The sequence below is a fragment of the Diadema antillarum genome, unplaced genomic scaffold (assembly GCF_040938485.1).
Source record: "Diadema antillarum isolate AM-2024a unplaced genomic scaffold, OU_Dant_1.0 seq00000894_RagTag, whole genome shotgun sequence".
In the NCBI taxonomy this organism is placed as follows: Eukaryota; Metazoa; Echinodermata; class Echinoidea; order Diadematoida; family Diadematidae; genus Diadema; species Diadema antillarum.
In genome coordinates, this window is record NW_027271757.1 from 4,712 (window position 1) to 293,069 (window position 288,358).

The 288,358-nt window shown below is 39.5% G+C and overlaps 2 protein-coding genes across 3 annotated transcripts; both read left to right on the forward strand.

Annotated features, from left to right (window-relative positions):
* The first annotated feature begins 17,249 nt into the window (after nucleotides 1–17,249).
* On the forward strand, nucleotides 17,250–158,339 carry LOC139740987 (uncharacterized). 2 transcript variants are annotated; one of them, XM_071651571.1, is made up of 8 exons: nucleotides 17,250–17,352; nucleotides 71,324–71,493; nucleotides 126,177–126,319; nucleotides 139,121–139,385; nucleotides 152,279–152,515; nucleotides 153,150–153,278; nucleotides 154,826–155,024; nucleotides 156,832–158,339. In XM_071651571.1, exons 1-8 carry the CDS (start codon nucleotides 17,300–17,302, stop codon nucleotides 156,959–156,961), a joined length of 1,326 nt encoding a protein of 441 aa, XP_071507672.1. In that variant the 5' UTR covers nucleotides 17,250–17,299; the 3' UTR covers nucleotides 156,962–158,339. The 2 variants fall into 2 exon arrangements, with proteins under 2 accessions (XP_071507672.1, XP_071507673.1); XM_071651572.1 differs by having other exon boundaries at nucleotides 154,832–155,024.
* Nucleotides 20,867–25,768, forward strand: LOC139740986 (uncharacterized). Its single transcript, XM_071651570.1, has one exon. The coding sequence runs from the start codon at nucleotides 21,026–21,028 to the stop codon at nucleotides 22,403–22,405; it is 1,380 nt and encodes a 459-aa protein (XP_071507671.1). The 5' UTR covers nucleotides 20,867–21,025; the 3' UTR covers nucleotides 22,406–25,768.
* Nucleotides 158,340–288,358: the final 130,019 nt, after the last annotated feature.

Genomic DNA, 288,358 nt, shown 5'->3' on the forward strand with positions numbered 1-288,358 from the left:
TATAATATAAGAACAAGACAGAAACAAAACAGATACAGCTTGGGAAGAATTCACAGTATATTAGCAGTATCACTGATTACCATGTGCTCTATAGGCACTACGGTACCATGCACAGGTGCATGTGGAGATGAATGAATGAATGACTTTTCCATCGTCAGCAGGGCTGAATTCATCAATGAGTAATGACTGTTTCCTCGTTTAGAAATGAATAGCCTGGCCGAGCTGACTTGTTTCATACATATAATCATTACTTTGTTGTTGTTGTTGTCATTAAAGGCATAATTTACCATTTGCAGATGAAACAAAAACCCAGCACTAGTGCCTAAAACAGTTCTAAAATGTGAGTTAGGGATCTATAGAAACAACCACTGTAAAAATTTGACTTGGTAAAATCGATGTTAAGTATAATTAAATATACAAAATGTGACCAATAAAAATGTTTTCAGACTAAACCATACAGTTACGGTTTATTGAGAAAAATACAGATGTACTGATATCTACTTATATTTTAGGCTTTGATCGCGAAAATTCTATATGATTGGATGTTTTGTGGTACAACAGACCTACACAAGTGCATTAAATATCATAATCTTGAAAAATTTTTAAATCACTGTTCCCAAAAGTAAACAGGACCTTTGAGGAAAATAATGAAGACATGTATCAAGATGCATTAAATCAATGTCACATCTGAGTTTTGTGTGCTCTTGCCAGTAAACTTTCATTATGATTATCTTCTAGGCAGTGCTTCTCAACTCTTTTCAACCCAAGGCTCACTTTGCCTTAGTACAAATTTTTTAAAGGCCCAGTAAGCTCAAGTATTTATGTTTTTTATTTTATTTTTGGCCGACATCGCGGCCCACCCGAGAGAGCTTTGCGGCCCACCGGTTGAGAAGGGGAGCTCTAGGCAATCAGTGACTGTCATCAGAATAGTTTCTATAGGTTTCACAACTCATAACTGAAAACCTGATCAAGTCATTTTAAAACATTTCTTGATGATCTCTAGTTTGTCTCAAAATTTATTTCCAAAGACTGACAATGACAAATAAACAGGCCACTAATGTCCTTCAGTTTTCATGCAGCTTTACATCTTTTAAAGAGCAGATGCAGTCAGACCTGCAAGAGATTCTGAAAGGCATAAAATGAGCTAGACACAATGGATGGATTTGATATGCCATTGCCACATACAATGTAATTCCCTTTTGCACAGTTTGCACAAAGCATTCTTACTTGTAACTTGTTTCTTAGAATCATCAATTTCATGCTAGTCGGACAATAAATGCTGTAAACCAGTGCTTCTCAACCAGTGGGCTGTGATGTTGGCCAAAAAGTCATATTTGAGCTAACCTACTATGGTTCCCCCCCAAAAAAAATTTGTAGGAGCCAAAGTGGGCCTCGGATTGAAAAAGGTTGAGAAGCACGGTTGTAAATGATATGACTGAAAATATTCTGAAAAAAAATAGATATCATTTTTTTTCTAAGTGTAATTCTCCAACACTTCAAGAGAGATCATTTACAATTTTCACTCAAGAACAATGTGTATGGTTGTATGCTGAATACTGCACACACATATTGTAGTATGTTTTTTTTTTATTCGTACCTAAATGTCTAATATTGTACCAGGATGTAAAAAGTGAAGCTATCACATGTGGCAGATAGATTCTGTGTACAATCGATGACCCATCGTAAAATGGCAATATGAAATGTAGATTGAGGATACAGATTTTCTGTGATTTTTAAATATAAGATATGAAGAAAAATATGCATTTCTTGAATGGTAATATCGTATTTAACTGTTTTGGTGTCCTGCATAGGCAGGTATAAACGTCATTGGGTATGTCTTAGCACAGTAATGCAAAATTGAGGCAAAACTGTGGGGAAAAAAACCAAGATGCTTCCTAGATGATTTACACAGGATATCATGGCTCCTGAGCAGTGTATGCATTATGTCTTAGATGTCGTATTTATAAACTAGGCACAGAAGATTTGAATAAAGATTGCTCAATACTACTTCAGTTAACAGTTGTACTACAGAGGTCAATTGAGAAACAGACAGGAAAAAAAATTTTTGATTATTCTTGTTCCCTGTATCCAGCGTGTCCTTGGTGTCTTGTCAGATAGGCATCCTTACACAGATCTCTCTGCCTTTCAATGTACGACGTGTATCTTCTTCTCAGAGCTTCCTATCCATTTTTTCTTCTTCTCCCGCACGCCTTTCCAATTCTTTCCCTCCCTCTCTCACTCCATTCTCCGTCTTGCATCCTGCCGTTTCCCACTTCCGAACTTCAAGCACAAGCATCGCGTTTGCGCATTAATGCTCTCGGCCTGCTCACAGAGCCATGCAAAATGAATGAATATGACTGGAGTATTTATTGATCCGCCGGTTGATGGAAGGAGCCACGTAGGAGGAGATATATCCATTTCGGTTTCGGGGGGATCCCGAACGGGGAAGAAGAGCTGGATGGCTGCACTGTGTGTACATGAGTGTACACTCTGTGTTCGTTATTGAAGAGCAAGCATAGCAAGCAGGCAGACTACATTAGAAAAAGCACTCTCATGTGTGAAGTTTACATACAGTACATGTACCTCTACTTTTGTACATCGATGTCGGGTGTGATGTATTTGTACCAAACATCCATTGCGCATCTCTTTCGCCAGAGGTTGGACGAATTCCTCCCCCACAACCTTTGCATTAATAGCTTTTTCTCCACTGGCTTCACAATCGACAGCCGATAATCAATTGTATCTTCAAATTGCTCTCAAGTACTGTAAGTCATAAAACAGACAAACCCTTTCCTAGAACAGCTTGATTGCTGAACTTTTAAAGGACAGGTTCACCTTCACAGACATGTGGATTGAATGAATGCAGTAATATCAATAGAACACATCAGCAAGAGTTTGAGGAAAATCGGACAATCTGTTAAAAGGTTATGAATTTTTGAAGTTTCTGCTCAGTCACTGCTGGGTGAGAAGACTACGACAGCTTGTGATGTCACATGTGTACAACAATATAAAGAAAATTCAGCATATTTTCACTTTTCTTGCATAATAAAAGAACACTTGACTTCTCTCTTTCAGAAGGCAGGGGGAATAATATTACCCGTAACATACGTCAGTGAAGAGTCGAGGAAATGTGCATTTTTTTCAAAAAGTAAATTTTCTGAAATTCTCTTTATAATTTTCCTTAATACAGTGTTGTACGCATGTTACATCATACACTGTAGTAGTCTTCTCATCCTGCAGTGACTGTGCAGATACTTTTAAAATTCATAACTTTTGAACGGATTGTCTGATTTTTCCCAAACTTTCACTGATGTGTTCTACTAATATTGCTGCATTCACTCAATCCACATGTATATGAAGATGGATTGTCCTTTAAACATACCCAGGAGGTATCTGAGTATGTGAAGAAATGACCTCAAACTCAATTATCATGTACTTGTGGTCAACATGAGGCAGTTGATAAGACTCTGGCAGTTGCCACATCCAAAGATGCATCTTTATCCATCTGAAAATCTGTATCTTTTTCAACTCCTGTTACAAGAATCTGAAGACACATCTTCTTACAAATTTAATAAACATGGCACCTGGATACTGATATTGTTTTATGTTTCTGAATCTTCTTAGCATTTCAATATTTGAAAGAGCAAAAAACAAACAACCCTTTAATTGTTTTTAGGCGGATATAAAGGCTACAAAATTCTTTTTATACAAATTATATGTACAGGTATATAGAATACTTGGTAGAAACTGTGAATGTATTCCTTCTGTACTCCTTAAACATACTGTAAAGCTAGAAATATTTGGGGCATGAAACTTGCGCTAAATTGAGCTGATGACCATTTTCGCAACATGTAACTTTTGTGAATTGCCACTTGCATCCAATGCATTGTGTAGACAAACACTTTAATGTGCGTTTTGCTTTCGCAAATCTTGACTCCTCACAAAAGTTTCTTAATGCAACTAGATTTCTGGTTTTACTGTTTCTTGAGGACTATCAGAACATTAGCAAATGTCATTAGTAAATGAACATTAGCAATTAAGTACTGGAACCTATTATATTGTCAAGATCTGTTTCAGCTAAATTATGGCAGACAGATCAATATTGGCTAGTCTTTCAGCAAAGGGTTTTCTTTCAAGATGAACTCACCTATTTGAAGGATTCTTGCACGTTATGAAGCAAATAATCTCACCCAAAGTGGTCTCTAATTGGAAAAAAAATAACCTGGTTTAACATCCCAGAGATATTCTCACTTTATTTCTTGTCATGTTATTCCCTACAAATCCATGCTACTTTAATACGGTGCACAGTGCAATAAACATAAAGAGACGTTCCATGCCCGGTACTTTTATGTTTAATACAACATTGCAACTTAGCGCACAATCAATATACTTGTCATTTATTGACAGAGGGACGACACCACTGCAAGCGAGTTTTTATAGTTATTAGCAAATAATTTGTTTGGCATGAATGTGCATGTAACCTGTTACAACTTTTGCATACAACTCATCATATTACGTGGTTCATGAGTAGTTTGAATGAACTGAATATGCCATATATTTAGGGAGTCTAAATTTTCTCGATTTGGGACTTCTCGACGATTTCATGAGTGGTTAAATTTGCGACCGTCGAGTACAATACTCAATGGAGAATATATGCGTGCGTGTGTCGTCACATTCTTGCAGGGATCAGAGTCAATAATCATTTTCGTGTGTCTTTGAATTTGCGAATAGCATCTGACTGGCAAAATTCGCAAAAATAAAAACCTCGCAAAATATTTGGCGTATACAGTAATTCAGATCTGTGAGGAAATATATGTTTTAGAGTTCTCATGGATACAATGTTTGGTAAAAGCAAATGTAAAAATTGTCAAAAAAGTCCCACTAAGAGTATGATCTGCCATTGATGGTATCATTTTTTTCATCTTTATTATGTTCCTCTCTGGTAATCTCTTGATTATCCCCCCATTTTTTTTTTGCTTGAAATGCAGAGTGACTGCAGTGACACAGTACAGAGCGATGACGTTCTCTGGCAGTCCAACATGACAGGTGCGGTTGTGGATGTCGTGTGGGGATACGAGGCCAAGGTAAGGTTGAGACAGCCAGGTTTTGGACTTCTTGCTCCTGAGCCACTAGTTAACCCGTTGAGGACGGGCTGATTTTGCTGCAACACGCATTTCCCATCTATAGACATCTGCCCGATTATACTCAGGACTCATCCTCAACGGGTTAAAAACAGTCCAAAGATGTAAATTTTCCTGTGATCCTGCTGGTAATATTTGATGCCAGTATTGCTGATAATTTAATTAGATAAGTGATATACCCTTAATGCACCGTTACGGTTGCATCACTGAACTTGCCACTCTCTCTTATCATTCAGTAATCCATCCAGACTTGACCTAGTTGTAATGTTAGCAAGCCCACTCAGGTGTAGTAATGTGACTCAGTCCAACAGGAAGGCCATGGTGGCACAATAGGGATTAGGTAATCTCTATTCATTGACAGTGAGTTTCTAGACATATGTGCCATTTTGTGAATAAAGCACAGTACAGTATGTCCCCCCCCAAAAAAAAAAAAAGAAAAAAGAAAAAAAAAGAAGAAGATACGATCAGATTTTTGTATTGATAACTTCCAATATGATCAAATTGTCTGAATGCTATTTCAGGGTCTAAAAATATAACATCTTTAATACCTATATTTTGCAGAAAACCCCATTCAATTTGGTTTAAAAGTGGTCACAGAGAAATGTGAATCGTTGTGAAGCATGTCATGGATGTGATTCTTCCAAGTCTAGCACTTGGATGCTCTTGGAATGTCATATTAATGTGTGAACACAATGGACAGAACTTTGAGGGAAGGGATTCCTGACATGCTCTACAAAAATCCTCATTTCTCTTTGACCACTGAAGCAATTTGGATGGAGTTTTCTGCAAGACGTGGGTAATAATTTATAGTTTCATACCCTGAAATTGTATTTGGATTGATTCACTATTTTTAAAGTTATCATTGCGGAGGGTCCTGTTATAATTTTTTTAAAGGACAAACAGTATAAGGGTTAAGCACATTTTGTAATCTCCATGGATAAGGGTATAATGTCAAGCAGGGCTAGAAAATAGTAAAGTGGCTTTTGTCCAAGTGCAGACAATCAAAAAAGTTAGAGACCTTTCTATCTCAGATTTCGATCCATTAATTACTATTTGTCTGCCATTGACAAGCAGCCAAATGTTATTAAATGCCAGGTTACTCATCATATCATGTCAGCAATCTGCAAATAGTATTGTTTGCATGAATACATACAAAGAAAGTAATTTTTGGAAATCCAATGGTCATTTCTTTCAACATTATATGATTGCAAAAAAAAAAAAGAGAAAAGAAAAAAAAACGAAAAAAAAAACCCAAATTATTTATGCATATGAGCTAAAATAAGCCAGGCACCAGACTCAATTGGGTTCATAATTTTGTTTCCTACCTACTCATATTTCTATGACTGCATCTCTTTGTTGTTTTAGATATGTTATTACCAATGTATAGATTTTATACATGTATAAAGTATATATACAATAGATAGCATAGATCCGATACATGAAGACACATATGTGTATTTATATTATTATTATTTTTTTTTACTGAAGTCAGTGAGTGTATGTTGCCATGAGATGAAGTACAGTCATCATTCATACATTAATCTAATGTAGCTGACATTTTCATTTGCAAACAATCACCAGGGATTATTCATAATTGATAAAACACATGAACATGTGTTTGCTTTTTATGCAAGTATTAATCAAGCCACAAGACAAAGCAAAAAATGGACTTCCCTATCAGGAGGATTACATGATTGATCTTTGATGATGCTTTGTGTTAAGACAATTCATCTGCTTAATTTGATTAAATGGTTTTAGCCCATTTATAACATTGTAAGATACCTTAGTAAGGATGTAGGGAATGTAAAGTCTGATTTTATGAGTTTCAGATTCAGTGTAAGATATAGGAAAGTCAAAGAAATGCACTTTAATTAATACATTATATACTTTGATTGAATTTACTTGCTTTGTTTCACATACAATCTCTACTATTAGTACAACGTGTAAGTGCTTCCTTTTATTTTGGGTGATCACACTACATCAAGCTCTGCTTACAGTGACCTCCCATGCAACATACCAGTAGCACATTGAACTGTGCATTGATGATTATGGTTAATTCTTTTCTTCTGCAATTTCTTTTCTCTCATAATTTCCTTATTTTCTTTCTGCTTTGAAAATGAATCTATGCTAAATAACATATACTAATGAATCTATGAATCCATCATATCTATTTGTAATTTGTTCATTTGTCACAGAAATTATGTAATCGTTTTTTATTTTTTTTGAAAAAAAATATCGTTGCGATTAAATCAAAATCAAAATTGAAAACATGAGATAGACTTCACCCATTCTTTACAGCCACCTGTTGGTAATCCATTCAAAATAGAAAGTGGGGGAATGAAAATTCCAGGCACAATACAAACATTTTGTATGCACATACTAATAGGTCTGTGACACGATTCCATGGTACCTATATGAGAACGGTAATTATTATCATTATTATTATTACCCAGGTGGGTGTGTGCATGCTGCAGTCGCCACACTGTGTGGTTGCAGTGGGAGGTGTTTGTGAGAGGCTTACATTTGGATTAAACTTCTGATTGTGAAATGCTGATGGCATAGTGATGTCCATTTTGTTTAAGCCAGCTTACGGATATGGAGATTCCAATTCAATCTTTTTAGATGGATTATGTGGGCTGCTATTAAATCCTTGTGGGATTTTTTTGAGTGAGGTAAAGATTAAGATTAAGAACTCAGAACTGTGTTATGCATATATATTAAAAAAGACTAAAGAAGTAAATATCTTGCTTAGTCATTGAAGCACAATGATATCTCTCATAATTTTTACAATTTGTGCACAAATAGTCAAAAGGTCTGTTGTTATACTCAAACTTTTTTTATGCTTTGTGCTATTCATCGTTATTGAATATTTTTTTCTTTACCTCAGAAGCCCTTTTTACACTTGTGTTTCTTAACCCCGGACTTTCTCTGACCCAGGACTATCATTAGTCCCGTACCAATTTTTTCAGCTTTTTACACTGGCCAATTAGTCCCGTACTATCTCTTGTCCGGGGCTAAGGAGAAAACTGACCTTTTTACACTCGTATTTCTTAGCCCCGGACTTTCCAAACCACATGAATATTCATGATTACGCTGTGCACTGTACACGTACATGCACGCACCGGCAGCACTTGATTACCTCGTTTCTGATTGGTCAGTGGGGGTCGGACTTCGTCTCCGTCGCTTAGCCCCGGATTATTTTTTCGTTCTGTTTACACTCACTTGCTTGGCACCGCAATTGCGTTGCTAACCCTGCTATTTTGCAGGGCCAGATAGTACGGGATTATCGGTGGGGCTAGCCCACTTTGGCAAAAACGAGTGTAAACAGAAAGTGGGCTAAGGATAGTCCCGTACCAACGGTGGGGCTAAGGCCCCCCCTTAGCCCCACCGTTGGTACGGGACTAAGCAAAAATTTACTTGTGTAAAAAGCCCTTTAGAGAAGCTACGGTAGTCCTCATGTCACATGTGAAGAGAAGCTTGGTTATTTCGCTGGCTGTCTTTCTTTACGTCAAGCGGCTGCAACATCTGACCGCGAGGTTTCATGTTTCATCACACACGTTATCAACATTCTTTTACAACAAACCACCTGTTATTGGTTTCAGGGACCGCTATCAACAGCCAATAACATGTCATTTAGCCACAGGCCGTGTAATGTCTCAAATGACGCAGGTAAACGGGGTAGAGAGAGAGAAAATCAAATGTTGTGGTCGTCAAGAGCTGAGTATCTCCAGCTATCGAGAGTTGTAAACAAGTATATCAATAGTGTCAGTATCTTCATCTGAAAGTACTTGAGGGAAATTTGGAGGTTTTGGAGCTGATGAACTGCACAAAACATGCCATTTAAGCAGTTACTTAGGAGGGAAACACATACATACAATATTGCCTGCCCAGGAGTTATGGATGAGTCCCCAGACGGATTTATCTGCTTATTATGTAACTGTTAGAACTGTGGGACTGTCAAATTGATTGTGATTGTAATTTTGTGACAGTGTTGACTGGCCACACACTCATTAAAGGACAAGTTCACCTTCATAAACATAAGGATTGAGAGAATGCAGCTATATTAGTAGAACGCATCAGTGAAAGTTTGAGGAAAATTGGACAATCAATGCAAAAGTTATGAATTCTTAAAATTTTTGTGTTGGAATCGCTGGATGAGGAGACTACTACAGCTTGTGAGTATGCGTACAACAGTATAAAGAAAATGTAAAGAAAATTCAACATATTTTCACTTTTTTCGCATAATAAAAGAGCACTTGACTTGCCTCTTTCTAAAGGCAGGGGGAATAATATTACCCATAACATATGTCGGTAACGAGTCAAGGGAATGTGTACTTTTTTCAAAAGATGAAATTTTGTGAAATTCTCTTTATATTTTCCTTATATTGTTGTATGCATGTGACATCTAAGTTATTCATACACTGCAGTAGTCTTCTCATCCAGCGGTTACTGCACAAAAACTTCAAAAATTCATAACTTTGGAACGGATTGTCCGATTTTCCTCAAACTTTCAATGATGTGTTATACTGATATTGCTACATTCTCTCAATCCTTATGTTTATGAAGGTGAACTTGTCCTTTAATGTTTAGTCTCTGAAGATCCTAACATCAGGATGATATAGACAAGACAGAATTGGTTTAAGTACTGATTGGTGTTTTACTAGAATTTATGTGATTATTTCCGTGTATTAGCAACTTCAGTGGACATGAAAGATACCACGGTAGAAATAAAAGGGATAGGATTGTATAGTTCTTAGTAATTTGTACAAATAATGTCAACAGGCCATCCACCAAATGATATCTCGGATGACATGTTTTCATATTAAGTAAACAGGATGTAAATCAACATTGGACTGGGTTTGTTCCTCTTTTTTGTCTTCTTCTTCTTCATCTTGTTGTTCTTGTTCTTCTTCTTTATCATGAAAGAGAAGTACAAAGTCTCCTCTTTAACATCTCAGAACAATATAAAGTATGTATTATTCTTTTTGGAGACTGAAATAGCCACAGTTCCAGGTTTCCATCGTATAATGTATAGGTTGTCAAAGGAAGATAATTACTGTCAGGGATCAGCCTTCCCTATGGAAGCCATCGATCAAGTGTCTGCGCTAATCATGATTGTTACACACTGATTACACCGCATAGATTTCTTGGCACCAGAAAGCTGTGTTGATGTTACAGTTTCTCGAAGATTACCCTGCATTGAATCTTGGGATAGTATCAAACTATGAAAGACTGTTTGATTTGTGATGTTTTGTTTAGAGCTCATTCATCATGATTGATAATTCTCGTACGGAATGAATAAATACATTTTATGTATTTTCTATCAGTTCATCTTGGCAGCATCATTGGGATAAAAAAAAAATGCAATCAGCTCAAAGCTTGCAATGTCATCCCCCCCCCCCCCCCACACACACACTGAAGCTCAGTATGCATGAGCAACTGTATGATATACTGAACAGTAGATGTGTGTGTTTTGGCTATGTCCACTTTGTTGTAAATGCCAAAGAAGCAGGGTGACCTAGATGTTGAATCACATTTGAAATGAAAGAGGAAAAAGTGACAATTTATGTTCGTGCATGCTCAGCGCACCCTATGAATAACATGATGCAGTCACCGATCCGACCAAATTTCGGGCAAGTTATGCACGGACTACTGTACCAGCCTGGGGGATAGAGACTGTGCAGCCACACCGTGGCATGCAACCAACCCCCCCTCCCCCCCCCCCCCCCCACAGGGGAACAGCAAGAATGAAGTCCATATTAAATGCAGACGACACTGAGACGTCCCTTGAAAATTTGTAGCTCTGAGACTAGCTCCACAGGTCACTGCTTTTGACAGCATCGCAAGAAGTAAGTACATTGTCGAAAGTGATCTAGATAATTTCCTCGTGCTGTGCTGTACAATGTAATCAGTGACTTGTACCCCATCACAAACATGTCCCCCAATTATTGGCATAAAAGTAATGCACTGGCAATTGAATGAAGCTTGTGTTCACAAAACTCGGAATATCGTCCATTTTTTGTTAGTTTTTAATGTGTTAATTAGCTAGTCTTTTTGACTGCTATGTGAAGTGACAACACAGGGATATCAGGGCCCCGTTTCATAAAACTTGTTATCAGTGACAAGTTGTCATAGTTGTTTTAAGCTACGGAAATCCTTGCATCTGATTTGCTAAGAGCAAATTTGTCACAGAAATGTGGCAGTTGTCACTGATAACAAGTTGTATGAAACAGGACCCTGAAATAAGAAATAATAATGAATGATAGTGGACTCTTAAAAAGCACTTATGCTATCTAGCAAAGATGCTCATGGGAGTGGAAGTGACCAAGTTATAGCTACAGATGTCACCACTTTAACAGAAAAGATTTAAATATATTCAGGTGACTTCACGACTTAAAACAATTCTGTAAAAAGTTATGAGAATTATCTTTTTCTGCAATAGTTATAAGATATAATTGGTGCTCCAAACCTGCATGCGGCTCAGCATTACCATTTACACTCAAAGACCAAGAGGGACTGTGCATGCTACACGAGATATCACACAATGTTGACAGCGTAATTCATAGGCTCTCGCAAGAGATGTTGGTGAGCTGTTACTCGTCTGACAGTGTGAAAGCATCATTTACTGTATACGCTATAATTTTCGCGTACATAAATTTTCGCGAATTGCCGCTGTCACACATTTTCGCGAGTGGTTAAATTTGCGATTGGGGGACCAGAGAAAATATGAAGTGGCAAAGAAAGTGTGAATTTTCAACTTACTAGCAAATAAGAATGATACTAGTTATACACTGCATGAAAAAAACTTACCAAACTCTGCTAACTAGTAAGTTAGAATTCAACATTTTTTAAGTGGTTAAGTTCATCGCGCTAGATTTCTGACGAGTGGTCCCCTTGCGATAATGGATTGGCTCTCTACAGTATTCGTAAAGTAGATGTGGACGTGCTATATGTACGTAAACAAACTTAGCCAGTACAGTACTATAGTATATGGTCTGTTCGGTAAGCCATGACATGGTATACTACTAGTACTGAAATTTTCGTATCATCAAGGCAAGGGATTCATTTTGGAAGGTAATATTTTCGCGTGTTGTTAAATTTGCGAATAGCTCCCGACTCGCGAAATTCGCGAAAATAAAACCCCCGCGAAATATGTAGCATATACAGTAGATGATGATGCTTTTTAGAATGCAAGTGGAAAAAAAAGTCAGCCACTGGGATTGTGTGTGTGAGGGAAAAATGTTATCTGAACATCGCTGCAGTCTTACATTGATCTCTCAAGTGAAGTTTTCTTGTTATCTTGTGAAACACTTGGAAGAAACTGTTCATCTCGTCGCAGTCCCCTCCCTCCTCCTCCTCCCCCCCCCCTGCAAAGATGGCATCATTAATGGCATCTTCAGATGGGGAGTGGAGGAACTGTCAGAAACAATTGAAGTTATACATGAATTCATGTGGCCTGGAGAGTAGATTGACGGTAATGAGTGTAATTATGATGTCTTTCCCAGCTCGTTGCTTCATGCACCATCGTCCTGAATTGTTTCATCTCGAATATCGTGTGTGCCTTCCCTGTTTTTCAGCCTGCTTTTTCAATACCCCACCTTTTATACAAGTATGTTCTTATTCATTTATACATTTTTACAAAATCCCTGTTAGCTTCCCAAGTGTATCATGTTATTGAGTACAAATTTACCGCCCCACCCCACTTTGTTACCTCCCTTGGGCCGAGAGGACATAGGTAACGGCACAAAAACAGATTTTAACCAGTGAAGAAAGCGCAGAAGAAAGAGATCCTGAGGCAAATCTAACACACGGTGGATTCTCACCAACTCACCGTCTTCAATTGATTTGGCCTGAATCCATTGGGCATACAGAGGCACATCAATCATAGCCTACTTTTCGATTTTGTCCGAGATGCAAGTGATACTCTAGGCTCACAGACTAGTATGCATTTTTATTCTGTGCCATTTGGAGGCACATGATTTCATGTTGACTGTGCACACCAAATATTCTTTGGTATTACCTTTTGTGTTTCAGTCTCCTTTATAAATGCCTTCATGCCCATTATCACACATGAACACAAGATGTCTAGATGTTTTTATCCTTTCAGAATACAGTCCGACCTCTCCTATCCGGCCTCCCTTTATTCGGATCTCTCTATTCTCTGGATGCGATCTCGGCGTGTTTTTTTTTTTCTTTCAATCTAATAATTACGGGAAAAAGGGGGATTTCAAACTCAAATGAAATTCCTACACAAACTCATAAGAATTACATCTTATACCCAACATAATTAACATGATACGTTCACATCTAATTTCATCTAAATAACATGCATTCACACATTCACTACCCCCAAATCACCGCAGTGTACGCTACCTGCAATAGGTAACATATAATTACCATTGGGTAGGCAGCTGTGTGTATTAAACATTGATCGAGTCTCCCATATCCAGTTAAATTCCTTATCCGGATGTGCGCTGGTCCCGACATGTTTGGATAGGAGAGATCGTACTGTAATAGAGCATCTCAATTGTGATTAGTTTCTAAGATTAGTTGACACAAAGCTATGGAGTAAAGCATTTCACTGTGATATGATTAATAACATGCTTCTGTTACACTATTGAAGGGTATTTTTACCTCCACCAAGGAAGGACGAAAGTGGTCATCAGTGTTAGTTTTTCTATTTACAAAATAACTTAAAAAGTTGTGAACGCATTTGAACGAAACCTGCAGGGAAAGTTGATAATGACACAAGGAAGAGATGATTCAATTTTGGTAGTGATCCAGGAATTTTTGTGGATCTTTGAAGGATTTTTTTTGTCATTTTGCAAATAGGGTCATTTAATGAACGTAGGACTTCAAGCTGCGCGTATTTGAGGTTTGCATATATATATACACATTAAAGTGCGCACTCTGCTCTGGCGAGGTGCCGCGTAGCTGGAAGCTGATGACGTAAACAAAAGGCTTTTATATTGAGAAATCATGCTATTTTCAGCATGCATGTATAATGATTGGTGGAAATGAGCTGCGTGGCAGAGGTCTGCAGAGGTCTGCGGAGGTCCGCACTCTACAAGTGCTTTTCTAGTTTTTTAACATGCATTCACGGTAATGTTGGCAACCGCCTTTGAATCTCATCATGAATATAAAAAATATGAATTTTATGAATGTCTTTATCTCACTGTCTTGAGTTGTGAGCGTAAATGAGCATATCTTTAATGGAGACCTTAACTGCATCTCCCCTGGCCTGTGCTCAAATCAGTAAAATATCTACCAAGGAAGTACTATCTACTTTCAGTTTCATGGAAATTCTTCTCTTCTTGCCCTCCTTCATGTCATTGCATCATACAACTTTTACCACATGGACACTGAATCTTACATGTACATTGCATATAATTGCCAATATTTGCTGTATGGAAATGTCAAAGGTTTTGTTTCCTGAACCCATTTCACAAAGATGCTCCTACACACATACAAACAAAGTAGGGGAAAACCCCATTTAACATTTGTGAAGAATACTAGAAAATCTATCTTTGATAGTTAAGGTACAAACTGACACCCCCCCCCAAAAAAAAAAAAAAAAAAAAAAATCACTAACTTGCTGTAATACACTGCACCAAGATTCCCTAGAACTTACATTGATCTATTAAAGTTGGGAAGGAGGCATACGATGTTCAATGGACTGTGCCTACTTGCACTTGAATAAATGAGCATCCAACCATTTGAATTCGTAAAAACCCGTGAGATTAAATTGAGTGTCCTCTCAAAGTGTTGGTATTGCGTTGGTTAGGCACCGACAGATGTAAACCAGAGGCGTGATGTGAAGACGTACTTCTTTCTTCTTCTTTTTTTTGTGTGTGTAAGTGGCTGTTGGCTCTAAATCACCGCCGTCCGTAATTACGACGCAAGGAGGCTCCTTCGCGACCAGTGCTCCTCGTGAGGCTTATTTTGCTTAACTGCTCTGGGAAAACAAGAGTCCCGCGAGAGATTTTGATTGGCCCTTGTTAGGGGGGCTTCAAGTTGTCACTGCACTGCTCTAGGGCTCTATGGGCTTCCTCTCATCGTATTCCCAAGATGCTTTTACACCGAGGGGCGATTGCACAAACAAACTGTTGCTTCAAGTTTGTCGACGAAACTCTTCCTCTTGCCATGCTGTTGTCTAGTACAAACATTTCATCTGGCATTGGAAAATGAATTCAGCAATAGTTGTAATTATTTTCATCATCTGCTATTCCCCAAGCAGTGTTGTGCATGTGAATTATTAAATGTTTTTTCTTTTCAATTTTGTGTAGTATTTTTCTCCTGCCAACATTTCCAAGGTAGCAGATGGAACTTAATCCTTGCTTCATTATGATAAACTTTATATTCTTACTGATGCACTATTTAAAGTAGAATATTGCTACATCATCCTCCAAAGCTTTCATTGTAACTTCGCAATGGCCTAAAGAAATAGATTACATTGTAATTCAACTTTGTACGGAAACGAGTGGAAAAGTTGAGAATTTGATGAAATTCATGAAGAGAATTTCTGTATACAATACACATGTATGACAAATATCTTACGATTCCCCCCCCCCCCCTTTATTACAGTGCAAATGAATCAGAATGTCCCGAATGACGTCCTCATACATTTGACATGCCTTTTAGGCTTATAATCTGTAAAGAGTTCTACAGTTTCTTTCTTTGTATTTATGACTTGATTTCCTTGCCTCTGCAGGATATTTTGATTTTCATCCACTGCGCACTTGATATTGAAAAAAAATATATGCATAATTGGACAGAACTACATACAAACCCCCAAATTGTAGCATAATTTTTTTTTTCTCGATAGAGTGGTACTGTTACAATGTATTCATGGTGCTGTCAGAGAATTTGGGTCTACATGTCACAAGTGGAAACATGTCCGCCGGGAAGGGGGGGGGGGGGGATGGGTGGGGAAGTGGATGGGGGGTTGAATGCTTGTTGAGTGGATGAAGATTTGCATCAGGAGCATATACTCGACGTTCTCAAGGTGCAGATTAAGCTTGTCCGACTTGTTGGCGGACCCGAGCCCCGCAGCGGTGGACGTACACGTACTTAGCGGCAAACAGTATGATTGATGGCATTTACTTTGTCGTTGACTAATAAGCGAGCTTGAGAGTTAATAGATTGCCGCCATGCCGCAAGGTGAGAATGATCCATCTTCATGTTAACACCGACTCAAGATATAATTCAAGATAGATTGCGAGCACAATGTACCACATACCTATTTTATCCTTTATTTTTATTTCTTTTTTTTTTGTAAACCTTTCCGAGTTTTCTCACTCCTTGTACACAAAGCTTACAATGATTGGTGTGGGAAACAAGCAATTTTCGGCAAATTCGCCACAAGTACATTGTTGCCTTGCATTCTCTTTGTGAGTGTCTGGAAGATGGTCCATGAGGATTTACAGATGCTTAAATGGACCCATTTTTTAAAAATAGCTCTTTCATTTGCATGAATTCCATTTCAGGTTATTCAGTCAATACCAACAACTATGTTTTTGTTGGAAATCAGAGAGTCCGTTCTGAGAGGAATCCACTGAACATTTTGTTTTTGTTTCTCGAAATGTAATTTGCAATTGTGTTTCACTGTGCCCCAAATCTCTTAATATTGGGAGGGCTTGTTAAAGAGAGCTAATTTTTTTGTAGTCATTGTGTTTCACATTGTCCATGTCATGCCAGGGGGTCATGAATGCATAATTGAGTGTCTGCAATGGTGTTCATTTTTCCCCCAATCAATGCCAACAACTACATTTTTGTTGGAAATCAGAAAGTTTGCTCAAAAAACAATGCACTGAACATTTTTTTTTCTCTCTCTAAACAAAATTTGCAATTTTGTGTTTTACTGTGTGCCCCAAATGTTTGAGTGTTACGAGGGCTTGCAAAAGAGAGCTACTTTTGTAGTCATGTGTTTCACATTGTCCATGTCATGCCAGTGGATTGTGAATGCATAATAAAGTGTATGGAGTTCAATTTTTTTCTTGTTTTTGGTGAGACCAACACTTTCAAGTTTTATACCATTATGGATAACTCAAATATGTCTTTTTCACCATCTTCATCCTTTCTCTCTCATCCCCCTGACCCCTCAGGATAACTGTCACACTGCGTTCCAATGCTTTGGGATCAATGACACCGAAGACCAAATGGTGGACATCCAGCTCAGGCCAGTCCAGATCCAGGAAGGGGTCAAGATCAGGTACTTACTAGTTTGAATCTTTTTAATTGCATTGGACACAACAACACAGCTAAACAAGCAAGCAAACAAGCAAACAAACAAACAAACAAACAAACAAACAAACAAACAAACAAACAAACAAACAAAAAACCCAACTCAAAACAAAGAAATGAACAGAAAAGTAAACTTATCACCAAGAAACAACATGTATCAAACAACACACAACATAGTTGGCTGAGAACCATAAGGTACGTGCTATCGCAATTTCGCGGGGTGTTGAGTTACAATGTTTATTGTATGTGTATTACATTGTAGAGCTTGATCTCTGTCACATCATTGTGTCAATTTTACGTTATTTTCATTTTGATTAAGATATTATAAATAAAAACCATAAGGGCACTATTTTACTTGATATTTGGATCAATGCTTATAAATCTACCCACTTTTGATTAAGTATACTTTTTATCTCATGAAAATTGATTGTTTTGTTTTATTTATGCTCAAATATAAGCATGCAGTAGCGCCCTCCTGGTTCTAAAGCTGACGACATGTATCTTGTATGCAGAGCAGTATGTGATGTCCGTGCCACGTAGAAGTGTTTGATGTCAAGGACATTTTGAATAGGTTGTTGAACAAGGATTAATCTTGTAAACATTTGTGACAATGCACCTCAAAACAAACAAAAAGTCGCCAAACATGAATTTTTAGTTAAGACCATATTCTGAAAGAGCAGACTTTAAGCTTTTAAATGATGTATAACTCAAATCAAATGGACTCTCCTAACCTATCTAAATATTGGAAAGAAAGCACAAACTCAGGAAGTGTGCGAACTGAGAAAAGAGGCTCTGAAGTATAGTGTCTATTCAAGCGCTTAATCTTTACCAAACCGTGCTGGCTGTGCGATGAATGGGACAAAAAACAGGAAGTAAACCACCAGAGTAACAACAATGAAGGAATTATCAGATTAAACTGAAATTTAGCATGCCTCATTAACACATTTTGTTCATAGTCAATGCTAACTTTCAAAGCAGTAGCACTATCCTTTCAAAAGTTATTAGAGTTGAAAGTGAAGAGTGTGGACAAAGTTTTTCAGAAATGAAAAAAAGGATTCTAAAGACACACCTAATCACACTATTCTACCAAAAATGTTCGAGATAAACTGCTAAAAAAACACACTTTCCTGTCCGTTTTATGATACCAAATTTTAGCATAATGTAAAAGAAGACCCGCTCTCTTAGAAAATATGAAAAAATCAAGTTCGGCTAGGTTGACCCATTTCACCTATTTTCAGTCCTCATGCAAAATCAGTGTGTGCGACTTTATGTTCGTTTTGAGGTGCTGGGTCACATTTAACCTGTTGAGGATGTACAGATTTTGCTACAACACACATTTCCCATAGACACCTGCCCAAGTATACTCGGGACTCTTCCTCAACGGGTTAAGGTTACAAGCTGTGCAAATGTCCCAACCATCCACTTAAGTTGAACATTTGAGTTATGCATGGTGTTGAATATTGCATTTGGTCTAACACCCCTTTCACGCTCAGCTAATTTTACCCGGGTGCACCCAAGTGAACACAGAATTCTCGTAGTATGAAAGATCTCGCCGGTGAAATCCTGGGTGAAATGTCGGGTGACTTTTCAGAGATTTTACCCTCGAAACATCCCTGTTAGACTCTGGAGTGTCCCTGGGAACTCCCGGGTGACGCTGTAGTGTGAAAGGCATTGTGGGTACACTCTCCAGTGAAAAGCAAAGACCAGTATGCAAGAAATGCCTTGCGGGACGTTTTATGCTTGTGCCATAACACACACTTTCCTTGTAGAAGAGCGGACAAGAGAAATTCGACCAGGAGCTCATTTACTATAAACTTGAAGGATTTTTTTTTTAGGTGTTCCACTTTTGATTCCATGTTGAATCTCCGGTGTGATCCCCCAAGTGACTTTGTAAAAGTGGTATTACGCTTTCCTGTAATTCTGAGGGTTTGTAAGACATTAATTTCAACACATTTTCTCTTCTTGAGGACGATGGAAAATCTACAACATGTTTAAATGAGCTTTGTACATTGTTGTATGTGTATCAAACTTATATCTAGCCTGGCATTATAGGAAGATATGTTCTTACCTTTGTTATTACTTCCTGTATTGAAAAATAAAAATAAACATATTGCATGCTTTGGCCTTCTTCAGGTTTGGCATAGTTGCTGATATCATGGGAATAAGAATTTTGAGTTGAGTTGAAAATGAATTTATATATGATAGAGATAATTTAGACAGATTTAAAGTTTCCAGGTTTGACTTTAATTCCTTAAAGTTCTTAAAAACTGTGCATCTTACTGCCTTTCCAAGTGTCAATAAAAAAGTTGGCAGAGGCACATTTTGATTTTTTTTTAATGGCTGTTTTGATTGATTAGTTTCCAACTTGACATCTTTCATACACAGTGCCTATAATGTGAGATTCCATATACTGTAAAAGTGGTTTCTTTCGCGGTGGTTTTATTTTCGCGCTTTTCGTGCTTTGAGGTTGAACCGCGAATTTAACATCACGCGAAAATGTTTTGAACTCGCTGCTTGTTACAACGCTATAATGTAGGTACAGGCATGTTATAAAGTACTCAAGAGACGGGATTTCAGGTAAGCCTGCCTTTAATTTTAATTTCTATTTAAGAAATAAAAGAATAATTGGATTATAGTTTGGGCTTTCATGTGCAAAATAAAACAGTTTTTGCCGACTGTGAATTCACAGATTTTCCCGACCGCAAATCTAAACGCACACGAAAAAGTCGGCACCGAATGATGGAAACCGCGAAAGTATCTGTATGTGAAAGAAACTACTTTTACAGTATCTAGATTAGAACTGCTATCTTCATTAGATATGAAAGTAATAGTAGCTGGTATTTTAAGATGACATGTTTGAAAAACTTTGGTATTTCATTCATTATGAGGTGTAGGAAACTGGCATTTTACCAACTTCAAAGACATGACCATGCTACTTTCCAAACTTATATCATCATATGATTTCTAAACACAAATATTCTTTCACTTTATTTCATTTATTAGAATTCATATCAATTAAAATACTCCATCCTCCTCTTCGTGGCTACAAGCTTGTGGGAACATGTAAAGCATTTTAGAACTTCAGTACATGTTGTGACAGAAACTTTCATAGTTTGCACATATACTCAGTACTGTACACACATAAACACACACACACACACACAAACACACACACACATACACACACATATGTATGTATATATAGATGCAGCGTTAATTTGCTGCTGGAGAAGAGAAGTAATTTTCTGTGAATATTTTGAGGGATTTTTTTTTTTTGTCTTCACTGCATGGCTTGATATTGATTGCAAATGCTTGTTCCATTTGCCGACCCATTTGTTCCAATTTGGACTCAGGTGGAGATATTTTCATTCAGGGCTCTACTGGAAGAGAATAAAGACCAATCCTTCTGCATTCATACTTTTCTGTTTGTCTGTTTTAAATTTTCTTGTTGTTTAGAGGAGATATTTTATTACGTAAGTCTCCGATCGAGACTACATGTCTCATCGGGTGTAATATGAGATCCCGCTGGTCACGTGTGTGGCAATTCGTTGGCGCGTTTTGTGTGTGTGAAAAGGATTTTTCACAACCCTCGAATATTCAAGAATTTCGCGGAAATTCTTCCTTTCGGACTTATCAGAATAATGAAAGAACAGAAGGATAGAAGATCCGCTGGCGTGGCCGCGGAAAAAGAAAACAAAGAGAAGAAAACTGACCGCGCAGCGGCAGAATCTTCGGGCGAAAACAGAGCAGCAATGGAGTCACAACAGGCGGTGAGTGCTAGCCAAGCTGACCGCGCAGCGGCAGCGAAAGGTACGGCTGCCAACACGGGCCGTGGACGGGGAGTACCGGCGGTGATGGAGGCTGGCGACCGCGCGGCGGTAGCGGCGACTCGGCCTCGGATTGCTACGAAATCCAACTCGTCAAAGTTGACAAATGATAACTTTGGGACCGTAAACAGTCGTCTTGATAGACTCGAAGGCTTGCTCTGTCAGTTCATGGAGGCTCTTCCCAGTAAAAGGGAAGGGGTGGCAGGCATGGGACATGCACAGCCAGACCGACATCTTGATCGCAGTGGAAGTGATTCAGCCTCTGCTTCAACTTCTAGCGTTAGTGCAGATTATGACTTGGCACATACAGAAGAAATGGATGTTGAGGATGATGACATGGTGCATGCCTTGAGTGCAGGGCATAGCTCAGAGCTGGAGTCGTGCGTGGATAGGGCAGAAGCACAGACAGTACCAGCTTTTGCTGCTAAATTTGCGGTGGCATCAGATATTGGACAGCCTCTTGATGAGGAGCTAGCAAGCTCTGTCAACTACTTGATGAGCCATCATCTGGAAGAGAAAGTGCTCGATGAGACAAGTAGCAAATACCCAGTGCCGTCGAACTGTCGAGGGATCGACACCCCGAAAGTGAATCAGACGATCTGGGACAACCTCTCTGCCCCTGTTCGTACGAAGGATGTGAAACTTCAGAGGGTCCAAAAATCCCTAACAAGAGGTATCTCGGCTTACGTCAGCCTGCTCGATCCAAGCAACATATCTCCCGAACAGCAAGACGTTCTAGCTTTGTTGTGTAACGCAAACTTTGAGATGAATGCTCTTCGTAAAGAATTGATCAAGCCGGATCTGAACGCGAAATTTACTCATCTCTGCAAACCAACAAACCCTGTAACCAAGTATCTCTTTGGGGATGACTTGGGCAAGCAAGTAAAGGACTTGCAAGACCAGCACAAAGCGGCGGCCGGAGTGATGAGAGGCGGGTTTAAAAGACCCAAGCCGGCCTATCACCCCTACCCAAGCCAAGGGTCTCAACGCAGATACAAGGAAGCTGGTTGGGTGTCGCGGACATCCTACGCGGATTCGTCAGGGAGCACATCTAGGCCTTTTTTAGGCCAACGAAACCAGTGGAGGAAGAGGACCCCACAAGCTCCCCATACGTTTACCCCGACAGCGTCTCGAGAGGGACGCCAAGCCCCACAGTACCGGAAGCTCGGCCAAGGGCAGGGCAGGATGAAATAGAGCAACTCCCAAACAGTGATGAGGTAAGGGAGACAATAACATCTAATGTCAATGATATTGCAGTCGGAGGTCGACTGAAGCTACATATGCACAACTGGGGAGAGCTTACATCTGATACATATATTTTGCAAGCTGTACAGGGCTACAAGCTTGAATTTGACCCAGCTAAATATCCCCCTTGTAGGGAAAAACCCCTTCATGAATTCAAAAGAAATTCTGAGGAAATGGCCTCGATTCAGGAAGAAATCAACAAGCTGGTTGAGAAAAATGTCATAGAAGCATGTGAACATGTAGAAGGGGAATTCATATCAAATATTTTCACAAGGCCAAAGAAGAATGGCGGCCTCAGGGTCATCTTGGATTTGACAGAATTAAACAAGAGTATTTTGTATCAGCATTTTAAGATGGATAATATCAAGACAGCTCTACCGCTTATTTCTCCGGGAGATTATTTAGCTTCAGTCGACCTCCGAGACGCATACTTCACGGTTCCTATCCACCCAGATTCTCGAAAATTCCTGAGATTTACATGGCAGGGAAGGTTATGGCAATTTCAAGCACTTCCCAATGGGCTTAGTTCAGCACCAAGGCTCTTTACAAAACTGCTAAAGCCTGTTTTGGCAACGCTCAGGGAGCAGGGCCACATTGTAATTGCATATCTAGATGATACACTTATCATTGCAAAAACTGCCGAGGAAATGCAGGCAGCAGTGAGCGCAACTACTAAGTTGCTATCAAATTTGGGGTTTATTGTTCACCCTGAAAAATCAGTTTTAGAGCCTACTCATGAGATTACCTTTCTGGGTTTCAATCTGAACACTCTGGATATGAGTGTTAGGCTTCCAAAAGAAAAACAGGAGAACATAAAGCAGTCTTGTAAAGAACTGTTGGCTACTGAGAAACCTGTTATCAGAACAGTTGCAAAGGTTATTGGACAACTAGTGGCATCATTCCCAGCAGTACAATATGGCCCTCTCTATTATAGAGCCTTAGAGAAAGACAAGATTCTTGCCCTTGCAAGGAACAAGGGACATTTCGATAGGCATATGACCTTGTCAAGAGAAAGCATCCATGAAATTCAGTGGTGGATATGGAACCTTGAGTCACAGTTTAGCCCAATGCAGAGGGCAAAACCAGATGTGGAAATCCACACAGATGCCAGTGGTAAAGGCTGGGGGGCAACAAATCTGTGCACTTCAACAGGTGGCAGATGGAATAGTGATGAGTTGAAAGAGGCAAATCAGAATAAAATTAACCTGCTAGAAATGGTAGCAGTTAGTCATGGGCTAAAAGCCTTTTGCTCAGAGAAAAGGAGCAATCATGTACTTGTTAGAGCAGATAACATAACGGCTGTCGCATATCTGAACAATATGGGTGGCACAAAATCTCCTGAATGTAATCAAATGGCCATTGATATTTGGGAATGGTGTATTAGTAAGGACATCTGGCTTACAGCTGCTCACCTACCTGGGCGATTGAATATTGAAGCAGATCGCATGTCTCGAAAATTCTCGGACAGCACAGAATGGATGTTGAATAAGAGCATATTTCAACGAATAATCAGGAGATTTGGTGTGCCTGAAATTGACATGTTTGCCTCCCGCCTAAATAAACAGGTAGACCGATATATATCTTGGAGGCCTGAACCAGAGGCCTGGGCAGTAGATGCCTTCACAGTTGATTGGAGTCAGTGGGAGTTTTATGCCTTTCCCCCATTCAATCTTGTGCCAATGTGCTTGCAGAAAATTCAGAAGGATGAGGCATGTGGGATTTTAGTGGTGCCCAATTGGCCAACACAGGTTTGGTACCCTATCCTTAAGAGTATGCTGGTTGAGGAACCCATGTTAATTCGAAAGAGTAAGACATTATTATGTCAACCAGTTTCAGGCACCCCACATCCTTTGAATAATCACTTGTCTCTATTATGTTGCAGGCTTGGAAGGGACTTTACGCAGAGCAGGGCCTCACACAAAGGACAATAGACATCATAGCTGCGTCGTGGAAAGGATCCACTAAAGCACAGTACCAGGTGTACATCAGAAAATGGAAAAGATTTTGTGCAGAGAGACACATTAATTATTTGAATGTCCAAGTTTGTGATGTCCTTGCATTTCTTACAAATATGTTAGACAAAGAAAAAGTTGGATACAGTAGCCTGAATACAGCCAGGAGTGCCCTTTCCACGTTTCTCATAGTTGATGGTGGACGACAGCCTCTTGGGTCGCACCCACTTGTAAATAGGTTTATGAAAGGAGTTTTTCATTTAAAGCCGCCTGCTCCTCGCTACTCTTCTATCTGGGATGTTAAAGTCGTATTGGACTACCTCAGAAAGCTGTCTCCATCCAAGGCACTTAATCTGAAGCAACTTACTCAGAAATTGACTATGCTGATAGCACTTGTTTCTGCACAAAGGGTGCAGTCTCTTCATGTTATCCACCTGGACAGGATGAGGTGGAAAAAATCATCTGTTGAGATTTCTTTTGAGAACACACTGAAACAAAACAAGCCTGGAAATACGGGATTCAGTGTCACACTAAATGCGTACCCTCCAGATAGGAGATTGTGCATAGTGAATTATATGAAAGAGTATGTGCAGCGGACACAGAATCTAAGAGGGATGGAGAGACATTTGTTAGTAGCTTATAAGAAGCCTCACCGTCGTGCATCAAAGCAAACAATTGCACGTTGGATTAAGACTGTCCTACATGACGCTGGTGTTGATACACAGATCTTCAGTGCTCACTCCACAAGGGCGGCCTCTACGTCAGCAGCACAAAGGAGTGAGGTGCCTGTGTCAGAAATCCTCTCAAGGGCTGGATGGGTGGCTGAGAAGACATTCCGCAAGTTTTATTGCAAGCCCTTACAAGATACTAACCAATTTGCCCAGGCTTTACTGAAAATGTGACTTGGCAACTTCAGTCTGCATATGGAATGGCAGTCTGCACAGAGTGCACAGGTATGTCTGTCTGTAGTGATGCCGTTGATGGCTTACAGATGTATTGTTCTGTACGTGACTACAGGGCTTTGAAATCTCATATTACACCCGATGAGACATGTAGTCTCGATCGGAGACTTACGTAATAAAATAGGAAGATTAAATGAGAACTTACCTGTTTGAAATTTAATCTTGATTTTATAAGTAAGTCGTAGAGAAGAGACTACATCCCTCCTCTTCCCACCCTGCGACTTACGTAGCCTTATGCAGGTAAAGTTCTCAACATCTTCATCTTCCTATCAATATATCCTGTAGTCTCGTACAGCTTTAAAAAATTGCCACACACGTGACCAGCGGGATCTCATATTACACCCGATGAGACATGTAGTCTCTTCTCTACGACTTACTTATAAAATCAAGATTAAATTTCAAACAGGTAAGTTCTCATTTAATCTTCCTATTAAAGGATAGTGAAGCTGTCTGCTATCAATTGGAAGTGATAAGCAAGCCATGCTGTGAGTGGTCTTCACACTCAAATGCTGAAAACTTTTTTTAGTTTGTTTGTTTGTTTGTTCTAAGATTTGAATCACAGTTCTCACTACACACCACATTGACTATTGACATTATATACATATCTTAGGGGTGGGGCAGCAGTTAGAATAGTACATGTAACCTTATGTGCCAAGAGTTCTAGTTTTCATGTCATATGTTGCATAAGTTGTGCAATAGTGCCATGCACGTTCTGATCGCCTACTGTGAAACAAAGAACGTTCGCGTTCATTTTAATTTTGCAAGAGCCAAAATTCGCAAAATTAAAATGCACCAGAAAGTTCTTGTCTGCACATTACGCATTGAATGTTGGAGGCAACTCGTGAAAAGTTCATGCTGCGAAAAAGGCCGTCGGCTCCAATTCGCAAAAATTCCATGCCGCAAAAATACTGTGTTTTACAGTCTTTTTTTCCCCTCCAAATTGTAGCTATATAAAACAGAGTCTGCATAATATCCCTAGCAGGTTTACTGGCTGCTGAAATTCAAGAAAACATGGTGCTTTATTTGTTGTTATAGAATGGCTCCCCCTCCTCCATTTTTTTAATTTTTAAGTTTGCAAAGATCATGCGAGCATAAAAACCTCAAGCATGAAAGCAGATGATATTCACAATTTCATCATTACTTGGAGGAATTGTTGAGGAGGAAGCAATGAACAAATTGATAGCAGCTATGACGTTTTGCTTTTAATGTGCATGAGAATGATCATGAAGCCAAACTGCTGCTGAGCAGTATGAAAGGATCTGTCGTGTTGGTTCGAAAGACGATTCCATTATGGCTTCTAATTTTAGCATGATGCTGTTTTGCTCCAGCATTTCCCGCCTTCATTTTGTTTTTTTATTTTCCTATGAGAATGGAACCTAGCCACCTTTTTGCCAGCAGAAGAGGAGATAAATGGTTTTCCCTTGGGGCTCGGCGAGTTTTAGCCGGGGAAGAGATGATGATAAGTAGAAAGACGAGAGTAATCACAAAATCTTTGATTTAGCAGACATGCTTGTGGAGTAATTGGATGAATTCAGCAGTCTGACTTCTTTCATATGCCTGACAGAAGTAAGTACTGTGTTGCTGATTTGTGCTGCAAATGACCCAAAGGAATTCTGCATGTTTGCCATGAATAGCATTTATCACATCAAATCATAATTTCCATGTAGCAGTAAAATTCTCCCCTTACCAGACAATACCTACTATAGTGCTTTTTTTTTTTTTTTACCTCTGCCGAAGTTATGATTTTGTCGATGTTGGGTTGTTTATTTGTCTCTCTGCAAAATAGCTCAAGAAGTTGTGAAGGGATGTGGATAAAACTTACTGGAAAAGTTCATAATGACACAAGGGACAGATGATTAAATTTTGGTAGTGATCCTGGAATTTTTATGAGTATTTGAAGGATTTTTATCTTTTGGCAAATGGTTGGGAGTTCAAGTTGTGCGTATTTGAGATTTATATGGGCGCACCAGAAGGCATGCTCTGCCTTGAGTCGCCATGCAGCAAAAAGTTAATGAGGGTATTAGTAAACACAAGGGCTTCTTTATCATTGGGAAATTCGGCAATTTTCAGCATGCATATATGGGTGGAAATGAGCTGCTTGGTGGAGGTCTGTGCTCTTCAAGAGCTTTTCTAGTTTAGGACATATTGTACAGTTGTGTGTCATGTATTAAAGTACTAGCCCAACATGACTTGAATAGTAAATGCATTTCACTTTGTTTGTCTTTCAAGTTGTCGTGGTATATAGTCCACAATATTTCGTAGTCAGTCAAAAATGCTACATCGCTGCCCTGTGATGTAACCTTGATATAGAAAAAAACATGGATCCCACATCGTTTCACCAATTTGAAAACTGATTGATTCATTCTATTTTCAGCAATTTGCTACAGTGTATGTTTACTTTTGCTATTTGTAGTTGCATATCAGGGAAGAACCATTTAAACTGTGTGATTTCTTTTAGAGATTTGTTTTTCTACGAAAATTATTTGTGTGTGTATGTAATTAGAATACTAATACTGAGACGATAGAAACACTTTTGAAATATATGCTGGAGGTTTCTGCTTTGGTGTTTTTGAGATTTGCTGAGCATTTTCCAGATTTATCAAGGGCATATCTTATTCTTGACAAGTCTGCATTTCATGTGTACATGTGCAAAACTGTAATACTTTTTGCATCTGGGCCATCATTTTTAGCTACATGTACTTTAATATAGTCAACAAACAATGACTCACAGGTTTGGGTATAGATATTACCTGATTGTAGGTTTGTCAATGGGATGTTTCATTCTTAATGTGTGAAATTGCAGCTGAAAAGACAGCTTTATGATAAATGTACCTTTTTTGTGAGTGTGGGAGAACGGAAGAGATTCTGTTTCTGGATGTGATAGACATGCTCCTTACCTGCAGGTGTATGAAGCCAATTAGGTTAGCGCGTTCGTTCGATTTTTTTTTCCATGATGATTACGGTTGCCTGTTGCAGTGTAGAATGTTAGTGAGTGTGCATCTGTGTACGTTTGTGTGTGTGTGTGTGTGTGTGTGTGTGTGTGTGGGTGGGTGGATGTGTGTTCTGTTTTGTCCTGTTTCATGTTATTTTGTAATTGGTTCTGAGTATGGCTCAGACCTCCTAGCCAGCCCGTGATGAATCAATAGAGGCGAAAGACAAGACTGCTAATCGATGGCAATCAGAAGCCGAGATATCTCCCGAGCAAATCCCGGAGGTGTCATTGAATATCTGTCTGGCATAACAGGTACAGGGAGTTGATTTTTTTACTCAGGACTCTTATTTAAAACTTTCACAGCCTTCATTTTCCCTTTTTTTTAAATGCATCATGTCTTTTTTACATTGAGATGAGTTTTTGTACTTAAAGATAAGATAGGAAAGACCAGAATATAACTTCTTTTTTTTTTATAGAAGGATTAATATTTTATGAGCAATTTTTGATGATGAAGTTGGCTGTAACTTATCATGTCGAAAGACATCCATTACTGAATGCATGCTGACATAGGCAAAATGTATTAGTTGTGCCTGTTTCATGCATGTTTAGGTCCATGGACTAAATTTAAAGCATAAATTTGAAGTAAAAAGTACCTTTCTGAATTTGGGTCATTGTTTTCCAATGGCAGCAGATTCAGTGTCCATGACTAGCATCATTTTCATATTCTCTGTGAGCCCTGTGAAATTTTGAAATCACCCTTCTCTTAAAACTTTACTTTTGTTTTCATCGATGTTTTTGATCTGCACTGGTGATACATCTAGCTGTTTAAGAAGCATTCATGAAATGTCACTGTGTGTGTGTGTGTTTGTGTGTGTGCCATTATTGCATTCAAGTTTAGGAAGATTATATTATAAAATTTTGTGACTCGATAGACTTAATAATAATTGGCTTAATAATAATTAATAATAATAGGCTGTGTTCTTGCAGAGGCAGCAAACGATTATACATTATAGCTGCAGCTTAGTGATCATTTTGCATTTTCTGATTTATGCAAAAAAAAAAACAACCCAAACACCAAAACAATCAAATCATGCTGTTTTTTTGAAGATGTGTGAAAATAAATATTACAAAAGAATGTATCCTACATCATGTGCTAGAGGCAGCCAAAGCACCGGGATTGATTTGATCCATAGGTACCCAACCCCAGAAGGTCCACAGGAAGTTTGGTGCGTTCTCATTTTAGTGATTAGGTGTTACAATCACTCTACTCCTCTAAAGGAAGTCGCTGCCAACCCTTCCCCGAGTTTGCGCATTGATTCACCTCGCCTAATGCCGCGCACACAGAGGAACTGTATCGCACGAAAGTGGGTCCGCTGGTGTTGGGTCAACACAATTGTGCGCTTGATTTCTCCACAGGCTTGAACTATAAACAGCAAAGTTGCCAAATTCGCGCCTTTGCAATTCAAAGTAATGAATTTACATCTCTTCATTTGCTCAGCTGTCCCAGTGGAATGCAAGCCGCGTGACGGTAGCGTGACGAAGTGCAATGTTTGATTTCTGCTTTCTCCCCCTTCCCCCCCCCTTCCCCTCCCCTCACTGTCCATCCCGTTGCCTGTTCCCCGTTTCCACCTTTTTTGTGATACACGTAATTTTATGCACGGTCATGTGCCCAGGCTGTGTTCTTGCAGAGGCAGCAAACGATTATACAAAATCGTGTTACAGCACTAATGTTTTAATGCATGAAGTGGCAGTTCCCGCCACGCATCTGGAGTTGAGTTTCGCCCCGAACACAACGCATGTACTTTCTGATGGTACTCCAGGGATAACACTGTTCCGCTGTCGTTTTGCAATCCCGCCAGTGTTACAATATAACTATGCATCCTTTCAAACTCCCCTTGCTAGCCTCTCACACTGCAATACCCTCTTTTATACTAGACAGGAAAGAACATCAAGTTTTCCTGCAGTCTGTCACTGCACGAAAAACGCAAAATTAAGAGCAGTCTGGTGTGTTTGTTATGCTTCTTGTTTTTTCAATTGAATCAATCTGCTTTTTATCAAATTCCTTTCAGTTGGCAAGTATTAGAAGAGTCAGCGATTCTTGCCATTTACGGAAGTTTGATACACAATACAAACAAATAACAAGCAAGCAAGTAATCAAAGAAGCACATACACTATTTAACAAACAAACATACAAAATAACAAACAAACAAACAAACAAGGCATTAAAGAGTTACTGCTGGAGATATGTTTTTGATGCCAAATGTATATAGATTCAATTCAATTTGATTTCATTGTCCATTTGTAGAGACTTGTCTTGTTTGCATTCGTACATACAAGTAAAACTCATCAGTACATATACATGGAATGCATATGTACAAGACACAGGTACATGTATAACATAGATGCAGAGAAATACAAAGGATATACAATCAATATAATGTAAAAATTCAGAAATACATAACTATGGAAGAAATATTAAACTCTAATAAAAATTGAAGAAACAGTGGAATAATGCTACTAATTATCCAACTTTTGAAAAAGCTGGTGTTTCTTGATCCAATGAGTTGACATCATTAAATTATGACAGAAAATTTAATTTTCTTCAAATCTCATGTCCATAATATGTAAAAGATGTACAAGTATGATTTAGTGTTTTCTTTTTAAACAGTCTTTTATTCTGCTTTAATAGAACAAGGGTCTGCATTTCCAAAGAAGAATTTTTGAGGTAGGAATAATCAGGATATAATTTTACCATCAAGGGAGAGGGAGCAGATATCAGTGCCTGGTAACTGCTGTTATAGTTTTTGTTTAAATTGTAGAAGTAAATGAGATATTTTGTAGATCTTGCAAGAAAAGAGGATGCATATATCATAGACCTCGCAAGAAATGGCCTGTGGCCCATTGCATTATGATCCATAATCCATAAATCCTATTTGAGATCCAGTTGAATCTTCTCCTCCAGCCAATCTGGAATTATCATTCGAGACATACAGTTGGCTTTTGTGTTTATTAGCAACTCTGAACAAATTTTTCTAAACAATTTGGGGTCGTAGTTACATGTGTGATACAGAGAGAGGGTAGTCTCCTCATGTTTTTTACTTTTGGGTACTTCAGCCAAAGAAGAAGAAGAAGAAGAAGATTTTTTTTTTCTACTTTTGAATTTGTTTTCCATCTAAAGGATTTCCACTTCACCAACACTTGGATGCGCATGCTCTCTACAGCGAAATAAGCGAGCCAGTTCAAAGTGTTTCGTTGATCATGTGTGTTTTTATTAAGAGCTATGTACTCTGTGTGCGCCTAAAGCCATCTACAGCAAAAGCAAAGGACACTGATGCAGTTTTGTATCCCTGCCTATGCTCTTGCTTTCGAGTAAAGTTTAGAGTTTAGATTTAGGATTAGGGTTAGAGCTTAGAGTTTATGGTGTAGGTTTTAGCTTAGGTTTAGGTTTAAGGGTTAAATTTAGCCCAAAGTTAAGGGTTGCTGAGAATGCAACTTACTGAGCATGTGTAATCTAATAAGGGTCAATGTCTAAGAGTGAAGCTGCTATTAATGCCTCGAGGTACTGCATGTGGTTCAAATATTACTGGGTGATGTATGATGTGTTATTCTATATACATTCTACAAAATTTGAAGAAAAGCGGTCAGGCTTAATGTGAAATATGAGCATTTGAGTAAGAAATTGCATTGGGGCTTGAGCAAAGGCCTACAGTAAGAATCATCAAAACAATACCTCGAGCCTGTCGGCTGTGGGCAAAAGCCATATGACAGAAAACCCTCTTTCCCAATCTAGACGATTTCCATTATTTTCACTAAAGCAGGAATTACAGAGGAGCTGAAAATGCATCAAGACTATCCCTCACTGTCAGCGAAAATATGTTTCAGTGAATTCATAAGAGCAAAAAAAAAAAATTAATTGTGGCCATCAATAAGAAAATGATATGCAGCCTTGAAGAAGTTGCTAATGAAAGTGCTTCCTGTGTACGCCGTTGGCGATCTTCATGTATCTCACATGCACCTACGAATAAAAACCAAAAAACAGGCGCAACCTATGAAGATTAAAAAACATCGCTCAATGCCATGCAGTGGCATGTCATCTTTCCCCTCCATGACAAATGACCTTCGCATCTCAAGGCAATAGCCATGCCTGTTTGTGCTCGCGGTTCGTCCAGTGCAGTGTGAAATTCGTTCCGCAGTTCCCGAAGAAAAATAGTCCCTATCAGAAGCTATGAAATGTTCATCAGGGGATAATGTCCCCCCATCTCTTCTCACTCATATGCACTCAAACATTTTAGAAGGGTGAAAGAATATGTGGGGGGGGGGGGGGGGGGGACCTTGTGTATAGTGCCGAGAAACTCGATTAGCACTTGTCATGTTGGAAGTAAGGTCTAAGCTTGAGTTGTATGGTGAGGTAACTGATAGGCCTTCCTTTGTAATAGTAAGGCAGACACTCTATCACTCTTTCTTGTTATCTGTCTTTTTTTTCTTGTTTCATTCTTTCTTTTACCTAGTTTTTTCTCTCTTAACCGAGAAGTGAAGGAAGGGATTTATACGTAACCCATGAGGATCACAGCACTTGAAAAGTGAAATGCAGTGGTGCTAGAATGTGCCACTGATGCAGTGGTCTTCTATCACAATTCAAAGATGCTGTAATGAGGATTCAAAACCCCTCCCTCACTCCCACCCCTGAGTGCTCATTGTTGCACCTTCTGCAACAGCTGAAAAGTTAATTTGGGAGGAAAAAATAGACCAAAAAAAAAAAAAAAAAACCCAACATACTCCTAAGTCTCCTCCACTTTTGCACTCTGAATCACAAAAAATTTCATTTTTCATTTATCCTTGGATGAAATAGGGCAGGAATGGAAGGGGGGCATGGTCACTACCATTGTGTGGGTTTATCATTTTCGTCGAGGCAAAAGCTGCTTCTTCCCGCCCCCACCCCTCATCCTTTTTGGCTTTGGTGTCATCGGTCTGAAGTGAGTCAGAACTAGGACAGCTGGGCACCGATTGGGAGCAAGTCTGCTTAATCTTTGCCGGGTAAATGTTTGCTGAGGATCGGATGTGCAGCTGGGAGATATACTCCTCTTCATCTTCTCTTTTTTTTTTGTGTGTGTGTGTGCTTGTTTTATTTTTTTTTCTGTCTGTTTTTGTTGCTTTTGTTTTTTGGGTTTCTCCATTTACGGGCATGTTTGTTTGTTCTCACTCGCCGTGCACTCTTTTCAAACTGGGCACACGTTCCTTTATAAGATCACTTGAAGTGGTGCGTAAGCTGCAGTCTCAAAAATACAAGAGGATGATGCGAAATCGTGAGAAAAGAAATATTGACACCCTTGCTGTCTGAAGGGGGGGGGGGGGTGGGGCCAAAGGAGGGGAAAAATGTTGACCTGAAATGGGGATTACCAAGTGACTTCAGATTTCGGGCATGGCTGTGAATAGAGATAGGGGTAAATGAAGGGCCTACCGGGGTGGTAAGTTGGTTGGGGGGTATGGCAAATAGGATGCCTTTGCTTGAGACACCACAACTTCTCTCTTCTTGTGTTTATGCATGGCTACAGAATTGGATCGCAGTGACATTTCAAACTTTGATGAGATCACTTCACTTGGGAAGTGTTGGAGTTTCCGTAATGTTTGAATTTATGCCCAACCACACCTGTCTCAGATTCAGATTTTTATTTCACTTTGTCCAGCATTTGGAGAGTATCTAAAGATTCATTTTATATTCTTTTGTAGATCCTCACATATCATACATTCTTAACATCAGATTTGAAGTAGGAGGGTGCATGGACGCTCTGACTTCTCTCTGGTGTTATGAAATCTTGTGAGCTTCGTGGATAATATGCATTAGATGCCTGGCATGTTGGTATCTCTCTGGCAGTTAGTGGTGAGAAGGTCAGGAAAATTGCTTCATCTGGCACTAGTAATTGTGTGATCAGGAGTGTATCAATTTCATTTTTTAAGATATATTCTAACAAGTGATTTTTTTTCTCTCAGTGCAATGGGCAATATTATAGTGTCATCAGTCCGATAGCCATTCAAAAAGTTGTTACCTTTGTAACGGATGAAAGACTTTGTAGACGTCAGTTGTATGATTAAGTGACTGACCCTTATTTATTATGAGTTTTTTTTGCCTCATTTTTCTTATTCCCTATTTGAACACTGAAGGCATTTTATTCATATTTGGGTACTGTATTTCTGTATACATGGTTTATTCACAAATTTTACCAGTCAGCTGATATCCATGAACTTAACAAGCAGAAAATATTGACTCCATTAATGCACACGTGCTATCTTTGTCTTCACGTTTGGAAAACACCCCATACTCTTCTCCCAAATAGGGATAATGCTTAATTTCACTTTTATCACTGTGCTTCTTGATTAATTTCAGCTACTCACAAAATTGTCTTGCAAAGTCCCAATTTGCAAACAATACTTGCAACTACACCCCTCCTTGTCATCTAGGGTATCTAAATGTAAATCATGACACAGTTACAATTTGTATGCTGCTACAGCACTGTGCCTCACTCTCTGCTCTTCTTGGATATCATGATTATCTTGTGCAAACTGTCGAGTTGTTGGGCATAAATATCTGCCTGTGAATTTATTCAGGACTGCAAACCGTCTTCCGTGGAGACGGGGTATGCTGAAAGAGTAACTGCACGGGTAGAAACACTGACCAAGGTAAACCCAAAATAAAGCCAACGAACTGAGATGATCCATTTTATCACAATGTTTATATCAATTAACAAAGTCTGTATTAGCATTACAATCAGTGATAATAGTATCATTGTACTTGACATAATTTTGATATATTATTATTGTTAATATTATCATCATGGCTCATTATCATAAGGGGTATCATCATCACTGTCATATTATTATCATTATAAGAGTACTAATGAAAATAATCATTATTACTATTATAGTGATTATCATTATCAATATCAATTCATTGTATATATACATGCTTCAGCCATGCCTGAGCATAGCTACTTATCACACTCCTGTATGACAAGCCCACTTATCACGAACCAGCAGTGCTCTTTGTAATGGAGGAAATGGAGAGGAAAAGTGGCATCCTTGTGAATTTAATCACTTCAGCTCCCTGCAAGTGAGTTACGTGGGTTGCATTCCAGTAGTAGCATCCCCTTATCTTATTTTCATGCCGAATATGATGATTGCCCGATGTGACATTGAAATCGCGCACCCGTGCTCGCCTTCCAGTGAGCGGGGCTCGTATTTCTCCCGAGCCGTGGAGACCATCCCCCTATTCTGCCCCCTCTCTCTGATCAAATCCGACCCCCATCAATCAGTGCAGTTCCTAATAATATAGCCAGATGAGGCATTGAGACAAGCAATGCATCCCATTTATGAAAAAGGGGGGAAAATTCCAGGTTCCACGTTGAATAGTAACATGTGTAATTTCCTCTCTTTTTTTCCCCTTTGCTTTTGGGGATATAGATTGAAGAAGCTAGAAAGATACTGAAACATGTATTATTTGCCACGTTGGGTAAAGACAAAGTGTAGGATGTAAAGTATTCTACTTAGTAAAAGGCTTAACCCATTGAGGACGGGGTGGTTTTGCTATAACATGCACTTCCCATAAACACCTGCCCGAGTATACTTGGGACTCGTCTTCAACGGGTTGATACTTCATCAAGCTACTATCAGAGCAGTTGGGAAAAAATCAGGCAATGTTATAGAGATATACTTGGAGAGATAAGTATGACTCAATGATACCATCGCGACAAAATATGATATGTATTGCTCAAGCAATATTGGGGTCACATGGCCTACATAGCTACTCACTCAGATAACCTAAAACAGTCATATTCAATACTTTGCTAGCATTCAGATGGTCGTTACAGAATTGCATACATTCATCCAAACTCTGTGGAATTGTCATCAATCTATCAAATTTTTTAGGGTGCCTTGAGTCAAAATTGGAATTCATCTCAGAAGGTTGTCTGCTATAAGATCTGCATTTCTTCACCACAAATATCTTTCCAGTGATCCACTTCCATAATGGTGCCTTAAAGATTCCACAGCACTGCTGTCACATCGTAGAGCACAGAGGGGATGTTATCCAGGTTTCTCATGCCCCAGTTAGGCAGTTTTGCCGGCACGTCTCCTGGAATTCTCGTCACGCGTACACCAACCATAACATGTTTATGCGCTAAATTTGCTCGTCCGGCAAAAGCGTCTTTCAAGAAAATTGCCTGCACATCATCCTGTGTCTCCTGCTCTGTTGTCAAATCAACTTAAAGAATGAGACAAATGAAATAAAAGCATCTATGGACATGATGCATGAGACATTTCTGATAGACAATACACATATCGCTGTTGGCCGGTGACAAAACCTCGTATCTCAAAAATGTCAAATGTCCAGGAAACTGAAAAACATGACAGCCAAAGCACTGTAGCAAATAGGATCACCTTTCCTTTTACCATGGTGGCTTCATCTTTTTTAGGTAAGACAACTAGGATTTCAACAGGATATCTCTTAACTGATTATGTGATAATTTATCCAAAAAAGTGATTTTCACCAAAATTTGAGATACAAGATCTTGACACCCCAACAATGATATGTGGTGTATGTTCAAGAGTTCCTCATAGATGAATTTCATATCCAAATTCTTAAATCAAGCTGAAACATTTTGGTGAGAGTAAGTAATTTGAACTAGGTGAGGCCAAGCACATGGAAGGCAGACTGCACAATATACCTGTGTGTACTTCCGGGTGGATAAAAGAGAGAATAAAAGAGGTATGCAGGGAAATTCTTGCTGGACAGGGTTTGTGTCTTGCTATGGGCCAAACCAATATCAAAATGTCCAATACTCAAAGCTTTACCCATTGAAGATGAGTCCCGAGAATACACAGGCAGGTGTCTATGGGAAATGCATGTTGTAGCAAAATCAGTCCATCTTCAGCGTGTTAAAGAAACATGCCAGGAGATACTGCTTTTTCCTGAAAAAGAGGTAGATCGTTGCCACAGATATAATGAAGGAAAACACGGCTGGGATTCGTTAAACAACTATTATGGGTGAATGATGCGTTCCAATGACCAGAAGTGGTACACAGTTGTCACACCCTATCACTGATATACTTTTTTGATATGATAATCAGTCATAGATTAGGTTGAGAATGCATTGTTGGTCATTAACCCCATTGACGATGGGCTGATTTTGCTATAATACGCATTTCCCATAGACACTTTTCCAAGTACACTTTGGACTAGTTGTCAAGGGGTTAAAGAGATTTGGTATATGATATCCGTTTTAGAGGAAGAATTTGTATTTCTGAGATTTGGTAGATTTACTGCTTTAATTTTTGTTTAGGGGGACAATTTAGTGAATGGGTATCACAGCACCATTTCCTCTGAGATGATCCTGTTTTCCCATTGTTTAGATGGAGCGGTGCCACCACAAACGATCGGCGGTAATCTCAGATCCTATTAGGCCGCAAATGCCAATTAAGGATTGACGAGGCTTTAATCAGTTTAGAAGTGGGCCCCGTGTCCTAATGCACTTACTCATGATGACGTGCGTGTCCCGCCGCAAGTCCGGGACAGTCCTCGTGTGCATTGCCTGCAGTCAAGATAAGTGACCACGAGGACGCGGGAAGGGGTATCCATACCAAGAATGCAGTCTTGATAGCTTTTAACAGTCTGCGCTGAGTGACGACGGCTTGCCGAATAGGGGTGCATTTGTTTGCAGTTGCGGCCAATGGATTGTGCCAGAAATGTCCATGCTCATTTTTCCCTCGGCCTGTTTTCAAAAGACCAAAATTGCAATAAATCCCACAGAGTCTTATGAATGGAAAAGATGGTGGCATTTTGAATTAAATTTGTTGTAGTTTGTTTCTTCTTCCTACCATTAATTGTTTGTCTTTTAAATGTGACACACTTTCATATTGGTGTTTATGCCTGCACACACATACTTGAAAGGCCCCCCCCCCCCCCACCTCCTGACAAAACACCCAAAATTGATATGATGTATACTTGGGGTCTCATGCATGTATGCCAATAAACATATGTGACAGTTGCTCTTAGCCAAGAATATTGAGGAGCATTAACTTTGTTTGGGGATACAGTCAAACCTGTCTTAGTGGTTACCCATTGAAAACTCGTCCCTAGTATACTCGGGCGGGTGTCTATGAGAAAAGCATGTTTAAGCAAAGTCAACCTATCCTCAGAGGGCTAGTTTATCTGTTTATCTGTGTCTTCATGTTCTGGAAGGAACAGCTCCTAATTAGAAAAGTTCATACCGTTTTGTGGGCAAAATTTCTCACAATGTGCCCCTATCCTCACTCTGCTCTTCCACCTACTGTGTAGCCGCGCTCTGTCCAGCAGTTCAATTACCATTCTATGTTTTAGACTCCCTCCCCCTGCACACACACAGTCCGGTACATTACTCATCACTGCTTGATTTGTAATGTGCAGTAGAGGCCACAGATTTCAGCAATATAACATTGGGGCAATTAGATTTGTAAAAAAAAAAGTCAGGACGATATAGCTTGGTCAGTTGTCTGTTGTTGACTGTTGTTAGCCATAAAATCAGCCATAAAATCGGCCATTTATTTGTTGTTGGTAGGTATCAAGAAAATCTAGGTAGGGTGAGACAATTTCTGTTTGGTTTCTGTGCAAGGCAGACAGGATAAATAAATGGTCACTTAGAAAATTAAATTTGGCTGTTTTTTTTTTAATCCTCCTGAGCAGTGAGTGCAGGCAAGGTTGATTGCTTGTACATTGTAAAAGATTGTAATAGCCGTGATACCATCAATCTTTATTGAAATGGTTTGTGTACTCTGTACTCCTTTACTGTTTCCCACTTGTTCCACTTCTACCCTTGTCCTCATTGTGTTCAGTTGAAGTTGTATTTACCTGTTATGATATTGCTTTAATCACATTTATACCTAAATGTATTTATTTATTCATCATATATGATAGAAGTATGTAATTGGTCAATTGTGCAGCAGAAAAAGGAACAGGGTGTGTTTCTGGTAACAGAAATTCTGGTCAGTTTGGAAGCAGAAAGGCACAGGAAAGCTTTGTAGAATGTAAAGCCTTTCTAGTTCTCAAGGGATTATGCAGGTTGACTGTGAATGCAAACTATGCATTCATATCAATATAATGGTTTGTGCATGAGTGTGAATGTTTGTCCAACAATTTTGCTGAGATAAACAAGCGTAGCTCTTGGAAAGTCATTGTGCCTACTGGGAAGAATTTGGGGAGCATTTTCTTTGGTCTTGGTATTTGAATTGTATGTGTTCAAGCCATGGTTCTCAACCTTTTTTTTTTTTAACCAGAAGCCCACTTTGGCTCTTTTGAATTTTTCAAGGCCCAGCTAGATCAAATACATATTTGTCATTCCTTTTTTTTTGGCCGACATCGTGACCCACTGGTTGAGAAGCATGGTGTTGAAGGAAAGAAGTTAGGACAGATTATTGTGGGCTATTTCCTATTGAAATATGTTTGAGATGTCTATCGTCACACAGTGGTGTATTTTTATATGCTTGGACAGAATTTATATGTAGGTCTCTATTGTCACATACAGCTGATGTAGTGGTATATTTTCATATTCTTTTACAGGATGTACAATATCACTACAATGTTTATAATACATGCAGTTATGTTACTATATAATTACACGTATGACTAATGATTGAGTGAAAGTGAACCCTACTTTTCAATAAACCACCTGCAGTGCTACTGTTGTGTTCTTGTGTGGTTGTAGTGAGTGTGTGAAGAACATGCATGTCTTTGCTGCCGGGTTGGTGAGATCAGCAGCATTATATCACCATTTTCTCCAGCTTAACGTCCATGCAATACATGATCAATTTGCCACTACCCATGTGATATTGTCTGAAATTCATTGCTTTGTCATGAAGTAGAGAGCTGACCTGGCAAGAAACCTTTCGGCGCTGAAATTTTGACAAGAGAAAGGTTTGGCTCGGGGGTCTTGTTGACTTTAAAAGCATCAGGTTGCTAGCTGTCAAACGAACATGATCAACATCTTTTCGCCTGACAATGCGACGAGTTTGACAATCGTCTGATGATTAAGAGGCGGAAACAATTTCAGCAGGCCTGTTTTTTTCGGCCGCAGACAGACAGAACTCCTGCATTTGCGCTCCTGGCAAAAACAGATTGTAATCAAGTAGAGATGATGAAGACGGCTAAAGTTGATCGACCTAACGATTGTGAAACAAAGATGAGGTTGAAGAAATGTGAGATAATGTAATACAGCATGGTGTGAACGACAGATATGGCGTACCCTCAACAGGGTTACTCCAAGGTGACACGTGTTTTGCTGGCCGCAATCATCTCAAAATCGTGTTATCGCCCATTCACTTGTCAGAACAGCAGACGTAGCCACCGGCCATAATCTCTCGGCTGTCAGCGGTGTCAGATACAGGGGAGTAGGCATTGACTTTTCGCAATGCTGCATCCATTTTCTATTGTTCCTTCTTCCACGTTGTTACTCAAGTGTTTTTCTTGTTTTCTTTCTGTATTGTCTCCGCTAGAGAAAGTTAGAAAGATTCACTAGGTCAGAGCACTCTGAAAGCTGTGAGATGAACGCACTTGCGTCTACAAGGCTGCGAGTGAAGATTTGCATATTAGAGCCGGTAATACTCCATCATGCCTTGACGGGGTGTGCTTTTTTTTTTTTTTTGGTCGTTGTTGCTCATAGAGGTAATGACACATATTCCACTGCAAAAATGATACAAATATAGTCAAGGACCTTTATTTCCTACCCCTCCCTGGATCGGAATGCAAAGAAAACTTGCTCATTTTATGACTCCATGTGCATCTTACTGGGGCCTTGTTCCGCAAATATTTTGTGCAGTTGTAAATTGCAGTCAATTATAGATATAGCAACTATTGAAATGCAATGGACTGATTGGTTCTTTCCTGTCTGCTGCCATAGTAACTGTGATTACACGGCAGGCCAGCCATTGCACAATGTACACTTCAACAAGCCATCCAAAGCTAATGAAACTAGATACTGCAAAGCAGCCGGTTTATGCCAGGGCATGTAGTTTACCATGCTGAAAGTCTTGTAAGTATTCCACGGGCAAAATCAAGAGAGATTTAAGTCACAGGGCAGCCTTGGTGTATGAGATATCCCCCTCTGACAGATATGGCTTGAGTAGTGATAATAATGATAATAATAATAATAATAATAATGATGATGATGATGATGATGATGATGATGATGACGATAATAATCATAATAATAATAATAATAATAATAATAATAATAATAATAATAATAATAATAATAATAATAATAATAATGATAATAATCATAATAACAATAAATAAATCAGAAATTGACATGCAGGCATGATATAAAGTACATCCACATCAGCTGAAGATAGCAAAAACATGAATTTGCAATTTGAATGCAATTTTTAGCATGGATTGGGTACTGTGCTATAAAGCTGTTGTTCGTATGTACAATTGTTTTTGCAAATTAGGCAGTCACAGATGTTTTTGCAATATGTTATTTTCGTGATTTGACGCGCAAGGCTATAGTGAGTGTCTATGTTCTGTTGAATTCGCGGTCCAAGAGCAATTCGCAAAATTCATGAAATTCAAACCCTTGCAAACACCCCCCAGCTTTTACTATACTTTATGTTTAGAGTGCAATTTAATTCTAGAGCTTGATGACCATATTCATCAGTTGGAAACAAACAAACGAACAAACAAACATACCATTTTCTTAAGGGGGAAGCTTTTGACACGTTTCAAAATTTGTATGAAGTTACTATTCACTGACACAAAATAAGTACATTCTTTTAAAAAAATTCACAATTACTTCTCTCGCACCATGATGGGTGAATGTTCATCCTTTTGATCACTGAAGCTGGTTGTACTTGATTACCTGATTACTTTCCATAATGCTCGTAAACAAAGTGCATTCGGGATAAAACATCAGTTCAATCAAATATTTGCATGTGCGAGCCATTAAAAGACAAATAGGCATAATACAGGAAACAAATACTGATGGTTCTGGGTGGAGATGTTACGCACAACTGTATTCCCCCTCTTTGTGTCTATCACAGGGTAGGGCACTTAGTGTATTTGCAGTTCAAATTTTGATGGAAACATATTGTTGTTTTTAGAAAGCTAATAGCTCCATATCCATTAGTCTGAGCTGATGGAGTGTGGGTTGTTTAAGAGATTATTCCGCGTCAGGGGGCTCCGCTCTCTGCCCTGAGTCATATATTAGACATGCACAACATGTTAGCTATCCATGAAATGAACGGGGAAGAATATAAAGCACCAAGGATGCCGGCGAAGATGGCAGATTTTATTAACCAAAGAAGCGTTTGAGTGTTCTGCAGTGCAGGATCAAGGCTATCTCGTTTTTTTTTTTTTTTTTAACCAGTAGGATGACGTGGTAAGCAGTGATTTATATTTTGTGTTCCGTCTCTCAAGTGAGCATTTGTCAGATAATCATTTTTTTCTTTAATATTAAAGTTTGTCTGCTATTATTGAAGCGGCGCTTTGTTTAGATAATAGGAATGACTCAGACGTTTAGGAACTAAATATAATTCATTCTTCCTTGGACAGTTATGTTCCACTAAGAAAAAGAAATGTTTTTGGCTTTTGCATCCCCTTTGCTGAAATATATCTCTCACTGGCTTCTTATAGATCATCCACCGATTGAAAACACTGCATACACTTTCATTCTAAATGCAGGAGCTGTGTCCAGATAGAATTGAAATTGCTTCAGGCCACCATGAAGTTTTGAAGTATTGCATTTCTGATTACAGTTGTATTTAGTGTCTCTTGGCATGCTTCTTAAGTACATAGGGTTTTTTATCCTCAACAGTTTAAAGAAAATGGGACTTGAATTAGAACAAATGGCCAGAGGATATGGCATTTTCTTTTGTCTTGTCACAGTCACTGCTATACATATATGGAAACTGAAACGGTGTTCCATCAGCAATTGCTTTCCATGCATTTAAGTGATCTGTATTTATTTTCAAAAATAAAAAAACCAATTCAGAAGTAACTTGAGACAGGTTGTTTGAACAGTTTGTCAGTCTGTCACTCTTTACCTTTGGCCTCTTTCTTGAAATTTTCACATCATGTAGACTAGTTTCAGGAAAAGGAGTGAAAATAGAAAAGTGAATGTTTAAGTAAAAGTCCATTTTTTAAATGTCATTATACGGTCAGATATGTGTGATTCTTTGTATTGTTTGTGTACACATTTCTCTCTCAGATAGCAAATTAGTCCACCTTTCATTTTGGAAAATTGGGCAAGTGAAATTCATTCAATAAAACAATGAAATATAATACAGGATAGTCAGATCATTGAGGATTTGTAGTAATGAACATTGCTCACCGTGGAAGGAGTTAAGATAGCTCTTTGGAGTTTGGCCAGTTTTATTGCTGCAAGTATCTGCAATATTACACCAAACTGGCTGTAGTTAATCACATGCATTACTCATTGAATTGGTAGGAACTCTACCAAGACTTCGGCACAGAGGTGTTAAAAAACACGCAGTGGATCGCTGCGAGCTCTTCTCATCTCTCTAACCCCTTCCATCGGTTCTCCTGCAATATCATGGGGTGGTTGCCATGGCAACGTGCGCACAATAGACCTTGAGCAGGAAATTAGGGCCAGAAGGGATAGTTTGTAGTTCGAAGATGGTGCGGTAGACACCGAAAAAATGCACAAGGAGAAGCACGGGGAGGGGCATTTTCTGTAGGGTAGGTAATTAGTGAGACGGGAAGAAATATTCCAGAGTTTTAGTAATGGTACCGACTTGTCCTTTGGCAGAGTTTACGCTCATTCTCACTTCGGAATGTGCACAGGCCTGAAGTATTGGTGCACCAAATTTCACTCCTAATGCATTGTTTGTGGATGCAAGCGAGTGTTTTCTGAAGAAAAGGAGCTGTGTGATAAAAAAAGAAAAAAAAAAAGAAGAAGAAAAGTGCGCTGCAGAATCTGTACAGATTATTTGTCTCCTGACAAATGTAAAAAAGTAAAGTGTTGATATAAAAATGAAATTGTGTTGTTTCTGTCTTCTTCTAACTCTCTGAGATTACATTTTTAGATGAGATGATAATTATGGTCAACAGTGTTTGTTTTGCCTGTGTTGGCATTTTGTTTGCAAGTTTTCTTCATCTGACCACAGCTAAGGAAGCAATGATGAATGCTGATGGTGTAGAAAATAATCAGCAATAGTCAAGTCGCATAATTTTGATTTTGAATTTTTTTTTTCACTGAAAGGTGAGACTACATCCTGCGGCCAGCCGCCCGACAACCATGTTCTGTCTTTTCCGAGGTGTGGGATTTGCATGGCAGTATAGATGCCGGATGTGGTATTGACGGTGCAAAATTGCATCCCCGGCAAACAAAGGCATCATCGACCGAGCTTTTAGCGTACACAGTGCGGACGCTGTGCGAGGGATAGATGCACTCTCGCCCGCCCACGAGGGGGCTCTAAATTGGGATGGATGCATGTTGTGGTCAGTAGCCTCAAAACATGGTGTCACATCCAGTCTGTGTTCATTTTGTGTTGATTACGACTCAAGAGGAGGGATAATCAAAGCTCTGCCGTGTTGCCAGCGCTAAATATCTTCCGTGCCACTCACTTTCTTTCCTTCCTTCTTTCTATTGCCTTTATATGAAAAATAAACCAACTCTTTCTCACCATATTTGTCATTGTGATTTGTTTGTGCTTTATTCACCTGCAGCAAATTTATTATCATCTTCCCTCTTCCAGTATCAGAGAAAAAAGGTGGATATGAATGTCCTCGTAGCATTTGATTAGAAAATCTTGTGCCTACAGCTGTAGTTCGTTTTGTTGATGTAAGAGATGTTAGTTTTTATATCAAGAGTATAAGTCATCATAATGTTGCCAAAACTTGGCATGAAGGAGGCATTAACAGTCAAATGTTCTACCTACAACTTAGCCCTGGGTGAGTGAATATGACTAGTCTGAAACATGACAAAGAATAACAGTGAACTTTTCCACAAAACCTGGCAGCATCGACTTGGATGGCTAGATTAACATTCTGATAGCATCACCAGGTGAAGCTGACACCCAAGGCACCTACATTTTGTACATTTTCAGGGGATCACACAGTATTTTAGCTGGCCTGGGCAATGCAAAATTGCAAAGTCACACATTGTCTTTAATAAAAAGTAGTCCTTTGTTTCATAAACCATAGAAATGCTGCCAGATGTACTTAACCCGTTGGGGACGGTTTGATTTTGCTGCAACATGCATTTCCCATAGACGCTTGCCCGAGTATACTCGGGACTCGTCCACGGGTTAACAGGGTTCTTGTTAAAATGATCCACTTGGAAAGCAAGCAAGCAAGTACAGGTTTTGTTTAGAATCTTTTGTTCTCGAGATGTATTTTGGTGTCTGTACCGTTTGATACTCTTGTCCATCCTTCCATTCAGTATCTTTCTTGATATATGGATGCACAATTTGATGGAGCAGTTTGGTTGACGATTTCTCTGCTTTTTATTTTTATCAATTCCGTTTGTGTGTGTCTCTCTCTCTTGCTATATGTGTGTGAGTAGAAGGTGTGTCTATTTGCATGTTTGCCTGTGTTGTGTGTGTGTGCTTTCAGTGATAGGCAAAGCCAATGGACAGTGTCTGCCATGGATGTTGCAACTCGTGCAACTCTGACTGTGAATGGGGAGCCGAGGGAAGCTATTCACCGGCACCGGGCTCTGACGGAAGGGGGGTGTAAAGTGATAGGCCACCGCTCAGGATTCGGCGCTGTCGTTCCCCTTTAAGAAAAAGGAAAAGTGCAGGCGTACCGGTGGTCGGGTCATCTGGATACAATGATGGTGACAGCAGCAGTGTGCGTGACGTTCAGAAATCAGTGGGATCAGAAAGAGACGAGACAGATAAAGACAGAAAGACAGAACGAGAGAGAGAGAAGGATGAGAGAGAAAAGAAATAAAACGGATTGATTACCGCGTGCCGGAGCCGTCTTTTCTCCCAGATGTGCGGATGCCATCGCATCACCCCATTGAGGGAATGAATTGCAAACAGAGCGATGTTATTGTGAGCAGCATGAAGTGGTCTTATTACCCAGCTGATGTGTCTGGCTTTGATGTTATTGCTTTGATGTGAGATTTTTCATGTTTCTGTCTTTTTCCTTGTTTTTTTTTAATGTAAAGGCTACTACAAAGCAAACCTCATACATCGAGCTGTGTGTACTTGGTATTGAGGATGGAGCTAGATTTACAATTTGCAGTATAATAATACATGTTGGCAGTTAACTCGTTGAGGACGAGTGCAAGTGTCAACGGGTTAAGTATAGAAAGAGAACAAAGTGGGGATTCACGCACACACATGCATGCACACACACAGATACAGACACAATTGTGGAAAATATAGTTGAATGAAGATTAAAAGTAGACAACAACCACCCCTGAAAAATTAATCAGGTGAGGCCTATTTAATTGTCCCACGTACATTTGTTAGAACTCTTGTCATATTTCATTCCAGGAGATACTGGATTTTACAGCAGTATTAGTTCAAATCAAATCTGAAACTTCTCCCCTCCCCCCCCCCCCAAAAAAAAAGAATTAGAAACGAAATGCTGTCAACTTACATTCTTTACAGCTGCCAAATTAATAAAGTATCTGACATGTTTAGGACACCATTTTGCCATTCCGGTGCCCAGGAATTCCGGCTATCAGCAAAATAATAAGGAGCAGTGGCAGTCTCGTATTGCCATGCCATTTTTCATTACGGCAAATGAAATTGACTGATGTCGATTTTGCAGGAAATGCGATATATCAGCATCAGACAGTGAACTCAAATGAACGCATCCAGATGGAGACTGATGTAACGGCGATGCAAAGTGGTCGAGCCAACCACAGGGAAGCCCAGTTGAACTTTAAAAGCCCCAGTAAAAGGCTGCTGTAATGAAAATGTGTATTGAGAGAAGAAACGGTCTTAAATTTCTTGTTGAATGATGGGTTTAGCAGTAAATAACATGTACACAAATAGAGTAAGATTCCCGGACTGTCAAAAAAGATCTGAACAAAATAAAGAGTGACAAACAAGGACAAGTTTTCGAAAACTGCTAATATGGGTACGAGAAATATGTGAATAACACATGGATGTATTTCTATGTCGTCCTCAGACAATGTTTCAATTCTGTGGTTACAGCTGTCTGTCATAGTATTTGTCTCCCTCTAAAAGTTTGCATATATTTTATACATTGTCTTTATATTATACAATGTCGTCCTCAAGATTCTTCTGTTTTTTCTTCATAGGTAAAAAAAAGGATAATTTTCTTACATCTTTTAAGAATTTTTCCATAAGTATGCTGAAATGTCACCGTCCTGAGGGCATGAATTTCTGGAAAAGATGTTGATTTGCAGGTTCTCTGATATAAATCCATTTTCTAAAAAAGAAAAGTGTTTTGACGTCTCATGGGGGAAGAGTAAAATTGAAATGGTTGGGGGGGGGGGGGGTAGGAGGTTTTAGACCCCTTGTCTTTTCCAGTTATCTGATTGCTCCATGTTGCCACTAATGCATGTCTTTTCGTGAATTACCATACCTCCAGCTGCTGATTACAGGCAAGAGATTCTGCATTTCCCAAGAAGAATTTTTTTTTCAATGTCTCCAAGGAGAGTCCTTGCCTAGTGGTATTTTATGTCTTTGTTGTGAGAATGTGAGCAAAAAGCAAAGGGTCTTTTTAAACGTCATGTTCTGGTGGTATTCCTAACACCTAGACGATTTGCTGGATATGAAATTGATGAAACATCGTCTCTGCAGTCATCTAAATGTTTGCGAGAGCATCATATTTTTTTTTTTCCAAACAAACCATGGACGATTTCTCTCTCTTGCTCTCTAGGTAATGGCTGTGTTCCTTTTCTTTCATTTTATTTACTCCCCTTGCAAGCACAAACAAGATTACTGTATTCATTTCATATAAAGAATGATTAACATCAGCTTACCCCCATCCTCATAAAGCTTTAGAGCAATTACACTTTTCCATGAAGCTGCTTGCACCAGTCTTCAATCACTATCCCCTCCCCCCCGCGAGTCATTTGAATATTACAAATTAGATAACTTCTCGTACATCTATCCTTTATTTTTTTCAAGCCTCCCTTTCTTTCATAGTTTTTCATACGTTTGTTTATACGTGCTCAAAAGGCGCTATTGAATGTAAATACTTTGAAGAGAAACCTCAATCTCATTTACCAGTACTAGCAAAGCTTAGTCGCTATAGCGACCAAAATCTACCCCCACTAATGTCGCTCTATGTGTTCTAACATGCCATGATGCCATATCTGGAATGGACACACCAATAGTCATTTGCAGTATTGACTCAACTGAATTTTTCTTTTCTCTCTCTCTTTCTTCTCAACTAAATGAGTGCATGCTTGTATTTGCAGAGCAGCAGAAATGACATGTGATTCTATTTAAGGCTAAATGGGGGGAATATTGGCCGGTTCATCTGACCAATCAACCCTGATCAATTGATCCTGTGACATCCTGGGGTATTTCTCGAATTGATCGATTGTAGAGGACGTTTGCAAATCTCATTGAACTGATTATGCTAAGCGAGGATTTAATGAAGTATGTGATCATTCTCTTTTATTAGAAATTTCCGTATGAAAAAGCGATGAATAAGTGACAAGGACATGGTCTACTCATCTTTAGCCTTGCTTCCAGGCCTTTTGTATTTTTCTCCAACAATGTGATTTTTGCTCTATGTAATGTATTAATGCTATGTGTGAGAATGTGTGTTTTTGTGTGTGTGTGATATTATGCATGTATGTTTGCATCTGTATCTGTGAAAATGAATTGAGAGTCTTGTGTCCACTTTCGCTTTAGTATACACACCTGCACTCACACACCGCACACTTCTTTTTTTGGGTCTTTTTCGCATGTTTTCTTGTGGGAATGGGAAGTACAGTGGAGTTTATTTAAATGAAATGCATTTTGGTATAAAAGTAAAAAAGATAAGAAAGAGAGATGCATTCAATAAACCACCAAAGACCCAGAAATATGCAACCCTAGGATTTGTTTTTATAATAGAAGATTTTAAGATTTTTGTTGCCTGCACCTTGACAAGTTCATCTTCCGTGCTTAGCAATTTCTGTCCTTTTTTTTTTGGGCCAATTTTCACGTCGTTGTGAAAGGCTCATGAATAACCTGCAAATGGATACTGCCAATGACTGACCGTGTTATTCATATCGAAGCAGCAGGGCGCTAATGCAAGTAATTTGAGTCAGCGAGGATTCTAACCTAAAAAGCGTGCTCAGAAGCAACATTTTCCTTCACCTGCTGTGTTTTAATGTGCTCACACCATCAAAATGCCATGGTTGCTCTTTGTGGAGAATTGCGTTCACTGCTATGGAGCAGTCTTGGGCATTAAAGGACAAGTTCACCTTCATAAACATAAGGATTGAGAGAATGCAACAATATTAGTAGAACACATCAGTGAAAGTTTGAGGAAAATTGGACAATCGATTCAAAAGTTATGAATTTTTAAAATTTTTGTGTTGGAACCGCTGGATGAGGAGACTACTACAGCTTGTGAGTCATATGCGTACAACAGTGTAAAGAAAATGTAAAAGAAAATTCAACATATTTTCACTTTTTTCGCATAATAAAAGAGCTCTTGACTTGCCTCTTTCTAAAGGCAGGGGGAATAATATTGCCCATAACATTTGTTGGTAACGAGTCGGGGGAATGTGTACTTTTTTCAAAAGATGGAATTTTGTGAAATTCTCTTTATATTTTCCTTATATTGTTGTACGCAAGTTATTCATACACTGCAGTAGTCTTCTCATCCAGCGGTTGCTGCACAAAAATTTTAAAAATTCATAACTTTTGAAAGGATTGTCTGATTTTCCTCAAACTTTCAATGATGTGTTCTACTAATATTGCTACATTCTCTCAATCCTTATGTTTATAAAGGTCAACTTGTCCTTTAAACCAAACTGACAAACGCCAACTGGGGGTGCCTTTGCAATGAGATGCGAACGAGTAATCCTCGGCATAAGCCTCATGGACAAGATAGGGCATGAGGAAATTAGGCACAGGCTTCACCCATTCCAAACCCACAAGAGGTGCGTTCACACTGGAATTACTGTGGTAATAGACACCACGATAATTCATTGTCACTGTTCTCATTGGCAAAATACCACGATAATACTGTAAAAGTGGTTATTTTCGTGCGAGTAATTTTTCACGCTCAGCTGGGTGAGATGAATTTCGTGTGGTTTTAATTCTGCGAAATCAAGACATTTATTAGTGGAACATATGACGTGCAAAAATATTCATGTGCTTTAATTTTCGCGCAGGTTTCTGGTCGCACGAAATGCACGAAAATATCCACACTGGGAAAATTTCCCCTTTACGGTAGATATTGCGGTATTTCAGTTGGTACCATTTATGTTTATGAAATACCATGGTATTTCTAGCCAGAATGTACACCTCTCTGAGGCAGCTGAGGTATGCACAGTGTATACTCATATCTCCTAATGGAAGAAGACAGGCAGTGTGTCGGGTCATGTGAGAAATACAAGGCCGTATGAAGGGTGGTATTTCGTGATGGGATCCACACTCAAATGTCGCATGCGTAATTTGTGCAAACTATGAATTTCCACCCTGAATACCGCAGTATTTTAGGAAGTATTTCAGGATGTATTGACATTCACGTTAAGAAATACTGTGTAAAATATGGCAGTAATTGCTCCATATGTGAATGGTCCGTCTATTGATTTTGCCAAAAGAATACAGCAATATAATTCCTATGTAGTTCTTTGAGACAAATAGAATTAGTATTCTATGTAGAAGAAAAAATGGTGCTGTGAAATCGGACATATATAGGGCAGAGCATGATGGATTCTGCCACTATTTCTATTCATGTGAAAAAAGGCAATAATTTTCTCTGTCAAAAGCAAAAATAATTCTTCAGAGAAAACTTTGGGAAAAAGGCGTGATGAAATTGTACATAGAGGCATAACATGATGGATTTCCCCCACTTTTTAATCAGTTTAAACTCTACAAGGTATGAGTCGAGTTTCACAAGAGGCCATTGTCTAGAAAAGAAACAAGAGTCAAAAACTGATAGAGTACTATTCCCCGCCCCTTCTTATTGCTCTTCAGCTTCTCATAACTCTAGGATATCTTTTCAGCAGCAATGAATTGTGACCATGTTCAGGGAAAGAAAATATTTTGTGGATTTACGTTTGATCCTGAGATCCCCAAATGTTCCTCTCTTAATAGTTTAGTATGTATGCATACATCAGGAATATAGAAGTTCTCGCTGGTGATGCGTTGAAGGACTTTGGCAAGGCGCCAGCTAGTTGTAGGTTTCATTGATGACTCATGTGTCAAATGTGCATGAACATTCATACGTGACAATGATTACGCGGCATCGATTTCAGAGATTCAATGAATTACTCTTCGAGAAGGACCACATAATCTTTCTGTTTTGTTTTTGTTTTTGTTTTCTCTATGGAGCACAAAGTTTGGAGATTTTTTTTTCTCCCTCTGTATAAAACTCATTGTCAGTTTAAGGTAACTATACTGTATATCAGATGGCATGTTGATGATGATGATGAAACAACATTTATGATAGCACCATTTATCTGTAGAAACATTCAAAGGCTCCCAGCTGACATTAAGTATCACCTCTAAACAATGTTTGCAAGGAATTGGCATGATTCAGTATCCAAATGTGTTGCTACCACCTGTAAGTAGGCAGCAACAAGAATAGAAGATGCAGATGAAGCGACTTGTCTCGAGTCCCCATTGCAACATTTGGTATAGTCATCATGAGGAGGTGTAAATGAAAGAGGAGAAAAAGGGCGAGAGTGTGAATACAACCAAGCAAATAGCTATCTACAAGCAAATAGATCGGTGTAGTAGAAATAGATAGTGAGAGATAGAGAGATAGAGATAGAGATAGAGATAGAGATAGAGATAGAGATAGAGATAGAGAGAGAGAGAGAGATAGAGATAGAGATAGAGATAGAGATAGAGATAGAGATAGAGATAGAGATAGAGATAGAGATAGAGATAGAGATAGAGATAGAGATAGAGATAGAGATAGAGATAGAGATAGAGATAGAGATAGAGATAGAGATAGAGATAGAGATAGAGATAGAGACAGGCAGACAGAGAATTATAGAAGCTGTCATTATGTCTGTGTCACAGTTTTCTGCTGGATTCTGAGTAAACACTTATATATAGCTATTGTGAGTGTAGCTGCAATATATAAATTTGAGATAATTGGTCTGGTGCCACTGAAATCTCAATCCGGGTATAAGATGACAGAGCGATTGAGAAAGAGAGAGAGAGAGAGAAAATAAGTGAGAGATAGGGAGAGGAGGAGGAGGAGAGAGATAGAATGAAAGATAATTGATGTGGCATAGCTCTTTTTTTTTACAATATTGTGAGTGTATTTTCTCACCAAATCAGCTCCATTTAATCCATGCACTTGCAATGAAAGCTCAATAAACATTTTCTGTATTTGTTGCATGAATATATATAATAACTGTGCATTGCTATTAGAAAATTTTGAAAAAAAATGCAAAGTTTCATTTTTTTTTGTGCTGAAAACCAAAAGGTACCTCTTTCAGTGCAGCAAGTTGGCTATATTCAAAAAAAAAATAATGAACAGTGTTTATTTATCTTTGAAGTATATACAATGTATTTCAAACATTGAGTTTGCTGACAAGCAAAGATAACCAAAACCCTGCAGGTGTATCTTACCAATCTCCCTAATCAAACAATCGGACAAGAGGTACAGTGTATTCTTTTCCTGCTAGCAACAGCACATTACTTGGTATAACTGTGCCTCGTATCATATGGTCATTAATGTCCCAACCTACTAATTGCCTAGTATTTGCAAGAGAGTAGCTGTCTCAAAGTAGGTGCAGAAAACCTCTTCATGTTAACCCCCCCTTCAACCCCCCCCCCCCCAAAAAAAAAAAAATTCTTTAACCCGTTGAGGAGGGGCTGATTTTGCTACTACATGCATTTTCCATAGACCCCTGCCCGAGTATACTCGGGAGTTGTCCTCAATGGGTTAACTACCTGGGAATAGTAATTTGATGCAATAGCAATCTCCCCCCCCCCCCCCACACTCTACACAACACCTCACTTCCATTTCTAGTAGAGAAAAGCAAAGGTGACATTTTGAGTCGTCATGTGAAGTGGTTCCTTATTCTAAATGTGCATGTATATCTTCAGGAAAGTGTAGCTGTTCACAAGAATGCATTTACTGCTGGCTAGATCATTCTCTCTGATCGAGTCACATTTGTAAGGGATGAAAGCTTAAATCATCCAGAAAGCTCCGCAGAATTTCTGTCAGAATGCCAGGATCATTTAGCTCCCGGATATGTCTCATCAGTAAATTGCCTATAAAACAGATGTGAGTGATTGCAGATGTAGGAGAGAATATATCATTATATTCTTCTCTCTCTCACTTCCTTTCAGCCCTGATGCTATATGTAGATAGAGGCCATCTGACTCAGGGTGTGTTCTATTTGCTCAGTAAAGAACTTGAATTTTGCGAATGATGACAGTCCTGTGTTTATTGTGTGCCTGTCTTGATTACCCGCAGTGTTTGTACAGGAATCATTATCGACAAAATCTCAGAAACTGTGTTTCTGTCTCCCGCAGGCTGACACGCCATGTGTGTGTGTGTGTGTGTGTGTGTGTGTGTGTGTGTGTGTGTGCGTTCGTTCATTCGTTCATGTGTGTTTACAGTCATTATCTTTAACCCTTGTGTACCAGGCACATAGCTGTAACTTTGCCACGTTTGTTCATTACCATTCAGTGAATTCCCAAAACAAACTAACAAACAAACAATCAAACAAACAAACAATCAAACAAACAAACAAACAAACAAACTTGATGGTGTCATAAATGAGACAGCCTGCTCAAGTGTGCCAATGACTTGTTTCAACAAGAAAGCCAAGGTATAGCAAAGTTGGATCAGAAAGATCAAGTAATGTCTATTCATGGACAGTAAGTTTCAAGATATCTGTGTCAATCGCAGTTTAAAGCAAGCACCCCAACCGATATGCCAGTTGACGAACAGTAGCGCTTGAACATGGTGTACTTAATTTGATCAGGCATCTATGCATCCATGATCCATGTTTATTAAAGACATTGAAATAGTTTTTCTTCTCTTTTCCAGCAGACAATAGCTAAAATCATGACATTCATATTACGACCAATTAAGAAAGCTGACAATGAATCATCACATTTAAGTTCTTCCTATTGCATATAAATGTAAACATTTTGTCGCTAGCGGTCAGAGCGTACGCTTGCTGAGACCATAACAAGTGGGGTCACACTTTCGTGTCAATTTGTGTACTTGTGCTAGTGTGGAGTTACTGTGCAGCAGGCACAAGCAGAGAGAATGTATGTAATAATATGCAGCAATCAAATCTGATTTTTCTCTTTTTATCATGAAAAAAACATTGTCACTTCACAGTAGAGATGCATTTTCAGAGCTTATAACTTCATACTTCCATGTTGCTTTTCCCAACATGTAGCAATTACTAAGAAAATCTAGAAAATTGTGGTAGTTCGTTGATAGAGATGTAGTGCTCCATTGTCACGGAAATTGAATAGTGCCACTGCTGTTTAAGTTTTTACATTTATATGCGACAGGGAGAATTGAATTGAAGAGAACCCCCTTTTCCCTTCCCTTACAAAACTGAGAGTTTGCCAGAAAGCAAATTATCAGAAAGTTTACTCGTGTCCATCCGCATCACTCCAGACACACAACACAGGAAAGGAATCAATAAAGAGGAACTATAAAAACGACAACAACAACAGCAACAACAACAAGAAAAAAAAAACAGTGTAAGATGTGCGGAACGGGAGAGAGTGGATTCTCGCCCTACCATTCCCTTCATGTGCAATTTTCGTCAAGTGTGCGTAGGTTTTGCGGGGAGGAAAATCGTGAGTGGTGCTTATCCAAGATTTGTGGTTACTCCAAGGATGCGAGGATGGAAGATGGCTTGGACCGGGCGGGGTAACGTTCATCAAAAGATTGGGGCGATGGAGAGTTTATTGCCTACCTTCCTTCTTTTACTGTCTTTATTTCTTTCTGTATTTTGTTAGGCCAAGGAGACAGATCATGAAGATAGATTAGAATGCATGATTGCGTATGCTGTCCCGGATGGGGAAACAGAAAGTGAACTAGACTGCTGTTCATTAGGGAAGGCAGGTTGTTGTGTACAGAATTGACAAGTGATTATAAAGGTAGGGATACTAAATGTGTCTTAAAAGGTACATGAATTACCTATTACTGTACAAATAATGTACTCAAGATTTAGATTAACCCCCCCCCCCCCCCAAAAAAAAAAGTAAAGAGAAAAGATATGGAATACAAATTATTTTTGCCCTGTTTGGCATAATGTGCAATAACACAATGATTCTTGTCTTAGCGTTGAAAATTGTTCTTATGCAAACAATATAAAATCGACAAAACCTTTCAGTTCGGAAATATATACGTATCTTGCATGTGAAAATGTTTATACTGTCAAACCTGCCTTAGCGGCCACCTGCCTGTAGCAACCACCTGCTGTATGCCACCAATTTAAAAATCCCCCACCCCAGGTGAAAAAAAAAAAACATGCTGAAGACCCTGTACATACTGCTACCTGTCTGAAGCAGTCAGCGTCCACTAATTTTGTATCCCGCTGTATAGTTTGAACTGTATAGAGCAGCCACAGACCCATACAGAGCCGCAGCCAAGCCAATAATTAAACGTGTTTTGTTGTTGTTGTTGTTGTTTTGTATCTTTGCAGGTCATGTATGCCGAATAGTTTAGTGATAACCACCTCTGCATTCACCTGCCTGTCAGTTATGGTAATGCTGTTGTGAAAATCTAGCTTGGACATGTTCAATAATGGCATTGGTCAATATATAAAACACAGGAATACATGTACACATACATGTACGTGTATGTATGTGATACACACAAAATGTTGGGTAACCTCTCTATAGCGGCTACCTGTCTATTACTGCCACTCTTTCCATCTCCCTTGGGTGGCCGCTGTAGACAGGTTTGACTTCACAATACATGGTCATGGTCTTTTGAACAAGACAGCTTATATTGGCTTCACCGAGACATGGCACCATTCTTCTGGGTGCATCACCAGCATTTAAGCCATTTACAAATTTCTCGATGGTTATCTGACGTCACTGAGTCTTGTCCTTCAAATTTTAAGACATCTTCATGTTGGTGGTAATTTGTTTCTTAATTGGCAGACAGAACAAGTACCCACACACACACAAAAATAATTGTGTCTGTGTGTTTGTGTGTGGATGTGGGAGGAGGTCAATCAATTCAATTGAAGCATACATCTGTGACCCTCCATTTGACTTCTGGACCTCATTTTGTGCAGCTACTTGAATATTTCACAGGCTGCGGAGACCTTCGCGGTGTAAGTGGAGCCGTGGGACCGGGTACCTCCGATTTTGGAGAGTGCAGAGATGGGTCAAGATGGTTCTATATGCAGTTGTGCCTCATATCAATTTGTTCTGACACACTGTTCCCAATGGGAGGCCAGAAAGTCTGTGCAGATGAGATGGAGTTTTAGGAGATGCTGGCTCCATGATAATGAAGAAGAATTGTTAAAAAGAGGAGAATCTGTTGTCTTGTTTGCGACCCTGTACATGTATGTGAAGTCTTGACTGTGCCTTCTTTCTAATTGTTTTATACAGCAAATCTGTCTGATCTAGAAAAGTTTTACAAAGTTTGAAAGTTTACATACCTATACATCAAAGGTTTTGTTGTTATTGTTGTTGAAAAGGCTGAGCATTTGCGCAGGTACCACATATTTGTTTAAGATGTTGTGCCTTTCTTGTTTCCTAGTTTTGACCACAGAAAGAAGTAGGGCGCTCTTTTATCACAGACACTTTACCCTTCAAATGTGCTCCTGATCTACATACATCAACCCGAGTTTTGGTGTTATCTCTTCTTAAAGGGGAAATCAACCCCAAAGACAAAAACAAAAATAGAAAAGAACAGGGAAGAAAGAAATGTAAAATTGCATCAGTGAAAACAAGGCAACAGATCAGCAATGGTACTTCAACCTGGAGTAGGATAGTATGCTGTAAACATCTGTGAACAACTGCGTGAACATGACATCATCGTTGGCAAACCATGGAGTAGTTTTCATTATCATGTGATCATGATGTTGCTGGTGAAGAAAGCTCCATATGATGTAGATGATAATTGCCGTGTAATACATGAGAAGAAATAGATCATGAGTTTCATGGAATTTACAACGAAGAGTAGTGTTGTTTTTTCTTTTCTCTGAGGAAGTCCAGTAGCATGATGACACGCGTGTAGAGTCATGTGGATACCATACCTTCTTAATACCTTCTTAGAAAGTGTGAAACTCATTACATCTGGTGTATAGAATACCCCAATAATATGATCATTCAAATTATACACTTAGTTGGGTGACCAAGGTAATATTGTTGGAAGAAAGTTGCTGCTCACCCAATGAGGTAACTTACTGACCATCAAGTTGTATCTATCTATTTTTTTACATCGGATTGATGGAAGAAATCTAGGTAGCCTGCTTATTATCAGGGAGACAAAACCATAAAACCAACTGAAACCAGTTACACGTGTTTGAGGCTAGAGAATTAGAACAACTCACAGAAACTCAAGCCCACAAACTGTATTGCAAGCCAAAAGTATACATACTTGACCTAAATGTTGACCCAAACAACACATACTTAACCTAGTTAGTCGCATTTTGATATCTCATCTCTCAGGCCTCATGCGAAATGGCCGCTCATTTGCCCTGTACCCAACAATGCATTCCTGGCCTTCTGCCCTAATGGAGGTTGTTTTCATTGTTGGGTTGGACAGAATTACAGCACTATGATGCTGTAGTTATTAGCTGCTAAATAAACCACTACACATCAATTGCTGACTTGATTATGCTCCTGTAAGCTTTGGATTTTGAAACCCTAAAAACTAGCGAGTTATCAAGGGCTTTTGTCTGCAGCAAAACTGCGACAACAACAAACTGAAACAAATTAAGATAGTGTTAAGTATCATGGAAAGGTGAAGGTGGGAGGGGGAGCAAAGTGGGTTTGGAAGGGATGACATAAATGGTATGGCGTATGTGCTTTGGGAAAAAAAAATTCTCTAGAATAGGTTTGAATAAGAATTCTCATTAGAGAACCATAATTACCCTGCAAGGACTTTTTATACTTTTCTTTTTACATCTCTGTGACAAGTTTTTCGCCTGCTCAACTAAGATGGTCATTACTTATAATTCCACCTTGGATGCTCCCACAAGTATTGGTCCAGCATGATGACTGATACAGTGAATGATGTCGTGACCAGCAAATTCAGAGATGCCTTGCACAAAAATGATAACAATTGCAACAACCATGTCAGCAACATTTCATCTGACTGGATTTTTGCTTACCATGATGCATATTTCATATTCTTGTGGTGCAGTATTCATCATCATCAACAACACACCGTCAATATTGAGAATGTAATGTGAGGTCTTCAGTACAAGGTAGTCACATCATTGGTTTCACTATTATTTTCATCAATATTTAAACTCAACCTATTGTAAGAGTATTTATTTTCATATTTCATTTATTCATTAAAAATGTTTTATTTTCAACAAAGAATATAAGTGTAATAAAACATATGCTTAAAAGCAATATACATATTCTGAATACATCAAAATATTGTATAATGAAAGAAATATTGTATAATTACACATTATGCAATTATCTCCCTTTGATTTTCAAGTCATGGTTTATCGATAAACATTTTGGACATTGTCATGAAAGTAGAGGTAATTGACCTATACTTCATCTCATAATCTTGTAAATCTCTTGAAACACTCTTGACACCTCATTTTTCTGACAGGTAATCCTGATATGCAATTGAAAATGAGTGTTTGGAGAAGGTAGTAAATGATGCGCTGGAACTGAAGCCCAACGGTCGGAAGCCATGCGCCTTGTATTTGTGTGTTCATGCTTAAAATGTGAACCCCAGAGAATGTTGACAAGGTGGGATAAAATCCTTTAGGGGGGTGCCCCAGAGAGGGCAGTTGCTGCACTTTGCGGAAAGAAAAGGATTCTCACGGAATCCAAGAGATGCGTTTGATTGAACGAAGAAATGTGTTTGCTTGACAGCGCATTGGACATAAAACCAAGCGCAGAATCCATTGTATTCTAAAGCGACTTTATACTGTATACAGTAAATGGACAGCATCTTTCTTTTTTATTATCTGCATGATACAACTTGGAGTTCATCATCCTTTCTTTCTTTTATGCATGAAAGTAGAATATTCATGCGTCAAAAGAAAGTCCGACAGTGGAACTTACTTTGAAACTTGTGACAGAAAGTCCATCCTGATCAGTCATTACGGCTGCAAGAAGACAATCCACCGTCTGCCGCTGATCAGTCGACCGCGTGGAGGCGTGAGGGAAAGATTGCATGTTGCTGTGCCTGCTGTGTGGATTTCCATCATGCCGCAGGGCAATCTCCCGTTGTGGCCATTAAAAAAAAAAATCCCCCAATTCATGAAATATGGATCGGTGGTGGAGGCGATGCTCATTAGACGCTAAGTAAGTGATCAGTTCAGACAAATATACTCTCTCCAACTCACTCTCTCTTTTTCCTTTTTTTTTTGTGTCTCTGCATTCCTTTATGCATCTCATTGTCTTTCTTCAATATATCCCCACATGTTGCAGCATGCGTTTCCTGAACTGTACTGCAAGAAAGCAAGGGAACTCGAGTAATGTTGTCACATTCTCATGATTTTTTTTTTTGCACCCAGGGTAGGCTCAGTGACTCCTGATAGCCTTTTAATACAGGACAGCAAAGAAAGGAAAGTCTGGAGAAAAATCACAGAGATTATCATTATTGGTGCATTTTCACTCTTTTGTAAGTCATTACTGTCCATTTTCTTTATGTGCGCAAGACAAGTGAACATTGCTATCAATCTTCTTCTACAAATCCCAACATGTGAACAATGATAACATTAGGAGACCGAGCGTTTGTCTTTGCAGCTCCCAAACTGTGAAATAACTTACCATTAGAAATCAGGAAAATCGCCAACTATAGCACTATTGAAATCAAGACTTCAAACACATTTTTTTTTTGAATTTAACTGTTTACCATTGTTATAAGCACATCAGGAGCTGTTGCAGCACAGGAAGATATATGTATATAGTTCTGCACTTTATGAATTGATATATTATAGTTATTATCATTTTAAATGCTGAATTCCAAATCTTGTTGCCTTAGTAACTATTTTCATATAAGCGGCTTATTATTTTTTCCAAATTTTTTGTAATATGCAGTGCCTCCAAACAGTAATTCATACTCACAAATAATCCCCAAAATTTGCTTTGCGCTCTCAGCATCAGATATACAAGGGGGAGAGATGAAGATGTAGATAAGGATGGTCATATGAACATCCACACTGTACTGTATGCCAAATAGTCTGCCATTGGTCAAAAGCCTGTCGTCCCTGGGGTGACAAGACCTAGTGTCTCAAAATCACGAAGAAAAAAGCCCCTCCTTTTTTTTTTTGCAACATCTTTGCAAAATGTTGAAGCCAAGTAGTATAGAAATACTGTTTGAATTACATTGATAATTGTTCTGTTTTAAAACTCAAAGCAGTATTTTGATATTCTAAATTGAGTTAGGAGATTCTATGAAATATGCCAGTTGAGATACCAGATCTTATCACCCCAAGAATGATCTATCAGTGGCGCCTAGTTTGGGGACAGAAAGAATGAATATTTGATGTACCAAAACGTTCTCACTCCTAGCAGTTGTGAGGAGGGCGTCAATCTTCCTCCAGTCCAGTACATCTTGCGACACCTTGAGACAGACAGACAGACAGACAGACAGACAGACAGACAGACAGACAGACAGACAGACAGACAGACAGACAGGAACTGAGGGAGATGGAAACACAGACAGACAAGACAACAATGACAGCCACATTATTATTATTTTTTTAAAGTTATTATTATCATTATTTTTTTTTAGTAGGCTTTACTTGATGCAGAAAGTTGCCCTGGTGTACAAGAGTGATATCTCATATGAAGATCAGTTAACACTTTAGTGAAATAAGAAACTTGTAATGTATTACTTGTGGCACAGTTGTAGTACTGTATCGGTCTCCGTGAAAAGAAGTTTCTATTGACCTGCATTTGGTGTATATACTTAGAGTAATACATTTTTCCATGTCCTCCTTAACGGATGAGTTATACCTGTGCCAAAATATATAAGAAAAATGAAAATTTGTCAAATTTTGTGTTTTTGTACAGAACAAATGGAGAACTGCTGAACACCTGCATTACACTGAGTTTTCTTACTCTCTAAATTTTTACAATTCATTACATTTTTCACGTATCCAACTTTTTGCTCAAATTTTTGCCAATTTACTTCTCTTTTTTTTTCTACGTATAAACAAAGCAACATGATATCTGGATGAAATTTCCTGTAAAAGTGCCTGATGTTTGCATCCTGTCCAGGTGAATGCAGACGCAAACCTAGAAAGCGAGCGGTAACAGATGCTAGTCCAACAGCATTCACAGACTGTCGAGGATAAATATTTGCGTGTATACATCGGAACATCTGGCAGTTGAAGAATCCATTATTGGAAAGGGGAAAAAATAGCGTCAAACAGTTGCCACTTTGTCATCTATAGACTTTTCTGATGATTCATACCTGTACTTCACTCTGAAGACATTCTGAGTCTATATGCCAAGAGTGAAAAAGACAAAACTTCTAAGGATAGAAAGATCATGGTAGCATCATGATTGGACTTGTATGAATGTTGTTGTTGTTCTTTTAAAGGACAAGTTCACCTTCATAAACATAAGGATTGAGAGAATGTAGCAATATTAGTAGAACACATCATTGAAAGTTTGAGGAAAATCGGACAATCCGTTCAAAAGTTATGAATTTTTGAAGTTTTTGTGCAGTAACCGCTGGATGAGAAGACTACTGCAGTGTGTGAATAACTTAGATGTCAAATGCGTACAACAATATAAGGAAAATGTAAAGAGAATTTCACAAAATTTCATCTTTTGAAAAAAGTACACATTCCCCCGACTCGTTACCGACAAATGTTATGGGTAATATTATTCCCCCTGCCTTTAGAAAGAGGCAATTCAAGTGCTCTATTATTATGCGAAAAAAGTGAAAATATGTTGAATTTTCTTTACATTTTCTTTATACTGTTGTACGCATATGACTCACAAGCTGTAGTAGTCTCCTCAACCAGCGGTTCCAACACAAAAATTTTAAAAATTCATAACTTTTGCATCGATTGCCCAATTTTCCTAAAACTTTCATTGATGTGTTCTACTAATATTGTTGCATTCTCTCAATCCTTATGTTTATGAAGGTGAACTTGTCCTTTAACTTTATGGAGCTCTCTGCCAGATGGGCAATTTACTCCAAAAAATATATTGAATTCAAATATTTATCTAAATACATTTATAAAAATCTACACCACTTTTAATTATCTACAAAATCTAAAATTTATTTCAATATCTACAAATGAGAATATTTACAGAGAAAGAAGGGGACAGGTTTTAGGAAAAGATGTCGCCTCTAGTGACTTATCAGCCTAGGTGTATGAAGTTGTGATTGAAAGCAATAAAACTCCCCATCCACCCCCCCCCCCAAAACCCACAAACCAAAATCAATGACTTACAAATGCAAAGAATTATTATTTATGTTTCTCACATTCATGGTTTCATCTAAAAGAACAAGCCCGTTCACATCTATTCCATTTTGTCCTTAGTCAGAATCGCACATATCGTTCAAAGACACTGCATGAGTGACTTCTGCACTGTTCTCTACAGTAAACAATGCATTTGTGTGAAATGGAAGGCAATATTTTCGCAAGTTATTACTTTCGCAAATTAATACTAGTCGAAATTCAAAATTCCCCCAAATAAAAATACCGAGAAACGTACTGCATGTGCCGTAATTTAGAAGGTCTGATGCATGTAAATGTGTATCAAACATAGACACATGGATGTGAGCATTGCACATGTTCTGCATTTTTCAGACATTGTGACAAAGACTCACGATGCACTATCTATAACCATCTTGACAATTTGCCTATAGCTTGCTTTCTGTACTGTTCTTTGTCTACACTTTGATATCCTAAACATACTTTGAAAAGGTTTGTGAGAGGCAGCTGAACCCGAATTGCCAGAAAATTTCCCCAAATCTGCCCACTAACTGCTGACCCCGTTCTAGCCTCCCAGCACCTTTGCCAGAAATGCTTAATTCGGCCGAAGAGGGTAATGGTATCTTCGAAATTTCATTATCGGATGGCGGGGAACGTGATTATCAGTCATCTAGAGTAAAAAGAAAAAAAGAAGAAGGGAAAAAAAAAGAGAATATCCCAAGCTTCTTTCGTGACAACCTGCTCTCATGTCAAATGGAAACGTGAACTTTACACTGGTTCTAATCTCTTGTGATTTTCCTCTAAACTGCTGTATCAGTAGCGATGATATGCAAGACACGTGTCTCTCTCTCTCCCTATGAAACATTGGAACAAATTGCTTCTACTTTGGCCTGATGAGGATATATTTCTCAAAGCTAGGATGTCCTTTTTATTGCTTTGTTTAAGCACTTGAAGGGTATAGTTATGATAATGGTTCAGTGGAAATGGGGTGTGGGGGAAGGGAGGGAAGGGCTCCAGGAAAGATGCATTTTTTTTTTTGTGCGAGTCACATGCACTTCACATGTGTGCTAAGTTTTTAACTTTATGTAACCCCTTGAGGACGAGCTCGGGGAAGGTGTCTATGGGAAATGCATGTTGTAGGAAAATCAGCCCGTCCTCAATGGTTTCAGTTGTAAGTAATTGCCTCAGACATGCAAGATATGACAGAATATCAACCTCTTCCAGGGCTAGCAGGTTTTACCCCTAGATTCTCACTGTCATAATTACCCCGGCATAGCCAGGTATCCATCTATATACACCTGGGTCAAGAAGGATATGGTAAATAACAACAAGTTGTCTTTATAAGCCTTAAGGAGGCTCAATGCATCCCAAATGTGAACCCAGGTATATAAAAGCTTTTACCATACCACAATGCCACTGTACATCAACAGTAATGCATATAATGTTGAATGCTGTTCATTTCACTTGTCCTAGCATTGTAGTGAAGTACACTATATCCAGCTATTAGTTCCCATGTGTGCAGTTTGAAGTATGGCAAGAGGATAAGGTGCTTGTGATCCATATGTATCAGTCTTGAAACCAGATTTTCATGGTGATATTGCTCATAAAGATGGTTTTAGGGCAATTACCCCCTAGACAATTACCCAGACCCTTCCCCTGACCCTAACCCTAATTCTACTCCTGAACCTAATCCTAACCCTAACCCAAATTCTAACCCTAAACCTAATCCTAACCCTAATTTTTGCTCTAACCTTATCACTAACCAGTATTTAACCAGGGGGTAATTGTCTGGGGGAGGGGTATGGGGATAATTGCCCTGATACGCATAAAAAGATATGGGCAGGATGAAGAAAGAAAAGTGAAGAAAATATGGCTTCTTGGCAGAATTAAAACACCAGGTAATGATGGAAGATTCTCTGGCTTGATGTACATACTGACATGTTGTGTAGCACCTGTGTATACAACAGGCAATATCTACAGTATATGGGGAAACAAAACCTGTGCTGCATTTCATGAAAGTATTATGAGAGACTTATCTCTCATATGACACACTTATTAGAGACTTCATGAAACGGATTTGAAAGTCTCGTATAGCTACATATAAGCGACTTTGGCCATTCTGAGATTTTATGCAAAGACTTTTATGTGATGACTTCATGAAACGGACCCCTGGAAGAATCCAGGGAAAAGTCGTTCACAGAGCGAACGGGAGTACGGCGAAACAATTAAATGTGATCGGGGGATTATGGAGAATGGATGGTGCAATGTGGGGGTACGACTGTAAATTTCCTTCCTGTCCTTGTCAAGAGAGAAAAAAGCTGGGTGTTTGAAAAAAAACGGGAGAAGAGAAAAAAAAGAGAGAGAAAAAGGAGAACATGACTGCAAGCTATGTGGCTGCGCTGGATAGCAGGCTTAGCCGCATTAATGGCTCCATCATTCTTACATGGCGCAACATTACGAGGGGATCCAGCGGGATAATGATCGGCGGGAGGGCGTCCCCTTAGGCTCCGTGTCTCTGTTATCGTAGCTACGCTCATGTATGGATGCGGCCGCATCTGAGTCAATAATCGTGTGCATATTTTGCCTGTCTGCCAGTCCGAATAGGGTAAATTTCACCATAAAAAATAGGCGGAGACAAGTGGCTTGGAAATGATGATTGGTTAAATGTAGTTATTACCGTGATGAAGACTCAGGAAAAATAGCAACTTGGCAAGCATTTGTCAATGAAAGACTAACTTGAGAATTGAGGAATAGAGCAGAAGCAACACTGAGGAGGGGATGGGGCATAGGGGATATTTGTTTTCTTCGTAATCAGTATCCCCGGCATATTTAGCGGAAATGTTTATTATAGTAGCTTTGTATTATAAATGCCCTTTATTATCATTATTATGATTTGATTTAATATTGGTGTTCGTGGTAGATCCATCAATCAGACATATTACTCCTGGTAATGCAACATATTTGCTCAATGCAAATGTCACTTAACTGCATTTTTCTTTTCTAAAGAGATGTCCTATGGCACCCAAAGAATTCAGTAGAAAGTGTAACTTAATCTACTGGCAGGATATTTCTTGTGGAGTAAGAGACAAATAAACAGACAAACAAACAGACCTTGTTTTGATAAATTACTTTGTGAATATTGAACCTTCAATGGGAGAGTCTTATAAAGTTTACCTAGAAAGATAATAAAGTGTTATGGAAAAATGGTGCCCCAATGTTTATCGGTACATGTATATTTGTTGATGATATCATCCCATTTTAGTCTGCTCCATGGTTCTAAATGCAAATAGCTGCAACTAAATCAGACAAAGGGTAGGTACTGCAATCATCTTGTCTTTTGTGAGACGGAACATTACATAATGAACTAATTTTTTTTTTTTTCAGACTTGATACTTGCAGCTGGCCAGGAATTTTCAATAAATGCAGTGACTATTGAAGAATTCTCTCACACACTGATGACATCCAAAACAAAAAATTTATACAAATGTGATTTAGCCAGTATTTGTGGCAGTTTCACTATCATTCTTTTTTACTAAACAATTCTGTCAAAGCTGTGACAGAATGAGAGGACAAGACAAATGGGTGTTAAAAGTTTCATGTATGGAGCGTGGCCTCCTCGTTCGACTCGGCAGGGTAGGGCCAAACACTTATTCAATTAGACTATAGACATCCATTTATTTCCAGAGATATTATCTTTCTATCTATATCTGTCTGTCTCTTTTCACTCATTGGCAGCTTCGTGGGTTGCGAGCTACTCTCATCCGAGTGATCGATGGCTATGCTAGTGGGAGCAAATTTAAAACCCCTTACGAGCCGCGATAGAGCTTCAGTTCGGGGCAACCGAGTTCTGTCCGGAGCAAAGCAATTTCGTGGCTATGAGGCCAGAGTTAATTCCGCAGTTCTACCTCCTTCCAATGTACAATGTAAATGGTCGTCTGGCTACAGGCTGTCTTATTAGATTTGACATCATGTTGTCTCAGCGGCTGGCGATATTAATTTTTCATACTGCTATTTTTTAAAGAGGTTGATCACCGGTCGCGCTCCACATGTTTGGTTTACAAGTAGCACCACACAACAAAGTGCTGTTTTAGATTGTCTTTTGTTTTAGGGATTTGAGGTTTTCCCCATCAGTATAAAGGATAAGTTAAAAAGTTCTGTACATCGTATGCTACCTTAACCCATTGAGGACGGACTGATTTTGCTGCAACACACATTTTCCATACGCACTTGCCAGTGTATACTCGGGACTCATCCTCAATGGGTTAATACAATGTATATATATTCAAAGCCAGGTAATGATATGCTAATATGCTACAATAGAAAGGAGAAACAAAAATTAATTTAACCAAGTTGATAGTTTACCTTGCAGTTTCTTCTCTGATTAACCATCAGAAAAAAGAATTAAATGGAATCAAAATTTTCCAATAATTCACCAGATTGATCTCGTTCTTCCTTCAGCTTTCTTTCTTTCTAAGTAGCTTACATTGATCTGAGGTAATGTTGAATTGGCTTGGAAATATTTTTTTTTGCCTTGAGTAAATTGTCACTTAAGTTTGTTACGATTGTAATGGGGTATGACACATCACATAAACATAGCAGCAAACAGATCATTCAATTGGCAATGAATGCAAAAAGTTAAATGATATATATGATATATATGCCAGTTCTACTTTTATTGGAATGATTTTTTTTCCAAATCTTCTTAAATTGTTATTTAACCCCTTCATATCCAGGGCAATTTGAAATGAGACTCGAATATTCCTTGACTCCTTTCCAGAGCTTGGTTAGATCCATGTCGTTGAAAGCATGTCTAACTTCCACCAAATGACATTAAGATGAGTTTTTTTTCCTGCAATTTCAGCTTCCTTTTGCCCGAATTGTACAAGCTACATATCCTGCCAACGGTAATCCGTCTCCCTATCCTATCAAAGTTTGTGTTCTAGCAGCCAAGAGGAAGAAACATTTGCCATTCATACAATTTGTAAAAGATCGATCGTTTTGCAAAGATAGGGAAGGAGGAATCAAATTTTCCACTGTGTGTAATGGATGCAGCATAATGGTGATTCACTCAGGTGCAATTGTTCAAATCAAGTCGTTATATTAGTTTACTTTGTTTGATTTTCTTCACTTTATCTACATACCTTCTGGAAACTTCATAGCAGATTTGATTTCTGCACCCAGATGGCTTAGATGTAGATATTGATAATTTCCTGTCTCTGTAAACACTGTTTCTCCAGATAAATCATCCCTGTTCTCAGCCCTGTTAAATTGTGGATGAAGGAAGTGTATTCCAGTCACTCTTTTGCTTTTTTAACTCTATAATCTTACTAATTCATTTCATCCAGCATGGGTTCACCTCTAGAGGGGAAAAAGAAAGTTGGAAGGGGGCGAAAATAAAAAGCTCCACAAAAGTGGAAGTGAGGAAAAGAAGAAGAGAAAAAACAACAAGGAAAATGCACCAACCTCAATTTACTTGCATCCTTGGTTAACCAACCACCTGTTGTCATTATTTCTTATAAAACATACATGACTTGCATTGGAAATGAGAGACCTTGTGTTCTTGTCTTTCAAGTCTGATACGGAGCTGCTGCCGCGGGGTGTGATGTCATAGAGAGGTGTACCAATGTGTGATGGGGGGGGGCTTGCTATTTGCATTTTGTAAGAGTCAAACCAACAATATAAAAAATGGATTCTGTCTCGTTCATATTTTCATAGCTTTTCGCAGTCTGATGTTTGTACCTGTTGGTTATATAGATAGAGATCTACAGCATGATATCCTTTGGCACCAATTAGCACATGTGTGATAAAAAGCTGTTCCATTTTAGAAAGCAGAAATTTATCAAAATTGCAACAATCTATGGTATTGACGAGGGTAACCATTTATTGCACAATATCCCAGGGCACCAGTGAGCCCATGTCTAATAAAATGGTGTTGCATTTTGTAAAAGCGGAAATACTAAAACTACACTATCTATTCTGTATCTGCAATCATTTCATCCTTAAACATCATGTTTATATAGAAATATCAATTTGATCATTTTACCCAGGGTCATGAATATGACTTTCTGCTATTATTCAATTGAGTGAAAGTGCTCCATTCATGAAGACGTATGTTAAACAGTGAATGACCGCTGCATTTCCCCACTATCATTCTGTTCAGTGCAGGCTGTTTAAACCCACCGATGATCATTTGAGTTGATTTCAATGCACATTTTCCCATGTACATGTCAGTGCGGGTATGCCACCGAACTGGCAGTGAATGTGTTAACCGGCTCTTCTCCATGAAAGCGCGGATGGTTATAAGAACGTCGGTGCCTCTTTGAGGGGCTTACAGTACTACTGATGAAGGACGTCTGGTCTGTGCACACCGTGCTCACAGCTCTTTACTTTTGTCCAGATTGACGCAATTCAGTCATGATAAAGGAGGCAAAAATGTGGTTCATGAAAGCCTTTTCACGTCAGTGGTGAATGTCTTTGGACGCACTTGACTATAAAGTGAGCCGTGCTCGAGCGGAAGATTGAATTTAGTGGCTCAAATGGATGTGTCATTCGAAGTGTAAATTGGATTCATGGAAAAACAAGGAGCCACAGGCCAAGCAATGGAAAGTCTAAATGTTCCATCACCATTCATTTTGTGTGTGTGTGTGTGTTTTTTTTTTTGGTTTGCCTAATGTGTTCCTCCTTTGAGGTTATTCTTTGAACGTTTGTTTTCTCCCCCTCCCCCCCCCCCTCTCACTCTCTTCATACATTTCTTCTTTGGAGTGTAGGAAATCAGTGAATCTGGTGTGTGTATTTTGTTGTCCTTGTTATAAAAAGCTATACAAGGCAAAGCTATTGTTATCCAATATTATATATTATCATCTATATAGGACGTTTAAGCGGTGCATTAAAAACGCGTATTGTAGTGCGCTCATTTTTTACCGTTCAATATCAGAGCTTATTGAACGAAACGCATAGACCAACGTATTAATTCCCCATAGGCTACCATGGTTACTTGCCGTTCAAGATCACACCATATTCAATTCTGTCTCGTCTGTTGCGCGAGCGCTTGCTGAATGCGCAAACGCTACTAGTGCGCATCATTTTGTTACAATTCACAAGCGCGCAAACATCTTGCTAGTTGCTTGTTTCATACGCAGTTTTAGGGGCTTCCCCTTTTCAGCGCTGGGACGTGACTGCCGCGAGTCAACTTCAAAGACAAGAAGAAGCCCGGTAATTTAGAGCAGCTTATGCTTGCTCTACTTGATAGTATAGATGATAATAATTATATTGGATGGCCTTGATTCATGGGATACCAGGGGATATTGCACTCGTTAGGGTTAATATTGCACACATCTTCGATTCGTGCAATATTGGCCCTAACTCGTGCAATATTCCCTGGTATCCCATTCATAGCCATCCAATATCATATAATTGCAGTCAAAGGAATTCCTTCTTGAATCAAACTAATTGAATGTGTCAGATTCATCTAAGCTTCCATCAAAACAATGTTTGGTGAACATCAAATATGCTTACACACACACACACACACACACACACGCACACACACACATGCACACACATATGAACATGTGCAAATATGCATACATATAATGTATTTACATGTATGTATGAATATAACTATATGTAATGTGTGTTTTTTGTTTGCAGATTGATTTCTCTGCATTTATTTCAGCAGCAGTATGATGTAAACGACAAAGTACTCGATTATAAGTCATCAAGTGACAAGTAAACACTGCAGTGTACATGTTTTTTTAAACAAAACCCCATTTGATATTATAGGTAAATACAATCTTGATTTAGGCAGACGATGAGAGTATCATAAGCAATTCCTAGAAGCAATAGGAGCCCCCAAAATGCATACATATAGGTATGTTAGATTCAGAAAATAAGTGTCACAATAATAATTTGCCAGTTAGTACTATTTCAAAGGAAATTGCATGTTATGCTTGTGCTGTTTACTTGTGCAGTGTGCATATTGTTAAGAATTTTGACTCTGCAGAGTAATATTGCCATTTCTCACAGAGAATTGTTGTTGTTGTTGTGGGGATTAAAAAAAAAAGTATATGGATGTGTTTGTGTATGTATGTATGTATGTATGTATGTATGTTTGTATATCATGTATTGGTCTCTACCTTTGCAGCATCCAGCTATGTGGTTGCATCATACAGGGTCAGTAAAGACTGGGAAAAAAAAATATTTCTGGCAGACAAAGTCAAGTAAACAGTTCCTTTGTGATAAGAGTAAACACATGTTAAGAATTAGATTTTGTTTACCAGTTGATTAATAGCTCCCTCTTCTCCCCTTCCCTTCCCTTTCTTCCTTGACAGATTTCTCGTAGGAAATCTGGAGGCACTGCATATCCAGCCCTACCGTGTATCTCAGGTGGGCTTTGACTCGTGCGACACGCTGGGCGGTGAACCGGTGATCGACTCGCCGACCGATCAGCCCTTTATTGTGCCGGACGGGTACCTGCAGGCAGGATCGAATTTCTTCATCGGTAAGACGCCTCCAGAAAACTGGATCTAGGGTTTCCTTCCTCTTTCTTTTTCTTCTTCCTCTTTTTTAAAGGGTCGGGGGGGGGGGGGAGCTTGTATTTTATTCATCCTCTGATTATTTCTGCTTTCATCTAATCTCACTGCTAGGGGCAACTTTGCAGGTTGGAAGGGTTGAAGGTAATCAGAAGTATTTGTATTGGAACCAAGGTTGTGCATCACAGGTAAAAGACCTTATTGCAAATCTGGAGCGCTTACGAAAATGAAGAGAAAGATTGAAAGAGTAATCAGTTTCTTCAGAGTTTGAAACATGTTTCATACTTTGGATGTGGTGATGACGAAATCACTGGTGTGAAATCCAATCCACCATTGTGTTATAAAATTTATGTAGTAGAAACAAGGCCATACGAGCATTTCCACATCTAACACAGAGTTGAAAGCTTAGCCTCAAGAATTTAATCTCACCTGTTATCAATTTTTGGTAGATGTAAGCCACCTGGTAGAATATGAATCAAATTTTGGCAAGTAAGCATGAAGATTTTGCCCCCCCCCCCCAAAAAAAAAAAAAGAAAAGAAAAGAAAAGAAAAGAAAGGGAAAACAGCCTGTGTGATGAGATGATCACCAACTGCACTCATGACCTTTTGAAAGACGGTTTGTGTGTGTGTGTGTGTCCCCAGGAGATATTCACCAGATGATACATTAATTTCAAAGATACGATCTTAGATTCATGTTCAGATGTCTCTGTGAGTGATGAAACTCCTGGAAGGTAAATATGCTAATGATCACATGTCAGTGGAGTTTGAAGACAGGAAGGATGAAAGGATGTGAAAATTGACAATGAATGAAAGAGGGATGGATAGATGGATTGGGGGGGGGGGGGGAGAGAATGATGGCTAAAGGAGAAAGGGTGGAGAGGATTTATGTATAGCCTGAGACCAGCCTGTTCTTTTTTTTTCAGTCCTGGGGCTATAACAGAACACTATCAGTATCAGCGAGTGGTGGCTTGGAATGACACATATCCATCAACCCTGAAGTGTTTCAGTCCCTAGATCTGTTCAAGGATCTGAGCAATTTATTGGGAATGGGGTGGGGGGGGGGGGGGGGGAAGAGAGGACATAAAGCAGATATACTGAATAGATTCAACTCGATGCCTTTTTGTCTTCATGCATAATGTGAATTTCATATCTAAAGGAGATAGCGATGTATTGATACATAGATTAGGAGAGGAAAAAGAGAAACAAACGAAGGAATTTGTGGATTTAGAATCATGAACATATGTGATGAATTTAGTTTTATACATGCATACAAGTAATATACACACAAACATACATACATTTATACACTTTTGTACATACATACATATTGTATATATGTGTGTATGTGTGTTGTGTGTGTTGTGTGTGTGTGTGTGTGTGTTGTGTGCTGGGCTAGTTTTATATTGAGTGAGGTAAAATGGGGATATAGTAAGTGGAGAAAGTAATAAAGGAATGAAGAAATACAAGAAATAGAGAAAAAAAAATGTGCAAGGGAAAAAGGTGAGAGAATGGAGGGAGGAAGAGGACAAGATACTGTAAAAGTGGAAATTTTCGCGTGTTCAAATTTTCGCGCATTTCGCGCAACCAGAAACTAGCGCGAAAATAAAAGCACGCGAATATTTTTGCTTGCCATATGTGCCTGTGCGTGATGTCTTGATTCCGCGGAATTAAAAACTCGCGAAACTCTTCCGACCCGGCCAAGCGCGAAAAATTAGTCACGCGAAAATATCCACTTTTACAGTAGACAGATAGATAGATGGAGGGAGAGAGTGAGTGAAAGGAGAAGAAGAAGAAGAAGAAGAAGAAGAAGAAGAAGAAGAAGAAGAGGAAACTGCAGGAGATCAATCAAAGCTGAGAAAGTGCTAAGGATTTCCACGGAGAGCATCGTATGCAGAGTCTGGTCGGCTTGCCAGGAAGGAAGTGAAGTAGCCCAGACATTAATAGACAGCAGGCTTTGGGTTTCAGGAAGCAGCTCTGTCTATGGGGGCAATTGGGGGTCCTGACTTTTATGATCATTATGTAAAGTAGAATTTTACCGTACATATTACTACTTGTTTACTTTTTGAAAAATGTTTTTATTGTGTAATCTTTATTTTATGGGGGATCTTTACTCAATTATTATGTAGACTGAAAAAAAAAGTGGTTAAGGACTTTTTACATTCTCCTCATTGATGGCAGTTGAAAACAAGATGTAATTGGTGCTGTTTCAAAAGTTCTTCGTGCAATGTTAAGATTTAGTTAGTGTAGCATGCTTTTGCTTTTAGTCTAATGAATCACAGACGAGGACTCATTCACGTCGGCAGTACATTAGCATCTACATTGTATTTTGTTCCATTGCGAGGAAAGCTATGGCTGTTTCACACAATTCATGGATGCATATTTCCCATAGTCTGTCCTAATCTGTTGAAGTTATGTTCAAGTAGTTTTATTTTTCTTTTTACATCATTGTTTCTTTTCAAAGTTGCCACATAATGGCATTGAATTTGCTCTATGCAGAGGTCTGATGAAGTTTTTGAATTGGCACAACACAGTGGTAAAAGTCATTTTCTGTGTTTCCTTTCATCCAGTATACAACCCCCAACCCCCCCCCCCCCCCCAACAAAAAAAGAGAGAAAAATCTACGAGTTTTTGTGGCATTTACCGAACCATTCAAAAATATAATACATTTTTGTTTTTTATCTATAGTTATTTTATAGTGTTGATTCTTATGACTTCTTTCTTTGCATCATTCTCATGGAGCCAGCATTCGGTTACAATCTATAGACATCTCTTAGTTTCTCTTGGGAGAAATTTTATGGGACGATACTGAAGTTTTGTTTTGTTTTGTTTCTTGTATAGAGCGTGGCTTATCCTTTCCAAATCCCTTCTGACCCAGTCGGGACTTAATTGGAATCTTCAGAGAATTAAGGCCAATATGTCATGGAATTAATTGAACATTACATTGATTTTTTCCTTCAATAGTGTAATCACTGGGTTCAATTAAAGCAAAGTTTTTTTTTTCTGGAATGATATTGATGAGCTCTAGAAGCTACTTCTTGATATATTTGAAAATCATTTGTATGGAAGGGGAAAATTGGTTTCCTTTTGGAAAAATATCAACAATGGAAAGTGTGTATTTGTATTTGATTGTCGAAATGTTCTGATTTCAGCAGTTTATTGGGTTAAATGTGTCTGTATGTGTAGTATTAGTTCTTATGTGCATTTATTTAATGATGTAAATTGATTTGTAATAGTGCATAAACAAGTTTGGTTGTTATATTTTCTTTGAGATCATGTATAGGCCAGGCACAACAAATCATAGCAAAGGTCATGTAATGCACCAGAATGAGCAGTTGACATAAAACATTGTTCCACTGCTTCTAAATGTCTCGAAGGCATTAACAAGACCTGTTTTTTTTTTTTTTTTTTTTTTTTACTTTTGTAATGAAAATAGTATTGAAATGACATATGGTTACTGCTGCCATCTCTACTATCACCAGTGTATTATTTTTTTTTCTAAAGAATTTCCTTTAAATGGATTGGCATTGTCATCTTCCCATTGGCAATATTCAAGTGTTTCCGTTCATGGAAACGTTCGCTTCAGCGCTCGTGCCTCAGATGATTATTCCATTTGATTTATTCCAATTTCCGTATTCTTCCACCCCAACTTCATCAAAAGGTGACAATTTCAGACACTCTGAATTGACACACTTTCTCCTCTGTTAAATGAATCAAACTGGGGTGAACATGTTGTTATTTATAAAGAAAGCACTATCTTCCAGGCAATTCTCCTTTTTTTTTTAACATTATAGGGGATGTAATCTAATGTCGCCATGGTTACCGTTTCCACTCATCCAAAAGTTGCCCTCCTTTCTCTGTCTGCCTCATCCGTTCAAAAAAAAAAATGTAGATATCAGGCCTCACATGCAATTGTCAGGTTTCTCAAAGGAAATGTCAGAAGTCAAGCCGTATCAGTGGAGCGTGTGTGTGTGAGTGTGTGTGGGTATGTTTGTGTGTATGTATGTATAAAAGAGAAAGAGACAGATAGACAGACATAAAGAGAGATAGAGAAAGAGAGGAAAGTAGGGAGAGCAAGGTGCTGGAATACGATTGGGTGACATCCTGGTTGAAGTAAGCCCAGGCTAAATATGACACAGTCATCTACAGATCGAAGGGAACAGATTGATGATGGCGATATCATACCCATTTGGGGATATCGAGTGGAAATTTGAGCGGGTCCTCTGCGCGAGAGGGAGCGGTCGCGCGGCCCGAAGCTCCGAAAAGCGTTAGAGACACCAACAAGCTATGACGTATCACCCCGGCCAGGGTTGTGCCGCCGAGATGTTTTTCGGCCGGAGACTTTGAAGTGTTAGAGCCTCTTTTTTCCAGCTTATTCTCTGACATTTCAGCCAAGTTTCAAGGCAGCTGACAACAAGCTGCGATGTCGAGTTTTTCACCCAAAGTCTTTCCTCTTTTACAGCCATGTGGTGCTGAAATGTTCCTCTGGGTTTGGGTTTGAGGTTCAGTTACTTTTCATGCTAAAAGCACCAGCAGTTGTTATTTTCTCACACGCTAATATCATTGAGTCTGCTACTTTAAAAAAGTGTCGGCCATCTTGCGCAATCTAGTTGCAAGTGACAAGTGATACAGTCTAGAAGTTACCATAATAATGTAATTTTGTCATAAGCTTCACCTCACTATTGCCTCAATGAAAAAAAGTGCTGAGCTTCATCAATATCTATTCAGCTTACATATCGTACATGTGTGTTTTGCCATTGAGAGCATGCTGCTTTCATAATCTACTATGAAGAAATAGAGAAGAGAAAAAAAAATACAGACCTATGAATTGGAGGCAGATTTGCACATAACATCGCTTACAAGTACATCTAACATTTACTTCCTTCTGTGCCTTGGTGTGCACCTGTCTGGCCAGTTGTAGTCAATATAAGGGATGTGCATTATAAAGCATACATGGTTGGCAACAGCACATTTACACATGGGGCAATATGCAAGCAGCTGAGAGATAAAGGCTGGACATGGTGCAGCAATATTTGTGTGTGTATTTTTCAGAGTTTGTATTGTATGTGTGTGTGTGTGTGTGAGTGCTTATGTGTGAAAAAGACAGGGGAGGATTGTGAGAGATCCCCTTGAGAGAAGACTACTATAACAATATGCAACAAACAAAATCTGAATAGTTTGATGGCAAAAGGGGTTTAGTGCCATTTTTAAACATTGTAATTGCAACTGATTGACAAATTGCCCTACATTGCTGTAAATTGATCAGTATTTTAGTGGTAGCCATGACCAAAAAAAAAAAAAAAAAAAAAAAAAATCATGGGCATACGTACTCGAGCAGGATTCAAACCTATGACCTGATCTCTGGACAGGTGTCTTACCCACTAGACCACTGTGCTTCCGCCCGACAGCCAGTGTTGGTTCTAACCCTTATATTATGCAGCGGGTACTGCGTGATTATTTGTAATTTATGAAATTCTTCTGTCGAGTTTTGATTTCTTTTGTCATGGCCACTACTTTGTACAACACTGATCAATTCAGTGCTTCTTTACATTGATGAAGGGCAATTTGTCAATCTAGTTTAACAGAAATAACTCGACAGAAGAATTTTGTGAATTTGAATTGTAAAGTAAGTCCATCATCAGATAGAGCAAAATAAGACTTTTCCAGTAATACCCCACTTGTTACATAATATGGAAATTATTGAAGATATGAGAAAAAAATATCTCATATCTTCTCTATATTTTCTATGTTTTCAGCAGCTTTAGTCACAAATACCTGGTATCTCACATTGTCAAGACTGGAGTTAACTTGTTTTGTGAGTAGACTCATTGTATCTAGAGTCGATAATAATGAATTCACAGGAACATGTATTTTTATAGGAATTGTTAGAAAAAGTAGAGATACTTCAAGAACATTTCTTTCAGCAAGAGCTTTACTCAGTAACTCTAAAAGTTTTCATGGTATCTTGAGCAAAAAAGAAGAAGAAGAAAGAGATAAAATGTTCACTGTTTCTTTGCAGAATCATGTTCCCATCTTGGGTTGGTTTTCAAGAGTTGCTGCATTATACATGATATCAATAAAAGCATTTGAAACACTGGGCAGGATCTCATCTCCGGAATTCTTTATGATGCATCAATTCAGTGACTCACACGCCAAGTAGGCACATGAATTTGATCTCAGGAATAACCCTTATGAATGTGCACCAAGGTCGATATCAATGCAGGATGTTCTAAAATAGGAACCCTTTGATATGTCTTCCCCCCGTCCTCGGCATCTAACATGCCACAACGAATTCCGTTCTTATTCGAAGGCAATTTATCATGTGGAACACCAGCCGAACACATCTATTTGCCATTTTATTGGTGTGGAACCCTACAAATTGATTGCCAGAGATTTACTTTTAAAAGCTGGGAGACTTGTGGGGGGGGGGGGTGGATGGGGAGGGAAGGAATTATTTTGAGGGAGACGTACACCCCAGCAAGCGAAATTGAAGACATGGTGCCAATTTGGTGTAAGCGAGGAGAGTTTGTCGTGTGCATCCCGAGTTTCTTAGTTATAGCCCTGGTGGAGCTGTTTCTTTTCTGCGTGGATTTAAGTCGTGCCTCCGCAATAAAACATTGATGTGGCTGGCAGGCTGCAACATGCAGGTTTGAGGAGGAGAGGGGGATTTGGATTCTTCTAGCTGGGGGGTCCTCCAATACGGATTTTCACTGCCTCAGTGAACGGGGATGGGTGGATGGGGTGGCATGGGATGGAATTGGTCGGAGGAGGAGGAGGATTTTGGTTTCTCTTGATTTGCAGTCGGGTCCAGTTCCATCACTTTCTGATTTCATCAGAGGAGAGCTTGATGATGCAAAGGCGGGTTTAGCGGTGACTGGAGGAAAACCGGTGCGGCAAGACGTTTGCAGCATCAATCAATGATGCGGAGGGGATGAGGCTTAAAGGAAATCGTAGCGATTGTGTGCGAAGTAAGAGTCGGAGGTTCGGGGTGTATAAAACAAATAACACACACACTCACACAGACGCACACAAATGAGCGTGCACGAACACAGCAAGCTGTGTAGAATTTGTGTCATCTGTCATTGTTTCCTTCCTTCATTTCCTCCTGCAAATGGAAGTGATGGAAAGAAAGACTGCATTCCAATAGAACTTAATGAAATCTCTAAAGCCTCAGTATATTTCAGCAAGGATAACGAACAAGTGAAATGGCATTTCCAACTACAGGTATAAATCTGTGGCTACAAATAAGTTGCCGGGTAGGTTTGTGGAAGCATTTGATAACAGAAGACATATCTCAAAGTTTAGATAATGAAACAAAACCAAATAGAACTTTTTTAAATGCTCTTTTTTTTTTGAGCATGACTAGTGACATACACTGGTGCCATTTAAATACTTTTATTGGCTCTCCAACTTTCAAAGCCCCCCCGGTACTACCTTGAGTGCAGTTACAAAATGTTATGTTGTAACATTTATTCTATAAAGATGGGCACATTGAATGGGGGAAGGGGGGGGGGGAGATTTTTATAGAATGCACAGATATTTGAGTTACATGACAATGTGTTTAAATGGTAGGATGATGTGCGCTAATCTTAACTGGTCTTATGTTTTATGTGTGTGAGATTCTGGCTGGTGGAACACATACACGTACATGCTCAATATAATTCTGTGTGTTTTCTCATGTTGCAAGAGAAACAATGTTTTGTAGCAACCTGTGAACTCTCTTCTGTGACATAGTCAAACATCTTGAGCAGAAAATAGAGGGAAAAGAGACTTTGATGGTAGGGGAGGGGATGGGGGAGGGATGGCTGAACGTATGGACAACAGTGAAAACAGCTGCACCAATCATCTGCCTGCCGCGAGAATTTCGCGCTCCAGTAGTCGCCCTTACGAGGTCTGTCGTCGCCGCTCACGATGATACTGTTTTTACAGGCTCGGCTGCTGCGTGGTTACATCGAGTGTCCTCACCAATCCGGCAGATTATAGCCCTCCTCTCCCCCTTTGCATCCTCGCATTTTCTCCTGTGCTGTGAAGGGTTTCATTAGACTCTTGGGGTCTACACAGGGAGAGACCGCTGCCTTGCGTTTACCTGCGAGGGGGGACACATATTGATCTGGCCAATTCGTGGTCTATTTATAAATGTGTGCTTGTGCCGTTTTGGCAGTTGGCAACACAGTGTCTTGTATTTAGAACATACCAGGAAGCACATTCTTCAAAGGGAGTGAATGCACGAGTCTAACAGGTCTCCCTCAAGTTTGAGACACAGTATTTTCAGGTGTGGGAGGGGGGGGGGGGGGAGGGAAAGGGAGGGCCTTTAGATCTCCATGTCATGTTCTTTTTGAGAATTTGCAACTGTCGGTACACGTAAATCACATGACATATTAAATGAAAACAGCCAATAGTTTTGCGCTTTGAGTATTTAAACATATGCTTGGCCATATAATGGCAACAAACAGGCTTTTTGCCTTTAAATACTCTCATTCCTTTCACCAAATGAGTTGGAATGGTGGATTTTTTTCAAAAATTTGGAATGTGCCATTCACACACCAACTTACGTCAACAGAGAAAATGTCACGAACTTAGGTACCACGGCTTCTATCTTCAACCTGATAGTTATGGGACTTGTGGAGAGAAGCCCCCCACCCCCATAAAAAAGGGGAAATGGTAACCTCTTGCAGCCCCAGTTTACTCCAGTTGCTTCTGCTTCCTTTCAAACATACAGAGCTTTCAAAGCATAGAAAGCTGCAAAACTATTCCTGTAGAGGCATATCCCAGGCAGAAGAACATTTGCATGATATTTGTATGCACTACTTATTACCCACCACAAAAACAAAATACAGGTATTGATATACATTAGCTCTTTGTAAAAATTGGGGCACCGTATTCCTGTGAATTAACACTTACTTTATGCACACGATGATGTGATGCCTTGAGAATTCATTCCTTGGTCCCGGCAGATACATTGAATTTCTCCTTAAGTGTGTTGGGAAATATATACCACAAATATTAAGTGCACTTTTGAATTTTGAATGATATCAAACTTGTCATGCTCTTGTGGGGGAATATCAACTGATCAAATCCTTGCACCGTCTCACGTTTGCACGTAACCCCTGTCCACTCTTACAAATCCTGGGAATGTGACCGTGGCATTACTATGTGCAATACCTGAATGTATTATGAGATTATGTGGATACCTCCTTTCTCCCCACCCTCACCCCCCACCCCAACCCCCTGGCTTTCCTACCCCTCCTCCCCCCCCCCCCCTCAAAAAAAAAAAAAAAAACGGCCAAGGTTATTCCTGCGGGGGAAATGAGAATTCTTGTCAAAAAAAGGGGGCTCATCAAAAATGCCAAAAGTCAAGCATGCCACAGTTACTTTTCGTCATGATGTGCACATACCATACAGGAGGGAAATTGGCATGCAAACACTACAGATTGGAGTCACAGAGTGAACATGTGTGAAAGGGAAAAGGTGTGTGTGTGTGGTGGAGGGGGGTGAGTTAGCTGTTGACTTAGGCTGAGGCGAATCAATATTTCGATAGCGAGAGAGGGAGAGAGTTTACCTACGTTCCGCAAGTCCAAATAATAAATAGTCCAAGTTAATTTGCTGACATGGTTATTTTCGGTTGTGTCCCTGCGCCCAGGGGAAACGGGCGAGTGACGGTTGACTGGCAAGGGCCGGGAAAGTGCAGGAAAATGGCCGCCGCGATCGTGTTACTCTTTGTTTCAGGCGGGATTTGCTCGGTCAAGCTTGAAAGCGGAGCACGCAGTATTGGCTGTGATTTAAAGGTGGCAGTCTTTCCTTGGATGAACTGAGCAAATCCACTTACGGCATACCTGGCTGAAGGGGGCATAGATTTTCAGTATCTTACAAGTTCTTTCGCAGCTCAAACTCGACAATAACTTATTAAACTGATTGGAAGGAAGGTAATACAAAGTATGTAATTCATAACCTGTCTTCTTGAACCCATAAATGGATCTTCTTGTTGCCTCAAGATAGCAAAATCTCATTAATCAGTGAAGTAATGCACTGTGTCTTCTGGAGGATCATGGAACATATTAAAGGAAGCTTCCTTAAAAGATAAACAATGTTTCCCTGTGCATTGCACCATTGCCTGTTAGAATATGTACTACTTTGATGTGAAACAAAGGCTTCACTACAGATGCATAAAGGTAGAAATTTCAATAATCTATTAATCATGTTTCATTTGTAAAAGAAAAAAAGAAAAGAATTTTCATTCAAAATATGTATTCCCATAGTTTTATATTGTTGTGATCTGCAGATATAGTGATTCAGCTCTAATCCATCAAATCATATGCTGCAAATGATCTTTTGTTCATAACCAGTAATGTTTCATACGTTTTTTCCTGGAAACATATTTTATGACAAAACACAGCTTTGGCTTTAAACTGCAATAAGACCATCTATTATGGGGAACAATCCTCTCACCCACCCATACCCAATTTCCTGTGGTGTTCTGCATGGTGAAGATTGTTGCAGTTAAAGGTAAACTCTGGTATATGACAACACCCACATGCTGTTTTTCTCTTCAAAGTGAAGGTGTGTTTTCTTAATTCAAATAGATGTATAAGGTGCAATGTTGAACTGACTTTCATGTACATAGACATTACAGATAGGCAAACTTTCCAATTTACATCTAGTGCACTCTATTCTAGTCCAATTCACAGTCTTTCATGTCTTTCAGTCCCTGGACTCATATACTGTTGATTTAAAATGATTGTTCACAGGAAGGAAAATCAGAATAAAAAAGAAAAGAAGAAACCCTCATGCCAAACTCAACATTTAACCCACAAAAGAACAAACACTTAACACTGATTTTCACTTTATTAAGTCCTGGTAAATATCAAAAGCACTAGCATGTTGGGAAGATATCTCAGCATACAGATTGTATGGATATTACCAAAATATTTTTACCCCCTGCACTAATCAATCTTGAAGTGAAAGATTGTGTTGATGGAGGATGGTATTAAGCCAAATACCCATGGCCCATGGGGTTCATATAATGCACAACTATGGCTACTGATATTAGAACCAGGCTAGACATATGTGATAACATGAATATCATTTCCTTAGAAAATCAGTATAAGAGTCCAGGTAATAGAGGTGTTAATGGTAATATGTCTTGGGATGGTATATCAAACAGCAGAATGAATTTCCTTGTGTGTTTCTCAAAAGCAATTCGTCCATATCTACCTTAGATAAGTCTTCTTAAATTCATCCCACGCACATGCACACTGGCTGAGTACGTATATAATGCGTATATGATATGATTATATATTTCATCTGTAGGAGAAGAAGTGTGTTGAAACTTTATTTTTGCCTTTTACATCAAATGGTAACAACACAGTTGAAGGAGAATTTTAGCCTGTGCTTGGTTTTAAGAGATCCTTGACCTGTATATATCTGTTTTCCTCTGACTGCAACATCTCCCTTGCAAAATTTGTGTGCGTTTTTTTAATCTCTGCCAAACTGAGAGACTATTTCAGGAGATATATTTCTCCGGCAGAGTGAAGTCATTTGAAATGTCTTGTCAGTTGACAGTGAATATATAGTGCTAGAGTAATGATTTCTAGAGTGCTTTTAGTGTTTATCTCTTTATATCTTTCTCTTTTAATCAGGTTGTCTATCTCTTGGCTCTTCTGTATATCTCTCCATCAATTGTTTCTGGTTTGCACTCTGCTCAGGTTTTTTTTTTGACAATCATATCTAATGATAGGGAACAGACACATATTGAGATACACACACACACTGAAACATACACACACACCCACCCACACACACACACACACACACACACACTGAGACACATGCCTATGCCTTCTTGAAAACAAATAAACAGATACTAAAACAAACAAAGAAAGAAACACAGACAGGTCAGTGCAATCAAATGATGATTATCAAGTCAGCGCCCGGTCTGACCTCGGCGCGGTCTCGGTTGGCGGAGCTACCCAAATCCCCCCGACGGGTCAAGATCTCGCGCCAAATGCACCTCGGGAGCGTATCATCCCCTGTTTGTGTTGCCATCTCTTGGGCCAACATTTGCGCTCTTTTTGAAATTAAAATCGGTCATGCGCATGATGCGAGCGTGTGCCAGCGGAAGCGGTCGCAATGCCACGCATTGGGTGTGCTGGCTCTTCCCCTTCGTGAGAATTTGATTATTTCCATCTTATTTGTTGTTGTTGTTGTCATTATACATAAGGTAGGAAAAGAAAATGCAAATGCATCGTGGGAATACAGCTTTCACTTTCTGTGAGTAGACTGCAGGTGGTGAAAAGTAAAGCACCATCATCTGCTCTACAAATAGAAGTCACCTATACAAGAAATAGAAATTTTATCTGCACCGCTTCTTCTGAGATGCATTAAGAGATCAGCTTCAGTGTGCTATAATTTCATATACACTGTATATGTAGTACAGAGGAGACCAGTAAGGAATGGAGCCATCAAAATAGTTCTTAACCCGTTGAAGACTGGTCCTGAGTATGCATAGGCAGGTTTCTATTGGAAATGTGTGTTATAGCAAAATCAGCTTGTCCTCAGTTGGTAAAGTTAAGGATATACACGTAAGTTTCAGTGATATCTGCATGCTCTGGACGATGGCCAGCAGCATTCTTTCTACTGGGTATAAATGTGGGGGAAGGGATTGCAGTTTTGGTTTATTTCAGCACAAATTTGATCGAGTTAAAGTACAGATATTGCTTTTTAAATGTCATAAGATACCCTGTGAAGCCCACATACATGAATCTTTAAAGTCATGATTTGTCAAATTGATTTCATTGTATTTGGACCAGTGACTGAAAATAAATTGACATTTATTGACTCAGAATCATACCCCTCAATCATGAAGAGAAGATAATAATGCTGGAGAGTGCATCTCCAGTGTATCATGGGGTAGGTATGAACATCATCATTCAGGTCATTACAACTCTATTCCACTGAGTGTACCCTCCATGATACTTTTGACAAAGTTGTGCCATCTTTTGTTGTTTCACAAAATGAGATTCAGTATTGGCATGACAGCATTATTGTCTTTTTCATTGAGATTTTTGGCAAATTCAGATGTACCCGCAAGATCTGTGTGTGTGTGTGGGGGGGGTGGGGGTAATTGGAGGGGCGCATGTACCGTCACACCTCACAGATTCTCACGGGGGACAGTGACCCATAGGCATAGATGGCTGCCAGCAGATGAAAGTAGCTGGAAACTTGTTTATGGAATCACAGACAAACACCCTCAAAAAGGCGCGGTGAGGCAACTCGAGCGGAAACAAGAAAACGAAAAAGAAGAAGGGAAAATAAAGACAGAACGCCTCTCGCTCCCCGTCAATAGATCATCGACGTCATTACGCTCTGATCCGGACTTCCCCTGCATCAATCAAATGGGGTCTCTTGGGCAGTGAAGAAGTGGAGAACTTTCCCTTCTGTCCCCCGGTGGAGCAGATGCAAGTATCTCTCCAAGCTCTGTCCACAACAACCACAATTTTTTTTTCAGAGGTCAGTTTTACCCTTTGTTTCATCATTTCCCATGAAGATCCCATAGAGATTGCTTAGTTTTTACTTCTTATTTAATTTAATTTAATTTAATTTAATTTAATTTCATGTATTTATCTTAATCATAAAGAATACAAGCACACAAAACATATCATACAAGTAAAAGACAACAATATTCATATTCTGAATGTGTCAAAAAATAGTGTAATGACAATAGTAGGATGTGAAGCAGTTGTGCATGATATCTACTTAATAATGCTGAAAATTGTAAAGAGGATTGAATGGAGATTTTTTTTTCTTAATCCTCTGTCAAGTAGGGTTCATATAATGTCTGCATACATGATCAGGTAGAAGAAGTGAAGGCATGAGACTGGGCAGGGGAATTGCTGTGCTCGTATCATGGTACTCACTGAAATTGATAGAATATGTAAACAAGTTATCCGCCAAGTTGCTTCGAATTAGGCTTCTGACCGAGTACCGGCTAAATCTCATTGACAGATATTTGCCCTAATCTACATCAAGAGCTGATTTATGGTTGGATTGGGAAGGTGGGGGGGGGAAGGGATGGGGGAAAGATGAGGGTAAAAGAGGGGAAAGAAGGAACACTGCACTCTCATTACATTTATTGGCCAATGAATCGCCCATCGCAATCTCAACACAGTTTACACAAGGCTGGACTCTCGACACTCACGCAATTAGGCAAGTGGGAACCGGCGCGGTGCTGCTCCGCATTCGACTCTCCGTAGCAACGGGAGCATGAAAAGAGTGAAGTTTGCCGATTAATGCGTCCTGCATGCCTCATTTGCAGGTTGCGTTCGACGTGGGCCTGAGCTCAGCACTTTTGCTGAAAGTGCAATTGGTATCAACAATAAGGGTTGTAGAACCTATTAAGAAGATCATCAACTGTACGCAAAAGAGCAAGCATGCCTATGTTTTCATTATTTGCTCATTAACGTGGCTCTAAACATTCTGTTTGCGGGGAAGTGCAGAATATGTAATTTCTTCGAGTAAGCAACTCAGCTATTATATGATGATACTGCTAATGAGAATAAGAATTAATACTGAAATTGATAATGAATACACTTCTGATGAAACATGCAGAATGGCTACTACATTAGTAGAGGAGCTAGAGCAATTATTTGGGTTTAAAAAAAGAGTTCTGAAAATTCTCATGATCACAGTAATGAGAAATTAATGAAAATTTACTCTAGTCCTAGGAGAAGCTCTCACCAGCTAAAGGGTGTATATTTCAACTTAAAGGTTAGACATCAGAGAGAGAGAGAGAGAGAGAGAGAGTCATAAGGAGTGAAAGAAGCAGATTTGGGGGTCATCAGTATCGGGGGTGTGAAATTCTTTTCTTCAAATAATCCCGCTAAACACTTAAAAGACAAAAAAAATCCTCTTTTTTGGGGTGTGTGTGTACAAATTCACTAATGCCTCTTCACTGGGCAAGACCTGATTAGATCAGTGTTCCAGTCTCACTGACAGGATTTATACAGAGCCTTGCCACTGATTTCTGAGGCTGTGCGTGTCTAGTTTAATCTCTCCTGGGTCAAACCCCATTTGAGAGCGTAATCGAGCAAACTGTCTGAAGTGTCGCGGCCCTAGCTGGGTGACAATTTTGCAGCGGGAGCCACCGTGTCGGCCCGCGGGCCCGCTGGTCGCCCGAGGCAGAATGTCCGTCTGAAATTTCATCCCCCCAAGACGTCCTCATTTTAATTGTTAATGCCCATGATTGATGAATAATTGGTTTGAGAGCGGGGTGTCGGCTTGCGCTAATGACACTGGGTATTTGGACGAAAAAGTGAAGATTACGCGGAGAGTGTGGGATGCGCGATCCACCGGCCGCCGGTGTTTAATGAACACAGGGTCATGCTTCTTTTATTCCGCTGCATCAACTGCACAGCAAAAAGGAGATGGCTTGTTGTTGGTACAACCTTAGGGTCTTAAGAAGCTGCTGCTTACAGAACTGTAAAAGGAGTAACACTGTCCAAACAAATGGAGTGGAGTTTACACAGCATCCAGCCTGTGCTTGTAAAAATGCATGAACATCAGTCCCCCCCCCCCCCCCCCATAGCTAGACCGGTTATCTCAAAATCTTGCCCAAGGATGTACACAGCTTTCTCGATCGGTGGGCTGACTTGCCTCATCTTAAGTTGAATAAAGCCACTTAAGAAGTTAGCATTTCTTAAATGAGTGTTCAGATTTGAATGAATTTGTCACTATATTTCCTACATAAAAGCTATACATCCTAGAGTAAGGTCATAGTATAAATACTTTTAAAAAAGTGACAAATATGACAACTTAATTTCAAAAGATATGTATTAAAGCAAGAAGGGTATATTGTAAGGTTGATTTTGGCATGAAAATAAAGATGTCAAACATGCATTGCCATTTTTTTTTTGACGATTGGGAAAAAGATTACATGGTAATGGTTTTCAAAAGTTTTCTCCATACACTGAACAATACAGCATGAACTGTTGATTAATATGTCATGTTTTGCAGAGACATTCGCTATGAAATACATGCAACTGTCGGTCAAAGAAATCCCAGACATTTGCGGATATTCCACTCAATGCACACACGTCTTATGCAGTTTCCATTAGAGTTTGTTCTTGTCTCCATATAATTCTTCAGGTGAATAACAATGCCATGCTAAAAGCACATCTCATGCAATTTTAAAATCTAATGGTCATCTGAAAACAGTTTTTTTTTATTGCACTATAGAATCTGTATGCGCATACAGTAGATGTTGGATCTTCATGCAGCATAATAAGGTTTGTGTGTAGAATCTAAAGATGCTAGCTCTTCTCTTTTCAAATCTATCTTTGATATATTGCACAGAAAAAGGTTTCAGCAAAACTTTGTGCATGCTTTACTTAGATATAGAGTAAGAGATAAAGATGAAAATAGATATAGCTCTTCTCTTTTCAAATTTATCTTTGATATATCACACAGAAAAGGTTTCAGCAAAACTTTACTTGTTTTACATAGAGATAGAGAAAGAGATAAAGATGAAAATAGACTGATGGATAGATAGATAGATGGATAGATAGATAGAGAAAGAGAGAGAGATGCAATATATAATCTAATGTTGGTGATACAAAGGTACCGAAAGTAATACTAGTCGTAGGTCTGCTCACCTTCAACTGAACTTGTGGCTTTATTCTATTCTGATTGTTAAGGCAAATGATATAAAATAGGAAATGTTGATGAACTGAGCGGAATGCACATGGGGAGGGCCGGAACGAAGAAGATGCAGATTTTAGCTGCCCTTGCCAGCGCCACAATCGAATAAATCCAGTGACGGTGAGTCAATTTGAAATGAAAATAAATTTTTTCTGGTCTGCAGCGTAAAGCGGTGGCCCCCAGAGTATATAAAGTATAGCATGGCACGCTTCACAGCCCATTCTTCTTATCTACTTTGCCACGCTTGCCTGGAAACCTATAGCCCTCCCTCTCCCCCAGCGGATGGAGGGACCATCGCCAGCCGCCCCCTTACCCTCCTCATGCCCTGTCCTAAGTATTGCGAAGCTCATTTCCATGGCCCACGTGGATGCTGTGTTGTCTCTGTCAACAGTATGGTGGTGGTGGTGGTGGTGGTGGTGGGGGAGATGGGGAGAGTCGGATGAAAGATGTACTCCTCTACTCTCTCACTCTTTTGGTACACACAACACCCTCCTCCCTACCCTCCCCCCTACCCTCCCCCTCCCTCTTCACACTTACCCAGGCCCTCCCCAGGATTATCCACTTTGCTGCATGGTTTCACACCCCCTGGATTGCATTGGATTGCCCCCCCCCCCCCCATCACTCCTCTCCTGTACTCTTTTCCTTCAAGCTTGGCCTCAAACTGTCAAGGTGCAGCATGCTATCATGCCCTCCTCCTCGTGTCTGTCCCCGCATCCATTGATACTTCACTGGAATGCAAACACACACACACCCTCACACACACACACACAACATGCACACTCACACCCACGTGCAGATTGGAAGTTCATTGTTGCTGCAGAGTGCACATGTACACAGATACAGATACACATACACACTGATACAGATACACATGCACACACACACACACACACACACACACACACACACACACGACACTCAGACACATACCCATAGACACATACAATTGTCCGCATTCATGAACTTCACTGTTACCTGCCTTCAAAAATCATCTAGAATCTGCTGCTTCTTACAATGTACCCCCTTCTCCCCAATCCATTGAGGAAAACAAAATTGCGCCCACAGTGGGAAAGTGATGAAAAGCAGGTCTTTTTGAGCTCACACAATGAAGCTGTCGTGTAATGCACAACGATTGCTTTCCCTTGTAGTGCTATGCTCATCAAAACTTTATCCAAAGATCATTTAGTGTGTTGGTCTTAAAAGTCAGAAAATCCCAACCTTGCATTCATCACAAACATAAGCATTGGTATTGTCGCGGTGTAGGGTGAAATTAAGAATTTTTTATTGTGATGGAAAACACGCAGCCCTTGGTGCTTTGCCGTGGACACTTTTATGTGAATCATTCTTCAAGTTCAGTTTAAGCCATCTCCATGCAGCTGTATCAGCAAGGCATGTTCACATTTAAGGCATGTTCACATTCATTGTGTGTGTGCACACATGCATGCTTACCAAATGCAGACAATCTGAAAATCTGTGGAAACCTGTAATCAACCTTGAAAACCTCTACCCTCGCAAGTTCTGCCTTAAAAAAAAAAGAGATCTTTGAGGTATTTTCTGCTCAACTCTGTGTCAACTTCTCTACAGTTGAGTTGAGCCATGGGTTGAACCATGGGTGGAGAAAGATAAGGATCTGTGATGGTTCAAGAGGTAATGTTGATAGAAATTTTTTTTTTTTTTTTTTTTTTTTGGTGGGGGAGGAAAAGTACAGTCATTCATCTGGATGACTTGGGAACAAGGCCTATGTTCCTATTCAACAACTGACCTAAATCAAGAAGGTCTAGCTGTTATGGAGTCAATCATATATTCCAGTACAATGTCTAATAGCAAAGTTAAATACACAGGTCTACATGTGATGCCATAACCTGGATACTTGGTGTCTGTATGAACCTGTATGCATTCATGAGTGACAAGTTCTTTACATGGATGTATTATATACTTGATGCATTTCTAATGGGTATAATGTCACAATTATAAATAACAAATAATTTCAATAGTATCATCATCTACTCGTTCTACTCTACAGCAAGTGCACTAGCTGTAGAATGCAGGCATGTGGTAGGCTTGAGTTGCTAATTGTAGGGCTCTAGGCTGGACTAAGTGTGCTGATGGACTACATGATGCATTGCCTAGTGATAAATCCTTTTTGCTGTAATATTCTTTTATTTATATACTTATCATGACTAGCAAGATCATTTTACTACTATACTTGTATGGCTATATCTTTTAATATTTATTAATGAAATGATGACATTTTCTTTCTTCATTCAGATGAATTTCATACAAAGTTCCCATTTTCTGTGAATATGTCATGAAAAAATGTCCTGTTAAATCAGTATCTTGTTCAAGGTATTAAAAAAAATCTGTGCCTTTGAAATGTGCCACGATGCTGTTTTATTCAAGTGGTTTTCCAGTTTATCTGGGTTCCGATGTAATGGATTCAAGTGTACTTGTATTGAAGGGTAGAAGTCATTGCAGGAGTTCAGTCTGTGTCGCAGGCAAATGTCAGTGGGTTTCTGTGGCTTCTCAATCTCTGTCGCTATGACAACTCACGGGTGGCAGACGGGTGTGAAGAGGTGATGGTTAAAATGAATCAGTAACAACGGTTTTGGGGGAAAATCTCACACCTAAATGAGATTAATAAACCCCAATATTTGAGCATCACCACCCAGAACACATAAAATGAAAGAGAGGAAGAGAGACTGGGGAAAAAAGAGAAAAGAAAAGTAGAAGGCAAGGGTGGGGGTGGGGGGGGGGGGTGGATGGGAGGGGGCAGCAGAGCAAATAAAGTGAAGGTGTTTGAAATGCACCAAGTGAAGGGATGAGATTATTACAGTCTGTATACCATAAATGTGTATATTGTCTCATATTTCATTTCTTGATAAGAACAGGCACTTGCTTCTGAAGGAGCTGTTCTCCTCTATTTGTTGACTTTTTATCTCACGATGAAGTGGGCGATAAATGTGCTTGGGTGATGCATTCACCTTGAACAAGCAGTATCCTTGACACGGTCTATACGATATGGGATTCGGGGATGGGAATCTGACAGGATAAATAGGGATGGTATAGTTCTGGTGGAGATAGGGGATTCAGATTTTAACTTTTTGCGAGATAATTAGAAATCACTAATGACATACTCAAGAGCATGCAATTCTGAGAGGAATTCAAAGTTTATTCGATGAAAATTGGTTTTGAAATGGCTCCTATATAAAAAAACCCCAAAAATCAAATCCCCAAAGTAAAACAAACTGGTCCTAATAAAAAGGTGGGTCCCACATTTTATTCATAAGGACCTCTACGTTTTTGGATATCTCAGCCATTTTAAAACCAATTTTCATCAAATAAACTTTGAATTCCTCTTAGAATTGTATGCTCTGTCATATTTCAACGAAAAAATAAATGTTTCTCATTATCTCACAAAACAGTTGGAAACCTGAAGCCCCATCTCAACTTAAACTATGTCATCCCTTTATTTATGGGAAGAGGGCAAAGAGGTTTGGCATATATTGCAGGCATGAAGGTGGGTATCGATGACTAAGGGAAGGAAGGGTGAAGGGTGATCTTTGCAAGATAATTAGAAATCACTAATGAAATATTAAAAAGCATACAATTCTAAGAGGAATTCTTAAGTTTATTTGATGAAAATTGGTTTTGAAATGGCTCACATATCAACAAAAGAAAGTAAAGCAAACTGGTCCTAATAAAAAGGTGGGTCCCACATTTTATTAAGACCTTTGTTTTTGGATTTCTCAGCCACTTCAAAACTTTGAATTCCTCTGAGAATTGTATGCTTTTTCATATTTCAGGAATGGTTTTTCATTATCTCATGAAAAAAAAAAGGAAACCTGAAACCCCATCTCAGCTTAAACTATGCCATCCCTTTAATAAGTATGGGAAGATGGCAAAGGGAGTTTGGCATATATTGCAGGCATGAAGGTGGGTATCGATGACTCAAGGAAGGGAGGGTGAAGGGAAAGGAGTGGAAGAGGGGGGGGGGGGGGGAGGGGGAGAGGGGGAGGGGAGGGGGAGGGGAGGGGGAGGGGAGGGGGAAGAGAAGGACACAGAAGGGACATACAAAGTAGTCTTTCCACAAACACTTGTGCGTGCAGTGTGGAGAAAGCCCGCGGCAATCCCGTGAAGGGGATCAATAAGTTATTCTTGAGGGCCGATGAGCCTGTGCAAGCGAAAATCGGTCACCCCGCACGTTTCTCCCATCATTGCCGGGATGATGCAAGCTCATGTTTGTCGGATGTAGGGTGGGCCAGGCCAGTAGGGATTTGCCTCGAAGAATTAGTCACAAAATGACATTCTGAGTCGAAATCCACCGTTCCCTTTCTCTGGCACAATTCCATGAGGTGAGGGCTGCTACAGGCAAATATATTCTACAACAAAAGACGATGTGTGTGCTACTACACCAAAAGTGTCATTTTTTTTAATAGTAACAAAGTATTTTTCCTTCATAACAGATAAAATCTTATTTGATATCATTATCTGTGTGTTTGTTGGAGAATTTTGTTCATGAGAAAGAATGAGGTGTGCCCTTAAAGGGGACATTTATCTGTTGTGAAAATTAGTTTGTGTGAATAAAAGCAGAAAAATGAGTGGAACAATACGGGGGAAAGTTTGAGCAAATTCTGATAAAAGCTGATCTCAAAAGTTATGATTTTTTTTTTTAAAGTTGTGCTTAATCAAATTCAAATTGCAATTCATTGTAATGTGTAAATACCCATAATATATATGATCAATCAATAAATTTTGAGTTTTGATTTTTCTATGTATGTATGTATGTATGTATGTGTGTGTGTGTATGTGTGTGTGTGTGTGTGTGTATGTGTGTGTGTGTGTGTGTGTGTGTGTGTATGTGTGTGTGTGTGTGTGTGTGTGTGTGTGTGTGTGTGTGTGTGTGTGTGCCTGCCTGTCTATTTAGTCCCATTTCAATTGGGCTCTTTTATGAAGAATATATTCTTGGATTTGACAAAAACGTAATTCATTAGCTAGTACCCTTGCCCTTACCCCTACCTCATTCCTTCCCTCCTCCTCCTTCCCTCCTCCCCTCCCCCTCCCTTCCTCCCTTCCTCTCCCACTCCAGAGGAACAGTCTATTCAGAGTTCACCGACCCCTCAATGTAGAATTAATGAAATCATTCTCAATATTACATGTTCATCTCTTAACGACAGCGCCATGTCCTCCACATTTGTGCGAAGAGGTAACTACCCTGGGAGACAGCTTGCAGGGGGTGAAGTTAAAGTTGTAAATTTGACTTCATAGGCAGTCAATGACCCACAATGAACTTAAATATTCTGTAGCACCTTACCCCCGCCCCCTTTCCACCTGCCACCCTATCCTTCTTTTTGAGTTTTACTCACATCTCCTTGACATGCTGTTGATGTCTGCACCCTGTTCATGTTAATGTTTTCCACACCATGGGCTCGTCTCCCCCCACCTCCCCTCTCCTCATATGGCACTGTCTTCAATATTGGTGTCAGATATTGATCATCTTTTCATCTTGCCTTCTCCTGTCCTCATTAAGTTTTGACTCAGAGAGAGAGAGAGAGAGAGAAAGATGTATAAAGGGAGGAGATGAAGAGAGAGAGAAAAAGAAGGTGTGCATGTGTGTGTTTGTGTGTGTTAAAGTGGAGAGAGAAAGAGGCAGTTTATATATGTAGGAGTAAGAGATGGTGTGAAGAGATGGAGTGATGATAGGAGAGTGAGAGAGCGATAAGTAAAGATAAAGGGAGAGAGTGTGTGTTACAGGAAGATATAGATATTAGATTTCTATATATTTATAGAGAGAGTGTGTGTGTGTGTGTATGTGTGTGTGTGTGTTTGTGTGTGTGTGTGTGTATGGGAATAGAGATGGAGCGAGGAGAGGGTATGGTGGCAAGAGAGAGAAAGAAAAGGGAAAATAATCAAGATATGCTTTGATAAAAATATACAGGCAATATTTTGTATTTTCCTTTTGCATTGTTGAGATGATTAAAGTGAACTATTGTTTAATTGGTAGGGGTTACAATTTTCCTGGCAGTGCTGGTGTATTCATGATTATGACACAAGCATCGTAAGCAGAGTTGTCTTCTTCATTCTGTGCTGTGTCAAGGTAGCTTTACTAAAACAGTCCATTTTTTTTCAGGCAAAGTTGAATGTATGCGTTGGCCTTCTGTTTGTTAATGAGTAACAATGTCAATGACAGAAAAATAGAGAAATATTGAATAGAACTAGGGAAAAGTGATCCCTAATCTGCGTGCTAATTGACCGTGTTGCATTTTTGCCAAGGCGCAACAGAGGCGCAAGATCAGATCCTGTTTGTGGCCCATGCGGGAATCCATGTTTCAATTTCGCGGTGGTGGCTGCGAAATATGAGATACGTAATCTAGTAATCCATCACCTACGGATGGTAATTTGCTGAGGGACAGCCATGACGCATGCTTGAAGGCTAGACTAGACAGCTGACATATTGGGTAGTGGTCCAAAACAAGGATTACCAGATTGTTCTTCCATATAATTAGTCCAAATTTCTTCTTCTTTTTTTATATTTCCAGCCATACCTGTCATTTGGGATCCATTTTTTCCCATTCATTTTTACTTTTTAACCCATTCTGTGATTCGTATACACATGGGAGTGCTTTGTTTCTTGATTAACACAGATATCTGGAAAATTATAGAAAATTAATAGAGGTACCTAATTCCCCAAAGCTCTATTCTGTCACCATGGCCTTCCTGTTGGACTGAGGCATATTACTACACCAAGATGGGATTGTTAGTTTTATTAGACAAGGACAAAGCATAATTTAACATTCATCTGGAATTGAAAAAAAAAACCAGTCCATATCAGGTATTAAAACAAGATTTGTAATGTTTAGATTTGAATGTTTGTTATTTATGTGTTTTGTATTATCAGCTGATGATTAAGGTGACTGTAAGCACACAATGGTTTGAATTCTCACAAACACCTGGTAACCTAAGACTAAGTCATCCCCAAGTTCTAAAGAGATGTTGCAGAGATTTAACCCTGTGTGTGCTCTGAGTGCTGATCAGCACAGAAAACCCCCATAGCAGTGTACACACTGTCCGAGGTCCCTAGTACAGTAAGGGTTAAACAGCTCCCTAGTACAGTAAGGATTAAACAGCTCCCTTCTCATTTTATTCGGGGGGGGGGGGGGGGAGGTGAGGGAGGGGCTGTAAATTAGAAATGTCATGCATGCTCTCACGATGCTATGAACCGTTTACAAATGAGTTTATGTGGACAAGAGAGGGCTTGCAAAAACATTGCTTTAATGCGTTTGAAAACACATTCTATTTACATTCATCTCAAGTGTGATCTTCTAATGCTTACCTGTCAGGGTATTTTCACGAGATGAAAGGAGGCGCAGCTTACAAGCCTCTGCCCAGGTCCCCCCTTATTCTGATGGAATCTCCCTGTAATTTACACGTCCCACATGCTGTCAAGAAGTTATGAAAGCCTCGCTGATTTGGGATTTTTTTTTTCTTTGCTTGCTTGTTGAGAGACCCTAAACACCAAAAATGTTTTTCCAATTATCTCATTTGATCCTCCCTGAGTTCAATGTTGGAATGTCGACAGTGCTAGCAGTTTATTGCTTAAAAAACAAAAAAAAAAAACACAAAAAAAACCACAAAAAAACAAAACTCTTCCCTGGACAACGACAAAAGAGAAAAGTTGCATAGAATGCACTTCCAGGTAATAATTGTTCATTAGTTTGTTTTGTGTGTAAAAATAGGCTTGCATCTGTCTGTTGTTTTTTGTCACTCTTTGCCATCTCTCGCAGCAACCTTTCAACATGATTTCGCGAATCACACCTTTCTTTGATGTGCTGCAGAGCCTCCGCAGCAAGATTTGTATTGGTTATTTTCTCCTCATAAAATGATTGAAGAGATGATCATTGGCTATGGAGGCAGTAGCCCTGAGGGGAAAAAAACACACGAATATTGCTATTTTCACAGGATGAGTTGTTTGATATGCCGAGAAAGGGAGAGAACAGAGAAAGCAAACTAAGATATATCGTCTCTGAAATTATGTCTACTACATCATGGAGACAAGGATTGTGAGAAAAGATGATGGGGTCTTAATGGGAAAGCATGTTGTGAGTGTGCTTGCGTGGGTAGGGCTTCATCTGTGGATATGAGAACTTCCATACTTCAAATTGTCTTTGAATAGTAAAAGACAGGCTACCGACTAGGACAGATGTACTGTAGGACAGACATAAAAAATGAGAATTCAACAAAGTTTATATGTTTTAAAAAAAATGTATGGCCATTGCCCAAGAATAAGGAGGCAGGATGGGGCGGGCGGAGAACATTACCATCAACCGACCAGGTCGGATCATTGAGGGGGGAATTTGGACGAAGCGCCCCAGTAAACATTGCTCATCACAAGCAGACTTTGTCTGTTGCTGCACAACTACAGGTGTTAGCAAACAGAAATCTGCGCAAAAAAGGAAATTAATTCTGTTCTTTTCAGTCTTCCCAGCGAAGAGCAAATGGTCTCACTGACCTGACACAAGCACGCGTGCACACACACGCACACAAACACACACACCACACACACATACGAAAGTGCACTGCACCTGGGGAGTGCTAGTTCTCAATCTCTTTTGCTCCTCTTCAATCTTTCATATGTCAGAGATGTGTGTTAAACGTGAAATAGCTGTACGCAAGGTTGTGTTTTCCGTTCTTGCGCCATCCTCCTTTTCGCTGATTGATGAGCGGCCGTCTTCTCCCCCAGGTCGGTTTTCGCGTAGATTTGCCGGATCGTTGATGTGTTTTATTCAAATGCGACAAATGAAATCATGGAGGGATGCTATTCTCAGGGGCTCTCCTCTCGCTGTCAGATTTTCATTTAAGTACAGATTTGTGATTCCTGTCGACTTAAATGGCACTCTGTTCGAATCGTTAAGCAGAATTATTCATGACGATTTCTAGACCAAGAGAAACAGCTTCAAAATAAGTGAAACAGCTGCTTTATCACTGTCTGAGTGGCCAAGCTTGGATTTTATTGTACATATATACATTTTTGTGCAAAACGAACAAACTGCTGTAGTCTTTGATTTGCTTGCCCTGGATGCATGCTCTATGAGCAGAGTAGAACTTTCAAAGATATGTAGGGGAAAATAATATGGGGTAATGTCAAATACTCTGAATTGCATACTTAACTCTAATTGCATGTTGGCATCTGACAGATCGAAACAAAGAAACAATGCGCAATACACACACACACACACATGCGCACAAACATGTTTGTTTCATGTTTGCAATTTCTTAAAGGTCAAGAAATACAATAAAACATGGAATGGTTAAAATGGTCAACCATTTTGAAATGTTTACGTATCCTTTCAAGTATAGAATATATACATTTTGTATAGGAATTGCTTTGAGAGTGCAAACCTCCGCCATATGAAGACTGCATGGCCATTGATCCCAAGGACTTGTAAATTGATAATATACAAAATTCCTCTGGATCCTAGATTACCACCAAAAACTACTCACACATTCCCCCCTTTTCCCCCCATGCAATAGACCTATCCAGAAAATGTTGTGAAAGTCTGTGTCTAATGTGTAGATTAATATCGTAAAATCCTTCCGTAAACATAAATTCCCTGGCAGAGGTAATAAATGAAAGAGAACAGCATACATGGAGACTTTTAGTATAATTTGCCCTAAATCTGGTCAAACTTTCAGAATGCGAGAGACTAAGGCAAACAATATACTAATGGAAAATGAAACAGCATGCCCTGGGGATTTTTCACAGAAATCACAAAGAGAAAGAATGAATTATGCTAGTGGTTGTACTTTTTGTACATGCACAAGGAACAGGCTTATCTTCAAAGGAGCTCCAAACAGTTCTATGTGTATTTTATTGGTTATAGGTCCATGTCTAACAATCTTTGTTTGTCCTGAGTGACTTACATCTTTTTTTTTTTTCAAATCAAAATTGTCTCAACGTTGTTGCCATTACCTTGTCACGAGTGAAAAATCTGACCTTGAGTCTAGGATCATTTTTGTTGTTGTATGTTGTTGTCGTTGTTGTTGTCTGTTTGGCTTTATGGGATGTTTTGCTGATAAAAAAAGTGACCGGATATGAGGGGGGAGAATGCGATGCCGGTATACATCTGCGGGAGATAGGATCCCGCCATGCGATACTCCGTCATGATCACACTTAGCACTCAGCCGCAACTGTAGCCTGCCACCCGAGATGCATCAGCCGACGCCATTTCGGGAAAAAAAAAATTTGAATGCCGTCCAAGAGTTGACAAGGTCCCCGCCAAGTCGGATGGAATGGTGATACTTTTAGAAATATTGATTTGCTCTGCAGGCATTCACAGAAAGGGCTGTAAAGAAGATGTGTAGGTTAGATAGGAGATATGATAGGGGATCGCATTGCATGTAAGTGTTAATGTCAGTGGGGGGGGGGGGGGGGGTGGAGATAGGAATTATAATTCCATTAAACCATCGAGCCCTGGGGACATTGATGAAAGAATCATCTTCTTTTCAGTTTACATCGACACCTCTGATTTTCCCTGCTTATCTTTATGTTGGAGAAAAATTAGATGGAGTGAGCATAAATTCATCACATCTGTAGAAAGTCAAAAAAAAAATCACAAAAATTTGCCCATTTGAAAGAGGAGAATTCACTTTAATCTTTTAAAATGTGTTGTCAGTTTTAAGGATCAGCTATGAATTAAGCATTCTACGGGATTTTATATTTCTGCAACTGAAAAAAGCAACTGTATATGACCAAAAAAGAGCTGAAATGGAAGCTTTTGCTGTATCTTTTAAAAGTCTAGCAGTGAATTGTGAAATTGTTATTAGAAGATTCAGCATTAAACCAGAAAAACATGGTCTGTGGGTCTTCATGGGTTAAAACAGAATGTTGCAAATTTCATGAAAACAGAGAGAGAGAGAGAGAGAGAGAGAGAGAGAGTTATATGCGAAGGAAGAAGAACTTGTTTCATGATGAGAATATCATCACCAATGCTTTGAAAAAACAAACAAAGAACAGCAACAACCCTTAGGGTATACTGACTAAATCCCATCAAATTGACTTTGAAAAAGATTTAAAGAATATCTGAGAGAAAGCCTGTGAACAAGCCGTTTTCTGATTTGATATCCGATTATGTTCTTGAGAATCCAGGCTCTCCACTGATAACCAAACTTGTCCTGCTTTGTAAATCTTCGAAATGGCACCCAAAATTGGGCATGAGATAGAGACAGTTTTGAGGAAAACATCTATTTAGTTTGAAGAGGTTAATCACATGGAAATTGAGAAAAAATCTGTAATTGTCATATTTCAAGGCATTCAGTGACTTACAAATTTTAATCAGGAGGTATGAAAATAAGATATTAAACTAGTGATCATTGCACAGGAATAAAAGTCTTACCTGGTATCTCCGTCCATATCATCTTAACCAGTTTGGTACTAGATTTTGAAATTGCTACAGGCTTTGCACAGAACCTGTCAGATTCTCCAGGGCTATGGGTTAAGTCTTTGTGCGCGATAGCATTATTCTGTGAAAAAAATATTCTATATTTTAAAACCATGTAACTCTTTATAGAAGCTGTAATGCTAGAAATACAGTACAGCAGAGTTGTGGAGAAAATTGCATGTTTTGCTGTGATGTAAATTTTATGACAAAGCTATGACTACCGTATTTGCTTTGAAAATTGCCGGTATTCAAAACAAATTTGATTCTTGGTCATGATTACACATGCTTTCATGACTAGATCTGGGAGGCATGACTTTTTTAAGACACAACCTCAACAGAAATCAGAATTTACTCAAAAAAATCTTTATGGAACGCCCTTATTCAGTCACAGTGTGTGAGCTGAGCCGGCACTCATATCAGATTTTACACAGTGATAAAAAGTTGTGGAAACAAAATATGTATCATGGAAAGACCCAGAGGCTCACAACATTGTGATGAAATTGGAGCAAAGTTAGCTGTCTGCCAAAGAGTGCTGTGGTGAAAATACATTGAAGCACACATCGAGGTGGAGTACAGAATAAACACATACCCCATCCCCTCTTTACCCTCTACCCCCTCCCCCAGTCTCCTTACCAATGGAAGATTGGAAGAAAAAAAAACAGAGATGGAAAAGCAGGAGAATTCCAAACTGCGGGAAATTTGATTTTTTTTTCTTTGCTGCCGCATCGTAACGAACCAGTGCTAGATGTAATTGAACCAATTTGCCGATGGCGCGCCGTGATGCGGCGTGTGATCACTGACGGTGCCTCGAGCACGCTCCTTTGTGATGATCCAAACTATCAGATTGTTTTGCATGGACAAGATGAAGAAGAAGAAGAAACAGGAGAGGGATACATGTAAGGGGGGAAAGAAATTTTGTTATCTGTGCAGTTATCAATTGGTAAGATCTTCTCCCGTTATCCTTGCTTGAGAGGGGACCGGTTCATCTTTCTCCTCAGAAATGTCAAACATCTACAAAATCCGGAGGATGCTGAGAAACGTGACGTATCCATGAGAGATATCTGTTGTTTGCCATCCACTGTAGGTGATGCAACCGATGCATTTCAATTGTGTTTTAATACCGATTGCATTCAAGCTCCTATTTTGACGTAGTAAACACGTGATGTTAGCCTATAGATTCATCACCACGTACTGCTTGTTTTTCGCAGGCTCAAGAATTTGTAATTAGACATCATCAATCATATACTGTATCTGATTGTCTAAAGTAAAGGGCTTTAAAGAGAAAATATTTATTTGGGTGGAGTCATAAAATGGATGATGATGATTTATAGGATCAATGAAAATGATCATGTGGTAAAAGTATATCACAAGTACATCTTCTGTTCATTATTGTATAATAATGTTGTCTGTAAGATTTTTATTGACTTTATGGCATAAAGGCAGTAGGTCAAGTTTTCAGGGAGACGATTAAAAATTTGGGTCCACAGAAATGCAAGTCAAACTTTATACAGCTGCCACCAGAGTACATTATGCTTTGGCCAGCTGGGAGTTGATATGTGGAGTGTTATATGATAACTTCTTTTTCCTCAGTTGTAATGATTTGATATACTTCATTTGTTTTTGTATGTGTGTCTTATGTAAGTGCTGTGACATCCATTGTTACCCTAGTGCATGGCGACATTTTCGCATGTTGTTAAATTCGCGATCCAACTGTGCTTTGCGAAATTCACGAAAATTAAACCCTCTCAAAGATAAATGCTTATATAGTACCTACATGCCTGGTAATGATAATATTGATATAACACATGTATGTGATTATATCTGGGCATATTCGCACATTTGTAGCTATCTCCATTGAATGAATTGATAGACGCACAACCTCTGGAGCATCTTTTGACATATTAAGTAAGGCAAGTGAACTAGTGAATGGTTTCGAGAAGTCTTCATGGCTGTGTTATACTGTACCTGTGCTGTGAGGAAAGATACTGAGCTGCATTTCTGTGATTATGCTCCATCTGAGAAATAATGAAAATTTTTGTCAAATTTTATTTGTTTTTTTCTTTCATAAATGGAAGACCTATGATGCGTTTTATTACGATGCACGTGCCCTTCTCATAGGATGAAGACCTTTTGTTTTTATCCCCACTGTGTCATAGTCTGTTTATTGAACCTCTCCATAAATTTGACTCCATATCTGATTCCACTGCTTGTGGCTTTATTTCATTTTAACGGGGGATGGATTTGAGGTCACCGTGATATTGATTTCTCGACAAGTCGCAGGAAATTGAAGCTCGTTTTTCTCCCTCCGGGTGCATTGACATGGCTCAAAGTCAGTGGGAGAGAGAAAGGAAACATTTCGAGCACGACCGCGACATTTTCTTCTGTTTCAATGCTAATGGCAGACACATAGCATAATGGAGGTGGTATTTTTCTCCCTTTTTTTGGAACAATGTTGAATTAAAAGCCATGTATTTAATAAGAGAGCAATTCTTATCAGCAACCTCTTTGAAGTGCTCTGGTAACACCTTTTAAAAGAAGTTGTTCACCTGATTCCAATATTTAGCAATACTTTAATGTGAGGAAGCTTCCTGGGTTGGCACTTTATGTACACTTATGCCTAATTCCTTTGGTGTAGAAATTCTTTGAAGAAGTGTATCAAAGCATTGTGAATAAATTGTTTCTTCGTACGTATCATTCTTGCCCACTGAATAATGTGTTGTGGCCCATGCTTTCTAAGAAGAGAGGTCTATTAAAAAAAAACCCGGATATCGAGTAAGATGCGAGATTCTGCAATTCTAAGAAAGTGGAAGATGTCACCTGTAAAAGCAATCACCGTCATTTGCTGAATCATCTCTGCAGCCTTCTACAGAAGCCGACTCACTTTCACTTAACCTATTAAGTCTTGTGGGTAATGTTCATGCAGAAATCCCTTTACCATCATTGCATCAGCAACTCTGCATTTTATTGGATATCCTTTATTGGAGAAAGATGGGATTGAGGAATGGGTAAAATTCATTAAATCCATACAAAATATGAAAAGATTGAACATATTGCCAATTTGACGTGGAAACAATCATCTTCGAAAACATGTTGCCAATTGAAGGATCACTTCTAAATGTAGCAAGTTAGAGGATTTTGATCTTTCTGCAGCCAAAGTTAGTGACAATGACCATAATAACGCTCTAATAAAAAAGAAAATATTCTACTGTATAGCTTCCTGGCAAGGAATGACAATATTGCAATAAAAGAATATGGCATGGCATCAAATTAAGGAAATATGGATTTAGGGACTTTATGGGTGCATCCAAGTATTGAGCCATACCTGGTTGATTTCAGCCGTGTAACATACCTCATGTGTCAGTATCCAAATCCCAAAGTGAGTGTTGTGAGCTTTCCAGTAAGCATACAACAAAATTGTTTTATTGTAGCTTTTAGCTTGTTTTGGTAGGGGAGCGGTGGGGAATTCATGATTCTTTGTGATTACTTCTGGGAAAATGTGTGTTGTAGACAGACTAAAATCACTATTCTAAAATGTCAAACGAGGTTAGATGTTAACAGTCAAACCTGCCTATAGCAGCCACCCAATAGAGATAAAAAGAGCGGCCTTTATAGACAGGTGGCCGCTAAGGCAGGCTTGTCTCTCTCTGCTTCCCAGATAATAAGTTGAGCTTTAGATGAGTTTAAAGAAGGTGAGTTGAACTGAAGATGTTCTTTATACACTCACATGCTGTTCGCAGGAACATAAACATTCACATGCTGTTTGCAGGAACATAAATTTTTAAATAGCTGTGGCTTTAAAAGTCTTGTTTCTACCCCCATAAAACAACTCTGAATTATGCCATTAAGGAAGTTAGTGGCTCATTTGTCATTCAGTAATCACAAGAGATGAGGATATATAGCTATCAGAGCAGCAGCAGCAGCAGCAAAAAAAAAAGATAAGGAAGGATAGAAGAAGAAGAAAACAACAAGGGAAGAGGAACCGAAGTGCACTCTTCTCTCCACAATCAAGGCATGGCTGAGTGGGCAGAAGAAGTAATTCGCAATCAAGTTAATACACTTGAAAGAGAAAGAGGCTGCCAATGGGGTGAAAAAATGGAGGCAAGAAGCTTTTAACTCATTTATTCAACTTGATAGCATCTCAATTTTTCATCTTATCTTTTTTTTTTTTTTTTTTGGTTGCTTTCCTAGTGGGTTAGCATGCATGTATGTGTGTAGATGAGTAAGGGGATGTTTGATGCTCGTTATGTTTTAGGGAGAGGAAAATTTGATATAAATACATTCTACAATTTTACATGCACACACACAACACACACAAACACACACATGCAGTCATAAGAGTACACACACACTGCTGTTGGCTGGGGTAAAATGTGAAAGGCAGCTTGACTCTTCCTATGCCAATGAGTCAAACGTGCACAAATTTTACACACATACCTATGGACAGGAGGATAATGTGGCACGCAGATAGTTAATATACACATTTCATACACATACTCCTCACACACCCATCCACACACATACACTTTTTATAATAATTTTAATGTCAATTCAGTGATGATATAACACATTTCAGTGTCAACATTTTAGTGATGCTATGGTTGTATAGCATATGCACACACAAATTTACGTGCAGAGGTTATGTAAGTAGGTTAAAGGAAGGGATGTTTAATATGAATTTGCACACATACACAGACACTGTCTGTCTGCCTGATGTGCATACACAAACATCTGTTCGTTTTCCTTTTATTTTAAAATCTCTATCTCCCTGATGTCCCAAATCCCCACTTCCTCTTCCCTTTTTGTCTTGTTGCACAAAAGCGATAATTTTGAGATGAAAAACGGGGGGAAAATATTACGGCTCCTCTGGAGCAGTAAATCATCTCTGGTCTAGCCACGCAACCGAGGTTTCAGTGAATGCGGTGACGGTGTGAGTGTGTGTGTGTGCGCGCTTGCGGCAAGAAGACGAGATTCGGCCGGCCTGCAAATGTAGACGGGCAAAATGGCTTTAAATGCTGCAATTGCAGCAGCAAGGGATGAGAATGTAGGGAGGGAGGAAGCATGAAATATATATCGCTTCCAAGGATGACGATAGATCAAAGAGACAGAGGAGACATTAAGACCAGACTTAGAGAAAGATGAGATTGATGAAGGAAGGGGGGGGGGGGGGGGGGGGGAGGAGGGAGAGGGAGGGATGTGCGTACATGTACAACAGGGGCTCGAAAACAAACATGTATGACTTATGAAGTTAATCTATAACATATGTCCACTGGATGGGGTACATGAGGTTTATCAAATAGGAATTGATTGATTCTGTTTATTGCTGTATTGATTGTACATGGCAGAACGTGACCCTGTGCCGGTATTCACCATTCAGAGAAAGATATCTCGCGTACAGATGTTTCACGAAAAAAAATCCTCTCATCCATCAATGTCCCCAACTTCATTAGCTATTCGTCTTTGTCAACGATGAAAACACACAAAAAAGGAGAAGATGAGGAAGATATTGTTTTCTTTACTTGCATTTTGAAAAGAAAAGAGCAGAAAAAAAAAATCCCAGGGGATCTATATCTAGGACAATATATACGAAGGGCATGTATGTATGTAGGAAGAAAGTAGAATTGATGTGACCGAATTAATTTGTCGCTTAAAGGAAACGGTGTGTGATGAGTCTGAAGACAAAGAGGAGAATTGTCTTGTCTGGGGAGACAACCAGGTCACCTCTCCTTCCTCATAAAAGTAAATTTGAATGAAAGCCACAACAGCAATATATATTGGATTTCCCCCCTCTTGTATGAATCTTCTCTCCATGACTGTGCCATAAATTGCAATGCATGTTTCACTTATTTCCAGCGCATGTTAGGGTAAAAGTCCTTCCTTTTTTTTTTCTTTTTGATTTAGACATCATCAGATTTGACATATTTCTGCTTGTATTAATGAATTTTTTAGACCTGAGATCTGAAATGGCAATATTTCCATATTCTTCATTGTGCTAACAATTTGTATTCATGACAATTACATGAATGCCTGTTTTTCTCAAAATAGATTAAATGGGAAATATTGTAAATAGTAGCATGTTTCTGTTCTACGATAATTTTGAAGGTATTTTGAGTTTTGGAGGCTCGAGAAGAAAGCTCCTATCTAGCACTTGAAGATATTTCAGAAATATATGACCAGATATGATGTCACCTGGTGTTTGGCTTATGAGTATTGTTTTATTATACCCCCGCCAAACGAAGTTTGAAGGGGGTATATAGGAATCAGCGGACGGTCGGGCGGTCGGGCGGTCGGGCGGTCGGTCCGTTGCAAATCTTGCGTCGCGAACTACTTCCTCAGTTTTCAACCGATTCCCATAAAACTTGGCATAGATGTGTGCCTTGGGTTGTAGATGTGCAAGACGTATTTTTTGAATGTTTGTCTTAGGATATAGGTCAGCATGACACATTTCTTGACAGTGACAAAAAGTATGTTGCCATGGTAACAGCTCACATATTATGAGCCAAAATGATGGAAAATTTTGTGTTGCAAACTACTTCCTCAGTTTTTGCCCAATTTCCATGAAACTTGGTACAGATGTGTGCCTTTGGTTGTAGATGTGCAAGACGCATTTTTTGACAGTACCCGAAAGTATGTTGCCATGGTAACGGCATATTAATGGCAGAAGATCAAGGAAAGATCTTGCGGATTTAACTACTTCCTCAGTTTTTTTACCAAAGCTTATGAAATGTGGCACACACCTTGATCTTGGTGGGAAGATGTGGAAGACATATTTTTCGGACGTGTCGGAAGCTGCGTTGCCATGGTAACGGCATATAAATGGCAGAAGATCAAGGAAAGATCTTGCGGATTGAACTACTTCCTCTGTATTCGACTGAAGCTCATGAAATGTGGCACACACATTGGTCTTGATGGGAAGATGTGCAAGACATATTTTTTGGACGTGTCGGAAGCTGCGTTGCTATGGTAACGGCATATTATTGGTGGAAGATCAAGGAAAGATCTTGTGGATTGAACTACTTCCTCAGTTTTTGACAAAAGCTTATGAAATGTGGCACACACAATAGTCTTGGTGGGAAGATGTGCAAGACATATTTTTCGGACGTGTCGGAAGCTGCGTTGCCATGGTAACAGCATTTAAATGGCAGAAGATCAAGGAAAGATCATTCCTTGGGTAAGACTGTCGTCACGGGGCAGGGGTATTAATCACCTTAAGTGATATTTCTAGTTAAAGGTTTGATGAGATGATTTTGTATCAATGTAATGGAAATATCTTTTGATAAATACTCATACAAAAAGATAATTTAGTCTAATAAATGTTAACACTGTGAGTCATGTCTGATAAAAACGAACTTTTGACATCAAACCTTTCTTCCTTCCTTCTTCTTTCCTTAATCTTCAAAGGGCTATGTATGCAGCCTATCTTGAAGATGATCTTGTGTGGGTAGGTAGGTGGGCCACTTCAGGTCAGCACCCTGCTCTTTGCGATGAATAAATGAAGTGGGATCTTGTACGTGCGTGGGTTGTGACTCTCTCACACACGGGACCTCCATTTAATGTCCTATCCAAGGAACAGAGTGTTTTTGCCTTTTGGTAGAGGCGACGGTGTGATTACACACAACATTGCTCGGCTAGACGTGGGAATTGAACCTAAGAAGCATATTTTCCCAAGTTACAAAAAAGTACACATTGCGTAGGTACACTTAAGTGAAACCCCTTTATAACGAGTTTGTTTATAACGAGGAACCGCTCATAACGAGGTGATCGCATTGGTCCAACTTTCCTTTGTGTGCAAACCTATAGCAGATTGTGCTTATAGCGATGACATTTTTGGTGCATCATGATAAAGAAAAACATAAGCAATCGGATTGGATACAGTGAGGTTCCATTTTCTAAACCTGCCGCTTTCAGACGTGGGACAAACGAAACATTGAAAACTGAGTGCATGCCATCCATTTAGTATTCTCTTTTCTTGTTTGCTAGTCCTGTAGCATACTGTAAAAGTGGATATTTTTGCGCGACTAATTTTTCGCGCTCGGCTGGGTAAGAAGAGTTTCACGTGTTTTTAACTCCGTGGAATCACGACATCACGCACTGGAACATATGGCAAACAAAAAGATTTGTGTGCTTTTATTTTCGTGCTAGTTTCTGGTTGCGCGAAATGCGCGAAAATTTCAACACCGCGAAAATGTCCACTTTTACAGTAAGTGACTTTGCTGTCATATAAGGACTAGTTTCCATTTAACATATTTAGTGTGTGCTGCCAAAACCTTTTTAGCCTGTGTGGCAGCAGTGAACAGTTTGAAGTGCTTACTCTATTGTCTTCAGTGTTGGCAAAATTAAAAACAAGTGAAATTTATCTTACCACCTGAGGGCAAAAAAAAAAAATTACTTGCACAAAGATTACAACTTGTACAGTAGTACAAGGCCATAATGAGAAGCACACCAGCTCAGTTTCAAGCTTTTTCATTGCGTATTGCCACCAGTAAACTACAGCTGGAACTTTATTTCCGCGCTGCATTAAAGCGAAGCATTACGCTTGAGCACTGTAGACAAGTCCATTCTACTTGCATTCTTTCCCCTTTGCCATATCGGTGGCCGAGGGGTCACTGTCATGCTTAGCGGTCTCTCGCCTGTCTGCCGGCAAAATGAAACAGTCGGCGCCACAGGTCAGCAAATACGCCACAGCAAACACTCCACCATGTGCTACTGCTCCGGTCTGTCCTAGCTGCTCAAACAACCACCTCTTCTTCTGCATCATCTTTCTCTCCCTTTTCTTTTTTTCTCATCTCTATTGGTGCCTCTTCTCTCCCCCCCCCCCATCCCCATCATCTCCAAACTTCAGTGGGATCTATTGGTCAAGTAAGCAAATTAGCACATGATCCATATATGCGACCTAAATCTTCCGGGGGAGGGGTGAAGATATGCTCTTTACAATTTTCTCTGCGCAGTGTTTGCACAACATATATTAGGAAAGGGGATATAATTTAGGAAGGCTGGAAAGCCAAGAAGAGAAAGAAAATGAGAGAGGGAGAGGAGGGGGTAAGGAAATCAGATTATGGTTCATTAATTTCTCAATCTTTTAGTATTATGTTGCCACAATATCCCTGGTGACTTTTCAGATTTTCCACATTGAATGAGTGGCAGGGTGGCATCAATGCAGTGGAAAGTGTACGGAAATAGAACCCGTTCAATTGTGTTTGTCAGCATATCACCTCATGTGATCTTATCACCCAATCACTTCTATGTACTTCAGTCTGATTGCATCATAGGCCAGGGAATTATCTTGCATCTCTGATTTAAGGATTTGTCGTCATAATCTATCTTCACTTCATGGGACTATCTCACCAGTTTTAGGAGTAGATTTCAGGCCTCTCTCCCTTTTCATATGTCTATAAATTTTCTTTAAAGATTCTACATTGAATCTGAGCAGTAAAAGGTCAAAGACAAGATGGGTACCAGTTTCATGAAATGTGGATTGTTTCTTTTGTTTCTTTTCCTGGAATGATGAGAGGATAATCGTTTGAAAGTCCTACCCTTTACATAAGTATTCTTAGAATTAGCTTACAAGTTTCCATTAGATTACCAATCTTATTCATATTCTTCACATCCTACATTGACTTAAAAATGATGTTCAAATGTTTGTTGAGGATAGAGTGAAAGGGTCAGTGGTTCTGGAAGAAGTATGGGGCTTGCTTTCATTCAGCTTTGATGACAAAATTCCTATAGTGGAATAAAAATTATTGATATATAACTTCTGCCCACCAGTATAAACAAAATGTCACTTGCTAGGAGAAGAAATAGAAGAAGAAGAAAATGTCCAACTGCTCTGATACCAAAACTGCGTACAGTAGTCGTTCTCTTCTGCCCATCTCCCATGTTTGTCTTGGAAATGGATCTACCCACATACGATGTAGAAGGCCACCTGTATGTTGTATTCATCCACTTAGCTTGTCTGCTAGGTGTCACATGACGGCCACCACACCGTCCGTCTTTGGGGCGATGTAAACACCATTCACCGTATGGTGTACGCCGTGGCTTGGCTGGCTGGTTGGCCACCCACAGATGTTTTCGCGCTCCGGCGTCCTGGCCGATATTTTGATTCACACTCATCTTGTGACATGCGACACCTCGGCCAATGGAGAGGTTTCCGCGAAATGAGTATGAACTTCGCATCAGCATCAATAACAGCCGCATGCTTATCAAAGGGGTGCATCAATTTTTGCTCTGCAAAGATGCAGTGTGTTCCTTTCTCATTTACAGATAAATACAAGGCAAACACACATACACATGCTCACACACTTGCACATAAAGCTGACTCATGTATATGTATACACACGCAAAGATACACACACATACCAGGGGCGGATCCAGGAATGCTGTAAAGGGGGGGGGGGGGCGCAACTGGTGCCACTTCCGGTTTCATTTCATTTTTTTCTTTTTATTTCTTTTGTTTTTAATGAAAAATAAAGGGGGGGGGGCGTGCGCCGGTTGCGCTCCCCTCTGGATCCGCCACTGCATACACTTGCACACGCATGCAGATGTAGTCAGTTACATTTATTAACACACACATGAGAGGTAAAGTAAAATGTGCACCCAATTTACAGCAGACCACCATGCTTACAAACACAATCACTTATAGCTCATTGTTACTTCACCTATAGTAAATCAGGTGTGTAATAGATTCAAAGCAATGGAAGAAAAAATAGCAGTGATAATTTGTGCATGATCTTCACAGACACAGACACGACACAGACACACACACGCGCACACACACACACATACACATACACACACACACATACATGATCTCCAAGGCCATGTGATGTACAATATTCGCTGGAATGGAATTAGGCAAGCCTAAAGAATCATTTTATCCATACTGTATAGATTGATATTAATCTGTCGGTCAGTGCATGGTGGGCATGATCATGATATTAGACATATGTCTTATATACAGGTACACACTAATGCGACCACCATGTATTGACCCGTTGAAGACTAGTCCCGGGTATACTTGGGCAGGTGTCTATGAAAAATGCATTTTATATCAATATCAGATCATCCTCAATGGGTTAATGGGGTGCACTCTTTTTTTTTTCCACCTTATGATAAATTTCCTACTTGACCCACTACCACACTGACATGTCGGATATGAAATATTCTTCTTCTTTTTTTAAATGTGATAATCTGTTCATTTTCCACTTCTGCATACTGATGGAAGTCTTAAGTATGAAATATGAAATAATTATTACCAAATCTACTGCCATTGGTTTTGATACAGACACTGATGATATGATGAAGCCACACAGTAATCAATGTGTATTTTGGGTGATTTCAATTTCAATTACATCTATTTACTTGCATTTTGTGTGAATATATAAAGCTGCAGTAGCTACTGACAGCTTTTACTTCATTTGATTAGAAGCCCTTCTATCTTATTAGTGTATGGGGTGTATGCCGTCGAAGGAATAGTTGCGTTACCATGACTAACAATGCACTAATCAGTGTATTCTTATGTGTGCGTACTTCTAAGCTGTGCCCCGGCCACCTGTTGCCTCTCTGACACAGGCCCGGTATTCAGAACTAAACTAATAGTGTGATTGAACAGATGTGATTGTCAAATGGTATCCATGGCAACATGTTCACTTTACAAGACAGGCCTGAATGGTGAAGAGAGGCAGCCATATCTTGAGAGCGAATGGTGTTGACAAGCGCTAATATACTGTAATGCTCTGTTAGTGTATGTGGTGTCAGTGATAGCAACAGTGTGTATATGGAATTGCAGATGTGTCACCTTGAAACACAAATTGTAGCACTCAAACACAGGATTTTTAATTAATTGTCTGTGGCATGGAGACAAGCTATTATCGATCAAAGGAAGTAGCTCCAGCCTACTGGATATTGATTGATAAAGATATAAGTCATATAAAAGATAATAAAATAAACCTTTATAAAAAAAAAAGAACTCTGAAGATTTTCATTGCTGGAGTAATTCAGTGTAGTCCAAATCCCAGAATTAAGGGTCTTTTTCAGAGTGTAATAATGAGCAAAACTTTGGTCTTTTAATGCAACCGAAAGAAGGAATCATGGATAAAATGATATAATCAATATATATGCAAAAACGTAATATCTTTATTTTCATGGAAAATCTGCGTATGTCTCAAGAATTTTGTTCCCTCTCCAGAGAATGCATACAACAGAAGGAACCGACTAGTACGTTGTACTTACAAGCAATGCTTTTGGTTGGTTCTGTTACATTTCACACTCCTGTTTGTTATGGACCTACCGTAAGCTTTGGTTCTTTCCTTTCTCATTAAATGTGACCCTGCACCTCAAAACAAAGAAAAAGTCGCCAGACATGAATTTTTAGTTAAGACCATATTCTGAAAAAGCAGACTTTAAGCTTTAAAATGATGTATAACTCAAATCACCTAACTGACCTAACTAAATATTGGAAAGAAAGCACAAACTCAGGAAAAGTGTGAACTGAGAAAAGAGGCTCTGAAGTACAGTGTCTATTCAAGCGCTTAATCTTTACCAAACCGTGCTGGCTGTGCAATGAATGGGACAAAAAACAGGAAGTAAACCACCAGAGTAACAACAATGAAGGGATTATCAGATTAAACTGAAATTAAGCATGCCTCATTAACACATTCTGTCCATAATTAATACCAACTTTCAAAGCAGTAGCACTATCTTTTCAAAAGTTATTAGAGTTGAAAGTGAAGAGTGTGGACAAGGTTTTTCAGAAATGAAAAAGGGATTCTAAAGACACACCTAATCAGACTATTCTACCAAAAATGTTCGAGATAAACTGCTAAAAAAAAAACACACTCTCCTGCCCGTTTTATGATACCAAATTTTAGCATAATGTAAAAGAAGACCCACTCTTTCAGAAAATATGAAAAAGTCAAGTTCGACTAGGTTGACCCATTTCATTTATTTTCAGTCCTCACGCAAAATCAGTGTGTGCGACTTTATGTTCGTTTTGAGGTGCACGGTCACAAGTAGCCTTGTGTTATCTATTTGCTTGTATGCCCTTGCATTTGCTTTTGCAACTGGTATCTATGTTTTGAATTGCATTTTCATGATTTTGTCCATTGATATGTAGAATAGGTGTTGTTGTGAAATATGAAAAATGAACTACAATTGAACATTCAAATATATATATATTTTTTTTTAAATTTCCAGCCAGTAAAATTGTGAAGTAGCTTGCACAAATGCTTTAGCAAATGCTGTTATGATGTCATTTGTCTTCTGAACAGATTATGGAATTTAGTTTGGATCACTTGAAAAGGATTCAACTCTTATCTGATGTAAACTTTTGAGAATTGGACAAAAACACATGAAAATATCAAAGCATGAGACTGATTCCCACAATATGAAATAATATCCATGGTTTACCTACTATTAATTCAAATAGCAGTCAGAAATTGCACTCTTGTTTTTGGATATTTTTGAAATCAAAGTATTTGTAAACTACATTATCTACTAAATAAGAATAATATTGAAACCGTACCTTGATTGGCTGTGAATGCCATAATTAGGGAGACTTAATATGTACATTAACCATGTCATGATCAGCTGTGGTGTTGACCAAGAGGAGGCAATTTCTGACTCGTCACTTTAATGTGAATATAACCACTTTCAGGCTTTCTATATAATGAGAAGTGGCTACACCAAATGCCAGGCTTTCTTCTTGAATTGCCATTTTGTTGTTTCAGCTGGGCACATGCCGGCAGAGTACATGCGCTTTTGCTCACCAAATTGGCAACAAAATAGTCGCTGGGGGTATCAATCACATTTGCCTTAACTCGTACTGTGCATTGTTCGCTGATTGACACATCTGAGAGCTGCCTGTCTTTTGGCTGCTCCACACAAGTGACCTTAGAGTAATCGTCAGTAAGTAGGAAATTATGTAATCACCTCCAAAGTAATCATCAGTAAATGGGGAATTATGAAATCACCTGAAAGTAATCATCAGTAAGTGGGGAATATTTAATGACCTTACAGTATTCGCGTGTGTAAGTGGGGGATTACGTAATCCTCTGCATGCACTCATATCATTTGATATTGGCATCTGCGCGGGGAAGTTATATCATCTTTGATACCTGAGTGAGTTGTCCAATACTCAGTGCAGTCAGTTTTGTGGGATGTTTTAGCCTTAAGGCTGATAAAGTAGCTTGGTCAGTTACTGCCAAGTACATATTAAGTACAGGCATGGTGAAATTCCACAGTGCATGTACTTAACCTCAAATGCACATTCTCTTACCTACATCGTAATATAAAATGATATAAAATTTGATGTTGGCTGATGTCTTTAGGTCTAGCCCTTTGCTTCCAAGATTAGGCTGTTTGATGCCTAAGAAACCCCACACGAAATGAAGAATTTCAGCCGAATTCAAGTGAACGAAAGAGACTTTAATTTGACAAGTTTTAATGTCGAGTCTGGTAAAGTAATGTATTGAGTTGGGAGGTAATACCTGGATGTGCAGATTGGGGCAAGGTAGGAGATTTAGTTGACCTGAAGGAGACTGGAGAGTAGATTCTAAAGACAATCTGTTTTAAAGATAAAACATAGTTCCCATATGACTGCAGAAATTGTTTATCTTTGCTCTAAAATGGAGACCTGTATATGGGTAAGAAATATGTGAAATAATGCTGTCATAACACAATTTCATCTTGATATCAACGAAATTGTGAAATATTAGCCACCCAGGGAAATATTACCCCAAACGGCAAATCGTGTCAGCCAGACAAGTTTCTTGCTAGCAAATTTTCAAATGGTGGAAGATGAATTTTGAGCCCTAGAACTTTGTCTTGCCTTTTATACACATTCATCTTGACCGGTATGTATTTAGGTATGTATGTATGTAAGTAAGTATGTATATGCGTACCTTACATATCAATTACCCAGTACGGCCATACCACTTGGGGGGGGATTCTGTTTTTATCCCCTCATAACAAAACTGATCAAAAGCCCTAGCACTCTAGAACTTGTCACAGTAAAGTGACATTATAATATCTCATAGAAATATGAAATTAACTTTGCATGGACATTCAGACTTGAACAAAAGACTGACCTCTATGAGGCAATACAGGAAATTGGCAATTAGGTGGTGCCCTTCCAATGCACATGAGTAATTTTTTTTTTCAAACGAATCTATGATGATTAATGATATGCAACATAACCTGACAAGGCTAATAAGAGATTGAATTATGTTATTTCTGTGCCATTTATCATGCAGTTCCATGCCTAAATGAAAAAAAAGAAGATCTGATAAAAAACAGTCATCAATAGCAATGCCTTCAAAAGTCAACATGCAAATAAACAATTCAGGTGCCATGTACAACCCCCAACCCCCCCCCCCCCAAAAAAAAAAGGACAAGGAAAATAAGCACCTGAGACTAGACTGAACTTCAGTTTACTTTGGTCTCACATCTCCTCTTATGATCACAATATTTGAGTAATTTCATAATGTTGCTCAAGGATAATGTCTGTTGAGTTCAATATAGTCTGGGCCATTTAGCTGGTAGGGGTCAATGCGAGTGCTTAAACTCGACGTGATAAACTTGAGCATACAGCGCTAAATGTCAAATGGAAACCTATTCTTCTGAGGTGTATGTGCTAACTTTGCTTTTCTCCGTCTCTTTTTTTCCCCTCTCTTTTACCGGATCTTGTTGAGATTATCAGACAAAACCGAGCTGTTGATGCTTCTCTAGTGGCTTGTGTATGGGTAAACAAACGCCCCTCTCCTCCGCGGTTCTCCCTGATTGATTATTTCTAATCTGATCATCCACCCATGTAGCGAAGGTCGTGTCTGGGGACGGAGCTTAGTGGTAGATACTTCAATGTCTCCGATTATATTGTCTTGGCGGAGCTTGAATGTCACGGCGGGGGTGACTCAAATGCTCAAATGCGGCTTAAAGAAGAATTGCCAAAAAGAATCACCATCATAATGGCACACTACCCTTATGGCCATTCTTGGTCTCATGTTGCTATCTGAATATTTGATTTCTCCTTTAAAATCATGCTCTGTAAAGAGGTGTCTGTCCAGTACTTTAGACTAATAGTCTTCTGAATATTCACCACTATGTGAAATTAGCACCATGGCTTCTTCTGTAACTCAAACAGAAACTCATGATTTTCTATGGCAAAGTCAACATGTTCCGTCAGCAGTCTACTCAATTAGATGAACATGTTGGCCTGAAGAAAGAACAAGTTTGAGTACTTTTAGCTTTTTGAGGTTTACTTAGAATTGTTTCTGCTAAGAACTGCTTAAAAACCTTTCTGTTGGGAGCCACATTATCACTTGGCTAATGCTCGCTGAGAAGATAAAGAGAGAAAAGTGTTCATGCTCTTTGTTTCTCAGAGTATTAATTTGTGCTGTTACAATGTATATGAGATGTTGCTTGTCTGATGTGAACATGTTTGACAAGAAATACTGGAGAAACAGTTATTCTAGTCTCACTAGCAGCACCCGTGGAAATCCACGGGTCTGAGGGGTTTTATTTTTTTTTCTCATAATACGATTTTGCACATTTTTATTGAAGAAATAAAAAGAAAAGTCGTCTCATTCTTTCGTTAATTGTGCTGTCTTCTAAATGACCACCCTTCCCAGAAATTTTATAATACATTTTTGTAGTATATGCCAGGCGATCCGGTCCATTGGTAGGGATCATTCCCGCCACTACTTGCTTTTATTATAGAACTTGAGTTTCGAGGGGTTATTTGCACCCGTTGAAGTCCAACAGTTGTCTTGTTGCCCCTCACCCCTCCCCCCCCCCCCCCCCCCCCTCACGCACACACACATTTCCACCTCCGCAGGGCAAAAAACAAAACCATTCAGGGAAAAATTACCAAAAACGCAAATGAGATTCCCCGAAAGTTCTGCCCACAGGTTGTTCCCGTCGAAACGGGAAGATATTAACACTATGACTTTGATTACCCCCTGCTCTTGCATCCACGCGGGCACCCGCGGGAATCCACGGCTGGTCTCAAGGCCTCGGTTTGTTTTGTGTTTTTTTTTTTCATGTTTCTTTTCCCCACGTTATGAGAGAAAAATAAGATATTTTCGTCTTCATAATTTTGCTCCCTCCTTGTTGTTTTTAATCACCAAAACTTGGCTTGATATATCATATTAATATAGAACTACATCTGCTTCAGATTGTACATTATCATAATTAATATTAGGCCTACAATTATTGCTCCTATTATTATTATTATATCATTATTATCATTATCCTTATCATTATTATTATTATTATTATCATTATTATCATCATTGTTATTATTTGGGGAGGGGGAGATCATAGTCATCAGGTTTAATAGGCACCCGTGGGAGTAGGTTCTCACGACCTCGTTTTTTTTTTCTTTAATATTGTTCCCATGTTATGGAAGAAAGAAGAATATATACATCACTGCATTCGTCTTCATTTGCTCCCTCTTTTTTTGTCACCAAAACTTGGTTTGATAGACCATAGAACCACACATTCTATTTCCACTTGCAATTTTAAAAATAGGCGGTCGGCAAAGCGAGGTTTTCCTCTACGTCCGCTCATCTTATGAATATGTATGATTACAGCAGCTCTGCAGTAAACGAATGGACACAGCTGCGCGTGTAATCTGATATGTAAGGGTACGATCGGCAAATATATTTAGCCGCGTCCTAAACAGTCTGCGTACAATGACACCGGACTTGAGAGCAAACGGCGAGCAAACTAAATGACGTACCTGAGCTGCATATAGTATTCTGCAGTTGTGCAAAATACAATTACATTACCAACGTTCGTTGTTTTCATTTGGGGACGCCAATAATGGCGAACTGTACGTAAATGCCCTTGTAGTCCATATCATGCACACACAGATTCGTGTAACCATCGTCAACACATTCAGTACACGTAACAGGCGGAGGCAAAGGTACATCACAGAACTATATACACACAGTGTAGAGTGTGTATAGAGTTCTGCGAGGTACATTGTGTGTGTGCGTGCGCGTCCGCCGGAAGATGTCAGATATTTCGCTGCACCATCATCTTTAGTATCCCCCAGTGTCTCTGCAAGCTAAAAGATGGAAGATCGAGAAAGCAGGAGGCCAGCGCAGGTTCCGTGAATATTGAAAAGCTCGGCTCTTTCGTCACGCACAAAAATGCATTATGCATGTAGCTAATTAATTTTTCTTTTTCGTCCTCGACGTCGACACGGAGGCGGAGAGGGGACGAAACCCACGCCATTCGATGTAGGATACTCTCCTGCGGCCGACGGCACCGGTCGCAACTGCCCGGAGCCGACGGCTCGGGAGGAGATAGAGAAACCAGCAACGCCGAAATAAAACAGGAAATACATAAGGCCGCGACAACAACAACAACTTCGAGTATTATAGTATAGGACTAGCAGCACCCGTGGAAATCCACGGGTCTGAGGGGATTTATTTTTTTTTTCTCATAAAACGATTTTGCACATTTTTATTGAAGAAATAAAAAGAAAAGTCTTCTCATTCTTTCGTTAATTGTGCTGTCTTCTAAATGACCACCCACATTTTTGTAGTATATGCCCGGCGATCCGGTCCATTGGTAGGGATCATTCCCGCCACTACTTGCTTTTATTATAGAACTTGAGTTTCGAGGGGTTATTTGCACCCGTTGAAGTCCAACAGTTGTCTTGTTGCCCCTCACCACTCCCCCCTCACGCACACACACATTTCCACCTCCGCAGGGCAAAAAACAAAAACATTCAGGGAAAAATTACCAAAAACGCAAATGAGATTCCCGGAAAGTTCTGCCCACAGGTTGTTCCCGTCGAAACGGGAAGATATTAACACTATGACTTTGATTACCCCCTGCTCTTGCATCCACGCGGGCACCCGCGGGAATCCACGGCTGGTCTCAAGGCCTCGGTTTGTTTTGTGTTTTTTTTTTTCATGTTTCTTTTCCCCACGTTATGAGAGAAAAATAAGATATTTTCGTCTTCATAATTTTGCTCCCTCCTTTTTGTTTTTAATCACCAAAACTTGGCTTGATATATCATATAGAACTACATCTGCTTCAGACTGTACATTATCATAATCAATATTAGGCCTACAATTATTGCTCCTATTATAGTTATTATTATATTATTATTATCAGTATCCTTATTATTACTATTATTATTATTATCATTATTATTATTATTATTATTATTATTATTATTATTATTATTATTATCATTGTTATTATTTGGGGAGGGGGAGATCATAGTCATCAGGTTTAATAGGCACCCGTGGGAGTAGGGTCTCACGACCTCGTATTTTTTTTTCTTTAATATTTTTCCCATGTTATGGAAGAAAGAAGAATATATACATCACTGCATTCGTCTTCATTTGCTCCCTCTTTTTTTTTGTCACCAAAACTTGGTTTGATAGACCATAGAACCACACATTCTATTTCCACTTGCAATTTTAAAAATAGGCGGTCGGCAAAGCGAGGTTTTCCTCTACGTCCGCTCATCTTATGAATATGTATGATTACAGCAGCTCTGCAGTAAACGAATGGACACAGCTGCGCGTGTAATCTGATATGGAAGGGTACGATCGGCAAATATATTTAGCCGCGTCCTAAACTGTTAAACAGTCTGCGTACAATGACATCGGACTTGAGAGCAAACGGCGAGCAAACTAAATGACGTACCTGAGCTGCATATAGTATTCTGCAGTTGTGCAAAATACAATTACATAACAACGTTCTTTGTTTTCATTTGGGGACGCCAATAATGGCGAACTGTACGTAAATGCCCTTGCAGTCCATATCATGACGCACACACAGATTCGTGTAACCATCGTCAATACATTTAGTACACGTAACAGGCGGAGGCAAAGGTACATCACAGAACTATACACACAGTGTAGAGTGTGTAGAGTTCTGCGAGGTACATTGTGTGTGTGCGTGCGCGTCCGCCGGAAGATGTCAGAGATTTCGCTGCACCATCATCTTTAGTATTTCCCAGTGTCTCTGCAAGCTAAAAGATGGAAGATCGAGAAAGCAGGAGGCCAGCGCAGGTTCCGTGAATATTGAAACGCTCGGCTCTTTCGTCACGCACAAAAATGCATTATGCATGTTGCTAATTAATTTTTCTTTTTCGTCCTCGACGTCGACACGGAGGCGGAGAGGGGACGAAACCCGCGCCATTCGATGTAGGATACTCTCCTGCGGCCGACGGCACCGGTCGCAGCTGCCCGGAGCCGACGGCTCGGGAGGAGATAGACAAACCAGCAACGCCGAAATAAAACAGGAAATACATAAGGCCGCGACAACAACAACAACTTCGAGTATTATAGTATAGGATTACACATATTGTATACATAGTGCTGAATCAGAACAGTTTATCAAAGGAAATTGAAAATGTGTTTCCTAACCATCTTTATTGGATTAACTATCGTTACTTTATCACATAACATCGTTGTTCCCTTTCCTAATGTTTTATTGGGTGTACCTTGTCATTTGCTCTTAATCTCAGTCTAAATGTCACCAGCTATTATCCTTTCTTCATTACTCCATTTTGTCATGTTTATGTGCCACTTTACGCTTGAAAGACTTTCCCCTGAAGTTAATTTCCATGATGGGAAAAGTGGAGGGGATGAGACAAAAGAATCGCAGGCTGTTGCTTTTAATCAGAGAGAGTAAGTGATACGGTAATTTGTTAAAAGCACACACAAAATAATGAATTCAAGTATGTTTGGTGTTGGTATTGTACTGGCCCTTTTCAAGTCATCCTGGATAGATCACTAGTTATTGATTGTGAGGCTTAAAAAGATTATGGTCAGGATGAAGTATTAGCGCCATCATAGCTTTCCGCACAAACCTACCAACGCGGATAATGTTCTGAAAGTAGGAGGATGTTAGCCACTTCGAGTCATCATCTTTGAAAGGCAGGAATGCTGGTCAGTGAATTCACTGAAGTGTCTTGGAAAGGACTTGGTATTGGTAACTGCAAAATGGCATTTCATCATTTAACCATTAATTTGAAGCAATGTGGCATTGTGATTTCTGGCAATTATGTTATACTGGAACATATGAACTATGGATCAGTGTCATATCTTGGATGCTGCAACATGCAGAAAAATCACCACCATAAATTCATGCATTTCATCAAGAACATGCTGGTGTTATGTGCAACAAACTGCTGGTGGTAAATGTGAAAGAGCTTATTTGGGAAAAAAGAATGCCACTAATGCTTTGCAATGTATAAGTATTGGTGATGTGAAAAAAAACCAAAACAGTAACTAACCCAAATCAGTCACAAACTATGAAATCAGTTTTGGGTAAAATGAGTATCAATGACTGCATAAAATTTGCATTTATCTAACACATTACTGACACCATTTGATCAATTTAGTTTGAAAATTATGTCCCCCTGAATGCGTTCAGATAGAGGGATTTCTCCAGAGGCCAACTATTTCACTCAATCATTGAAATTAAGTAGAGTGTTAGTCCATGGTCAATTTGATTATGGCTGATTCATTCAATTGAAATAATGCATCGCCTGCAATGAACCAAATTGTTTGTACTCATAGTCCCTCAATACCACTTTAGTGGTGAGAGATTTGAGCTGTTCAAGCATTCTTTCTGTCAGTTTGTCCATACTGGCATGCTAATATAGGGTAAGCTTTGAACCCTTTACGTAAGTATGAAAGTTTGCCAGCTATTGCTTTTCATTTTTTTTTTTCTTGAAGCTGTCATTTGCTAAATGTACAGAGCACATCACAGCTAGATACGCAATTCATTCTCTCTGTAGATGATTTGAAGATTACGTCTTATGAAGATATGAACATAATGTCTGTGTGTGTTTGTGTTTGTGTTTGTGTTTGTGTGTGTAAATCTCTTGTGAATATAATTTTGATATTCTTGAACGAAATTCAAATAAAGAATACTAAAAGATAGAGAGAGAGTGTATGTGTGTGTGTGTGTGCGTGTGTTGGTGAGTAATTCTCAAGTTTGACTGCCTCACTTCAGGAATACAATTTAGGTGCTTTCAAAATAGCAAAATATCCTTATTGGAATGTTCTTTTTCAGAAAATAATCATTAGAGTGTGTGCAGGCATGCAAATGTTGTGTGTGTGAGCGTTGAGTTGAGTATGAGAGAGATATCGGCACATGTTGTTTGTGTCAGCAATTGTAGGAAGAATTTTTGCTGAGCTAAAGAGCTTCAGAGGATATTGCTCGCCAGTAAAAACCTTGCAACCCAGCTATGAAATTAGAAGCATGACAGTTGGAATCCTCGTTCCCATCAATCAACCAATTTGATGATAATATTTCTCCAGTGCCCCATTCAAGGATGTAGGGCTTATTCCACAAGGGAGGAGGGAGGGAGGGAGAGGGGCCGAGGGTGAATGTTCTGCACAGAGGTAAGAATTGAATCAGCGATAGCAGCTGAACCATTTGAGAATTCAGACATGCTTAATGTCTGTCTGTTGCCGCTACTCACAGTTCGTGCTCAGTTCGGGATTCATTTGAGTATCTCCGGCATTTCTAAAGTCTTCCTTTCCTATTTTGAGACACACACCAGTTTTCAAATCATGTTCATTTGCATATATGCATGTTACACATTAGAAGATGAATGTGAGTGTGGCGATATTGATTGACATGGGAGTGTATTGTTTATTCCCTCGCAGAAAGTGAAGTAGAAAATCCACTTCTTCTAACTTTAATCACCTATCTCTTCAACATTTGCCATTCTGATGTCAGTCAGAATCAACCCCGGCAGTTACAATGTTATAAATGGATAGGTAAGTAAAGCTCACTTGTAGATAAAGTGTTCAATACCAAACATACACTTTGCCGTTATCACACCTTTAAACAGAGTAAAATTTAACTTATTGCAAGTCTAGTCTAAGCATGAAGTTTGATTTGGGTGGGGGGGGGGGGGGGGAGGGGAGACCTGGAAATAAAAACGGCAAATGAAGAGAGCAAGGTGATCCATGTGAACAAGTACAAGTGATTTTCCCTCATACTTTGTAATGCGTCGGTCGTCCCTGGCACCGTCAAGTCTCGTACTAGATGGCGACAGGGAGAATTACACCTTGAGCATTCTCCGTTCTCGCTAACACTCTTATCGGCGCGTGTCGGTAAATTTGTCGGGCTGCCCTCTCGAGCGAAAGCAAACGAACAAGTCATTACTGAATAGCGGTCCGCATCTGTATGATCTGTGTTTGTACAAGAGTTGTCAGGTGGTTGGGAAGAAGCTAGCTGGCTTGTGAGAACCTTATGTTATAGGTAAAAAAAAGAAGAAAAGAACATAAGATCCCTTGTGAATGGTGGTGATGGGGGATGGAATAGGTGCATAGCATGCACAGGCACACCAATATTTTCTGCCGGATTAACCCATATCCAATGTAGATGTGGTGGGTTCTAGACAAAGCCTTTAGGGATTTTTAGAATCTGGCCGGGAATGGGTTAAAAAAGCACATCCTTTTGAATGCTATCTGGAATGCATACAGATGGGAGAAGAGAAGAGAAGACTAGCTTAGTTGCAACTCCATGTGGATATAGATGTAAGATAAGGCACACCCAGATAAACTCTATGTGGATATAAACACAATATATACCACACCCTGTTTCCATGGGGATGGCATGAATGTAACACGGGGCAGTGATGTTGAGAGTGATTAGGCCAGTGCTACACAGACATATTTTTTTTTCCTATTTATTTTTTGCTTGTTAGGACTGTTGGTCGCACGTGATGGCCATGCATGACACTTGTGATGAAATGTAAACTGTTACAGACAACTGACTACAAGATCATTAGGATATTTATTCTCCTATGCCCCCTTCCCTGTGAAGCTGGGCAAGTTTTAGTCAGTTTTCTTGGATATCCTTTTGGTGAAAATTCCTTCTTGCTCTTTTTCTGATAAACTTCCTTCCATTGAAAATCAAATGGAACTATGAGACACTCATAAAACACTCAGTAAAACTTCACCAAAAAAAATTACCGTCTGGATTCCTTTCCATTCTACAAGATTTTTATTTATTTTTTTCTGCAGCAGCAGTTCTGCCGATGACTTCAGTCAGGCTTAACAGCTTTTCAATTGAGACGTCATTCATCCTTTCCCAGGTGTGCTTCTTAGCTCAAAAAGTGAGCCGCAAGCATCACATGTACAAATAACTAGTACATGCACATGCCTGGTATGATTAAATGCAAATTGCAAGTTTCATACCTCAATCAATTTTTCCCATCCATACTTTTCCTGTTGCCGTAGAAACAATGTCGCCAATCAATAATTCAAGCTCTTTAAAACTGACATTCCATGATGCATCTGAAATTTAGAAGATTGAATGGCTGTTCAGAGGCAAAACCTCTATACAGGATTGAAAATTTAGCCAATTATAATGATGAATGTGTGATTATAGGTAGTTTTACTTAGCCATTATGATGATAGGAATAAACAGGCTTTATCATCTCCTGTGGAAAAAAAAAAACCCACATTCATAATTGGATGCGTCCCATGATTACCTGTACATGTTGTCCAGCGCTTCAGCATGCACCACTGCATTTAACTTCCTATTAAAATGACACACGGCCCTGAGCGTCTTTCGGGGAATCATTTCTTGTCTTTTTTTGGTTTTGCTGTCATCATAAAAATGGTTGAATGCTTTTCATGGAACGTCATCAACTTTGTTTTAGAGATAAGTGGTGACATTCATCAAAGTTTAAAAGTTTTTTTTTTTCTGCAGACAAGAGCTCTTCCTGCTTTTGAATTGTTAGGGGTGCAACAGGTGAAAATAAAAGATATAATAGGAGAGGTGTGAAGAGTCTATGTTTTTCCATTAAACCATTCTGCGTAACTGAACCCACGTGCTTATCTTTCGATGGGCGGGTTTCCACTCTTTGCATTCACGCTCGATATTTACTCACTCCCTGTGGAATAAGATGTCGCCCACAGACACTGGCTTCATCTTCCATCGGAAAATTGTCCATGCGCGATGTGCCCAAGTCAAACATGAACTGAGATCGAGATTGTAACCACACCCCGACGTTATTAGGAAATTGTCGGTCCTGTGTTTATCTTCACTTTGTGTGTGTGTGTGTCCAAAAAGAATGGATATTGGATTGTCCGATTTTCTTTGGGCACTTGAAGAAAAAAATAAATAAAACAGAATCAAGTTTTTGTAACCATGACAACACTTGCCTCAAACTGATGAACCTCACTTATTTTCTTACTGTCTTTCAGGGTTTGAAATTGTCCTTCACTGTTTTAACATCTCAGCAAATATTGCTCTCCTAGTTTTGGAGAAGAAAAAAAGTAAAATGCCCTTCCATTCAAAGCTGATATTCATACCATGGTATGCACTAGACAGTTTCAGTGTATAATCATCATTTTTGGTGTGTGATGTTATAGGAGACACAAAGTTGAGAAACAAAGGAACAAGTATAAACTGTGACAGAAACAGATAGATAGATAGATACATACATACATACATAGACAGATAGATAAATGAATAGATAGATAGATAGATAAATGGATAGATAGATAGACAGATAAATGGATAGATAGATAAATAAATAAATGGATAGATAGATAGAAAAAATGGACAAAGAAATTAAATGTGACCCTGCACCTCAAACAAACAAAAAGTCGCCATACATGAATTTTTAGTTAACACCATATTCTGAAAGAGCAGACTTTAGGCTTTAAAATGATGTATAACTCAAATCAAATGGACTCTCCTAACCTATCTAAATATTGGAAAGAAAGCACAAACTCAGGAAAAGTGTGAGCTGAGAAAAGAGGCTCTGAAGTACAGTGTCTCTTCAAGCGCTTAATCTTAAGACCAAACCGTGCTGACTGTGCGATGAAGGGGACAAAAAACAGGAAGTAAACCACCAGAGTAACAACAATGAAGGGATTATCAGATTAAATTGAAATTAAGCATGCCTCATTAACACATTCTGTCCATAATTAATCCCAACTTTCAAAGCAGTAGCACTATCCTTTCAAAAGTTATTAGAGTTGAAAGTGAAGAGTGTGGACAAGGTTTTTCAGAAATGAAAAAGGGATTCTAAAGACATACCTAATCACACTATTCTACCAAAAATGTTCGAGATAAACTGCTAAAAAAACACACTTTCCTGCCCGTTTTATGATTCCAAATTTTAGCTTAATGTAAAAGAAGACCCGCTCTTTCAGAAAGTATGAAAAAAGTCAAGTTCGGCTAGGTTGACCCATTTCATTTATTTTCAGTCCTCACACAAAATCAGTGTGTGCGACTTTATGTTCGTTTTGAGGTGCACGGTCACATATGGAATGACAGAGATCGAGAAAGAATAAAGGAATGTTACTGAATAAACAAAAAATCCAGATATTGAAAGTATTTATCAAGCAGTGTGTATCTTCTTGTTCTTTGTGCCAAGAAATGAGTTTTTGCAGCAGACATGAACTCTGTGTTGAAAACACCAACCAGTGATATTTTCCTATTCATGGATGTGTTTTCTTCCTCTTTCTCAAGCTCGTTTCCTAACCATTTCTATTCTTTCTGCTTTGCATTTGATCTCCTGACAGTTAACACGGCGAACCCCCTCTTCCAGTGCCGATTCGGTCTGCGCGTCAATGTCACGGTCAAACAGAACGACTGCCACTACCCAGTCTCGCCCGAGGGCATGGAGTGCCTGGATCACGGTGTCTGCTTGACGAACGTTGCCAAGGTAGTCCTGGCCACTTGTTGCGTGAACTAACACCGAGTACAATCTCCCTGTTGTGTAGTCAATCTCCATCCCAGTGGCCAGCTCAGGGCTGAAATCTTTGCCCGTACAGCAGCCTTACTATCTATTCATTGATTCCTGTCAACTTTGATTGATTGATAAGAAAGGAAAGATGGACAACTTTTTCTTTGATGTTTTGCAATCATTTGTATATGTGACCCGCTACAACAAAAAGGTCCTAAAGTCGCGCACAGTCGAAGCCGTGAAAATCGAGTTTGAAGTTAGAGCATCAAAATTGGTCAAAACTTACAATTTTCTGAATTTGACATATTATTAGAGTCTGACATGTCTTCTATCATCTGTCGAAATTTTGAAGCAAAATGATGAAAGGAAAGACCAAAAAATAGCGTTTTTCTGGGCCATGTTTTTTGGATGTTTCAACGAAGCAGAAACTGGTTCGAATATTTGGATTGAGCGCCACACATCGGCTCCGCCCCTAACAACGACCAGAGTGATCTCATTGGTCAGTTTGCTGCTTGCCGCTAACCGAAGCGTGAAGCTCGCACACTGCCCAGTCGACTGGTGCGTGCGGGCGGGTTGCGCTATGCCTTACCGCTTCTCCTGACATCCTGGTCACTGATTGGTCGGTGAGGAGACCGCCGACGCTGTGTTTGAATGAGCATTTCGGGGGTTGCTAGGGCTGAACTTCTATTGTCCTGAGGTGAATACTGACTTGCGTGTCTCTTGATTGTGATTGCGTCGCAAGGAGAACTTTCAGGGCGCTTTTCTCGAAACAGTGATTTCCCAGACGTCTTGACATGCTCTCTTTTAAACATCGATATCTCCGCCGCCGATTATTTTTATGAGACGTGTTATATATCAATTTAAAGCAGAAAGATTAGGGAATTGTGTCATGCAATTTTCAAATAATCGACCTCGCCGGACTTTAGGATCATTTTGTTGTAGCGGGTCACATATATCATTTTGCATGTCTTTGTTGCATCTCTTCAAGGAAGTACCATGAAAGTGGAAATTTTCGTGGTGTGGAATTTTTGCGCATTGCGCGCAGCCAGAAGCTAGCGCAAAAATAAAAACATGCAAACATTTTTGCATGTCGTATGTTCCAGTAGTTAATGTCCTGATTCGTCAGATTTAAAAACACTCGTAATTCATTTCACCTGGCCAGCGCAAAAAATTACTTACATGAAATATCCACTTTTACAGTATGTTGATATCTACAGAAGATGAAAATGTATCATGCATCACAGTTCCTCCTACTCAAAAGATGTGTGTACCCCTCCATACACAGAGACACACACACACATGTAATCAAATGTGTGGTGTACATTGTACACATACAAAGGCACCCACATAAATGTATTGCTCTCTGAGGGAGCTATTTATCATTCAGTGTGAATCTTGTGGGATTGTGTTGTGTGTGGGTGTGTGTCTAAGTGTGTATGCTTCCTTGACTTGTACATCTGTCACCTCTGTATTACCCTAATCTGAATTTCAATCTCCAGTAAATGGTGTGAAATTCCTCTTTCCAGTAAGTAACGGTTGACATTAAGAGAAAGCCCTACATACTATAGGCTTGTTGCAATGTGCTGAACAAATATTTCTTCTTAGTGTCTTAATCTTTAAAGGGCTATATAGCCTATCATGAAAATGATCTTGTGTGGGTAGGTAGGTGGGCCACTTCATCAGGTTATCACACTGCACTTTCTGGTACGAATGAGTGAAGTGAGATCTGTGACGTGCATGGGTTGTTACTCTCTCACACAAGGGACAGAGTGTTTTTGCCTCTTAGTAGAGGGGACAGTATGATTACACACAATATTGCCCAGCTAGACTCCGGAATTGAACCTGGTTCCCGTGGATTTGGAGGCAAACACACTACCGACTGAGCCACATCACCACCCTGTAAGGAACTAAAACCCTGCTATGCAAATTCAAGCTTGACTTTTTGAATTTCATTTGATGTCCTACGTGCCCATTTTTTTGTCTGATTTCTTCATATATTTCTGCATGGTCTATGGGAACATTTCCTATTTAAAAGAAAGAGCAACAAAAAATGTACCAGATTCTAGATGTGTACATTATAAAGAGCTTATCTTTGAATTAGTGTAATAAAAATCCAGAGTGAAATGTGGAGAGTGTCAAGTGAATAAGCTTTAATCAACAAAGGTATTTGTTGGCTTTGAAATACAGATTAATTTGCAAATCTTTTGCTAAGTTGCAGGTACTCCATAGGAATGAGTGTGCACCACTGTGTAATAAGTATCTTTGATTTCCTCTACCCGTTGAGGATTAACTGATGTTGCTATAACATACATTTCCCATAGAAACCTGCCCGAATATACGTGGGACTAGTCTTTAATGGGTTTAATGCACATCACCCAAAGAGTCCTAGAGTAATTTCACATTTGTGCATTATCACTTCTGCGCTCTTCTCACATAATTTTTGTATCCATCTGAATCATGCTCGGGGCGGGGGGGGGGGGGGGGGTGGGAAGGGGAACATACAATGTAGCAAGCCTTCAAGTCTGTTCCATTCTTGCGCTGTATCTTCTTCTTCTCAACCACTTTCACTCTTTTAATAGCAGAACGCCTGCCCAAACAAAGCCATCTGGGGGAATGTCATGAAGATGACATGATGATACTCTTTCATGTGGAGCGGGGGTGTAGAGTTTCCGAAATATCACCGCACTAGTATGTACCCCCCCCCCCCCCATTCCTACTTCTCTATCCATTTCTCGTTCTGTGTGTCTGGGCTTTATTATTTTTTTTTTACCGTTAGTTATGTTTTTCCCATTGTATTTGTGTGTTAACATTTCTAGCAATGTGCCAAAGTCAGATGTATAAATGATTTCAATTTAGCTTTAACTGTTGGGTTCACAAGTTTCTGGGTTAGCAGTGATATACCCCCCCTCCCTTTTTACCCTACTAGAAGTAAAACATGATGATATATATATATCTATATCTATCTATCTATATATATATATATATATATATATATATATATATATATATATATATATATATATATACCGGGTGTCCCAAAAAAAGCGGAACGGTGGATTTTCAGTACCTTGCGGTCTAAAAGTTATATATCTTTTGACATCATTAAAAAGAGCATCTTCTGCAGAATACTATGATACCAAAATCATTTAATTTGGTTCAGTACTTTTTATTCTACACCAATTTCTGAAAATGCAGTGATTGTCAAATTTCGCCAGATTTTTGCGACTTATGAGATAATAATTTGAGTGCGACACGCGATCCATACGGTGAATATTGTGTAAGCTCGGTGATCCATGTCAACAAAAGATACAGCTTTCACATTGGGCACGGGCCAGGAAAAAAAACAGTGTGTGTGTGTGTGTGTGTGTGTGTGTGCGCTCCCAATATGAAAGCGTTATCTTTTGTTGACATGGATCAACGAGCTAACACAATTCACCGTATGGAACGCCTGTCGCGCCCAAATTATTATCTCATAAGTCACAAAAAATTGAAAATGACTGCATTTACAGAAATTGGCGTAGAATAAAAAGTGCTCAACCAAATTTAATGATTTTGGTATCATGGTCTTCTGCGGAAGATGCTCTTTCTAATGATGTCAAAAAATATATCACTTTTAGAACGCAAGGTACTGAAAATCCACCGTTCCGCTTTTTTTGGGACACCCGGTATATATATATACACACACACATATATATATATATATATATACACACATATATATATATATATATATATATATATATATATATATATATATACATATATATAATTTTTTTTTTAATGTAATGCTTCTATCACATATTTGGTCACATTTTCTCTACCTATTAAAAAAGAAACAAACAAATAGGGATCACTTGTAGATATCTCTGCTTTGTGGTTAAAAGAAAATATCCATCCTAAGATTCAAACTCGTAAATTGTATAACACTTGTGAGAACTGTGATGGCAGCAGTGTGCATTTCTCTGCTTTGACAAGGAAAATTGTATTTTTCTCCTTGACCACATAATGGATTTCTTTGGTTATATTACAACAGCAACAACAAAAAACTCACACTAAACTTCAGTAGCGATACACGTCAGCATGGATACATCTTGCCTTCATCCTGTTCCCAAGTGTATTTTCGAGGAAGAGAGAGAAAGAGATGAGCTTTTGACCCCTGCCAGATCTTGATTTATGGGTGATTAGCCTAGAATTGATGTAGTGTGATGAGGAGACCTGAAGCAAAGAAAGCCACAGAGAAACCACTATCTCACCATGCCATCTTGCGTGGTCTCCGGAAAAAGAAAAAGAAAAAAATCCCCTGAAGGTTGCCTTTCAGCAAACAGCTTCTTTTCAGTTATCTCATTGATCCAGTTTAATTTGTATCTTTTCCATACATCCACCCGCCCACACACACACACACACACACACACACACACACACACACACACACACACATATATACACACAAACACAAAAGTGATACAGTGTATATATCATTATGTATGTGGCTTTGCATTCTTTTATAAATAACATATGGCCACGATTTGCGTAACAGTTCAAGATAGAAGTTTTACCTAGATTGGATTCCATGGCATTAAGTGAAGGTGAGAATGAAACCATTTTTGTTAGACAAACTTTTATAGATGTACATTTTCTTTCAAAGTTTCATATATCTGAAAGTGTGTTCCACGGTATCAGATGAAAGTGAGAATGGGAACCATTTCTAATAATTAGCTGAACTTTAATATATATCTAGACTGTCTATAAAGTTTCATTTATCTGAAAGTGCACTGGAAGAGCTCAAAATCTGAAAATACCACAATCAACATTTTGCGTTCAGCATTTGACTAAAAAATTGCAAGCTTTCATTTTCATACCAGTTTCCTGTCATGCAAATTTTGTGAAAGTTTTTTCACCTTACAAAAATGTTGGACTTATACAGAATAAGAAGAAACTGGCTATGGTATTGATGCATGCTGCTGTGAAGTGGTCGAAGCTTTGTTTTTGTGCATTCACCTTTACTGATCCTCCCTGTGTTAAAAAAAAGAAAGATAAAAAAACTCTCAAATGAGTTTTTTCTCTGATAATTTGAATGACAACGTGACAAAGTGTCTTATACATGTCACCAGAGGAGGTGAATAACCTCGTATTTACCAACACGGAATGCAGGAAAGCTTAGGTTTATCTCCTAGCCAGCCTCAAAAGCATAACAGCAACTCATCAACTCCTGGAGTAACTTTTTATCTATGCTTGTGAAACAGATGAAGGATGAAATTGCATAGTCAAGATAAGTAGACATGAAGATCCTGGGCTTAAGAGTGAGTATAGCAACTTCTTCCCTAAAAAAGAAAAGAAAAGGAGTCAGTCATGGACCCCTGGATTGTAAGTGTAGAGTCAAACGTATTATACATATTGTGCTTGTCCATCATGCAAAAGTACCTTAAACTGCATCTTTTTAAAAATTTATCTATATGTTTTATTGATTTCAACAATTGGCATACAAACTTAAATCATTTCTTTGCATGCACAGAGTAGATAAAGAGGAATAAGGAGAGAAATTGATTGATTGATTGATTGATTGATTGATTGATTGATTGATTGATTTGAATGTGCTTCCACTTTGTGTTCACAAGAAAAAAGGAAACATAATTGAGTTACCCTGATTATACAATAACAATTTGTCTTTTTGACGTACAAAAAAATAATCAAAACACATATTTTTTTAACATATACATTTGCAACGTGTGACAAATAAATAGCAGTCATAAGAAAAAAAATGGGAGAGCTTAAACAAAAAGCACAGTTTGTATTACTGAAGCCCCTGAAAAATAGATCACATCTTGACAAACCGTCGAATAAACACATAACAGCAACGAAGTATATACGAGAATGGTATAAAAAATTACAGCTAAGACTGAAACTGATACTGAAGCTCCGCATGATGACAGAAAGATGGGATGAGAGGATACTAAACAGAAGGAATCGATGAGACAAGATTAGAGGGGAAAGAAGAGATGGAGAGAGGAAACGGTATCGAGTAGGAGGATCGATAATTTAAAACAAAATATCTTTGTAAAAATGATAATCTTTGTAAGAAAGGGAGAGGCAAACATATAGATGGATATGCAGACAGACAGAAAGAGGGTGATATATGCACACATACATAGATAGACTGATATATTGATAGAGTGAAATAGTGAAGGATAGATAGAGAGCGAGAGAAGGAAAGTTAAGTGAGGGGGGAGTAGGAAAGATTGAGAGGGGAAACTTAACCTTGTATTGATTGCGTCGGTTCGAGGTTTGAAAAGCGCTCTGTTTGGACATGTTTGGGCAGATTGTTTTGACGAAATGATTCGACACATAGCCAAGCGTGTATACCTTGAGTAATCGACTGCTGAGGTTCCCCCGACAGCTGTCCGCAGTGAAGTGCCAGCGTGCGCAATGCACAGAGACATAGAGATGATAGGATCCTTTTGGGCAAATCGTTTTTTTTTTTAAGGGGGGGGGGGCATGGCAGTTGATTACACCCGAGGCCCTAATGTGCAAGTGCATGGTAAGAAACAGATAGATGGCGAGTAGGGAAAAAGATTGTTGTCTTTAATGATATACTGTCAAACCAGAAAAGTTTACGTGCATGAAACTTTCATGAATTTTGCAGAGAGCCAAGATTCGCAAAAATTCACAATGCATTGAATGCTGTACGCAATGCAGAATGTACACCTTGTACTAGCAGTGCACATTCATATTTTTATTCCCCTTTTAACTATGCTTTTTTAGTACTAGTAGTGTGTTTTCAGTTTTGTTGGGTGTTTTATATGGACCAGTATGTGTGCTCAACAAATCCCTGTATAAAGAGTACATGTAGTATTTACTGTGATTTATTCATGGTTGGCAATTTATGAAAGCTTGATGCTGCAAAGTTTGATGCCGCGAAAAAGTCAGTGTGCTCCAATATGCAAACGTCTCATGCCAAGAAAGTTCATGGTTTTACAGTATTCTTGCCCCATGACAGAGCTCATATTTGCATATTTGTGAGCACATCCCCACCCCAAACACACATGGAAACACTTATTTATTATTTTTATATATGCATATCTTATGGCTCTACTGCCCAATCTCTTCTTTTTTTTTGTACATGATCAATTGAAAATTGTGAGGTGATTACATCATCATCTCACTCTTTCACATATTCATATCTACTGTTTGAGAAATGGTGTACAAAAATGAGTGAATTTTTGAGATTTCGTAAATCCTTGCTTTTAGTCCAATTTTGATCAAATTTTCACTGCTGTGCTTGCAAAGTTTGACCCTTCCACCTTTCAGATTTATTTTTAACAGGTCCAGAATTCCCGTCACAGAACCAGAACTGGGTACCATCTTACATTTAAGGAAGGTATTTGAGTACAGATAACAGCAATGACATGGACACTTCTCTTTACACAGCATGATTTCATCATTCAGTTGCTTTGAGTCCAAAGTGAAAGAATAAAATCAATCTCACTAAATGCCCAGAATGAAACGTATTGCTCTAACAAATCAGAAAAGATGTTATGAAATGATTCAGCAGAAACAAAACGGTCCCAGCACGACATCCAATTTGAGAAGCCAATTTCTGTCCTCACTCGATTGTCAGTTTACCCCTAGGAATTCTAGAGGGGATAACAATCATTTTTCTGTCCCGTTTTCTCTGAACCCCTTCATAGAATCCGTGCTACTGTCGTCAGGAGTGTTTTATTTTTCTTTGCTCAATATACGTCTGCACCGTGTTACTCCCGAAAATTCTTCCCTGTGTTATTGATTTGTTGAGAAATACCGTAAAATCCAAGAATCTGTTTACCAGTATGTTGTCCATCGGTTGTGTTAGGCATTTTTATCATCTGTCAGAAAAGGGAAATTAAGGGAAATTATCATATTGTGGTTGGTGTGAGGGAATGACGTCAAGTGATTGAGGGCCTCAAAAAATTGGCAAATCAACTAGAAGAAAGAGTACTGACAGACAGCTGCCTTTCATAGGCACATGGTTATTCGTCAAAAGCAAACATGCATGCATGCACACATGTGTACAGGCATTCAAATATACATAGTGTACACACATGTACATATACACACATACACCCACATCAGCATAAACACACACCTCTTATACACAACCATAGGTTTATCTTAATACATCCACACAAGCATGTGTAAACATATGAGCACACAATTATTGATCAGCGTTGCGATCTTACAAATTTCATAATGTGTAGAGGGAGACAAATTGAAGAAAACTCACACCCTCTTTAACAACAGATTGTCTGACTTTCCTCAAACTTTACTGATTTGTTCTCCTAATGTTTCTGCATTTCCTGAGCCCACATATACAAAATGTATATTTGGGGGGGGGGGGGGGGGAGGGTAAATTCTCCTGCAAGAATAGAGCAAGGTCTCTCAAACCTCATTGGTTTTCTGCCCCACAATCATGGGATTAATTAACACCATTCAGTGCAAACAAATATTTGCAGATTTACAAATCCTCAGAGGCCATCTCAAAGAAATTGATATAATATATATTAATTAATCAGTCAGTCTCTGTCAGGTATTATACCTCTAGCAGACAGGCTTAGAGTGTGGTATAATTTGCTCTTTAAAACAAAACAAATTCCGAGAATGGTTTGTGGCAGTATAGTTACACGTACGTTCACATGATATGTTTAGCTGGAAGTTGTAAACTTTTTGATGATCAGCTTGCAGATAGTATCATGTGGACCCACTCGAAAGTAACTATCTTTAAAGATTACTCGATGATTATAGTCACAAGATTTCTCAGGGTGTATGCTCTATCCACGAGCCGGATAGAGCATACACCCAAGGGGATAGGGTTCACCTCTATGTGAACCCTATCCCCTTCTCAACTTCTCAGTCAACCTTCAGAGCATGTTGTACACAACTGTGTGATCATCACACCATGATCAGGTTTAATTGCTACATTCTGTATGCATGTATTTTTTCCAGTTCTGTGGGTTTATCATCGAGTGGGACTCTCGCTTGAACGTTCAATCTTTAAGATTGGGTGTAATTTAGACGTACGTCGTAGTTTGGGGCGCAAGATCTTATCATTGATGATATAAGCTAAAGGTACCATCGATGATTAGCTTCCTTGTGAACTTAACTAGTGTCTCCTGCGTAAACATCCCAGGCAAAATGGAGAAACTGGCAGAAAAAACGTTTTATCCCCCTCATAACATAATTCAGCTTCAAAGCGATGCTGAGATCGAGGGGGAATTATAGCTTGGATGTGTGTGTGTGTGTGTGTGTGTGTGTGTGTGTCTTGTGTGCTGTTATGCGTTTCATTGATGAATGGCTTGTGCAGACTTTTTGACATTTTGACATATCTTGAGATTCGCTAAGCATGAAATGGCATGCTTTCCCTTTCCCTTTCAGAGAAAAAAAAAATGGAGAAATATGGAAACGGTACACCAAAGAGAGAATTACATTTGTGTGCTTAATGTGACAAGTAATTAACAAATTACATACCAGATTCCTGAATATCTGCTTTCAGATTTGATAATTTTGTGTGCTTTTTGCATTAACGAAGTTATGACTGTCGGCATTACTTCAAATGTGATTAGCTGCTCTAGATTCAAACACATGTTTTCATCTGATTAGAAATATGAACTAGTTTAATTTCCAGGCAACATTTTCTATCTGATGCCCTGTCAGTTTGTTATATTTAAGTCTCTTCACTCCTCACCCCCCCCCCCCCACTCAAATGCCGCCACCAGACAGAACAGATTGGAGATGCTTAATTAGAACAGTCATGACATATTCGCTGAAAAGTGCCAAATTAATGCATAACACAGCTGCAAAACAATAAACTTCATTTCCATTGAAGTATTCCAGCTGTTCTTTTCCATGAGAATTGCAAAGTTACAAATTGGATCTTTTTTTGTGTGTGTGGAGGTGATCCCCCCCCCCCACCTGTATTTTACTTCTCAACTGGACTCATTCTTTCAATCATAAATTTTATTCTGCAGAGGGAATTGAAAAACACAAATCACAGAGAATTATTACCCTCTTTTTCTTCTCTGTGATCTTGTTCTTCTTTTTTATCAAAAACAGACTAAAAAGAGAGAAGAAATAGAACAAGAAAATAAGTGTCTCTTGCGAGGAGCCCAGATGAGCAGTAGTAATAGTCGTGATATATGTGTGACTGAATCCCCAAGAACAGGCATTACAGCCGTATTTCATTCTCATCTTCAAGATGAGGAGTGTGGCAATCTTTAGAAGGAGATGGTAACATGACATTTTAATCAACTTACACATCAGGTGTAGCAGGTTAATGTGGTGCAAAGAGAATTCTCCTAGACACATTATGACTTTGAGGACAGGAAAGGCAAAAATGTGACAAATAAGTCAGATTTTTTATTTAGAAACAGCATGTCTTCCATTTCAACCTGTAAAACCTTTCGTCAGTGTCAATACCTGGTACCCTAGAATAATTGAGAACTAGTTTGTATCATGTATCATTAATCTTGATCGTGACAGAACAGCATGCTTCATGCGGGTACCAATTTGCCTGTTAAATCACACTCTCTGTCGAGTGATTAAGATAAATCATTACTTGACTGCTGAATGTACGAGGCTCTTTTCCTCATGAATGCCCAAGTGGGTAAAATATCATTTAAGGGAAAACCCCGTTATGATGAGGTAACTGGGACCATGGATTTTACCCCTGTCCAATCGGTACCTCATAAACGTACCTAAAAGTACCATGCAGCTAAATACAGTGATGTAAAGCAAGAAATATTTGTGGCATGAAATTTTTGTGAATTGGAGCTGACAACTTTTTGCACGGCATGGAATTTTTTTTTTTTTTTTTTTTTTTTTGCGAATTGCCAATGGCATCCAATGCATTATAGCGCAGACAAGAATTTTCGCATACTTTCTTATTTTATGAATGTTAGCTCTCGTGAAATTAAAATGCATGCAAAAATGTGTGGTTTTGCTGTAATGGAAAGTCATTACTGCTGAATTCACCTTGTAAAAAGTGGTTTCATGTATATGTTTTTGTTTAAATACCAATCACATCACAGTCATTGTACATTAAGCTATGTCATCGGATTGCATATACCACTACTACAAAAGAACATTTTTTTTTTCTCAAGCTCTCTTCCTACATGTATAAAGGACGGAGTGTAGGGGAACGCTCAAGATTTACCGGTAATTGCACCAAAAAGGAGAGTGAATCCGTGAGCCTAGAATTTGTTGGGCTATCTTGCTAGCTTGATATCTTCGGTCTTTTTTTTTTTTCATGCTGTGTCTACGATAGATCCTCTCTCCGATACATTCCTCTCTTTGCCGGCAGAAACATTGCATTTCCTGTGATGAACCAAATCCTGCCGCTCCTGTCACCAAATCAAGGCCCCCCCCCCCCCCCCCCCCCTCACTATAAGACTTCAATTTGCTCTCCAGTCCTGGCTTCCAATGAGGGAAATGCATGTTAGCAGCCCCGCCGAACAGAGTTTGCGCTCCCTCTTCATGTTTATCCTTTAAATTCTGCAGCCTTAGCTTGTCCATTTGCCTGTTTATTGATCTTTATTGGTGCATGAGTGCTTGCTTGGATTGCAAGACACCGGTAGCTCGAGCGGTGGTAACCCTCCACTCCCCCCCCCCCCCCCCCCCCCACCTCATTTTTCATCAGTCGAAGAGCGCAGCTTGAATGAAACTGATTAAAACATTGCCCAGTCCTTGGGATGTGAATTCAGGGACGATTTCTTTGCACAGCTCTCTTTTCCATATCGCAAGTCTTGTATTACTCACAGTGAAATGTAAACTCCTTTGAATAGAAATCATGAAGGGTACAATCAGATCGCAGCTGTCTTATGCTCTTCCTAGTGGTGTGGAGAATGTGGCCTGATTGCTACTCGTTAATGGCAGTGTGTACATGTAGCTTGGACATGAACAGTTTGTGAGCTTTACGTGGACAACCAATATTTGAGATCTCACATTTTGTCAAATGGAATGTCGGCTCATTTCAAATCAAAGCACATTCATGTGCAACCTGAAAATGTATTAGGCAGATGACTGTGTGCGAGTGCATATTGCAAGCTATATCCTTCATTTCAGTCATGAGAAGTTTTGAGAAGTGACTGTCTTCTCTAACGTAATGTGCAATCTTTCCGATGTTTTGTTGATGTGTGTTGTGTTGTCTGTCAAGTAAGCAGAAAGAAAACTTGTGGTTAGGCTTTACCACTATATGGCTTGCTTTTCATGCAAGTCTGTTTTTACAGAAGTGCATAGATTGGTTTGTGGCAGGAAACTAGATGCCAAAAATCTTATCACTTGTGATGACATCCCCAACTCAGGCCGAGAATAAAAAGAGGTATCTAAGGGGGCACAAGTGATGGAAGTTGCACTATTCTGTCTCTTTGCTGACATCGCGTAGTCCTGAAAAAGCATAATATGCCACATCACCATACTGCGCATTAGATCAGCGGATCACCAATAGTATCTCTTTGGGTTTGCCGATGTTTTATGCATGAAGGTCCAGGGGGGAAAATGTCTGTATTGAAGTGATGTGTCAGGGAAGCGCCGTCATTCAGTTTTAACCATGATTGATGGGCGTCACATTTTTGCGTGCCGTTGTACTTGTTGAATTGCCTCTCAATCAGTTATCAGTGTGAGGCAGAAGCCAATAAACCAAATGCCGCCTGCAGGCTTTCAGATCAACTTCATTGTTTCTTATGTCCTTGTGTGGTTCTCTTATTCCTCCTCCCCCTTCTCTACGCTGTCCATCCTTACTTTGCGACCTTGCAGAGCAAGTACACCTGCAGCTGTTGCCATGGTTACACCGGCGATTACTGCCAGGAGCTGGACGGATGCGCCAACCACCAGTGCGCGGAGGGGGCCCAGTGCGTGGACGTGGTGCAGGGGTTTGAGGGCCATGCCTACGAATGCCAGTGTCCCGAGGGGCGAAGCGGGGTGCACTGCGAGGTGGACGTGAATGAATGCGACAGCAATCCCTGCGTCAACGGCGTCTGCGTAGATCGACCCGGTTCTTTCCAGTGCTACTGCGTTCCAGGTGGGTTTGTGCATGCTGTGATGATATGCTTTTGGGACGGTTATTCTAGAGACAAGTTATTCTGAATAATAGTGAGAAGACAAGAGCGTGAACATTTTAGCTAAATTGTTGTTTTACAACACTCTTGAGGCCTGTTACAGTATCAGCAAAGAACTAATATTGCATTTTAAAAAATATGGCGTATAGTAAAAGGTATGAAATTCCATGTCCTTTAAAATTCATGAAAAAAATTCTAATGCTTGTCCTTTAGCTTGTTTTTCTGTCCTAAGAATATGAGGAATCATCTAGCTATGGCAACACTGTAGCATGAACAAACCACATTTTTTAGATATTATTTCTAACGTTTCAATTAAATATTTAAGAAACAACTGCCAACATGTGTTAAATTAAAGCAACTTTCATTTTCAGTCAGTGGTTTGGGTCATGCTCAAACTCGCTCCCAACTGTATTTTCCTTTCATTACTTTAGCTCACAATGAAATGATGGATATTGTGTATATCTCTATGGGGATTTGGGAATCTCGTATCAGGAATGAAATGCAATGAAAGATAATGATATGGTTATGAACATGATAACTTAGCAGTATCTTGTATCATGACAGTCAATGATGCAAATGAGAAAGTACCCTTCAAAAGATTAATTTCCTTCATTTCCACGTGAGAAACTAAGTTAGCATTGTGCCTGCGAAGGAGTCACGTAAGGCATAGGGCATAAGACAAGTAACGGGAAATAGAATTTATGCAGGCAGTAATGGCCAAGAATTATAATGATATAACGAATGAGCTAGAATGTGGTGGGGAATCCACATCATTGAGGCAGCTGTTCTTGTCACCAACATCCCCTTTAGCCACAGCTTGCTACCTGTCACTCTTCCTACTCATCCCTATAGCCTGCAAACACATACAAAAGCATACGTGTAGCAACAGACTCCTTTCTGACTGACAAGGGTTTGTGCTTGCAAGTTGCTCATCACCTGAATCTCGGAATGACCTTTAACCCTTTCTACTCATCCCCTGAATCCCTGAATGACCTTTAACCCTTTCTACTCATCCCCTGAATCCCTGAATGACCTTTAACCCTTCTTACTCATCCCCTGAATCCCTGAATGACCTTTAACCCTTTCTACTCATCCCCTGAATCCCTGAATGACCTTTAACCCTTTCTACTCATCCCCTGAATCCCTGAATGACCTTTAACCCTTTCTACTCATCCCCTGAATCCCTGAATGACCTTTAACCCTTTCTACTCATCCCCTGAATCCCTGAATGACCTTTAACCCTTTCTACTCATCCCCTGAATCCCTGAATGACCTTTAACCCTTTCTACTCATCCCCTGAATCCCTGAATGACCTTTAACCCTTTCTACTCATCCTCTGAATCCCTGAATGTCATTTAACCCTTTCTGTGCCAGTGACCTAAATTGACAAATTTCACAACCAACCCTATTAACAAGTTATACAGTGTGGCAGGCAGAGTGTTAAGAATGAGATTTATTAGAACCAGCCCCCTTCTTTAACCCTTGTTTGCTGTGCTACTGCACACTCACTGGAGTGCTTTCTTCGCTGATTCAGATAGGCACAGATGTCCAGACACGAACTGAACAGGCAACCAAATGGAGATTACCTAATCCCCTTAATCCCTATTATGTCTCCATGGCCTTCCTATGGGACTGAGGCATGTTACTACACTTGACTAGGCTTAATAGTAACTTTTCAACTAGGTCAAGTCTGGATGGAATATGGAAGAGATAAGTACATGGGCACGGTAAAGGGTTACTACCCACACCATTCCCTGCATTGCTTGCTAAAGCCACTGACCAGTCACCGCCTTTTCCCTCCGACGTCCACCACTGGACGGATGACATTTCAGCAGACGTAGTAGCGTGTCTGATGGGATGTTGTTCAGAACAGGTGCTAAACACAGTGCAATGAGTGCATCGGAAAATGTCACTGATTAACGATGCAGTTGTGGAAAGGGACAAAGAAAAGAAATCACTTACATGGCAGATGGTATTCTGTTGTGTATTCCAGGGTTTTTGCTGTCACATATTGTTCGGTACTTCAGTAGTTTGTGATACTCCAATGGTTCATATGCAGTCAGTATTTGGGCAAGTGCTCTGATCTGATTCTGATTCTGATTCTGATTCTGATTCTGATTCTGATTCTGATTCTGATTCTGATTTTATTTCTGAATTTCTTTTTCATACATAAATGAAATACAAAGTCAATTGAACAAACAAATTGAGCACAGTATAGATTGAATCTGGCAGTTAAAACAAATAAATGATTAATTCAAATACAATTATCTGTCCCCTCCTTCCAATTATCTTTTCTTTTTTGACATGGAATGCAGTAACAATGAGTTTAATTCTGTCAATTTTGAAAAGTTTTTCTTGGCTTTTTGAACTTTGTACAGTAAATATGATATTCAGGATATAGAACCTTGGATTTTTTTTCATGATTTCATTTTGTAACACACTATGAGATGCACGAGTTTCGCCCTAGGCAGTTTAGGCCTGGAGAGGAACAAATTTGTTGGCTTTGATGCACAGCTGTAACATTTAATTTTGGTTGGAGGGATAGTCTTGTATTAACAATCTTTCAAAGTGATGCACTCTGCAATGGTAAATCAAAAAACAAAACAAAACTACCAAGAAACAAAACAAAACAAATCAAAACAAAACATATTTTTACTGAGATTTCTGGGAACAAATTTTCATAGCTCACATTTAGTAGGGTCTATTAAAAAGCTTGGTATTGTTTCAAAGGTACTTTCTACTTTTATAATGGAAAGTCACACATTGTTTTTCATTATGTAGGTACAAGGTATCCCCTTGTATTTTAAGGGATAACTACAATGTAGATCAATAGATTTTGTCTGTACTGTCTTTTCTTGTGTTCTTCTTATTTCATCCTGATGAGATCTGAGATATGGCAAGCTAATATAGTTTTTTTTTTGTCATTTGCAAGAAAGAAGCAAGCCTTATTTTTTTTTTTATCATGGTGCAGTTTTTTTTTGAGACAACACATTTCAATTATCTCCAGTAATATGTAATAATTTCTCCCTAGTCAACAATTGAGACATATTATACAAATATACTTGGCCTTGAGAGTTTTTTGTTAAAACTATGGGCAGAGGTGACTCCAAACTAGTACTATTCACTGAGGGGCGCAGCCCCGAAGTGAATAGTACTAGTTTGGAGTCACCGAGGCCCATAGTTTTAACAAGAAACTCGAAACTAGGCAAAGTATATTTGTTTTATATTTTGGATCAAAAATTTGAATAAAAAGTGAAAATCATTATATAGGCTTAGCCGCACTGCGGCGGCAGCGCAGCGCCTGCAATACGCAACAGTGCAAGAGATCGGAAATTGAAAAACGTAGTAGCTGTGGCACCGCCAGAGTTGCCCGTCGCATGTACCCAAGCGCTCGTATGGCCGCTGCAAACCTGAACACTAGAATACGGGACCGGACGCGGACTGGTACACTTGATTGTAAAGGAGGGTGATTGTGACATCATTTTGCAAATAGTATACTATTTGCAAAATGTCGTCATAAAAGTGACGTCATTTTGCAAATAGTACTTCATGGAGTGTCAAACACACCAACACTCTAAAATAGTTCCAAATACCTATAATCACGTGAAGCTCTTTTAACCAATCAATGGAAGACAAATATTTGATCCAAAATATAATACCATATATACCATGTACCATAATTGTACTTTTCCCCTAATTATTGTTTTTCTCATTTTCATGGTGTGACAGTTATATCATCAACTGTATTACCAACACAATTCCATATTGATCAATGCTCATCTCAAAATGGGCTTCTAGTATCAAATAGGTCATTCTTCATCATTGATAGATGTGAAATGGGTTGAAATGTTGTGTGTGTAATGTTAGGAAATTAAACTATGATGTGTGTGTTTTGAGGACAAACATGGCTACACAGTGTATGTAGTCATGAGGCCACCACGCACTACTTATTAACCTTTTGAGGACGAGCTGATGTTGCTACAACACATATTTACCCTAGACACTTGCTCGAGTACCGGTATACTTGAGACTCGTCTTCAATGGGTTAAGCCTTCATGTCATTACTACAGTCTCTAGCTTGGCTGTTAATGCTTCCTGCATAGCTCAAGGGCTTACATATCAAAATGTGTTTTTTTTTCTTCAAAAAGTTAACCTGAAGAAGTAAATTTGATCACACTTTTGAAAATAGAGATTATCTTATTGTATGCACACTCTTAAGATGCTGAATTTTCACCTGGCTTTTAATAACGAGATAAATCTTTATATTCTTTGATCATTTAAAAGTTTGCGTTGCATACCTGGGACTGTTAGGTAGGGGCTTATGTTGTATATTTGATTAGCGTCTTTATAGAGCCTGTCCAGTACCTGGGGTATCCATTGTGTTAATGTCTCTCAAAATCGGAATGTTTCAGGCTGTTTTTGTGGTTATTTGTTCGTGCATGAAAAATTGATTGAGCTGAGCATGAGAAATGAGAGTAATGCTCTTCATTAAGCTGTCACAGCAAATCTACAAATGTTTGCAGTAGTTATTTGCTTATAACTGAAAGGACTCTAAAAAGATATATATTTTCTGGTTTTTATGTACAGAATTTCTTTCTTCCCCTGCCAGGACGGCACAACAGAGACTCTATGAAGTGGGGTAGGAAAGAATGCTGATCGCCTGTGAAAGTCATCGCAATTTAGCTAGTAGGCACTGGGGATCTTTTGACATGCCGGCGTGCCTTCTCAGAAGTCACCCCGCTTGGTTTTTGCGGATCATAATGCATCATTCTGCGGTGACATGCCAAAAAGACATCGAGGTGTACATGAAGCAAAGCAAAAAACAAAACAAAAACAAACAGGAAGGTAAAATTGAAGATAAGATGCGTGCTGCATTATCCGGCATGTAACACATGCATCTGACGAGTCTTAATGCTTAAAGCAATACCACATGCTGTCATCTCCAACAACCGGATTACTCCTTCTGTGCCTTCGCGAAGTTACGACTCATTCCAAGTGAATTGATTTTGAATGCGGCGTACGTCTTCTTAAAAGCATCAATTTGCATCCCTTTGGTGTGATGCCTCAAAGTAGCACTTAGGTTAACAACTTGCTATGTTAACGGAAGCAAGCATGTAGTCAGGACATTTCTTGGTATACCTTCTAGCATATTACGTCCCCCAAAGAGAGGAAATACGATGCAATAAAAAAGATTAATGTAAATCAACTGGAGCAAAACAAAACAATACAGTCAAACAAAGCAAAACAAAGCGAAATCTGCCAGAAGCAGTTAGCTGTTTTTTTTTTTACCTCAAATACTGTTTTTATTATTTTTAATGAGCAAAAGAGGCTATAACCAAACATAAAACAGCCGAAGAACAAACTCATTTCTGAAATGCCTGCCATGCCCACAGGATGTAGGGCACAGACAGACAAGTAAAAGAGAGGGAGTATAACAAGTAATAGAGCCGCATCCGACTTAATAGAGAAAACATTACGCTGTCCCTCGATACAGCTTTGGGGCTTAGACGTGCAAATTTGCCGTGCTGCGACGGAAGCAAAAAATAAGTCATCTCTTGACCTTCTACGTCTGTGCCATCATCTCCCCCCATGAGTGCCGTAGGGTGTGGCAGGGTTTCTCCAATCCTCCGACGTCACGTCTGATGGAAAATGATATTTCCAGATTGCAAAGTAACATCAGTTGAATAGAATTAATGGTTTTATTGTAATTGCTATTAAAGAAGCATTGAATGCCTGTATTAAACCAATAAACCACGCGACCGAGACGGTCATCTCCTAAAGGAAGATCCCCTCCTAAAGGAATAGGGGAAATGAAGATTACTAAGGGACGCAACTGCTGCTGTCAGGGGGACTTGAACCATGAACCTTGTGATTGATAGTCTGGGGTCTTAACTACTGAGCCACAATATCTCCTCTCACTGTTCTGTCATACGGTATCCAAGAGGGAAAATTCTCCTTGAAAGTGTTTCAGGAATTTTTTAATGTTGAATGTCAGCAGCATTTGCCTCGTGAGTCGATGGAAGAAAACATAGAGAAGAAAAGGAAAACCTTTTTTTTTGGGTTTATTCTTCAAAGTCAAACCATCACATGTCTGAAGGATATTGTACATATAACATTAATTCCAACCTTCTAGCTATAAAATTGAATTAAGTAATGCCTTTCAAAGCACTAAATGAGAACAAAATTAGACTGTTTTATTTTAATTCTTCAAAATGAAACCATCATATATCTGAAGTACATCATACAGTAAATTAAACATAACCTTGTTTCTTACCTTCTTGCTATATTTGATATGTAATCAAACTTATCAATGCCTCTTAAAAGCACTGAATGAAAATTGTTGATTGTTCTGTAGTGGTTCCATCATGAGCACACAGTTAATATCTAATTTCATCTCCGTGTCTTACTTTTTGTGAGGATTAACATGTACATGTTGAGGAGAATATGAATGAGTTCTGTGTGTAAGATGATAGAACTCTTGTAATATAATAAAAACACTCTGAAAAATCTCCGTCAAATCCCAACACACAATGTACCTTGCTGTCTTTGATCTCTCAGTTCATACATAACAATTATTGCAGATATCGTAGATTTTCAGGTCACAGATAGTGCTCTGTATTTTATTGTGGATTTTCAGATGACAGATAGTGCTTCACATCTAAATCAGGGCTGGAAAGGTAATATTTTTTTTTCAGGTAACGTTACCCAAACTAGGGGCTTTAGTGTTGTCCTTCCAATTTATAAACTGTTTGCATTTTGAAAGAAGAGAGAACATGGAAATTAAGTAGGTTCTGAACAGTTACAGACGAACAGTTCAGGATGTTGTATTGGTATGCTGATAAGTATTTTTATCTTATTTATTTATTTATTTATTTATTTTTTTTTTTTGGGGGGGGAGGAAGGGCTATTTATGAGGGTCACAAATGTAGTTCATCGATGGCATTGTCAGGGAGGGGGGGGGGGGGGGATGAGACAAAAAATGCCTTCATTGTCCTGGATATTGACGACAGGATCAGTGATCGATATTTTGCAGCTGCCTTTGAGAGATCCATGTGGGTGCCGTGTCAGAGCTGTGCCAGATACGAGAATTATAATGATTGATGGCAGACGAAAGTGACGATTTTGCACCCCACACGTGCTGTGTGTTGGCATTGCAGGTGGAGGAGCATGACGCACAATTGTGCAATGTCAGGAAGCAAATGCCTCCATTATACTAATCATGCTCACCCTTTAGCTTCAGTGTGGAAAAAAATAACACCCCCACCTCATTTTAGGGTCAATAATTCAACAACTTTAAGTCCCCTTTTAAAGATTCTTCATTACTGAATAAGTGCATCTCTATGATTAATCTGTAATTCAAAGGTGCATTTCTTCAACATTTATTTGCTAAAAGGGTAGACTATAAAGATTTGCATCCAAAGCAAACTTGAAAGGTAATTACATCATCATTTCATCACTTATCTAATTTTCATATGTACTTACGAGCGACATCATCGTTTTGGGAGGATATGTGAATTCAGAATTTAATTTTCAGAGCTGTCTTTACTCCTAAGCTTATTCACTGATATTCTTAACTCTTCTTTTTTTGTGTTTGGTTTTACAACATTTTCTACAAGTCATGTTTGAACATAAGATAGGAGTGGAGTTTCTCTTCAAGCCAAAGATATTAAAACAAAACACAGTGTTCTATTTTTGACATGTCGGAGTGCGGAAAATAGATATTGGCGCCAATAGAGGCAGCCAGGACATCTGCCTGTCAATAACCTGCAGAAGAAAATTTGATTCTGATTTCATTTGAGCATGCAGAGATATAGGATGGAAGATTAGGGGTGGGGATGGAGGGTCGTTGGGAGGGGGGAGGGGGGGGAGGGAATAAAGGAGGGGTTGGAAATCTTGTATGAGATTCATGGCTCGAATGATATTGTGTGTGTGTGTGTGAGTGAGAGGTGGAGATAGAAAGATACATAGAGTGAGAGAAGAAGAGATACAAGAAGAGAGATAGAGATGAGAGAAAGTGAGATATGAAATGCTTTGGAAAACTGTGATGGAGCATATTACAAGACTACAACAACCTCTTTCTCTCTCTCTGATAAACCTGGACACGCACATGAGTTGAAATGGAACAAGCTTAATAAAATTTCAAGTCTTGTGGCCTGTCATATTTCCATCTTAAGATTTGCAGCCACATTCTGTCAAAAAGATGTAAAGAAAGCATATTAAACCACAAAAGCATACCTTGTGTTCACAAGATGCTGTACATTGTATGTATTGTACATGTGGTATGTTTTTCACAAATTGTGCGAGTCAACTGAAATATGGGAAAGTGAAAGTGATTGCCAATAGTGTTTGCTGAATTTTGTTAAAAAATTGTATATTTGGAAGTACAAACTATATAACAAGGAATATATGGCACACATACAGGTATACATATTCTGGATTGCTGAATGGTTCTTTATTTCATGCTGAAGTTTTACAGCATGATGAAAACTAGACCAAAATAATCGTCCAGAGAGTGATTACCGACAAATGCAGGTACAATAAGCTGTTTGCCAGGCAAAAAAAGTTTGTAGGCTCTCTCCATGAAGGTGGCCAGGCATATAATTCGCAGGTGACACACACACACACACACACACACACACACACACACACACACACACACACACACACACTCTCTCTCTTTTCTTAAAACCTGTTGCCACCCATTGTACTATGCCAACAAAGAGCTAAATGTTATCTGTGGTAGATATCATATTCTTGGGATATACTTACGTTCTATCATATTTCTTGGGAGTACTTTTGAGTAAACACAAAGATTTGATGATCAAACGAGTGTTTTGCGTTGCTGCAAGAAAATGAAGCAGAACGAAAATCCCACTTCGGGCAAGGTTGTTTGTGTTTCCATGCACTCCGAATGCAGTAGAGCAGATCTCTGGGGAGCAGATGTGCCACTTTCTAACTCCGTTGAGTATTATGATATCTTGGATGTATAGGGTTAAGATCTTAGTTATCATGTCTTCAGGCAGCATCCTTTCATAGCTATACTATTGTTTTGCATCCTTGTCATTGTATTAATGAGATAATTCCAAGTTCTGTCCTACATTTGTTCATTAATGGCATGAAAATGACCTAGAAAAAAAAGTGCTTTAATTTCAATGCAAACATGCCTCCAAAAAAAAACAACAACAATCAAACACACCTTCAAAAAACTAAAAAGCAAACAAACGTGATGCAAGAAAGAGCAAAATGGGAGACAAAGACAGCAGTTGCCAATTTAAATTGCATGGTATCCATGAGTAGAAAGGGACTAGCTTTTTGTTTTTTATTCTTACAAGACTGGAGATGATTTACATCTCCTAAATGTCTTTGATGTAAAAACAATACCTGGTGGTTGTAAATCATGGATATTAGAAAGAAAACGCAGAAATAGAACCTCGTGATCATTCCGGCTCGGACTCGTGTGCAGTGGACGACCTGAGATGTAAACAGAAATGATGAGGAGTAAACATTTATCCTATCCTGGTGCCAATTTGCAGGAGAAAAGTTTTTGTAAGGATTGCCAGATCAAAAAGTAATACATCAATTTTGTTGTGATAGCTCCAGAAGAGTGAAGTGTAGAATGTCAGCTAGAAGGCATGGCACTTTTGAATTTAGGATTAAAAAAAAGAAAAAAAAAATGTTTCACGTTGAGAATATTTTAATCTCTGGAAGGGAGATTGGGGGGTTTGGGAGGTGATTTGCTTAACCCATTGAGGGTGGGCTGATTTTGCTACAACACACATTTCCTATAGACACTTGCCCGAGTATACTCGGGACTCATCTTCAATGGGTTAACAGGCATATCATTTCATAATATCTTACTTTCCATGTAGACCTCCATTGTATTTATTTCAAATGACAGATATGTGTTCCTTTCATGTAAAAGTGGATAATTTTCAACTGCAGACTCCTTTTAGTTGCACAACACTGAGGCATGTTTTTTGGTACCCTGCCTGTGTGCCCTTCAAAGATCACCTTATCTTTCCTTTAAGCTAGACGAACAATATGCTTTCATGTATGGCGGGTATCCATGAGGTTGGGCACAACCCCAGGGAATAATCTAGCCTGTCTGCTTGTGGTAACTAGAATTCCCCTGCGGTGCATATTTTGTGGGCGTCCTGCTCGAAAACTGCCCACCATCTGAATCGCTTGAATTCTCTAAGGGGATCTTGATTTAATAGGAGTGCCTGGGACATAGACTAGCAGCAGTTCCTTTTACTATATTATGTACCAGTACTGCAAGAGGTCTCCAGGCAAGGTGGCTGCAAGAACCTCTTGAGTGGTCTGACTGGTTTTTCATGTGGTGAGTCGTCTTCACCACATCCTATCATAGTCTGGCCATATGTGATGTGACAGCATGCTACTTGCCAACTAGAAATATTCAAAAAGACAGACTGAGAGAGGTACCCTCCCCCCCCCCCCCAAAAAAAAAAAAAAGAAAGAAAGAAAGAAAGAAAGAAAGAAAGAACACACACACATACAAAAAAAAAACCCCCAAAACATCTGAGCCTTCATTGGGCAAGGTAAAAGAAAGTTCTAAATGCCAAAGAGAAAAAAGAAGAAATATACTGAGCATACCAAGATAAAGAAATGAAATACATTGAGCACTGACATGCCTCATCCATTAACCCTAGACAGTAATTAGATTTGACTTTGAATTTTACACATTCATGCTTCATGGACATCCAGCACTGTCTCCAAATATCTTTTTCACCTGACGGTTTTGAGCATGTAAAGGAGAGCAGTATGGGATGCATATGCAAATTACAGCCTTCAGGTTAAATACAAACTTTTAATGGTCTTAAAGAATATTTTTATTTTCCACAAAGCTTTTTGTTTAGAACTTCAGAGAAAGGTTAATCAAAGTTGTGAACTGTCCTGTGGAAACAATGGTACGTGAACATTGTTATATAAAACTTTACCTATATGAAGTGTTTTTCACATGAACTGAGAAACATAAATGTATACACACATATTTGCACATATATGTGGCACATTATAGCAAAGGACTGCATTGTTCAAGGAAAAATAAAATTGCTTATCAGTGATTTCTAGCTGTGTCTTTCTGGCAAAAGTTGTTCTTAAACTCTCGTATATAGGCACACAATGTAGCACTTTGTGTCAGTTAAATTTTGTGGGGAAAGTCATATTAATCCCTTCCAAGATGGCGAGATAGCAAAACAGAGGACACTGTCAGAACAATTCACACCATGGATCAGGCAACCCAAGTACAGAGTGGACTCCTTTTTGTAGTCTGTAGGGGCGCCACGTTTTTTCATCCATGAGCGCAGGGTTTTAATAACCGCAGTGCCCCCGATTATTAGAGGAGAAGAGTTTCTGCGTAAACACCACAATCTGCCGGACTTCATAACGAAAGGTCAGAAAGTGGCATCCGTTGTCATTAGCGAGTGTCGCCATCATTACTTGCGCTACTTGGTAGAGATTAATATTGAGCTCATGGCCGGCAGTTTTTGGGGGATGGCCACCTCCTTAATGATTTGTATTGATGTGGCGTGGATTGAGGAACGATGCGCTGTGAAGAGTATCACCCATTAGGGTGCGTGCGTGGAATGCACATTTTCACTCCAAGAAGACAGTTCAAGACATTAGTTTAACACATTACACTATATACACATTTCCTCTTTCCCATCTTTGACCCTTATGTGTTCAGGCACTGAGTTTAACATGCTAGGCTTTTTTACCAGCATTTGATAGTAATTCATCCAAACTTGCCCTAGTGGTAAAGTTAGGAAGCCCTCTCAGGTGTACAACAGTGGGACTAGACCGTCCAACCAGAAGGCCATGGTGAAACAATGGTGGTCAGGGGGGATTAGGTAATCTTTATTCATTGACAGTTAGTTTCAAGAAATCTGTGTTGCCAATTGGCAATGGAAGCATTCTAGTGTGGGTGTCAATCAGCAAGCAAACCACAGCAAAGGGTTTAACACTTCTATTTTGAGGAGGAGGAGCGTGATGTGATTTTTTTTTATTAGCACTGCATACATAGCCAAAATAAATACTGAAAATGTAGAATTCAGGAATATTTAAAAGAGGGTGTGAAAAGAAGATAAATTTGGCAATCACAACTATAGTGAAAATATGATCAAAACCAGATTAAAAGGGAGGAAGTTAAGAAACTCCAATTTAAAGAGTCACCAATTTTTTTGCACAATATTTCTCAGAAATAAATTATGTGAGTGTGCAAATGAACAAGCTGATGATGTCATCGCCTCACAATTTTCCATTAATTGTTTACAAGAAAAAGAAAATCCATTCTGCTGTTATAAAATTCTAAAGCAAAATGTTATTATTCCTAGAAGAAGTTGAAATAAACAAAAATAATGATCACTCATATTAATTAGGATTTGAGACTGGGGCATAATTATGCTTGAACAAATCACAACAAAAACAATACAAAACTGGAAATTTCAAGATTTTATTTGTAAACTATATGGCAAGTTATGAGGCAACAACACTATTCACTTACTATTTGCATATATATAATAACTCCTGTTCCACAATGTCATAACTATCCTCTTTTTTTTTTAATATCCAGTTTTGATCAATTTTTCACTGGTGGGCTTGTAAGATTTTGATTATTGAGGCCCATACTAAAGTATGATGTTAATGTATATTGCACAACAGGAATATAAAAGTTATCCTTTTGATTGTAAATACACTAAATATGGATACACATGAGGCAACCTCTAATCGATGTCCTGCGTAAGACATTACTACTTGAAACATGTGTTTGTAATTTTGCTCTAATGACTTGGTTGTCTCATTTTTTTTTCATATCTCTCACCATGTTTACTCTTAGGCTACACGGGAACACAATGCCAGATCCAGTACAACGAGTGCGTCTCCAACCCCTGCCTCAATGGCGGGTTCTGCATCGACGAACTTAACAACTACCGATGCGACTGCTCGGTGGGTTACACGGGGCCCCACTGCGAGGAAAAAGTGGACCTGTGCGCTTCCAGTCCATGTCACAACGCCACGGTGTGCGTGGACGAGGGAAGCACGTACTCCTGCACGTGTGCACCAGGATTCACAGGTAGGTCAGCTGCGATCCTTCTCGGGGGATTGTCGTCAGTGACTTTACCTTCTTCTTACGTAGGCAAGAACGATATGATATGTGTGTGTACTCAAAACACCCACATTCTTCTTTGATGCAGAACTTTCTGTGTTGGCATTCAAGAGCGTATCATGTATCGGTCTGGGGGATCTTGATTGTTATGTGAAAAATGCAGCAAGCATTTAAAGTAGAAGCAAAGTGGAAGCCAAGGAATAAGACTTATGGCATCATGATCCTTTGGGCCCAAATTGGTGGATGATACCATTTCTAAAGTGCATGATGAGCAATGTGCAAAAGTTATAAAGTGCATACTATCTGCTTTGTTGAGTTTCTTGTTAAGTTTTCATGCACACACGCACAAGTACCACATGAATTAAATATGGAGAAAAATTAGAAGTCAAACTAAGAAGCGTGGTTTCTGCAAAGCTGTAAAAATGCCTCCTAAAATGCCTCAAATGAAAGAAAACCTTGATACAAATGAAAGATGAACCTTGTTTGACCCAAAAGACATATTTTTGGACTTGCTCACAAATCAGTCTGTGTCACTTTAGGCAAGTTTCATAATACATGATCACATTTTGTCTCCCCTCATCTCTCCTGTTCCACTCCCAAGGTGTACAGTGCGAAGTAAACATTAACGAGTGCCAGTCGTCGCCATGTTTAAATGGGGGGAGCTGCCGAGACGACGTCAACTCCTACCGATGTATCTGTCCAGAAGACTTTGGTGGAGTCCACTGTCAAAGTAAGACAGCGCAAACCTGTCTTTAAGTGTACCAATACCCTGAGTATTATGTTTGTTATATTTGTGGAATATACTTGAGACATGCCCTCTTAAAAAATATTAGAATTTTTCGCTACTCCAATTTTTATTTGATGGGGTTTAAATGTAAATTTTAAAGAGTATACAAAAAAAAAACTGAAGTGAAAAAGAATAGTTGATCAGCTGATTCTTTCAGTCGAACAATCGCTCTATCAATATTTTTTCCAAATACATCTTGAATGATAGTGATATGCACTGCATGCACGCGATCAGCTAACTGATTGACATGGAAGTTTGATATCATTCGTAAAAACATATGTGTATGGCTATAATGTGCACACATCAGCACCAGCGATTATGGAGCAGAACTTGAATGTGCAGAGCACAAGTGCCGAATTGTTATAGACGTATGATCTGATTTATCAAAAGATGTATACTTTCAGGGGCTATCACAGGTGAATTATGGTTATGTTTTGTGTATTCTAGCTGTACACAAATTTGAGATATCGAAAACAAAGCCATCCTAATAAAAGGTGGGGCCCACCTTTTATTAGGATTGCTTTGTTTTACTTTGATTTTGGATATTTCAGCCATTTCAAAATGACTTTTCATCAAACGAAACATTGAATTCCTCTTATAATTGTATGCTCTTTAACATTTCATAAGGTTGTTTCTAAGTATCTTGCAAAAAGTAAAATGCTGAATCCTTATCTCAACCAATACTATACCACCCCTTTGGTGATACATGTACAGTTCATTAGTAATTGATCAAAGGCACAAATAAAGGCCATTAAAGCCTGGTTGAAGATATTTCATTGGTTGATTGGTGCAAACCTAACTTTGCCTTCATTCTGGAAAAATATATTTACTCTGTATGTATAATGCAGTATTGATGATTGTGCAATTTACGAATTATTTGAACTCGTAATTGACTTATATGTGTTTGCTTCTCTTGTGAATTTTAGATGCCCATTCAGTTTTAAGTTCTTATATATCTTTCATTGTATAATGCTTACAAACGTTTTTGTAATATTGGCTTTATATACAAATTGTTCATGATATAGATGTATTTTTTTAAAATACAAATTTAAGTACAAGTATTCATGAAAAATCCTCAAGGCCTTGACCGTGTAGAGTTCATGTATAAACACTCACCACTAGAGGGAGACATTCAGCAGTCATGCTCATGTCCATTCACAGAAACTGTCACATCTAAAAAATGATTGATGGATAGAATGCGCCCTCTACCCAATGTTTACAACATTTGTATATGCTTGCCAAATTCAAATTTGTCATGTGATGGCAGTATTGGTAGAGCTTCAGTACAATGAATTTGAATTATTAATTTTTTCCATATCTCCCTGAAGGTATCATTCATTCTTTTGGACTCGTACCATCATGTTTGTTTGTATGTTTTTTACCTCTGTTGTTCTCTTTCTGTGTCTGCCTTTCGTGTACATTTTTTTTTCTTTAAAAAAAGTTGGATTACTAGGCATATTCTTGCAAAATTCTTTCCTTATTGTCAACAGTTTCAGAAGTGTTCATAGAGCATGAACCTCCGCATTACAACAACAAGGGCGGACAGCCCCACAACTACTACATCGTGATCGGCGTGCTAGCGGGGGCGCTCTCCGTGGCAATGAGCATCATCGCCATCTGCGTGTGCTGGCTGCAGAAGGGAACGAATCCACGGAAGATCCAGCCAATCAGTGGCGGCGATGATGACAGGTAAGAAGAATGTCAATGATGGGGGGGGGGGGGGGGGGGGGGGGTTTGGAGTGATGGAGTGAATGAAACTTTTTCTTTTTCAACTTGGAAAAATGGTTGGTGTAAAGTGCCATGTCATCATAGGCAATGCCACAGTGATTTAAAAACGTTTGAGTTATCACATTTGATGCATACAACTGTATGTGTAGGTAAGTTGTATCACAAAACGTCCTACCATACAAAAGTTTTGCAATAAAACCAGAAATAAAATGAGGTATCACTATTTTTCTCAATAAACCATAACTGTAGATGGTTTATTCTGGAAACAATGTTATTATAACTATTGTTCACATTTTGTGTATTTAACATTACTTAACATTGATTTTACTGATTAACATTTTTAACCCTAATCAGGCTGGGGGGGGGGGGGGCGGAATCCGCCCCCCCCCTCGGCGTTTCGCGCAATATCTTCGCAGCGCGATAAGCTCCCGCTGCAATGTTTCATGACTTTTTTCTTTAAAGTATCGCGCAACTTTTGAGACCAAAATTGTTGCGCCCGCGCGTACCGTTTTGACGCGACACCCGTTCGAAAAAAATTTGTCAACCCCAAAATTGCTCTAAAACGTGATTTTGTGTACAAATCCAATGCAAATTGTGTTTTTTCAATTAATTCACATAAAAATTCATATCTTCACTTAGAATGGACGAAATTAATTTATTTCAGCATAATAAAGCTTCGAATAATGTCTGTGACAAATTTTGGCCAAAAAACAAACAAAAACAAAAGGTCGAAAAACAAACAAAAACAAACGGTCGAAAAACAAAGAAATACATAAGAAATTCAAAAAAACAATCAAATACATAAGAAATTAATTTTGATACAGATTTTTTTTTATCCTATGTCTCAGGAGAATGATACAAGAAACATTTTTAAAAAGAAATTAGCTTAATTAGAGCATTAATAAGTGATTTAGAGCCCAAAACTGATTTTATGCATAAATTACAATAATTAATTAATATAAAATATAAGAAACATTTTTCGGAGAAAGCAACCGTACATTTTGATAGTATACGTCGCGGGCGTCGCGTGTGCCGATTTTCGGCGTGATCACGCGTTCCATAGGCGAGATCTGAAGGGGGGGGGGCGGAATCCGCCCCCCGATATAGCATAGCCAAAAAAGCCCAGCCTGATTAGGGTTAAATTGGTTGTTTCTATCCCTAATTCACATTTTAGAATTGTTTTGAAGCACTACAGCTGGGTTTTTGTTTCATCTGCAAATGGTAAATAATGCCTTTAACCCATCAACTGCGATATACACTAACAGTGAAACAACTGAATGCTGTTGAAAAAGCTTGGCAAATTACAGATCAAATCTCAATGCCTTGAAGTGTTAGTTAAATTGCAATGTAGAACTGCAGAGATGGAATGACATAAGAGTATTATCCCTTTTTAAGAAAAATTTTACCATTTTACCCATTGAGGACGAGTCCCGAGTATACTCAGGCAAGCTTCTATGGGAAATGTGTGTTGTAGCAAAATCAAACTGTCTTCAAACGAGTTAACATCTTGGTGTCAATGTTTATTGCAATTGCGATTCAGAGGCAATATTTTAGGCAAGTTTTCGATTCACAAATATCTGTCAACTCAAAAAAAATTTGTAAATGTAACTGCTCCAAAGTTTCTAGCATATACAGTACTTCACTAGGGTCCAGGATGAATGGAAAATACCTATGATTCTTTTAGGATTCTTTAGTTCTTGCGTGTCTGTAATTCAACTCATATTTCTCGTTTTGTCTATTTTTTATTTCCATTCATTCATTCCTTCAGATTTTTTTACAACATCAGCAGCGTCACAAAACCCCGGCCGTCGGTTCAAGCCATCTACGAGCTGACGTCGACGAATTACAGCACCAACGTGGACGAGCCGCTCATCTCTCTAAAACCGAAGTCGGTATAACTCCAAACCTGTACCGCCTTTCACATGATGTAACATTTTGTTTGCCATGACTGCTTAATACGAACTCTTGCTTGCCAGAACGTTGGACGGAGCATTCTGTGGCCAGCTCTCCAGGCACATCTACTCTTGCCCTCCCAGAGGTTCAGGGACGTGTGAAGGGAAAGATATCCTCTACTTCTCGCATCTGTTCTCCCTTATTAACATCACATGTACTGTGTACCCATACAGTTCTCTCCATTTTTTTTTCTTTTGGTCTTTTTAAAGATATATGTGTATTTTGAAGGGCAAATCTTGAAATGGTATATTCTTTCAACCCCTATAAAAGTCAAGTTTGATGGTCTGAACCAGTGCTGTATATAAAGAGAGTCTGGTCAACTGCTAAATTGGACGCCATGTTGTTACTCAGTGTATTATGCGTTAGAGGGTTAGCGTGTACGCTCAAGATGTCATAATCAAGTAGAGCGTAGTTAACAATATGGGCACTGCATATGTGCTCTCTTTGTTAACGACATGGCTCCACAAAGGTCACGAGACCAGCTATTGACCAATCACAGGCTTCAAAACTCATAATCCAAAAACTGAGTTGGCCAGACTCTCTTTATATATGGCACTGGTCTGAACCAACTTGTGGTTAGATCGTCAAGATTTATGATGCATCTTGTGCAGTGAGTTTCAATGCCATGTAATTTTCCATTTTTTACGTGTCATCTGCTTCTGGGCCCCCTTTCAAGTAATTTTAAGAAATGCTACAACATGTACTGTATAAGCTTTTATTTTCATGTACAGATATTTGTGTCTCTGTGTTGGAAAGGATTTCTTACTTATTGCTATTGTATGTTGAAAAAAATAAGCCCTAGATAGCACCAGAGAGCATGTAGAACCCTAGGAACTTCGCGCTTTGCACACATCAACTTGGAATCTCCCGTTTGCTAGGGGTTTCAGGCAGGAGAATCTCCAGATCAGAAGGTGCTTTGGGGTGGAGTCTCTGCAACAATAACAATAACAACAACAACAAAGAGAAAGACTAGCAATGAGTTAACCTGTCTCTTCACAACTGTTTACTTGACTTCATATCACACACCATAAATATTTGTAACCTTGTTGTGAAATAGACAGATGGACAAATTTTCCTTGGACTTTCTCATGTCAGGGTTGATTACGTACTTGTAGATTGCTGTGGAGAAGAACATACATTGTACTCGTAAGCACCGAGTGAATTGATTCACTGTTGTAAAGCTCCCTCTGTAAAAATTCTGCACCCGAGTTTGTCTCTGTATGGTTTTTGCTTAGATACTGTCGAGAGTGCATATTGCACAATTTGATTTTCTGTCTCCTCAGAGTTGTGTTTTACCCTAAAGACAGCAACTCAACATCCTTACAATCAAAGCAAAGATTGGAAATAGCCTGGGACCACTGCACATTACTTTGTTGCCAGTTTAATAGCAGCCTATGTTGAAAAACTTGTTTATGTCAATATGTTTCATGCTATCACTGACATTTCTGAAGACATGAACTGGCAACGCCATGCTACTTCAATTTTTTTTTTTTTTTTAATCTCCTGTGCTTTTTTTTTTCAGAGAAACAAAGTTGAAGACTAGAGTGGGAAAATTATTTCATGTTTCTAGCATCAAAATATGAAATTTTTGTAATTGTGTGTAATTTGATTGATGTCTGTACATGTCAAAAAATGTTTAGATAAAACTCTTGTGTTAGGTTTATACTAAATCTTCCATTTTATGAATTATGAAAATATGCATCATTACGTGAAGGGAAGAATCCATTGTCAAACTTGTAATGGTATCCATATTTCGTGATGGAACCAACAATGAATGCAAAAGATGACTTATTGGCTGAAATTCTGGTATGTTCATTTTGAAAATGATTGTCATTATTGTATGCTAAACATCATGAAATAAATTTTTGGACTACTGGCTTGGCTTAGCAAAAGGAAGTGGTCCTGACATTTGTTTGTAATATATCACGTAAGAGTAAGTTACAGCTTGAAAGTTTGCTTTCTTTTTATATGGTAGATCAAGGCATTCAAGTCTTAAAACCTTTTAATTTGCAACCCTGAAAATTTGATTCCTTTCATAAGCTGGTGTATTATAGAGCTACATTACACGGTAATTCAGACCGGTCCTTTCTTCAGAATAATAAAACTGGAAACTTCTTTATGATGGAGGGGGAAATAATACTTTTGATTTCCAGTGAATTTGATTGGACCCTGAAAAAATTCAAACCGTTATTCTCAGTACAAAAGGGAAGCGTATTCTCAAGTGACATGGGGTTACATGTAGGTTTTCAGATCTTAAGAAAAAACAAACAAACCTGAGGTGTATAACCATAAGATTTCATTCGAGATAATGTGAGAAATTATTCTTCAATCATGCAAACTTTTGTGATGTTTGCCAAACGAATTTGTGACCATGAAGAAGTGAGGTTGATTTTTCAATGATCATATGTAGAATCATAGCTAATGGAAAACCTTGCCACCGATTCGTGCATGTCTAGTAAAGCATTAGTTGCTATCCTCATTACTTGTGTATTCTTCAATATTCTTCTCAGGAACTTTGGCAGATTTGGCACGAGATAGTTAGTGCTCTTGTTCTTGCACTCGCATTATTTTCCTATACATTGCACTCCTGGTATAACAAACACGGTTATAACAAAATTCCGGTTGCAACGAAGTAGAAATTCGGACCGGCACATTATCCACTCTGTGTATTTTTAATGTTTATTATTTGTTCGGTTATAACAAAATTTTGATATAATGAAAGAAAACCGCTGGTCCTGAGGACTTCATTATTGTACTGTCGAAGTGGAAATTTTTGTGCAACCAGAAACCAGTGCAAAAATATAAGCAAGCAAATATTTTTGCGTGTTATATATTCCAGTGATCAATGTCTTGATTCCATGGAGTTAAAAGCCTGGCCAAGCACGAAAAATTACTCAAGCAAAAAATTATCCACTTTCACAGTAACCCAAATTTTTGGATGTGTTTCCTATTAGGACCACTCGTCAAAGATGCTCTGAATGCATATTTCTGTGAGAAGATCTTTAAACAAACACTTTCAATTGTGAAAGACCATTGCTTAAAGTACAGTACATGTGAATCTATCAAAGCACAATTCTGTTGTCACATGTTATGCTAAATTGTGTTTTCAGCAAAGGTACTCAGAAAACAAACTCTTTCAGTGCACTCTTGCAATGACAAATTTGCAGTTTCAGAGTTGGCGTGTGAAACTGATAATGCTTCATTGACATCTGCTCTGGGTCCTGTGCGAAAAATTTGCCCAAGATGTTGTGCTATTTATATATTTTGTTTGGATGTAGCTTTCAATTACACTTGGGCAAAAGAAATATATTGTTGCATTGGCATAACCTGCTTGACCCTACTTTTAAGGAGACTTTTGCTATGAATATTGTGTATGATTGTGCTGCCTTTGCAATCAAATTTGCTGTGCAGAAAACCTGGAAATGTTGTGGTAAGTTTCCTGCTATACAATATGCGCTTCGAGCAATTTCAGTGAGATTTTAACCTCTTTCTTTTTTAATGAGCACACCCGATGCCACTTGTTTGGGCAATATTCACACCCATATTGCTGCTTATCTTGCTCAATGAAACACATGCATTGTGCATGTATGCTCCACTACCCCCCACCCCCCCCCCAAAAAAAAACAAACAAACAAACAAACAAACAACAACAATGGCCTACTTACCCTGTTTTCCAGTTGCCCATTGCTCCAATACAACAATTTTTTGTTGCCTTTCTGGGAAAAAAATTCAATGTTCAAATCAACCACATTTTTCAAGTTAATGTTAATCAGTAAACAAGCTGATTGGTGAAAGAGTCATAAGATTCTACACAGTTATAAGAGTGTCATGAAATGTATGAAAAGTTTTCCTCATGTTCTCCCATATCACTGACATTAGCCACAGCCAGGTATATGAATTTGATGAGGGTGATGCCCTCGTGGCTTCACAACTCTTCACTAAAATTCCCTCTCTACCCCCTTATTTTTTTTTTAAGGACAAGACATGGTATCCCTCAAATCAGATTGTTCTATTAGAGTTGTACGATTTTCAGCAATAATTGTTTGTTTTGTTTAGGGAGGAGGCATTGTAGTTTGTGCATTATTGACAAAAAGATGGATTTTTGTAGTCTTTTTGTTTGCAAGAATTGTGAGGTGTTGACATCAGTGTGTCTGATTTGCATATGCAAATTTAACTGATATTACTGTTTTGCAAATTAACATTAAACTCCCAAATCCAATGTCTTTCTTCGGTTTTGCCCCATTCTAATGAAACTTCTGTTTTCTGTGTTCGACATTTCTCGTCTTATCAAAGTGTCCTTGAATTCCAGAGTGCAGTTTTTCCCTGTAATAATTAGCCAGGCTTTGGGAAAGTGAAATGATTCGAGTATTATGTAGGGGAAAAAAATAACTTCACTATTTAATGCTTCCCCCCCCCCCCCCCCCCCCCCAATCAACAACCCAATGAAGCAAAATCAGCTACTGTAATCAGCTTGAGTGGTGGAAAAAAATAACACCAAACATTCAGCAAAGGGGTAGTTTGTCCTCTCCATCTATTAATTGGCAGCCAGTATCCTCCCAGCAACCTAAAGCTGATGCTGTTTCTCATAGATTGTTAGTGATTGTGGGGTTTAAAAGTGCAATATATTGCTACATGATACACTGCTAATTTTACTTGCTGTCTTTAACCCTTATCCAAAATATTGTTACAAATGAGTCCACTATCAAAACATTTGATATATCCTAGTCCTTAGAATTATAGTAGGCAACATGAAGAAGAAACCTTATTTCTCATCATCATATTGATATGAAATATCTTGTATATTTCCACAAAGTTCTTCATTCCATAATCTGTTTTCTAGTGTAATATGCCAGTACTTTAAAAGTTTTCATTTCGAAATGAAGTATGAAATGTTACTGAAAATCTTACGGTAAGGTGGCTATTTACCATATTTTTTCTCATTTGAGGCTTGTACAGTTTTTATCAAAATATTTATCAGGACTTGTAAATACATATACTGAACAGATGATCATTAAAAAAAATAGTGTAGACAAATGTTTGTATCATGTACTATTTATGATTGTGTTATGTTTCAATACATGTACTTGTCTGCTTGGAAGTTTTTATGAAATGATGGGAGGAATTCAGTTTAAGTTCAGTCCATAGATTACGCAGTTTTTTCCCTGCATCATTGCTTGTGATCCATGGTGTACACAGAGGTCCAATAATGAATATTTACTGGGCAAGGTACGTGTACGTGTATGCTTTGAATACATCAGGCTTATAATCCATGGGGTTTGTTTAAGCCACCTAGGTGATTTTGGGGTCTGCAAGTTGAGTTTTGGTTTGTGTTATGTCATGAGGCTTTCATCAGAGAATTATAATACTCTGTCCAGAAAAGAGTATGTGGTATTTTTTTGTTGTTGTTCCTTTAGTAATATGTGACAGGATATTAAAGAGATTGTTCATGGTTAAAAATGATAGGGATTGGAACATTGCACACTTTAAGTGCGTAGGACAGAATTAAACCAACATGAATTGTATGCTGTCTGGAAGCTGCAAACCTTGAAAAAATAGATAAATGAATAATGCAGTCTCTATGTAGATCATATATATTATGTGTCTTTCTGAATTTTGAATACCTGTGTTTATCATCTTTAGCCACTTATGTTTCAACACACACATACATGTAACAAACACAGTGATAGGTTTGAAGGATGTTGGACAAAATCATAATAATTTGAAAGTTTGAATATTTTCAGCCTCTGTCAAATTCTGATTTGATTTTTTTGTTTGTTTAGGTGAAAAACATACATGTGTATGATGTCAGAGTAGAATTCTTAGCTTCATTGGACCAAATCATTTGGTGTGTTTTCTTTGTTTATTTAATAGCCATATTATCTTTGTGTTGTTTATAATGCTTTTGAAAAACTGACAACCCAATTCTTTCATTTCTCGCAAGCAACATTTCCCATACTAAGTGATTTTTATGGCGATGTAAATTCTCATGGTCACAAATTTTATGGGGAATACTCCATGTCAATTCTCTCATCACGAGTGATTTGTTTCAGCGTTAATATGTGTGTTTGCAATGAGCCACTTTCAAGTGTCAGTCCTATCTGTGTACATGTGTTATGATTTAAAGAGACACTGAATATTAAGGTGAGACTAATTGGATTGAATTCACAAAGGTGGTTTAAATTTAGTGCATGAACTAAAAAAAATAAGTGTGAAGTGGGCATACCTCTGAACATGTTCAACACATGTTTGTTACTTAATGTCTATTGATGTACACAACCTGTCATGTGTATTTATGCAGAAGAAATTTGCATAAACCATGGCCTGAATTTGAATGACCTTCGTGAATTTGAGCCATCAGATTTTCTCTATTTGAAAGATGATAGAAAAATGTTGCCTGAGGAATTATTGGATTTTATCCCCTGAATGCAATGAGTGCTGTGGTATATTTGGCAGCATCACAATGACTGATGATCTCTATACTAAATTCAAGCATTATGATGGTAAGGGATTGAGATTACAATGGAAAGACTTTTTCATGTATAAGTGAAATTTCATTATCTTTTTAAAATTTGTTTCTGCTGAGGCATGTTTTCCTTTTTTTTTTCTTTTTTAATGTAGATGACAGGACTTCCATTGAATAGAACTGGTCAAAATGTTTCATATCTTGAGTTAAAAGCTTGTGTTGAATGCATGTATGATAGGCTTTGATCTACAATAAACAACCTGTACATTACTGTATAGCTTCATTTTAGTGAAAATAAAATTACCATTCATTTCTTAAAATGTGGTGACTGATGGATCTTTATTCATGTTTGCTGTTTGGAATGTAATCAAAGTTTGGCAGTGATTTGAAGTGAGAGAAAAAAAAAACCAAACAACAGCTGACTTGGTTGTGAGATTATGTTTCAGCATAAACTTCTCTATAAACCAGATGTTTGTAACAGAATTTTATTGGCTGAAGTTGCTCGTACATAATCACAATCAGTCAGGATCGCACTCAAAACAGTGAATTTGTTAGGTGAGTGTCTCATTGGCATGGAGACTAGCTGGCGACTGGAGATGACTTGAGTCTCGCTAGTAGCCCACATGTCTCCATGATGTCGAGGCACCATTTCATCTTGGCGTTGTCAGCTCTGACAAGTTGTCAGGGCTGACAACTTTCATGAAATGGCGCCTTGGAGACTAGCCTGGTCTTGGTGGTGGTGGGGGGGGGGGGTGTCACAAAAAATCTTCCATGTTCAATTTTTTCTTTCTGAGACTTTTTCCGGTCTCCAGCTGGTCCTCAGTCGCTGCCAAGTTGCGGCAATAAATTTTATCTGTGACGTCTCCAAGACTTCTCCACGACTTTGTGAAGATCCATGGCAACTTCCTAGTGACGATGTGGAGGTGTCGCTGAGATGTCTCTGCGACTGTTGAAAATATCTCGGAGACATTGCGGCTACATCCCTGCGACTTCCGGCAGAATAAGTTGTCACTTTGTTCGGAGATGTCCCGGAAGTCGCCTCTTTGGCAACAGCATGAACCGTTCTTGGCCTTTCGAGTTGCAGCCAATGCGGTAACATCTTCTCTCCAACGTAGGCCCTTTATTATACAAGGAATTAACATACAATAATGTTCATGTACCTCTCACTCATGATCACAGAACACAGAAGAAACAAGCCAACCAAGACTTTCCATACAGTTCTCGTGTTATAATATAAATTCAGAAAATGTAGTACAAAATTTTTAATAAAATAGATATACACAGAAAATAACCACATGAATGAAAAACACAAAGTAGCCATTCAATATTTATACATACGGATGTAATGTAAAATGGAATAACAGTCCCTAAAACATAATTTACATCATTACACTTTCATCGCTTCCTAAGAAAATGATTAATAATGTGTGTCTATCACACAGACAGAATTGTAAACAAGTCTTCTCTGAATTATGGAAGCTTATCGAATCAATGACATAACGGAGTATAAAATTAGAAGGCACAAAAGTAATTTCTGCATCTCACTTTCTAATTTTTTTGTGTGTGTTGAATACACTTGCAGATAAGGAATGTTGCTGGAATAACATACTGACAAAATGTTCAAGTTGTCAATTTTATTCCCATCATCAAAATGTCACCCTCTTGATTGAGAGGCTGTTATAGGAAACCAAAACCCAAAGAGAAATGTGGATTGAGTGAAAGCAGCAACATTAGTAGAACACATCAGAGAAAGTTTGAGGAAAATCAGACAATCGATGCAAAAGTTATGAATTTTTAAAGTTTTGGTGTTGGAATGGCTGGATAAGGAGACTACTTGAGTTTATGACATCATGTGTGGACAACATTTATATAAAGAAAAATAAAGAAAATTCAACATGCTTTCACTTTCCTAGCATAATGAGAGAGCACTTGACTAACCGCTTTCAGAAAGCAGGAGGAATAATTACTACCCATAACCCGTTGAGGATGGGCTGATTTTGCTATAACATGCATTTCCCATAGACAGTTGCCCGAGTAAACTCGGGACTCATCCTCAACGGGACAACATACAATGTATGTCAGTATCAAGTTGATGGAATGTGTAATTTTCAGGAAAAGTGAATATTTGTGGAATCCCTTTATATTTTCTTTATAATGTTGTCCACACATGATGTCATAACCTCTAGTAGTCTCCTCATCCAGCAGTTCCAACACCAAAACTTTAAAAATTCATAACTTTTGCATCAATTGTCCTATTTCACTGAATGTGTTCTACTAATGTTGCTGCTTTCACTCAATCCACATTTCTCTTGGTTTCCTATGACTTTAGTGGATAAGACTTCAGATTCTTAACCCTGACGGCGCTTCATTCGCCGATTGGCACGCACGCAGAAGTGCTTTCTTCACAGATTGGCACAGATATATCCGGAAACCAACTGTCAATGAATAGAGATTAACTAATCCTAGTTTTACCAGGACCTTCTTGTCGGACATTGCAACACCTGAGTGGGCTTGTTAAAGGGATGGTACAGTATTGGTGGAGATGAGAATTGGGCTTTTAACTTTTGGCGAGATACCGAGAAAACACTTATGATATAGTACAGAGCATACCATTTTAAGAGGAATTCAAAGTTTATTTGATGAAAATCGGGTTTGGAATGACTGAAACATCCAAAAACAAAGTAAAACAAAACAATCATAATGAAGTGTGGGTCCCACACTTTATTAGAATTGCTCTTTTTTTTTGATATCTTAGCCATTTCAAAACCAACTTTCGTCAAATAAATGTTGAATTCCTCATAGAAGTTTCTCATTATGTCACCAAAGAATGTTAGAAACCTGAAATTAGGTCTCAACCAAAACTGTACGATCAGTTTAATATTACAACTAGGTCAAGTTTGGAAGGAGTACAATTAGGCTGATGAAAAATGTGGCAAGTTAAGTGCCTCGGCACAAAAACGATTACGTGGAAATTCACAAAAAATTACAACTTGGCACAAATTATATGCTGTGTTTATGGTAGAATCTTGGAAATGACAAAATGTAAGACTTTTGCTCATTCCACAACAGGGATTGCAACAAGATCAAAAGGGAAAATCCATACCATGTCTGCAATATCAAAGAAAGCGCTTCAGATGAATTCCGGAAAATTCAGCAAAGTTTTTACTGATATAATAAAAATGGACCAATCTATACGAAACAGCAGCAGATGACGTGTCACAGCTAAAAGAAATACCACAAGTGCATTCATTGCTGCTGAAGAAGAGGTAGAATTACTTCGAATGACAAGTGTAGGCTAATTGTGATATTCTTCAAATGAAAAGGTGGCACAGAATGCTACTATTCCAGTGCCCAGCTTTGAAACCAGTACTGGAAAGGCGTATCTAAGTTTGTGCTAAAATGTGCTATTTAAATAATAACAATCATCCTGCATACGCCATATGTGACCGTGCATCACAAAATGAACAAAAAGTTGCACCCCTTGATTTTACATGAGGACTCAAAAAAGGTGAAATGGGACAACCGAGTCAATCTTGAGTTTTTCATATTTTCTGAAAGAGCTATCCTTCTTCTACATTATTCGTAAGTTTGAGGTCATAACATGAATGGGAAAGTGTGTTTTGAGTAGTTTTTCTACAACCCTTTTTTTGGGAAAAGTCGAACGATCAGCTATGTCTTGGAGGCCCCTTTTCATTTCTTGAAATCCTTTGCATACTCTTCACTTCCAAGTCTAATAACTTTTGAAAGGATAATGCTACTGCTTTGAAAGTTGGCATTAATCATGGACAGAATGTGTTTACAGAGAATGCTTAATTTCAGCTTAATCTGATAATCCCTTCAATGTTGTTGCTCCGGTGGTTTACATCCTGTGTTTTGTCCCTTTCATCGCACAGCTAGCATGGCTTGGTAAAGATTAAGTGCTTGAATAGACCTGTACTTCAGAGCCTCTTTTCTCCGTTCACACTTTTCCAGAGTGTGCGCTTTCTTTCCAGTATATAGATAGATTGTGGGGAGTCCATTTGAATTGAGTTATACATCATTTTACAGCTTAGAGTCTGCTCTTTCAGAATCCGCCCTAACTAAAAATCCATGTCTGGCGACTTTTTGTTAGTTTTGTGATGCAGGGTCACATATATTAAAAGAGTCTCTATTTTTTTTTTTGCAAATTGGGACTTCCTGACAATTTTGCAAATGGTTAAATTCGTGATCATGAAGCACAGTAATGAAAAGAAAAGTGTACGCATGCATGTCACCATCATGTCAAGATCAGAGTTAGCAATTGTGTGTATTTTAAATTTGCCAATATCACTCAACTCCCAAAATTCGCAAAAATAAAAAACCTCGCGAAATATATGGCGCACAGAGAATATGTTTTGTCTCTTGTGTGAAGTGACCACTTCTGGCTAAAGAGCAGTCTAAACATGTCCAAGCTGCACACATTGAGATGAGGTAGGGTGAAGTATTCCGGCCATGAGAAACAATGTCCACCATCGAGGGTCAGTGAAGAACTGGACTTGTCAGGAGAAATTCCTCTGTATGATCGCGTGACATCACAACAACAGAACTTCCTGTGCGATGAGGGAGAGAGAGAGAGAGCAAAAAAAGAAAGTGAAGGAATATAAGTGTAAGTTCATATGAGAGAGCACTTGCTTGATTTTTGTCAAAAGAAATAGGTTTCATCCCACGCAAGCTTCAATTCCTTGTTAAGAGGTTTCAGCAAAGAATTATTCTCATGGGATAATTATACAAGTTTGAATTGAATTGTGATTTGTGTTATAGGGCTGCTATAAGGGAAGCGATATATCAGGGAGGTGCTAGAGAAGGAGAGACAACTACTGCTCTCCTTTGAAGTCATGCGCGGCACCGCCGAGAAGTTTTGCGTTCAACTACAGGTGTTACCCATGTGCTTTGACAAAGGAGAGCATCAATAATCGGGACTAGCGCTCTCATATCTAGAAATACTTGCCCCTACTGCAATTCGCTCTCTCTTTCAATGTGATGGCAACAATGAATTTGTGTACCTTGAATTGGAGCAGCGAATCAAAATGCAGTGTAAAACTGACAATTTCGACAGCAAATAGTTTAAAAGCACGCTGGAACACGCTCTAGCGGAGTACTTTATTTGAAAGATTAAAAGATAGAAAACCAACATGCGGAAATGTGCGCATTATAGAAAAATATTAGGTTTTTAAGAGGGCCTAATTTTCATTTCATTTCGATTTGCGCATTACGAAGAAACTAGAAATACATGTTTATAATATTGAATTCTTTCCTAAACTATTCTAAATCAATTCGAGTATTTCATTTAAGATTTTACGGTGAAATAAAGCTTGTAATTCAACGAAAGAAGAAATGCGTTCTTCGTCTCCGAACTTCGTCTTGCAACTAGAGTGGTGCCGAGCATGACTTCAAAGCGTAGTGGAATGCTAGACATCCCATTGTAACGCCTTGAACCCAAACATGTGTTTGCATGAATTAAGAAGAGTTGCCACTCCATCTCTGTAACACCTCCCTGGATATATGCTTGTACAAGCAAGCAACCACCAGATGGCTTTCAGTCCCATCAAAAAGACTAGGGAATCTAGGATAACACGCCTTCCCTGAGGGACACAACTACTGCTACCAGGGGGACTTGAACCAGGGACTTCCTGACTGTACTGATAGTCTGTGGTCTAATCCACTGAGCAACAACTTTAAACAAAAAAACATAAAGCCTCCAGCGACACTTCGTGGCGGAGGCATAAAAAGTAAACATATATCAGCATAGTTTACTTTGCATAATTTAACAAAAGACACATAAACATGTACAATGTTTCTGTGTACTTACACCTGTAATAAAACAAAACAACAAACATACCAAACTTGAGGAATTCTTGAAAAGGGATTTAAAGGTTGACCTTAATATTAAAACTCAATAGTACAGCACAGAGTTCATGGGGAAAAGCAGGGGTGAGTCAATTTTGCCATCAATGATGTGATTCGAGATTCCCTCTGGAACTCGGTTATCAGAAAGTCAGGTTTCAGTGCCACTATCCACAGTCTGACCTCTCCAGTCCGGACATGTCAGGACCGGCCCTCATCCAGATAAGGGGTTTGGCCCGGATATGGGAGACTCAATAAATAATACACACAGCTGCCCACCCAATGGTATAGCTACATACATGTGCAAATGTACACTGTATAATACTGTATGAGTAACCCGTGGCACGTACAGCGTACATTAAAACTCTTTCTTTGCTATCAATCCACAATTTTGGGGTGGTGAATGTTTGAATGCATGTTATGTAGATGAAAATTTGATGTGAATCTGTATGTTGGGAATAATATTTAATTCATGTGAGTTGGGCAGGAATTATGTTTGAGTTTGAAATCCCCTTTTCCCTGTAATCATTAGATTGAAAAAAAAAAAAAATCATGCCGAGATCGCATTCGGGTAATAGAGGGATCCGGATAAAGGGAGGCCGGATAGGAGAGGTCAGATTGTATCTCAAATTTGTGCCTCCAGTACTGCAGAATTGTGATTGTTAAAAGCCTTTTCAACGTCTAGATTTGAGAAACCTCTTTATCTTACATCTTGGTCATCTGAATGGTCATCTGAATGGTCATCTAATTGGTCATCTCTCTGGCCACCTCCCTCATCGATGTGTATACCTTCTCTCTGGTAATGAAATGAAAAGAGAAACACAGAGTCATTGCAAATTCTCTTCAAAAGATGTACAGTGCACTCCCGTTATAACAAACACTGTTATAACGAAATTCCAGTTACAATGGAGTAAAAATTCTAGCTGTAACATAATCCGCTCTATGTGTTTTTATTGTTTATCTATTCAGTTATAACAAAATTTTGATACAACGCAACAAAACTGCCGGTCCCAAGGACTTCGTAATCACGGGAGCCCACTGTAATTAACAATATTCAAAACTTCTGAGTTGGGGGTAAAAACATTTCCTTCATTTATATCGTTCTTAAAAAATGTGCAGATTACATATTCTTACAGTCCAAGATATTGCAATGACTATTCTATCTTGTAGTCTAGAGCCTTTTCACACCATGTGCAGTCTTTCTCATTAAAAGGGATGATATAGTATTGGTGGAGATGAAGATTAGGCATTCAACTTTTTGCAAGATACCAAGAAACCACTAATGAAATAGTACAGAGTATGCCATTCTAAGATGAATTCAAAGTTTATTTTTTGAAAATCGGTCTTGGGATGGCTGAGACATCCAAAAACAAAGTAAAACAAAGCAATTGTAATAAAAGGTGGGTCCCACCTTTTAGTAGGATTGCTCTGTTTTGGATATCTCAGCCATTTCGAAACCAATTTTCATCAAATAAACGTTGAATTCCTCTTGGAATTACATGCTCTTTCACATTTTTTTAGAGGTTTCTCATTATATTTAAAAAAAATGTTAGAAACCCGAAGATAGGTCTCAACCAAAAGTATCTAATCCCTATAAATTAGCAATAATACCAACATTCCTGTCATCACATTTAATTCCACTGGCAGCGGTAAGGGTAATAGCTTCTGAGAAACTCTGTAAGTGATTTTTATCCATGTACCTATTTCACAAAGATGTCAAACTAAAAACTGGTAATAGTTTCTGAGAGACTCTGTAAATAGTTTTAACCCGTTGAGGACGGACTGATTTTGCTATAACACGCATTTCCCACAGACACCTGCCCGAGTATTCTCGGGACTCGTCTTCAACGGGTTAAGTTACATTTGTTTGTTGAAATGATAGGTCAACCACAAACTGCACTGAAACTCATATCTTGTCATGAATGTGTTAATCAAAGGATATATGAGTACATACTGTCTCTGTCTCTAGTGAAAGTGCAGACTTCAATGGTGGGAAAGTTAGAGTAATGGAAGTTCAATAGGATGAACTCACAATAGAAATTTCAAGAGAGGTCATTTGTGATTTTAGGACCACCTTTGACAAAGAAAGATGCATGCTAATCTCATTCTGTGTGTTGTGAAGACAACTCATGACTTGTTTTCCATACTTCCATTCAAAGACATTTGTTAATAAACTAGTCATGCGTCAAAGTTTGGAAGCATAGCTCATAATCATGATATCTTAGAGATCTAATACACCCATATATTTGCGGTGTACACATGTACACATAAAGTCAACAGAATCTTTAAAATCAGTCAGCCGAAGCTTTAGAACTTTGCGATAAACTCTGACAATACAATGCTGGTTTTCATTATTCTTATAATCCTTTGAAGCGGGTTACAATGGAGTTTTAAACTATATTTGTTTTGTTTTGTTCCGAAGGAGAGTGATTCAGTGGACTCAAACTGACCCTTAACTTCAAGCCATCCATTTTTCTTTTTTTCTTTTTTCAAAAGCGACATTTCTACAGGCTGAATTTTTCCATTTCTTATTTGGGTGGGTTAGGAAATCTTATTCTGATGAGTTGTACATCCTTTGAACAGGAATTTGACACTAATCTATCAATCTTGTAATGCAACTTCTTGTGTGTTTTGTAAAGCACGGGCACATAAATATATGAACATATATATACATATATATGTGAAATATATATAAATATATGAACATATATATATGAAATATATATAAATATATGAACATATATATGTGAAATGTGTATATAAATGTGCTCCTCACCTTCTGGTCATATGGTCCTTCCTTGTGCTGTTTAGGAGATGACAGCCTTGGGGATGACTTGGCAAAGAGTTTCTTTATCTGGTATGCTGGAGAAGGCCTTTTTGTTGGATGGCTGCTCTGCATCGTGGTCTGAATGCCCAGAGAAGATGGTGAGGGCACTGTGCACGGGGGAGACATTGGGGCTGCTTTCGCAAGGATGTTCTTTGAGGTCGCTGATACTGAGTCTGGAGAAGAGGGAGGCGGTGGCTGTGAGGATGTAGATTGTTTCTGAGATAAGGCACGTAGCACTCTTTCACTTTCTAAGATGGGTTTGGAATAGGTTCTGCTTGCATGTTGGAGAGGCGCAGCAAACTTTGCTGCATTGTGTCCCCCATCGTCTTGGTTCCAAGATGGCGATCCTCCTGTAGGTGAGACGGATGTTGCAGAAGGCGAAGGCTTCGCGTGGACATTTTGGTGAGCTACTGCGGAGGTGCCGGAAGGAATCTGTGGATGATTGTCTGGCAATACTCTTTGACTCTTACAATGTTCTCTTGTTGCAGTGGTTGTTGTTGATGACGATAACGAGGAAGATGATGGTGCCGACGGCACAACGCCAACACTAGCTACCAGACCCGCCCTGTCATCAACAACATCTGATTCTCGTTTTAATCTGCTCTTCTTCTTTGCTCCAGTTTCCAGGTTAAGGCTGTGTCTTTTTCTGGTCTTCCTTGCTGAGGCTGACTGACCAGGGCTTGGTGATAAGTCATAGACAGAGAGATCACTCTGTCTGTTGGAAGATGGTGGATCACTCATCTTCACCTCCTCATGCATCTTCTCTTGCCTGCCCCCGTCTCTGCTTTTCTGCACAAGACTTGTGGTTGATTGCCCAGTGGTCACCGCTGCAGATTTCTCTCTCTTTGTTTGCCTTGGATGGGAGGCTCCAGTCTGCCTCTTTGACCTCCCCCGTGCGGATTTGGGGTTCACTGTGACATTGACTCCAAGTGACCTATCCATTCTTGACACTACTTTTTGCTTTTCCCTCTGCAGGTAAGTAAATGTCTGTCCCGGAACATCCTTCTCCCCTGGACTGGTGGTGCACTGATCAGTCCTGGCACCTCGTGGGATTGGCCCCCTACGCTTCTTTCCTGCGATTTCTTCTTCGGTTATATGCATGCTGTTGGTCTCAGTCGCCTGCGATGGTGCATTGCCTCTCCCTCCAGCAGTGCCACTTTTTTCCTGTCTCCTCCGGACTGACTTTGGTGTTAAGGTTACAGTGGTCCTATCAGGTGAGTCCTCTTGTTTCACATTCGTCATCTCTGTCTTCACATTGCTGATTGATTGTGTGGCATTGGTCGGCTTGAGGCTCTTTGGGATACGCTGCCTGCTTGTGTTCCTTGTTGGGGCAACACTCGATGTGACACTTTCAGGCAAACCCCTGAGCCCACCATCCTCCTGTTCTTGGGTACCAAGGTCAGGCTTGATACCTAAGTCCTGACTACTCCTGGGCTGCCTTGTGGCAACCTTGTTGAGTCCAACTGATGCTTTGGGCTTTGTCTGAGACTGGTGGTGGACCAACTTCTTCTTCTGGAAGGACAAGAGATTCCTCTTTCTCTTCCTAACCTGTTGGAAAGCTTTCTTCTTAACAGAACTGACACCCTTCCTGAACTGCCGGGACACTCCCACGGTTGCGGCACTGGGAAGTGTGACATGCCTGTTTGAATTCTCAGCACACGAGCTGAGTGAAGTGCTCCCACTGCTTCCCTGTGTAGCATCAGCTGCTGGAACAACCTCACGTTGCCCTGGTGTTGGTTTGGGGGAAGACTTAATGGTTGCCTGCTGATTTTGCGCAGTGATTATTGGCGCGTTGGTTTGAATTGACGACGTGTTTACACTCAAAGAGGTGGTTCCCATCACTGAGAGAGCAGCTTCTGGTCTCTGCCCGTTGCCTGGAGTTGTCGTTGGAGCAGTGCGGACTGCTTCTGGTTCTTGCTTTGGTTGCACCTTGGTGTCTGCCGTCTCCTGGCTACAGGGCTCCATGGGTGCCACCACATGGACTGCCTTTGGCTTGATGGCACTGCCTACGGTGCCACGGCGCAGGAACTCGAGGCTTGTCAAATGCTTGTGCTTGGAATCTCCGACACCAGCTGGTACGTAGTCATACATGGAGGGTGTGATGTCCACTGGAGAATACATGGTGCTTGGTTCAGTGCCTGCATGAATGAGATTTATAAATGAACAAGATGTGTCAAAGCTCCATGAATACAGAAAAACATAATTGTAATTATGGGCACTCTTTCATTTGAACTTGGTGTTGAATATAGCTAGCAACATGGAGAGTTCAGTGTTATTATCTCTCACATTACGCTCATTTAGATCTAGACATTTGATTCAGTAGAATAATCTTGATCGACATAATTTGCATCCATGTCAAAAATTTTAGTTTTCTACATGGCACTTAGTTTAGATTACCTAGCCCCATGACATGTTTTCTCTTTTTCTTCAATGCACGTGGGGCTAATAGACCATTCGTGTTCACAGCTGTTCAGTCTACTTCCCGTCGTTCATCTTATACATGCCAGAAACTATCTTCTCTTACTTTAATATTCTAGCTCCAAATCCATGTCTCAAACAGTCAACCTTGTTCTGACCCCCGAACCTAAATCCTGTGACACTAACTACTGGTTTGACACAGGGCGCTCTGAGATACAGATCCAATGGGATTAGAGCGAGGGTGTTATTCTTCTGTATGTATCTGTGTATGTGAGTGTATTTGTGTGTCTGTGGGAGAGAGTACAGGGAGTGGGGTGGGGTTGGTCCTAAAAGAGACACCGTGGTCAAGAAATGGCTTTCGTTACACATGTCTTGTTTAGATGACAGAGGAAGACCCGAATGCAGCGGATATTCACCCACAAAATGTGTTCAGCGCGGTGGGTGGTCTACCACCAAAAGCAATTATCAGCACGCGCGTGGGTCAAGGAAGTCCACATGAAAAGCTGTGGGATTGCAAGAGACAATTCTCTGAGGAGTTTTCTTGAGATGACGGCACTTAAAGAAGCTCGGTGAGAGACCAATCATGTATTGCTACAATTTGCCCCTGTTTGTGAATTATTGAGATCTCATCAGTGCCCACAACCAGTGTGATTACTTGGAAAAAGAAAAATCATCCCAGCTTTTAATCGGCTTCACAATGTCTGGTCAATATGACTAATATGACATGGTATCACAGATATTCCAGAGGAAATGAAGAAAGAGAGAATAAGGTAGAAGAACAACACTGCTTGCTGTTAACTTACTTTATAACAATGGGATAGAGCGAGAAATTGATACCAGTGTGGAATCAATTTTAGACATTGTGCCAATCACAACCTATTAATAAGGCAACATGGATTGTTGGCATCTGTTTCCATTGTTGCGCAGAACTGAAAGCTACAAGAACAGCACGTTAAAGGCATAATCTACCATTTACAGATGAAATAAAAACCCAGCATTAGTGCTTTAAAATAGTTCTAAAATGTGAGATAGGGATAGAAACAACCACTGTAAAAATTTGAATCTGTATACCGGTAATTGATGTGAAGTGTTGTTAGATACACAAAATGTGAACAATAGTTATAATAAAAATGTTTCCAGACTAAACTTTCTACAGTTATGGTTTATTAAGAAAAACACTGATATCTCCTTGTATTTTAGGCCTTATTGCGAACATTTTATATAGTAGGATGTTTTGTGATACAACAGACCTACAACTTTGTACACATAAGCATCAAATGTGATGTCTTGAACATTTTTGAAAGCACTGCTCCCAAAGGTAAACAAGGCCTTCAACTCCATCATCACCAATATAATCTTATGCCGCAGGTCACATTAGTGTTATTTCAGCACAGTTGGCACAAATGGGTTAAACATGAGTGGTGCATATATACATGTACACTGTATGACACATGCGGAGCGACAGATATGATAACCCAAAACTTTCACAGGTTGTTAATCGCAAGAGTGACATTGATGTCTGAGAAATATGTCCATGAATGTATCCTGTTTATGATCAACTTTGCAGGATATATCAATGATTTTGCTTTCATTTTTAGAAAAGACTGTTTCAAGAAAAACCACAGCAAAATTAAAAAGGGAGGGAGTGGTTCCAACTGGCACCAACACACTATTAATTTGAAATGGTGTATACAACTTTTAAGTGCACATTAGATTGCAAGAAAGAAAAAACTATGATTTGGCACTTTTGACAAAGTCATTTGATAAATGACAGATGACAGATGTCATTATTGCAGACAGTAAAGTATCTGAGAAAAATGTTGCTTCAGTAATTGAGGCTGTCATTCCAGAGTTGATATATACATGAGTAAATCTCGCAACCATTTCTTTGATATCCTTTGATTTAAATTCCTCAGCAAATATTGTCTTGCATACAGGAGGAAAGCAAACTGCATCAAATAAATCAAATAAACAATACAGCACGTTTCTGAAATTTGCAATAGTCCTAAATATAAATGAAAGCATAATATGTTAATCTCATTGTAAAAAAAAAACATTTTTCTTCTTCTTGCTGAGCTAGCAAGGTGACAGCTCTTTACTATCCTTTTTGATACAACAACTGCTGTATGTGTTCATACTCTGAATAATTTCGTGACCAAAAAAAGGAACAAAACAAAACAAAACCCCTGTTTTGTAAGGAGGAAGAGACACATCAACTAAGAAAAGAAATTTAAACAATGTAAAAAAAACCCCCCTAGATTTTCTCTGAAAAAAGCTATAAAAAAAAATGGGTAGCAAAAATAGAACGGCCGGGGCAACAAGTTATCCATAGTTACTACCAGAACATACTACTCCAATAAATCACTGCCAATGACCGTTTCTCCATCACACTGCAACCCCTTCCAAAAAAGAGTTACTTGGAGACGTACCCTAATCATTCTCCACTTTCTACATGCCTTGACAGAAATGGGACAGATTCTTTCATTTTGTTTGGGAGACATTTATTTGCTCCTGCCCCGGTGATACGCAATGGATGATGATCATCGTCATGCCCTTGTTTGCTAAAGAGTGGCTGCACAAACTGGAGCCATAAATGACAAGTGTTAACCAAAGGAGTAACAAAGGAAAAAGAATGAGAAAAAAAAAGAAGAAGAAAGATATTACATCAATGCTGAAATTGTCCTTGTGATGGACAACTTGGATGATGAAGATTACTTGTTCCATTTCTCGGACAATCCTATCATTTGCCTGGCTGATTTTCAGCTCAAAGGAAGGAGTCTCAAACATTCTCGTTCATTGAACTCCAGAGCCCCTCCCCTCATCCCCCCCCCCCCTCTATTTCATAAAAGGGGTTTGCTATTTATCGCATGAGCTACAGTAATCTCGTTTAGCATGGCAGGAGGATTGATATAGTAAGTGTTTTGTATCAAGTTTACTGCAGCAATTGTGATTGGCAATAAATGCAAACCTCCTCATAGAATGGGTAATGGATCAGTTTTAGTGGTCTGTTTTCTAAACTTGTTTTCCCTGATATTTTATTTATCTATTTCAATATTCTTTGAGAAGGGTAGCACTTTCAGTCAGTTAACTGTTCTACCATGATGGGGCCCTGCTCACATTATGTACAGACAAAAATGTCATGGACATAAAAACAAAGTACAAACAATGAAATAACCTACCCTACAAATCACCCTAATATACTCAAATACAAAAATACAAACAAACTCAAACATCATAACTCTTACGACTTGGTAAGGCAATCAGGAAAGTATTGCCACTTCACCTACCCCCCCCCCCCCCCCCCCCCCCCCTTACAACTGTTATTATTCATTGCCTTCAGACTTCGGACTTCACTCTGAGTTCTTCATACAAAAACAAAATAATAAATTCATATGGACTTAATGATATTTAACACAAAATAATATAAACGCACAAATCTATTTAAGTTTAATACATTTTTCATACCTCTATGCATGCTTTTATAACCTGCCAATAATGCTAAGTACCCTGCATGATACTTGAAAACAAACAATGACTGTGCATTTTGAATAAAATTTGGCAAATTGTTCCACATTTTTGAAGCTTGGCGATGAAAAGAGATCTTGAAATAATATTGGGTGTATTTATGAATAAGGGACATGTATGACAATGTGTGTATCTTAGGGCATCTAATTGTCTGAGATAACATGGGCTCATCCCATTGATTATCTTATGTAAATGGCCGTGTATGTATGCAACTCTGGTACTGAACCCAATGACGTATTGATAGCCATTGTAATTTAGAGAGCATTTTTGCTTATGTTGCATTAATATACTAGCTTTAAGAACAATTCTTGCATACTGATTTTGAAATTTTTGAAGTTTATCCAAATGACAATGTGCACACTTCTTTACCCCAAAGAACAATACAGTAATCTATTTGTGGCAATATCAAACTATTATATGTGACCCGCTACAACAAAAGGATCCGAAAGTCGGGGGAGGACAAGTTTCTGAAAATGACATGACATTATTCCCTTACTCTTCTACTTTAATTTAATATATAACACAACTCATAAAAGTACTCGGTTGAGGAGATATCGATGATCTTATTAGCACATGTCAAGTGGTTCAGGTAATCAGAGTTTCGAGAAAAACGCCTTGAAAGTTTTCCTTCCGACGCTAACAAGATCAAGGGGAGGCGAGACAGTGATCACCGCTTGACAAAAGAAGGTATGTTCCTAGCGACCTCCGCGATGTTCATTCAAGCTTAGCGCCAGCGGTCTACGCCCAACCAATCAGTAATCAGGTTGCCATGCACTGACCAATAAGATCACTCCCTCGTTGCTAGGGGCGGAGTCTAGTTGCGGCGCTAAATCCAAATCTTCGGACACGTTTCTGTTTCGCTGAAAGTCGGAAAATCATGGCCCAGAATAATGCTCCTTTCTTGCTTTTCCCTTGATCATTTAGCTTCGAAATTTCAGTAGATGATGAACAAAACATTGGACTACAAAATTATGCCAAAAACAGAAATCCCATTGTTTTGACCAATTTTGATGATGTGACTTCAAATTCAATTTTCTCGGCTAAGCTGTCAGCGACTTTAGGATCCTTTTGTTGTAGCCGGTCACATATAACAAATGCATTATACTTTCAGGCAAATAATGCTTGATTCTACAAATATATCCAATTATTGATACGTGTTGTAGATGGGCATTCAAACATGATCTGAAGTCTGTGGGATACATACAGCAAAACATTCCCTATATCTTTGAAAGTTAGATAAGAAAAGAACATTTGAAAACCCCTCCTCCCCAATCTGATTGGTGCTTGCTAGACAGCTGCTACAGCCACTACAATCAACTCTAGCTTGTGTGTGCAATTGTGTTGACAACCATCAACAACAATTACAAACAAACAAAAAGAAATGGAGCTGCTCAAGTTGGCGGAAAATCAGGGTATCATAGATCATTGAGTTCAACACTATATACAAGATATGATTTTATGACTGTCAAAAACTGCAGAGGAATGGGGGATAGGATAAGGAGGTTAATTGGAGGAGAGAGTATTACAACACACTAGCTAAGGATGACAGTGGGATCGGGAGGGGTGTGTGAAGGAAGGCGTGGTCCCGAGGGTTTGCCCCATTGACGGCGCGTCTCGCACCGTAGCCTTGTTTGACCGAGACTATCCCCGCCACCTGAGGGGCATCACCTGCATGACGCTTTACTCCAGACCGTCATGGCGTGATTAACTAAGCGTGCCCGCGAGAGAGAGAACGCAACGCGACCACGTCGCCAGCGAGTGGCCTGGCCTGGGAGCGATCACGGGCATTGTTGGAAGAGGCCAAAATTGGGTCAGTATGGCACGATTGCAATGCATATCTTCCAAAATGACTGCCCCCCCCCCCCCCCCCCCCCCCCACCACCACCACCACCACCACCATGGAAAAAAACAAAAACAAAAGTATACTTTGCAAACGAGGCTCTGCCTAGGGACACATGTAAGTCTCAAGTCACTGCACTTGTTGGGTGTGAGGAATCATACAATTAGAGCGAAAAGTGAGACGGGCATGAGGTGTAAGGAGGCAAATTGGAAGTCGCATTTCTCGCTGATACATCATGCACCAACTTGCCAAGATGATCCTTGTGTTTTTTATCTTATTTCACTTTGTTGTTGTTGTTGTTGCTGTTTCCGGGCAGGGGTAGAATTTTCACTAATCAGCGAGACAAAGATTTTGGAAAGGGGGGAAAATTGGAATGCAGATTTCTTCTCCCCCCCCACCCCCTAGGGATTGCAGATGAATATTTTCCTCTTGCACAGTAAATAGAGCATGCAAAACTACAGAACAAGGCTTCATCTTGTAGCATTCAGAATGCAAGGAAGCTTGCATCACTCTTCAGAATTACTATGAGAGGGAGAGGGCACTACAAAAAGAAATTTGTTTCTTGCCCCCCTTTTTTTTTATCATGCAGAAACAAGAGAATTTGTGCACCGCAGAAGATTACAAGGAGGAATCGAGAATTTTCCACCGATCCGTCTGCCACCAATAAACATAGATGCATGGAGAATGAGGCTAATTAACCTAGTTTGGTCCTCCCTTGTTGAATCTATTCCAATTTCAGGCTGGGTGGATCATTCCCCTTGTGGCTTCAGTTAAGTACCGTCGGGGTACACGCTAGTATTTTTAGTTTGTCTCAAGATACTTCCGGATGCAAGACTTAAAGTATCCTCCTGTGTGAGCGTTCCCACACCCAATGTCTATAAAGTGGAAATATACTGGTTGACTGTTCCTGGTGTTTATGATGCCAAAGTAGCAAAATGAAACATAGAAACTCTACTCCATTCTTTCATTAATCAAGTCACGTGGTAATATTGTTGCCAAAAAAAAAAAAATGGATCATCTTGACCTCATTCAATTTTGCTGCATACATGTATATCTTACATTGGAGAAAGATTGCCTAGAACAGGTTAATTTCCAAAAATCAGCACACCTTCAAAATAAAAATAAAAATCAAACTTGCCTACTTGAGACAAAATCATGACTCTAGTCTTCTCAAATTTGTTGCCAATTCAGGAACTTATTATACCTATGTGTATATATAGAACATATTCAGATTTTCAAAAAATTACACAACTGAAACAAATGTGGTACATGAAAAAAAGACAGATGCACACACACACACACACACACACATGCACACACACACACACACACAACCTACATCAGCTCCAAGTAATATCTGTGTTATAGAAACACAAAGACTCTTTTTTTGTATCTGTAAAGGTTGGATTGCAGTTTGCTTTTTTGGGGTAAGTTTATTGTTGGAGCATACTAGTACATACATGTAGCTACATCTTAAACAGAGGAAGAAATAAAACAAAAAGAAGCAAACATGGCAGCCTCAAGAAAGAGCTCCTGGTAGAAGAAAGGATTCTGACGTAAATTCAGTCTGGCATTCAAGCTCAATAACTACAACTCTTTAACATGGTATCAGGGACAACATGCTCTCGTTTTTTTTTTTTAATGATATTTGTATCTTTTAAAAGTGTTACACAAATTTTAGATCTCAATGTGCAAATTTGATTGTGAATCTAAACAGGCATATCTGACCATTGGAATGCATCAAAACATGAGATATTGGAGGAGGGTTTTTTTTCTTGGTTTATTTTTTAAATGCACCTCAACTCATAATGTGTTTCTGTATGATATTATGCTACAGTCATAGTATACGATATGACTTTGTCGTTTGTAATATATTGTTAGGAAATGACAAAAATGAATAAATGAAATGAATGATAGCTCATAGAAAATGACAGGGTATGCATTGTGAAAATGAGATCAGCCAATAATCTAAGTTGATTCCATGTAACTCCTCACAGAGTGACGATCTCGACGAAGAAGTTTCTCTGCCTCGCACAGAGCAATTCGAGGCATGAGCGGTCAACAAATTTCATGCAACATTTCACGCCGTATATTTTGCAATCATCCATTACACGGTAATCTAGCGCTGCTCCCGAGTGACCACCGTCCCCGTCTTGCCAAACATATTCAATATTAATCCGTATCCATCCCCATAATTGCGCCGTATCATAACGACTTTCCACCTCCCCCACCCCCCCAAGGAGGAGTGAAGTTTCTCGGGGGGGTTCTTCTCACCTGATCCCCCCCCCCCCATCACAGACCTGCAAATAACATACCACTCACACATTCTGAAAAAAAAAAATGACCCCCCCCCCAAAAAAAAAGCCTTTTTCACTCCCCTCCATATCAAGATCTTAACCTCCTGGGGCATGTCACCAGCTAGCCTTCCACTTTACCCACCATCACCGCTAAGATAGGAACAAATCAACACACCAGTGAGTACAAAAAGTCCTCCTCTGTATCCCCCCCCCTCTCCTGCTCCTGATCCGCATCTCCGTCATCCACGACACCAAAGCGCAACTCATCCGCAAATTGCCTGGTTATTCCGAAAGCGCAAGATGAAAAATTAGGAAAAAAAAAGGGACAAGAAAAGTAAAGAAAAGAGGAAACAAAAAAAAATTCCCGCCTCTCGCTACCTGAGAAAAAAAACAGTGAGATGGTGATGCTTCTGCTCGGTCGTAAGTAGGCCAACTGGCAGCTTGACCGAATTTTACCGTTATCTCTGACCTACTTTGATCCGAGAAATATGGCACCGCATCCCCATTCGCCTTCCAGTTTAACGAATCTTCGCCCCGATCGGCGCTGGTTTTGTCGTTACGGAGATGGCGTTCTCGGCGGTGCGGTAATTGTTGTAGTTGTTGTTGTAGTTGGGGGCTGAATAATTCCCTCACAGAGCAGACGTGCTCCTGAGCTAACTACATTGTACAAAGAGGGAAGGATGGACGATACAGCCAAAAAAAGAAAAGAAAAAGAAAATAGATAAACTAAAAACTGGTCCACACTTTGTGTGAACAATTATGTGACTGTATACCAAGATATATACTGGGAGGAATATTAGGGGCAGTTGCAGTTAGTAAACAAACACGGAGTACAATGGATGTGTGGGGAAGTTGAACCCACATTGAGAAATATTCCTCAAAATTCAAAACTTGGTGATTTGACACATCTACTCATTAATAGCAGGACATTCTTCACCCATACCCCAAACACTAGGAGAATGTGAATGAGGATCTCACAAAGCATTCATATTATGGATAGAAAAAATGAGTTGTAGAGATGTTCTCAACCATCATCTTTCCCAATACCCCCCCCCCCCAAAAAAAAAAGAAAAAGAAAAGAAAGAGAGAGAAATGAATAAGGTATTATTAGTTCCTTTCTCAGATGGCTAAACTAACTAACTAACTAACTAACTAACTAACTAACTAACTAACTAACTAACTAACTAAATAAATAAATAAATAAATAAATGAATAAATAAATAAATAAATAAATAAATAAATAAACAAATAAATAAATAAATAAATAAACAAATAAATAAATAAATGAATAAATAAATAAATAAATAAATAAACAAATAAATAAATAAATAAATAAATAAATAAAAGCAAGCTACAGAAATTGCAGGATGGCTCTCCTGGAATAATACAGAGCTAAAATGTCTTTAGACTCTAGTTTTTATACCACATGAAAGATGCTTTAAATGGCAGGTGGCTTAAAATGGCCATCATAAAGGGATATTGGTGACTAGGTTGTGGTGTTAGCAACATTTGATAGACTTCTCCATTGGGAAACTGACCATCTCAAACCATATCACCACATACAGCAACAACAAAGAAAGGGAAAGAAGAAATCACTATATCATTATGTAATACCAGATCAGGATATGTTCAAATCACAATCTCTTCAAACATACGCATAAGGTGGATTTACTTTTTAGAAAATTTATAATCACAAACTTTAAAGGGGACCATTGGGGCTAAGGACAAGTTTCGTTGATCTGTTTTTACTTTTAAAAACACACATCTATGATATATCTATAGCATCATTATGATTTCTGTGAAGAGAAAACTAATAGATAATAATTAATGGTGCTGGCTGACTCTATCAAGTATTGAGATTCCACACGAGACTTTGGCCTGTTTGTGTTTTTTAATGATATGCGTACGTTCAATGCTTATTGCTTCTGAATTATTTGGTCGATTTTATAGATATCAAGCACTGGCCATACATGTGTTCATTCATCATGTGCGCTAGCTTCTAGTGCGGTGGTTGCGAATGGGTGCATGCAGGGGCCAGGGATGATATTGGTGGACTCTGGGTGCTGTACAAAGTATCAGATTAGCTTAGTGCACAAAAAGATGCATTAACGAGAATGGCAAAAACTCATAAAGGTTTGCGAGAAATGCTATACAATCTGGGGGGCATTTCATGAAGCAGTTTGGTCGGATATTTTTCTGACAAACTGTTACAAGCTACCGAAATCTTTGCAACTGATTGGCTGAGAGCAAGTCTGTCCGACAACTTTGTCGGATGAAATGCTTCATGAAATGCCCCCCTGATCTTTTGTATGGTATGTCATCTGACGTCATGTCATCCTCATTTTTAATGACAATTTTTTACCTTGATTTCTAACCTCTGATGGTCGGCATACTGTAATTCAAATGCTTTCATATGTTCCTTTTATAATACTTGTTTTAATGTGAAGAGTGATTTGATCTCAGTCTTGCAATAATCCTGACTGTATGGTGATGTTTGCTGATAAGTACATTGCTCTGTTCCATACAATCAGTACAATGTACATTTTGTACCTAACCTAGTTATATGGACACAAATTAAAAAGAATTATACTATTGGTCTTACAATGTATAAATAAAGACTAGGTTTTCTTCATATAATTTGAGGTGTTACAGAATCTGGCAGTAATTCCAGCACCTTTGAATACTGTAAAACCAGAAATTTTTGTTTTGCAAGAAACTTTTGCAAATTTTGTGAGGAGCTAAGATTCACGAAAGTAAAATGCACACTAAAGTTTTTGTTTACACAATACATTGAATGCCAACACAATGCTGTACACCATCATGGTTGCCGATTCGTGAAAGTCTCATGCCACGAAAAAGACCGTCGACTCTCATTTGCGATAGTTTCATGCCGCAAAAAAGGCTGTTGGCTCCAATTCGTGAAAGTTTCATTCCGCAAATATTTCTGGTCATACAGTAACTATTATTAATGTAATGTAAAGCTATGGGTAGTAGAAGAGATCATGTTTGTTTTTCATTATCATACAAAGGTTAAATATTAACCTTTCTTTTCCTTTAACTTACTAAACCTTTCTTTTCCTTTAACTTGCTATTAGCTCTCTTGAAGCTCACGTACCTTCATGGTAATTGAAAAATTGATGAGATGTGATTGCAATCTTGTGACCACACAGCCTCCTAAGCTCAAAGGAGCTCACTCTGCAAAAACATTGCATAAGGATCTTTGTGTTGTTCTATCCTCTCTCTCTCTCTCTGCTCATGGAGGAGTGAACAAGGCTCTTCCGCCGTGATGTCTTCCGACTTGGAAGAGTTCAGACAAGTGTGTCAGCAGCAAACGAGACACGAGTTTACATTTCCCCCATCTCACTCCCCACCCCAAGGGAAATACCCCCCCTTTATGGACAAATTCCTGGGGGTGACCAAAACATCAACTGACAACATGAATCATTCGTGCAACAAAGCATGAATGCTTTTCATCTCGGTACATGGGGAAGGGTTGGGGCCTGAGGGAATCGGTTCTACAACCACAGAGAGATTGACAACAGAGTTAACAAGGACAGCACAACAAGGAAGATATTTGAAGCTGTAAAAAACACATGTCTGCTATTGAAATTGGGAAAGATTTCACGTGTGGGAAAATCACATTTGTCGTGATTCAAATATCCCTCTTCAAACACTTCGATAAACCTCCACTTACGCACACACCTGGACCAAAGTGTACTCTTTAAAAGCAAACATGACAGAGGGAAAGTTAAATTTCTGAGAAATGCCGGGGGGGGGGGGGGAGGGGGTGGTGGGGGCACTCAGAAGTCCGAAAGAGTGAGACGACATCCTTTCGTAACGGTAACGAGACAAGCACAGAAAAAAATATATGAAGAGCATTCTCTTATGCCGTGATCTTAAGCACAGACCTACAAGTGTGAACTTTGGGGGACGATGACCGAGTGGGCTTTCACACCGACGCCTCCCAAACGTTTCCCTCTTCCTCGATTGCCGGCCTCCGCCGAGAGACTTGTCAGATGCGACACGTTACTGCATGATGGCAACATCTGTTCTGAGCATTGGGGGAACATGGGGGTGGTGGTGGTTATGGTGATGGTGATGGTGATGGAGGGGAGGGGAGGGTAGGGGGGAGAGTTGTCTCAGAGAAAATGCACGGGGGTTTCTTTGGATGACACCTGCCGCTATAAGCTGGCATCCGTAAACCCCACAATGCCGGAGATGCCTTCCGGCTAGGCAAACCAAGTCGGAAGCAGGGAGCTTACTTACCCCCTCATGCCCTCTCCCTTGCACTATTCTGTTACCTCGCCCCCGGCACATTGGACAGGGAGAGGCCGTCGGCATGTGGATTTTTTCCCACATTATTGCCACATGAACGGGGGTAACGGATTACAGAGAATTGATCCGTGCACGAAGACCCGCCCCATGTGGATTGCCCCTTCCAACCCAAACATGACTGATTAAATGTGAGAATGAAATGCAAAGATGCACTTTTTGCTACGCCTAAATAATGTGCACTCCTAAAGAGATTGACAAACTGGCTGGGAAGTATTATTTTCTTCCTCCCTCTATTTTCTTGTTGCCTGACTTCATACATCAGAGTATGCCTTTCAGTTTTTCCTTGTTTTCTTTTTCTTTTTCTTTTTTTTTTGCATATCCACTATGCAGACACTTCTTTGAGATAGGGAAATTAATCATCAGCTTCTATATAGTGTGCTCTGCGGGAAATCGACAAAAATGTGGAATCTGTGTAATGAATAACAAAATAAACCTCTTCATCCATTTTTACCTTTCTCTCTCTCCACCCTTTTCAATCAATCTGACAGGCTAATACATGAAAGGATGTATGTATGTATGTATGTATGTATGTATGTATGTATGTATGTATGTATGTATGTATGCATGTATGTATGTATGTATGTATGTATGCATGTATGTATGTATGTATGTATGTATCTTTGTATGTATGTATCTATCTATTTATCTACCTATCTATCTACAGGGTACCTATCTCCATGTATCTATCTTTCTTTTCATTTCTACCCCTCCCTCTCTCCATCTCTTTCTCTTGACCCATTGTGTAAGCTAAGGCATATATTGCAGATGCCTATCTGTCTACATATGCATGTATGCATGTATCTATCTATCCATCACTTTTTTTCTCTCTCTTCCTACAGACGGTATATGCTGAGATATATTGGGGAGTTAACCTCCAATCTACCGTGTGCCAACCAAGTATAGAGAGGGAGAGAGAGAGAGAGAGAGAGACAGAAAGACAGATAGACAGACAGAGAGGGAGAGGGAGAAAGAGAGAGAGAGAACAAGAATGAGAGAGAAGGGAGGGACAGAGTCGGTGAGTGAGTGGCATGTTACAATCAAGCACTCATCTCAGCTCTCCACGTCTCAAGAGGAACCCTGATTACTGCGGTGACGGCTTGGCAGAAGGGAAGGCATCACTCCATCCTCCATGCAGCACAGAGGCAGGTTGTCATGGAGACAAGTGCCACAGAGGAAAGGTACCAGAGAGGTAAGGTGCCATAGGGGCAAGTTGCCACACAGGCAATGTAGCACAGGGGTAAGGTATCATGGAGACAAGGTACCACAGAGGCAAAGGTAGCATGAGGCAAGGTATCATGAAGGCAAAGGTACCAAAGGGGTAAGGTGTCATGGAGGCAAGGAGCCATGGGAGGCAAGGTGCCATATATAAAGACAAGGTACCATAGAGGTAAAGTGTCATGGAGGCAAGTTACAGTATGTACCACAGAGGTCATAAGGTGTCATGGAGGCAAGGTACCACAAAGGCAAAGTGCCATGGAGGCAAGGTGCTATAGAGGTAATATGGTGTCATGGGAGGCAAGGTACCACAGAGGTAAAGTACCATACAGGTAATAAGGTGTCATAGAAGCAAGGTACCATGGAAGCAAGGTACCACAGAGGTAATGAGGTATCATGGAGGCAAGGTACCACAGAGGCAAAGGTACCATGAGACACGGTGCCACGGAGCTCCAGTTTACCCATGCAGGATTGAGAGGGATAAGGTATAAGATCAAATGCAAGGAGGAGCAGGAAATCTCACAGGAAACATCGCAAACTCTGATGGGAAACATGGATGAATAAAAGAAAAGAAAGAGAAAGGGATGGAGAGGGAAAGATAGAGAGAGAGAGGATGGGAGAGAGCGCAGGGAGAGAAAAAAAAGGGGAGAAAAGGTGAAAAACACGAATAAAGATGAACAAGAAAACTAAATGCTCATCACTAACTTAACCTGATGTTGTAACATGTATTCACAACCTCTCTAAAACAACCTGACCTAGCTGGTTATTTTGTGACTAATGAAACAGACAGACAAACAAACAAACAAACAAACAAACAAACAAGCTAGTCGCCAGCAGGAACCTGTTACATCCTGCAATATGACAGTGGGAAAGTTAATATGGGAGGGGAGGGGTTGAACCTTTCTGCGAGGGAGCATCCATTCCAACATTCTGCTCACACCTTTAATACAAAGGCTGTTACATGCCTGTAGATGAAGTAGGCATCTTTTCTATGGGAGGATTGATGGGGATGATGCAAGGGACATCTGAATGACACAATCACAGCAACTAATTTGAGGAAGCAATGCTGGATGTTTCCTTGTTTGTCATGCACTTAAAACTTTAGCATCAAGTTGTCATGTTTTGCAATGACTTCCCTCACTTAAGTTCTCTCTTTTCAAATCTCTAGTTATCAGATCATATCATTATTTCTTTGTGTGTGTGTATTTTTTTTTTGGTTGGGGGGGGGGGGGGGAGGGAAAGGGGAGGATTTTTTTTTTTTCCTGGAGTAACATGCATTGTGCTTTTCTTGTATTTAACCAACTGCCAACACACAATAACAACAGTCTCCAATACGTAGAGCATTTGACTGACTTCTTTAGATGAATTATAAAAACAAAAATAGTTATCCTAACATTTTTGTGGTGAATCAATATTTGCAATGCATGCTTGCCTATGAAACATTTGGACTTATGTTTCAGATAGCATAATTACACCATTCTGTAAACACTTTAGGATGTACATTTCAGGTTAACTCTCATGGTCAATAGCCTTCTTACCGAGTGTGACTATTCTGAAATGTAGAAAAATAACTCCACCTAACAAACGGTACACACTCTCGAAAATTGGAACTGACGATTAGTTTCAACCACTCAAAAGCAAAGAAAAGTATCCCTACTGCCAGACAATTGTGATCGTTCTGTGATAGCAGAGGTAGTTGGTTCTTGATCCCAGAAGGCATTTTCGAGCACAATGCACGCGTGCAAGCCAGAGCTGCCCAACGGGAAGATGCCACAGGGTAACCATGCACACAACAGAGGTTATGTAGCTAAGTATAGAATTCAGGCATGTCAAAACACTAAAATGTAAATTCTTGCTGCCACTTTTCAGCTCTGCTGATTGCCACATAATGACAGCGGAACCGAGTCCACGCTTTCGGACGACATACGTGCCTGTGGATATATTTCAAGATCAAGTCATTAGATTACGACTAATAAAAGTTATTATCTCTATCTCTCTCAATCTTTTTTTTTGTTCTCTTTCTGTTCATCTTCTTTTGTTGTTGTTGATCACATTGCCTCTTTAATTTGATGATGAATCCAGACACTCTCCTGGCGAGTGTCTCGATTTAAGACAAAAACAAATATTGGTAGATCGGCTGAAGCGCTGACTAATGAAGAGAGACAAATGTCTGGGGGGAAAGCTGGCCATGTTCGCCTGCATTGTCACAACTAATCTCCCAAATGAATGGAACGAACCGACCCCCGTGCGCGCTCACGTTCCCCGTAACCCTATCCGCCACGGGAGGGCTCACTTCAGACGGAGCTGCCCACCTTGGATTTCGCCCACATTCAATTAATGGCCAGCCTCATCCTGAGTGTAGAGTTTCACTTCGCCTACCAAGTCTCAATTCCCCCATCCTCCCCACACCGCCCCTCCCCTCCATTCCCCCATCTTCCCCATACCACCCCTCCATTCCCCCCATCCTCCCCATACCATCCCTCCCCTCCATTCCCCAATCCACCTATACCGATGATTTGATGGATGCAAAACTCCATCTTAACAGGCTCACGATCAAAAGATCAATGATGGTAGATTATTAAAGATGACAGAAGATAGACCACGATCTCATGTCCTTCTTTATCCCTCCCCCCCCCCCCAAAAAAAAAAGGAGAAGAAAAACAAAACACCAAGAGAATTCTCCTCCCACAGCTAAGGCTGTTGACTTTAACTGGTATGTCATAATCTCTTTGTAAGCTACACAGATGACAGAGAGGAAATAGTCTGGCGTTTGGTCTACGGCGGCTCTCTGCATCTCAGCATCAAAGTTGTATGAAGAGAGATATTTAGAGTCTTACTTCAGTTTTGCAGGACAGTTGGAGCACTCTTTAAAGACTAGCATTAAATACAATGCTTTATAGCACTGTGGCCCAGATGCTTTAAAAAAAAAATGCTATTTCACGGCAAGGAGGATCAAATTGAATTCGTAAACTTGTCCTCAGAAAGGTTGCGTATCAACCTCTATTCACTCGTTCTGGGAAGCTCAAAACGTAACTGATATGCTAATTGTTGCGACCAATCCTGCTTGTGCTGTGACTGTTCAACCACAGGAGTTTATATTTCACGCCAAAATGGTCCCTCTTCTGTTCGAGTGACAACAGGAGTATAAAAAAAACTCTTTGCTGTTACCTTCACAGACCTCTGATGGTGGTCCATTCACACAGATCAGAAATGTATGCCTGTCTGAAATAAGGCTAAGATTTTACGTAAGATGACTGGATTTGGGGCAGAAATACAAAATCTTATAATTTCATTATGTTTTGTTTCTCATTATGTGTATTTGCATGGATATATACATTTCTATGTATATTATGTGCATATTATGTCTGAATGTCTATGTGTAAATGTGTGCATGTATTGTATATATGCAAGCTTGTATAAGTGTGTATGTATGTCACATTGTTAGATAGGTATGTATGTGTGTATGTGTCTGCATGCATGTGCATGTACAAGTATATATGTATGACTGTATGTATGTATGTATTTAGGAATACATGTACATATGTATGTACCAATATTTCTGTATGCTTTTTTTTCTGTTTTTTTGCTGACTTACTGCTGCTTTTAATCGGCAGGACAAATTTGATGGCCAGCTCGGGGGCAAGGAACGGGTGCTGGATGGCATGCTGTACAGACAGACGATCACCTGTGGAATGCGAACAGATACGGAGGAGACAGTGTCTTCATGGCTGGGGCTCGATTTGGGACCACCCCCTTGCGGGAAAAAATGGACTTCACACAAAGAATCATTCTCTAATGGTGGCCCTAAATGTCAGTTTCCAGATTCAAGTTCACTGGTAACAAAGTTTTCTGACAAGTAACTTTTTTTTCGTGATGATTCATAACATATTTGGCTACATCTGAAACAAAACCCAAGAACGAATGCTTTTGTCTTTCATGACTTAAGTATTATCTGGTGTAAAGCCTGTAGTTACATGGTCCTTTTGGCAAGACAAAGTCTTGAATAAAGTGAATCTTTGCAAAATATTGCACTTCTTAGCCATTTTAACAACATTTATCAGTGGCGAATCCAGAGGGGGGCGCAACCGGCGCACGCCCCCCTTTATTTTTCGTTAAAAACAAAAGAAATAAATGAAAAAAATGAAATGAAACCCGGAAGTGGCACCAGAACTATTAGTTACGCCCCCCCCCCCTTTACAGAATTCCTGGATCCGCCCCTGTTTATACTGTACCTTTGAGAACAGCATCATCACATTTTTTTTTTTTGCTTTATGAATAAAAATGTAGGTCTTCATCCTTCATCCTCACAATAATTATGGTTATCACTTTCATTTCGTTTAGACAGCTGAACATGTGGGTTTTGGGGATCATACGAAACATTCTGCTCGCAAAAAGATATGCATTGCCCTGGGAATGAGAGATAAAGACAAAATTTTATTCCAGGGACGAAATACCAAACCCCAACGCCACTTCTACAGCTTAACCAGACAACATTACTACTAATGGATGCCCTGTGGGGATAATATATCCGAATGTTCTGGCAAATTTTTCTAATCAAACTTGAGAATGGGGACTCATTCCTCTTGCAGCTACAGCAAGGCGAGCCATTATCCGTTCTCTTATGGCTATGCTCTGCTGGTAAAAGTTTGATGACTTTGCGTGAAATCCCGCACGAGTTTGATGTCCAAGAGATATGGAAATTATGCAATTTTTTAACAATTTATATGTGATACAAGTAACTCCATACAATGTATATGCCATTTAGCGGCTTTTCATTGAAGACAGAGAAATCGGTGAATGATTCCTCTTATTTCAAATATTAATGGAAGCTATCATATGCTATGTAAAAGACATGAATGCTGTCTATGCGCCCTGGGGAAAACATATTTCCAAAAGTACCCCTCCCCCCCCCCCAAAAAAAAAAGAACACAGTTTTAACCTGTTGAGGACAGACTGATTTTGCTATAACATGCATTTCCAATACACACCAGCCCGAGCATTCTAGGGACTTGTCTTAACAGGTTAAAAGGTCATTAGATATCAAAATGTTGGCTGAGAAGCATTTGCAAACTGTGTCGTATCGTATTACCACTACGAAAACAGATGTCATGTCCCAAGTTATAAGTCTAAGTCACAGCTGAAGATGTTTGTGCGTGTGTGTGTTTTAGAAAGTAGAGGCTCTCCTCAATACTGACAGCACTGTTGAATTTTCCTTGGTAGTATTATAAGTTGATTCATTTCCAGTGTCAGCACTGGGGGGGGGGGGGGGGGGGGGGGGGCTTGTCCGCCCCCCCCCTTTTGCACCAGGAATACATAGAGTGTCACCACTTTGGGCCCCCCCCCCCCACTTTTTTTTTACCCCAGAAATGGCACTAGAAAAAGACGAAACCTTGAAGTATGAGCGTGGTAAGGCCTTTGTTTTTGCATTGAAGACCTCTTTTCTTTTTTTTTTTGGTTTGTCAGCTGAAGAAACCCAGAAATGGCACCAATAAAGTGCCCCCCCCCCCACTTTTGAAAACGTGGCGCCAGCCATGTATAATACTGTATGATGAATGCCCACAATAATTATTATTACCTGATTCATGAATGTTTTAGGGGTACCCCAACCTGCTCTCAATACATTTCAGCCATGCCCCTACACTCACTGGTTATAAAACTGAAAAAGAGCTAGATAAAATAATCAAATTAATTCGACTTAAACAAAACAAGCAACAAAAACCTTTCAGAAATAAATGTATAAGGCATGCTGTTTGCTCACAAACTCAATTACAGGGTATATAATATATATTTTTTATTAACCTCTAATTGTAGATGAAGTCTTTTTAGTACCAGTCCCCCCCCCCCCCAAAAAAAAAAAAAAAAAAAAAATTGTGTAAAAAAAAAAAGATAAAGAAAGTGATGTACGGCCTGTGCTCACCTGGGTCAAAGTTCAAGAGGGCAAGAACAAAGGTCACAAACTTGAAGTCCATGCAGCCCAGTCTGGAGCTAAGCTTGGAATGGTTAGCTACAATGAGGATGACAGAAAAAAAGAAGAAGATGTGAATACAGAGTAGACATTTAAACACAAAATGTTAATGGTATATTCTACAAAACCTTTTTTTTTTAATACATGTATACATGAGTGTCAGTCTTTAATTCATTTGGTGCAATGTGAAAATCCATGCATGGAAAATAAATCTTTCAATGTCAAATATAGGGTGGCAAACAGTGAAAATATGTGTAGAGAGAGAGAGAGAGAGAGAGAGAGAGAGAGAGAGGAATTTTACTCCCTTTGATTGTTATTATTTTTGTAATTGTTTGCATGTAATGTCAGAGCACAGAAAAGAACAACAACAGAATTATACAAAGACACATAATTCTCGTACAAAACTTGTTGGATAGAGATTCATTGGTGGAGAAACAGGGGGCAAACATTGACAAATGTTGCATGCAGGGCAAATGGGAACATTAAATTATATTGCATGGAAGATAGCCAAACAAACAGGAAGGCCACTAAAACAAAATAGAAAGTGAAAACAATGATAGAAAAAGAGAGGGGGTGGGGAGAGAAAAGGAAAAAGAATATCAGGTAAATTGATGAAGAAAGTGTTTTCCACATTTGTATACACAGGTATACACACTTGAAACCATAAAGAGTCAGACAAGATGATACCGATAGCTATAAGTTTGCACGCAATGTTTACGCCGAACCAAAACATTTCTCCATATTCCGTAACGCGATACATTCTCGGATCATTCCCGCGGACTGGGAACAGCATGGGATAATGCTCCCCGCTGATATACAGAAATACATCAAATCCCAAATTAATTTGCGCCAATGCCAGGCAGCTTTGGAGCCATAACTCATCTGGTAGCAGGGTCGCTATTGTTTGCCGAGGGAGGGGGAACATGTCGCGACATGTTCTGCGTCACTACGGGGGCAAAAGAAGGCACAACAGAACCGCTGGCGACCAGACTTCAGACTCGACTCGTGCCAAAAATACTTTACAGCCGGACATGGATTCACTTGAGTTTCTTCCCCTGGCTAGCTACACACGTGTCTGACCTAAAAATGGTCTCTTTAGTTTTACTCGGACCATTTGCTGAAGTGAAACCAGGCCACGGGGGGTCCATAGGGTGTGTTCGGGGATGTGTGATAATGTTTCCTTGGATGCATTTTTTTTCTCTCTCTCTTTCCACGAGCTCTGTGATAAAACTCACATACCAGTATGTGAAGCTAGTGCTAAAGGCACACAAGCAACTTTGATATTAAAAAACAATGATCAATACTAAAGTGCCAGGTAATAGGGCTGAGTACCATAGAAAAATAATTTTCACATGTCATTTTATAGTTTGTATTATTTAAACTTTACTACATAAGAGCTGTAGATTTGTGATTTGTGGTCATATGAAAACTGCACAATAAGGTGATTTGTCTGAAAAAGGCAAGAAATTTGATATCTATTCAAAATCAAATGTTTGACATTCTGAACAGCCTCAATGCCAAATATGTTTTAAAAACACAACATTTTATCAATTTTGTCAAGTCTTACAGGTCCCAATTTGCAAAAAATACCATGCCTGCAAAATGTATGACCCGCACAGTACCTGAAAATGGAACGACAAGATAAAGACATCCGTCAAATCAGCACAGGATGTTTGCTTTGCCAAAATTGCTGCCATTTCTCAGAATAACATCACGGAGGAGATAAAGAGACATTAATGCTTGATCCACACAACCCTGAAACATTTTACCCTCAAGGGGCACGGCCAGACGTATCAGAACCCTGCCTCAGCTGCCGTCGATCCATAATTAAAGTGATGTAGGTTGTGCATTCACTAATTCCTCCTCATGAGATCACGGGGGGCAATAACTTGATTCATCCTAATTACCCTAAATTCTTTTGATTGCTTGACATTAGGGGTTGATGATACAGCTAGTTTCTTTTTGGCATAGGAAAGAAGATTAGAAGTCTACAAGACGGCATGTAAAGGTCAAACAATTTTGCTTGCATGGAATTTGTTTTGTGCAATTGTTAAAAAAAAGAAAAAAAGACTGAGAATTCTGTACTCCAGAGGGTAAAAACATGTTTATTACATGAAAACTGTGTACATGGAATGTTCATTCTTGCAGATTTGCTCCCTCTCTCAATATAAAACTTAGCATGAATTAAAACATAAAAGAAAACAAAACTTTAGCACAAAGAGAAAGAAGCCTGAGTATTTGCTTGAGGCCCCCCCCCCCCAAAAAAAAACAACAACAAAAAACAAACATGTATCTTCCATAAAAATCCTATTGATCATTCTCATGAATTACATACATAAGAACAACACATCTTCATCAGGTTCCACGAACTGACACAAATAAGCATCAAAACTGGCTGATAACACATGACCGAGTCATTTGAAAAAGTTGAATCTGGACCTGGGCAGATAAAACAGATTTTCATTCACCTTTTTTCTCTTTCTTCTCCCTTTCATTCATTTGAAGTCTGTCAAAATAGTCTTTATTTTGTTTGAACATTCTATGCATGTGCTCTTTTTTTTAATCTAGATTTTTTTAAACAGGTTTTAATGGTCATCACATCAACAGCACTGGCTTTTAAAGTTTGTTGAGCTCTCATAAAGAAAACAACAACAACATGATTTTGGAATCTGCTTTCGGTGAGAGCGTTGTACTTAAAGGGATGATAGGGCCTATAGTTTTGATTTAAATGAAAATTTAGGTTTTAACTTTTTTTTGCAAGATAATCAGAAACAGCGAATATGAAACATTTAAGAGCACACAATTCTAAGAGGAATTCAAAGTTTATGTGATAAAAAACAGTTTTGAAATGCCTGAGATATCTAAAAACATAGTAAAGCAAAGTGGTCTTAATAAAAGATGGGTCCCAACTTTTATTAGAACTACTGTGTTTTGGAATATCTCAGCCATTTTAAAACTGATTTTCATCAACTAAACTTTGAATTCCTCTTAGAATTGTACGCTCATTGATAGTTTATAGGTTTGTCATTATCTCAGAGGAAAAGTTGGAAACCTGAATCCCCATCTCCCCCCATAACGAGACCATCCCTTTAATACTCTTGTTCACATTACAACAATCCACTCACACACTGTTTGAAAAGAAGGAGAGAGAGAGAGAGAGAGAGAGAGAGATGGAGAGATGGAGACTACACAAAGTTTGTTTACCCATGAACGAGAAAGGCTGTCCGACAAACTCCTTGTAGCGGGTGAAGAACTTGGCCCGCTGGTAGACCTTGGCGGGCAGAGGACCCAACAGCGACGTCATCTGCGTCAGGAGCTCCGCCTTCTCCTTGGCCCAGAAAAGGGGCTTCCCCATGTACAGCTGTGTTTATTTTTGGCCAGGAGAGGGAGACATGTACATATGCCCCAAAAATTGAATAACAAAAGTGAAAAGGGACTGAATGAGTGGAGGTTATCGTGAGTGTAAACAAAACTGCTGTTGTACTGATCAAGTGTAGACTGTTGACATTTGGCCCCAGTATCTTCCCAAGCTTTCACCCATTGCAGAAGATCCAGTCTTGTTCAATTACAGACTCAGCTCTAACCCTAATAGGTGGTGGTATGGGACTAACAATGGGTTCACATTTAAAAGACGACTTCAGTTGCATGTCTTTCTCGTGATAGTTTGCAATCAGACATGAAGCAGGCAGCTATTACAGCTTATGTTACAAACCTGCGCATACTGGATACATGGCATGTTTTTTCTTCTTTTGTTTTCAGAAAGGAAAGAGGGATAAAGAAAATGCTAGGTAGTGGAATGCCATCAAAATTGTGCAAATAGAGCAATTTCTGAGAAATGTACGGCATGCAGAGATTGTAAAAATGCCTCTGGCATCTGACCTACATAAGAATGGAGAGTTGCGCTGTGGTCTTTTTCTGACTTCACTACAATCACAAACTACTGAGTTGAGGCCGAAAAGATGAACTACCATCTACATGTGGCACATAGGGCTTTGAATCTTTTCTTACCTCTGCCAGTATACAGCCCAGAGACCACATGTCTATCTCATGGCCGACCCCGAGGCCCAAGACGACCTGTATAGTGTAGGACAGAGGGAGGGTAGGATTGGGGGGGGGGGGGGGGGGGGGAAGAAGGGAAAGAGGTGTAGAAAGCAAATGAAGTTTAATTGTCACCATTTTTATAACGTCTTCAAAATCTGTGGAGATATCAAAAACTTGTAGGAATGGGTTCATTAATGATATATTGTAAGCCTTCTATGTACTGACAGGAAAGTAAAAATGAAGAGGAAGAAAAAGACAAAGAAGGAAAAGGCAAAGGAGAAGGAAGAAAAGGAGGAGAACACGAAGAAGGAGGAGGAGGAGGAGGAGGAGGAGGAGGAGGAGACGATGACCAATAAACTCCTTTGATTGGGCTTTAACATACTAGCTGAATGTTGACTCCTGTCCTACAAAACTAGGCGCACTCTTAAGTTTCACAGAAAGTAGGTGCCATCAGATGAAGTGCGTGTCTCAATGCTTTGAAAAAAGCAGGGTTTTTTTTTCTTTCTGTGAGACCCAGTCCTTTCTTCTCCATCCTAAGTATTCATTTCCCACTAAAGCATAGTGGATAAAAAAGTCGAATAAAAAGAGAAAGGGAAACAAATGCTATCACTTCCATGCACACAATTAGAGGCCTGTACGGTGGAGGAAAATGTAAAATATTTCAAGCCCCAGATCCTGCTGGGGATTGGAAATTAAACGAGCATCTGCAGAACGCAGCCAGATTATGCCATGCCGTGACCACACAGGACATCCGTCGCCACGGTTACATTAACCCGGCAGTGGTCTGACAAGTCAAATCCATCTCTACGACCGCTTTTTGTCTTTTTCTTCGTGCCAAAAACCCAATCCACTTCCTTACGACACCCATATTGCGAAATGAGGGAGACCTGTCAACATTCTGAGACGACAATTTGGATGGGATTTTTTTCCACTGGAAGTCACTGACCGCCCGCAATTTTTATCATTTTTTTCCTCTACCATTTCTGCCTTTTGAGTTCTCTCTTTCAACAGGGTGTGATAGACACTGTTTACGATCTAGATTACTTAATTCTTACGTGAATCTGATGAATAGTACTGTATACGCCATATATTTTGCGTGGTTACTGTTTTCATAAATTTTGCGAGTTGGGTGCTATTCATGAATTTTTAATATGCAAAAATATCAATTCTGATTCTGACATGAATGCGATGTGTATGTATAGACGACTTCTCTATCCAGTGCAGCACTAGATTGTGAATTTAACAACTCACAAAAAATTATCGGGAAGTCCCGATTAAAAAATAAGAAATAAAAAGAATTAGACTCGACAAATATATGACATAGTACTCCGTAGTCAATGCACTAGGATTCCACATAGATATCCTGAAGACATTGGAAATCACTGGCATCAAACTGGGTCATGATATAATACTATGTAGCTCAATATTACTTTGCAGCAAATTTCAGGGCAAAATGAAGAATTCCTGGCGAATAACAGGAGATAATGCTAAGGGGAAACACTGTCGATCCAACAGAGTGTCTACCACCCATCACTATTAAACCCAGCAAAGAGACTAAAGCCCAGCCTATGAGCATCCATGCGATCAGAAGTCGTAAGCTCACACACCATTATTCACATCAAGGCTTTCACACAAACTTTGACTGCTCATCTCTTTCTTAACCTTAGCCCCCCCCCCCCAAAAAAAAAAAAAAAAATGAAAATAAAAATAAAAATGAATAAACAGGAACACCTTCACATACCAGAAATACTGATGTCGATTTCAGAGTAATGGAATCAAGAGAGAAAGAGCAAAAAGTGAGAGAAAAAAAGATAGATTGATAGAAAGATAGATAGATAGATAGATAGATAGATAGATAGATAGACAGATAGAGAGGTACTACTGTCAACGAAAGAGATACTAACAAAGTGAAGTATAAGCACTCAATTTATTTCCAAGCATAAACGAATTGCAAATGGCACATATAACCGTCGTCGACCAATAAATCTGGGAACGACGAAACTTTGTCATATGTCAGCGCGTTCCTCTCTCTCTCTCTCTCTCTCTGCCTTTTCCGTTCGGGCGGGAACAGAAATGGGACAGATGATCAAATCCAAATTAGGACAATTCATGAAGAGATATCATGTCAATCTCAGACATCACTTTCATCTATGAGAGATATCAGTGACATTTCACGGAAGGCATTTGTACGGCAAACACCAAAACAAAAAACAAATCAAAACAAAACAAAATAAAAAAAGCTGAGGCAATAGGACACAGATGAAATAGAGCGCAGAAAAGGGACAACTAACAGACTGCATGCGAAAGAGATAAAAACGTTGCTGTGAAGGAGGAGCTGAATGGAAAGTAGAAGCATGTATCCAACACAGAAATAGTATTGAATAACAAGATGAATAATCCAAGAAAGAACCTGTGAAAGACCAAAGGTTACAAATTGAAGAGGGAAAAAAAGAAAAGGAATAAGAAAGAAAAAGATTAAGAAGGGGAAGAAATAGACAAAGAAGAAGAAAAAGAAGATAGTCATAAAAACCAACCATACAAATGATAGCAGATGAACTGAGAGAGCAAGGACAAATTAGGGAAAGGAACTTGGTACAAGAGAGTAGAGGGAGCTAAATTGGTAAATGGATGGGCACAGCCAATAGACATACCTGGTTCTTTATTGCTCTGCTGAGCAAATCTTCTGTTATCTTTTAATGAACTTCTATATCAATACACTCTACGATACAATGCTGCATACCAATCTGATTTTTCTTTAATTTGTTTCTCGCTGTATCAATTTCTTTTCTTTTTTTTTGATGGGGGGGGGGGGGCGGGCGGAAGAGGGGTAGGGTCGTAAAGTCTCCTGAAATATCATCCTCCTTTACACTAGGGTGCTTATTCAAATGGAAATGATGTGTGATGGGATCAAATGTGATCAATGGATGTATGCTTCTTCTCCCATCTATCGGCGGCAGTTTGAGAAGCGGTCATGAGCCCGACCTACTTTGGTAGACATGGGGTTGCAATGGGCTTAACCTATTTGGCACCAAGAGGTTTCTTGTGATATTTACCTCTACTTTTATATAAGAAGCAGTCAGGTTCATACTATTTCCACAGGTTCAGACGAAATGTCTTAAACTTCTCTGTTGATACTTGTCTTATACAGGTTTTATTCATGTATATGATTATGTATAAAGCTGGCAAAAGAAACGTGCATATCTGCACATATCTACCACCAAACAGATGTACACACACACATACACACACACTGCAAGATGGCAGTCTGGCTGTTCGGGAGTGAGAGATGGGATGTCGGGTGTGTGTGACAGTGTCGGTTAACACCGTTCTTCGCAACTTCTGTTGAAGTTCAGAAAGTGCTGTGCGCAACCTTCCTTGAAGCGGATTTTGCTGCTACACGACATGCATGACAAAAAATGCAACTACAGTTTTGTGACTTGTGACCTATTCTGTAGGAATAGGTTATATGTGGGTGTGTACTAGTGAATGTGCAAGAGTAGAGAGGGGGGGGGGGGTGTGAGGGGAGGGGAGTGGAATAACATGCAACGTCAACAGAAGTGACATTGCATGTACTAATGACTTTGTAATGAAGGCGAATGATGAGTAGATAGCAGCTCGCATGCAGATCTAGGCAAAGGGGTGAGTAATTGAACTTTAAGATCCCATCAATTAAATCACGCAGCTGAGCTAACGGTTCACATTGGGGACAAAGACCAGATTCGACCATTCAGGAGATTTCCGATTGTGAATGCCATCTTCCCCCGCTCACTCCGCTCCGCTATGTGACTAATAAACTAATTTGCGGTGATTCAGCCTTCTCAAACAATGAAGGGGGTCGTGAGGTTGGCGTAACAGATGACAGGGCCGGAGGGGACAAATGTCATATATTAAATTTGACATCCGAGTGTCAATAGGCTGACAACACCAGGACAGTGACTGGCCAAAGAGAGAGAGAGAGAAGGGAAGAGAAACATGAATATATATGACTGTATAAATATATATATCAGCAAGATACATATGAACTGACATGGTAATGGGTATTGTGGGTTCTATGTTTTTTTTTCCACATGTAAACCACAGATACCATTGTTTCTTTTGCTGCGGTAACGAAATGATGGAAACAAAAAGTTTTAAGCAGGGCAGACCTGATGCAGTAGGATATATCAAGACAACACGTCTTTCGAAATTCTAAGAAACATGCCTGCCTATTATATACATACCTCTTTTGTTGTTTCTGATGATGAGGCCAGAAAAAAGAAAGAAAGAATGAAAGAAAAACTGGGGAGGGGATGAACTGTCAGTGACCTGGTGAAACAAAGACCCTCTTTTGAATGTATTCTTAATCATCTCTCCTTGATAGTACTTAAGGTGGTGGTGGGGGAGGGGGGTTGGATGAGCAGAGGATATTGGTAGGGGTGGGAGGAAGAGAGGTCATTAATATCGAGAGGAGATATTGACAAATGACGGGAATGAAAAGGTGATTTAATCCCTATGTGGAGTGATGGATATTTCTGATTTTCTACACAGAGAGACAGAGATAGACAGACAGACAGACATACAAACAGACAAACAGAGTGAGCTTACAATTATCTGAAGTATACAAAGCAACTACCAGGAGTATGTATGTAGCTGTATTTCATTTCATTTATGTTTTCTTATCTTGTGGGGTCATCGTCAGTGCTAATGACAGTGGTACAAGTTTTTACAGGCAGTAGATGACAAAGAGCGAAAACAAAAACTTTTTGGTCGTGGTACATGTACATTCACCGAAAAGATCGTAAGACAGTACTTTTCTTTTTCATATCAACTCGCTGCAGATGGCTGGTGAAGGGAAGGGGGGTCAGTGACCATCAGCTACTGCAGCCAACTGTCATGATCCTCCTGCCTATTGAGGTGCTGTTGGTGTCTGTCTGCTGGGGGTTAACGTAAAGTGGGGCATGGACTCTGTGGTGAGATATAGCCGTTCACCTGAGTGCAGAAGAATGCAAATAATGATGATTTGGAGTGTTTCCCGGGGGGGGGGGGGGGGGGGGGGGGGACGCATTCATAATTCCCCCGAGGCAGAAGTCACTAGTGCATCTTGGTCAGACGCGGGAATTCACACGAAACTTTATGAGCATTCATTTGTGTAATCCCTGCTTGCATCATTAAGCCAAGGTGTTGTTGCCAGCGGTCACGATTCACGCAGACCGACCTACAACTTGGAAATGGCATGGTAACCCCTTCTCAATCAGAACTGTATGCCTTTCACAGCACAACAAACATTGGTGTAGTACAGGATTTGATAATTTTGCTGTTTTTTCTCTCCTTTTCTCTGTGTCAATCCACTCTTCATTTTCATCAAAAACAAATACAAGTCTGTCATAATGATATAAGAAGTTGAGGAGGGGATAGATATCTGGAAGAGAAGTGAATCTTTATGAAACTTTCTAAAAAAGAATCTTCATAACTTGCAATCAGAAATACCTTTGCTATGGCTATGACAGTGAAAAAAAAATAACAGTATTCATAAAGATTTTGATGGCCATTGTTGAAACACATCGTTCATCTCCATACAACAAAACTGTACTCGATTTATTGTTGTTGTTGTTGTTGTTGTTGTTGTTGTTGTTGTTGTTGTTGTTGTTGTTGTTGTTGTTGTTGTTGTTGTTGAAAGTGATGTGATATTGTGACCATAAAAGACACTATGTGACAAAGTCACTCTCATGAATCATACTTTCAGGGCTAACCCGGGTCAGAGTTCTTCTTCTCCTTTATCCTCTTGTCCTCTCTCTGTCTACTCCCTCTGTACCCCCCCCCCTTCTCCTTCCCCTCAACTTCCACCAAGACGTTGCTGTTGGCATTTTAGGGTGTTTTGTTGCTGTTGTTGTTGTTGTTGTTGTTGTTGTTGTTGTTGTAAATAAGACATTATTATTATTATTATTATTATTATTATTATTATTATTATTATTATTATTATTATTATTATTATTATTATTATTATTATTATTGATTTATTGTTGTTGTTGTTGTTGTTGTTGTTGTTGTTGAAAGTGATGTGATATTGTGACCATAAAAGACACTATGTGACAAAGTAATTATTGTTAATAATCACGCTATCATGATTTGATTGCTATGACGGAGAAATACAGGGAATACGTTGAGACGTGTGAGACAGATTTGATTAACACATGTATACTCTCCATCTCCATGGGCAATGCTGTTGGGTGTTTTACCTTCAGATGGTAATGTGAGGGGAAAAAAGAATATTAATGATTGATAGTACTTTTTAATCATTGAGAAAAAAAAAGACAGAAGAAAAGTTGCTGATAAGTCCTGGACAAGGCTATCTTGACCTTCTCATAAAGCTCTAATGACAGTGTACTGTGTCAGCCATTTTTTTAAAGCCACAAACATTACATACTGCCATACATAACAGCTCTAACCCACCCCCAAAAAAGTGAAAATGAACACCCAACAGAAGTTTTGACAACAGCAGCATCTCTGATATTTTGACATGATTTAATAAGATTAACATCAAGAGCTAAGTTTTCCCAAAAGTAACATTCTGACATGTATACAATGTACCAACTTTACGGGGTCAGGAACATCCACTTTTGTTGAGTTTTATGTCACTTTACGGCTCAAGATAGATCTCCTCTTCCAGAATTCAACCACAACTGAAAAATCTTCTCTGACAACTTTTTGACAGTTTTGTGATTGCTGGGTCATATACACCTTCTGTGGTGGTGGCAGAAGGGGGCAAGTTGATGTAACTTCAAAGCAGAAAAGGACATAAAAGGGGGATGTATCCCCCCCCCATTAAAAAAAAAATGAACATGATATTTTAAGAGATGATAAAAATGAAGCAACAAAAAAAAAAATGCAAAGGTGAAGTGGAACCTACAAAAGGGGAAGGCTGTTAGACATGCATGAGTGGGTATCAGCACGTGGGAATGTGAGTCAATCATACCATGGAAAATATGAATCATAAGGCAGCTGATTAGACCTTGTCTCTTCAGTGGGCTATTTGAAACAAATTGATTAAAGACCTTGATCAATCTTTGATGTCACCTTTTCATGACCTCATGTACACAACAATAAAAATACAAAAAGACATAACCCTTTAATCTGTACACCAATAAAATAAACTTCAATCAACTCCATCTATATTGAAGAGATTTGAGTAGATTTTCTCCAGTAATTTTTCCAGTAATACACGAAATTTACGTGGAAAGTGCAAACAAGAGTTCACATAATCTTTCACTATGCAGTGTGAGCTTATAGGCCGACAGTATATCCTTTGCTGTGATTATCTCTATGTTAGGCATTTGTATGTATGCACGAGTCACACCCAGGGGATAATTACCCATGATTTGGGAAAATTTATCGCATGCAGAACAGTGACATTTGATGGGCACAATTCATTCCATCTTGCGGTCCTGTGATCGACAGGCTTACAGTGTCTGCCCAAGGCTCACATCCCAAAGTATGACACGTGAAACTAGGTTAAATTCTCTTTTTATTGAGCATTTTCCCCTTTTCAAGCATATTGAAAGAGAACTTTGTATACTTTGTATACCTCCTTTAAAAAATGTAGGGGGAATGACATTACCCTCAACCTATGTCGGTAAGAAGTTGGAGGGGAATGTGCATTTTTAACGAAAAATTCAATTTCACAGAGTTCTCTTTTTTTCCCTTTATAGCATTGCCCTGCAGTTACACTACAAGCTCTAGTACTCTTTTCATCCAGTGATGGAGGCACCAAATTTTCAGAAATAATAAATTTTGAAAGGATTGACCAATCTTCATCAAGCTTCACAGATGTGTTCCACTATCATTATTATCATTGCTGCATTAACTCAATCCACATACATACTGTATATATTTGGGTTTCATTCCCCTTCAATGAATTTAACCAATTCCATCTAATCCCACTCCAATATTAAAGAATTGCTCTGAATTTCAGAGGTGCCCTTTACATCATGACAAGAAGATGATTTCTGCAGCAAAATCTATCCAAGACTCGATGGAATAATTGAGTACAGTCAAACCTGACTTGGCGGCCACCTGTCTTTACTGGCCACTGAAAAATCCCCTCAGAGAAAAGCCACGTGAAAAACCCTGTACATAGCAGATACCTGTCAAATGCAGCCAGCAGTCATCTATTTACAGTATCCCATGGTATATCTTAACCTGTTGAAGACTATAGTCCCGAGTATACTCGAGCAGGTGTCTATGGGAAATGAGTGTTATAGCAAAATCAGTCAGTCCTCAACAGGTCAACCTGTGTCTAGCAGCCATACAGACCCATACGGAGGTGAAGCCTAGTCTACAATTCATCAAGTTAGTTATGATTTTCAGCCATGGCGGTCAAACATTTTGAAATGGTTGCCACCGCTGCATTCATCTGCCATTCAGGTATACTGTAAAAGTGGATATTTTCGCGCTAGTAATTTTTCGCGCTTGGCCGGGTAAGAAGAGTTTCGCGTGTTTTTAATTCCGCGGAATCAAGACATCACGCACAGGAACATATGGCAAGCAAAGTTATTCGCGTGCTTTTCATTTTTGCGCTAGTTTCTGGTTGCGCGAAATGCGCGAAAATTTCAACACCGCGAAAATATCCACTTTTACAGTAGTCATAGACTCCTGAAATGCTTGCTCTATGGATGCTAGTGTGCAACAGTGCGATTAATAACGCCATTGTTCAACACATGAAAAATGTGCATTCATTAACCCATTATAGTAACTGAAATGCCCGAAACCACCCGCCTTATTATTCCCTAAACCACTCAAAACTGACCGTCTGTTTTTTTGAATAGTTTTATACTTTATTATTATTTTTTGTTTTTATATAGAATATATGATTATGTAATTTGAATGAGGTCAAATGTCAACAAACTGTGTCATAATCACTTATGTGACACACCATTCTCATGGTAAAATCTTAATAGGCTTTCAATAAACATAATTTATAATAGACAAACAAAAAATAAATATGCAGTGAGCTTTTTTACATCAATTAGAACATTTTCGAAAAGAAAGCAACATTGCTATACCTTCCAGGGAGTCATAGGCCATTATGTACAGAATCTTCGGTTGCTAAAGGGTTAATATCTAGACACATAAACAGATGTACACATTTATGATTCCCAGAAAATGTCAGAGAACCTGTCTATACAGGCCATTCTCTTCGTCTCCCTTGGGTGGCTGCTATAGGCAGGTTTGGCGGCACTACATCATCAATATCCTAGCATGCATGTATTGTATCAAACCTGACGGGAGCTCTCATATTTTGGCAGGAACGTAATTAATACTAGCACCTGTTATAGGAATATCGTCAACATTCACCATCAACACACTGCCCTGATAAAGTTACTGATATTAACACGGAAGGGGAATAAGGTGACTTGGCCAGAGGAGTAGAACTATGAGATATACAGTGTACCATGGTACGTTAGAAAATCTCAAATGTTTGAAAGAGACAATTTGAAGTTTGATTTCTGAAATACCCTCTGTCTGAATGAAAAACTCTGGAAATCTTGTCGATGTTTGAAATTTTCCAGCGGTAACGAAAGAATGTCAGGGTGGTGTTCGGCATTGACATACAGTGCTTAATAGCCCATCAAAATCTGCACACTTGTCTTCACTCGCACTTTAAAGCAATATTCATCTCTCTATTTTCATTGGAATAGAGTTCATATACGGTGAAAGTGGTGCCTGTTAGCTCCATCTTCACTACCAGCGAGTATTGAGTGGAAATAAGTGGGCGGAAAAATTATTAAAGTGGTGCATATAACAATACCACAACAATGCACTTTAAACCCTTTTACCTGCCCATACCTTCGGCTATGATTTGCTAAGCAATATTATCAACATTAGTGTAATCCGCCCCTATAAACCTACAGCATTTACAGAAGCTTTTGGACCTCGGGCAAGGCAGTGCCTCCAATTCCTGCCGACAGGTTGTCGTGATTCAACAGCCCGGGAATTGATGGGATTACATGATCTCCATTTTAGTGACAGTTGGTTGCGGGACATCCGTACTGATCGGCAATGAAAGCACGCCTGGGGATGTGCTCACGGGCACACAAAGCATGGTATGGGTTAAATGAGAAAGAGAGAGAGAGAAAAAAAAAAAGAGGAGGAACATCCAACCCAACTGACAGTCCTCGTGAGTAGGTGATGTCCGGGTTCAGTGACACCTCAGAAGGTCCAAAGGGGTACGGACGAAAAGAACGGGGGGGGGGGGGGGGGGGGGGGGAGACTTGAGAGGAGCTCAATCATGTGATGCAACAATCTTCGTTGCTGGAAGCTTATCCACAGTTTGGAGTCCCTAGGCTGCAAAAAAGATAGGGATCCAGGAGGGAATTTGGACCCCGTTCACACACCCACACACAAAAGAGGACTGGTATCAGCGCAAGACTGCCCTCGAGTGACAGTTTGACACGGTAGCACAGGGAACAATTCGGGTCAGACTCTTCATACCATGGACCAACCCCGACGTTCAGGCTGGCAGTACATGAAATCCACTGCCTACATAGCTGGGTTTGCAATGATTAACCCTAAATGTGCCAGGGACTTTGGACAGTGTGTACAGCACTATGGGGTTTTCAGTGCCCATCGACACTCAAAGCTAAACAAAGGGTTAATCTCTGCGCGGAGAATATCAATATCTTAGATGAATGCCACAATGCCACAAGACATGCAGACATATTCTTCTGCATCTTGAGTGGTGTGCTCTGATTTTTTCATATGTGAATGGGATCTCAGAAAGAGGAGCACATTTGTTACCTCTTTCATCTCTTTTCACTTACTGTTTCCCCTTATTTTTTTCTTTTCAATTCTCCTGCATCTTGACAGTGCTCTGATTTTTCTCATGTGAAAGGGACCTCAGAACGGGAGCACATTTATTTCCTTCTCCTCTCTCTCTCTCTTATTCTCCACCTCTCTACTTCCTTCTATCTCCCCATCAAACCCTTCACGATCAAATAATTAATGGTCATCTGTTGTCGTCTCTGAGGGGTTAATGACCCTGATGTCGTGTGGGTGCAGAGTCTCCATTGGCACACATTTCTCCCCCCCCCCCCCTCTTCACTTCCCTTCCCCATACCCCCTCCCCTCACCCCTCTTCCACTTTTCCTAGGAGACACCTCCACCGCGTTATCCACTTTAGATGTAGACAGAGCGAGTGCCCACATCTCGCCATTCAATTTGCTCGCTTGATTCGCATAGCCAGTTTTGTCCGGCATTTTCGACAGTGGCCCCCCCGTCCCCACGCAGACTCCCTGCTCTTCGAAGAAGAGTGTCATTATCGTCGGCCCCCCGTTCCAGGCATCTTCGGGACACTGTCCAGCAGAAAGCAGACATGCCTGCCACCATTATCCTTCTCCTCCCCCTCCCCAATTCTCCCCCTTCCTTTTTTTTCCCATTGTTCACTTTTCTTTCATTGCTCATGTTTTAAAGCAGAGACAACCTAATAAAAGCAGTAGAGGCCCACATCTGGAAAACCCAGCCAAAGTCAGTCGAAGCTGGTTTGTGGTCCACTTTTGTTTGGCGCAGGCTACTGATTACTGGCGTAACGAAGTGTGCCATTGTCCTCTGGGTGGCGATTCCAACCCACTTTTAAATCAGTCTCGATTAATGGAGTAAAATGAAACAAAAAAGAATGCAAAGGTCTCGCTAAATGGATACAAGAGGATACAAAGTGATGGAATTCTTCAGTTTTCCATGTTTTCAGGAAACTGTCATATTCTTTGCAACAACATCAATGCAAATTAAAAGAGAACATCCTCCATTCTCCCATTGGTTTATCACAGAAAAAAAAATCATAAAATTATCTCTTTGGTCAGTAAAAAAGCATTTACAACACCCCTTTCCCCAAGCAGGTCATCATTGCTAGTTTACTACAATTCTAGAATAATTCAATGCTGAGGATACAACTATACATGCTTTTTAAAATTTCACTCCAAAGAGGGACATTTGATAAAGATTTGGATGTAGGCCAATCTCAAACTTGAGAACCTACTAAGCTCCGTCAGTTTGCGAGTTATATCAATGTTTCATGAAAATAGAAAAGAGGAACTGTAACATTCCAGGGCCGCATATCATAAAAAGTTGATATGAAAGCAACTCTTGGTGGAATGGCAATTGTCATGGTAACAAGAAGAATCCAGCTTCCTGATTGGCTGTTGCTATGGGAAGTTGCCATTCCAGCTATCCCAGTTGAAGTGGGACCCTGATCTCATGTATTATTCTTAGGAAACTATTAGCATTCTGATTGTCTGTTTTTTACTCTATTCAATATAATCAAACTCAAACACAGAGTGAAACTAGAGGGGCCGTCAAAGGCGGGAGACCCACGCCTTAGCGGCACTACAGAGTAGTTGCAATACTATACCATGGGGTCAAAACTACAAGGTCACATGGAATTTGCAGGGGTCAATTGATCATCATCCAAAATCTAATTGATTCCTCCCTGTCACTACCTGAACATTCCCTGAAAATTCTGTTAGTTTCTCAGAACAAAATTAATTGTTTTTGTTCAAGAACGGCAAAATTGCCGAAGTTTGAACTTACGTCACTTCCACCAAAACACTCTGCAATGAAAAAGAGTGCGAAGCTGTGATCTTGACATGGTGGTGTGTCCAAATTTTGCCCAGTGAGATAGTGTACTACCAGCCCGACCAGACACCGTGCGAAGCACGGCGTCCCCGTGCGCCAGCACGACACTTGTGTACAGCGACAGGGCTGTGTATAGTTAGTGCACTACGAAATGGAAGCATACGCACTACAGTGTGACTGGGACCAAGCAAAATTTTTCTGTGATTGACGAATGTTCCTCCAATGAAAAAAAGAATCAATATTGATATGAAAAATCACCAAATACGGGCCATTTTGTGACGACGGAAAGCGAACTTTCACAAAATTTTCACAAACTCAGAAGGACTAGTCCCTCAAATAAACATAAATTTCAGAATTCTTACAAACATTTGAGCAGCGAAGTCCGTCGTCTGGGAGTTCTGTTTGCATATGGTAGCGGAAATTCGCAAAGTAAGAAACGGGAAAATGTTCAGAGTGGTCACCCCATGGGGTCAAAACTACAAGGTCACACAGAATTTGCAGGGGTCAACCGATCATCACCAAAATCTAATCAATTCTTTCCTGTCACTATCCAAACATTCCCTGAACATTTCGTGCAAATCCGTTCACCCGTTCTCTTATCTTGTACACAAACAAACAAATAAACAAAAAAACAAAACAAACATACGGAATGCTTTACATAACCCCCTGCCAATTTTCATCAGCGTGGGTAATTACGCTTTACAGGTGAGCACCACAGCAAGATTCATTTTCACGCACAGATGACGGGGGTCACTGCTCAGTGGGAATACCACACCACAGAAAGAAAAGTTAGCACTCTGAGTGCGGCATCATAATACCTGCCCACAGGTTTGTGTTTAAAATTAATGCACATTTGACTCATTTGGCAAAGAGAAGGTTAATCTAGATGCAGCCATTTGAAGAAATCTCAACAGTTGCAGCGAGGATCCATCCTGATGTGGGCTGCATGGCAACAAGGGTCGCGACCTGTTGAATGCCAGTAAATCATTTATAATGGCGTCCGCTTGGCCACCCGTAATGGACTTCTTGTTTATGCCACAATGTCATCTTCCCATAAATGATTTCTTCAATATAGATGCAAATTTGACAGACCCAACGGTATAATTTTGCTCCTGTGAGCACGTATATATTTATATTGACGTATATATTTTCCTACCTCCTGCGAGTACCTTTTCATACCAAGTGGAGTTTGACACCTAGCTAATGTCTCTAAAGACAAAGTATATATTTGCTTCTATTGGTAAGACGCCAACGTTTCTATTCACGTTGATTAAGTGTGTGTGTGTGCCAAGGTGACAGGCTTCATTACCGTGGCGACACATCCATCAAGGCGTGTTGGGCTGTCAACAGATGGGGAGCGCATCCTGTGCTAACTAAAAAAAAAAAAAGGAAATAAGAAAAAAAAAGAGGAAAAAAGTGGATTCAAGAATCCGAGGGTGGCGGGTTAAAATCCGGCGGTATAATTACATCTTACTTAACGCATTTTCGAGGTCTTATCAATTATCTTTCTGGACCAACTCGTCTCTTCCACACACTCACACACAAACATACACACACACACACACACACACACACACACACACACACACACACACACAAATACACACACACAAATACACACACACTTAAGACTTGGCCGGGGCCCTGGGGAAGCATATCAACCAATCACAGGCAAGGACTGTTGTACCAAAGTCTTTGTTTGGGTGATTAAAGTACAATCATATCCACTGGACACCACTCCCCCACCCCATCCCCCCTCCCCCCCCCCAAAAAAAAAGGGGGGGGGGAAGAAACAAGGGAATCAGGAGGAGGAAGGTGGTAATGGCACACTGTGTGTTGTATGTGTGCCCTCCATGTATGTAGATGGACATTACAGAATTATGAGTTTATGCCTTCATTCCAAACTTTGCACAAGTTTCTATACTAAAAACAAAAAGACTGGAAAAAACATCCAGACAAAAACGGCCACCGATAGGGTAACCACACCACATTTAGGTTTCCTTGTCACTTTTTTTTACAAGTTTTCAAAGATGCTAACTTTGCATTCATGAGTAAAGATCTCACACACAAATATACACACACACACAAATAATTCATACACAAAGAACTATTGCAGCTGAGAATTTACATCTATATGAATAAATAAAAGACATAAGTATGCTTATCAATCAAAATTTAAACAATAACCAAGCATTCTCTCTTTCTTAATTGATTGATATTTTCTTGGGCCAACCTCTTGCAATTCAACCCTCTTAATTCCATCTGTGCTTGCTTTTGTGCATTTTTCCTGTTTCTAGCCTTTACTTAAGGCAGTTTTATACAACATATACAGACCACGTACCGGTTAAAGTTTTTAATTGGCAGATGGAGCATGAAATACTACAGACATGATTGTTTTTGTCTGTGTGTTGTGCAATCTGTTATAAGATTATAAATCCAAGGCTGCAGAGAGAGAGAGAGAGAGGGGGGGGGGGTGAGAAGGAGGCAAGATAGAAGCGGGGCAGTCTTTAATTGCACAGACACACGCACAGAAACATATATACACACACAAGCGCAGGCATCCACTACTATAAAGGCCGCCTGGCCATTTGGGGGGCATCATTGCGATCCTCACGCAATCCATTCTGATCAGGGACCGAAGAGTTGAACGACCGGTAATTCTCAATCTCTCTTATCCTGTCTATCTTGTGAAGTTCTTTTGCTTATTCACACACCCAATACTTCTGTTTAAAAAAACCAAACAACAACAACCCTCTGATTTCTCTAGTCTATCATTATTCTGTTCATCTCGATCCCAGTTTGCGCTGTTCTACCTTCTCTCTATCCTGCTACTTTTTTTTCTCTCTCTATCTATATATCCCTAAATTTATATTCATATGTTTATTTACAGATATCTATATAACTAATGCAACATAATGAAAGGCATACGTACAGAAACATATGCGTGTGACATATTCACCTCCTCACACTTGTGCTTGTATCTCAGCACAGATGTAACAGTGTGTTTCACATGTACATGTACATGTGTACCCTCTCAGCTCACCATGGTACTACGTATCTACCCCCTCTCCTCCTTTCAAATGCATACAATAATCAACTCAGATGAAGCCAGCATGCATTCAATGACACGAGAAAGGAAATACATTCAACTTCTTGGCTTTTACATTTGATTTACACATACTTGTTTAGAGCTACAACTATGAAAAAAAACCAAGCAAATGTCAAGCAAACAGTTCTCATTTTTTCGCTATCAACATCTTTTCTGCTTTTTAAAAACCAGGTTGAATAAGAACTGCTTGTAGTGCACACTGTCAGATACCTGTTACAAACTTTGGGCCACAAAAGGCGCAGTAAAGGTCAAAGAAGAATAATGGATGCAGCATTGCTTTTGTAACAACAAGTAAACCATGTGTGGTGTACCTGCCTTCCACGTGGCGTAAAATCCCGGGGACATTGTATTCAGTATTGATCTCAGTTCTTAGACACATGTAACATCTCACAAAGATATGTTTGTTTGTTTTTTTCTCTGGTGGACTTGGCTATTTCATCCTAAAAGACCTTCTTGAGAGTCATCTGTACAATGCCACTTCCCCTCTCATCCCCAAAGCATTCTTCCACAGAGACAAGCCCAGGCAGAAAACGACTAAGAAAATGTTTCGAGTCAACTTCGACCAACTTTTACTGGTGGATGGAGTGGGGGGGGGGGGGGGGGGGGGGGGGTAATCCAAAGAGACAGAGCAGTTCTTTCCTGGTACTGTCATGTTGGTTTACCCACAGCGTTCAACTTTCCTTTGTCTCGAACAAGTTCTTTCCAGAGAAAGACCTCCGCATCATCGTCGTCATAATCTGCGGGGCGAAATCCGAAAAGCCTGTCAACGGAAGATCACGCGATTCCACTCACCTCTCTTTTTTTTTTCTTTTCAAAAAGCCTTTTTCAGAATCCAGGTTCGGAGAAAGACAGGAGGACGTACATAAAGTATGGAAAAGGGAGGTGAAGAACACGGGGCATCGAGGAAGGGGGGGGGGGGGGGGGCTGCTGCACTAAACGGCGGACAAGTCCGGACATGCTTGGCTTTCTCTGATTCATGTATTGTCCAGAGCTGAACAGCTAGCAGGAACATTCAAGGCTTTGAGATGTGCATCCCCCGGGGAGGTACAGCATAAACATTGCCTTGCCTACGTGAGAAAATAGAGGAAATGCATCTTACCCCCTCCTTTCAATGCATAAGTAACATCCTATCTCTACTCTCATCTTTCTTTTTCTCTCTCTATTCTTTTTTATCTTCTACAAATAAAAAAAAAAGTGGAATGAAGAAAAGAACTCACCACTGGTGTCAATGCAAGAAATAAAAAGGGAGACTTTGACATTTTGAAGTGAGTAAAAGTAAAAGTGTTTATGTCAAAAGTGTTATGAAACATGAATGTGTTCGCCTTTGTATATGTGTGTGTGTGTGTGTGTGTGTGTGTCTGTCTGTCTGTCTGTCAGTCTGTCTGTTTGTCTGTGTGTCTGTCTGTATGAGGGTTGGTGTGTTTTCAGGAGTTGGACTAATAAAGCTGAGATTCTTGGAGCCTGGTAATAACCTTTCAATGTTTGAATGTACCTTAGATATGGGCATTTTATTTGCAATCCACCACATGAAATGAACTGGAGACACAATTGTATCTCCAAAATTCAGAAGAAAAAAAAAAGCATACATGCAATTGACAGCACCTGCTTCCACACTCTACAGAGACCGTCAGAACATAGCATGTCTGAATTTGTGAAAAAACAAACATATACGAGTAAATTTCATGTGCATAAGAGCACATCATCTCATTGGCTGTAGGGCAGCTGGGCAGCTGGTAGGGAGGAAAAAAAGTTAATGATAGTATTTCCGGATGTCTCACTTCTGCTCATAATGGACTGATAATTAGGTCTTGTACTTCACCAAACTTCTTTTGAGTACCAGTTGACTTGTCGGTCAGTTTTGAGACCCTGAAGGGGTCGTTTGATCAAAGTATTTACCATGACTATGGTCAGAAGTTAACTGTGTGTATTGTTGCATGTATACAAAGAATGGAAGCCGTAAAAACAAGAGAACATTATTAATGCAGAGGGGTGAAGGTTGAGGTGTGAATTTCCTTCAGTTTGTCTCCCTCTACAAAGTGAAATTTGTAAGATCGCAACTGCTGATCTATAATCTAACTTGGAGTACTTAACATAACAATGTTGGAATTTTGGAGCTTGGGTATTTGTTCTAAGTTCATCGTGCCACTGCCGGCGGCAACCAGGGACAGCCTGGTGGTAGTGTCGCTGCCTGAAAACCAGTAGATGACAAGTTTGAGTCTTATGGTTCCTTTTTTCCCGATTACGTTTGTTGAAATATAGATGAGCAGTTGCTATCTTACAAATTTCATTTGAAGAGTGAGACAAATTGAAAAAAAAAATGCATACCTCAATGGAAGCCTTCTTTGCATGGAATTTGAAGAGAGGAACGAGGGATTTTCTAAGACACCATGTCAATGAATTCACTCGTAATTGAACTGAAAAAAAGTGCATTTTACCAACAGGGCACGCACTCCACGGAACGGAGAGCCGCACCACATGAGCAATTGAGTCGGGATTATTGCAGCACCCATTTTTACGCTTTGAGAAGAAACAGAGAAATCTCACGATGGCTTCTTCAGTGGTAAGGCACAGCTGGCACGAGGTAGCTGGTCCACTGTCGCCTGCACGCACGCACAACTACTTTAAGTGGAATAAGAAATCATACGCACATTTGAAAGATGGCAAGGATGATAGCTTGATGGGGGGAATGGGAGAGGAGATAAAATACATCCATCAATTTACTTGGCCTGTCGCACGCGCTGCTCCCAGTTTTGATTGAAAGTGAGATAGAGGCAGTATATGGAGAAGCAGGGAGCAGCGAATACCAGGGGGAGATAGGGTGCCATATTGGGGAATCAGTGCTGGGGGTTACTGCCGGACAAAAATGACCCAAGATGGATTCATAGTCAGAGCCTCCGATCCCCTTTGGAGAATTACCCGCATCTCCGAGGACGTCAGATGAGGAACTGCGACAGTTTTTGCCCAAAAAGATGAAGGGGGACGCAGACGCGAGAAGTGCACGGAAGAACATTAATCGATTTGTACACGGCTGAGATACCACCACCGAGGCCCGACTGAAACACGCAGGCAGCGGGCAGGGGGCGCCATGGGATGTTGGACATGCACATCCATTGCGTTAAGGAAGGAGGTTACTTAAGGACAGGCCATCTACAATGGACAGACCTCAGTAATTTTATATGAAGCATGGTTATACATCCTGTGAAGTATGTACATGTCCCCACACAATGAGTGTGCCTACAAATGTGTTTGTGAGTTTATGGCCTGTAGAAACAAAGTAATGCATTGAAACACTCTTTCCCCACCCCCCCCCCCCATTTGTTCTGCTGCACGAACACATGAGACAATAAGAGATCGATATTGGCAGATCAAATAATGACGGCTCCATCAAACAAACATCCAGTGTATAGATCTTGACACACTACTGTGTATTATCTTAGCCGGAGATTTATGCTCATCCTGAGAACTTTCATATGGAATGAATTAGAAACTAAATAAAGACAAAGTGTTATAAAGACTGATGTAAACTCAGAGAAATTCCAAAACTTAGCACGGCAGTATCTGGTCAATGAACTTCATGCTCTTGCCTGCAAATGTTGGACTTAAAAAAAAAATTACTTCTCTCTCCTTTTCAGAGCATTTACTTTCTTTTGCCTCCTCCCCCCCCCCCTCCCCCCCTCCCCCCCCTCCCCCCCCCTCCCCCCCCCCCCCGGTTCAATTGTTTAATGTGCAAATTTTAACTCTAGCAGACTTGCTGGAAGATGTCACAGCCTAAAGGAGTGAGATATAGATACTGCTGCAAGCTTGATATCACTGCAAATGTTGCACCTGGCACCACGCAACTTTCTATCCCCAACCACAGTGTCACATGAGATGTTCTGTTCCCTTCCCCCTCCCCCACCAGAACTAAACAAAAACAAACAAACAAACAAACAAAACAAAATGAAAAAAAAAGTTGCCCAACTACAAAAATAAACACTAAAACAAAAGCAAAAACACACTCATCTGGAAATGGCAGGCATGGACTGTAGCTATTTCTGTCTCTTTTAAAGCGATGGTAGTTTGCGAAATACCGAGAAACCACTCTATAAAATGTTAAAGAGGATATAATTCTAAGAGGAGTTGAAAGTTTATTAGATAAAAATTGGTTTAAAAATAACTGAGATATCCAAAAACAAAGTGAAACAAAGCAATCCTAATAAAAGGTGGGTTCTACTTTTAATTAGGATCACTTTGTTTTGGATATCTTGCTCATTTCAGGACCAATTTTCATCAAATAAACTTTGAATTCCTCTTCAAATTGTATGCTCTTTCATATTTAATGAGAGGTTTTCATTATCTTAAAAAAATCATCATCATCAAAAACAATGGAAATCTGAAGCCCCATCTCAACCAAAACTGTACCATCCCTTTAATCTTTCCCCTGCTCCAACATTTTCACTACTTTCTACTCCTCACTATCTCTTTCCATCCAATTACATGAAAATTAACCCCCAAGTCAACATATCTTTACTGTATGCCAAACTATAAGCAACTTTGGCTGGTTGCAGTTTGCGATTACACAGTGTTATGATTACCGGTCATGGAAAAATCAGAGGGTTTGCGTGCCTTTCTAGATGAAGATAACTTTATATTCATGCAGCATAGCACATGAAACTGTACATTTATCACAATCAAAGCCACTGAAAATGAAGGTTTACTTGGTATCGTGTAATATTTGCACATGCAAAAAGCAGGTATTTAAACAATTACCAATGAAATGTGGTAAGAATCCATTGATTTACCACAAGCTTTCCAAGTTGACATAGGCAATGCCTTAGAGTCTATAAAAATGAACAAAGAATCAGGATAGAGAAAAAAAATGATAGAAAGTGAAGTGACAAATTTCAACCAGATTCATGTGATTGAATTTGACGAAATTTTGACAAATGGGATCCATTATGATCAAGTCTGAAAAAGAGAGATTTTTTTTTTTAATTTCCACAGGCAACTTGGGCAAGGCGTTGATTGCTCTGGAGTGGTGAGTGGTCGATGGGATTTACGTTATGGGGAATTGGTCATCCTCTTTGGTTTCATGCACTGGCATTTGTTCGAAGTTCAGCTCCAAACCCTTTCCCTGAGTAATATGAATAGATATCGGTCCATGAAGTTGACCACAATTAATGCATAACTCAAGTTCATCCTACGCGAAGCAGTTTAGGTAGCATAAACAATTAGTCAATCCATATGAGTGCTTGGTGAGACGGCTCAAAGGCAAAAGGAAACACGACACCGCACGACATCTCGAAATCCACTCGACGGGGAATGACAACGCGCTCTCCAAAAATCACAGCCTCTTCTCTACCATATCTGAAAACAGATGACAACTTGCGGCAGCAGATCATCGTCGACTCCAGTGTTGTGTCACTTTCGACAACACTGGATAAAACTAGACAATATTGAGAGTGTGGTTGTGGTATTTTTTTTCTTTTTGAAGGGGGGGGGGGGAGGGAGAGACACAGTGAGAAAGGGAGAGAGAGATATTTTACCAACATGCAATCATGCGACATAACAGCTGCCTCATATCAAATTGTAGACCTGCCAACCGTCAAACTTGGACGACCACATGATCGGAGGAAATATACTCTCAGACGACGAAACAAAGAAATAAAGCGAAGAACCGAAGCGAATGATAAAACTTCCTAAAAATTTAACGCCGACCAAATTGGAAGGGGCTTTCGGAAACATCCTCCCGCGGGGGCAGGAAAACCAGGGGGGACTGCTGGAGAGGCGGCACACAAGAAGTGGGTGTTAAGAAGTGAGGGGAGTGGAGGGAGGGGGTGGGGGGGTGGGGAGGGAAAAGATGGGATCTCACTTTCACTTGCGGTATAAATCTTCCACAATGCCCACTTGGCCGACGTGGGATGGGATCCCATTCCGGCAAACATTTCGAAACGTGATAAGCCTCTGCATACATGGCCGCATGCCTCAATGATCCCCTGGTGCATATATCTGACAAGAGAGCTTATTAATTGGTTAACCGCCTCGAGCACAACTACGAACAACCATAAAAGACCACACTTGCTCCTTCCCCTCTACAGTCCTTCATATTTCGCTCGTGTTTCCCCAAGTCCCAGGATGATATGATAGAATCTATGAGTTGACAAACTTCTTTTTATTTTGATGCTATTAACTTAAAACAAATTCAAACAAATCAGCTGTGAGGATTTTTTTTTTTCTTACTCTATATCACACTATCTTATGATGCTATAGCAGCTAATGAGTCAGTCAGCCGTTGTAAAATTGGATGACACATCGGTGAAAGAGAGTAACAACATTTGACATGCAACGTCTCGGCAAAATCATATCCAAGCGAATCAAGTTGACCTTAAAAACCAGCACAGGTTTGGATTGGATGGAAAAAGCTAATTCTTTATCATCCCCTCCCCATCTCTATCAAGTCAAGATGATGATCATCAGGAATCAAGAACTTGTATTATCAAAAAACAGAAATCAAATTCAAACAACATTTTTGTGATAAAATCCAATCTTAACCACAACTTGATAGACATTTTCACAGTTTAAGCAATATGGCATCAATTGCAGCGAAGGTGTAGGGGTAAAAGGTAGTAACTCCATCTGGGTGTGACTCCATATGGGTGCTGTAGCAGACCAACATGATCCTGGTATTGTCACTATTGCTCATCACATGAAATAAACCAAAAACATCCAGAAAGGACACAACTAATAAAAACAAAGACAAGTGGACAAGGTTTGAGCTTGGGGGTTTTGACATCTCGACTAGATCACAAGTTAGAGTCAACTCACGCTCGATAATCTCAACAGGATGACACAATGGACAGTGGTTGGAAATGGCAATTTTGCGGATGACTCAACTCCGTGCAGACCATGAATTCCTAAAAATCTGTCAAAAACTGCCAAAAGAAAAAAAAAATTACCCAAACAACTGCGTTATGATTCACTGCCGTCTTTGCGCCTTTTGGAGAAGAAGAAGAAGAAGAAGAAGAAAAAAAAAAGACTACAAACTGGGTCAGATTCCGCTAAATTGATGCCCAGATGGAGGGGGATAACCCAGTAAAAGAAATCTTGCCGGATACCTCTGCCCATATTTTCGACTGATCCCGTCGTTTCATGCTGGTAATTGTGGCTAATTCATTTGCGGATGACTCTCAGGGAACGGTAAGGCTTCGGGGCCGGCTACTCATATTCGTTGTCACAGTAACTTTGTTTGGGCGTTACTCATACTTCAGATGAAACCATAAAAATACACTCTTTTCAGTGTTTGGGGGAGAAATATCTCTTCGAAAAAAAAATAAAACAAAACCAAAAAACCCAACAACGTGATTGACTAACTGCCAACTGATAAGACTCCTGCACCAATAGCTGAGTAATGGAAAAGTATTTACTGACTGGTGACTAATATACTTTATAAGCTGCTGCAAATATATATGTTTGTTTTTTTCCCCCATAAAAACAGGGTGCTCCTAAAAGTGCAAATAAGTCATTCTCAAAACCCAGTTGATTTTGGACAAATTATCAGCCCTACGTGTAGAATGAAGTTGTTGTTTTTTTTTTTCTTTTGAAAAATATCAAGGAAGATATACCATAAAACTATCCTTCCCTAGTACAAAGTGGAAATAGATCATATTCAGACATAAAAAAAGATACTACTACCTTGAAAAAAAATCAGATGAAAGCATTTATACACACATTCAATTTCTCATGAATCATAAAGAATATCACTAGCCCAACATACCAATATCTGTGTTTGTAACTGCATAAATTGATCTTCTGAAGGTTTTTGGTTTTGTGAGCTAAATTACTCAAAAACACATGGATTGCTTAAAAACAATTAATAACTAGTCTGTTTCTCATAACAATTAATACCTATTGTGGCTTTGATTATCAATGACTTGTGAGTAGGATATAGCTCCAATTTTTCATTACTAACAAAGTTAATTTTTCAGATGTATGGTACAAGATGGTTGGATAGCTCATATCAAGCTGCACTAGTTGGTCTTCCATGGGGTATAGTTTACATGCATATTCTTGGGTATACACTTTTGTACTACAGGTATAGTGTAGGCTGGTTCACTCTTACACACATACACAACACACAACACACACACACTTGAAATTGACGGTCTTGAAAATAAATTGATTTTACTGCGTGTCTTGTTTTCCACCCTAAGATGGCTGGATAGCTTATATTCAGAGGGTGCAGTTTTATGTACTTGGGGTATTTACTTAATATAGTGTAGTGATTCACACACATACACCTGAAATTGATGGTCTTTGAAAAGTGATTTCATTGTTTGTTTCATTTTCCATTAAAAAGATGGCTGGAAAGCTTACATTCTGCTACACTAGCTGGTCTTCCATGGTGTCCAGATGGATGTGAGGCGGGACCACTTCACTGGGTTTATGCACCCTGCTCTTATGCGATGAATGAATGAAGCAGGATCTTTTTCGTGTATGGGTTATAACCTTCTGACACACAGGACCTCCATTCTATATCCTATGTGAGGGACAGAGTGTCTTGACTCTTACTAAAGGGGACAGCATAATAACACACAACATCGCTCAGCAACACTCACTTGGATTCCAACCCACATCTGAACCTGATCCATTCTGCTGCAAGGCAGATACACTCCTGACTGAGCCGCCTCGCTACCCTGCATCATACCTGACCACCAATTAGCAACCAGCGAGTTAAAGCACGGCCTGTAGACAGGTCCCTTATGATCCTGCACAAGAGTCTATAGAGATTTTTGAATCTCGGTTTTCAAGGGAATGGGTCAACCAGTCAGATCGTCATGGTTACATGCAAAGCATCTTTCCACCTCAAGGGAGAACGTAGACTAATTCTACATCTTAGTGAGACATCTTCAAAACAAGAGGGATCCTTCCATTAGACAAAGATAGAAATAGGTTAAAAGCATTCCAGACAGGGTCCGAAATACCCCAGAAGTAAATGGGCTACTGGGATCATCATAATCAATGTAGATTTTTTTCTTTCTTTCTTGACTTTTTTGTTTACATTTTTGACATCTCTTTTTAGATTAATGTTGGTGCTATTAGCTGATTTTCAGGAAAAAGGTTAGCTCCATGAAATGATCAGCCATTTACTTAATATAGCATTTTGTGACTGGTTCCTTACTTAAACTTACCCTATGGAGACTATCATAGAGACCACTGTGGTAATTTATCCTGCATAACTGATCAGATAAAGCACAAAATTATACAAGACTACATCTCAGAACACATCTGTGACACACCCTTCAACAAAGTTTCATGCCCAATCACCAACTTAAACCATTTTCTCTCAACTTTCTACTATGCACATATTCATAAACCATGCAAAGAAGAACGCTGCAGCGGAGATTCTTGTTGCAGAAACTATGCATCACGGCTGGCATTGAATCCAAGACCTTCAACTGAAGGTGCATGGTGCTAACCACATGACCACCATCTTCTCATTTCAGTGGTGACATCATTCTTGGAAAATTGTGCAGATCCTCTGTATCTAAATATACACATACTTCAAATGAATTATGCATTATAAAAAAGAAGGAATAATAAAAGGAAATCAGAGTGTTCTGTTCTTATCACGTTGAAATTCATGGAAAAAATAAAGTGCATATAAAAAACACTTTAAACCATATGAGTGATTCACAATCTCTGTTCATAGAATGGAGTCGATGATGTATAAAAACAAGCACTTTATACACAACAAAATCCACAAGGCATAGATAACTTCAATTTTGAGAAAAGAACAAAATATCTTTTAACAACAATTACTTCTGTACCTGGAATTTGAGGATTTGACAACATTAAGAGAAATAAAATGATCTGGCACATCCTTTTCGCTTTCTTAACCCGATGAGGATGAGTCCCTAGTATACCCGGGCAAGTGTCTGTGGGAAATGTGTGTTGTAGCAAAATCAGTCTGTCCTTAATGGGTTAGAATGTAAGAAAGACTTAATCATTGCCAAAACAAATGATATAAAAGATTTTAGAGTCTGTATATCATTTATAGAGATACTGATTGTACAGAGATACTGTCAGTCAGAGCTGTGATTGGTTGTTGGACCTGGGGGCATTTCATACAGCTGTTTGTAAGATTTTTTTTTTCTGACAAACTGTTATAAGCTACCGAAATCCTTGAATCTGATTGGCTGAGAACAAATTTATCAGAAAAAAGTATCCGGCAAAACGTCTGATGAAATACCCCCCTGGTTTTGATGAGAAAAATCGCTGGCAAGGCTGTTCGTCAAAATGGAAAAAAAAAAATTGGCCAGCAAAGCTTCTAAGTTGTGGTTTGTTGTATTTTGTGCAGTTGTGGACATAATGCTGAGATTTAACTGATAGAAATGCTTGGAGCTTGAATATTGTGCATATGTGTGGTTTTACTCTGGGATCAAAGGGCACTCGAAACAATCCTCTCACAAGTGAGCAAATCTTGCAAACTCCGGTCATATGTGAGCAAAGTGCTTGCACATGCAGCTACCAATAAAGAAAAAGAAAAAAAGAAACTTCTGGCTGAGTGCCTTTAATATTCACATTCATCTATAGAAAAAACCCACATAAACAAATCAACACCTGCTCTTGCCAGCTCGTGATGTCAGGCAAAAAAGTTATCCACACACAGCCATATCAATGATACATGTTAACCCATAGACGATGAACTGATTTTACTATAGCATAAGTTTCCCATAAACACCTGCCTGAGAATACTCTCCATTAGTCTTCAATGGGTTAAGCTGGAAAGTGCAAAGAATAGAGCAAGACCATTCCTGTATGAACTGCCATCACTTTTTCCTCGACGTGTGGTCTACAATGTGCTGACAGGAACCTTTAACTCGCCGACTCTGGCACATCAAATAGTTCTCATGCAGTAGCTACACAGCACAGGCTGTTTCAGGACACACTGGGTTAAAGTGAAAATAATACGAGGACAGTGAACTGCCTACTGAGAGTTGACAAGCAATGAAGTACTGATATGTGAAGTCCATTCTTGGCAAGTATTCACTTATAGGAAAAATTACTTTTGTGACATAATGTTTGATCATCAGGTGACTGAAAAGACTGGCGTTGATTCAAAGACACTGTGTAAGTATTGACTAGAATGACACAGCCAAAAATAAAAGACTCATGTGCTAGGAAGAACCATTTTATTACTCTTTTCATAAAGATTGGCTAGCAAATTACACAATTGGATACTCTTTATAAATGGAAGTCTTTTTTTCCATGTCAAAATGCTTTGAAAGGTAAATGCTATGATTGCTTTCTCTTCTTTGATTTAGATCCTTCCTCTCCCACTCCCCCCCCCCTAAAAAAAAAGATTTTGCTATAGGTAGAGAAAGATCATAACAACATCTGAATAAAACCACACATATTTGACAGGCATAATAGCTGAATATATTCCAGTCTTACGTGTTCAACTCCACTAGCCTTTGGTAAAAGAAAAAGAACTCTCACTTTTTCTCCCTATGATTTTGCTTTTAATTAAGCTCAACAAAATGGATAGACGTCTCCATTCAAGGCGACCGTCTTTCATTAACTCCCAAAGTCTCCCTCCTTTTACAAACAGCTGAGATACAAAGAGAAGGAAGCTGCGGGCGTGATCGTGGGATTTCATCCAAAAGAGTAAAGATGGGGGGGGGGGGGGAGGTAAGGGGAGATGTAGGTTGAATGCCCGAACGGTGACTTAACTCTCCGGCAATGGGCAAAGTACAGGTGACATTTGTTCGTTTCCAAAGTGACGGTAGAAGCGGTACAGCTGAGGCAGTTCCGGGGCAGGGAAACAGATATATATAATATGATTCTTATTTAACGCCCGGTCCTTGAATTGTATGCATGTCACAGTGTTGCCTTCCTTATGGGCTAGCATCATTTCTTTTCTACTTTTGTCTTGGCTTTCTCCCCGAGTAACAAAGTAAAGTGAGTGAATATCCTCGTGGGAGCCTTTTGTAAATCAAAAAGAGAATCAAATGGCGGCAGAAAGAGAGTGGGCAGAGGGTAAGAAAACAGAAATTCAACATTTCGAGCTAGGGATCGAAAAGTACACAGACACAGATAATACAAATCAAAGTAAAGAGACACATGATGGAAATAGAAAAACAAAACAAAACAAAACAAAATAGAGACAGAATGGGAAAGCAAAGGAGAAACATAGAAACAAGGAGAAGAGAAAAGAGGACAGGACACATACAAATACATTCTTTGGGAAGAAAATGACAGATATACACTGATGTAACAATCAAAACAAGTACACAAACATATTACATACACTTTTACTGAATCTGATCAATGTGATAGCCATTAAAAATTAGCATCTACGCAGATATGTGGATCACTCTTGACAGAATGTGCATATTGGATGGTTCAGGTAGTGAATATAAATATCATTACTAAATGGCAAGAGTGGAAGGAATTATACTCTGGAGTACAATGTTCACTTACACAATACAATATTTAGCCTGTAGGCAAGTAAAAAGAAGAACGTAACAATAAAAAGAACAGATGCGGTTAAGAGAGATAAGGGACGCAGGCCACAATTAAGTGTAATTTTGCTTCATAAATCAAACGTGTTTGCATGAATGACTGACTACATTCAATTTTTGTTGCCATTCAGCTGCACTGATCTACCGAGGGATACGGATAAGGACAAGACGATGAATCATTCTTATTACGGGATGAACAAATTGAAATTGCCATAAAAGAAGTGCCCCAAGTTCTCATAAAAGAGCCAATTTTATCACCACTTCCCCCACAATCTTTGTATAGCTTGCTGGACCTGGCATTCATGCACTACCCCCACATCTCCGCATTTCAATTTTTCCTCTCCGCGTGGCAATTCCCTCTAGGATGAATGCTCTCTTTCGCAAATTAGTTACTGCAAATTAAGCAGGTTTTGTCCGGCTCAATTAACTCATACTTTTAAGCCAATACAGATTCACCATATTCTTCTTTCTTCTGTTTGTCTCAGTTTCTCTTTCTCTTTGATCCTACCTCCTTTGCTGATAACAAGTGAGATGAAACACATTTCGCCCAATTACTTGGTGGTTTTTTTATGGGCCTTTCTTCCCTTCCGCAAAGTATTGCCAAGTAAATCCTTGGTACCCATCTGCCATCACTACGGTTTCAAATGCGTAACAAAAACTGCAAAGACAGTTTGGGCGCAGAACATTGGGTGGCGTGTAATCACCTCCCCCAAAAGTTCTGATGAATTCAAATGGACGTATTAAGGAGGAAGGGATTATATGGGACTGTTTTTATTATCACTCAGGATTTTTCTTTACTCTTCCTTCTTCTTTCTCTTCCTTGCATCAAAAGAGGAGAGAAGAAATCAGATCCTGTCAGAAATTGGATCAGAAATCCACCGGAGATGCACAGATTATGAAAGGGAGCCCCTCGGACACCACATCCACTTCCTTATGCTCTCCAGGAAGGGGTGCATACTAGGTGCCACGTCGGACCCCTCTATACCAGGGGCATTTGCTCTTATTCTCAAAACGATGATGCACTTTGGGGATATATGAATACATATAATTTGATAATCAGTTATACATAGTTTGTTCTCTGGAAGGACTATATCGCCTTTACCAAGTGTTTGTTCTTAATAAATAATGTATAAGAGGCTGTGTTCATCATCTTTCCTATGATTGCTATGTGTTTCAATACTTATTATCAAAACGCATTTGGAAAGGCCTTTCGGATTGCGTTTCTCGAGTTTTGTGTTTATTATCTCTATTGCGAGTTGAGAGGGAGGCCTTGACCTGAGAAGTAAAGATGTGTAGTGGGCAGTGGTTGGCGTGGGCAGGTCCAAACTATAAATGCATTTCAAACTGACTTAGCATTTATCATCTCCACAGAAATGCATTTCTGGCTCTAAATCTTTTGTGATTGCTCTTTTTTTCAGCATTTTAGAAAACTGTTTTTAACCCCATAATCAAAATGGCTTTCCATTAATCAACTGCCCAAATCTCCCTGAAAGTTGTTTGGAAACCTTGATTCTATGCCAGAAGTGAGTTGATGAATGCACCCAGATATACTTACATGTATACCAATCATGCAATTTTACACTTTCACAAATTTTGACGATACGAAATCACCACTTCAGTGACTTTTGATTGCCACGATTTTGGGTGTTGATGCAACCTACGACGTATCTGGAGTTAGATCTGTACTTGAATGTAAACATAGAATCCCACTTTGTTTTTCCATTTTTCATGGTTTCCTGTCAGCCAAAGAGAACAAATTCTATCTAATAGGAGCTGCATGAATGAGAGAAAAAAGCAATATGCAAGCAGCATGGTCATTTCCCAATGCATAGTTTGGGCCGCATTTAAAAAAGCACTTTACAACAGTTGTATTGATTTAAAGTTATAATTGCAGCCGCCACATAACAAACTTGACAATTTTGTAAGCATTTTAGTCTATGCCATGGAAACGTAATAAATGTAATTTGATATGACTGCATATCTCTTTATGAAGATGGACATAAACCTGTAGCATACAGGAGCCTGGGCAGTCTTTTACAAAATGTATAGGAAATTTCAAGATTTTGTCAGGAATGTATCATACAGTGGCCTGACTTAGAATTGGACTGTTCTACCATACTGATGACAGGAGTGCTTTTCAAAAAGAAGATGAAAAGTTTGTCAGCAGATATGATTAGATGGAGATCTAGGGCTTTTGCAAAGACATGAAAAAGAAGTGCTACAAAAACCTATAGCAGGTGTGGATGACAAATTTCAGCTCATGTGGCTCATATACAACATGAATTCAATAATTGCTCTGTTCTTTACAACATACAAGAGAAAACTTATTTTAATCCTGTGGCATGTGGGGAAATATTTATTTCTCAGCCATCATGTGGGTCTACACTAGAAGACTTCAAGGGATTCGAAATGGAGCAGGAAAACTGATGTCATTGTAATTCCACCCATCAGATTCATGAACCGCTTTGAAAAGAGATACAACAGTTCACTCGACACATGAAACGTGACAGATAGAATCAGGCGAATTCCCCAAGTCTTTCACAGGGAATGATATTCACATCTGCTCTCTCTCTCTCTCTCTCTCCTAATCCCTTGCCTTTCCATCTCATAGTCTCTCTTACTCGCTGTCTGAAAGACAAACACGCAGACAGACACACATTCACACATAGACACAGACATATCTACAAGAACACACTCCGTTACATCTTGTGTCTGTCTGTCTGTCTGTCTGTACCCTCCTCCTCAAGGACCCTCGCCATGGCCTGATAAAGGTGTGCGCAGGCTCTCGACTCAGATGCGTTCAGACAGTCTGGGCTGCATCATCTCCACTCAATCCTATCGCTCCTCTTTCTCCCCGCTTCCCCCCCCCCCCCTTCAAAAGCACCCAAATAAGATTGCGTCCGACAGTACGTTATCTCCCTAATGCCCTGCCGTTGAGCTGTGTCACGCAAACTTCGCTGTGATAGTCTCAAACTGTGATGTAATTATCAATAATACATGCAGGGCAGAACTACCACACATGAAGCATCTTGAGCCCCCTGGTATTAGAAAAGGGAGAAATGGGGAAAAAATTGAAAAAGAAAGGAAAATAGTTAAAAGGAAAGAATAAATCAAAAGTAAAAAAGGAGAAAAACCAAAGATTTAAATAAGATGGATTGTTCTCATGTAAAAATGAAAGGAACAAACAACAACTAGCAAATACAAGGTAACACAGATTCAGAGATGAAGAAATATAGTAACACTTCAAATAGGAAATATCAGTGAAAGGTTTTACTGGGAATATAATGATAGAACAAAAGAAAAGAGGAGTTCTTACCAGGATAAATCACATAGAAAGTAGAGTTAAGCAAAAGACCAAAGAAGTGTGAACAGAAAAACAAACTAAATGGAAAGGATCTCTAAATACTGTTTGTAAGGCAAGAGGGGTGAATGACCAAAAAATTCAACAACAAAAAAAAGAAGAGGGGGAAGAAAAACCCTTCGTGATGGCTACTGGTCACACTTCTTGCTCAGTTTACTACAAATGGAGTGTGAATGTGCAGAGAGTAATGAAACTACATGTATGGTGTGTCTCGAAAACTGAGTAAGCATGTGCCTTATCGGTCATTGTAATCTGAGTTGCTGCCAAAAAGATGCAAGAAATCTTCACATGGATCAGGAAGGGGCTGGAGGGGGAAGGGGATGGGTGTGTTCAGTGGAGGATCAGGTGAAGAGATGTACAACCTAGGATCCCTCTTCAGAAGGTGGGGTGGGAGGGGAAGGGGTGGATGAAAAGTGGGAAGAGAAAATGTTCAATGGCCAACAAAGACGAGAATGACCCCCAAAAGACCCAGAAAGGAATCACCTCCCAAAACGGAAGAACAGCAACGATGGGCTAAGAATTCTCCATCTCATTAGGGTTCGAGTTTTGAATGTATACAAGCCAAGAATACTGGTATAACTTTTGGAAGACCTAGGATTCTTACCAGACCCAGAAAGGAATCCCCCCCCCCAAAAAAAAAAAAAAAAAGAACAGCAACAATGGGCTAAGAATTTTTTGTCACATTAGGGTTGGAGTTTTGAACTGATATATATTCAAGCCAAGAGTAGTGGTATAACTGTTGGAAGACCTAGGAATCTTACCAGACTGGGGTAGGAGTAAAGAATGGGTGGGGAGAGTGAGGCATTTTAGGAGGAGTAAAGGAAATTTTATCTCAAAAGACTTTCTCATGGGGGGGGGGGGTGGTGTTGGTCATTCAAGGGAAAGCAAAGTAAAGAGTAATGACAGAGAACATAGGATTCTTCCCCTAAAATGGGTTGAAAGTACAGGGTAATTGTATATAGACAATGGTTTTCGTAAGAGCCAAGGCTGACCACACAGCAGAATGTCAAGAGAGTTTCAGTCTCTAAAGTAGGGTCAGAGTCTCTTGCCTCTTCAGACCATTTACCACAAAAGTGGAAATTTTCACTCAACTGGGAAAGATGAATTTTGTGTGCCTATTAATTTTGTGGAATCTAGACATGAAATAGTATTAAAAATAACAACTAAAAAATTTGTTTGCTTTTATTTCAATTTCATGTCAAATTTCAGTTCCTCCTTTTCTGAATATTTCGAGATTCTATGCAGCTACACAAGTGTCTGTCAAATGATGGCTAATCAGACAAAGAAAAAAAAATCCTATCAATGATAAGTATCCTAAACAAAGAATGCTTCAAACAAAAATCAGTAGCACCATTAACAATAAAGACCCTTCTGACAACACCATACAGTAAAATGTAAATAAAACATATGATAGATTGATCCTCTAAAAATAATTACTTCTTTTAAAGGGCCCCTGAAATCCAAATGCATGTTGATTTGTGTTAATTTATGATACCCTCAACATCACTTTTCATAGAAACATGCATAAACAAGCATAACTTGCATGTTTCTGTGATATTAATGTGACTAACAAAAGACATGGCGAGGGAACATGCAAGTTATGCTGAGTCGAGGGGAAGGTGCATTCCAATGTCTTTTGTTAGACATTTCAGTACTTTAGCAATGATTGACAGATGAGGTCATCTGAGGAATATTGGTTTGGAAGGATCTTTTGTGGGCGTTCCCAAGTAATCTGAAGAAAAATAGAAGAAAAAATTGTTAAAAATATATGGAATGTTTCCAGATATTCGTTTCACCGCAAAAGTGATGCTGAGGGTATCATAAATCAACACAAATCAACATGCATTTGGATTTCAGGGGCCCTTTAATTCTGAACTGGGCACAATGCTTTGAGATCATCATATCTCAACCTGCAGCACATTGCTGGGGGATGGGGGTACTACGAGACAGGACTTTGATAGAAATTCCAATCACCTTACAAGATGTGCATCTACCACCTTTGATTTTTCCCTTTTTCACCTCTTTTTTCCCCCTCCATCACTGCTTTGATTTTACTGAAAACAGCATCAGAAAATTTTTGCCCGAATTCAAGGGCAAGAGCATTTTACACATTCAGGCACCTCAGGCACCGAATCCTTGGCAAAACATTCAATTACCATCTATTGTTTTCTCCTTTCAAAAACACTTCTCTTTACGCAAAGCCTGCAATCCAGCCGAGGGAGCGCCGGGCATTAACCACGCTGCCGGTGATTGCATTAGGCAGCGCGACATGCGTCTACATGATGGTACGTCAGCTGACCCGTCATGGGACAGGAGAGGGAGCTGTGCAAGTTTTTTTTTTCTGCCTTCGCTCGCCCCGGTGATCTGTGACGACAATCCAAATTGATGACTCAACCTCGTGCATGGTGGGAGAGAATCAAACCGGGTAGGTAAAGCATTCCGTGAGTTAATCACGTTAGTCCTGCATTTATATCTTCTGTGAAGATATCACACCTTGCTTGTAATGCTTTTAATCCTCACTTGATAAATGCCTAGTTATTGTAAATTTGATTTCCATCCCCCCTCCCCTGGCGGCAGGAATGCTGTAGCACGTAATGCTTTGTGGTTGAATAAAGCTATTTGTTTTAACGCAATGAGCAGGCCATTAGTTTGGACGTCACAAAATTGGCAGCAGATGTAGAAGCTGACATCAGCAGCGATCTCCCATCCCCCCGATGATCGTGTAGATGAGAACTGAGAAGAATGGTGACAGGCCCTCAACCACAAAGATGAGATTTCGCTGTCCAGTCTGGAACTTTGATGGGTAATTCAAGACACCGAGGGGGTCTGGTTGGGGACATTGGGGGGGGGGAGGATAGACTACTGGGGAACCTAGAGTCCCTGTTGGAGGTAATCATAAGGCATCGTCAGTGTGATGGAGAAAGTCCCTGATTTCAGATTTTAGCAGCCTCTCAAGTCAATATGTCACAAAGCCTTTAATACACAATGTTTGTCATACATTCATTACGCTTGGCTACCCTGGGAATCACGGAGGTAAAGTTACACATTACTGTAAAGCAAGCAACACCCCAAGCCTGATCATCCTGTCAAAATGTTTGCGATGCCGAAGATAAGCTGGAGCAGTCGACGAACAATGATACGAAGACTCCATGTACTGACCCCAATTTCATCCCGGCTTGTCATTAGGCTGATCTGACGAGAATGACAAACGATTCCGCGCTCTTGAGATGGCATGACAATTACGGCTTTGTCACGCAGAGAAAAACCCGAACGCTGCGAATGACAAGTGGGGATGTAAACACCGTGCCGGCGCGTTCCACGAAATTCAATTAGCACAGCTATGCCAGGCCTAATTAGCCGCCCGGTCATCTTGCATACATTTCAATAACTCCCTAATAGACACCGCCTATAGTCACCTGTGGCATCCCGTTAAAACAACATCCAAGCACTGCTGAGCGCATTCCATAAATGTTTCATCTTGGGGTTAATGCCACCATTGGGGTAGAAGGACAACGAGAAGACTTTCAAAGACAATAGATGCATTCATTAATCAATTCAAAGCATATGCATACAACCTGTATTAAATGAGCTTTTTTCTTGCAACCATCACAATTGCCTCATGAATGCGTCAGGTATGCCTGTCCTAGCAATGAACTCATGCATGCAAACTAGAACATGGGATATGTGTTAATTAGGAACAGGGGACTTTACACAGCTCGTTACCATGAAAAAAGGAAGAATACATGTTTGTATATATAGACTATCCATGAATTTGAGGAAAATATATATAACATGCCATATTATAGATTATTATGGACATCCAAGACATAGCCTGCTCGTGCAGCTCCCACTTCAGTGGTCCAACAATGCTAACTTTCCATCATATGTAGATAGTCAGAGACAACAGAAAACGCATCATGATGCGAGACAGGTGAAGTGTGCATATCTCTGGAAGAATGAAGGAGGGGGCAGATGGGGGGACAAAAAACAAAGGTATCCATCAATATCCAATGTTATGAAAGTGGCCCTTTGCCCCCTTGTGATAAAGAAAGACAGAAAGAAAGGGAGGGATAGAGAGCTACAATGTACACACTGTATGGAGGAATTAAGGGATGGGGGGGGGGGGGAGAAAGGAGAGAGAGAGATGGAGGGACACCAGAGACTAAAATAATCGCACCACTTGATCAAGGTCCACTACGGGCCTGGACGCTGTCGCTTTTCCCCTCGACTACAACACGCGCCAGCACCATTATCGCCACAGCTCTGTAGCTTAATTGAGAAGCATATAGATGTGACTGCAAGATGGAGTGATGTCTTACATAATCTATGAGCTACCGAATGCACACAATAGATCGCCACCAGTATTCCTATCCCAGATTATGATCCTCCCATACAACACTTAAATGCACTATAAACAGGGCAGAGCTCTTTGAGAAAAAAGAAAATGTGGAATGAAATATTAGGGGGACACTCGACACAATCAATGACCCACTTCAACTTCCAATTTGACCCATTGAGAACAAGTCCCAAGTATACTAAGGCAGGTGTCTGTGGGGAATGCATGTTATAACAAAATCAGTCGGTCCTCAACAGGTTAAAGAAGGAAGCATCCCAAAACTTACATGTGGGTTCAGCCAAAGCAGAAAGGTAAGCAACACAGCGCAGAACTTTTCAGGATAGATAGGACAACTTGTCACACAAGAGCTACAAATTTGAAAGGTTTTGGTAGATTCAACATGCTGCTCTCATTAGATTAGAGATCTATAATAGTTTGGGATGCTGCAATAGTTTGAGGTTATTGAAGAGTACAGAAAAGATTTACAATATGTCAATCTATCATAGATTTCAAACATTCCATCATCTTCTTACTGATGTATTGTGTATATCAAGGCTGAAATTACTCTCCACGTTAACACCAAGTGCTCTTTTGAAGAAAAATCAAATTTTGCAAAATGAGTTTAATAGTTTCTACTTCTGTTGTCTTCCTGCGGTAAAGAAAATTGTTGCAGAGTTCTGTCTGGAGAAGGCAGTCATGAAACTCATCGAAACTTTGCAACTTTGCAACTTCAGAATGGATTGTGTAATCCTTTTTTTCTGTCAACTTTGCACTGATGTGTCACACAATTTTTTTCTGCAATGACGAATTCCACACGAGTGGTAGAACGTTCCTTTTAACATGTACATAAGGTTGATGCAGCAGACCATAGAACTAATACCGGTACCATAACTTCAAAATGTTTACTGACAAATGAATTTCAATATAAAGGGGAGAGCACAATGAATGTTTCACACCTCAAATGTGCCACAGAAAAGAATAAAGAACATCAGATATTCTCGAGTCAGCTTCCTGGAGCCTGGGATGCTTCCACGCTATTGTGCATAATTACCTCAAAGAATTATCAACATCAAGTTACACAACCAATGGAATAGACACGCACCCTATGCATTAACTTCATTTCCCGGAGCACGCTGAATCATCACATTGATATATTTAGACACGGTGTTCAAGCTCGCGAGGTTGGTCTCATTAACATGTTGGGGTTAACGTCGTCTCTCGGGGCCAATAGCTAAGCCTTTGATGGTCAGCATCTGACCCAGATGAGAGCCGGCTAAACCCAGGCCAGCGACAGGTCAGTGAAGTCAGCAAGAGAGAAAAAACAAACAAACAATGATACATCCTGCAATACTTTTGTGATGGACAAAAGCAAGCTCCCTACTGCAAACAAGCAAACATAAGAAACAAGGGATCCCACAAAAACTTGAGTAACACATCAAAAGCAGAGGAAATATATTTGCTTGGAGACGTCATGACTTTACAGCATTTACGCATTCTGGTTCTTGGAAACTTCATGACTTTCAGCATTTAAGCATACTGGTTCTTAAGTAAATTTGAGTAATCATCAGCCATAATACACCATTTTTTTTTTTCTAATTTCTTTCTAGTATTTCATCCAACATGCATAATGAAATTATGTAAATTACACCATACCTTATACACACACATACACATACACATACACATACACATACACATACACATACACATACACATACACATACACACACACACACACACACACACACACACACACACACACACACACACACACACACACACACACACACACACACATATATATATACATACACACACACACACACACACCTATTCACATCTAAACATTTAAAAAGCAAACCAGCCTAATGAGGAAATGATGCACTATTGATATCTGCATGCATTCTGATAGGAGGGCTTGCTTACAGACCAACTCAAAAAGCACCAACAGAATGGGTCCCCAGGGTTCAACGGCAACAAAGAATAATAATATCAAAGCTTCTCATTATCTCCCCCTCTATACAGATACTCATCTTCACTCGGCAACATTTTCTGGGAAAATCTTAATTGTGTTTGAACCATCTTCCCATGATGTTCATCATCATTATTCCCGTTTCTGAGAGTCGTGACCGATTCGCGGCTGGCTTGCGCCATCAGTCCCTACTTCTTTTTTTAATTCTTCGCTCCAAGGACGTCTCGTTCCCTTTTGGAAGGAGCGTTTGCGTGATGGAGGCATAAACTCGGCTATCAAGGCATGGCCGGCCTTGAAATGCCAATTAGCCTCGTAGTGTGAGCATTCTCTCTCATTTACCCGTGCGCCCCTTGACAGCTATTCGCTTTGAGTCATGGTGTTCAACTTCTTATTTGAGCCACAGATGATTGCTTGAGAAAAAAAAAATCCAGTTCTTTCGGCAGAATATGATGACAATCTTGCTACTGTCACAAAGATCAGAGTTGTCCCAGTGCCCTTGTGTTATTTAGTCTCAGCTACGTCAAGCCTCAATGCTAAATTTTTTCCCCCTGCTACGAAAAGAAACTCTTGCATCAGATGTGATTACTGGCAGAGAATCAGAACATTTAATGAAGATTTTATTCATTCATTTATTTATTTACTTTTCTTGCTGTCATCTTCCATTGAAAGTCAGTCAAAGCAGATCATATGATCTGTGATTTGTCATGCCACAGAGAGTGGCACGGTAGAAGAATGACATAATTACGTGAGTAGCCGTGTACTAAGTGGGACACCAATGAGCTTATTGAGGTCGCATAAATGAACGTGATGAAAATGGGCAGACGCAACCTTGGTTGTGGAATGGCTTTAATTGATTAAAGAATATCAACCCCGTGTTTTCCTTCCTCTTTTGTTGTTTTTTTTTCCTTTTTTTTTCAACAACAACAACAAACACATCCGTTAGGGCTTGCTGTCGAGCTATGATTGGCAGGATATTGGATACAAATTTAATTCAACAGTTGCATTGTTTCTATCTAGGGTAACGCTTCATAAATCAAACAGCTATTCATAGGCTTTTTAGAAAATCCCCCAACCTCCTTGCCTACACACTGATCAGGTTTTTAGAATGATGAACATGCAAATCTGCTGTAATCAAATACGTAATAGATTCATCACGAGGCATTGATAAAACTATGATGGAGATCGTTTAATGTGGCAAGATATTAAATACAAGAGTGTCTCATCAACAAATCATCAGCTTGCAAAATTGGGAATTCATATCAATCAGCAATTCCAGTACGTGTCATTAAATGGTAGAACTGGTCGGGGGGGGGGGGGGGGGGGGGCGGAGGGGGGATGTTAAACTATGTATTCATACTAAAGGAACTGTTTTAGTACTTTGACTGGGATATGAGGGTGCTTCTCAAATTAAATCTGGAATAACATAAAAACCTGTCAGAGCACCCAAATATGGTAATAATAACTTAAAAATTGAAAAATTATAATACAGTGTAGATTATAGAGTTGATTTCTATAAGTGTATGGCAGCCTGTGTAGTAAGGAAAGTTATAATCGATTTAATAAATCTTTTGATAAAATGGGGCCCTGGTGCCTTATGTATCAATTCATCAAATGCAAAAAACAGTAAAAGAAAAACAAATTGATCTGCAATCAATAATGGCACTCCCTATTTATATGCAAAATAGTTTTTAAACAATAAAAATCAATAAAGTGCTTACTCATCTCATGAAATGCAAAGTTTTCATTCTTTTCAGTTAGAAGAATCTCCTTTAAAGGATATTACAAGGATCAATCACAAAGCAAGAGCTACTTGCAATCAATGTCTTCACAAAGTACGTAAAAGCTTACCGTTAATCAAATTTCTTTACAAAGTAAAAGCTCCACAGATGTTTTTTTTTTTGAAGGCTGTATTTGACTACCACACACTATGCACTACTTGTTTAGGAAGGGGGGGGGGGTGCTACTTTCCAATCTTACTTTTCCATATCCCTGACACCTCATACAGCAGACATTTCAAATCTGAATTACCTCTCAGTGAAGATAATCCTCAATGCAATGGGTAAAGTTTATTGACTGCTTTCAACTGGTGAGTTCCACTTGTCCTCCTGACAGGCCTTGGTCTTGATTATCCTCAAAAAAGTGTCGCACACGCCATCACGGACAGAGGGAGGGAGGAAAAGGACACGGGTTGTCATTGGCAACCACATGGGGTGAACGGCCTGGGGAGTGCATCAGCCAGATATGTATCTTTTCCCTGTGTGTAGCTGTAAGAGCTGTGTGCATATAGGGTCTGGTGGTGTACCTACAAGTGGCTATTGTGTCAATTGTGAAGCGGAAAGGTGGTAACTCCAGCTGACTTTGGAACAAACAACTTTGTAACAAACAACTTTGTTGCCCATGTGACACTCAACCAAGGACCATGGTAGGAATGGTACTTGGGCTTGGCTGGTGCACAGACTTTTGTTCTGAAGTTGATATCTTGAATTACACTGCACAATTAAGCCCCCCAAAACGGGTGAATACAAGAATCTCGTTGCATGCGAGAGGGAAGGTGACCTCACCATTCACTGTGTGTCTAAACTATGAATGTCTCATGGTACCATTGGGCACCTTAAAGACATCACATGGTACCAGATTCTTACAATCAAAGGCCATAACGTGATCGTCAGACCCTCAAAAAGTAACAAACTATTTAAAAGAAGAGTGGTATTTTTATACACAAACAGAAATGATTTCTTCTGGTTTGTCTGCAAGTTACTCTGAATCACTGTCATCACTTCTCTCCCCCCCCCCCCCCCATCTCTCTCTCTCTATCATTTCCTTGCTGTACACTGTGTATAGCACGTAACCCATGTTTAATAAGCAAATGAAACTGTCCCATTTCCGAGCTTGATGTTGCTTCCCTCCAAGATACATCAGTATTCTTGAGGTGGTCACATGACCACCGGCCACGCTGATGTAATCTGTGCCAAGTGCCCGCGCATCGGCCGACGCAACGAGCAGGAAATGGAGTAACAAAAGGCGGACACGGGAGCGAGAACAAACTTCCGGGCGTCGCCCCGGCAACATGGACACTGTGTCTGGGCTGCAAATGTAACGGGATCTGGCCTCTCCTTTGTGTCATCTTGACTTCGATGGAAGTCACCTTTTCTCGCAGCTAAAACCTCCGCCACGAGGCATGTTGTACATGGAAAGATATCTGGGTCTCTGGCATACTTTCGCTCTTTCATGTCCTTCTTTGTTCCCCCTCCCCTCTCCTTAATACTGTGAAAAATTAGGTCTATTCTTCTTTTTTCCAACCTAGCATTGAAAAAAGGGGAAGTTGAAAACATGTCTTGGCAGGAATTTCTCTCCCTGCCTCCCAGGTAGCTAGAAATAAAACTCAAAATGCAAACTAAACACTAGGAATGCAGACACATGCACACAGACACACGCACACACACCCACACCCACACACACACACACACACACACACACACACATGGAAAATACCCCTTTTAGCAAAAAGTGTGCTAAAGTGTAAACAGAGAAGATAACCACGGCAACTATGTAGCACGCTACAGGGAACACGCTCACAGAAATCTTGGGCGTTATCCAGTCAAATGAATTCACACGACGGGGAAAGAAACAGTCCGGGGCTCGTTCCATTTCTTCACAAACAGCCAGGTGGTAAATTTCAAATTGAATTAGGCCTGCAGTAGACAAAGAATTCAAACTGCTATTGTACATGTAACATTTCAGTCATTACCAAATTGCAACACTTATATTGAGGACTTTTCTCCGTAGGCCTAATGTGCCTACAATTACCAGAAAAAACAAGAAAGAGAAGAAAATGAAGGCCACTTCCGGTGAAGAATTTGACAAAGTAGTGACCCAGATGGGCATGGGGGGGGGGGGTTGGATTTTGCATGCTACAGGAAAAGGAGATATGGTGGAAATTAATTTTCTTCGCCAACTCTGCCTATCTGTTGAGAAGATTGCAATAACTACTGCCATCAAGAAATTGTGATAAAGCAATTTACAGTGAGATAAAGGGATCAAAGAGAATAAAAGAAAAGAAAGAAGAAAAGAAGAAAACTCTTCATTGGCAGGGAAAATGAACTCCTTTCTCGAAACTAGGACAAATATATCTCGGTTATACAATCTGTTTGATATCTATTTGATACCATCACTTGCTCTTCTATGCACTGCAAGTGTGACTGCAACCAGGCTTTTTAAAACAAATGTCTTTATGAACATTTGCTTGGAAATAACTGATTTAAAAGAAAAAAAATATGATTCAATGTATTCACACAGGCCAGCATGAAGAGCAAAGCAAATGGTATAACAGTGATGATAATCATAACAAAAATACAAAAGAAAGAGTCATGGAGATATCTCGATTTAGCCAGGGTGATGACCAGGCAAGCTTGGTATCCACTGGACTTTAGAACATTTGGGTTTTTTATCTTGACCAATGGCATACACGCAAGTCAGTATCTTTATTGGTCAGCCTCCAAAGGAATGATCTGTACCCAGGGACACTTGAACAAAGTTCTCTCGCAATATTCCCGGAATCCGTCTCCTCTTGCAGTCCCATAAATACTCCGACAGGAGTTTACTAAGCTTTAAAATTCACACAAAGGAGGAATTTATCTTGGCACCTGGGAGTGAGCATGATGCTCTGAAAGAGGAGGAAGTGCTCCGGCGAATAGATTGTCGTCGACGACGGAGGAGACGAGAGACGGTGTAAGAGAAATAGGGAGAGAGAGAGATGAAAAAGAAAGAGAGAGAGAGAAATATAAGTCATGATTTCAGAGCGTGCGGGGTTACGTGACAACTCACGCAATCCGCGGACAAGTCCTGACATGCCCGTGATTCAATAGCAACATCCGAGCCTCATTAACCCAGGAGGAGGGTGTGGGGTGATGTGATGACGCTGGAGGTAGGTGAGGGGCGAGTATGGGCCCAAGAGAGACGGCATGGTGCAGGGGAGGGTGGAGGGAGGGCGGAGGATGGAGGGGTGAAGGAGAAGGGAAAAGGATGGGGGGAAAGAGTTAGGTAACATCCACACATGCACCAAAAGGAGGGACACATTTCTTTCTTCTGGGAACAGCAACAAAGTGCAGGGTCATATCTCATGGGACAATTGCAAAGGCAATGACAGAGCGGCAAAAATGGAATGATGAATTATGGAAATTGGATCGTAGAATGACCAGAAACAAAAGAATGCAGGGCAAGGACAGTTGAGGTACAGTCAGCAAAGTGTCAGTAGAGGACAACTTTTTTTTCTCCCTCGCTTACGCAAGCAGTAAAAACCAACTAGAAATCAAGAAATAAACAAGAAGAAGGAATTGCTTAAAGATTAAAGAACTGGCTTCAAAACAAGATTTGAGGCTTTAAAAAGAATGTGATGGATCGAAAGACAAAGGGGGCTGGCGAGGGAAACTTAACAAGGAAGAATGACATGGGAACAAGGCGGGGTGAACGTCCTCAGGAAAGGTAGAAGGGCAAAGCTTGCTACCACGATAAATATGCATTGGGTAACTACATGGCAGGGACATTGATAGGAGGTAGTTTTCAAGCAAGATGAGAGAAGAGAGAGAGAGAAAAGAGAAAGAAAGAGAGAGAGAGAAAAAAAAAAGTAGAAGCAAATTCTATGGATTCATGAATCACACTTGGCAAAACAGTGAATGGTAAGCCGGCTATCATCTACCGTTTGTTATTCACATCCAAAACCAAAGCGTTCATGAAATATAAAATGTCGCTGTAAACAAGAAAGAATTAAAGACAATAAACAGACACAGGATATATATGTATGGATTTATTATACTTCCACTTGACTTGTAAGACAGAGACAGAGAGAGAGAGAGAGAGACAGAGAGAGAGACAGAGAGAGAGAGAGTGAGAGAGGGAGAAGAGAGAGGGAAAATAGAAGGGATAGGGAGGAATCAAAATAGATACTTGTATCCTGAAGGTAAAACGTAGCTTCCATATCCTTGCAGAAACTGTTGATTTTTTGCTCTAAGCTGGACACATATGCATAGTGAGAAATGTGTGAAATAATGATATGATTACACAATTTCAGTTGGGTAACAACAAAAGTGCGAAATATTAGCCACAGAGGTATGCCCGAAGTATTGAAATCTCAGAGAAAAAACCAATTCTGGCTGCCATGCAATGTTCTATGGTTGATTACAAATTGGGCCATATCAGTATCCACAGATATTCCGCTGGAGAGTAATTCGCATGCAGCTTGTTGGGCGATACAACTGCTAGGGCAAGATCAATCATCATGTAACCTTTTACCTACCAACTACTGAACAAGGAGGGCGCTTCAAGAATAAAAATTGCGTCATAAGATCAAAATTATTTTACACCTTTGATCTCAAAATACTCCAAAGTACTCATTATCCTGGCAAATGGCATCAACAAGACAAGTTTCTTGGTGGACCCTTTCGATATATTGCAAGCAAATTCCAAATAATGGAAGATGAATTTTGAGCCCTTCTGAGAACCATGATTTACCTTTAAGTGTCTATGGTGACATTAAAATAATGATGCCACATTTAAGGATTATGATATCACAGCAAAGTAGATTCCTCTCAAGTCTCTTCCTACCTTATGAAGCTTACATCATCCAGCATTTGACACTGATAGTATCTTCTCAGTATCTATTCCAAAGAAAGAACGCTAAGAAAAAATGATTACCTAACTGACAATATGGTACTGTCATGTTATCATGGGGCATCAACTTCGATCATCATTTCCAGGAAACGTGTGCTCCACGGACATGCACGAGGATTATTGATTCACAAAGCATAAAAGCAGAAGAATAAAGGAAAAATAAGAGAGGGAGAATGTATGCTGGTAAAATACCAGTGAAAAGGTGAACAAAAGGATGCCTTTAACAAGTATATTTGACCTAAGAAGAAAAAAAAAATCACAAAATTTGAAATAGGCAAGCCTTCCATCATGCCTCTGTACATAAAGATGCAACAGATTGCATCGATCAAGCATCTGTAAACTTGCTATCTATCTATCTCTCTCTCCCCTTCCTTCTTCTCCTTCCTCTTCTTCTCCTCTCTCACTCTCTTTGTGTATGTCCCTGGATGGAATGACATGCTTCGCACGCTGGTTCTGATTGAGTGGGCGGTGGCAACACCTTGTTCAGCACGCCACCCACGGAAGGATCGGTGATCTTGACCTCTGCCGGGTCACACGTCCCTGGGGAAAAACCCCCAGGGTTGCAGGGATATTCCTTGCCTGTATTATGATGTTAATTCAAAGCTCTTTGCACTATCAAATCAACATATTAACAAGGAATTGAATTCACATGAGTACATATGTATTCAAATGTGTCAGGCTACACTTCCATATAGACACAAATAAGAAGATCTCTGTGAATAAAATTCAATGATTTCATTCATTCAGTTGCATTCATCAAAGTTCAGCCTTCCCTAGTATACCTACCTCTTGTATTGCACAATGTGCCTGGTTGATGCCATTTGCTGACTATTTCAGAGACTAAGGGCAAAATATCACACAAGCACATGCATACAAATATTCATTTATCTATCTGTTCATTAACTTATTTATTCATGTATGTATGTATGTATGTATGTATGTATGTATGTATGTAGTATGTATGTATGTATGCATGCATGCATGGATGTATGTATTAATTGATTGATTGATTGACGTATCTATCTATTTGCATATTTATTCACTTATTTATCTATTTATTCATTTACTTATGCCGGGAACATGTGGAGAGAATACAACACAAATATGCCTAAACACAGAAACCAGTGCTTGAATATGACTTTCTTGGAAATAGGCTGGGCATTCCGGAATCCATAGAAGATATGAACATACTTCTACGGCATATCTGAAAGCATTACATTGATATTTTGTGTGTGTTTGTCTGAAAACTTATTGCTATTTACATTTCCTGTCATGAAAGAAACATACCAGCAATCCTGATGCCCAAAACCGCCCATTTAAAGATATTAGATGAAAGCTGTAAAACAAGTGTTTGTTTGTGTGTGTGTGTGTGTGTGCTCCAATTATTATATTATTTTGTTTTTCATTTGTACTTCCAATTTATTGCAAGTACCACATCTTTACTGACTTGTCTTTTACGTGGGCCTTCAATTACAGAATGATTTTGTTCAAATAGTTTAACACAGGTAAAGCACTTGCTTATTTTTGCTAGCTACCTTCAAATGTATGTTCATACATATTGTATTACATTGACTTTCTGTCATTATTGCATTGAAAGAAACGTATGTGATATTGGATATAAACTTTGAATTCCATGGAATTGAATTGAAAATTGAAAAACAACTCACACAGACACTTACATGTTATTTGACTATTAGTTCATATTAAGTAGAATTTCCTTTTTGCGAGTATAAAGCACATCTCTGCTTCTCTATTCATATGTTCTGCTGAATAATATGAAATGTAAAAGAATTGCCAAATTTATCAATTCCAACAGATGAAGGCAGCAACTTTCTTCAATCAAAACAGAAAGGATCACTGTACTCCACCACAACTGAGAGGTGCTAAGCGAGTGATATGTCACAAATATGCAATGATCATCCCAGGAACTATTATGACGCTGTCTGGATATTCTGACTGCTTTCTTTTGGTGTAATTTTTATTGGAAAATTGCAAAATGCAGAATGTGGCTGATGTTTCACAGCTTGTATTTACAATGCCTTTCCTACATATATGAAATAAAACATTCTTTAACAAAAGGCCAGCAGATAATTTTTGTAATTTGTACAGGTAAAGAATTGATGAAGTCACAAGTAATTTGACTAGGTAAAGAGCAGCCACTGTTATATGCCTCTCAATCCATAGGTTCCAGTTTCACAAAAAGTTTACACTTTATTTTAAGTTCACACCTTTATCCATCCACATACTCTGTCAATCTCAGTCTGTCTGTCTGTCTGTCTGTCTGTCTGTCTGTCTGTCTCTCTCTTTGTGCATTGATTTATCTGTATCCATGAATATATCTATCTTTCGAGCTATAATCTGTAGTAATGTTCACTTTCCTACAGTTAATGGCTATTGTCACACAAGTAGAGGTTAACTTTGAAAGTATCGTGGCCTCAGAAATGATATGGATCAGACGAGAAGTTACAGAAAACAGAAAATAGACATTGATCCAACAGACTGGTGTACTTAAATGGCACCGTGCTAAGAAACAGGACACATACTGGACAGCAGAAAGCTTTGACATTTGCTTTACTGCCCTTTGGCGGCCCGAGCGAATTAATAATGCTGCGGCTTGACGATGTCCATCCAAACAGCATGTTTCTTGTCACCCCTTTGTCAAGAACTTCTCTTTGCAGATGAACAACTTTTCTCCCTCTCTCTCCCTCTCTCTCTCTTTTCTATCTCATCTCTTCCTATATCAATCTCTCCTTCTCTTTCTCTTTGCGCTTGGAGTTTTCTTGTTTTGAAATGCAGCAGAAACCCTCTTGCCCTCGTTTCTGCCGGCTTGGGCAATTGTCAGACGAGCAGTGATTGTCAAATAGTTTGTCGGCCATAAAACATGGCCCCCCTGTCCACTCGCAGGCATCCCTCACTGACGGGAGGGGGGCGGTTGATGCTCTGCATTGCCGAGGGATAAACGCAAACTTGCGGGAAGAAGTTCTTTCGGGCAGGAAGCGATGAAACTCTCGTTTATGAGACATCATCAAAACAACCGAACGTCACATTAAATCGGGGACTAGCGCGTAACAAGTACACGACTTTTACAGTAGTTATGTCCCCCGTGATGAACCAGATATTGAGAGATTTGCATCTTTTTGATGTGTCTTATTATTTCAGTCCCATGTGCACAATATCCTGAGGCGCTTGGCGTGCATCACATGCTAATTGGAATATGATGTTAAATGTGATCAGCAACATAGTGTTGGAGTTGCTGGAGAAGATTATTACTGATTTTACCACTATCATAAAACTTCTCTTCGCAAGATCTTTCTCGGGCAAACAATTCAAAACATGAACACACTAAAACAATGAAAAAATATGAATGTTAGGAACCAAGTGTGAAAATAGAATACTCAACAAGACTGCTTTAGCAATAGAATAATGTCAATGTCAATGTCACCAAAGTCAAATTCAAACAGAGTAAAAAACTCCTTTCACTTACATAAATTTACACAATACTTATACAATAGAACTTAGGCGAGGTTGACTGTATAGTGGCATGTATGACACATTTTCATGCACATAGCAAAGGGAATGAATTAATGTGTGCTTTGAATTTCAAAATAGGGCAGTCCCTCATGAAAATATCAAAGTGAAAAAGTAATTTTGAAGATGAATCACCACAGCAAACAGTGGATGGGTGTGCCGTCAATGAAGGCGTGTATATTGACATGGATCAGAGTATCCAACGAGAACACAAAATCCCCTCCCTAGACCACAGTTGAGCAAAAGTAGGATTTCAGCTTAAATCAATCTATTTTTCACAGAAAAAGAGGATGACATGACGTGTAATGTTGCTCACGATGATTCGATTAAAGCTCGTTATAATTCACCATGACCTTCCAAAGTAGACCCCCCCCTCCCTCCATGACACTGGTGATTGCAAAATGGTGATGCAAGAGATAAGGGAAAGAAAAGGGAAATTCCCAATATTGCCCCTCCTACATTAAAACGCTTGCTCATGTGCCACTATGCTGATAGTCATCATCAGCATCATTGTCAAAATATTGATCTATCTACATCTATATACACATTACCTTGAAAAAAAAAAGCTTATGGAGATATTGTTTTAGTTTTTCATGTAAGAAAACCAAAGATGAGCAAGTGTAAGGATTGCACTCTCCAGCAAGAAACCAAGTTCCAAAATTCTCTTTCCGACATACGCTGATTTTACCCCCTGATTTTCTTCTTGTTGACTCTTACGATAAAATTTCTCAGAGGATGAAAAAAAAAAAAAGATTGAATGATGGATTTTGAAATACCTTTTGATTTCATCATGGCCTGTTCTCAAAGCCTGTAGATTTATTGTACTTGTTACAAGGCTGTTCTTTTGCACAATGAGCTTATTGAGATATATTGTACCACTTGGTGTGTCACGAGAGTATTGATTTTGTATCAACCTGGCATACTGGATACCAGTTTACAAAAGGGGATGACACCAATATATCTACATGACCACGCCTTCAAATTTCGTAACATCGACATCAAACAATTACATCAACACAACTTCATTCCCCGTTACCTGGCGACCGGCGAGTGGTCACGTAGTCATTACAAGGCTTCACGCTCGACTCTTGCACGTTGACCCTCAACTTGCGACAGAATGGCTGTCCTTTTTAAAACAGCACGCATGGTTGCTTTCTCCGAAGGAGGGGAAGCCCCAACCTTACATCTATACACCCCCCAGACTGAGGCTTGTCATAAACTCTTCCTGTCTGTAAGTGGGTTGACATATGTGTGTGTGTGTGTGTGTGTGTGTGTGTGTGTGTGTGTGTGTGTGTGTGTGTGATTATGTGAGTGTGTGCGTACATTTTGTGTGCATTTCCATCTGACTGCCAGTCATTCAGAGTGTCATTACTTGTGTGTGTTTGTGTGTGTGTGTGTGTTGTGTGTCACGTTTCACTCTTTCTCTTTCTCACACTCTATGTATGACTACCTGTAAGTGTGTGTTTATTGCACTTAATTCTTTGTTTACTCCTTGTGTTTATGTTTGTATATTTCTCTTCATGTTTTTTTCTCTCTCTTACTCTTTGTATATCTACCTGTTTCTGTGTATTTATGTTTATTTCTCTTCATTCTTTCTTTCTCTCTCTCTTACTCTATGTCTATCTACCTTCATGTGTGTGTCTATGTTTGTTCAGTTTTTTCAATTCTTTCTTAATGTTTCTTTCTTCCTGTTTGTGTATGTGTGGTTGTTTGTCTGTCTGCCTTTGTTTGTGTACATATCTCTCTATTCTTTCTCTCTCTCCCCTCTCTCTCTTGATATTTGATGACATAAATGGTATCCCGGGGTACCAAATAAAAATCAGCCATTTTGTTGAATTATTTATTTTTTTAAAAAGGTTGTACCCTGGGTTGCCAAAAAGTGGAAATTATTTTGGTGCTGGAGCTAGCGCACGCTAGCACTGAAGCACACGCTATTGCTAGCACAGCGTGCCATGCATGCATAGTATAACATGCAGTGGCATGGGAATGACTATGTACACGCACACACAGTGCATGCATTTCTCTGCGGCTGTCCTTGAGTGGACGTGAGGTGGCGCTACACAACGTGGTACCCCGGGGTACTACAGTACCCCGGGGTAACGCGTGATGCATCATTTGTCCATTTATCTGCCAGCCTTTTCTTTCTCTTGATAAAACATTTCTGTTTTGATCTATTTCTCTTGCTCCTATTTACAAAAAGGATTGCAAATGATTATTAGATTGACATCAGCTGCAAGTAAATGTTCAACCACAGAGTGAATCAAATAGAAATGTCTATCAAATGCAACTCAGAGCTGATGGAAGAGTGGTAAGATAAAGGCTTGAGATTATTTATGGAGAAATTTAACTCAACGACTTGATGCCTTACCAAATGTTTATGCTTCTCCACGTTTGAGTCCACATTCATGTGTATGAGAAGAAGAAAAGGGCAAGAACATGACAAACACTTAAGTTGAATATCAATCTATATTCTGCACGCTGTTACCGGGAAAATGACGCGGCAAGGGTGGGCAGAGTAAAAGCCGAGTGTGTCTGCTGCGATGACATAAGGGGAACAAGTGGGGGAAGTACCTGATATGGCTGTGACCTTTATTCAAAATGCTGCCTGTGTTTGCATTATGGTAGACGGAGCAATTACCTGACCAAACACACACCCGCCCACAAAGTATCATGCCTGAAGAATATTTGCTCTCTTTTTCGGTGTTCGGTTTGGATAGCTCCACCCCTCCCCCTTCCCCTCCCTGTCCCTCTTCCTATACTGTAATAGCTGCAGAATGTTTGATGATATTCAACAGGACTCGATTTGTGGGACAAGCACACTTTACAGGGTAATGAAAATATTAAAGGACAAGTTCACCTTAACCCATTAAAGACTAGTCGCGAGTATACTTGGGCAGGCATATGGGGAATGCGTATTGTAGAAAAAATCAGCCCATCCTCAACGGGTTAATATACTTGTGATATGTGTGTATTGAGTAAATGCAGCAATATTAGTAGAATGTATATCCGTGAAAGTTTGAGGAAATTGGACAACCTGTTCAAAAGGTACGCATTTTAAAGTTTTAGTGCAGCAACCACTGGATGAAAAGACCGCTACAGTTTACGATGTCAAATGCATCGAACAATATAAAGAAAATACATTGTATAATGAGAATTCCACAATTTTTTTTAAAAGTACACATTCCCTCAATTTGTTACTGACGTGTGTTAAGTAATATCATTCCCCCTGCTTTCTGAAAGAGGCAAGTCAAGTGCTCTTTTATTATGTGAGAAAAGTGAAAATATATTATATATATTTTTTTTCTTCATATCGTTCTGAGCAAGTGACATAACAAACTGTAGTAGTCTTCTCATTCAGCAATGGCGGCACTGAAACTTCAAAAATTCATAACTTTTGAATGGACTGTCCAATTTTCTTCAAACTTTCACTGATGTGTTCTACTAATATTGTAGCATTCACTCAATCCACGCGTATATCAAGGTGCACTTGTCCTTTAACAGAAAGGGACCCGAGTTTCAACACAGCCGCTGTAAAACTATCCACTTTCCATGAGCCTGCTTTTACCTTGATCCTAGTCTAGAAGGTGATTTCTGTTATTTTCACTGTTTTTTTAAATCCTCAAAAAACAACTGGCACTATTAGTTCTTTTCTGTTTGCTTTTTATCTGAGCACTGGTTGAGATGCATCTTGGATTCTCGAGGAAATTGTTTGAAATCGTTGTTCATTGTTTGCGGCTTAGAAGACAAAGAACCGCAAAGCCTGATGATGTTGAAAAAAAAAAAAAACTGCTTTCCCTAAAATCTTGCACAAACTCACAGACTTCTCATCAGCTTTCACCTAAACAAAGTATGAGGGTATGGTGATTTAATGCCCTGCAGTGAATCTGTAGTGCATACATATTTTCTTCTTTTTTCCCCAGTTTTCTTCTGAAAACTTCTTCAAGCCATCCACTGTTGCAAATATCTGTCTCAAGATTGCAGGAACTTCAGCACTTCATCCCCATATTCATCCTTCCTGTTAAAGGGTGTGTACAGTTCTGGTTGAGGTGAGGATTTAGCTTTTAACGTTTTGCGAGATATTCAGAAACCACTCTATTAGATATCAAAGAGCATGCAATTCTAAGGGGTATCAAAGTTTATTTGATGAAAATCGGTTTTGAAATGGCCGAGATATCCAAAAATAAGGTGAAACAAAGAGTTCCTAATAAAAGGCGTGGCCTGTCGCCTTTTATTATTATCACTTTTTTGGATATCTCACCCATTTGAAAACCAATTTTCTTCAAATAAGCATTGAATCCTTCTTAAAATTACATGCTCTTTCATATTTCATAAGAGGTTTCTCATCATCTCACTTAGGAATGTTAAAAACATGAATCCCCACCTCAACCAGTACTGTACAGTCCCTTTAACCATTTGTGTGCTGGTTAGCACAGAAAACCCCACACATGTAGGGTTATACACACTGTCCAAAGTCCCTGGCACATAAAAGGTTAATCCCAATGATACACTCACCCCTTTCACATGGCATTTGCGTGCTGCAATCCAAGAGATGTATACATCTCAGATGTGGGCAGTCTCACTGGAATACAGAGGATGTGAGCAGGTGGAAGGGAGGAGGGAGATGCTCTATTATACTACTGCTCCTTTCACATTGAAAAGTTTGACCACTGAATGAACAGGTTCAGAAATGGCCCGCTTCAAGGAACCCTTGTCACAAAGAGTTTTTACAAGTTGCAGCTGTACTAACTTTAGTTACTATGGCAACAACCTACATGCTGTAAGCTGATTGGCTATTGCCTGGCTGCTGCACAGTGATGGGGAGAATTCTGTTTTCTTTTTTTTTCTTTTTTCTTTTTTTTTTTCCTTTGGGGGGGGGGGGTTCTTACAGGTTGCAATTGTTGAGAAGTGCATTCTGAGACTGTGCCCCAGGCTCTATTTGATGAAAAGTTGTGAGTCATTTGGAAGTCATAAAGCAAACAAATGCAACATGTCTAAAAGATAATCAGTATCATACCTTTTCAGACCATCTCCCCCCCCTACTGAGATACACACTCAAACACAGCTTTTGAAGAGTACTGTGAGCTGTAGATAATTTTGTCATGACAGAAGTTCAGATGTGCAGAAATAATACAGTGACCTGCACTTGCTGAAATAGTAATGAAGGTAATTCCCCGATTGTTTGAAAAATTGATTTGTTCTGGGATCACAATCACATGTGTCATCATGTTAAAAGCTACAGTTGTACCATGTACCAGAACCCTACACATGTATATCATGGGGGGGGGGGGGGGGGGAGACAATGTGAAATGAGTTGTGATAGACCGAGAAGAAACATATTTTTTTGGAAAAGTTGAAGCCAGAAAGTAGCTCAGTGGATAATCAAATAAATTTCATAGGTAAGATGGAGAATGTGTCTGAAACCAATGGTTCTCTAGGAAACAGGAGATGGAGAAGAGTGAGAGAAAGAGAGAGATGGGGAAAGAGAAGGAAATGAAGGAGAAAAAAAAAGGAGAGAAAGGAGGGAGACAGGAAAGGAAGAGAAAGAGGAGAAAGGACAAAAAGAGAGGGAGAAAAGGAGAAGATGGAGGGAAGAAAGACAAGGGGGAGGTCAGGAACAGTACAGGGAGAGAGAAGAGGGAGAACAGAGGGAGAGAAGAGGAGAGGAGGGAGGGAGGGAGGGAGGGAGGGGATGGAGGAAAGAAAGACAGAGGAGAGGAAGGAAGTGCAGAGGAAGAGAGGAAAGGTAGATGAGAGTTGAAGAGAAGAGGAGAAGAGGAGGGAGAAAGGGAGAGGGTGGAGGGAAGAGAGGGTGGTAAGGAAAGGGAGAGAAAGGAGAAAGAGAAACGAGAAGAGGAAAGAAGATGAGAAAAGGAAGGAAGGACAGAGAAAGGATAGAGGCAAGAGAGGGAGATAGGAAGGAAAGGAAAGGCTATAAGAGAGGGGAGAGGGAAAAGAAAGGGGGGGAGAAGAGGGAAGGATGAGGGAAGAAGAACAGGATATAGGGAAGGGAGATAGAAGGAAAAAAGGAAAGATAGACAAAGAGGGGAGAGGGAGAAAAGAGAGGGAGGAAAGAGGAGAGGAGGACAAAAGGGAAAGGAGAGAGTGGAGGGAGATAGAGATGAAGGGAGCTGGATGGAGGGAGAGAGAGGGAGGGGGAAGAGAGGAGTGAGAAAATGAAAAGGAGAGAAGGAAAAAGAGAGAAGATAGAGGGAAGGGAGAGGGAAGGAGAGATGCAGGGAGGGAGGTAGGCAGGAAGAAAGCAATAAAAGAGGGAGAGGAGGAAGACAACAAATGAGAATATGAGAGGGAACAAGCCCAATGACACTTGTCAATCCAATCGATCCAATCAATTATCTAGCATGTCCACATCTAAGGTAGATGGTGTCACAAACATCTGAGCCAACTGCAAGGCTAATACCATAAGAAATTAACAACAGTTGTCAAAGTTGATACTTTATTCTCCCAACACCAAGGCAAGCCTGAAGATATTCTATTATGTCCAATTGAAAGGTACCCTTTATTTACCAGCACGACTTTCATACCTGCTCTATGCAAGGCACAGCATGCTATACAGGCACTGACGGGGAAATTCTATCTGCAAGGGTTCATTTGTTGCTACTGGTGCAATGCTAAATACGCGAGTGCAGCATTGATTTCTGATGCAAAAAAAAAACAACAACAACAACAACAAATATGTGAGAGAAATGATGTCTCACAGGACTAATCAAAGCAGGATTTCTTCAAAATCTCTTAGTATTGGTGCTTGGCTACTTTTTCTAGATCTTGTACATTGTATTTGTAATCTAATTCTCAGCAGTGTTCATTTCCCCAGTGAATTGTGTCTTAAATCTGCACCACATGGTCACACAGATTTGCAAGGGAAAGACTAAATTTAAATATAACTTTATATATCTCCTTAAATCAACATAATGCTGTATCAGATACTGTATCAAACAATTATTTACCTTTCTCAATATATGAATAAATAAACAAACAAATGAATAAATTTAAAGAAAAGAACAAATATAGATACACATATACATGTGCAGCATGCGCCTTTAACGTTTCATCAATATTGATGACATGTTTATTTGAGTGACATATCAATCATTACCATGACACCCTCTCTCTCTTTCTCCATCAACATTTCCATAACGACCCAATTGTCCTTTCTTGGGGAGTCAATGACACCATTCGGATGAAGTAAATAAATAAATGATAGAGAAAGTTGGGGGGGGGGGGGGGTGAATAGAAGGAGCAGATTACATCTAAATCAAATTTCCTGACCCAGAAATCAGTCGATAGTACACAATGGAATGCACAAAGAATGCCTACCGCCATGCGTTTGTGAAGTGAGTCAATTATTCAACGATGACCACGATATCCGACACAACAAAGGCCAATAATTGATGCACGAGAAAGGGCTTGATTTCATCACACGGCGGAGGTGTGTGTACGCTGCTTCTTTTGAAGTTTTTATGTCTTTTCTTTCCTGGAAAAGCCAGCTTCTCACATCAGAAGTGAGCTATCAACGTGTAAGGCATGGGTAATCAATGTTTCAGCTGATGGCAGGGGCCCATACATTGCTTACAAGAGGAGATATCATGGCGCCATTGAAATAGAAATCTTCTCCTCTCTCGGAAAAAGACGAAAAAACACAAATAAGACAAAGAATAATGTACAAAAATAAGATAGAAGCATCCCTATTAAAAAAATACAACAACTATGCATTGTATGTTTTTCTATTTTGGCACAATTATTCAGACAAGGTATCCTGAAAGTTATGTGAAGCAGTCCAGAATGTACCGTGAAGAAGACCAGTAACATTCTGTAAATAATGTAAATACAACCAACTATATCACTTCCTTCAATATTCAGAGGACTTTGAACACAGCTGAAGATATTTCGAAAGGCTTACAACACAGAAATAAAAACTTAAACTTAAGAGACCAACATTCATTTACTGTAAAAGCTTTTGCACAACTAATTTTTTTGCGCTCGGCCGGTTAAGATAGGTTTCGCATGTTTTTAATTCAGCAGATTCAAGACATCAACTACTGGAACATACGACAAGCAAACATATTCACATGCTTTTATTATAGCACTAGTTTCTGGTTGCGCAAAATGCGCGAAAATTTCAACACCACAAAAATGTCCACTTTTACAGTACTGGGTTGGATGGCATTCAGTACCGGTGCAGCTGAGGACGATCTGAGATAAATTCAGTTTGTGTGGCTTTATCTGGGTACAGAAAGACTTGAGTGGACTGATGAACTCAAACAGACAATAAGCACAACATCACTTCCTTTAGTACTAATAATTTTGATATAAATAATAAACACAACATCTGTAATGCACCATCTATCTAGTGACCTACTCTGAGGCACAGAGGAGCATAGTATTCGGTACATACAGTTGTAAAAATCAATATGATAATGAGAAGGGAGAGATAAAAATATGTCTAAACAAATTTAACAATTATTTAGCTAAAACAAGATGGAAACATGACTGACTTCGGATTCTTTTTATATGTTTCTATGGATTCTGCTGATTGGATCCTCAGCGGAAGAGCATGCCAGAGAAGGGGCTGTAGAAATGAAAGCCCTTTCTACAGGAGTTGGGATACTTTCTTTGGCTATTAATTGTTTAGTATTACAAGAGTGGAGATTTCTGAGAACCAGACAAAAAGAAAATTGAGAAATAAGGAGTGGGAAAAAAGAAGAGCAAAGAAAAAAGAAGAAGAGACTAAAAAAAGGAGAAAATGAGTAAAAACGCAGAGAAAAAACAAACAAACAAACAAACAAAGATATAGAAAGAAATAACTGTGAGATGAAAGAGGCATTTGAAAAAGTCATCATCAACCATAGGTCATCCCTATGACCCCTATTCCCACCACCCCCCCCCCCAAAAAAAAAGAAAGAAATTACATCATAACACTTCTCTTAAAATGTCTGCTCATGTTGGTATGAGGCTTTCAAATGCAGCAAATCTTTTTGCAACAAATATGCCCTATCCAGGATATGATGTGACAACGAGTGCAATCACATAGTTTCCACATCACTATAGAGGAATAGGTATCAACACAAAACAGTGGATGTCCACATGTGACGACTTGTTGTGTTCACACCGAAGGTACATGCCCCAACTCACCCACACACTAATTCATATCATCCGGCAGTGGAAACACGCCCTCCCCCTGATTGGGGATTGTGGGACTTGTCGGAGTGCGGAAATGGCTTGGGAGGTCGATGACTCCAGCTTATCGGCAAGTGTCATCAAATGACTCATGGAAGTGGAACTCAGAAAAAGGGAGCACATCTTGGGTGATGAGAAGAGGTTTTTTTTTTTTTCAGAGTATGTAACCAGGGCTGGCCCCTCGAGAGCTGGATGGATGTGGGTGGAAATCAGAGTGGGGGGGGGGGGGGGGGGAAGAAAAAGAATCACGAGGAGGAGAAGGAACTGGATGATGATGATGATGATGATGATGAGTGGTGGTCATGGAAAAGAGGAGATGAAAGGAAGGAGGAATATTTAGGAAGAAGAGGTGAATGGAGGGGCACGGCAAGCAGATGGAGAGGAGAAGGTGGAAAAGAGGAACAAGAGGAGGAGGAGAAAGAGGAATGTAAAAAAAGAGAGAAGACACGAAGTTGGAAGAAGGTGAGGAGATGAAGATGAGGGGACCACTAAAATCAGGAAGCAGGAAGAGCAGTAAAAAAAAAGGGGGAGGGGAAAGAGGTGGGAGGAAGCTATTATAAAGGAGAAGAACATAAGGGACAGGGATGAGGAGCAGCAGAGTAGGATAACAGAGGAAAGAAGAAGTGGAAAAGGAAGAGGTAAGGAAAAAGGAGGGAGAAAGGGAGGAAAGAAGGACAGAAGGAGATGGGGAAAGAAAAGGATATGGAAGGAAGAAATGAAGAAAGGAAAGAGGGATAAAACAGATGAAAGTAGGAAAAGGAGATGAAGCAGAGGAGAAGAAACGGGAGAAGAGACATTGATGGATGAATGCAAACAGAGATAAAAAGAAAAAAGAGAAATGCAGGAAGAAAACGACAAGAGGATGCAAAAAGATAGAGAGAAGAGGAGAGAGAAACACAGAAAGAAAGTAGGGGACACATATGCATAGAAGAATAAATGTCAAAGGAAAAAAAGAACAGAAATTTAAATATAATATCAATAAAAGAGGAAGAAGTAGAAACTTAATGGCAGCAGGATGTTAAGACAAGAAAACACACACAAAAAACCCCCAGAGACTTATTAATCAGCATACACAAAAGGGAAAAAATGTATAATGCATTAAAGTGGCTCAGTTATAAAAAAAAAAAGTATATTAAAATAGAGTAATAGAGGACTACTAGATTTAATTTGAAGAGCAGACAGAACAAGGAAATAGCAACATGAGGAGGTGGAACATGTGTTTGCTGGAAAGGATAGGGCTAAAAGTGAATCTGAAGCTACAGGCTTTTGTAATGATATCTAGCATCACTCAAAGGATATAAAACAGCTCTCAAAAAAAAAAAAATAATGAGCTAACACATGCCTTACCACCAAAAAAAAAAAAATTAAAAAAATCTACACGGTACTTACTGGGAATCTTACCATAATATTATTATAAGAACACTGTAATTTGATGAGATACTATATGTTTATCCGTGTTTGCACACATATCTGTTTTTTGAAAGAGAAATTTTCATTTGTTTATATCTATATGGTTTTATATGTATAAACATTTTATATATACATGCATTATCCACACTTTTTGCATAGTCTTTACCCAGAAATAACCTTTCCTTCTCTAAAAAACAGGAAGAGCAATTGCTCCTGAGGTAAAAAAAAAATTAGCACAAAAGTTGTGGTCTAAAGTACATGGATCAAAGCGCACTGGCCAATAAATGTAAGATAAAATTTCCCTGTACTTTTGCCTACAAAAAGCCTTTCATCCTTCATTTGACTTTCAAATAAACAAGCAATCTGTTTAAAACTTGCCTCAATATCCGTTCCGTCAGGGACACAAACGCACACGGAATCTGATAAGCGTTCACGCCGGATTACGCTGATATCGCGAGGACCCGAGAAAGAACAAGAAAGAACTTCCCTTTTCATATAAGTGTTTCAGCAAAGCTGTGAAAAATATAAACTTTTCTTGTTCTTTTTTCCCGCTAAAGTTGAATAAAGCTTTTTTTCCCCCCTCCTCATGCTTTGTTGTTTGAAGAGGGGAAGAAGTGCAACAATCGTATAAGCTTGGGCATGTTTTATTTAAATACTAGTGAGAGAGAGAGAGAGATGGCGAGATTGTCACTGATATTGCAAACGACAACCATTAACTCTCTGATTACTGCTCCGAAAATGACCTCTTGTTTTTCCCCCCTGCTCCCTGCGCCCCCAAAAGGGATGAAATTACTTTGTTGATAGAGAGTGTCTTTATAAGCCATGCCTGGTAGCTTAGCCTATCTAGGGGCCTTCCAGAGTCTTGTATTCCCTGAAGACAGACTATCTGCTTGGAAAAAAAAAGAAAAAAAGATTGAGCAACTGTGGTCATGGAGGGTTATTAGAAAACAGGGGTGTTAAAAAAGAAAAAAAAATGCAAACTTGGAGATCATAATCATCTTCACGAAAAGGTGAAAGTAGGCACTAAGTTTTGGTACATTGCACCCTGCTTTTCAACGTAAGCTCGTAAGCTGGGTTGCTCGTCTCGAACATTTGAATTAGCCATAATTGGCTAGAAGTACTTTGCACCTTCTGATCACTGCTGGACACATACGTGAGTGAGTATGCCGGGTTTTTACTCATTCCTTGCAAAAACAATTTAAAAAGAGGCAAGTAGGGGGAGGAGAAAGAGTGCTACAGGAATGGGCCTGCTGTTGAGACTTGTATCATGATTTCACCAACTACATCACTGATTACATCACCACTCTATGATATGGATGTTACCCATCATTGCTGCCATGTAAACATGAAATTAGTGTTAGTACTCTCTCTTCTTGTACATACACAAAATGAAAGTGTATTAATGGGGGACTTCAGAGTCTTGGTTTATGCCTAGAGTTTTCTCTCATGACTTTTATAGGTAATAAAGCAAGAACAAGAAATGAGTGAGTAAGAACAGGGCCCCATTTCATAAAAGATGTAAAGATAGCAACTCTTGCTGGAATGGCAACTTCCCATAGCAACAGCCAATCAGGAAGCTGGATTCTTGTCGTTACCATGACAATTGCCATTCCAGCCAGAGTTGCTATCATATCAGCTTTTTTATGAAATGGGTCCCAGAAGAAGCTTTCAACAGAAAGAAGATAATCATAAAATGATCATATAGAATTAATCCAGTTCCACTTTCAGTCCTTTCACTATATCTTCATGATGTCATACATATGCACACAATGAATTGTTCAATAGTTGGTAGAAAATTTGAGTTGAAACTCTTTCTGTGGATATCAATACACACTATCGCCTGCACAGCAAGAGATCATGTACTGTAGAAGCGGTTATTTTTGCGAGGGTTCGATCTTCGCATATTTTGCAACTCACTGTTCAGCCGCGAACTCATTAAAATATTGCTGCATACAGTGACATGGCATACTCACAATAGCCTCAGAGTCAAATCGCAAAAACAACATCTCGCAAAAATATCTGTGATCTCCTCATTCACAAAAATATCTGTATGCGAAAATAGGGCTTTTACGGCACCAGAGATAGCATTACGGCAAATTGCTTCTGCAAACCAGGTAAGCCTTGTATTAACTTCATCGGGAATCGACATTATATCTCTGGGGCTAACAGGTTTAAGTCAATTCTCATGTGTTTCTGAAGCTGTACTCAGCTCATTCCCCTTTTGCACCTGAAATTGAACACATCATCCTAGCGAACGGGAGACTCCAACTTGATATGCGCGAAGCGCACATCACGAGCACGAAGTTCCTTGCGGTATAGGGTTCTAGATGCTCTCTCGTGCTATCTAATGCTTATTTTTCAACATACAATCAAATTAAGAAAGAAATCATTTCAAGCGGGAGAAATTAAATCTCAAGCGGGATAATGGGAGATTCTGCAAAAATGGGCTTTCGGCGGGAGATCTCCCGTTGAAAGCGGGAAAGTTGGAGTCTCTGATTCTGTCCTTTTTTTTTAAATAGATTTAGAGATGTTGCAAAAGTGAATGTCTATGTTCATGAATAACACACCGACAAAGAAGTGATTCCCAGGTAATGATTAAATCAAGAAAGCTGAAAAAAAATCAATACAAATGTACAAATTGTTGGAGTGCAATAAAGCACTAATCCATGAACTGCACAAGGAAAAATAAAGTTGTTTCTTGTCTCTGTTTAGAAACTTTAAATGAGTTTGATCAAATTTTAACAATATATTTTGCAATTTTTTATTGTATTTCCCTAGGCTAGGGGCCTAGATATTGTAAGTATTGGTGTAATGTTCAGCTGCTTTTCCTCTGATTTTCACGTTGTGAGGAAGTTTATGGATCAGCACTTTTTCTTTTTTTCTTTTTTTACTTGACAAGTTGATTATCTGGTAAACTGAATCATCTAACCAGATTTACTACGAAATGGTTAGATAATTTTAAGCATGTTAAGGATGAATACAATACGAATTTATATTCTAAATGTGAATCTGTAGTCAAAAAGCTATGAGGATTAAGGGAAATGTGGTAGCATTCTGGAAATTCTAGTCATGGTTGTAGGATGAATTAGCTGCTTGTAACATGGCATTTTACATAGCTTGAAGGTGCTTATATTCCCAGTCTCTATGATAATCATTTGACAAATCAATGTTTGTATCAAATCAACATCAATTGGTAACTATGAGAGTGATATGGTAACAAGATATGAATGATTGGTTCAGGTTTAATAGGCCAGCACTTATGACCGCAATTCAAAATGACCTAAGAAGAGAGAGAGAAAAAAAAAAACAGATTTTGATTGTATATAAGATAGTTATAAGATATGACTACACATAATTAAGTGACAAAATGGATTCCACATTTCCTTTATTCTATCTAATTCATTTGAAGATTTTTGCTGCTGGTGTTGTATTTTGGGTCATAACATTTCTCTTTTTGGCCACTGAAATGTCATATTTAAGGATTTTAGTGGCCCAAATAGGAGAGCACAGGAAAACATCAGTGTGGAGCCCTGATATATGTTTATTCTCTCTCCCTCTCTCTCTCCTTTTCTATTCATCTCTTTCTCTTTCTCTCTCGCTCTTTCTTCTCATTTCTTATATCTGCACTTTACATCTGTTTCTGTTCTCTCCCTGCAGAGAAGGGACTGCATAATATCTCGTACTTGTACTTGTACTTGTCTTTACACTTCTACTTGAAAGAGAATTTGACTGCTGTAAACAGCCAGAGGGTGATACGTGCTACAATACTCACAAAAACAAAACGCAAAAAACAAACAACAACAACAAAATGCACCTGTCATTCCTGATATATAGACAAATTCGACTGACAAGTTGGGAATCTGTCCTGGCAAAGAAGAAACAACTTGATGACCATTGAAAGTTCGTTGGAAACATGTAGTGCATGATGACAGAATAACAAGCTAAGCAGCTTTTGGGATGAAAGGCAACATTTGAATGAAAAGGGGATAAGAATACATCCAATAACATCAATGATGTCCACATTGCCAAACAGTCAAAACTGGTCACATTCCTGTCTATTCATGTCTATCTCAGATATTAAAGATTGACAGGACCAAACTCTGGTCTGGGCTCACCTCTGGTGCCCTGTAGAGCAGCGTCTGCAGCTCAAACTCATCATAGTACAGGGACAGCTCCTCATAGACGCAGTGTAGGGCATTCCCAAAGTCAATCACCTTTACGCCACCGGACAGGTTTTCTGCAGGGACGCAAATTACACATACAAGATGAGAGAGAGAAAGAGAGAGAGGCACATTAAGGTGGGATTGTTCAGAGCTAGAATACATATTTAACATATCTGAGATGTGAGAATCAATCAACATGCATGAATAATGCTGGTGGTCAGCCCTCTAATTAAAGGAGAAATTCCTTCACCCCAATTCTCAATCTACCAACCCTGGTAAGACATTGAACCTATTAAAGCTAACCTTTACTGACACCATTAAGTTGGCCCTGAGCCACATTTAGGTTCAATATCTCCTTTCTATGCAGGTGGTCTCTATAGTTTGTGTGACCCTGGCCACAGCCAAGCATAAGCAGGTGTCAAACCAAAGCTGAATCCGCATTTAATATGAACAGTATCGAACTGAAAATGCCTTTTGTCACAACTGACCTCTGGTGAGGGTGAAGCGCATCGTGAGCATATCTCAGAAGAGTGACATAAAGAAGTTAATATACAACTGCAGATTGTCATAGTTGCAGCTACCATGGCAATGATTTGAAGGCTCTCAGCCCTGTGGATGTTGCTGAGCTGCTGTTGTCATGGCAACAACAATTATTGCAAGCCATCAATTGTTGAAAGGTGACTTTTTGATTTTCTTTTTTACACAGGGACTTTGAGGCTGAACACCAAGAGCTCTTGGGAGCATGAGCATGGAATTACACAATTCATCCCATAATCTGATTTTAGCTGGCAAAATTAGCACCTTTTCTCTGCTCTTTATCTTCTTCTTTTTTTCTTTTTTTTTTTTTGCCTGAAGCTAAACTTTGCAACAGTATCCACTAGAAATTGACAAAATGCTATTTATCTTTGTGAATAAGTGTACAGACTACCATTAATAGCATACATGATTGGGCAAGCATTAAACTTTAATCCAAACCTAAACCTATTGAAAATGATTGAGTTAAGAAACAAAGTCATCATAACAAATCTTATTTCATATAACACAAAGCTTTTGTTTCTAAATTCCCAAAATCTGACACAAATGAAGACCACTCAATGAGGGGTACACCTTGGCACCTGTGCAGTTCAACAAACTTTCTGGAAAAACATGCACTGTTGGCACACAAACACACTCACAAACACACATGTGACACAATAATTAGGCTTTGCTTTGTCAATTAAACCTTCCCCAATTGGAATGATCCATCATGGAGGTGACCCGGAGAACATCGCATTGAAAGGTGATGACATGCTCCGGAGACAGCGTGAGCGGTAAACAGCCATGATTTCTGAGCTGCCTCCGTGGCACGTGATGGAGAAGAAGAGGGTAAGGAAGGGGAGGAGGGGGTGGGGGGATGGAGGTTGTTTGGTAGCACATCATCAGACTCAGCACAACCATCCTGATGAAAAATATCATCTTGCCCCTGTCACTCAGAGCGTGGAAGAGGTTTGGTATCTCTTCAAGAAACGGTGATCAACACACACTCATATACACAAACACGCAACAAAAACATCCACCACTACAACACCTTCCAAGGTTCACACGGCCCCGGGGCTGCGGTCCGGCAGCCAAGCAAGACATTCCTGGACGATTAGTCAACTGCGTAGTAATCCTGGGTTGCCAAACACGAAACCAAAACAAGGGCTCCGGGAGATACTGAGAGAGCTATGCTTCACATGCAGAGGGCATATGGAGGCGTATGTAAAGATTGTGAGAGGAAAATGAGATAGGGAAAGGGACACGGGAAGAGAAGTGGGATTGAAGTTTGCGGCGCGTTGTTACGAGACCGGCCGGCCAAGTGATGGGAAAAGCAGATGCGAGGTTTATGAAAGCCAAGTCATCTACTTGCCGTGTTTTCGAAACCACGCTACATGATCCACGAAACAAAAGTTTAAAAAAAAAGAAAGGGCAAGGTTCCAGAATCTCCTGGACTCTTTACCCTCTCCTATGATGAGGACCCTTTCACACAGGAAAGTTTAAGAGCCCTCACAGCAGGACAAAATCACTCCAGGAAGTGTTTTTAATTGGGAGCTCATACCGTACTACCTCAGAGAAGTGTCGAGGCTAGCAAGAACATTCTGAAAATAGTTCCCACCCACAAAGTCAATGTATGTTGCCATCACGGGCAAGCCTTTCTTGATCTTGTTGGATTGTAAGAAATGCAGTGAGTGTTTGGAAAAAAAAAAGAGATCAGCGTCCCATTTCATAAAATCTGTTATCAGTAACAACTGCCACATTCCAAAGACAAATCTGCTCTCAGCCACTCAGATGCAAGGATTTCAGTAGCTTACTACAACTATCGTAGCTTGTTACTGATAGCAAGTTTTATGAAACAGCGTCCAGATTTCTGGATATTTTTCTGGACTTCCCTTGGTCAGAGTTCTCTTATATTGCTGGTACAAACAGGGTCCAAGAGTCTGATGTTTACCACCAAGCCGATGAACATCACGTGTTTGTGACCATGCATGACACATGCATATCTCTTTTCCAACAGTGTATGACACATAAACATTGCTTGAAACATAAAAGGAAAACAAAAACATGTTGGCTTTTAAGATCATCTTCCCAGCCTGGTCCCAGCCTGGGTCATAGAACTATGTTGTTGATGCTGCTACTTGAGGAGGGTGGGGTGGAGGTAGAATGAGAAGGGGGTATTACTCAAAGTCTTGGAATACATGTGTAGAGATAACTTGATTACAAGTGCCACTTAATGCCTATTACAGGTGACCTGTTAGTTTGAGGCTTGCTGGTGCCTCTTTGTTTACCAGATAAACTGATGCTATGTCACGTTTGTGCACGTGAGGGGGGCTATTTTGCACCCTTAGCTTTCCAAAGACTACAAGACACTGCTGTGGCAATGCACCAAAGCATATGAAGTTTGAAGTCGTTCCATGTAGGCAAAGCATTACCTCTGGTGCACAAATAGTGAACGGTCACGAGTGAAGTGGTACGAGATTTCGCATGCGGTAACATCAGAGGCGTGCAATGGGGCAAAAACAATGAGTTGATAATGGTCCTATCAGAGCAGTGAATGTAAATAGGGATGCCAGCACGCAATATCCAAAAGTGCTCAACAAAGTTGCAAGCTCAACAGCATCAGCATGCGGTGGTACTTTTAACTGCATGTCACGCGATGAGTAATCAACTACTTGGATAGCTAGTATCTCTATAGGTGTTGTATAAAAGTTTGCATTTTATGAAGCTACCAGGGACAAATAAAACTAACGACTTCACTTGTGCTTTTTCTTGCTACTGGCCTGACATTTGATTTTTACTGTTATGTATTCAAGTGCAGTCTAAATTGTACGGTTTTTGGAAAGAGCCTTAATAACCACCCCTTGTACATACATCAAATATGATATCAAGGTCATTGCCTTCAATGCCATGATGTTTGATTCAATATCGATCTCCACACAAGAGTTTAAATTTGACATTTTTGACCAGTTTATTTTGCAATAGCTTTGTGGATGAAAAATGCAAAACATATGTATGAATACTTTCCTGTAGTCTTCATAACAGACAACTGAAACAAGAAATATGTAGCTGTTTCTTTTATCTCTGTGTACAGTCTATTTTTTTTTTGGTAATAATGTATAATTTTCAGTAAGTCCTTTGTGTTTTACTATTTTTAACTGTTTTGGAATGTATAATCTTAAAAAGAAATCGTGCCGACAGGAATCTCCTATTGCAGCACATTAGAACATTTGTATATAGCAGCTGCACCAAAGAAATGTACAATGTACCTTTTGATTAATATCATTATCATTTATGATAACTCATCTTCAAAAGAATGATCTAATGAAGATATGAACAGGTGAAGTTTCATCTCACCCAACACTCACTTTTTTCAAATGCTGGCAATCATCAGGAGGTAGAAATGTAGCACAATAGGAGCAAATAGGAGCAACTCATTTATGACAGAATGTGTGATACTTTTGAGCTCAGCAGTCTGTTCTGGAGTGTTTTATTTATTCATTTATTAGTTTATTTATCTATTTATCTATTTACTTATGTTTATTTATTTATTTGGGAAAAGGCACAAATATCACACAGACTTCTGACAGAATATAGGATTGCTCATAATAAAACACTGCAAATGTGAAAACAAAACATGAGCTGTGATGGGGAATCTATTTCATGAAAGAATCTCTCCTCAAAAAAGAACAACGCATTTAATACTTTTCTTTTAACTTCATGTCTGAAACTCATACCCTAAAGCTGTTTAAGTCATTATGTTGTACCACTAGACAACCACACCTTCATAAAAAGCTTTCACCACCCTAGGTCAAATATTTCGAACAGGTGTCATTGTTGTTTATTTCATGTTTACAAACGTTGAGTTACTTTATTATTTCAGTTATGTACACTGACTTTGGAATGTATAGCAGGTGATAAGTCACAGTCTTTTGTTAATAGCTTGGGTTATAACCAGGTGCAAACCATTCATCACCATGGAAACTGGTTTCAAACAACTTCATCTGGCCAAGTCTGTAAACACCATTGTTGCTAACAATGCTTGCACCTGGTTCCAACCCAAGTTATAACAAAAGACTGTGGGATCATCACTTTGGCACTTTTTTTGACACCTTGAAAAGTATCAAAGTAGGATCAAGTCTACAAGCTGCTTCCATAACATCTTATCACACTGCTGGTACATACTTAAACTTGAGTGGTGTGTTTATGTGTCTCCCTCCCCCTCCTTTCACCTCTTCATTTTCATCATTCCTCACCGTCAAATCATGAGCTCAAAGCAAACAGATCATAAACTATAATAAGTTTTTTGACTTGCATCCGCTGCAACCGTGGGAACTTGTCCTGTTGCCAAAACATAAACAAGTTAAAACATTAAAGGATGGGGGGGGGGGGGGGGAGGAGAGGGAGAAGAGGAGGGGGGCATGGATATACGAATGATGACATGTTTACTGCATACCAGCCTGTATTGCTTGGCTCTCTCTCAGTGGGTGAGCCCCGGAAGTTTAGCTCAATAAATAGTCTGTCATGCCCGCCGATACTGCTACAGATCTCGGCTGAGAGGTTCGTTTCAAACGAAGGCGTGATTGATTGATTGATTGATTGATTGATAGATAGATGGGCTCACTCCAACAAAGGGCACCACAGAGAGGGCAGTCATTAAAGCTATGGTTTGATTTCTTGCGGTTAGGTGGGACCGCATTGGATCTTTTGGTCTGCTGGAATGTCTTTCCCCAGGAGAGGGGCCTGGGCCAACGTTGTGGCTCTTCTGGGCATTGCACGTCCACCCCTCTGTAAACAAGTGCAAGTTGGTGCGTGTATGTATGTGTATGAGTCTGTCTGTTCGTCTGTATGTATCTTCTCTGTGTTCATTGCAAATGAGTCACAACTGTGGAATGTACTCCTCTCCACAATGACATCCTTGTGTTCGTTTCGAAGGATATTTATGAAAGAGCCATGGATGAACTCTTATTTCATCAATACTCAAACAAAAACTTCATCCTCTGCAACCACTTGGAGACATTGTATCATTGTAGCATCACAGGCTCAAAGTATTCAAGTAGGGAATACAATTCTGCAGCAATGGACTTGCCTTCTCCTTCCACATCTTTAGATCTGTGTTTGTGACTTTGCTTGTATTTCCTTGTGACATCCCCCCCTGGGGGGGGGGGGGGGTCTATACTCAAAACAATGATGTGAATGTGTAACGTACACTTTTGATTTGTATTGTATGTGGTACATGCCATATTGTGTCTAACTCCGTGTGAAATTTTGCCAAGAAACAGTCCCGAGCTGACCACAAATTAATGCTCATAAATGAGAATAAATTGATACAGTATCAGAATATAAATACCTGCCTGGCGCTGACAGAAAAATAGGTATCGAACTGTTCCACTGCAGCACGAAGCACATGCAAAAAGGTCATCATTCTCTCATACCTGAGACTACTGTAAAAGCTGTTATTTTTGCAAATAAGGAGGTCATAGACATTTTCGCAAGATGTTGTTTTTGTGATTTGACATAGAGTCTATTGTAAGTGCACTAATGCCTGTCCATTCACAATATTTTTACGTGTGATTAAATTCATGGCCCAAATGTGATTTGCAAAATTTGCAAAAATTAAACCCTCACGAAAATAACAGCTATTACAGTAAGAATGAACAAATTTTCTGTATGGATGAATGGCACAGCAATAACAACAACAACAACAGAAATCAATATGTCTGGTGAGCATTACATTGCCTTGAAACTGTTAAACAAAAAGATGTATCACAACATACAAATCATGGGTTCCTGAGTAAAAGGATTTCTGGCATATGATCGGCACAAATGTATTACCATGTACCACTCACTTGGCAAATGCTCAAAGCGGCAATATAAGCTCTATTGATTGTGCTCGTCAGGTGATAATGCCATTAATGCATGTACAAACAGATTTGATGGAAAAAGTACTCAAGGAATACCGAGAAAAGAATATTTGACACAAATATTTATTCATAATGTGTAATACATATCTCGTCCACAAGGTTCGAGTGGAGCTAAAACATACCAATCCACAAGCAGACTACTTTGAAATGTATGAAATATAGATTTCGGAGGTGAGCGTCGCAACAGCATTGGAAAAGGCATTAGCTGAAACAAGTGTTTGCTTGGAGAAAGGGGCTTATGAAACTTAATTCCACTGTGGCCCACTTCTCAGAGAATAATGCCAGTGTACTCTTCACACTCCTGATGGATGCACGACAAAATTGACATAGATTTCGGAGTAAGCCAAACACTTTACCCCGTTTAAATGGACTAAGCAAATTGCCCTAACTTTGGTTCTGACAACGGTCAGATTTCCTCATGCTTCTATGAATGTTTGCTTAAAAATTTCTGAATTGATGCGGTAATGTTAGTTTCATCCTTTCCCCATCGCCCTGAGTGATTCATCATTGTGCCTTGTTAAAACCTGTGCTTTGTTACGACTATCAGCTCTGGTTTCATTTTCAGGAACTCACGATTCTCTCTCGTTGGATCAAATCTACAAGGCCAATGCCCCCTGGCCTTTCACGTTTAGCACGTGGTTTTTATTGGCACAGTTCTAAAGAAGATTAGATTTCCCTCTTACATCACATTTCTGCAGGAACTATTTTAAACTTAACAACCGAAACACAAGAGATTTGTTACATGACAGACACTGATGAAAGTTCAATTGCCTCGAGGTTATATTTGGGCAATTCCCCCCCCCCCCCCATAACATTGTCCAGATTATCAAGAGAATGAATTAGATTCTCACAGTATCTCACATAAGCACAAATACATTTTATAATCTCCCATATAAGTACAGTCATTGTTTAATGGCGCACCAAGCACACAAGAGCAATTAAGAATGGATTTCAAATACTGGTTTGAGGCTCTCATCAACAACAATTTCATCATCTGCAGCACAATAAAAGGATGGTGGCTCCAACTGTACCACACAAAGCTTTAATCAAAAAGAATTAATGGGGGGATATATCAAAGAAAAACTTTGGCATGACTTGCTGACTGCCCAGCATGAAGTGGTACAGACTTGCATACAGTTGATCTCCACGATGCGGGCATACAGACCACATCCGATCTAAGCGACGGCCCCAGCTCGGGGGAGAAAGCTGGGTCCTGCGACTAACGGCACAGCCGTATGGAACTTGTTGTTTTGCATTCCCCGGCCAACTATGGGGCCAACAGACAAATTTGATGCGCATGGCTAACATGCTTGTGTTACTTTCACTGTCACATGGCATACATCATCTTTCTTCTGTTCCCATCTCGTAATCAGCACAAGTACCCTTCTCTCTCTCCTTTCTCCCCCCTCTCTTCCCCTCATCATTCTATTTCTCTCTGTCTCATTGCATGAAATCCACTCCGCGAGCAATAAAGACGCGAGAAAGAGTTGTTCCGAAATTGCATGACCGCCAAATCTCTTCCCTCCTGCGGTCATTAATCACAATTAGTATCTTTTGTCAACCAGCAATGCTAACTTTGCCTCTCGAGATAGCTGAGAACAGTCGTGAGGTATTTAACTCGTTGAAAACTAGTCCCAAAGATACTCGGGAGGATGTCTATGGGAAATGCATGTTATAGCAAAATCAGCTCGTCCTCAATGGGTTAATGATTCCATGCAAACCATCTCAGTTAAATGCAACAGTGGTAGTGAAAAAAAAAGGTCTGTGGTCTTGATGACCAATAAGAAATTGGCCTGAGGGTTTTCAGATGACCATTTTCAAACCAGACATGCATTTCAAATAAGAAAAAGAAAACAACAAAAAACCCTGCATATTCATCCTAATGGAGGAGAGTGGAAGAAAAAATGAGTAGCAAGAGGAGAATTTTTTGACTTCTTTTGAGGTATAATTTGACAAATGGTCATCTCATGCTGATTCACAACTTTTGCTTTACTTATTTTTTACTTTTTCTATTACAGTGCAAATACACAACATGCTGAAATGGTATATTTTTGGTGGTGGAAAAAATGTTATTTTCACATTTCCAGCAACAGACATGTGTAGTAATGAAATTTAGAAAAACACAGTATTTTCAGTATATGTAGCCTGCAATATTTTGACCTCCTCCTCCCCTCCCCATAAAATGAGAGAGTAAAATATCAACAACAACAAAAGAGTAAGAGTATAGGCATCTCTGTTAAAACTTGCCCCCAGAAGATTCTTGACTTCTCATAGACTTAATAGTGCAGGGCTCACTAGAATTCCTGTAAGGGCAACGATGGGCTGCAGTGTGTTCTGGGAATACGTAATATATTTGCCTAGTCTCATTTTTCATGAATTGAGACCTGACAATTTTGTGAGAGGTTGAATTCGTGATCATGGAGTACAGCAATGGAAGGAGGAATGTATGCATGCACGTTGTGCTCATGTCAGGATGAAAGTTATTACTTTTGTGTGCAGTAAAATTCATGAATAGCACCTGACTCACCAAATAATTAGAATAAAACAGATGTTTTATATAATTTCACCAAAAAAGTATACTGAGCCATAAGCCTACATTAAATATGTCATAATTCCAGTCTTGACTCAAGTAGCACAAAGATATTTTTGTACATGTGTGATAACACGAAAACAGCACATTATCTCCTCTGATCTGCTTACTCTCACGAAAAACAAGAGAACATTCAAAGCATGGATACAGTATAGCGCGTGTCCACCAGGAGGGGTAAAGTGCTCCAAAAGACAAAAAAGTCTTTTTCATAATTTCCTCTTCACAAAAGGGCATTAACATCTCTTGGTTACCAGATTGGAGGGGGTGGGGAAGGAACATCACTAATTGCCGCTTTCTTCTCCTTGCCCTCGAGAAATACTGTGAACAAGCGGAGAAGATTATATTGTGGTGACGGTGGTTGCAGCAGTGGTGGTAGTGGGTGGAGGTTGGAAGAGGTAGGGTTGGTGGAGAATATAACTTTATGTAAATATATAAAGACGGGGGGGGGGGGGGGAATGAGAGAGAAGACAATGTGGTCTGCCTCGTAGTAAAGTACACTCACCCAATGAGGGTTCAATGCAGAAAACACAGTTTCTGCTTCTGATTCTCTTGAGGATGTGTATCTCCTTCAATCTTTTCTTTTGCAGCACTTTTTGCGACTTTGTCCAAATGACGACTTCAGCTGAAAGTTATCATCAGTTGTTACGAGGGCTGTTCTCATGATAACCCTTGCAATTATCTTGGGCAACTTTTTCAACAACAACAACAACAACAACAACAACAATAACATGCTGGGTCAAAGGTAATGCAGTGTAGTTTCTTTATCTTTTTTAAGACAAAATATTTGAAGGTGTTTATTACATCGATGTAGGGCAATTTGTTAATCAGTTGCAAGTATGTAATGCTACAATCCAATACAAATACTAAACGAACACTGAAGGAGAGAAAAATGTTCGGCAGTGGTGGTTTGGTGCAACACAAAAGAGAAATCACCTCAAAACCATGTCACACAATGACTTCCAAAACAAGAGATGTGTCCGACTTTCAGTCAAGTTTTACTGAGAAAACTGACGAGCTGATCAAATTCTTAAGTGTGGACTTTGCATGATAGACACCGCGGATATGTGAGTGATAAGATTATGAGTGATGCAATCAAACTGATGATAATCTGCCATATCCGGCTTCTCTTCACTCAAGATGAGGAACGCATATATCCAAAGTTTATATGGAAATTACACACAAAAAAAAAGAAAAAAAAGAAAACCGACAACAACAATAGGGAGAGCCACTGCTTGTTAAGAGAGGAAGGTATGAAGCGTTTGATTGCCAAATATATCCCGGCAACTTAATCGAGAACCTGATCTGATTGATGCATTTCCTATCTGCTACACAGCACTTCGTTCGTAAAGATGAGGAGAGATTTGTTGGGTTGGATCTGTCGAGGAGTTGGGACATCTTTACTGGATTTATTCTGTGGGTAGCAGGGAAGTCTTTGCCAAAGCTTTTCTGTTTAATAGCAGGGATGTTATGTCTCTCTGAAGAAATATAAAATGAAGAATCCGCAAACCCTGCCCTCCTTCTTCCGTTCTTTCTATCTTTGATTTACATTGTCGGTTTTGTTTAACTCTCTTCACCATACTGGAACCAAAATGAGCCAACTCTATCCTGTTGCTCCATCATTCATCTGTAAAACTACTCAAATACTCCTTCTCTTATTTCTTGCTTACTTAATCTTCGTTTTTACATTCATCATTCTCTCCTTTCAGGTATTACTGGTCCATATGGCTGTACACTAGCCTATCTTGACCGCAACCTGTCTTTTGCTTCATTTTTCTTGGTCTCTTTATTTCTCTATCTGTAATCTACACACACATACATGTACACACACACACACTGTCTTGTAAGATGCTTCAACAGGAGATATGGAAGTTGTTTCTTTTTTTTTCAGGGTAACTAGGCATATTCCATTATATGTTTCTCACAAGAAAAAATAAAAACAATTTTCCCTATAAATTGACTACTTGAAATTAAGAACCATCAAAATTATACTCAAGTTAAGCTTTGTATTAAAGTAAAAGAATGATAGACTTAATGTAGGGCATTGGTGCATACACAACATGTAAAAATTTTCAGATTTCCTCATTTGAATAGTGTGAAGTACAATGTACATTTGCCTATATACAGGTCCTAAATATGCAGAACAGGCAGGTACATTATATACGCCTATTAAAGGTACCCCTAGGGCCTTAAGAGGACACTTTTTCTAATTTGTTTTAAATACTCTGAATAAACGGGCATATGCCCGGTGTGAAATGTATCCCCTGTTGCCTGAATTGAAACACTACGATATCCCCAATTCAAACCGTTTACGAGAACACACATCTACACATATCCCGAAAAAACAATTTGTGACCCGCTACAACAAAAGGATCCGAAAGTCGGGGGAGGACAGTTTTCTGAAAAAGGCATGACATTATTCTCTTACTCTTCTACATTAATTTCATATATAGCACAACTCATAAAAGTACTCGGTTGCGGAGATATCGACGATTTGATTAGCGCATGTCAAGTGGTTGAGGAAATAAGAGTTTCGAGAAAAACGCCTTCAAATTTTTCCTTCCGACGCTATCATGATCAAGGGGAGGCGAGACAGTTTTTACCGCGTAACAATAGAAGGCATGCTCTTAGCGACCTCCATGATGTTCATTCAAGCTTAGCGCCAGCGGTCCACGCACGACCAATCAGTAATCAGGATGCCACGCACTGACCAATAAGATCACTCCCTCGTTGCTAGGGGCGGAGTCTAGCTGCGGCGCTAAATCCAAATCTTCGGACACGTTTCTCTTACGTTGAAAGTGGGAAAATCATGGCCAAGAAAAACGCTGATTTCTTGCCTTTCCTTTAATCATTTCGCTTCGAAATTTCGGCAGATGATAGACAAAACATTAGACTACAAAATTATGTCAAAAACAGAAATCCGATTGTTTTGACCAATTTTGATGATGCGACTTCAAACTCGATTTTCTCGACTTAGCCGTCAGTGACTTTAGGACCCTTTTGTTGTAGCGGGTCACATTTCATCACCTAATTTTTAATATGTATCTATCACACCTTAGTAATCATGTCGTGTGTTGTCTGCAGTATTTTCTATTTTCTCTCATCTTCACCATCTTTATCTGTTGTCATCTCATCTTCCTGACTTTCTTCCAGTGGAGTTTCTTCCCCATCTCCTTGGCTGCTTTCATCATCGTTTTCCTCATCATCATCACCACCAACACCACCATCATCGCCCCGATTCCTCGACGCCACGGCAACCGTCTCCTCCCAGGCAAACCTGATTAGAGGCTTTGAATTAATCATACTGGTTGGAAGCTCTGCCGGTGAGTGGTCTGCATCCAACTTCATCCCACTCCAGCTTAAAGCCGGTGTGACGGCTATCGCCACCCTGCCCCAAATACTGGAGAGTGATGGAGCTCATCTATTTCATTTTGATTTTTCTTTCCTTCTTAGTTTCTGACTTTCTTGCTTTTTTTTTTTTGGGGGGGGGGGGGTGATGCAAGAGCTTAACTGGAGCGTCACTGTCCAGAGAGCCTAGAGCATTTATTTATCTAACCCAGTTCATTTATGATGGACAGAGCAACTTATAAGATAAGCAAGCTGCCTTTATGGTGGTGGTTCCCTTTTCTGCATATGAAGGCCAGACAATGGAATGAAAAAGGAAAAGTGTCCGATATGAAATCGGCAGCAATCTGGAGCAATTTCTTTCACGAGCAGCGTATTTTGAGTGACAGAATCAAGGTCTGTTTACCTAGTCCTTCATTTTTGTCACTTCTTAAGACAAATACCGTTCCTTTTTTCCACACCGTTAAGCACATATATTTTGATTCCTGTCGCCTCCAAATTGAAGTCGATCAGCAAATATTTGATACCAAAGTACTTTTATTTAAAAGCAAATTTTCCGGGCCAGGCAATTTTGACGAAGCTGACACACAGGAAATTATTTGATGATGAATACGGCAGATCAATTTGTTAACTCAGGCAATTTCATTAGAAGAAAATAGTGCAAAAACGAGGACATATTGAAGGTTAAAACCACAACCTAAAGCATGCATGAGGCTTACACATTTTCATTGTGTACCTGACAGCATACATATGCCTGAATAGCAAAAAAGACAAATGTATGGATGTTTTTGTATTCTTTTATGACTTCACTATGAACTTGACAGCCAAGCACACAAAAGCATTATGTTGTTATTAATATATCATACATAACATTTGTATGACATGTATGGTGGTTTGTATGAGTATGTTTATATCCTTCTCAATGTCACTATATATATATATATATATATATATATATATATATATATATATATATATATATATATATGTATATATATGTATATATACACATTGTTTTCCTGCCTGATAGCTGTTTTTTTTGTTTTTTTTGACAAGTTTGTTTTGGTTTGGCTTGGCTTACTTCTGCATTTTAAAAAAATACAAAATATACAAAAATACAAAAATAAAAACTCAAATTCCAAATAGGTTTTCCATTCTCCATTCTTCTCCCCTTGTCCTGCACATCTGTTGTATCCCATGTCTATATTGTCATTGTTATGTAAGTCCGTGCTCACGTCCCCATCATGTCAACATCCATATATACGTCTCTCGGTCTACATCTCCGACTCTGTCCTTGTCCTTGGCCCTATTTCTGTTTCTGTATCTTGATCTGCTTCTATATATTTTAGCATATTACATTCATTGATGTAAAGGGCACACTCGCAATGACTTCTTTATTTTTAGAGATGTGTCCCCAGGTGTTTGAAATTACGGCAACGTAATTTGTAATCATGTACATTGTTTGCTGGAAAGAAATGTCCCTGAACCAAATAAAAATATACCGGCAAGATATATAATGACAGTTTGATTCCCTATACATATCCTGCATCCACAACTTTCCACAACCTTCAGTTAAAGATACAGCAGAACTGTATCAAACCATATTGCCCAGAGGCCGTTATCCCAGTCAAGCGAATTGTTTATCACTAATGGTCTCCTCCACCTGTACACTTTAAAGATATACCATAAAATACATGTACATATACTATTCATGTAATATCTATTTCTTATGAGCTCTCTTGTTTATATATTTTCACAAGAAATCTTTTATTTTGTCATACTGATTTCTTTCGTACAAGTGGTGAAGCAAAACAAACTGGAACTGAAACTGAACTTGGACTCAACAATCTGAGAACATGGTTAGGCCATGTCATCAGCTGAGAACCAAAAGGCTGTATTGCAATTTTGGGGGATTGATTTATTCGCATCATGTGGTAGAGCTCAATCTCCTCTACATTATGGTGTCAATTAGAAATTATTTTCATTTTCAGTAAAATGTTAAAAATTAGAACAAGGGCACTATTTTATCCTATATTTGGAACAATGCTTATAATATAAATCAATACAATTTTGATTGAATAAAGTTTTCTTTTCATGAAAATTGATTGTTGCATTTTTATTTATGCTCAAATCTAAGAATGCTACAGTATAGCACCCTTCTGGTTCCAAGCTGACAAGGGGCGACAGGTGTCCATACAAGACAGGTGTATTTTACCTGCCGCTGACCAAGTTTGAATGCATTCCAGGGGGGCGTTTCATCAACGAATTCGTCGGAGGTTTTCACCGACAAATTTGCTATCAGCCAATCAGACGCAAGGATTTCTGTAGCTTTTAACAGTTGTCGGTGTAAATCACTGACAAAAAGTTTCATGAAACACCCTCCAGGTGGGTATGCACCAGCCTGCACACATACAGACACTAACACACAAATGTGCATGCACACACACACACACACTGCATGCTTATTTACATGTACAAACACTGTATTTAAGGAAAAGCTCTGGCTCTGTAAAGCAACTTATTCCGGAAGAAAGTATCTCCATGTAGGATGACCTGGAAAGATTTCCCACGGGATAAAAACTAAACTAGGCTAAAAACCATAGCCAAAACAAAGAGCTGGTTTAAATGAAAAGAAACATGACACCACACAAGCAGGGAGCGGGTGATATCGAAAAGTGAATTTTGAATTATCTCGAGGAAAAGAATATGGCAACAGTTTCCTTTCCTTTCTGAGGACAAAGAAACAAAAAATGGACTAACGATAAATCAATATCAAAGTGAAAGTGTACTTCTGGAAGGGTGTTTTGTTGCACTGCCATGCGGGGGTATACATGCACTTTTGATGAGAAAGGAAATACAGGCAAAGAAAATTGCAAGAATAACGTACTCTGGGACAAAAGTTTAGGCCGATTGCCTATCTCGGGGTGTGAATTTGCCCTGTCCTGACGGTGTTGTTACCTGCATTAATTGGTAACGGACCCGCCACTTTGCTCGCGGCAAAACATCCCTCAGCCTCCTGCAAAGAGATGATCGGAGGATGGAAGGGGGGGGATGGGGATCGTGACAAGGTTTTAGGGGATGTAAATGACACGGGATAATTGGTGACACTTTGGGAAAGTGGACACCAGCCGAGTGACAGCTTTCCAATAGGTGCCGGGATTCGACGACCGATTAGGTCCCCGCGAGTTGGCCGGGGCGGGCCTGAACAAACTTCCGGGCGCTTACGATTTCAGATTCCGCGAGTTTGATGGGAGCAAAGTGCAGATGTCTGGAGATTGATAAACCCTGGCAGACCAAACCACCCTTTTTTCCCCACTCTTCCATTTCACACTCATTACTCCCTTATCTTCTTTATATTTCTAGACTTTTTTTTAACCATTTCAGCAAAATCTAATCTGTGTCTTATCTCGGATTACTGTGTACTTTGATGCTCTTTTGTATCTCCCCCCCCCCTTCCCTCTCCATTCCCTCTTCCAATCATCACCTGCATTTCCATTCTGATCCATTTATCACCCTCCTTCCCACGCTGCACAATTGCTCCCTTTTCCCAAAATTAAAATGATCATCTGAATTCAATTTTCCTCATCACTTGCTTTCTCTCTTTTTCTTTTTCTTTTTCTATATCACATCCCTGCTGTGATTTCAGACAAGTTCTTGCCTTTTCTTCACTCTCTACACCTTGTTCAGGTATCACACAGACAAAAAAATCTTTTGTTCTGGAAATCTTTGCTCAGCTTCACTGGCATTTTGTATGTCCTCCAATTCACAGCTGAGATGGCTGAATTCAGCCATAAGTTAGAAATAATAATTGAATGCTTGTATCTAAAATCTCAGCTGAGCAGGCAATCTATCCCTATTCCCTCAAAGCAATAAAAGGTGGAGAAAGGAAATTTTTCCAGGTGACATTTTATAGGAAGTGCAGGTACGCAAATGTAGACACAAATATCATTGTTCAGTTCAGTTCATTTCAGCTTTAACTGCTGCATTCCATTCTTAATATACAGTATGAAAAAAAATTATCAAAGTATCGGCATAAAAGCATAAATTACTGTAAAAGCTGTTATTTTCACAAGGGTTTAATTTTTGTGAATTTTGTGTATATCACTGTTGGAGCACGAATCTAATAACACACACATTTTTAAAAAATGTGAATGCACAGGCATAAGCGCACTTATGACAGCTTCGATGTCAAAGCAAGAAAACGACATCTCACAAAAATGTCTGTGACCTCTTCCTTCTTGAAACTAATTGTAAGTGAAAACAATAGCTTTTACAGATATATGCATCAGTGAATAAACAAATTAATAAGAAAGAAAATGACTGGAAATGCAGGGGACCATCATCATAAGCAGAGCTTGACTACTGCATGGGATGGACACTTTTCTGTTGCTGTTGTTATTTTGGTAAAAATCCTGTTCATCACACACATACTAGTATTCTTTTCGACAAAATGTAACAAAATGCTCTAAGGCAATGATGAAAATGGTTCAGGATTTTTTCTTTTCTTTTCTGTGCCAGGAAATGAGCTTCAGGGCTATCTATTCATGCATCCTAATAAGGAAGGTTTCACAGGGTGGCAAAGGGAAACACATAATGCATGCAGTGTTTAATCACAAATCTTTTTTTTTCCCACACAAGTTAACATTTGTACAAAAAAAAAGTATTCAGAAATACAGGCAAACTTTGCAATAGGCGCGGCTAGACTGGCAAAAGATCGAGAAGTAATAAAGATCACAATCTTTAAGATCTTTTAGTTTTGCCAGTGTGACCACAAACTTCCCACAAAACTTCCCACGAAACTTCTTGAGAAGTTAGGCAAGAAAAGATCTCGAAGACTTCGCAATATTAACTTTTTGATCTTTTGCCAGTCTGACCGCGCCCAATATGTCTGTTTTCCTCTCATCATCAGAGCATTCAGACTCTCTGTGATTTACTAATTGAACTAATTTGTTTTAACGTGACCACCGAGGAAGCAATGACTGATTGTAAGCAAGCAACCACAGGACCGGCAGCTTTCTAAGCACCCCCTAAAGACTACGCAATGGGGGTAAAGTGCCTCGTCTACATACGAGATGCAATTGCTGCAGCAAAGGGACTTGAACCAGGGACCCTGCATATTCACAGTCTTTCTACAGAGCCACAACTGATTAAACATTGGTTTTTTTTAGCTGTATGTTTGCGTTTTGGCACATGCAGATAAAAGATTATCCAAATTCTATCCTTCTGGCAACTTCTTCACAATGATGTTTTTTATTGTAATCATCAGTTTAAAAGTACCTGGTATATGGATGGTTGCCTGCCTGGTAAATGACTTACAGATTGGTACCACTAGCATCTGTCTTGAACGTGTGAAGCTATCATCACATTCGAGCCAAAAGATGATGTTCAGTCTTAAACTTCATTTTTGAGCTGTGATTTGACATTAAGTGTGATGCTTGTCCTCTTTCTTTCTTTTTTTTTGTCACATGCAAGAATTTGGTGGGTGCGTAACAAAACAAAAAACAAAAAACAAACCAAATCATTTACAAATGTAGATGCAATTCTATAGTGTGGCAAATCGTGACACACATTGTGAGACAAGAGTCACTGGTATTAGTTAAAATGACTAGTGAATGATTATTCTACATACATGAGTTAAAGCAAGACTTTGTAAATTCAATACCTTTAAGTACAGAGTAAAAAAAAATATTTAAAAAAAATATATATATCATCATTCTGCTGGACAGGCTATCAGTGCTACTAGCGGGGGCTCCCCATTTTTGCTCTTCTTAAAGACTTCTAGGAAGTCTACTCATTGTCAATTTTTCTTTTCTTTCTTTTTTTCACCTGCCTTTTTGTGGTTCCCTCACCATCATGAGCGATAGATCCCCTAGGCACATGACGATCTAGTCCGTAAGCCTCCCTGGTACTGTAACATACCCTCAACAATGGGACAGATTGAGATCAAGCTACGCGCCAGGGAAAATTAGCAGAATTTCTCCAGAATTCATAGCCAGCGGTATAACTGAGGTGGAGTATTACAGGGGAAAGCACCTTGGTGCATGCTTCAAAATTCACTTGTTGGGCCACGGTGCAGATTAGCTGGCACCTTTATGAGAATTGGGTTGTTTCGTCCTGACCGATTTTTCCTCTTTTAGTTCGGTCAGTAATGGATTTTGTTTTTAGGTGGTGTGGGGGGAAAACTTTGGGAGACACAAAGGGATTAAGAGCACAATTTCTGTGCTATTGAAGTAAAACTCATCCGGGAGCAAATTGGAGCATGTCATGATATTACCCAGATAACGTCTCTATAAAGGTGTTTACTAATCCCCAACTTCATGCTCACTCCTTTTGTCCCTGTGCTTTTATCTCGTGCCCTGCGTCCATCTTTTCACCCCTCCGGCATTTCTCACTAAAAAAAAAACACTACAGTGGACACGCGGGGTGGACGGTGAAACGGAGCATGAAAAAAGCGATATACAGAATGATCCCCAGGGACAGACTGATTTAAAAAAAGGAACAGAGAGAAGATGAGAGAAGTATTGGCACGTACATAAACAAGGCATATAAATCTTTGTGTCGTACACCAAGCATCAGGTACGTCATTCAGATAGCTCGAGGTAATGTATGTTTCTCCAAAGACTGTCTCACTTACTGTATACAGCAAATATTTTGCAAGCATTACATTTCAAGAATCCGAACTTGTCAGATAATTTTTCAAGTAGTCAAAAATCATGATGAAGAACCACAGCAATGGAATGGCGAAAGGGTAAATCATTTCAGGAGGAAAAATTTGCAAGACGAAAATATATATCATTTCTGTAACAGGAAGTGTGCACAACCCTGGTAAAGTGTTCAATTTTGTGAATGTAAGGCAGCTTGTACAATTTGCAGATATAAACATATCAAGAAATACATGGCATATAGCAGGGCTCCACACTAACTTTTTTATTTTGGGGCCACCAAAATCATCAATTTCATATTTTTTGTGGCCCGAGAGAAAAATTTGGCGGCCCGAAAAAAAACCAAAAAAACATTAACTCACTGCACGCATTTCCGGCGCAAAAAGTTACGAATTTATTGACATACTTTAAAAAAAATTTTGGTGGCCTGAGGCGGGCCACCAAATTTGCCCTTTTTAAAAATTTGGTGGCCTGACTTTCATTTTTGGTGACCCCGGGCCACCGGGCCACCGTTAGTGTCGAGCCCCGCATATACAGTATATTCTCTCTCTGATGTGTGACATGTTTGGCTCACTTCACATTCTTCCAGTGCACATACAACAAAAGAGATCTGGAACACTACATGGTGTGTGACCACAGAGTTCGAAACTTTTCAGTAATCTTTAAACGTGAAACTCCACTCCTGGCTCCTGCTGGCGCCTTGTCGGCTTCAATGAATAGATTATGACATAATGCTCTCACACACGCAAGGAATAATTTTAAAGGTTCTTACATTTTTACGATACCATTATATTGTGCATATATAACAAGGTGATCTTATTCAACCTCACAGGTCTCTCATTTTACCTTAACAAAAGTTTTAATTCGGTTGACTCTTTTGACACACAATTAAAAAGCGTATATCATACCTTCTACATCACAGTGTTGTAGCACTGTTGAAGAATAGTATTTTGATTTCTAAAACGGGTGTATTCCCTAAATGACTAAACCATACCATTTTATATATTTTCATGCAAAAAAAAAAAAACATGGAAAGGTGATAACATCATCCCCCAGTATATTGTGCTTGCTTGTATGGTTGTGTCTGATTCAGCATATTGTGAAAGTTTGCAATTCAACTTCTTAAACGTCACGTTTCAAGTCCAATTCTATTGGAACATCTGCCGTTCTGTGTGTTTGAATTTATTCATATCTGTTAAGCCAGCTCAGAACTGCATATCTTCTGTAGATATGAACAATATTCACTCTGTAATGACATACAAGAAGAGCTGATGGCAAAATCTGCAAAATCAAATATTCTCTTTCTTCCCAAGGCACAAACATATCAATTCACCTGTATACCCTAGTAATTCATGATACTGCTCGTCAAAATTCACAAAATCCTTTGTAAGATTTTGAAGATTTACAGAAGCCATGATAAGACAAATTTCCCTGGTTTAATATTCTTATATTTTTCCCTTTAAAGACCAGCCCTCTGTTGAGTGTTGAGTTCCCCTCGATAAATGATGCAAACGGGAGACGGAAAGAGGTCAACGTGAGAAATGCACCAGTCGCTCCTTTGATTGAATGGGTAGCAACAAGTAATTTAGCACCTCTGAACAAAGAGTCACCCTCCGGCAGATGCATTGCAAAGACAATGTACATTCCCCTCTCATCTTCGCAGGATCTACCTCAGATACCAACGTTTCCAGTTACGCCCACCGTCGTGTTTGGACAGAAAGGACTCCAGAACATCTACTAGCTGTGTCTGACACCTCAATGCCATCCTCCCTCCCTCCCTCTCTCTCTCTCCCTCTTTCTCTCTCCTGGGTGCTCCTTGTCTTGGAACTTCACTACAAACTTCCACTTCAACACCAGCAGATACTGCCCCCCCCCCCCCAAGAGAAAAAGAAGGAAAAAAGGAGAATCTGGGAGGTATGGTGGGAAATGAAAGTAGGAGCTCGTGAAATCTGACCTGCCTGAGAGCAGACGACACTGCTGCTGACACATTCTTGCAAGGCATACCGCTCTCTCTGCCACCTCTGCCACCAACACCTTGGAAATTGGTCTTTACCAGTTGTGCAAACCACTGGAGAACAAGGGAAATGCTTTGAAGGTATGGAGATACTTCTTTAAGACATCAATGTAAAACTCATCAAATTTTGGGGTCGGAGGGGGTGGAATGAAGGATAAAGTTCCCTAGGATATTTGATACCGTTTGAAAAAAAAAATTAATCCGTTGAGGACAAGCTGATTTTGCTATATTACACGATTCCCATAGATGTGTCCCATAGACACCTGCCATTCTCAGAACCAGTTTTCAACGGGTTTGGAGATTACTCATTCTGTGCTACTGCAACCTGAAATTTTCCATCCTCACTTGAAGATAAAATTCCACAATCCTCCTATGCTTTATTCATCTGACAGATATTTTGGCAACATCACAGATCACTTACTGCATCAAAAAGGGATGAAAATTTGACCTGGCTTGCTTTAATGAAGTCAAATTCAGTATCCACCAATTTCTAAAAATTTGGTTCAGTTGGTGCTTTCTTTTCATCATTATTGATCCACTTCCCTAGTTACTATAAGAGCTTCTACTGCTCCTCCTTTTACTTATGACAGAATTTGTGACCTGGAGCTTATGCATCAGAGGAAGCTTTAAGAAGGCATTTCAGAAGTTGGCACTAATATCCCTGAACGTATCGAATTAATAGCTTAGATTACAGGCCTTAATGCTTCACCAAATGTTTGCGCACGACGAAGGGCAAGCTTGATGCGTCTCGGCAGAAACGTCGACGGCTGGTGGCCAGAAAAATAATGGGCCCAAAGTAGTGTGCAGAAATGGATGCGGACACTGGAGCGGAAGCGGAGAGGGATGGGGGAGAAATTTGAGCCTTTCAGCGGACTTCCTCCTCTCTTCCCTCCCTCTCACTTGTTTCAAAAGCGTTGCATCATTTCCTCTTATATGCGCGTTCACGCTGTATCGATCAACTGGGCAAACGAACGGAATTGGCAAAGATTTTGTAGCCGGCGGCAATCTCTCCGCATTGGATGAGGTGCTCAAGCAATCTTTGGGGGGGGGGGGAGGACTGAGGCAGTTGGGAGGAGAACACGGACATTGTACTCGTAGGAAAAAATGGAAGAGCACGAAAGGAGGAACAAGAGAAGGAGAGAGAAACTAACAAATGGGAAGCAAATGGGAAGGAGGAGGAGGAAATAGGTTGATGGAAGAGCAGAATTATTGAAAGAGGGCCAAAAGATTCCACAACAACACACAAAGAATACGGGCAGAGAAAGAGTGAGAGAGAGAGAGGGGGAAAATAAAAACAGATGAAATGACAATAAAATTATGCTGATGAAGAAGTGAAGGAACTATAGAAATACTGGTAGAAAAAAAATAAAATCAATGACAAACAGAGCAGTAAAAAAAAATAAAGCAGTCTGACAAAATTGCAAAAACTGTAAAAAAAAAAGGACAAGGAGTCGGGGGATGGAAAATGCAATATAGAGTTTACTAAATGCAGAGACTAATCTTGCAATGGGAACAAAATGAAATAAATTGAACTATAAGAGAACACAAGAGGTCTCAGTTACAAATAGTTGCTTAAGAACTAACATTCTCACAAAGAAAGAGGGTGGATAGCGAAAATTCATGCAGACAAAAAGAAAATAAAGAAGAGAAGAATATGGTTACAAGGGTGAAAAGTGCTTAAGTATTCCTGGGCCCCGTTGCTAGAAACTTTGCGTTTAAACGCAACTTGCAAATGATTGTCACTGGCCAATCAAAATCATTGTTGCATGCATGTTTTCTTAATAGGGCAGACCCTGAGCCAATCAGAATGGTTGTTTCAAAACTAGCAATTATTTGCAATTGATTGCAACTTTCTTGCAACGGGGCCCTGGTGTACCTATTGAGTTTACAGCCAGGCAGTTTTACTCTTGAGACGAATAACACTTTCAATGGATTCTTTCAAAAGACTTCTATACAGGCAATCAAGAGAAAATGGGATGCTGTGGCTACAATAATTTAACAATTGGAAGATCAATTACATGTAGGATACGTTCTGTCGAAACCAGGATTGATAGGCATTGATAATGACTGCATGCTGATTGTAAGAATATATCGTGAATGATGAAACTATGCCTTGTGCTCAGAAACTGGCACATGGTGAAGAAACCAGTAAATGTGTAAGGGTTAATTGTTGGTCAATACACATCAGGAGATCTACCTCTCGCTTCTGGTCCAAACAGCACAGACTTCATAGAATTGGTGAACATTCACAAACAATAAAAGAAGCTGCAAAAACCTATAACCTATGCGAAACATGATGCTACAACCAAAGGTGTGGAAGCCTACTTCTATGCGTTAGAGATCCCCAGTACCATGCGTATAGAACCCTACCACAATGGGTTACAGGACATTGTGATTACTGCTTACTGAATCTTGCTTCCATCAGCCAGAGAACCCCACTACCATGGGCTGATGACCCTTACCACGATAGGGTATTTATAGAGCCTTACTACTATAGGTTACAGAACCCTACTTCCATTGGGCAGAGAACCCTAATGCTATGGGTGGCAGAACCCTAATACCATGGGTTACAAAGCCCTACTTCCACAGAGAGAAGATCTCCAGCACTATGGGTCACAGAACTCCCTTGTTGCTAGTTACAGAACTCCCTTGTTGCTAGTTACAGAACTCCCTTGTTGCTAGTTACAGAACTCCCTTGTTGCTAGTTACAGAACTCTACTGAACCCTACTATCAGGGGTTACAGTTACTGTAACCACCATAGGTTAACACAACTCCACACCATGGGTTGCAGAACCCTACTTCCACAGGGTCGAGTTTCCCACCACTAATTGTTACAGAACGCCCCCCCCCCCCCCACATCACTGGCTGAAGAACACTTCTTTTATAGAGTACAGAATCCTATCACCCATTACTACATACCATTACTACATACCATAGGTTGCAAAACCCTACTGTTTCTGGTTAGAATCCTGTATTGTGATGCTGAACCTACCACCATAGTAAGGTACACAACCCCACTACCATGGGTTACATAATCCTACTTCCAAATGGTACAGAACCAACCACCATGGGTTAGGCTGTACAGAACTCAACTTCCACTGGGTACAGAATCCTACCACCATGGGTTATAGAACCTACTTCCAAGCCATTATAGAATCTTACAATTGCTGGTTACAAAACATTATCTTTACTGGATACAGAACCCTACTTCATGTATAACAGGATCTTACTACCAAGGTTACAGAACCTTGCTAGCACAGGTAAAATGACCCAACTTTTAGTGATGGAGTATACAGAACCATACCAGCACCGCTTACACAGAACTCTTCTACCATGGCTTACAAAACCTTACTACTAAAGGCCTACAGGTCACATGACCTCACCACCATGTTCAGTGAACTTCACACAATCATGGGTTACAAAATTCTTCATCTATGGGTTACAAAATCCTTCATCTATGGGTTATGCAACATTAATGATCTGCGCTTCTTGCATGCTCATTAACACTTCAAGGCTAAAAGGGTGGCACGATCAACTTGGGTTCAATAAATCCACTCTAATGTGCCAATGCATTTAGCTGCTTATTGCCCATCCTTTTCATAATCACTTTGCTCAAATTAACCCAACAATTGACCTTCACATCGGTTAGATAATGCTCAACGCCAGAGTACATAACAAGGGCAGATTTTATGCAGCAGGGATGAGGAAAAGCTACAGCTTTATAGTTATTTATTGGCAATTAGCTGTTCTCTGTTGGTTGTAATGAGGTATAATTCAATTACACCATAGCTAGGATACATTTGACTGAGCTATAAACAAGTAATTACAAATAGTGGTAGATACCTACCACTATTTGTTATGGAACTAGTGGATGTAAGACAATATGTCAATCAGCTGCAATTACTACAAATACGTGATTTATATTTTTTTTTTAAATACTGGTACCATCATGCAAAGGGTATTCTAGATTTTAGGAGCAATACTTTGCATGATAAATCTCTATATTTGATTGTATGTGGTGGCTAGCACCCCATGTGATTCATGTATGTGATACCTCACCAAAAATTTGGCCCCTGGGCAATTTTGTTCACACCTTATCATCACATTTCTGACACATGATACCCTCTATAAAGGTGAGAATGCTCCCTTGCCAGCTCGTCAGATTTCAACCGAATTGAATTGACAGTGGCAATTGGTTTTAGAAAGCTGTGTGTGTCAGCTTTCAGCTCAAACCACCTACAAAGTTTGGAGCGGAAACTGACAAGTGGTCCAAAACTTCCCCTTGCATTCTTTGAGTGCTTACGACATCTTCCTGCAACTGCAACAAGAAATCCCTTTATCTGGTGTAGCTGTTTCTCGATAAACATGGAGGGAATGATTATGCACCACATGACCTGTCAGTAGGTTTATAACGGGCAAATTCTGACCGCATCCCTCCCGACAAAGTTGTACACAGAAGAGATGCACTGCCCTTACAAAGAGAAGACCGACTAGGAGGAAACTCGGCATCGTCTTTTTGGTGGTGTGGTTTCTAAAACTATTCATGCCCTGCCAAGCACATCCCTTTGGTTCCCCCTCTGTTTTGCATTGGAAAACTCGTTAATCTGATTTGGGTCCCCCCAATTTGATAGTTTGATTGGCTTTGCCCCGGAGGTAAATGTAAACCGGAAACTGCAATTCAATTGTGGGGTGATTGCCTGGAACGTGGCAGGTTCGGGGGTCAAATCCCAGAGGGGGTTTCCCCCGGACTAGATTTGATGTGCCCGAAAATGTCAGGCTCTCTGTCTAGGATGCAGTCTGCAATTTATTCCTTGGACAAATATTGGTCTGGCAGAGCCGAGAGCAATAAATCAGCAGACTGATCCTTCAGCATCCATTGTGGCATTTCGGCTCAAGTTTGCATACAAAGCATGGATCATCTGGGGTGTATCTTTTCATCTGATACCTTGTACGGCAAGTTGTGGCCAAATGAGCCACATGGTTATTTATTGCTTATCCATGTCTTGCCTATCATCAGATCCCTTGACATTTCAGCTAACTAAGAGAACGATGAAGATTGAAGATATTTGGATGAAAAATATTGGCACTGCCTGTTGTAATCGAACTTTATGATAGCATGGCGGTGTAAGAGGAAGACAATAAAGAATGTGAAATATGAGACGGAATGACCCTCGAGACAAAACCAACACCCCTCCCCCTCTCCGATGAGATTATGCCCAATCTGAAGGGGATGGATGGAGGGAGAAAGCAGGACGACACTGCATCTTGTGATGTCAAGCGCACCCAATCATTCTGGGAGAAATACATACAGGATCACAGTCACACTTCACACTCGCCCCTAATTGATCTGCGTAATTCAATTTTCGCTGCCGCCACGGTGGAAGCGAGCATCATCCCCCCGAGCGCCCTGATTGCAGTGGCCGGCAGACAACACCAAGGGTGCTCAGCGTGTCGTTGGCCTCGCGACAGGAGGGGACCACCTCCGGCCAGAACCCTGGTCATCCAGGGTTGGTGTGGATGGGTGTATGACGTAAATTGCACTTCTGACTCTCCAATCCCTGCACTTAACCCTTACTGTGCCACGGACTTTTGACAATGTGTACAAAGCTATGGGGTTTCTGTGCCAATTTGCACTCAAAGCACACAAGGAGTTAATACGAATAGTACCTCTTTCTCTCCCACCCATTTGCAATAGACCTTTTATCTGTACGATAAAAAGAAGACATATGAACAAAACAGAGAGGAAGGCTAATCTTTACCTTGACACGCTTACCTTACTAGTTTCTAATGAAAATACAATTGGATCTACAGTCAAACCTGCCTTAGCGGCCACCTGTCTATAGCGACCACCTGTCTATTGCGGCCACTGAAAAATTGGGTGGCCGCTATAGACAGGTTTGACTGTATTTCAAAGATGCCTCCTCCTACATTTTTTTTTCCCTTTATCCAAGTTATTTCATAAGTTTGTGACGTGTCTATACGTAAACCCTATTGAAGGCATGGTGCTCACAATCCATTGTACAGTACACCAAATGGTTGTTAGGAAGGGCAGGGATTATAGGCATACCAGTAGCAATGATTCTTCACCTAGACTTCACATTGTGTTTGGTATTTGTTCACATGTACACAGGCAGAAAAAAAAAGTAACCCTACTTAGACTGGTTCAAGTAAAGCCAAACCCTTCCTACTAGAGTCTCAGAGTTTGACCTGACTTTCACCCCCCTGTCCCTACATGTCAAACGCAGCCTTGGATTATAGGATAAAAAAGAAAACAACAACAACTGTATGATTTAGCATACACACTTTGCACTGCAGGTAATCACAATTATTCTTTAAACGTCGCACTTTAAGTGGTGCGCAGATCGCGATTTGAATCTCACTAATAGTCGTGAGTAGCATGTCCACACACATAATGCACTGATTTTTTCATCATAATTTGAATAGCGATGCTAATAATCATGACTATTGTGGCTGTGTGAATGGGCCTATAGTGTCACAATGCTTAAAGTGCATACAGGGTCAGGGATGAGGTCTGCAAAGCTGTAAGCTATACCTTGAGGAAAGGGAAAGGGTAGGGCGGAGGAGTGGGGCTGAAGTAGAGGGCTCTGAAATGCACCTCTGTCTGATGATCTTGGGGACAAACTATTGCCTGGAGGCTAAAA

What these genes read in the sequence shown, in the direction of transcription:
- LOC139740987 (XM_071651571.1), top strand. Translation starts at nt 17,300, where the DNA reads ATGGTGGACATCCAGCTCAGGCCAGTCCAGATCCAGGAAGGGGTCAAG. An exon ending in TGGTGGAGTCCACTGTCAAA is followed by an intron (nt 153,279 to 154,825) that starts GTAAGACAGCGC and finishes TATTGTCAACAG; the next exon opens with TTTCAGAAGTGTTCATAGAG. An exon ending in AGTGGCGGCGATGATGACAG is followed by an intron (nt 155,025 to 156,831) that starts GTAAGAAGAATG and finishes TCATTCCTTCAG; the next exon opens with ATTTTTTTACAACATCAGCA.
- LOC139740986 (XM_071651570.1), top strand. Translation starts at nt 21,026, where the DNA reads ATGAAAGAACAGAAGGATAGAAGATCCGCTGGCGTGGCCGCGGAAAAA.